This window comes from Hypomesus transpacificus, chromosome 2 (assembly GCF_021917145.1).
Source record: "Hypomesus transpacificus isolate Combined female chromosome 2, fHypTra1, whole genome shotgun sequence".
NCBI lineage: Eukaryota > Metazoa > Chordata > Actinopteri > Osmeriformes > Osmeridae > Hypomesus > Hypomesus transpacificus.
The window spans coordinates 13889723-14176443 of record NC_061061.1 but is presented as its reverse complement, the minus strand read 5'-3'; the positions used below and the strand labels follow the sequence as shown (position 1 = coordinate 14176443).

At 40.7% G+C, this 286721-nt stretch overlaps 18 protein-coding genes and 1 long non-coding RNA gene across 34 annotated transcripts; 10 read left to right on the top strand and 9 right to left on the bottom strand.

Annotated features, from left to right (window-relative positions):
- Window positions 1-51813: 51813 nt before the first annotated feature.
- LOC124472250 (DNA-binding protein SATB1) lies at window positions 51814-96180 on the bottom strand. Of its 4 annotated transcripts, none has more exons than XM_047027004.1 (14): window positions 95934-96180; window positions 84734-84972; window positions 82950-83126; window positions 82027-82153; window positions 80121-80244; window positions 76189-76300; window positions 75186-75263; window positions 72644-73152; window positions 70572-70784; window positions 67315-67386; window positions 66860-67015; window positions 56056-56262; window positions 55860-55898; window positions 51814-54417 (listed from the first exon to the last, which is right to left on the bottom strand). In XM_047027004.1, exons 2-14 carry the CDS (start codon window positions 84945-84947, stop codon window positions 53806-53808), a joined length of 2640 nt encoding a protein of 879 aa, XP_046882960.1. In that variant the 5' UTR covers window positions 84948-84972; window positions 95934-96180; the 3' UTR covers window positions 51814-53805. The 4 variants fall into 4 exon arrangements, with proteins under 4 accessions (XP_046882960.1, XP_046882985.1, XP_046882968.1 ...); XM_047027029.1 differs by having other exon boundaries at window positions 80196-80244; XM_047027012.1 differs by lacking the exon at window positions 95934-96180 and adding an exon at window positions 86017-87124.
- A 19911-nt stretch (window positions 96181-116091) lies between these two features.
- si:dkey-82o10.4 (uncharacterized protein LOC797793 homolog) lies at window positions 116092-118361 on the top strand. Its single transcript, XM_047035990.1, has 5 exons — window positions 116092-116655; window positions 116788-116859; window positions 116967-117093; window positions 117194-117338; window positions 118030-118361. The coding sequence occupies exons 1-5, from the start codon at window positions 116245-116247 to the stop codon at window positions 118118-118120; spliced, it is 846 nt and encodes a 281-aa protein (XP_046891946.1). The 5' UTR covers window positions 116092-116244; the 3' UTR covers window positions 118121-118361.
- Window positions 118362-118672: 311 nt separating this feature from the next.
- efhb (EF-hand domain family, member B) lies at window positions 118673-129567 on the bottom strand. Of its 2 annotated transcripts, none has more exons than XM_047039031.1 (13): window positions 129415-129567; window positions 126363-126425; window positions 125102-125245; window positions 124673-124853; window positions 124446-124556; window positions 124182-124311; window positions 123996-124079; window positions 123765-123832; window positions 122724-122878; window positions 122239-122446; window positions 121729-121956; window positions 121325-121506; window positions 118673-119596 (listed from the first exon to the last, which is right to left on the bottom strand). In XM_047039031.1, the coding sequence occupies exons 1-13, from the start codon at window positions 129415-129417 to the stop codon at window positions 119438-119440; spliced, it is 1716 nt and encodes a 571-aa protein (XP_046894987.1). In that variant the 5' UTR covers window positions 129418-129567; the 3' UTR covers window positions 118673-119437. The 2 variants fall into 2 exon arrangements, with proteins under 2 accessions (XP_046894987.1, XP_046894979.1); XM_047039023.1 differs by lacking the exon at window positions 129415-129567 and adding an exon at window positions 126638-126845.
- Window positions 127343-131786, top strand: rab5ab (RAB5A, member RAS oncogene family, b). Of its 3 annotated transcripts, none has more exons than XM_047039050.1 (6): window positions 127343-127510; window positions 128440-128616; window positions 128873-129024; window positions 129550-129672; window positions 129821-129914; window positions 130098-131786. In XM_047039050.1, the coding sequence occupies exons 2-6, from the start codon at window positions 128451-128453 to the stop codon at window positions 130211-130213; spliced, it is 651 nt and encodes a 216-aa protein (XP_046895006.1). In that variant the 5' UTR covers window positions 127343-127510; window positions 128440-128450; the 3' UTR covers window positions 130214-131786. The 3 variants fall into 3 exon arrangements, with proteins under 3 accessions (XP_046895006.1, XP_046894999.1, XP_046895000.1); XM_047039043.1 differs by having other exon boundaries at window positions 127344-127510; window positions 128398-128616; XM_047039044.1 differs by having other exon boundaries at window positions 127344-127542; window positions 128398-128616.
- Window positions 131787-131972: 186 nt separating this feature from the next.
- On the bottom strand, window positions 131973-133543 carry LOC124476550 (protein phosphatase 2C-like domain-containing protein 1). Its single transcript, XM_047033756.1, has 2 exons — window positions 132916-133543; window positions 131973-132763 (listed from the first exon to the last, which is right to left on the bottom strand). Exons 1-2 carry the CDS (start codon window positions 133541-133543, stop codon window positions 131973-131975), a joined length of 1419 nt encoding a protein of 472 aa, XP_046889712.1.
- Window positions 133544-139402: 5859 nt separating this feature from the next.
- On the bottom strand, window positions 139403-171760 carry znf385d (zinc finger protein 385D). Of its 2 annotated transcripts, XM_047039811.1 has the most exons (8): window positions 171508-171760; window positions 165995-166137; window positions 156803-156910; window positions 153116-153284; window positions 142995-143321; window positions 142138-142319; window positions 141945-142046; window positions 139403-140880 (listed from the first exon to the last, which is right to left on the bottom strand). In XM_047039811.1, exons 1-8 carry the CDS (start codon window positions 171587-171589, stop codon window positions 140644-140646), a joined length of 1350 nt encoding a protein of 449 aa, XP_046895767.1. In that variant the 5' UTR covers window positions 171590-171760; the 3' UTR covers window positions 139403-140643. The 2 variants fall into 2 exon arrangements, with proteins under 2 accessions (XP_046895767.1, XP_046895776.1); XM_047039820.1 differs by lacking the exons at window positions 165995-166137; window positions 171508-171760 and adding an exon at window positions 158359-158424.
- Window positions 171761-192311: 20551 nt separating this feature from the next.
- On the top strand, window positions 192312-201877 carry ube2e2 (ubiquitin-conjugating enzyme E2E 2). Its single transcript, XM_047036918.1, has 6 exons — window positions 192312-192453; window positions 194255-194437; window positions 195600-195650; window positions 199243-199375; window positions 200319-200466; window positions 201126-201877. The coding sequence occupies exons 2-6, from the start codon at window positions 194262-194264 to the stop codon at window positions 201221-201223; spliced, it is 606 nt and encodes a 201-aa protein (XP_046892874.1). The 5' UTR covers window positions 192312-192453; window positions 194255-194261; the 3' UTR covers window positions 201224-201877.
- Window positions 201878-202170: 293 nt separating this feature from the next.
- LOC124478605 (ubiquitin-conjugating enzyme E2 E1-like) lies at window positions 202171-205465 on the top strand. The gene is made up of 6 exons (XM_047036932.1): window positions 202171-202446; window positions 203603-203780; window positions 204134-204184; window positions 204379-204511; window positions 204847-204994; window positions 205269-205465. The coding sequence occupies exons 2-6, from the start codon at window positions 203632-203634 to the stop codon at window positions 205364-205366; spliced, it is 579 nt and encodes a 192-aa protein (XP_046892888.1). The 5' UTR covers window positions 202171-202446; window positions 203603-203631; the 3' UTR covers window positions 205367-205465.
- Window positions 205466-206206: 741 nt separating this feature from the next.
- nr1d2a (nuclear receptor subfamily 1, group D, member 2a) lies at window positions 206207-211515 on the top strand. Its single transcript, XM_047040077.1, has 8 exons — window positions 206207-206658; window positions 207920-208153; window positions 208302-208390; window positions 208511-208655; window positions 208780-209480; window positions 209681-209866; window positions 209994-210204; window positions 210373-211515. Exons 1-8 carry the CDS (start codon window positions 206628-206630, stop codon window positions 210567-210569), a joined length of 1794 nt encoding a protein of 597 aa, XP_046896033.1. The 5' UTR covers window positions 206207-206627; the 3' UTR covers window positions 210570-211515.
- A 3120-nt stretch (window positions 211516-214635) lies between these two features.
- Window positions 214636-221422, top strand: LOC124478019 (retinoic acid receptor beta-like). Its single transcript, XM_047036125.1, has 8 exons — window positions 214636-215058; window positions 216642-216790; window positions 217221-217362; window positions 218240-218400; window positions 218676-218852; window positions 219625-219829; window positions 219989-220147; window positions 220407-221422. Exons 1-8 carry the CDS (start codon window positions 214908-214910, stop codon window positions 220604-220606), a joined length of 1344 nt encoding a protein of 447 aa, XP_046892081.1. The 5' UTR covers window positions 214636-214907; the 3' UTR covers window positions 220607-221422.
- A 525-nt stretch (window positions 221423-221947) lies between these two features.
- nek10 (NIMA-related kinase 10) lies at window positions 221948-228978 on the bottom strand. Its single transcript, XM_047031618.1, is given in 28 exon segments — window positions 221948-222505; window positions 222660-222715; window positions 223074-223126; window positions 223199-223304; window positions 223537-223647; window positions 223752-223852; window positions 224006-224043; window positions 224150-224204; window positions 224287-224361; window positions 224507-224609; window positions 224700-224892; window positions 225054-225124; window positions 225223-225352; window positions 225467-225542; window positions 225680-225782; window positions 225907-226028; window positions 226125-226170; window positions 226285-226422; window positions 226510-226638; window positions 226763-226865; window positions 226948-227012; window positions 227111-227343; window positions 227440-227579; window positions 227691-227915; window positions 228088-228174; window positions 228272-228351; window positions 228674-228741; window positions 228914-228978. Coding segments are annotated over 28 exon segments (2754 nt in total). The 5' UTR covers window positions 228939-228978; the 3' UTR covers window positions 221948-222483.
- sept7b (septin 7b) lies at window positions 228942-241180 on the top strand. Of its 4 annotated transcripts, none has more exons than XM_047031642.1 (15): window positions 230933-231038; window positions 232902-232903; window positions 233018-233117; window positions 234499-234605; window positions 235204-235304; window positions 235407-235541; window positions 236452-236569; window positions 236910-237002; window positions 237180-237276; window positions 237446-237497; window positions 237624-237752; window positions 238465-238485; window positions 239162-239297; window positions 239870-240012; window positions 240145-241180. In XM_047031642.1, exons 1-15 carry the CDS (start codon window positions 231035-231037, stop codon window positions 240182-240184), a joined length of 1278 nt encoding a protein of 425 aa, XP_046887598.1. In that variant the 5' UTR covers window positions 230933-231034; the 3' UTR covers window positions 240185-241180. The 4 variants fall into 4 exon arrangements, with proteins under 4 accessions (XP_046887590.1, XP_046887598.1, XP_046887581.1 ...); XM_047031625.1 differs by having other exon boundaries at window positions 230934-231038; window positions 233015-233117; XM_047031634.1 differs by lacking the exons at window positions 230933-231038; window positions 232902-232903 and adding an exon at window positions 228942-228949 and having other exon boundaries at window positions 233015-233117.
- Window positions 240888-242745, bottom strand: LOC124475235 (protachykinin). 2 transcript variants are annotated; one of them, XM_047031660.1, is made up of 5 exons: window positions 242455-242745; window positions 242223-242322; window positions 242085-242108; window positions 241886-241942; window positions 240888-241570 (listed from the first exon to the last, which is right to left on the bottom strand). In XM_047031660.1, the coding sequence occupies exons 1-5, from the start codon at window positions 242551-242553 to the stop codon at window positions 241560-241562; spliced, it is 291 nt and encodes a 96-aa protein (XP_046887616.1). In that variant the 5' UTR covers window positions 242554-242745; the 3' UTR covers window positions 240888-241559. The 2 variants fall into 2 exon arrangements, with proteins under 2 accessions (XP_046887616.1, XP_046887626.1); XM_047031670.1 differs by having other exon boundaries at window positions 242223-242319.
- An 862-nt stretch (window positions 242746-243607) lies between these two features.
- si:dkey-256h2.1 (uncharacterized protein LOC337520 homolog) lies at window positions 243608-249019 on the top strand. The gene is made up of 12 exons (XM_047040000.1): window positions 243608-244261; window positions 244407-244546; window positions 244754-244929; window positions 245085-245245; window positions 245555-245695; window positions 245949-246070; window positions 246239-246407; window positions 246689-246834; window positions 247445-247569; window positions 247664-247790; window positions 247965-248098; window positions 248717-249019. Exons 1-12 carry the CDS (start codon window positions 243795-243797, stop codon window positions 248840-248842), a joined length of 2034 nt encoding a protein of 677 aa, XP_046895956.1. The 5' UTR covers window positions 243608-243794; the 3' UTR covers window positions 248843-249019.
- Window positions 249020-249119: 100 nt separating this feature from the next.
- col28a1b (collagen, type XXVIII, alpha 1b) lies at window positions 249120-260293 on the bottom strand. Its single transcript, XM_047039985.1, has 35 exons — window positions 260179-260293; window positions 259462-259607; window positions 258536-259101; window positions 258079-258099; window positions 257905-257964; window positions 257715-257768; window positions 257569-257613; window positions 257444-257470; window positions 257258-257302; window positions 257128-257172; window positions 256217-256270; window positions 255612-255680; window positions 255438-255506; window positions 255242-255310; window positions 255059-255127; window positions 254696-254764; window positions 254521-254589; window positions 254242-254310; window positions 254069-254140; window positions 253906-253974; window positions 253701-253772; window positions 253305-253373; window positions 253131-253199; window positions 252992-253060; window positions 252670-252738; window positions 252511-252579; window positions 252354-252422; window positions 252140-252208; window positions 251982-252062; window positions 251851-251886; window positions 251720-251756; window positions 251012-251566; window positions 250686-250855; window positions 250154-250430; window positions 249120-249893 (listed from the first exon to the last, which is right to left on the bottom strand). The coding sequence occupies exons 2-35, from the start codon at window positions 259598-259600 to the stop codon at window positions 249721-249723; spliced, it is 3564 nt and encodes a 1187-aa protein (XP_046895941.1). The 5' UTR covers window positions 259601-259607; window positions 260179-260293; the 3' UTR covers window positions 249120-249720.
- Window positions 260294-260956: 663 nt separating this feature from the next.
- On the top strand, window positions 260957-268487 carry mios (missing oocyte, meiosis regulator, homolog (Drosophila)). 2 transcript variants are annotated; one of them, XM_047039842.1, is made up of 12 exons: window positions 260957-261034; window positions 261978-262858; window positions 262969-263449; window positions 263806-263904; window positions 264077-264331; window positions 264787-264956; window positions 265171-265236; window positions 265414-265572; window positions 265889-266041; window positions 266315-266519; window positions 267026-267155; window positions 267301-268487. In XM_047039842.1, exons 2-12 carry the CDS (start codon window positions 262037-262039, stop codon window positions 267389-267391), a joined length of 2631 nt encoding a protein of 876 aa, XP_046895798.1. In that variant the 5' UTR covers window positions 260957-261034; window positions 261978-262036; the 3' UTR covers window positions 267392-268487. The 2 variants fall into 2 exon arrangements, with proteins under 2 accessions (XP_046895798.1, XP_046895789.1); XM_047039833.1 differs by having other exon boundaries at window positions 266315-266549.
- A 375-nt stretch (window positions 268488-268862) lies between these two features.
- Window positions 268863-279701, top strand: LOC124478762 (glucocorticoid-induced transcript 1 protein-like). 3 transcript variants are annotated; one of them, XM_047037209.1, is made up of 9 exons: window positions 268863-269029; window positions 269179-269564; window positions 271512-271654; window positions 273897-273986; window positions 275439-275555; window positions 276193-276324; window positions 276609-276792; window positions 277513-277633; window positions 277814-279701. In XM_047037209.1, exons 2-9 carry the CDS (start codon window positions 269222-269224, stop codon window positions 278163-278165), a joined length of 1482 nt encoding a protein of 493 aa, XP_046893165.1. In that variant the 5' UTR covers window positions 268863-269029; window positions 269179-269221; the 3' UTR covers window positions 278166-279701. The 3 variants fall into 3 exon arrangements, with proteins under 3 accessions (XP_046893165.1, XP_046893149.1, XP_046893157.1); XM_047037193.1 differs by having other exon boundaries at window positions 275436-275555; XM_047037201.1 differs by having other exon boundaries at window positions 268864-269029; window positions 269182-269564; window positions 275436-275555.
- Window positions 271938-275429, bottom strand: LOC124478780. 2 transcript variants are annotated; one of them, XR_006957270.1, is made up of 4 exons: window positions 274094-275429; window positions 273888-273977; window positions 272845-273029; window positions 271938-272488 (listed from the first exon to the last, which is right to left on the bottom strand). It is a non-coding gene; the product is annotated as an uncharacterized LOC124478780 (long non-coding RNA). The 2 variants fall into 2 exon arrangements; XR_006957271.1 differs by lacking the exon at window positions 272845-273029.
- Window positions 278750-285388, bottom strand: ica1 (islet cell autoantigen 1). Its single transcript, XM_047037181.1, has 14 exons — window positions 285305-285388; window positions 284675-284704; window positions 284405-284576; window positions 284034-284106; window positions 283711-283834; window positions 283343-283541; window positions 282949-283074; window positions 282632-282730; window positions 282437-282552; window positions 282304-282353; window positions 282161-282223; window positions 281748-282002; window positions 281092-281178; window positions 278750-280920 (listed from the first exon to the last, which is right to left on the bottom strand). The coding sequence occupies exons 2-14, from the start codon at window positions 284689-284691 to the stop codon at window positions 280805-280807; spliced, it is 1497 nt and encodes a 498-aa protein (XP_046893137.1). The 5' UTR covers window positions 284692-284704; window positions 285305-285388; the 3' UTR covers window positions 278750-280804.
- Between the last annotated feature and the right edge of the window lie 1333 nt (window positions 285389-286721).

Here is a 286721-nt window from a genome sequence, read left to right as displayed (position 1 = left end):
TATATATTTTGCATGGTGACATACTGTACACGTGTCAAGTTTCAAAGTCTTGAAAGGTCTGGAAAATGTGAATGCTTGTAAACAGCTACAGTAAGTGCAAACCACAAACTGTCAAACCTGTTCATGATGGACAATGTTGTAGACACACCCACACAGCTGTCTGTTAGTTATGAAACTTAAAGGTTTCTAAGAAAACTTGAGAATTCGACTCAGTCAATCCTTTTTGGTGTGTTTGTGTGTGTATGTGTGCTTATTTTCAATCATCAAATTACTTGTTTTTTTGGCCAATATGTGAAAATGTCCTAGAGTCTTCGACCTCTGTCACACAAGCTAAGCTACATAGGTTTACTCTGTATGCAGCCCTAATCAAGCCATTATTCCATAATACTGTTCAATAATGCACAATTAGTCATAGTGACAAAGCCATGGGTGTTTTCTCTAGACTGTAAGACGTAATACCATCTCTGTGCATTTGTTTTTCAAAAAAATTGCTTTAAAGTTTAAAGTATAATAAAAAACAAAATACAAAAGTTTACATGGTGAGTTATAATGTTCATAGTGTTTGTACAGTAAACCTACATGTTAACAGTACAGTGTTGTAACACTTTACATTAAGGTTATCTTAACTGCCATATTACAACAGACAGGGCTGTCCAAAGACAATAAATCCCTACATTTTACTGTTAATTACTCTCAAAACAAAACAGTGTTGAAATATAGATCTCATTACTTATATGAGTAATTATTTACCACCATAAGACTTCAAAGTCATGGACAAAAGTATGGAGTAAAAAATTACCAGAAATGTTAGAATATTACACATTTTCCAAATGGAAGGGTGAAAGTAAGGCTAAATCTGTCTTGTTCACTTGTGACAGAATTGGCATGAGACAGTGACTTGTGCTTGGATAAAGAAAAGACAGTTGTCCCAGGAATCAGCCAGTTGTTGGTTTTCATTCTTCTGTTACACTGTGCAGTGTTTCCCTCTTCTTACCCTCCAACACATGCTGCGGAACCTGCTGCTCCTCAGTCACCCATTAATCCCTCAGTGTCGGATCTCAGCCAGGTAATTACTGTTTAAAATTATTTTATCCCATTCTTTCCCAAAAAAGAGACAAACAGAAACAAAGACAACACAGTTCTGAACAACGACAAAAAGGTACTTTAAATTCCTTCCCTTTCTCTGGTGGGATTGGGTGCTTTGTTTGCACACAGTACAAGGTGTCTGAAACCAAATCTGCCACTATTTCATATTCAAATGCTGCAGTCACGCTCTAGTTTCTACACTGGAAAGTTGGTTCTGGGTCTTTGTGATGTAAAAAAAAAAAAACACGTTTCTTCACGGTGCTCTATGAAGCTGTGTATGCAACGCAACTACACATTTAAACCATTCGGAAGGCAACATTTTACAACACTTTATATTTCAGTTACACAGCAATACCTGCAGTATAGTAAAAAGATAGGTGCATAGGCCTGGTAGCTGAGATGTGGTTATCTTGTGACATGGCTAGTAAATACAGACCACCAAAATACTGTTAGAACTATGCACTTCTAATCCTTGATCTTCTGCTGAACTTTCTATTTGCAGTATTTGTATGTCGCTTTAGATAAAAGCATCTGCTAAATGAATAAATTGGTAGTTAATGTAACCTTCAAATAAAGTGTCGCCCAAACCACAATGTTTTCAGAAACATTGTGGTTTCTTTTCCTTGACATGGTTGAAATTCTATCAATACTTTATAAGTTTTCCAATGCCTGGAATTTAAAATAATAAAACATTAAGACGTGAACTAACCTCTTAAAGGCAAAAACAATTTATATTTTTGCAGCTTGTTATTGATTTTTAAGTATGCCTAGTGAACATTTGTTGTATTATTTAAAATCTTAAAAAAGTGATTTTTGAATATGTGCTTATAGGGCAAGAGTCCAGAATTTAGTCCCAGCCCAGCGCAACCCTTTTTGTTGAGCTATTACTTTTTGTTCAAGTTTCTTGTTCCATAACATGCTGTGTTGCAGTAGACTATGCTGATTCTTGGTGGCAAAAATACTTTACTTTAATGGTGATTATTCATTTAAGTTAATGAGACATACAGGAACATAAATTAACAGGATAACATCCACAGTAGTCTTTGAAACATTGGACAGTGCATCGTCGGTTTGAATGTATGTAGGTTTTCCATGTGTAAATACGCCTAGAATGTGTTAAGCATGTCAAAGACCATGTTCCAACAGAAGTCTTGTTGATGTTGTGACAGACAACACCTAAAAATAGGTGACAATGCTGAAATGTGGCTTGGTGGTGTGAAATCACTATGCTAGCAGTGGCAGGAGATGCCATGATAAGTAGCTAAGCAGGTGATATGTGCAGGGACCATCTAACACTCCGCCCTTCCAGCTTGAAGCTTGTAAAGTGACAGCATGCTAATGTGTGTGAGTATCTCTGCACCACCAAGCCACAACTTGGCATCATACACCATATTGCTGTTAGTTATTGGTTAGATCTTCTAACATTGCTAATAACTGCGAATTATATGCCATGTATATTCCTCTACAGAATAATCCAGGCCCCTATGCTTACATTACAATCAGCAAAAACAAAATGCACAACAGTGGGTTGTGAGTAACCAGTCTATTAACAATGAACAATGTCCTCAGTTCACACTTCTGAATTTGTTTGTTGTCTTGTTGTTCATGGCTTTTTACTATAGTATTTCAGCATTAGATAGACTTAGTTTAGCTGAACAGCGCCACCAACCTTTTACAGCCCCCTCAATCATGGCTCAAGCAGTTTCCCTTATGGGGTGTCCCATGATAAACAGGATACACTCTGGATGACCTTGTTGCCTGTTAATATTGCTCGCATGGTGAGCAGAAGCGGTGGTGTCAGCGAGAATGGCGCTCACTGCGGAGGTGCTCAGGTGTGCTGACAGGTAGAGCTCACGGCCCTCAGGGACCTCTTGGGAAATCAGACCTGTGCCTCTCTCACCAAATGAGTGTGTTTACTGCTTGGAAAAAAACAAACACTTGTACACAGAGGAAGCCTGTTCCTCAGAGCATGTGGATTTGATTGTGAAGGGTTTACACAAGGTAGCACGTGGAATGACTGGAGTGCTGTAGTAAGTATGTAGTGTCATAGTAAGTATGTAACACATCCTGTGTTCAACAGGAGTGTTTATATAACTATATGTTTTTATAGTAAATGTATGGTTACCAGGTCAATGAAAGTTTAAAGAACATTTTGTTGTCCAGATGATTATTTGCCTGGTCTTTTCTGAACCACGCTCTTCTTAGTAATATTCTGTGCTTGCTGTAAAATAATGTTACTGATATTTAACCCCCCCAACTCACACACGCTCGTGCGCGCACACAAACACATTCACCAGTGAACACCAGTCGACAGATAACCAAGTGCCCAAGTGTCCTTCCAATCAAATGACTTACACATGTCATTCTTTTGCCAAAGTAACAGATTAATCGAGAATTTGCCAAATCAAGTACATCAATGATTTTCCTTTTGAACCTCTTAATTAGTTAGCCATTTGGTGTGCTACACAAGAGAAAATCCAGTGTGCATGGTGTCTGTTTCTCATCCCTGCTGTGCAGTCTCATAAACTACAAACAGAGAGGGAACTTCTGAAGGTTTAAAACCTCAACACAAGAAAAGGGACATTACATTATCAGGGGGAAACAGCAGGGTGTGGGGGAAAAAGCATTCTAAAGCCTACAAACACACATTGCTTCTGACATGGAAACCTGGCCAAATTCATAGTCCCCTTTATTCTCAGCCTCAGACTGATACCATGTGTGCAATTGTAATTTATGGCACCCAGTCGAGCTGCAATACATGAGACACAAATAGGTTTGACATTAGCTAAAGTACAGAAAATTTACTGCAATTATAAAATATGAAAGGTTGAAAAAAGAACATGTTAAGGTACAATATTATTTTGCTCCCCCCACCCCATCTTACCCCTCCACTTCCCACAGTTGAGCACAGAAGTGGAGATACCCAAGAGGACCACACTCAAAAAACAGGTACTGTAGATGCTCCCTTTGCTTAGGGCAGTCATATATTATCACATCCTCTAAGTGTAGACAATAAACATATACCAGCTCTGCAAACATATTTTATTGCTACTCCAGGGTGTTCACATGTACAGTCCTCCCACAATTTACATTCCCGTAGATTAACTTTTGGAGAGTTCAGCTTTTCAGAATCTAAACAATCTCAACATTCTTATTTACAGTATATAATTGATATCAATTAACTTAGTTGGAAAGATTGCTGCAAAAAGTTTGATATCTGTCAATTTTGTCAGTCACTTAATTTCAATAACTTCATATAGACATTAGGTGGTGCTGGAATTCTTCTAAGTTGATGGTTAAGTCAATAATCAGAAGTTTTTATAAACATTTAGAAAACAACACATTTTAAAATACAATTTCTTCTTTAAAGACATGCATCTTTCTCAAGATTAAGATACATATCTAGAGTCTGCAACATAATGCCCATCCTTGGCAAAATAAAATTATTCAATTTGATTCAGTGGATCTTGCTGTTGAATTTTGTTTACCCAGATATACTGAAATATTTTTGGTCATGCATATGTTTGTGTAACATTTTAAAAGGAATTTATGTTACAACTAAATTCATGTGACATGATCTAGAAACATAATCAAGTGAAGTAAATATTATAGAAACAGAATAAAATGCTAATCCTTTGACAAATACATTATTTGACCCAGGCAGAAGGAAGATCAGCAAGATTGACAGAAGGCAAACCTATCAAATGTTGCTATGCTCAATCTGCATGTGCCATAAAAGACAAACTCAAACTTCTACCAAGTAACTTATTCAAAGTAAAACTCATGAATTATTTAAAAGAACACACTTCCCCTTGTTTATTTATATATACATATGTATAAAATATCATTTATTCTAAGAGGGTCTATAAATCAAAAGTATTCCAGGAGAATAACAGATAAGTGAGGTTATTGTGCGATGAGGCCAGCTGGTGGTAATAATTTAATGACGTTTTACAGGCGCTATAAAGACAGAAAACAGATGTGGCATTAAGGATTATAAAGTTGGTAAAACTTTTAACAAGTGCAATGTATTTCGGTGGTACAACAGCACAACCCCCAGAATAAAAGGAATTTACACATCCTTCAATTCCAAAGCTATCAATCACATGCGTGTTATTCCCCTGGGAGCGTCTTTACATGCATATTTATCAGCTCAACATGCTAATTCCCGCTGCTATACGCCCGCCAGGCACGTCTCCAGGCATGTTTATGACTCGTAATTGTTGATATCCTTGATATATTTCTCTCAACTAAGACATCATTTGTTTTTTGTGGTCTAAAGTCAATGAGGGACAATGACCTGGACTTTCAATGCAAATTTACAGTTCAATATCTATTATTTCTTATTCAGTGCCTGGAGAGAGGGTCTCTTAAAATTTAGTGAATTCAACAGTTCTGTATAGTACTTTTGAACACAAATTGTGATTTAAAGTTTGGGTAAGTGAACAAAAATGTGAAGGCCTAATCATATTATTATAAATATACATCACTAGTGAAGGAATTGATGTATCCTTGTCCATTTTAGATATTGTAAGTCACTTTTATTATTTCAAACTGTACTCTGGATTATAACAATCTGGTAACAAATATACACATGAAAACCAACATATGTCAGTTATTTGCATTTCAACCCAACCACTTGTGCCTCCTCTTGCCAAACAATGAACTCTATAAGAGTAAGTTACTAAAAACTTTCTAAATGATGTAAGATCCAAGGGCAATCATTTACATTGCTAAGGAGTATCTATGGCCAGTAGATGAAGCATCTCGGCATAAATTCAACTGTGGTTGCAAGTGAGTGGGAGATGTTATTCTTCCTCTCTGTCCATCTCCTTTCCTTCTCTCTTTTAGTTTTCCTGCAGACACCTGCTGCCAAGCGCACACCTCAGGGAAACAAACATCTGAGAAATGCAATTTAGGCATTTTAGCTCCACAAAGGGAAGACAAACAATGCTCGAAACGAGGGGATAAACATACGCCAAGTTGACGCTGGACAAACATGTCGTGTTCCTCTAATTCACTGACGGCCCTGTCACATTCCACACTCACAGGTGTGGAAATTCAAGGACAAACTTGATTGTGCCTCTGGCCGCTGTTGTTGTTTCTTGGTCTGTTTGTTTGTTTGTTTCTCCCCTCATTGTTTCACAGGTTTGCCCCGTGAGGGATGCAGTCGTTTTGTTTGACAGGAAGAGGATAGAGTTCTTGAGTTGAGAGGATAAGTGTCTCTCTCGTGGCACAGGTTTAAAAAGGTCGGAAAATGACATAGTTATGAGCAAAGGTCTACTCACCTGCATGACAGACAAGACAGGTTTTCGCTTTTTTTTCGCTTAGTGCTCCTGTGAATGGAATAAAATAATGTTAAAAGCTCAAAACAATGATTTGCCATGACCTTGCTTTCACCAAAAGTAAAACAAATATATATTATAGTAAAAAAAAAAGAAGCACATAACACTACACATGTCAGAATTTGTCGTTTTTCAATGATAAAGGACACAAATTACAACAAAGTGGGCGTGAACATTGTAAAAATGACTTTACATAATGATACACAATGACACTGCCACAGAAAAATCTTAAACCCACTTCATTCAAATCAGCAACAACACAGGTGTGTGACAAATGGAAGGGCTAGCAGAAAAATGAATTATTAATGATGAATTTAAGAATTATAACAGAAAATCAATTAACATACCTGCCTTGATTAACATGCACAATGTTTTCCATAATCCAGCACAGTATAATTATGCCTCTCTATTCTGGAACGCGTTGGCATTAGCGGCTTCTAAAGCACACAACACCTGTTTACTTTGTTTGCTTGTTCACTCTTTTTTTCTCAGATAATGATGAAGGAGCTATTTAATGATGGTTAACTATGCATTTGTGTTAGATCTGGACCTCGATCACTTGAAGTAGACATAAACCTTGTGCTCAAGGTCTGCAAGAACAAGCAAGATATAAAGTGGCATGTCACTCTACACACACTAACATCAGTTCATCGTTCCTCAAAACTCATCTATGAAAAAGACAACTGCCAGACATCAAATATGTGAAGATTCAAGATTTATTCAATTTGCAGCATTGATCCCATTCATAAAAAGAACAACTTTAATGTCCAGGTATCTGTAATTATTATCAACTTCGGCGCTCTGTGAGGCCTGTGGCACTGGAGAAGATTTTCCCTCATTCCTGAAGGATACCACAGAACAGCTTGAGCGAGCTCCAACATGGGACTGAAATTTTTGGCAACTCAAACTTTATCAGCACAAACATGCGTAAATGAAAACAAACACAACCCAGACTGCTAATTACCAGTTGGTTGGACCTCTGTCCCTATTTCTCATCGTCAGACACAAAATGGCTGCTCTCCACCCCTTGACTACCTCAGCAACCTGAAACCTGTGGAAACTGTCCTCATTTCCTGTATGGTAGGGACTACCTTTGTTACATAGAATAATACAGTTTGACACATCGGTAGCCCTAGTGATTTTTCAAACCCATTATTTCCCACGAAAAGTTACAAATTGCACAAGTGACACCAGCTTGGTATCTTCTGGGCCATGTGGCCTGTACCAACGCCAAATCCTGCGCCACTAATTTTACTAATTGCCTAAGCCTGGCCAACACTTCTCATTGGTCCGGAGCCTGCAATGTCACAGGAAGCTAATGAGAGCTAAATAATGTATGTGAACCTCTCTAATTGCTTCATTTCTCATTTTAGTTACCAATTCACTAATCAAAGTTGGATGCAAAAATATTGTTGGTCTGTCAGTGGTTATTATTACCACTAAAATCTCTAAAAGAGGCGAACAGACATCTGAAACTCAATGTTTACTCAACTGTATTCATCTGTATATATCTTGGACCATCCCAGAAAGATCTTAATCAAATACAGAGTTAAGCAGGTTAAAAAGACAGGTTGAATACGAGTTAAGACTTTAAAATAGTGCACTGACAGAGCTAATTGATACATAGAGTACCATTAAATATAACAGTATATTTTAACATAAACCATGTGTTTGCACACAAGGATGTTTATGTGTTAGTGTGTGTCACAAACAAATGCATGTGTGCTTGGTTTTCAAGTCTGGCTGGTTTCCCAGCACATTGGCCATCTACTCCAAGCCCTATCAACAGGGAGGCTGTAATTTAGCAGCAAATTTGATCATCCAAATAGCTGAATATTTTATGGCATTAAAATGCTGTCAAAAAAATGTATTATTGATTTACACCCTATTGTGTAATCTCGATTCAGGCAACATCAGGTGGTCCTGTAAATATAGTCCACCTGACACACATGTTGAATTATTGACCAATAATCTATCATAATTCCTGTCTCTTAACATCCAATCACGCTCAACAGGCTCTCAGGGTTTCCCCGGAGTGACCCAAACATGCAAAGAACTGGTCTAATGTGGCGCAAAGTTTGTCACACCTGCAGATAAAGCATATTGAGCCAAAGACAATTTATTTCAAAAGTCTTCCAAGTTAAGGCAATGAGGTTATGGACGGTCATGTGATACCTTACTGTATAAGGTATACCTTACTGTGATACCTTAATGTATAAGGTATACCTTACTGTTCCTGAAGTCAAAGCACACCTGCAGCAGTACGCTTTCTCATTTGGGGGCAGATTTAGTTCAAGATAAAGCCCATGCAATTCTAAAAGGCAATGTGCAGGTGGTGCAAGGGGTTTATGAAAGGTTACATTGTCTGCAACAGTTTGTATGTTGTGAGAGAGGAAGTTATATACTGTGTACAGAACTGTATATCTGTCAGTCTCTATCATCTTGCGGCCATCATGATTTGCTAACGGCAGCTTATATTTAGAGGCAAACAGTGTAGCGCAGACCATTATCTCCTGCTAAATATTACCTTGAACATTGTTGTTATGTTGCAAGGCCCTGTTCACATGATCATTCAAACAAACAACTGCAGCATTAATGACACCACAATACCACAGTCCATGCAACTCAAGCAGAAGCATGTAAGGAACATTATCAAGGGCTTTAAGACTTGTTTGATCCCCTAATGGGATTTTGGCTTCATTGCAATTTGTCAAGGCTGAATATTCTGTATTTACCAGACAAATATAGAAAATCAAAAGAAACATGTGGGGAGAAAACACAGAATATTCAATGGGATTATCACAAGCATAACCTAAATGCTCTTTGATGTGTCATTGATAAAAGGATTTTTGATTATTCATTGCTATAACACCCATGCCAAGATAGTCATACCATCATTGTATTATTACTTTATCCATTTTATCTGTACAGTATGTAAATCTCACCAAATCAAAATTTAAAGAGTGTTTTCTCTCCCTCTCCTTTTGTTTTGGATTTAACACACAGTCTGCATTAAGAGTGCAAAACAGATTACCTCATCCCCTCAAGTCACGGAATAATGGTTGCCTCTAAAGTGGTGAACTTCCATAATTGTGTTCTTCCAATGAGGTACAATGTCATCTCCAGTTTATTAGTCTTTCATCAATGGATTAGTACTACGCATACTGTAGTCTACATGAGATGACATAATGTGTGAAAAATAAAGTTTACTGGTTCATTCTTTATTGTGGACCTTTTGGAACTAATATAGTTGGGTTCTGTTAAAACAGTGTTTATTATGTTCAGAACATTCAACACAGTATAAAAGTCATTAAGTAATCATTAGTTGTAATCTTTAATTAATGTCAATTGATCAGTGGTTAATGACAGACATCTTCAATGGACATACTCTAAAGCTAAAAAGCTTATCAAAAGACAAACAAACTGAAAACGGTCACTGAATTTCAGGAAAGGGCTCAGTCATTAATCACATATTAAAACAACAATTTAATCTGAGCCCCTGACAAATGAAATAAATGTTCGGAATAATTAAATCACAGCAAACATTTTGTCTTGAATTTGGTCTAATTATAGTTAGAGTTAAAGGGTGGTATTAAAGGGATTTGTTAATTCAAGCTCTTGAACTCTAGTTGTCACAACGGCTACTTGAAGCCTCAGTGACTGCAACAAATGATGGCATTCTTTCTTGATAAATATGTGCCTTCAATGAACGAAGTTTAAAGGAAATCCTGGGCACATGCGGTAAGATAACCACCATCACACTACAATGATTCTTGATTGTTGGTGACAGGCATTCCAAATCACAATGGCGAAATTCCACCTCCCTTTATGTTATTGGCAGGCTATTCACAAGCTCATCATATACATGTTTAATGAAACTTAACCTCTGTATATAAATTTGGCCATATAGATCTTGAAGCACATACACTACATGGTCAAAATCATTTGGACACCTGACCATCACTGACATGAACTTGTTAGACATCTCATTCCAAAACAATGGTCAGTAATGTGGAGTTAGTGTTATCTTACATATACAACACCTTGTGCTTTTTTTCATATCAACATTGGCACAAGAATAGCATTGGATTTACTGATAATGGGCTAGACAAAACACAGGCCCCTGATAGTTATAAAGAGCATAACAAATGGTTAATACAAAGACCCTTGTAGGCCCTTTTAGTGTGTGAGCTCACTGCTATCAAGAGGATGCAGGTGAGAACAACTAGATACAAGCATCAGAGGGGCAGCGGGTAGTTTATATAATTATAAAGTTATAAAACGTTTGCTGCTAAAATGTTAATAAATTAAAAAGCACAACGGCTAAAATGTCTTGAAAGCAGGATTAACTTTTCACTTTCACTCCCTCAAAATAAACATTTCAGAAAGAAGACTAGAGCTCTTGGCAGAATTGGGAGGGGAAAACAAATGTATTCTTCTGAACTGAACAGCCCTCAACAGAGGCACTAAAGGTAACGCTTTAGCACGCAGCATGCAAACAAGTGGAACTCTTTTGATTTTGGTCAGAAGAGACAAACCTTGTTTAGTCACTCAATTCAGTACTACAGTGAAGCACCATAGTGAAGTGGTGACTGTGCCAATGTGTTCATACACAAAGTGTCATACGGAATTGAATACTTAAAAAATGAGCTAGCTATCAATTTAACTAAAGAAACAGACTTTCACGACAACTCGCAAAGACTCAGCTCTGAACAACAGATGAATAAGATACCTTTCAAGGAGGCAAACCATAGTTTAACAATATCTCATTCATCTGTTGTTGCTTATTCTTTATTGGACATTTTAAGAAATTATTGGAATTTATTGGAATAATCTAAAAAATAATCGGTTTATCAGTAATTCACTGCCTCTATTATCTGCAGGCATTCATTCTCATGTTTCACACAGTCCAGTCTCCTCTGTAGAACATTTGCATTTGCAAGTATGACAGCTATTAGACTGATAGAACACTTAGAAAGTGTTCCATTTACAGTTTGCATACAATGTTTTGCGCAACAGATTTTTTGGCACTTTTCAGTGTCATGACATTTCTAGTTACCTACTACTGTACAGACTGTATTATGCATTGGCCTTTCAATCCCCCAAAATAAAATAACTGAAAAAAACAGGACACAACTAAATACTTACTGAAGAGACAGATGAACTGCATATGGGTGGAAAAACGTATTTTTCTTTGGTGACACATTTTCTGCTAACTGGTGACACAAATTTTTCATGTGGTTTTAAAATAAAAGATAAACTAGGTCAACTGAATATTTCTTGAGGCCAATGACGTGTCAGAATGTATATTTCCAGTAGGCATATATTGTATGTGTGAAGTGAGGTTCACATACAACTGCCAAGTCAAGATGCTTGTTGAAGAGTGTTTCCAGAAAATGTGACTGTTTTCGTCATGAAACTACCTTGGTTGTGTTATCCGGAACATAACTATACCCACACCAGAGGCTGTACCAATTTAATAAAACAAGTCTAGCTGTCCAGAATCATGAACATCTTTGTCAATTTCAGAGCACAGTTACCTTATTCTCCCGTCTGCAGGTGGCATTTCTGTACAATATTTAAGTCACACTTGCTATTTTGCCCACCCACTTCCTAACATCCCCAGCAGGTCCCTGGCTGGCTTTGCAGTTCTGAATAGCATTACCATCAGTCCAGTGTAAATAACACGAAGTGGCAACTTATAAATAGTAAATGATGCAAAAAATCCATGAAGTGGCTCCCATAGCTCTACTGCGTTGCACCACTGCCACTTTGTGTGTTTCTGAGGGGAGTTCTGGAAGTGCATAGTGTTGGTTTGAATCATGACTGATGTGGTGACGAACTTACAAAACGATTAGTAACAGGTGGTAAAACACCTCTGTTGGATATTCAATACAGGGTGATATAAAGATATTGTAAAATGTCTGTTCTAAATATCAATACAGGTGAAGATGAAGAAAATAGTTTGCCAGGGGTGGGTGCTAAATGGTTGGATGTAATAGATGTTGAACCAAGTAATTTTCTAGGGCTGTGATTGGCCTACTGACTAAAAATGGCATCAGGATTTCACCTTAACAGCTTCTCCCTTTCTGGTGCACGGACTGCATCACGGGCACTGTGACCTATCCATGATTTCAGGAATCTGTGTGTGTGTGTCACAGACCTCATCACGAGGACTGTGTACGATCTATCTATAGTTCCAGGAATGTGTGTGTGTGTGTCTCACTGAAATCTTAATCACTGACTGCATCATGGGCACTGTGCACTAGTTAATTAGAAAGACAGTACATTTCTCTTTTGAGGAACAACACCAACATTGATAAACAGCCACCATGGCAAACATCATTGATTGCTGACCAGCCTTTGGCTGTGTACAAACATTGTGTTTCAGCCCACAGATGTCAAGGCTGGATCTCTACCCTGTCCTCCTGGACAGTCAGTCAGCCCCCCCTGATACAGAACATTATTTCCATGGCTGAATTGGATCTCCTCATGCACACAGTAACGCTCCCCATCAGCTGCCTGTTTGTCAGTGTGAGGATGGTAATTCAAAAGGAAAAAGTGCTGTGGAACAGCTGCTCTTGCAACAGCCAATAATAATGCAAAAAAAAAAAAAAAAAAAACTAACCTTAAGAACAGGGGAGATGGAGTAAATTGGGATTGTATACAGCTTTGGCGGGCCCTCTCCCGTGAATTGTCTCTCTCCTGACAAGCAGCTCATTTCCCATCATGCATCTGATCGGTCATTCAGAAACACAAAACACAAATAAGTCAAGTCGACCATCTGCTTGTTAGCGTTAACTATAAAAAGTGCATCTTTTTAAATAAACAGTAAAATAACTTTGACGGGCCAGAGACCACCTAAATGAAGAATCAAATATTTGATGTTGTTTAAGTTGTGTTTGTGCCGGCCATTAAAAAAGCTACTCTTTAATTAATTATAGCAACACACACAATATCCATGTCCTCCTCATTTTCTAAATCAATAATCAGCACAGCATGCTTCATTAACAGTGACCAATCAGAGACTAGCTGGGGGGATCTCATTTTACAACATGAGCATTCCGAAGACATAAACCATCTGCTACTTGTAGAAACAGAAAAATCTAATTAATCCATTCTTATCATGCATTCAGATTTTAAAGCAATTAAAGATGTTGTCTGTCTAATCGCAGACACAGAAGTAGCTTGGTAATGAGGAAGGCAAACTCTTCAGTGAACTTTCCAGGGTTCTCAACACGTTTGGAAACTTTACAAGTCTTGCACACTCTAGTGAGCCGTTAGTCCAACAATACAGATGTTGGCAACAACAATGAATTTACATTTTTTATTAAGCATTTAATCATTGTGCAAACCTACAATTCCCATAATAGGAGCTTAAATTCAAATAAGATGCCAAATCATCCACTGTAATGTTTTCTTGTTTAATATAAGAAATAAACAGCTGCCAAAATAAGCATAGCTTGGTTTAAGATAATATAAAACAAATGATGAACAAAAATTTTGAATTTACCTTAATTAAGGTTTGGGAGCTATTGACTTGCCCAGAATGCTAATTTGTGCATAGATTCAGCAATGATTCTGCTGCAGCCTCAGAGGATTTCTCAAACCCCTGTTGGAATATCTCATGACAAGGTCGTGTCCAATCCAAAACCAGGACTGCATCAGACTATCCATGGAGCATAATATTAATTTCTGCTAACTTATATTACATTCATTCAACAACATCTTTATCGAAAATGTATTTAAAGGGAGAAGAGCTTTACTCAGTTGGTGAACACAAATACACAAGAATAAAACTAAAACTATTCCATTGGCATTCTAGTGCTGTAGATGAACTCATACAGGAGTTTTTAAACGTCAAGTCCTCCAAGAGTCTTTGTCACATTGTGTGCTTAAACTTCAAACTCCAGTTGAAATTCATGAGGTGCTGTGCTGAGGTTTGTTGGACTGGTGACCAAGCCTGGATAGCAATGAGCTCCATGTTACGCTCTGACTGCTGCTCTCGATTTCAAAGCTATCAACAGCTGTCGATCGAGATGTCCTGGACTTTGTCCATCAATCACAGGCTAATCATCAGGAGACACAACAATAACAGTCAGCCAGATATACAACACAGCAGTCGTGGCAGACAACACAAGCCAGATTCCACAAGAGGTCCTGTTGAGTCGGAAAAAAGAATTAAAAGAAAAGGGGTTTAGAGGTAGATTTCTTACATTCACTGATGGTTATTGAATGATATTGGTACAATATAGGCTGGACATTACTGTGAACCACAGGAGTGGTTTTGTCTGTCTCAACTGTAACCTTGAAGACATCACAGGGACACAGAAGATAGTCCTATGAACTTCAGCAGATGCCCTGTAGATTTGAAGTGGTGGGAACATTTGCACTTTTGAGGTTCATGTTGTTTAATTTGTAACTAGTTTAACTACATGCTCTTATGTTTCTTCCTATTGGCTATTATTAGCTTTTCACAATGTATGCTTCATGTTTTGGCTACCCGCAATGTTTTTGGGGCTACCTCGTTGTTTATGATCATTGACCTATGCACTTTTGTAAAGCTCTCTCTTGGAAGTCGCTTTGGATAAAAGTGTCTGCTGAATGAATAAATGTAAACATCACATCTAAAATGTATTGAAATGCTGTGTCTTGGGGGGAGTGGCTTCCTGGAAATGTGCAGCAGGGGTCAGGGGTTTATTTGTTGTTCGGTGTTGTTATGATTTGTTAACGGCACTGGATGGATTTGGGGGTGGATTTTGGGAGGAGAACGGGACCAGGGGGTTGGGTCTTCTTGTTGCTGAATACCTAATCTTAACCATAAACAAATGTGCTGCTAGGTAACACATTGCCAAGTGTATATGTCACTCTGTCAAAAAGTAAGATACTTTATTCACTAGTGTGTCTACTGTGTGTGGTTAAATACGCACACATGCACACACATACACAAAGACACGCTCACTCATTCACTCACATAAGAGCAACATGATGTTTCCCGATTGGCCAATTCCTATGTGTTGCAACTAAAGATTTTGAGCAGCCATCAAAATCCAAACTAGATCCGTCAGCAATTAAGGGAATACGGGGGACACTAGAAAGATGAGATGCAATCCGGCCTACTTCCCCATTCCCTGCACAGCGGGCAGTGGGATGAGCCTGGCATGGAAGATACTCATGGAAGACCCACACATACCCAGGGTCATCTATATTCCACCCATGCTATGGCAATATTGATATTGGCAGGCAGACTGATGATATTGGGTATGTAATGATGCAATTAAAACAGGAACCATTATACTATTATTGGCAAGCAGGTCTATTTTCCCCCCATTTTAGGAGGCAAATATGATTTGGAAGCCATGCACAGACATCCAGAGAGAGCGCACTCGTAATAAAGGAATTCATCTTGTCCTATCAGTGTTGTTTTCGGTTCATCTGTCCACGCACTTTATTAGAAGAGTAAATATTTTGGCTATTTTGTTTTTTCCGTTCTTCTTACAGTACTGTATTGGTTTGTATTACCATTGGCAAAGGAAACATACTAGATCAGCAAGGTTGGTGAAGTGAATTGGTATCCCAAGTATCAACAAATGTATGTTGATATATCACATGTTGAGATTTCCATCCCACTCTCTGTAAAATGAACATGTCATATTCTGTGCTGGAACTGTTTAGCAGGCTTTAACTCCAGGCCATAACACTTAAGGACACTCAAATGTAGTAAGGAGTAACTTTTACACCAACACTACACATTCAACCTTGTTAATTAAATGTTAATTTAATTATAATGATTGGCAATACTTTAATGTTAATGTTATATTAACCACCATGTAAGCAACATGAATGCACAGCAGTTCTCATGTCACTACAATGTTGTTAAAGGTACAATATGTAATTATATGGAGGTCAATGTAACCTTTATGTAAAACAGTAATAACTATATATATTTCTCCCTATTTAAACAGTGTGCAGTGTTAGCTCTAGATTATAGAAGTATTTGTGAAGATGTGCGATGTGAAAAATACCCAAAATGACAGAAAAATGCAAATCAGTCTGATAATTTTGCTTTACGCATAGGTTATATACAGTACCTTGGAAATAAAAGACCTGAGTGCTGTTTGAGCCATATGTTAATCCTTTGTTCCAAGAGGGGAGATGGCTACATGTCACTTATGTTTCTGATTAGCAAAATGATTTATGCCACAATCACTCAAAAAATCAGCTGGAGAATGTGAAAATGCATTGTGACTCTACCAGATGTGCACAATAAAACACGATTCCCATTGTAATCTGGGGTAGTTAGTTTATATGAAGCTAATATAAGACATACTTGGATGTGGCAAAGTCACTCTTTTTAGAAATTTGACTATAAATGATTGGAAATAAATTGTGTGTTTCATGCCGGATGGCATGAGTGGGTTGATAAATTAGGAACAGTTTTGTACCCTGACTTATCTACAAGACAAACCCGGTGGAGATCACAGGGATTAATTGCTTCAGAGGTGTGGAACGTTGCTTTTCTATTCTTCCATGCACATTCCGCGCCTAAACAATGATTAATCACACTTTAACTATTCTCCAGAGAATCCTGCCGTTTGCCAAGCCGGGGCCTTATCCACCGAAATCCGCCTGTGCAGGATGGCGAAGGTACTTGCCAGGTACAGGAAAGACAACCTGTCCTCATCCGTTATCAGATTAGGGAAGTGTCAGGGAGCAGACGCACAGGAGCAACTCTGTTGTTCCTTACAGATCCCAGAAGACTGCCCACTGCCCCCCAACGCTGCCACTCTCACTACACTGCTACTCACTCCTAATTCATGACGTGACGTGATTTGCTGCTCTGGATAGCACTTAAGACAGAGTAACGTTTGTATAGTCATTTTTCTAGATCAAGTTCAAACCTGGTGTACATGTATACACGTAACAATTTCAGTCAAACTCTTTTTTTTTTTACATAGAAATATAATACTTGACTGTAATAGGTTTGTCTGTTTTGAGTTTATTTCCCCCCTACTGAATATATGAGCCGAAGAACACAGTAATAGAAACATGATTATCTTTGCAAAGCATCTTCACCAATACACGTCAAAGATCTCCTTTTAGTAACATTAAGACAATATTAAAGATCAAATCTCCCAAGGTTTCACACATAGAATTGAAAACAAACACAGGAAAAGGGGAATGCAAACAAGTTTGTAAAAAATATATATAATCGACCTCATCCAACCCTATGACAGACAAGTCAAGTTAGCTCTGGTCAGTTAGCAAAATGAGGTTAGCGATGAATATTTTATGCCACCTACAGCAAGCAACTGCTTGCACAAATGTGGTTGACAGATAAACAGGCTGTGGGTCCCTTGCTGATTTATCTCATGACCGTGGTGCGTAAGTGCATGTTTTATATCTATACCAACTCAATATCTCAAATGGATAACTTGTGTTGCTTCTGATTTGCGTTATAGGAGAAGTGAGGCATGAAAGCTGTGGTGAATGCGGGGACACCTCCTGTTAATGCTGTTTGAGTGTGCTAGTCCTCCTCTGGGGTTACTTCACGCTACACATCTCTCTCTCTATTTCTCTCTCTCCTAGATGAACGCCCCCACACTACTGTTTACTTAGCACTTGCCTGCTATCAACTGTCAACCACAATATCACAGTATGGTACCACCAAACCGGGACTGTAACAATAGTTGAAGAAATCAATTGTCTTTCATTACAGGCACTAACCAATTTTAGACACCTTTCCACTCTAATATCCATTTATAAGTGTAGGACCAACATAGTCAGTGTGTAGTAGAGAGAGAAGGTGTTAACTACTAATACAGTTGTAAGTGATGCATGTTGACTCATTTTTCAGTTGTTTTATTAGCAGATGCATCATGCATATTGGAACATAAACACTGCATAGCATGATACATTTGGGAAGGCATAGCGATGCTGGGTTTTTTTCATGTTGCTATGGACTTTGATTTCTGACCAAATTGTTTACTGGCTTGGACTTGGAATTAATAGGGGCTCAGTATATGTAACTACTGTCTCAATGTATTAGGAGCCAAGTCACAAGCACACAAGCAGTGCAACGTCATTGTCCTTGTCAGAGATTCATCTCATGCTGTGGTACTCTTTTAGAGTCTTTTGAGTATTTATCATGATGATTAGAAGTTCAGTTTGCTTAAATGTGAGACGATACTATATCAGAGTTTGAAATTGAGTCGCATATTTTAGTGCTTTCAAAATCAAACAAAATCTTGTGCTGTTATTTTGATGTACCACGTTTCATGTAAGTATTGAAAGTATAGCGCTGTAGTTTCCAATCAGCATACAGTACATCAAGGATCTGATAACTGTGGGTCTAAAGAAAAGTCTTAGCTAGAAGTCTAATTATATACTTGAAAAACTTGTTTTGTTTTCTGCATTAGTTTCATGTAAAAAATATAATGTGTGATAAAACATAAGCATTTTTGACACGTCTCTGATAATAATAACAATTGCAATGTGTTGCTGTTGCACAGAATCAAAAATAATTTTTTACACCTAGACAGAAAGTCACATATTGTTACAATATGCAATCTGTTGATTTAAAATCAAGTGAAAATACATGTGAATACAAAAAGTGTTAATCAGCAGGGGTGGAAAGTAACTGTTCACGTTTACTCAGCAGTTGAGCAGAGGGTACAGTTTCTGCCACTTTGTGGTTTCTCTTCAAGGCTTTTCATTCAATCTTAGCTGTTTATCTTCTTTAGCTGGATAGTGTTATTACCAGCATTTCTGTCCTGAAATATGCTTTTCCTTTAATGACCATACTTGGTTCTTTACAGATGCCATGAGAGAAAAAAGACAAAGAAGAAAAACATTGAATATCCAATTGACTATGCTTCAATCATTTCAGCTAATGCTTGTACTATTTCTTAAGTGAAATCGATTTAAGGTACTTGTTCTTCAATTGAATTGTCCAGTGCTCTTTCCACCTTTCTTAATCTGTATAATTTACACATTCATGTTACAGAAGGGGAGAAATGGGCGATTTACCTTTTTTTTTTTTTTACTTTCATTACATTTTTGGCTTAATCATCTGAGATAGAGGACATTACAAAACATGTAATTTAAAACATATTTCAAGAAATAAAAAGCTTAAGGCAACGTTCAAAGAAAAGAAACAAAGACCGAAAAAAGATGCATTGCAGAAAAGCCTGTGCTCAAATTCAGCTATATTCATCTTTTCTTTCTTGCGAATTGGCTACTCAAACCCAGTGCCTCCTTTTGTCCCTCTTTTAGAGGAACAACAATCTCAACTTGATTACCTCCTACTCTGTCATTAACTAATAAGATCCTATACACGTCTTCCACATGGATATTTCGCGAGTGCCGTTCCGGGAGTGTTGATTGCACCTGCTGCAGAGGACTGTTTGCTCAACACTTCTCAACTTCGAGGGCCATTCCGCTTTCCTTCTGCACAGGTGGCAAATACGTTGGAGGTCGGCTTCTTTAAGGACCAGTTCATTAACATTTGAATCGCTCACTTTGAAAATGAGCAATGCAAAATTAGGTTCTGCCAGCCAGGGTATGGTGAGGTGTATCCCTGAGGATTTCTGCTCCCGGAAATTTGAGGATGCTTGAGGGTTCATTATCTGGCTAGATCATAAAACAGCCAAAGAAGATACAGTACTTTTTCTACTTTTTACATAACTTTTTTTAACCTGTCATTACTTACTGACACAACCTGAAAGCACTGAGATCATACTGCCAGGCATTCCATAAAGCAACATTTATAAAACTCTTCTTTCAATTGGCTTTATACAACTGCAAAGTTCACAGAGGCGAAAGAGCAATAGCCGGAGGAGCAGAAGGTATTGGAAGGAGCAAAGTTGGGATGAAGTCGTCTCTTTTTGCTCTAAGGGATTGTGGGACCAGCAGCTGGCAGGTGCAGCAGTTTATCACAAACCCAGAAATAATTGGAAGTGACAACTGGCAGCACCACAAATGATTTATTAGTCTTTTACTCAGCTCCTAACCCTCCTCAGGGCTGGAATCAATTATTCACCAACTATGTGTCTTCAAATCATTAATTCTACTGTGTAAAGTCAAACTTCATACCACTCCATGTGGCATTTGGGTGTACCAAAAACGTTGAGGATTGGTTCCCAAGTTATTTTTGTGAGAAGACTGGGACTGTGCCCAGCAGTCATATTAGTCCTTCTTATTGGCCCCTTCACTGTTCACTGTCTATGGGGTTGTGACCTTTTGTCTCCATAGCTCAGTCCAAAAGCAACCATAGGCAATAATTGCATATCTTGATCCTTCTAACATGCTGAAAACACAAAAAAGGGCAATGTCTAAAACTTTTCAGTTTATTTTGTAGAATTATCTTTGTTATGAAACTTGGAGAGCAACATTCTTTTTATTGTAGCTTAAGTGTTCTTATACTTGAAACTCAAAGGATATATAATGTGCTGTCTCCCTATTATTAATTATGGAAATAACACAACAAAAGCATATCCTAAAGCCATTACTGTTGTAAGCTAAACTTGTCTCAATAAATCAGCATCTAAAATCAAAATTGAAATAATTTTTTATGCATAATGTATGTGCTTGTTGCCACAACATCTGTTCATTATGCAGAGTAATGCATTCTTGTAGTTTTTAAAAACTTCAGTCCTATAAAATAATCATAATGACTGCTTCATTATAGAGTGTGAGCAGACAGAAGTAGACTTTACAGTGTGTCTTATGATTTACGTTTTATCTACATTTTATAGTCAAGTCAATCACAAGCGTGAAGTGGGAAGTGTGGAGTAAAAATCATTAAGCTGATGTTTTTTGAAGAAATGACATGAAAGCATCGGGGTCTTTGCTCAACTTGAACATCTTTCATCTTCAACTTGACTCTGCTTTTCATATGCACAGCAATCCCAGCAGTATAGCAATGGTTATGAACTAGCCACTGCAAATACACTGTTGCTCAATTGTGCTTCATAGAACTCTTAAACTCTTAACCACATGAAGCAATTGGCGATTCAGCTCGTCCCTTTAATGTAACATTAAGCTTTTTTAGTATTTTAACTCTAACTCTGGGATCTATTTGGCTAGCTGGTCATACCACTGCACTGTATACATAAAGCTTATGATATGAAACAAATGCATCCCCACATGATGTGATACTATTTCCATTCAGTACACTGTGTAGAATCAGATGACTGCACTGCATGCAGTATAATGCATTCTCATACAAGTTAAGGTGTCTCAGTGTCTGCCAATGAACATATTAACATCATATACTGGGAATTTGTATTATACATATCGGTAAGTAGTCCTGTAAAAAAGTAAAGAAACGATCAAAGTTGCCCTTTGATAATGAAGGGACCTAGTGACATTATTTGCACATTTATGTGAACAAGACAAATGGGTCTTTCTCCTTCCCTGTATCACAAGAGTAGGTATGTAAATAGCAACTTCTCACATCATTTCTTGTAAAAAATAGCCCCAGAGATAGATTTCATTTCCTTGTCTGAATTGATGTGAAAAGGCAATCCTACAGTACAACAATGTGGCATCTAGAAGCAATAATCTCAAATTAAGTCATGAATAATATAAGGCATGTCATGAAGAATAATTAATAATTCAATAGATAAATAATTTACAAAATAATCAAATAAATAAGTAACAGCAGCCTATAAATAAGGCATAATAATAAATAATTCCACCAGGCAAACTCCTGCATGAAATACAAACAAATAACTATAGTCCTAAAAGCTAGTCCTTCTTCTTTAGTGTTTCATAGGATACTCAGGGAAATGTCTTTGACATTGGGTATTTGTACGCTGTCCTATAAAGTATTCTGACAGTGTAAGAACAATGGTTAATGCCTCAATATCTAAAGGGACTGTCACTTGACATGAAGCAATAGAAGCAAACAGATATCAGGACTATTTTTGGAGCTGGGGCACCACTTCTTGAACACAACCTCATGTGCAATGCTATGTGCTATGTGCTTTGAGCCCAACCCATCCCTCCACTGACAACCTTTCTAGTCACCCTTATTCTAACCATTCAAGTTGAGAGTCCAGTCTTAACTGAATGCAAATCAAGGATATACTGTAGCATCTAGATCCAAGAGCCGTGTGAGAAAGAACTATGTAATTACAACCTAAACGTAAATATTACATATTTGACATTTTATTTATCTGACGGTCTTAACTACATTGAACAGGTTGCCTGACCCCTTGTGGATAAGACTGGGCTCTCAAGTGTACATGGGCACTCACCCTGACCTTTAGAATGAAGTTCATGGAAAGGTTACCAGTGGTGAAGACTTCCAAAGGCTCTGCCCCTCTCAGGATGTCCCTTTTCCAGGACCATCTGTTAGACCCTTAACCTATCAAGAGACAGAAGTACAATCTACAGAACCTTATGCGGCTTTCAGTCACCAGTCCAGTTATGACATCACCATTTTTAACAGAAGGGGAATTGTAGTGCTTTCTGGGTACTGAAGTCAACTATTCCCAACAGTTAAAACTGAATTAATGGATGGAAAACCTTTTGAAGAAAAAAAAACAAAGCTTTTGATGTGGACAATGAGGCAACAATAAATAACATTATGTTTGCTAAAAGCATGTGGAGCTCTTACTTCATTGTAATTGGTTTACCGTTTTTACAGACGCCATATATTTCATCATCCATAGATGATAAATTAAACTCAATCTGAACAGGTACTGATTTTGAATGTTCTAAGCATTGCTTTTGTAAATGTAAATTCCCCCACTACTGCCTCAAACCATTAAAAGGAATTCAATACAGATTTAAAACAATGAAAATCTAAACCCTGAGAAAAGGCACAAAGATTAAGAAAACAAAGAAACTGTACAATGAACATATGAATTATTTCATTAGAAGCCTGTTGTTTTGGATGCTGAAACGCCAAGGAAATATGTGTGAGGGTCCAGGGATGGACAGTGTTTAAGATAAAACAGTCGAAAAATGTGCAACAGACAAAATAGGCGATCTGGAATGGAGGAGGTCCCTAATGAAGCCAGCTGGTCCCAGTCCAGACAGGCAGAGGAGGGGGAAGGATTGATAGGGGAGAGACCCAAGAGGGTGGGTGGAGAGAGAGAATAAGAGGGAGACTGAGGAAGACACGCAGGATGTATGGCCATCAAGGCTGCTCTATTGTATCAGGAAGCACCAGTAGGTGTGTTTCTTCCAAACTGTGAGAAAACCTTGAGCCATGCCAAGTACACTGAGTCTGCTAATCGTACAGCAATTACTAGCCTAATATATATTTATTTTGTTCATTTTCCTTCCTTCGTCTGCCATGTTGGAAAGAAAAGGATAGTTTTTCTGTGTGAAAGCTCTCTGTATTTAATTGCTGGTGCTGTTGCAGATGTCTGTCTTACTCTCAGAGTACAGTGTTTGCTCAGATCTATTTTAGCCTGGTACCAATAGATTCAAAAGGATACAATCGATTTGCTCTTGGATAATGTCAACTTTGGAGAAGGGCGCACCGATACTGATTTTAATTTGTGTTTGTTGGAGGTGCGAGGGACTTGGTCAGTGAGCAGGCTTCCAACAAGCTTGTGACAAAACCAGAGAAGTGTTGTAAGTTTGTGGGCATTGTCACAGGTTAAAATCTTATTAACTATGAGGTACAGTATAGTTGTTCTTCAGCAGACCAAGATTTTGTCTTCATTATTTTGATAAAGCTAGAGCAGAATATTCACATATGCCTGTTAGTTGCAACGTGGTTCTTACCCAATTTGCTACAACTAACTGGAACCTTAAATTTCACATTATTATGTATTTTTGTCTTCAAACATAGCTTCACCCTTTAAACTTCCTGAATTATGGAACATTACCATATGGGCCTGTGTTTTTAGAATTCAGTTTGTAATTCATGGGGGTGTCTTTTGTGGAACCATTTCAAAATGCATGAATTTATTTAACTAAATCTTTCCCCATGGGGGGTTCATAATAACAATTTGGAATTATTAAATGTTCTTCAAGGTATACCTATTCTCAACTGCCAGACGTTCACCACCAACCAATGACACATAAGAAGCTTTTTTGAAACGATAGCCCGCTGCACAGAAAGTTCGTTTTTAAAATGTTGTAAACAATGTCCTCTCTCATGTCATTTTTTTATCTTCATAAGTCTGTGCAATGCTGCACTTTTGCATGCTACAGAGTTTTAAAACATTTATGCTCCTCTTGAAACCCAAATATATCTTTACCTTTGGATAGGACGATAGGACATGGAAAATGTCCTATCGAAGAAACTAAAGTGAAAGAGACTGCAAGATAACACTTAGCCAAGTTTTGTTTATTACAAATCGGTGTGGTTACATGCTTTGTTGCACGGACAGGCAGTAACCCCTCAAAGAAACTTCTGAGCTTCAAAAAATTGTGTTGGTCCTTTTAATACGGATATGAATTGTACATGTTATTGGCACTCTCCACATCTTATAAGCTGTTTTTCCGGACTGTATCCCTGTATTACAGACATCACATCCATCTACAATCATTGTGCATAAATGATGTTGAACTTTACACCTGGCCGCAATTCAACCTTCAGTGACCAGGACCTTGCCATTGTAATTTTCCTAACAGGAAGGTGGTAGGTTGGGGTTGATAGATACAATAGGTGTGTAACCTACATGTTCCGTATGGTTGTCTAAAAAGAAAGCATTTCACTTTAGCATTAAGAATGCCCCTTGTCATTTGTTCATTTCCATTATAATCATTGCGTTCACAGTTTATTCATAAAAACATTAGATGTAATTATGGAATTCTTAAATCTGTGTAATTTATCTTATGCCTGCAGGTTTAGTTTCGTTATAAACTTTGGAACTCATGGTGATTGGTTTTCTAGGCTTTCCAAGGCTACTATGGTGTACCATTTCTGACTGCAGGCCATGACCACCTATGATCACTGTGGGGAGTTTTGCATTGAAATACCTTCATCAAAACATTTCTACCTTATTGGTGCAGACTGTTCCATTTCCACCTTTTTATTTTTTCATATAAAGAAACACCCTCAGTTTAACCATATTCAATAAGAATCCCCAAAAGCTTCTACAGTATAGACTTGTACTTTCAACAGAGAAAATGCCACCATTCTTTTCCTAAAAATATTTGGTAGATGCGCTATATCCTTTATATTTATTTTCTAGAGAGAATGGAGTGTAAATATGAGCCTTCCTCGTTGATTGGTGGCATTTCTGGTGTTGCAAATGTTTGACTAACTCCTCAAACCGCTCCTAATCTCCATGGGTTACCTCCATCTCATCCACCACTCTGGTGCAAAGTGATCGTTCAGCTAAATGAGAAGCCCCTGTCTCCTCGCTGTTTGAGCATGCTGTAATGGCACCGTACTCTCCACAGGGTTGTCGTACAAGCCGTCTGAGAGCAGGCGGTTACTGATTCCAGCATGCCATGGCCCTGACTCATTCCCTGCCTCCTGTGGACCCATTTCTCTACCCAACATCAGTACTAAAGCAGCAACAATGTTTTATCTTACTGAACTATTACAAAACCATTACTTTTTGAGGGTTAATGCCAAAACAGTAACAGTGTAATTCAGATGCTGTGAGATGCCTTCTTTCCTGCTTATTAAGAATGCATTTAGCAGTTACCCGTGCACTTAATTATTCACAGACTGCATCTCAGTAAATGACTGGGAACATGACAAGAGTAAATATCAGGGGCAACACTAACAATAGGGTTTTAAATGCAGCATTCATGTCATTGTCAGGGATGACACTGCTAATTAGATAGTAGGGAACATGAGAAGATATGATCCAGGAAGAAAATACGATGATCCTTTTAGGGACGTTTGGAGTTTTGTTGTCAGTTAACTCAAATGTGAAAGAAACAACCAAACAAGAGTGTTTTCAATTTAACAGTGACCCTTTTACCTAAAGACTCATTATTTGTTATCACAGGCGTAAGTTGATCTAATAGAACTAGCTCTCAAATATGTTTCCCTTAACACTCACAGGTCAAGAGTCACTCCAGTATACACCTGTGGAGCACAGTGCTAAACTTAAGAGTAAGGCTTTGGAAATTGGGGAGTATTTACTGTAAACAAGACAAACCTTTTATGCTGACAATCACACACATTCATTGATTTGGATTGAATTCAGCAACCTTGTTTGTTTAGTGAGCATTTTAGAAAAATAATTTCAATCTTGTAAAACAAAGGGGATGTTCTCCTCAAAAAGGAAACGTTTTTGAAGAACACCCAATTTCACAGTGTTCTATGCCGAGAAGAATAAATAGCTGTTTTCAAATTTCAAAGTACACAATGGAAAAAAACAATGCACAAATGTGTGAATAAGAATGTTGCTGACAAGACAGGCTGACAGAGAAAGAAGGCAAAGACAACAACAAGGAATGGCATTGTCTGCGGATCACACAAGACTGCACATACAGTAGGAGGATGTTTCTCAGTGTAAGTACATTGTTAAGACATCAGCAACAGAATACCATTTGTTTCAAGAGTAAGGGAGGGGGCGGTGAAGGGGGAGACTACTATACTCTAAGGGGATCAGGAGTCAGATTGCTTTGTCGGCACTGTGCCGTCCCGTGAGTACTCACAGCACAGGGGTGTTTCCAAGGGGCACCTGGGGGGGTGGGCGGGAGGCCAAGTGTGGCTCCTTGAGGGCTAAGGTCAAGTCCTGTGAGATTCTCAGACAAAGAGCAACAATAACATCTCTATTCACTCTCTCTCTGAGAGCTAGAGAACTTGTCAGCATGCAGGTCTAGAAGGAAAACCCCATCACCACATTTGTTTAGAGTCAATCAACTCAAAAGGCTACAGATCCTTTACTTTTGAAATTAATATCCAGGAACATTAAGGATATTTAGGGGACAAAAAAAACTTTTTCACTCACTGTACACTGTAAGTCAACTTGTCCTGGAACAAACTGTACCAGATCTTAATGTTCTCAGTTCAGTTTGCCTACATACTTCTTGCCTATGGTCAATGAATCTCTGTAGATGGTAAACTCAACTGCTTTCACTTTCAAGCTAAAGCCTTTACAACCTGTTGGAGCCGACAGAGTTAACATGGTCCCCATCAGTCAAGCCTGGTGGCATGAATGGAAATACCTCTGACTGAAATAATAACTATTGTGGAGTATAATAATGTTGCAGGTGCAGAAACACCCACTTGTCTTCTCTCCCTCATTGACAGTGAACCCCCATACACAGATGTGTCCCTTCAAGGGCTCCCACAACCCCACAAGACTACAAACCAAGATAAGGACCTATTCAAACGGAGGGACTCACTTAACGCACCTTGCAGTATATCTTCCCCTTGTCTTCCCAATGCTTAAAGCTAATTGTTTTTTTTTTCCTTTTGAGGTCACAAATGGTTGAGTGTCGTGAGCAAAGCATGCAAGCATTATGCCTGTGATCGGCATTTGTAAATTGACAAGAAAAACTGATAATGCCAGTGCAGTGTTTGTGCTCGATGAAAAAAGCGAATGATTGAATAACAGTAATTAAAGCAGTTATTCGTTCAGCGAGCACCTGCATGAGGGATGATATTGCTCCTTAATTCAGCTCAGTTTAACTTCTCTCAGCCGGTGGTGTTCAGCATCGGCTCATTAATCGCTGATTGGCATTGAGCTTTTCACAGGAACAAACTGTTTACTCTGTCGCCGCCTGTTTTCTCAAGGATGCAGAAAAGTCCTTTTTTCAATTTTCTCCCTCAAATGTAGCATTTGAGGGATATTGTAGGCCTCTATGTAAACATGTTGTCATACCAACGTATCTATATTCCACGCTGACATTCAATTCCCTATACAAAAGCTATTCCCTATTCACATGTTATGCTTCACTTACAGTATTGTACTGTACTGAAATGTAGATATTCCTTGACTCCATTAAGGTTATACTCTACATTCAAGTTGTGGTTAAGTTTAGAACAAAATGTTTTGCCCTTCGATAGTTTTAACCTAAAGAATTATGAATTACAAGGCTAGCACCTATTCTTTGTCTCCACCCTTCTACATTTAAGTGGTCGTAGTGTTACTACTGATAAATCCTCTCCATACAAAATGCTTCATAAATAGGAATAGAAACTGACAGTGCTTTGATTGATTTGTAGTGTCAACAGTATAACCTCCACCCTAAGGACAATCAAAAACATACACACACGTGCACCAAAAACACACATGCTACACAAACAATATTTCCAGTAAGTTCTGACTGCTTAAACCAACTGTCAATTTTCATAGTATCTAAAGTTAGCTGGCGGTCTCACAATCACGCTCAATCTAGGCACCATGCAGGGGGCGAAACTTCCTCTCTGTATCTCAGAGCAAAGATGTCAGTCAAACTAAGTGAGGACAATTCCCAGAACGCACTCTGTATACCATGAACAAAGACAAACAAAACTGAGAAAGTAGGTGGAGAAGCCATGTACAATTGTAACACGGTAGAAGAAAGAAATTGATTAAAAAAGCTACATAAATACAAATGGTGGTTCTGCTGCGATCATTTTGAGAGCTTATTCCCATTATTGCTGTCAAATATTACGATTACAGACATATATATGGCAGTATACATGAAATTGAACATACAACACACCCAAACATCTCAAAATCTGCTGTATTATTGTCATACTTTAGAGAGCATACGAAAGCATGAGAGAGAGCTTGAGTGAATGAGCAGCTGTGGCTGAATTTCCAATATTTACTCTCCTCCGCCGAGTGCTCTTGCGGCAGCTCTTTGAGGAGCAATCAAACACCCAGAGATGGTCACAAGATTCTCCCTTTAAGCCACAAGGTTTTATTTGGGAGAAAATACCTTCTGTTTATAGGATTTCGTTTGGTTCCGTCTGTTTTTTTTTTATACAGAGAAAAGGAGGAGAGACTGGGGGGGTGGCGAGAGTGGGGATTGAAAAACACAGCTATTGAACAGAGCATGTTTGTGCATCATATTGTGCTTGATGTAATGTAGGTCAGTGTTCTGGTGAGCGCCAGATAAGACAGTGGGAACAAGTGTTGTGTGTACTTACAAGCAAATATCTGTCAAAATAGCAATTGACAGATCTACAAGAGAATTTTTTGGCCGGCGAAGTGTTCCTTCGTCATTAGCATTTTCAAAAAAGGGCCAGAGATTTGGGCCTATCTGCCTCTCGCTCGCTGCAAATCTAGTCTGGCCCAGGTTGTTATCTGTTCAGTACAGAGGTGCAGCTGTTTAGCAAATGGATTTGCTGATTTTTAAAGGGAGATGAGAAAAAAAGAGGGGAAAGAATCAGGTACTCACAACCCAACCCAAACCACCATTCATAGTCTGTGTGTGTCTTTTGTGTGTGTTTCTTCTTATAAACCTTACCTTCTGTTTTCCAGGGCCTAAATTATTTTTGGAAACGGCATTCCACACAAAAAAAGCATGAAAAATGCTTATTCTCTATTTCTCCGTTTTTCTTTATTCACTTTCCAGTCTCCTAAGGGGCCCTTTTCCTGAGCTGCCGCCATCACCATGGTGGCAGCCTGAGTGGACTGAGGGAGTCTGGGTGAGGATGGGGAACCAATGAGGGGGGCTTTAGGTGGGGGTAGAGATGCTGCTGCGTCTGCCGCAGCTGCTGGCAAGCATGTCTCCTTTGTCTAACGCAATCCCGTTGTGGCTAACGCGCACACACACACAAAAACACGCACACAAACACACACACACACGTGGAGGAATTCTGGCCCTAGTCAAGTGCCCCCGCGGGAGAGGAAAAAAGGCCCCAAGCCATTGGAGACACAGAGGGTGGTTGGCTTTACTAAGCGGGAGTATGTGAATGCACACACACACACAGTGTCACACGCAGTCTCTGTCTCGCACTCACGAATGCACACCCGTTCACAAACCTTGACGCTGCAGCCTCAGTCCCAAACTTTACCAGTAGGGGTCGTGTGACAGTGTGGAGGACGTGATAAACTTCCTGCTGATGAAAGAGAGGCAAACTCCCACAGAGAAGATCTCCAACTCTGCTTTTCCATATCCATAGACAAATTAGTCATAGCTAAAGTGGTCAAACCACACACCAACTGATTAAGGCCATTGATAAAGAGATGATGAGTTAAGTCCTACTTTTTCCATGCACCACTTAATGTTATTCCATACACAGTAGGAAAAATGTTTTCAAAGTTAAGGCAACAGATGCTGTATCTTTTATTTATGTAATTGAATAGTCCATTGTGCTGATAAATGTTGCAAGCTGTTTAGGGCACAGTGTCTGTTTTAGGTAATGACAGAGAGCGCTTTGAAAATTAACAAAGAATTCTATTCAAATAGAGAAGAGGTGTGTGCAGGTGTCTTTTAATTTCATTCATCTGTTTCTTTGCAAAGCCATTACTGCTTTTTGTATTGCCCAACTATTGAGTGGGCGTCTAACCCAACAATTAAACTATTGTTAAGACAATTGAAAACTCATAAAGCTGTATTTAGAGAATAAAATATTCAAATATCTGTACCATTATGAAACCGCTAAACCTCATGAAATGTTCTTACCAAGGCCAAATGAGAAACAAAATGTCAACCAACAAGTTAAATATTTTCAACTGTACTGCTAAATTAGCAAGAGTGATTTTCACTTTAGAATTAAGGTAAATCAAATTATTTACCATACATTCTATTCTAACAAACATGAATGTACCATTGTGATTCTAAATTTAAATGTGTAGGCTACAAACAACTTTCTTGGTGTGAATATAAGGGTCTAACAGATGCTTCTGCTGTCTGCATGATTCTCTGCTCTGCCAGCAAAATCAGGCCGGGAATAGGGAGAGGCGATCTATTATTTAAAATAATAAGTGACACTTCATATGCTGCCTGAATAGGCTAAAGACCCACAACAAATGTGCATCTGTATGTTAAGGAACAGGCAAGCCCAAATACATCACTTTCTCCCTCAAAGAGGAAGAGAGTAGGAGGAAACATACAAACCTGCACCAACACACATACTCCCTTACTTAGACCTCTTGGTTTCCGTTAGAGAAGAAGAAATTCTGGCATAATGAATTTGCATGGAAACAATAAGAAATAAATACCTTTGAGCTCCGCTATTAGTCAACACTTAAAAATCTTTTTTTTCCACTTCCTCAGCCTTAATGAGGCTCTCGTTCGAGGGAGCTCGTGTGGTAACGAGGGCCACCGCTTTGCTCCGCGGCGTTTGCAAGGAGTGTCTTTCCCCTAATCACACACAGAGAGGCTTGAGAGGAAGGGAGACTGGATTAGCTACTTCGCCGTATGTGGAGTGTTTAACATGGCACCCGCCACAAGCTTCCTCCTGTCTTCGCTAGACAAACACTCACCGTCATTAATTTAATTTGCTTATCACAATCACCTCCTAACCCCCTTCCCCCTTCCCCCTCCCCTCCACTCCCTCTATCCACTCCCACTGAACAAAACTTCAATTTGATTGTTTCCTGCTTTTTGTTTTAAGCGTCAGCACAAATTATCACTACCCGCTGCTAGGAATTAGTAGGTAAAGAAGCTAAATGAAGATGAAGAATTGGAAAATGTTTCCAGTTGGAAGAATGTTGATTACCAGGCCGTAGTCCATGAGGATTCCCCACTATTTATCCTTATATTTTGGTCTGCCTCACCCTTCTCTCATCCCCATGCTCACCAGGGGCCTGGGAGAAGCAGCTTGTGCTCAGCACTGCCAAAAGAATTTATTAGAGCAAATGGTATTGTAAGCCCTATGGAAGGCATACCTTATGTGGAGATTTAAAAGATATTAGGAGGATGGTGCAGTCGGGAACCCAGGTGTGCCTGGTAATAGCAATTGTCTTGTTTGTGCTGTGTATGTGTATGTGTATGTGTATGTGTATGTGTATGTGTATGTGTATGTGTATGTGTATGTGTATGTGTATGTGTATGTGTATGTGTTTGTGCTGTGTATGTGTATGTGTTTGTGCTGTGTATGTGTTTGTGCTGTGTATGTGTATGTGTTTGTGCTGTGTATGTGTATGTGTATGTGTATGTGTATGTGTATGTGTATGTGTATGTGTATGTGTATGTGTATGTGTATGTGTATGTGTATGTGTATGTGTATGTGTATGTGTTTGTGCTGTGTATGTGTATGTGTTTGTGCTGTGTATGTGTTTGTGCTGTGTATGTGTATGTGTTTGTGCTGTGTATGTGTATGTGTATGTGTATGTGTATGTGTATGTGTATGTGTATGTGTATGTGTATGTGTATGTGTATGTGTATGTGTATGTGTATGTGTATGTGTATGTGTGTGTGTATGTGTATGTGTATGTGTTTGTGCTGTGTATGTGTATGTGTATGTGTATGTGTATGTGTATGTGTATGTGTATGTGTATGTGTTTGTGTATGTGTATGTGTATGTGTGTGTGTTTGTGTATGTGTATGTGTATGTGTATGTGTATGTGTATGTGTATGTGTATGTGTATGTGTATGTGTATGTGTATGTGTTTGTGCTGTGTATGTGTATGTGTTTGTGTATGTGTATGTGTATGTGTATGTGTGCACGTAAGTGTGGCAGAGACTCCTGCCAGGAAGGAAAGGAGAAGCACAGTGCAGGCAAAGCAATGTTGCAGGGACTGTCTGGTGGTAGATGTTTCCATGTAGCTTGCTCAACTCTGTGGTGGGGCCTGCACTAGTTTACAACTTCAACAGCTGCTATTGCAAAACAATACAATATCCTCTTGCACATTCTGTAGTGTATTTCATGACAGAGTACTGCACATCATGTGTGGTGAGTAGCCCCTTTAGAATGTGTAAAAGCATAGTCGCAGAATCACTAATGTAAACTTATTCTGATTGCATTTGAGCCTGGAGACCACCTGTCTCAGTGCGCTCACATACCGATTGGACAGTACATGAGGGTGAATCAGTCTATTGGAGAATAATTAAAAAACTGAACAAATACTTTTCACGTACCCAACTCAAACACAGCCTGAAATGTACATCTGTAAGACACACTTGACACAATTTAAACCATTTTCATTTTCTAAAATGCATATTAAGTGTATGGGACTGTATCAACACCTTATCCACATTTTACAGCTCCATTATTACATGAGCAACACCTGCAAAACAAATTTGGCATTCAAATTGCAAAAGGCAATGAAACAACACAAAACACTGTCATTATTTCCCTCAAATACAGCAGTGAAAAAACGGACTTGTTTTGGATTAACGGCATTGGCTATTCAGCTGGAAGCACACTCCATTTTATGTTTCATTCAATTCATTTCCTAAAAATGTATTCAACTGTCATTGCAAAAACACCTCAACAAATAGGTTTGGATCACACCTGCTTGAAATTTGAAAGTTATAGTAAGGATTTTCAAAAAGTTTTTGTACTGTAAGTTTTCAGCCTCATAACTAAGATGGCTGATTCTGAGACTTATGGTCTATGACAGGTCGAGTCATTCAAATAATTTTCCTTTCCGTCAAGGTTTAACAAAACCCATGATTTGCACAGGATTGCAAGCCAGAATTGTGCATCTGGTTTGTGGGGAAATTGAGCACTTGAACTAATGTGTGTACATGATTCCCTGTACTTCAAGCTAGGTCAAAATAAATCAAATTAACTGGACCTCCCTAGATATAAATCTGTTATCAGTTGTTTCTGAGGCGATGACTGAATAGTCAGTATCAGCTGCGGTTCTGTTGGTGGTCAATATTCTTGAAGCCATGCCAGTTGGGGAATGTTCTCGCTTAGCCTGCTGCCTGCTCTGCCTTAATGTTATCAGGTAACACACACTGGCATTAAATCCCACAACATAATAAAAGCTCCTTTCTGGAAGCCTTCACAACAGACAATGCAGCTCTCGCCGAAAGCCCTTTAAGTGTGTGTGTTTTAATGTCATTACGGCAATACGAAGCGGGCAGGCCAGGCGGAAAAAAGGCGCAGCTTGAAAAGAGAAACCCTACACAAGACCTCAAGGTACATTTGCTCAGTGGAGAGACAAAAAGACTTCAGCAATGGCAGAAACAAACGGGATGGGTTTATTACGTTTGTGCGGTGACGGGCGGAACAACAGCTCCAGCAGTCCTCGCTGACAGCTTCTAAAGCTGCAGATTTGTGCCCATTAGTCACACATTTTAGGGAGAAGGTGGTTTCTAAAGTGCATTGATAGGGATTACAGTTCCATCCTTTCTTTTACAGCCCAAACATGTGACTGATTTCAGAGGCGCCAGGAGGTTTCTTCAAAGAAAAGAGTGGGGGAACTATTGTATTTGTTTTCTAAAATGGCAATACATCAGGCATTAAGGAGCTTAATCTGTGATTAATATTTTAATGATTCAAATAAGCCATGAATTCAGAAGTTTTTTATCATTCCACACTGTAACAAAGCTTATTTACATGTGTCTGGTGAGGAGAAGAATAAATGTGCCAAATATTGGATTCAGATTACATGGTAACACTCTCGTAGTATTGTGCAGCGATTTTGTAATTTCTATTTTGTTTATTAGGTTCAGAAATATTTTTACAGGAACATTTGAAAGTTTTTTTTAAATTATTTGCCTTAAGCTTGACTAGAACCGTAAACATTTGTCTAACTGATTCTCAAAGATTCATGACTACATCAGTCTTATAAAGTCCCTTCACAAAGTCCATATCAGTCCCTTCACAAATTTTACAAACTTTTATAGTATCACTGTAATGTGTAGTGAGGGCAGAGGAAACATCTTAAGTGTTATTGAGCAGTAACGAGAGCCTGAAGTTAAAATAGCACTATTAGACAATGACACCAAAATGTGCCTCTGCTATTGACTTGTTGAGCAAAACACAGCAAGTGTTAACCACTACACACTACTTAGGGTTAACTGTTCAGCTCCAGTGGTTAAGGTAAGGGTTAGGATTGGTAGATGCAGCTGTGATACTTTGTCTCCTCAGCCAGTTTATGTTGTTAACCTTTGTCTTGTTAAAGGCATGTTTCAGTGTGCCAGTTAGCTTGATTTCTTTCTCCTGTGTCTTGTTTGGCTTTGAATTTAAGTCCCTGTTTTGTGTTCAGTTCTTGGCCGAGTGTTGATGTTGTTACTTTGAGTGTAATTTGGGAGTCAATGTTAGTATTTTCCTGTAATTCGGAGCATTTCTATTTTCTCTACTATCTGGTATATACCTTGTTTTGTCCACGACCCTGTCTGCTCTCCCCTTGTTCTACACACTGTGATCCCGACCTTTGCCTGTTCCCTGAAAACTGAGTTTGTCCTGGCCTTTGACAACAAATCTGTCCTCGCCCGACCCACGCTTATGATCTAACTACCCTTTTGGGTTAACTGCATTGCTCTGTTTACCTGTCCATGACTCCTGCTTGTTTGACTACACTTAAATACAATATAGACCACTCTTGGATTCAATACCCTCTGTCCTGAGAGAGTCTGTTCCTTACAGCATCAGTATAGAGGGCTGTTGCTAGAAGAAGAAAGTCCACTCACAGCGGTGTGTTAGTGGGAATTTACAGGACATTTTGGCCTTAAACTACTTTTTTTGCTCAAAGTCCAACAATGCCTGTGATTTGATTTTCTTGACTCTCTCATCAGAGTGATTAAGGGGAGATCAAAAAATTCCCATAATCCATAGTTAGCAAGAACTGAGAGTTGAGGTCTACAATGTTCTGTAAAGGACTACTGAAGTCCTGGCAATGGCAAACCTATCATCTTGTTGTTCAGCTCATTGAAACAGACAGTGACTGGAAGTTTGATATCTTCCCTCAGTTATTTCTGGGTCAAAATCTTTTGTCACATTGGTTCCACAAACAACATACTGTGCAGTCAGCATGCTGTCATCATCACAATATTATTATAGGATCAGTTTTCCTTTCTTGTAATTGAAAATCTAATGAATTTACTCAAAGGATGGTAATACTTCTTGATCAAAAGACTTGCAGGGAACAATCAAATTAGTTTTTTGACGTAGTCTCAATTGCAAATTCAATATTGAATAGTACACAGAGGTACTGTACGTAAAACATAAATCTTTTCAGGACAGGCAGTGAACTGGTTACAGAAAATAAGCTCACAAACTAAAATCAATAGTCCCATATCTTTGGATGGTATTCACGCTACCCCATGATGGTATTCACGCTACTCCATGCCAACAAACTAATATTAGTATCTTCAGAAAATAATCTCACTTTCTATTCAGCAAGTTCCCTGCTAAAGCATTCATATTCACATCTATCAAAGGATTTAAATGTGGATGAAATAGTATAAGGATCCCCTCAGGAAAGGTTCTCACTCTCTTGTATTCTTTCATTGGGAGAGAAAGAGGGAGGATGATGCACCTTGGCGGCGAGAGGGAGGAGGAGGAATTAATTTTCACCCTCTGGGAGCAACACATGCTGTATCTCAAGAGTTTGAGGGAATCTTCCCATCTTGCTCTGATTGGCATTAAGTGGGTGGGTGAAAGAGAGGGAGAGTTAAAGAGAGGGGGAGGAAGAGATATAGTTGGTGCTCCTGATTTGTTATGAAAGTCATGGTATCAAACGTATTGTGATTTCTTTCAGTGATAAAGCATCTCCACACACCAGTGGAGGGATGTGTTTTCTGCATTGATTTCATGAACATAACCACAAAGACCCGCATGCTTGACCTGGGTCAAACTTTGTATGAGGTTTCTTGAAACTCTGGATCCTGGGTATATTAAAAGACACAACTGTGATCAAAATACATATCTTGACAAGATAAACATAGATAGATAACTGGAAATCAATGGACAGATTTGTTTTTCTCAGTAGAGTGTAGAGCAGAAGGTTGGCACAGATCAGCCATATTGACTGAATGTATTGACAAATGAATTTTGGGGCAAAGGCCTTCTGTGCGAAATGTTGATTTAGGTGTCAACACAGTTCATTCCAGTTAGTCCCAACTCTCACATTGTCTATCTTCCTTTATAGCTCCACAATCCTACAGCATGGAGAGTCAAGCTGTGAGTTCAAATACATTGTAATTAGTTGCCTACAATCATGTGGTCAATTTATTGGGCTGACTCTGCTTTACCCTTAGGCATTTCTTATGAACTTCCCATAGTGAATAAACAAAATTCAGTATTTTTTGTGTGTCTGTGTGTTCATGACACAATTGACTGTGCCCTATCTGTGCCTAAATTGACAATTGCATTTGTACACTGTACATCTGTACTTAGAGAACCTGGCTTTTGCCCTATGATAGCCATTCCTCTTATCCACTACCGGCACCTCTTCTTTCAATGTGCGTTAATTTGTCCTTCAATGCAAGTTTAAACATTGTCTGTAGAAGATGTGGGGGAAACAGAAGGAAGCCACATCCATGTACAATCCCTCTAGAACCTGTGCTAGAAAGCCGCAACCTACTTTATCCATTCCCGTTGGGAAGAAGGCTTTGGTGTATAAATTCTGTATTGACAATTGTGAAGCTTTTTGAATGTGTCAAAGAACAGACTCTTGTGGAATGAACCCTGTGAATTAAGATGTCAGCCATGTTTGATATTATAGCACAAAAGTAAAGAACACATGTATGAATGAAACTATTCTGTATATTACATGTATATACTCACCCAGGCATTTTATATGTTGACAGTGCTTACATCCAAAGACATACAGATATTAAATATTTTAAATATGATGTTGAATTATCAAATGTTTCTTTCAATAAGAAACATGACATGGTAAAAAAAAATTATGGTAGTTTACAAGCATAGATGACATAATACAAAGAAAATTGTAAGTGTAAATAACAGCACTGTGCATATTATAATAATAATAACAAATCTGAATAACATTTGCAGATGGAAATAAGACAAATTAAATACAAAGTTTATTTTTGTGCAGTATTATAATCTACATTCAACATTAAAAAGCAATTAAACATAACTATTGCTTTAGAAAAGCAATGAATTTACTTTCGGTAGACAGCAATGCATGTTTTCTCCAGTAACATGGTGTAAATGAAACTGTTCATTAAGGATTTTAAAAAATTACAAAGAAACACGGATGGGGTAATGACCTTAACAATTTTGGAGTGTTTGATATATTGTTTTAATACGTGCCACTGTTGGAAAACAGCAAACTGTGATGGAACCATAACATGAAGTTATTATTGAAGAAAAAAGTTTACTGCATCTTCCATGGAGAACAGCCAATTTAATTTCTCCAGCACTTTAAACAAAGATACAGCAGGTGTTGGCTCTACAAAATAATTTTGAGTAAATATTGATCTACTAAATTTGTGTGCTATTCACCATTCCATCGTATTCCACTCTTTCTCTCCTGCTTCCTCCTCCATCCATCCACACAAAGAGCTGATCCCTCCCCTAGAGCCAACAAGGGAGCTAGTTAAGTGAGGTATCATCTTCAGTCCACAACTTGCCCACTATCTCCCACAAGGGCATTGTGGGTAGGGTACAACTGTTGCGAGTGGGTGGCACATCTGTTCCCTGAGACAGCAAAGCCCTGGGGTTCGCCCCGCGCCTCTACTAGCGTTTCAAACACATCTTTAATAACTGCTCTGATATCTCTTTTTCAGAGAAGACAAAGGGCCACAATTGAGGCTGTTCTCTGTCAGATCTGAGCCATGACATTTCTAATAGAGGAAGCATTAAAAGTTATGTTTGTCATCGTTTCACCCGTCGTTCCATCTGGTGTGCTGTTCACACTTAGTGGGTTAAACATATTCAAAACGTACACCTCTGAAATTGAATAAATTCACATTCGATAGCAAATGCTCTCAATAGAAATACCATATGTGTTACAGTAAACAGCAATATGGTTCTGGAATTTAAAGTTCATAAATTGCACTTCATCCGTATGTGGACTGTATCTTCACTGCATCATGACTTACACCAGAAACTTGATTCAATTGAATGAAGTCTAAATCTCTGCACAGTTGTGCAGCTTTTGCTAAGTTGGCCAAGCTAATTCACACAATAGCAAAGAATAGACCCACCCCCGCACCAAACTAAAAGTTTAAATCCAACCCTGGTAAAAAAAAAGAAAAGAAAGAGATTGTTGCTTGCATGCCCAAGGTTGGATGAGTTGAGCCGAAGAGAGGGTGGAGAGGATGGGATGAAGGCAGGTGAGCTTGTGTTCTGTGTTGGACATACAGTAGAAAAAATGTGTGTATGTGTGTGCAAAAGCATGAGGGTGTGAGTAAGTGTTTGTCCAGGGGGCTGGTTCACTAGCACATGGGGAGCAGTGATGGCTTCGGTAGTAGAGGGCGAGCAGAGAGCGTGGAGGATGAAAGATGGAGCCTAATCCTCCACATGTGGCGCCTTTTCTTTTTTTTTTAAGGAAAGCCAACTGGAGCCATTCTTTGGACTCCAGGCCAGAGGCTCCAGGAAAGCATTGCCTGAAGCCAAAGCACATAGTGTGAAATGAGGAGCTAAAGCTTGAATGTGCTTTTGTTTATCAGAAAACTGCACTCTAAGTGGGATTGGCAGTTGAGGGGCCCAAACTCCATAAGTCATATAGACTGATGCAGGCCGAAGTGAAGATGGCATAGGGACATTTCAGGCTTGAGGAGCCCAGGAAAGACATCCTGTCTGTCAGACATTTGGCAGTCTCTCTCCCTGCATCACGCCCGCTTTCATAATCTTGGTGCCAGGACAAAGGAGGATCAGAGGGGTCAATCTAAAGTAGGAAAATGTGGTGACCGTTTGAGAAACTTGTGAAAAGTGAATATCTGGTAGTCTTGTTGAAACGACTGGAGCTGGGTTGAGGGAACTCCAGAGGCCAACCTAAGCCTGGGGAACTGAGGAGGGAGGGGTCTGGGTAAGAAGCGGCCAGTAGAATGCCAAAGAATGATCAATCTTTCACAATAGATGTTGTTCTGCTGGTGAGGAGGATTCAAATAGGGGATCCATGGCCGTATGCCTTCAGCTCCAAAGTTGGGGAAAGAGAAGCAAGCGGAAAAGTTCAAGTAGCTTTTATCTTTGGTGGAGGATCAGAAATTGTGGGAGCAGAAATAGTGGAGGAGATAGTACTTTCCCCTTCCATAGGTAGTTTTCATGTTGGTATATTGTCATGGGTTAAGTGTCCTGACTTTTGGCTTGACATTCACAATAACATACAAAAATATACAGTCATATTTATCCGGCGCGCATTCATTGGTTTGAGCATCTGGGTGTGTCACAGACTATGTAACAAGCAGTCTGGAAATGACAAGACAACCCAAGTATTATTATCGTTGTGTCTTAGGAAGACTTCAGCCACAATAGTGTTAAATTACACAAACATTCAGGTTTTTAAACTGCCACATAATCCGTGTAGATTTACTCTATTTCATTGAAAACACGTACCATTTACAGTCACATGAGGACAGACACAAAGACCAAGCACTTTCAAAGGCCCCATTGTGGAGCCCAGAGAAATTATTCAATTAGTGCATTTAGCACCTGATCTGGTTAGCTAGCAGCCCTAAGGACGTTGCAGCTGCACTGTTGGAAAGAGACAGAAAGGAGGCGGGGGAGGGGGGGGGGGGGCGGGGACCGGACAGAGCTGGTTGCATAATGTTCTTTACATTTACAGTAACTCCTTTTTGAGGAGAGTGAAATGCAACATTCTTAAAAAATCTTAAAATGTCTTCGAATGTATTTGTTCACAACCAATAAGCACCTAGCTTAGTACACACTATATAGTGTTGTTTTTACATGGACACCTTTCATACTTGAGATTGTTTACCTTAACACACTCAAACATTCTGCTGTTAACATTACCTGCATGTACTGAATTCAACTCCCAAGTACGAAATACTTGTAGTGGTGAATTTTGACAAAACATGCTTTCATCAGTCATGAGAAGCAAGGGGCAACATAAACAGATGTATTCCAGCATTGCATGAGAGAGGCAGGAAAGTGCTCCCAACTCTGAAGTCTTCCAGCTGTTTGTTTTAAATTGCCTTGCTACATTGTTCACATTGTGCCAGTTAACTTTTATCCCTACACAAGTTGGAGGACTTCAACAAAATCTTATCATAACAACCTCAACACTGTAGACTCTTTAAAGCAAACGCAAAGTCCATCGCTTTGTTATTTCACTCTATACACCGTAATTAACAGTGTAATTTAACTGTAAATTACACTGTCATTTACAAAAAAATATTGTAAGAATAAGTACTGTGGTTATTTCCACGTGTAGGCCTACAACCAATTTCAGTTTCTTTCTCCAACCACAGTTTGGGTCCACGTGAACGGGAACTATACAGTGTATAAATCAAAACAATCAGTACAATAACACTTTTTTTTGGTCAAATATACGAGTAGAATAGATAAGAATTAAACGTTCTTAAGATTGAAATGCAACAAGGACAGAGGCAAGCCTAATTAAAGTTTGAACAGTGCAAGGTTGGTTAACTTGTTTGTGCAGCAGTGAAGCAATACTTTTACTGCTTGGGCAGGTACAGAACTGTAGTTTAACACTCACTGCAAGAGACCCCTCAAAGAGGCAGAACAGACCAGCTGGGCTCTGACAGTTGAAGACATGCATCCCTGGCAGCCTCAGTTCAAGCACTGGAACAGGTTTTTGCAGACTAAGCATAGCAATGTTCGACAATGCTAATGCTAACGCCATTCTTTATTGGCGTAAACCTTGAACATAAACAACTGCACAAAACGACATCTTTGAGCTAACCCAAAAGAATGATTCAAGCCATGTAAAAAACATTCACAGTATGTAACCAACTCTTCCATATTTACATACAGTATTGTAACAATGTAGTTCGACACTTGTTGCAGAGTAATTACCCATGTAATAATATCATGTCAAGGGAAAGGTAATGTCAACTGTTAGGGTGACATGATGTAGCTTTCTCAAGTCAAAATTACTTTTCACCCCAAGGAGGAAATTTCATACAATGATTATATTGAACATGAGCAGTCCTAACCACCAAGGGGACGGCAGAGTTACCTGACAGTTGTGAATTAAAGCTCCTCTTGCCCAATGGTTGCTTTAGTCTGTCTGGGGCATTCACGTGGGCACTGTGTGCCAGCTCTCGCAGCAGGAGGGTGGCCGAGGAGAAAGCAGCTGGCCCGGGGGCAGACTCTGTGTCAGCAGATAGTGCAGAGGGGTGGGCATGGCCAGGGGGAGTGTGGCATGCCTCGGCACAAGAGGCTCGCCAAGACCCACACTCTTTTGGCATTTTGGCAGGGGCGAGCGATGCAATGAAATGATCCAATTTAAGCTGGTTTAGGAGCATGAGAGAATATTCAAATATTTATTTTTGCAGGGCATTCAGAGATTCCAAGCTTGCTTTGGAGATCACCAGAGCCCAAGTTTTCTCTGATCTGTGAAGACGCCATCTTGATAGCCAGTTGGCCTCCAGTAGTGGAAAATGCATGTGACGACACAGTGGTGGATTTTGCATTGCCATCATCATCTCTCTCTCTACCTCTTCACCCATCCACCAACAACCATCTCCTTCCATTGCCTTACAATGCTAGTGTTCTCATGCAGGGGCCCACACCCCTTTACCTTTTAACTTCCAGGGATATCTCACTATCTCTCATTTGAAAAGGATGTCAATTTGAACAAGTCATCTCCAAGACATATGGTGCTTTGTCCATAACATTAATGGTCTTGGAGTTAATGTTTTCACAATAAACAGTATGTTACTAAATGTACAGTATGTAAACACATGTATATTGCATCAAAGACATTTACAATTCTAATATTTCCCCTGAACCTATGAATTCAGTGTTTTAAAGCATGCAAAAGCAAGTGCTATTTCTAATCTTCGATGTTGTTTAATATTCATACTGTAGATGTCCGGTAACATTTTTATTTTCTGTGTATCACTGACAATGACAGGGGATTTCTCTGACAGTATTTAATGTTGTTATTGTTATTACCGTTATTATAACTGCTAATGAAGGAAATGCTGGCCTTGTTTTCCTCAGCACTCATTTCACCATGGAAATAAATGAGTAAAAAATACCTTATTGAATTATACTAAAAGCAATCTCAAATGAATGGGGCTTGAATCTGTCTCTATGAGATGAAGCTTACCATGGTGTAATTTCATTTTGCAGGGAACACAACCAGTGAGGGCAAAGTCACAATCTAAAGGATTCAGCTATTCAATGAGACAACAAACATTGTACAGTAGTCTTGCAGTATTGGATATAACATTTTACATAGTTAGACAAATATGCCAAATGTTGTCTCACGTAGTTGGTGAAATCGGGGGCCAAATATATCAAACAATAAGATCCTTTATAAACAAATGGTACACATGTTTGTCTTAGACCCCAATTTACTTGTGATGAAACTCATTGTCTATATGCCTTCAATGCCATTTTAATTGCTGTCCTTCCGGCCGTGGAGCTAGGCGTCACATCAGTGGACCTCAGGGGTAAAGTCTAAAGTGCTCACCCATGTCCTGGACAGGGCTATTGCCAGGGGAGTGATCTATTTTGCATGTTCTTTTGCAGAAGAAACCCATGTGAGCATGGGAAGGAAGGTCCAGGAGACCCTGAACACCGAACCATGCCCCATGTGACAATTGAACCCAGCACCTATTTGCTGTGAAGCAGCAGTACACTGTACATTGTTTAATGAATGAGTCTGACTCATCTGTTACATCCACCAACTAGCACCAAAAAATTGAGTTTGATGTCAAATGGGACATCAATGTACTTCAATGAAACTACCAAAGACACTGGTCTATGTCTATCTGCTTAGCATTGTACTATGAGAGAAAACATGGCATTATACTGAAGTACTGTACAATGAGGGGCTGCAAGCACCATTGGGGTCCACCAGCAGAGGGCCCATGCATGACCTGGACTCTGCTTTGGAGACCAATATCAAGCCCTGCAAGAACCTGTCCAAGCGTATTTGTAGATATATCATGATCAAAAATAAATCTCTACTCTGTATTTGGTTTTAAAATCTAAATGTTTTCAGTCTTCAAAAAAAATAACTTTCATGAGGAAGATTGTGATTGTTTTCTTTTGTGTGAAGAAGATGTTAGAAAACACATTTGAATTCAGTGCACACTGTGCAGCCTACACATTTACATGACATAAGTGGTGTTTTGGGTCATATAGACCCGTGCGTAATAAAAGTGTGTAGGTGAAAAAAAGTTAGGAATTAAACAAAAAGTTTTTCTGTGTGTATTTACTGTGTATTTACTGTATTTACTGTGTGTATGTCTTTCTCCTTCCTGGCCCTGCTGTTTGATCATAGTACGAAGAACCTGTTTATTTCCCAGTCTGGCGGAATCTCTCCTGCTTTTATCGCACTCTTTCCCTTTTGTAGGCCAGGTGCAAACTGATGATTGGTTTACAGAAAGTGTCAGACTGGGAAACATTGGACAAGTAACAGAAATATGAACGCCACACAAGGGTTAAGCTGTGTTGGTGTAGTACTCACATAGAAGAGACCGACTTACATGACAGAACTGTAGAAGTCACCAAGTCAACTCAATATGTGGATGAGATAAGCTGCCTGATAAGATACATGAGTGTTACCATTGAGTGATGGCATGCTTTCCTGGCTTAGGGGAAGACTGTGAAAGAAGCATCAGATTCCTCTTTCAGATCGTCTTTTAAAAACACACAGGCGAAGGATAAATGTACATCTCCATTAATTGTGCTCTTTGTATCCATTTACTACCTGAAAATGAAGAGCACAGACACCTGCGTGTTGCACCCAAACAAGAGACCTCCTCCCATTTACACTGGCAAAGACTAGTGAGTTGCCGCTGAGTGTGGTAGTAGGGGGAGCGCTAACTATGAGGGATGATGCCGATTTATCATGATATTACTGCTCTGACAGGGAAACACACCTGTACTTTTTGATGTAATTTATTGACTGGTTTGTGGATGCTGAGCGAGAGAGGGAAAAAATTAGCACGGCTTTAATTACTGCTGCTGCTGGTTAAAATATTAATGGGGCACAGAGTGTTGCATGCTCATTTCTGTTGATTTTTAATTAGCAGTAATTCATTTCGCACAAAGCATGTTGATGCCTGTGCCGCAGACATTAGTGAAGAAGCTGAATAAAGATGTTTTTCAGGGGAGGTCGTGTGCATACTGAGCATGGTGGGTGAGCACGCTTCAAACACTCAGGCCAGAGAAGAGGCCTGACAGGCACAGTAAGGACAGACATGTGAGGAAAAGCCCTCCATCGTTTCTGACAAGTCCAAATCAGTGCCACAGCCACTGATGTGGGAGCAGGACAGCAAGGGAAGGGGGGAAAGGAGGGTGGATGGAGGAGACAGGGGGAGGAGAGATTTAAAGGTAAGTTCCAACAAAAAAACGGAGGAGTTTCATTCGCTGTGCGAATGTTTGCAATTTCATCCCGACCCAATAGTCGTATGAATTAATATGCATTGTTTTAAGATGTTGAAACAAATTGAGTCACGTGTCTGCACTCCTGGTTTTGTATTTACGTAAGATTGGATACATTTCGTGCACACAATTCTTGTCTTTAAACGAAGCAATTTGCATCTAAGTGACAGATGTGCACAAGCCTATTAGAAAATTGACGATTAAGAATCTTCCAGAGGATGCGTCAGAAAGATATCCATCAGGTATTTCAGATGTTGTTTTGTGTCTGGCGCAGTGCCAGTGCTTTAAAAAATATACAATGCTTCTGTCTTACCCACGTTTTACCCCCTGACCCTCTGATGGTGGGAGAAACCCTCTCTCATCACCTGAGTCTATTACCCACATTTCTCCTCTCTACGCCCCTCCTCTCTGAGTACATGCCACACCATGGTCCAGGGTGGCATCTGGGAGGCTGTGATTGAGAAGTGTAAATAAATAATAATCCCTGGAAAGGAGACCGGCACATCAATCTGTCGACTCCCCAGCTAATAGTTTTTATTGTGGTGCCATCAATTTAGCATTCTTTGTTTCCACCATCCCCTCCCATGCTGGAAGAGAGATCTCCTGTTTTAATTGAACCAAAACAGATTTCTGTTTAAGGCTCTCTTGCTCATGTCTCTTTCGCTTTTCCTACATTTGTATTTTTATATATATATATGAGTGTAAATATGAGGAGCATAAAAACAATATTAACAGGTGATTCTTTTCAGTCATGCTAGCAATTGCTTTTAAATCGTTTCATATTTTGAACAATACTGTGCTTGATTTTTGTCAGTGTGTCATATAGAATACAATGGACGATTATTAAATGATGTATTTCTATGTCTGTGGTATCTGTGTGTGTTTTTTGGGGGGTTTACATACAGAAAAGTATGCATGCACATATGCATGGTAAAGCAAAGACCCCCAGTATAGTAGATGTGGGTCAAGAGGTGACAACAGCAGCTGTTATATACAACAGAAATGTTGTCTTACCACAGTTCTATTTTCTGAAATACCTTGTTCAACTGCCATATTTACACTAATAGTGGAGCACTATTTCATACCATTACAATTCTACTACACCTCGAGTTAGCCTCTGGCTGGTAATGTGTGCACATCTCGAAACTGTACTCATCTCCTGATTCTATTTGACACTTACACAAAATTACTAAAAAGTGCCACTTTTGCAGAATATGCTATGTGTGAGTTTAAAAGGTAAAAATATGCTTGTGTTTTGTGGACATAGGAAGCTGGCTGATGGGTGCATAAATAAGGGATGTTGGAACATCTGGTCTTTGTTGTGTGTTCAGCTTTTTAATGTCTTCAAAGAGCAACTCTGACGCATCGCTGACTACCACTCCTTGCACCCGCTTCATTTTAGCACGGAATAATAAACCATCTTTGGGGAATTGTGGCAGCTCGCATCTCTCTCTCTCTCTTCATTTGGATACACCATCGTCATGTTCCCCCCATTTATGGCAACTTTCTTTTCTACTTAGTTCATTTTAAATTTTTATACCTCAGGGAACACCAGTGTGCCACTGTATTTGGTGGCTATGTAGCTGCAAGCACAATTAAAATTCACACACACTTTCTCATCGTCCCCATTGCCGTATGCTCCTGCGAAGCTTCTGTGGGCAGCATGGCCCAAGATGGAAAGTTGTAAATTTATGATTATATGCTGAATATATTTAGTCTGGAGGGGCCCACTCAAGACAATTAAGCACCCAGAGCCCATAAATTAAACACATATAGGATTTCAAATCTGAATGATGAAATACAAATCCACTTGACCAAGAGGGCCCTGTTCAACTTGTACATTCATTATGGCTGTAGTTAGTGCTGTGTTCAGGCAACGCTGTCTTTCTAAAGTCAACTGTAGTAGCTACATGATACATTAGGCTGTGTTTTCTCAGTGGTGACAGAAAAGTTGCTCCATTGTGGTGCTCTGAGAGATGGTAAAACACTCAGTGTAATGTTATTATTTTAGGAATTCATTCACTTTGACTCAAGGTAATTGAAAGACGAAGGCAGGCTCTGCTCCCTGGGAGAATGAAAATGTTCTCACTGGGATCAATGGTAGGAAATGCAAAGGCACAAAGGCCTGTTTTTGGCTTTATTGGAATCGGGTTAAGGGATTCAATGCTGCGAAAATGTGTGTTGATGTCAGACCCATAATATTAGATCTATCCAGTGGGTGAAGCACATTTTAATTAAGTGGTTTATGTCATTTGCCAGAATATGGAGTTTCTCCAAAAATAACACCTTGATTTGTGAAAATGACTGATCACGTAAAACCGTACTAAAAGTAGTCACCTCTAGTCCTTCATTATTAGAGAAATTAGAAATACACAAATAAAGCCATACTAATAAAGTATACGTTCTCCCTTCTCATTTTAAACTCTGTTATTGTAACAGATCGGTTACAAGCCATAGTCTACTAACTAAAGTTTCAATATAGCATGACTCGGATGCTTCACTACACCATATCTGTGACATTCAAGCATTAGACTTATGTGATGAAGTTAGATATTAGGGTTGTGGGTTTGGGGTCATGATTTATTTTACTTCAACGAATAAACTGTAGCAAAACTACAAAAGGGTCACCCTTTTGGGTGACCCTTTTCTGAGTCTCTGTCTGTGTGTGTGTAAGTGTGGCCCCAGTTAATCCAGACCACATCTTCTAATCTACTCCACCTACACCTGCTCCTAGTCTGCAATCAGCCCACCTGACTTCAATCAACTTATCAACCAAACAGTAAATCTGATTGTAAGTCTGATTGAACCTACCTTCCGGTCGAACAACCTACCTGTCCTTTTCAACCTGTCTGCCAGTCTGCTAGTCTCCCTACCTGACCTGCGTGCCCACCTTCCGTCCTTCCCGCCCTGCTTACCTGGTTTGCCTACCTGCCCCACCTGTCCACTGCCCCAGTGTTTCTCCTGCATTTGGGTCCACTCTGCTTCCATGTAACAAAACCATGTTTTGTAAATCTGAGGCGAGGATCGATATCCATCTCAACTTCAGAATAAAAGTATAGACTCATATAGGGTATCTGAAGTGGACTACACCTTAACTCAGGATTTCTTTTGTAATGCAAATCTTCCATTAATAAAACATCTTTGTTTCTAACTGGACAATATTTGTGAAGTTGCAGTTAAAGAGAGCTTAATAAAACATGCGAATAACACCTACCCTTAGTGTTTGAGAATACAGATGTAACAGTAGCCCCCCCCCCCTCACCCCCAGCCTCGTAATACAAAAAAGGAGCCTGTGCTACCATCATATTTGTTCTCTTTATCACGTTAATTAGCACCTTACTCCTGTCCCCTTTTCAAATGAGTTGGTGAGTAAGGTTTGGGATTTGATGACTTAAAATGCACTGAGCTAATGAGTTATTCATCCCCCCTGCACAGCTGTTAAAGGTATTTAACAACTTCTCTCGCTTTTTTCGTTTGAGTGTGTTTGCTGTACCACAATGAAGAATGCTGTCTTGACGATCGTTTTGGCAAGTTATGTGACTATGTGAGGACAAAAAAGGCATGTGCATGTCTAACTAGAAATTATGGTCACCTTGTTCCTGAAAATTACGTTGCTAGATTTACTCCTAAACAATATACCTACTGTACAGCATGTATATTTTATCTAATGCTATTAGAAGGTTAAAAATATGTCAAGTTGGTGCTAAAGGTACTTGAAAGCTGGATGTTTACAGGAACTCTGTTTGAAACCATGGTCACGTTCTCAGAATACTCGTGCATTCTGCCATTTCCCATCTGTCACTGTACCGTAATGACAAGGGGAGAGGAATATCGGAATAAAGTACCACACCCTGCCTCGCTCCACACACATTCCCTGCTGTGTGGATGGCTGGTTTCTGGGGATGGGAGGCTAGGAGTCTCGGTAGGGTAGATAACTTGACCTTGCTTGTTGATGGATCATTATTTCAATCTCTTTGCTCCCATAAGCACATGGACACACAAACAGACAGACAAACAGTCTTGTCACAACACACATACACACACACAAATACACACTTAACTTAAAGTTACAATAGCTGAAGTGTGTCACAACTATTAGGGGTTATCAAAGCTAATCAGCAAAACCACAATACAGTAGTTGCTTTAGTCCTTTAGATTTTTGAATAAGATGTTTGTAACTTGATTTAAAAACAAATCTGTACAGCATTGCTGAAGTCAGTAATGGTATATATTAGGAAAGATCTCTATTATAGTTTTTAAAACAACCAAAACTTTGAATACATTTTCTGTAATTCATGTGATAAGTGGTTGGACTCACTCATGTTCAGAAGTGAACCAATGGTTTAGAATCATACTATGACATTGTGCATTGTGTCTGTTTTGGTCAGTGCATAAGTAGACCCATTGAAACAAGTGGTTGCCCATAAGTGGTGTTGTTCATCGATGAGTTATTGCTTTAAAATGGAAGTAGGTAGACCGGTTTAGAAAGGGAAAATGGGTTCAATGGTACTTCAAATAACAAGAGGCCACTTGAGCTAAATTCCCAGAAATGAACAAGAGGGCATAGACTCTGTAAATAGGGATGATTTTGTTGTTCACCATAATTGTCTACCTCCCTGGGTATACAGTACATACGGTGGAATTCTCTCTTCCTGTATCAGAGTATATCCACTCTGTTAGTCACCACGACACCCCTGCATGAAACCTATAGACGTTGTTAGTTGAAGAGACTTCATCATATTTTTATACTGTAGTTGCCGGGCAACATTTCTACAGTATGTTGTCCAAGGACAGTAAGTGACTAATGATAATTACTGTATCTGGTACATATACCGGTTGAGATTTTGATTTGATTCTGTGGTCAATGAAACAGTTTGAAGGATGTTCACGTTCATGTCACCTTAAGAAGTGTGTGAAAGGGTTCCTGTACCAACTTCTGTCCACTGTGATTTAGAGATACACTACACTGCCCACACTACAGCACAGGACATGCCATACAAGCATGAAGACATGTTAGAGCACTGGCAATCTGTGCATCTTGAGATCATGCAAAGTTCATGAGAGCACACAGTTGAATGTAAGGTCATTAATTTCTTTCACACCTAATCATCCCAGAACATTATCATGTTCAGCCAACATGAACTTCTACAGCAACACAGAGGCTAATAGTCTCTGTGGAAACATTATTTCTTTAATAATAATTTTTCAACAAAAATTGCTTTGAGGGTGACAAAGGTTCAAGGAAGGGTAATACACCAGACGTTATCTTGAAATTGGCCGAATATGTAAGAAAACCCCGGAATTATGTTTGCAGTATACATCTTTTTTTTTAATGTGATCATAACATTAACTATGATAATATAAAAACTTGTGCTACTTTTTGCACGTAATACCATGCATATTCATGTGAGTGTGATGCTCAAATTAATGTGTTCGGAAAGATGTTCCAACCCCCCCGGGCCAGTCCTTGTTTAATCTCGTCTTTTGGAAGGCAAAGGGCAGGAGAGCAGAGGAGAGAGCAGCTCTGCGATTAATGTTATTAATTCCCACACCCTAACCTTCTGTTTCCTCTTACACTTCAGGGAGGGGTGAAAAAAAAAGACTTCAAAGTGTTTGGCTTTGCCAAAAGGCTTGGTTGAAGGGGAACTTGATGTACACTACGTCGCCCAGTGTACATCACTGAGATCACTATCATTAGAATACGTTTATTAGACTTTATGCTGCATTTTCTGTTTGATTTACTGCACAGTCCCAAGGGCTGTTAGGTAGGCATCTAGGGCTCTCTTGCATGAGGCAGACCTACCGCTACATTGCAGCAGCCTGACAATAACATCCCTATTTTACTGGAGGTAAACATGTCAGAAACCTTACTATGATATTGGCCGATAAATCAGCACCATCAGGCTGAATGCATGCATGCATGGGTTGCTGTGTTGATAGAGACCTGTTCACAGTTTATTCACACTGTCTTAACAAATGGATATGATATGTTGGAAGATGATATTGTCAAATACATGAAAAGCATGCCTTTCATTATTTGACACCATGTTAAACCCAATAAGGAATTGCATTCAGTTACTAACTTCATGCCAGAGTATGGACACTACCAGAGTTCTTCCAACTACGCTCTTCCCTTTGGACACAAGATTTTACACACTGACTTTTATTTGGGCAAAAGAGCAAAACAGACTGGCTGGCACATAGTCAACAGGTACAGGTGTTTCCTCATGGAGCAGACATCTGACTTCACCTGAGGTTCAGGTGAAGTTAGGACACCTGTGCTGTTCTAACACTTTACCTCCCCGTAGAGGGCTTTATGATTCAGGTGTTAAAACACCTAGATATATTTAAAATCATTGAAGTGCTCCAGACACACGGCAATGAAAGATAAAATGCATAAGAGGAAAGCCAAAGTACAGCAGTCTTGACAGAAAAAAATCGAATTCAAAGAGGTTTGAGTTTTGTGCTTCTGCAGCAAAGTTGAATTTGTTACATCTTAAAAAATCAAAAAGTGAAATTTACAAATATTACAATTACAATAGTTTTGTAGCCAAATAATTAACTAATTATTTGATTACTAGTGATTTTTGGAACTATGTTTTTATTATTTAAATATATGTAAAACATAACCTAACTCGGGTATAGTGGCAGGTCAAATTAATGCAGAGATTCTCTGGTACAATACAAACAGTTTAATTGTGTCATTAACAATCAATACCCACTCCTAGTTAGAACATTTTCTGCATAAAGAAACCGAGAAACACTTATAAAACAGTCAGTCGTAACAAAATAACTGGTGTTCTCATTGAAATAAACTCATAAAAAAGAAACACTTTTTATACAGAATATTTATACAGGAATAGCATCTGAATTGGATTGTTAACCAAAGGAAGACACATCGCAGACATCGATATTCACACAAATTGCATATGTTTTTCTCTCTAATGTGTTCTATAGATTAGTCATTTACCTAAGCTTATTTGCATGATAGTAAAAATTGCATACAACATTAAGTGTGAAGCTTGTAGCATGAGTTGCTTGACATACAGCACGTTTTATAGGCAACCTTTAAAGCACATTTTCCATTTAAAACGTTAAGACACTTTGTTTTTTACTGCCCATCAAAATTACATTTATAAATAGAAAAGTATCAGTGAAATTAAAAAGCGCTACTGTATATAACAAACTTTCCAAAAAAGTAATTACATCAAAAACACTGCATGGAGTGCAAATAAATAATGTAGGACAACAAATAAAACAGAGGTTGTGATTCACATTTTAACTATGTGGCGTATCATAAAGTTACAGTGAAAAAGGTTTCACAAAATAATCTAACATCGGCAGTGCCATATAGTACAAGGCATTTGTTGGCATAGTTTATTTAAGACTGTATTTCTTTTTACAGTAAATATATGTCTTAATATATATATTTATATTTATTCCCTAACAAATAATATGTAAAGATTGAGCTATTTTCAGTAATGCTCCTGGATTGCATTCCACAGTCTGTATGATCTGTAATCATGTTTTTTTTAATATTTTTTATATATTTATTTAATTTTTTTAAATAATAGCTAACATGCCAGAAGGCTCCAGGCTTTGTACCTCATCATTAAGGCCCTGTCATCCACTTGGTCCTCAGTTTTATATGCATTTTGAAAATCAGTTAACATCACATACGTAAACACCTATCAGAGTCCTATCAAACTCCGGAGGGGGGGTGTGGGGTGGGGGGGGATTTTTAATTTAATCAGTAGCTCAAAATGAAAGAAGATCAGTGTAAAACAACAGACATCAAGTGCAGTCAGCAAATATCCACGGCAATGTATTTAGAATATTTTTTTGTGCAGGTATTTAAATGGTGCATCAGTCTTTACAGTGAATAATACAAGTACAAAATAAAGAAGTTAAACTTCTCGTATTACTGAGTCTGTGAAAATGGGCTTTCCAGTGTGAGAACATGTTGCTTGGCCTGTCAGTCTGCAATTGATAAACACTACTCGTATGCATTCAGTCTGGACTCCACATTGACTGATAAAAACACTACTTTTCTGTAGCGCTATCGTTCAGCACAGCTCTCAGTCTGTAGGTGTATGAGATCACCACTCTCCGAGAGCAGACCGTGTTTGGGAGCCTGCTTTACACCTTGGCCTCATGCTCTGATTGTGCTTGGGCTTCAGCATGTGCCAGCTGTTCCTCCATCTTGATGGAGAAGATGGTGTTGTTGGTCTGAGTGCTCTCCTCAAGCTCCTTCAGCAGCTCTCCACCATCCCTGAAGTCCGACAGCTCTTCCTCGAAGGCTGGGCTGCTGCTGGTGCTGCTGTTCGTGGTGTTGCTGGGCTCCTTGGGCGGCTTCGCCGGATGGTTGACATAAAAGCGCTGATTCTGGAAGAACTTGATGATGGTGAGCTTGGGCAGGTCCAGCTGGGCCGACAAAGTGTGAATGGCCTCCTCGTCCGGATACAGGCCCACGTCCTGGATGAAACTCTGGAGGATGCCCAGGGCCTCCAGGGAGATCTTTCCTCCGCCCGTGCGAGCCTTGGCATGGGCCCCTCCGCGGCTGCCCTCGTCCTCGGTCTCTGCCGGGGAGGCTGTGGAGGGCTGGCGAGGGGGCAGCCGGGGGCCCATGGGCAGATGCTGTTGAGGCTGCTGTTGCATGGGCTGCTGGGACAGCAGAGGCTGGGAGGGATGCTGGAGAGACATGGGAGGCTGGTGGTGCTGATGAGGCTGGGGGGGCTGGTGAGGCTGGGACTGCAGCAGGGTGGAGATGAGGAGGAGACAAGAAGGGAGGGGGGGAGACGGGGGTGTGATCAGCAAACACTTAACGGCAGCTCAGTGAGCCCTTTCATTCAAAATCAATTGAGTTGCGTAGAAAAAAATGACCCCTCTGTGTATAAAACGGTTGCTTAGCTAAAGGAATTTCCAAGTGATATCTCGCTGAATGTAATCAGTTCTCCTGATTGTGCGTGTTTAGATTGTGTCTTATTGTAAGAGGGTGAGAGCCACCAACTCTTGAAGATACACACATACAATACTCAAACTAATGAACATGAACACATTACAAACAATTGCTCATTCGCACACACACACACACAAACACACACGTACACACACTAACATACTGACAGTTCACAGGAAAACTGTACATGGTAGTCTCAAAAGCTTATCAGACTCTATTCAAATGCTATAGCAGACAGAGATAAACAAACTGTGTGTACAATTCACGTTGAGATGTCTGTCGATTGCAAAGCTGTGAGAATGCTATCGATGGCTCTGCTTTGCAGGCTGTATCCGTTAGAGTAAACACATGACACATTACTCCTAGAATGTCTCATTGTTTGGTTGGAGAGAGAGGTTGAGTGGGCAACCCGTGGTCCCTATTGACCGTACAAAACTGTGTATTTTTTTCTGAGTCACGGCCACTCGAATTGGGTGTTTCATAATGAAGTTTAGAAAACACAGCACTTTACAGATAGCTTATCAGGCAGCTGCACAGCTGTTTTTCAAAGATCTAATTTACAGTAATAAAAGTATACTAGGAGCTATATTAAGGGCAGGTTATCCAATGCACGCTCATATCTTTTTCTGTACTTCACTGTGTGTGAAACCTCTTTGAAAATTATTTTAATTGGAGTTAACTAATATGGTTTCATAGATTAAGTGAAAATGTGTGATATTGTTTATTTATTAGAAATTGAAAAAAGGACCAACTTTATGCATGATCAGTTTTGTTTCAGCACCGCTAAGACTAAATAGCTTATTTATTCATATTCCTATCAAACAACTTCAGTGTTTTTTAACCTTTAATGGAAGATGGAAAAATCATTATTTTCAATTGTTTTTTTTGTGCACAAAAATAACTGATCAACAACACTATTTTAAAGGGTGTGAGCCTTAGAGGTTTGGCACTCATTTGCTAAATGTCCTTTTAAAAAGGAAACCTATTAGATGAGTTGATGCTAACTTGACTTTGACTTGGTTTTCATTAAAAGTAGAAGCATGATCTATTATAATCTAAAACATGTAATTTAGGTTAAGGTTACAAACACAAAAAGGTAACAAACAGGTTAATTAGAAGGAATGAAAATAACTGTTTTTTTGTGTAACATGGAAAAATGATCTGTTAAATAAATATATGAAGGAATATTAAGTTGTTTTGTGCTTTAGTGTGTACAGGAACTTTTTTTCCTCACCTGCAATGGGTCTGTAGACATATACATCAGAGTTGGGGTCTGTGGGCAAACATTTCAGAGTTGGTATTCATGTGTGAGGATGGAACACACTGTGTCTGGGTGTTTACAGCCACGTGTATGTGTGTGTGTGTTTGTGTGTGTGTAAGAGAGAGAGAGCACACTGCACAGCTCAGCCTGTGTGTGGGGTCTGCCTCACCTGCATGGGGTCGGTGGACACGTGCATCATGTGGGGGGGCCTGTCTGTGTGGTGCTGCTGTCCTGCGCTGCTCTCCTGCTCGTAGATGGCATCCCGCTCGGCCTGGGCCAGACTCAGGAAGCGGCGGATCATGGACAAGTTCTCCCACAGTGTGCGGTTCTCTGGAGATGGGTCCTCCTTCCATCGAAGGAGCTCACATAGCCACCCCTGCGGAGGGCATCACACAAGGCACAAGAATGATGAGACATGGAGGGGTCATTGACTGTGTTTTGGTTGACCCTGCAGTATGAATGTGGGTCTTAAAGAATCTACCAAAAGGAGTCAGGTGGCTGAGCGGGTAGGGAATCGGGCTAGTAATCAGAAGGTTGCTCGTTCGATTCCCGGCCGTGCCAAATGACGTTGTGTCCTTGGGCAAGGCATTTCACCCTTCTTGCCTTGGGGGAATGTCCCTCTACTTACTGTAAGTCACTCCGGTTAAGAGTCTCTGCTAAATGACTTAATGTAAAAGTACAACAGAAATGGGATTATACAGCCAACCTTTGCTGGTTACAGTTTGGGCAAGTTTCATAAACAAATATTGGGAATATGGAAAGTCACAAGTACAAATGAACTGGATTCGAGCACACAGCTCTCACAGGAGGCGGTTTAAATAAATAACTAACATTTATCTTCCATGGTTAACACACTCCAGCAGAGGGCCATGAGAGATGAGGTTGTCGGCTCACAAAACGATACCCACTGTATTTGCTTCTTAGTTCCGCTACAGGTGGTTTCTATTTGTGCAGCTGACATGTACTGAGCACGAGACAGACTCGTACAGTAGTTTCCCGATGGATGAAGATTGTCTGTGACTCACACATCAAAGGCTATGTAAGCAATGTGTAGAGAAACAGCACTAAGGGGTGAGTCTGTCACTGTGAAGCCAGAACACCCGTCCCCTTACCACCAAAAATTAATTAACTCACAAGGGATCATAAATGGTTATTCTTCAGGGTAGACATGATTGGAGTAGGCAGTAAACAATTTGCCTTTGTTTTAGTTTAGGTATATGTCATGTGAACTGAAACTTCAGTTGCAGTCACAATCCCAAGAAAAGTGTTCAAAGTCAAGGCCTCCTAGATCACTGCTAGATATTTTCTTTCAATCTCACATCCTCCTCAATACTGAATGTAAGTAATTAACTGCCCTCCATTACCGTTGCGTATGTCAATGTGTACACAAAAAACTAAAAGTAACCTATGCATTTGGAAAGTACATTGGAGATTGGAGGGACAGACATAATGGGTTGAGGACTGTAGAGTTATCAGACTGTGTGTATGTGTGCACGTGTGCGCGCGTGTGTTGTTCAGCTGGTAGCCTGTCTTGGCAGGGTGACAGGGTGGTGTTGTAATCTCCCGGCCAGTGTGCGGCAGCACCTTTCATTTCCACAGGATTACAACGCAGTGTTCCACACGCACGCACACACACACACACACACACACACACAGGGCAGAGCCATGCTGCCACACTGCATGCAAGAGATAACTCAGCATTTCTGTTGTCCCCTGTTCCAACTCCTCCCCTAAGCCACATCAAACCCAGGAGGGTTTGTGGAGAAAGCTGGATGAGAGGGAAGACAGAGAGACAGAGAGAGAGACAGAGACAGAGAGAGACAGAGAGAGAGTGAGAGAGAAAGGGTCATAATGACTGCCTGCCCACCTTGTTCCTTTGCCACGTTTATTGTTGCGTTTTTAATTTGCATGCAGGAGGATTTGGACGGCAGCGCTCCGATTCTGGTGTCTGTGGTTTCAACCGATTCGCCAGTGAGGAACAGCCTCTCCCTCCTGCCTTTCCTCCTCCTCACCCACACGCCTCCAAGTCTCTACTCAAAGCCTAAGTAACACGCTACCACGGCACTGCCGCACAGTAATCCAACTCAAATACTCCCCAAACCAACAGGATTAAACCCAAAGTGCTAGAGCCAATCAAACAAAAGCTCAATGTGAACTCCATCCTAATGCTGGGAAGTCCTCAAAGAAATAAATGAGAAAAAAATGATACGCAAAGCGCAATGCATTTTCAATGTTCAAATTGCTCAACAAAAAAGTGGAAAAAATACGAAAAATCTCTATAATGTAAATTATATTTAAATTTACTTTCAAATAGTTTGAATTTTTTAAAAAAAAACACAGCCCAAAACTGAAGCTGAAAACACCCTTTCTGTCCCTGTCAAGGTAGATAGTTTGCGGTTTCCATGGTGCTTTAAAAGACCTTAGTTGTATTATTATTAAGCATCCTTCTTTTTTCGGTGTGAACTTATTTTGTGTGAAGGACGGTAGAGGAGAGTCGCCTAGCCATTCCATTTCAATACGACATTGATCGAACCTTCAGCGCAGATGTACATGCCTTGGGGTCAAAAGGTGCAGAATTATAAGGTAATAAAGTCTTCAGCGGTCCTCATGCAGTCTTGTAAAGCTCCCATTGTGTGGCCACGGTATAAATAGCAAGCAGGCGTTCTGATAAAAATATTTCACTCCTGACACAATGGGTGAATTCATGCGCGAGATTTACCCAACTATGCAGCGGCACACCGTGTGCGTGTGCTTGTGTGAGCGTGTGTGAGCGTGAGTGTGTGTGAGCGAGTGTGTGTGTGAGCGTGAGTGTGTGTGTGAGCGTGAGTGTGTGTGAGCGTGAGTGTGTGTGAGCGAGTGTGTGTGTGTAGCAGTCACAAGCTGCCAATGAGAGCATAGGCCTGGTCTGTCAGAGAACAGCATGGTATTCACCCCCCTCCCCCACCCCAAAATGGAGACACATTACTGCATTAATAAACAAGTGGCTCTGCTGTGAAACCCTGCATGGGAACGAGAGAGAGCCGAGAGAGGGAGGAGGGGGAGAGAGAGAGCCAGAGCGAGAGTGATAGAAAGAGAGGGAGGAGGGGGAGAGTGAGAGAGCCAGAGCAAAAGAGATAGAGAGAGAGGCCAGCTCGGCCTTCTCTGTCACACGGCATGGCCAACACCTTACTCTAATCTCATTTACTGGTTATCATCAGGTCCCATCAGCCTGACCTCACTCACCGCACCAAACAAGCCGACAGATGTCCATCAATTTGCTTTTCGCTTTTCCCCCCCCTCCCCGAGACAGGATTATAGCATGATAAAATCATGCAATGTTCTACCACGAAACAAAAGGTACTGTGTGTGTTTAAGATGTCACAGATTTAACCTTGTCCGAGACACACACCGACAAAAAAAAAGTTTTGAGGAAAACATTGGGAATGTTGTGGCTTACTAGAAGTTCATCAGCCAGACAAACATCTCTCATGTCCGAATGGGAGAAAGACAAGCAGGGGAGTGACAAAGCATTATTGTCTTTCCCTCCATAGACCTGGCAGCAGGCCAAAGCCGGCAGACAATGCTATGCAGATAAATGCAGCCGATAACACGGTATGTTCAAACCTGTTTCTCCTCCTGAGTGAGCATGCACGGGTGCGTGCCCTGCAAATGACGTGTGATGGGTCGTAAATACGGTACGCCGTGACGACCACGTCCATCTGCTGACTGGGGGAGAGAGACTTACAACATGCTTGCTTTGGGTAGACGTCCAGGCCTGAATCTCCCGCTATGATAAGCAAAGATTGACTGCTCGAAATGTACCCTGTTTTCAAAGCAGGAATTTGTAATATATTAATAGGGTAGCTTGAAAGACCCATTCAAGGTCATAGTTTTGGCATGGCGAGTGAAGAGAGAGAATGGGGAAATGGGTCAACCCTCCTATTTGAACTCCTAATCATCCCTGAGGGGAAACTTAAGATTCAGTTACATTTACTCAATGTTTATTTATTTATTGATTTCATTTATTTATTCTATGTATTTTTTCTCTTTACATATTAACCCTCTCATATGAGGACTTGGGTCAGACAGATTGGCCTAAATGCTCACATACTGTAGTGAGCTGAAGTTTAAATAGAGGGCAAAGCATCTCAAATTGGGTTATTATATTAGATATTAAACACACTATGCAATGATAAATGTTGCACAGTTCCTCACCATTTGAGAAGCATCATTAGATGTTGTAAAAACTGCCCTATTGCCTACCATTAAGTTTGGAGACAGCTGCTTGATTGGTTATGAGATCTCTTCTGTTGTCATGGTCAGCAGAAGATTGCTTCTCGTTTGAAAGGAACAAGGCAACCTGCTTCTCTGCTTTCCAAGTGGGACTTGGGAAGGCCTGATCAATGCATTTCAGAACTGGAGTGGGAATGGAATGATATCAAGGTCCCCAGCTGGGAAACCTATGATGTCAGTGTTGACGGAGTTAAAGGCTGTGACCTCACCAGTCACAATAACCCAGCTGACAAAGATAACAGACTGGCAGCTCATATGCACATGCTTGCAGGGCGAGGCATGATTATTCAGGAAATGGGGCTCTTTGTCAGCAATTACTCCCATAACAATGGTAACCAATTCGGTGTTACAATATGTCACAGTTGCTCAAATCATGAAGTTGTCCATGAGTGTTCTGAAACCCATAGATACTTGGGTGTAGAGAAGATTAAAAATACTTTGTATAATCCCAAATCATTTTGATTCAGTTATCAGTTACTAAATGTAACTACTAGGTTAACATTGTTGATGATGTATTACATATTTTGAAAGAGGCATTTTTTCCCTGTAATAATAGTCACGGCATAGCCTCAATACTCTTTAACACTAACACTTCTATAGAATGTGTATATACAATGGTCTTGCCATGAAACAATAGGAGTTAGGATGGTAAATACAACATAGATCAACAACAATGGGGAGGGGGGGGATGGAGAGGTTGAGAAAGTATGCAGATAAACAACAAACAGCTAATAGCACAAGAATTAGAAGCACATCCAGCTACTTCGAGAAGTGCGTTTCAGATTCCATCAATTATAAAAGCTTAATTGAGTTTTAATTCAAAGCTGAGGTTTAATTGCTAATATCAGAGCAGAATTAAACTGATAAATCATAACTGGTCTTATTAAATTATGGATTGAAATAACAGAGAACCTGCAAATTGTGCATGTCAGCCAAATCTGTATTCTTAATTGAATGGTCTGCCTTACCTGAAAGTAAACCTTAGGCCAATGTTTCCTACATTACATTCCAACTTTAGTGGAAAATGTTAAGGGGGCGAAAATATATGATTCATGAAAACAGAGAAATGAAATTATGAAGAAATTATAACTTTCTGAAAATATGAGATGATTAAAATAGGGGTTTTCAACCTGACCTATGGCACTGAAAGAGGATGCTCAAAGAGGTCAACAGATAACCAAATAGCATCAACAAAGACTGGTAAACAAAATCTTGGTACCAGGGAGTGTGTATGAGAGAGAAGAGGTAGAGACAGAGAGAGGTAGAGAGAGAAAGAAAGGTAGAAAGGCAGAGAGAGAGAGAGAGAGAGAGAGAGAGAGAGAGAGAGAGAAAGAGGGAGGGAGGGAGGAGTACTAGTAAGTACCAGCCTGATCACTTCAACGGGTCCTAATGTCCCCCTTACAGTCCCTCACTCTACACCTTACATGCACACACACACACACACACACACGCGATTACACTCTCGATTCAACACACTGCATCTGCCGGAGCTAGTGGCTATAGTTAAATTGAAATATTTCCCGGCGTGTGTCAGAAGCATGCAGAATGGTAATTATGACAGATCTGATTAGGCGGGCCGAGTCGAGCGGCTCCGGGCTGCAGGTGCGACCTTGTGCATTCCTGCGTGTGTAAATAAAATTAATTACAAGCGTGGGGGGCGCGCGGCGCGTGACATCGGCGCGCGCGGGGGACTCCCACGGGGGGCACCCTAATGGAATATTTTCCCCGAGTCTAATAATACAGTTGGTATTGACTTGAGGTAATTAGGGGGATCATTAAAGCGCTTTTCCCGGCGTATTTGCCTGCCTGATCAGATTAGCGAGAATGGGCCTCAGAACAAGCCCTGTGTGGTCTGTCAGAGGAGAGGAGACAGTGGGAGAGGGCTTGCAATCTACTTCACTTCTGAGCTGGAGAGTGGGTGGGGGCATGGAGGGTGAGGGCTACTCTGGGCTCTGATTGGGGACAGGGGAGTAGAGGTGGGTTAGAGAGTGAGAGGTAGGGGTAGAGAGTGAGAGGTGGGGGTAGAGAGTGAGAGGTGGGGTAGAGAGTGAGAGGTGGGTTAGAGAGTGAGAGGTGGGGGTAGAGAGTGAGAGGTGGGGTAGAGAGTGAGAGGTGGGGGTAGAGAGTGAGAGGTAGGGGTAGTGAGTGAGAGGTGGGGGTAGAGAGTGAGAGGTGGGGTAGAGAGTGAGAGGTGGGGGTAGAGAGTGAGAAGTGGGGTAGAGAGTGAGAGGTGGGGTAGAGAGTGAGAGGTAGGGGTAGAGAGTGAGAGGTGGGGGTAGAGAGTGAGAGGTGGGGTAGAGAGTGAGAGGTGGGGTAGAGAGTGAGAGGTGGGGGTAGAGAGTGAGAGGTGGGGTAGAGAGTGAGAGGTGGGGTAGAGAGTGAGAGGTAGGGGTAGAGAGTGAGAGGTGGGGGTAGAGAGTGAGAGGTGGGGGTAGAGAAGGAGAGTTAGGGGTAGAGAGTGAGATGTAGGGGTAGAGCAGGAGGAGGACAAAAGGAAGGGGGTAAGTCAGTGAGAGATAGTGACGGGGGAGGTGTGAGAGAGGTTGAGAGAGGGAGAAAGCAAGAGGTCAGGAGAGTGTAAGTGGGCATGCTCAGTGTGACTCTAGGGGGTTTCATGAATCAGGGGAGAGATGGCAGGAGGTAAGGAAAGAGGGTGGGGCTGGGATGCTGGTGGGGGGCATTCCTCTGTCCATTAAACAATAAGAGAAGGGCTCATTTCAGTGTGAGGAGGACTTTGTCGTTTGTAAGATCATTCGTTAAATTAATTATTCAGACATCTGGGTCTACAGTTCAAGGAATAGTGTCTTTAATAATGCAGCAAATCTGCACATCGTTTCCACGGCAACCTAATAACCATAAATAAATAAATCAATTAATAAACATGTGTGGGCTTTATTTCCCTTTTGGTACCCAGCTCTCATTAAATTTCAGGGGAAAGACAGACAGACACCTTAGTCTGTAAACGAACCGATAATAGTCGATATATTTGATAGATTTCCAGTGAAAGAAGAGAAGTTTAACTTTGATCTTAAAAACACTTTAGTTCTATCCTGACTATAATTTCTCTGTATCATCAGGATTTCTTTGGATTCAGAGACCCATGTTAAACAGACACGTTTAACAGACTAAACAGGAGTATACCTTTCACACAACTACTAAAACACCTTTCACTTACTGATGTGGGCTGTGTCCATGACAAAAAGTGAAGTTTTCACCCCCAGGTTTGGCCACAGCAACACCAGGTATTTGAAGGAGTTTTTTGTCACATTTAAAATACTTGGGATTAGGCTAAGACATCTGAGTGGGATGCAAAGCCATCAGGCTGTCCTCATTCAACACTGAAAAACAAGGCTTTCAACTAACCCAGGAAATGAATCATCCGAGAAGCAGGAAGGGGGAGGCTGTTAGAATGATCGTCCAGTAATTTCACCAGCGTCACCCACTCCTCCCCCTCCCTCTCACCCACCCCATCTTTTCCACTCTAGAATAGCAAGACACTCGGTGCCCCTACCGCAACCCCCCCACCCGAGAGGGTACCGTGCCAGGTGGGTGCAGGGTGACAGATGGCACACACCAGCCCCCCGACCCAACCCCCTCCCCGCTCTCCCTACTGCACCAGCCCCCCTGCCTGGCCCCCTGGTGGCACAGTGGCAGACCAGATCAGTGCCATTCTGTCTCATTAGAGCCTGGCTAATTAGCGTAGCCTCTTCCAGGGTAGAAGTAGGAGAGGGAGAGAGAGAGGCACACAAAGATAAAGAGAGAAAGAAAGAGAGAGAGAGAGAAAGGAGAGGGGGACGGGGGTGTTTGGTGGTGATTGGTTGTTCGCTGGTCATTCTAGAATCATGGGGCTACGAGCCCTGTGGTGAAGGGGCTCTCAGGGTGCTTGTTGCGTGACAGCAGGGACTCTGATTCCCACAATCACACTCAGGATGTGTCGGGCAACTCAGACACCAAGCTCCCTACAGCTAGCCTCCCTAATGCTAGCTTCTGCTATTTAGTGGCACAGCTAACCACCCTCAGTGTTAGCCTAGCCAACACAGCTAGCCTCCTTGTTAACTTAGCGACAAACAAAGAATGCTAGCTTCAAGCTGGTTTACACTAGTAACATTAACACTGGCTACCTAGAAGGCTAGCCTAACCTTCTCAAACCAAATGGGGAGTTTGCTAATGCTCAGTGATAGGCTACTTCTGCCAGCATTGTATCTTGTAGCCGACATCAACTGAACAAAGTTGTGTGCAGCCTGCAATTCTTTAAACTGAAACATTCAATTACTTCTATCTGAGAAGAATATGATAGTTCATAAATACATCTTTCCAAAAACAAACAAACACGACCAAATGATCGAAACAGGGTGTCTCACAGGCACAAAAGAAATATGTACAGGCTGTACATGAGCACGTCTATGTACAATATGACTGAATATCGTAGTTTACATTGACTTAGTGCAACCAGTCACAGTAAAGAGGGTTCTGAAAAGCTACAGTGAATATGAGAGAGAGCTACCAGTTAAAAGCTGGCAGGGGCCTGCTGTGGTTACGAGCCCTGAGAGGGGATGGGATGGCTTGCATCCAAATCTCACCCTAACCCCCCCCCCACACACACACACACTCACACACACCCACACAGTCACAAACACAAGCACAGACTCTTTCTAATCTCCTCCCTTTATCTCATCCCATCCCTTTCCTCTTGCTCATCTGTCTCTCGCAGGGCAGTCTCACTCAAGGAAGACAATCACACACCCACACAGAGACACAAACACACGGAAACAATCTCTCCTACAACCCCTCCCCCAACACCCTGCCCCCACCCTATACCAGCTCTACCAGGGTGCCTCTATACATGTATGTAACCTCTGACAATTACAGTGATACAGTGGGCAGAGGGATGGCACACCACGCCAATGAGGCACGCATGCGCCAATTTCAGAGATGAGGCCTCTCTTCCTCCCCCATTCCTGCTGAACCCCATATGGGCAAGCTGCCAACCTGAACCTCCATGCACCCATCCCTCACTACCCATCCCCCTTGCTCCTTCAACCCCCCAAACCCAGCACCAGCAGGCCCTGTCTGGGTTACAGCCCAACCTAGGCCTGGGTGTCTGGTATGGATCTCGGGTCTCCTGTTCTGGGGGTCTGGTGTTGAACAGCTACTTCCCCTGGTGGTGGTGAGGGCAGTGTGGGCCGGGAGGGGGTACCAGCTGCCCGGGGAGCGCCCATTACGAGATGGAGCCAGAGATAAGTGCTCTCCCAGGCCCCCTTTCACAGGCATAATTAGCGCACTTCTTATCTGCTGCTCAATTCACATTCACACCCGCCCGCAATGAATGAAGCAGGGACGAGAGAGAAGAGAGAGAGAGAGAGAGAGAGAGAGAGAGAGAGAGAGAGAGAGAGAGAGAGAGAGAGAGAGAGAGAGAGGGGGGGGGGGGGATGGAAACTATAGAGGCAAGAGGCACAGTGGAAACCTGTTCCCAGACAAATGATCATTTGAGAAGAGACAGTTGTGATTTAATGCTATGTTTTGTCTTTGTACCCTCCCCCTCTCTCCCTCCGTACTTCTAAAAAGTCTTTGAACTCTCGAACAAAAACAGTGGTTTGTGCATCAAACTGCAATTTGGTAAAACAAAGGTATCTGGAACTATAATCATCCTAATCAGCAAAAAAAAAAAAAAACTTACACAGATATTTGCAGATAATTTGATTCTTTCTAATCTATTTTCTTTTTCATCAAATACAATTGTGAGAAATGTCCTACTGTGCTACTTCAGATATATGCAACCTTTAATAATAAAGCTTTGCTCCGCATTTCTTTAATTACTTTTAATAAGTATTCAACTGATGGTAATTTTTTTGCGAACACAAGCTGGTAGTGCTCAATGAGTGGGTTGTTCACCAAGAAGATAACAGGGAAGCGCATCGAGTTGAGAGTAATTCAGAGCACTGCTAACATAAACAGATTTGTTTTGTGTTGAAACACTACCTGCTGTTCTCTGCAACCCACAATAAAGCAGCCATACAGTATGTTGTTATAGCAATAAATCACCTCTATGGCGTTATAGAGGAGGGTTGTGTAATGTGCCTCAGTCATAATCCCTGGTTACTGGTGGACGCAATTGTTTTCATGGAGTCTACGCTATACATTCAGGTTTAGTTTGAGGATTGTTTTGTTTTGCTTATTTGCCTTACAAGGAAAGAGCCAACTGTCTCACTGTCTCAATAACAAGTTCAGACGTGAATTGAAACCTACAGTAAAGTATTGGTCACAAGGGCATTCAAAGATAAAGTGAGTGTTTAGCACGTTGGGGCCTCTCGGAATGACACCAGCATCGATAGACCCATTTGAAAAAAATATCTGAAGTTATGCTCCTTTCTAAAATGTCTTAGCTATTAAAGGCGTACTGTAAGTATGAAAGTTTGTACATTTTGTATTCATACTATACCACATTTGTGTTTACATTATGTCACCCTGGCTATACAGTACAGACACAAGAATCCTGCTTTTGAGTTTCATTCCATGTGCTGCTGCTTTAGTTTCAGCTCATTCATAGGCACATTTTTAGTTTTGATATATATCTTCTCTATTCTTTTTGTGAACAGAGGCTTTTCTGCCTCATAGGACAGGTAACAAAACAGAACAGGTTTTTAAGAGTACATTTGTGTCTAAACCAAACCTTTTAGGAGGTCAACTGAAACGTTGCATACCTGACTCTTGGAGGCAGCCACCTTGGCAAACAAGGCTTGGGACACTTTAGCCCTCTTCATCTCCTGCTGGATCTCATCGTAGATGGAGGAGTTGATGTTGAGGATGCAGCTCTCTGTCTTGCCGTTCCATTCGCTTGGAAGGGGTGAGGGCTTCACCTGGGAAACAAGATGGGTTGCAGCTTAGCACCTGTAGGTCTCTTTACTGTGTGACAATAACCGGAATGCGTGTCATGTGTCAGTGTCACATGTTGGTCAAGTTTAACTGCATGTTGATCTGAATCAGCCAAGTGACTTATATAGACACTCTCCACATATACAGTAACGTGGGCCTTCGCACAACAAAAAACTATGAGAGGGATCTGTACAGTTTCAAGCATGATGCTACTGTAGGCTATCGTGTACGCTAGGGTGGCAGTGGGATTGTAAAGAGATAGCAGAGAGGATTGTTTGCTCACAGGAGAGATGCCCACTGGGATTCTGGGGTTCCAGTCCTCCTGTCTGACGTTGTTACAGTCTTCTCTCCTGGGCTGAGGGCGACAACGGAGGTTTGTTTGTTCAGACTTATGGGGACAAAAGGGATTCAGCTGAACACACATGCACAGAAGTGTACAGACATGTGGACAGTCACGTACCGTACACAAATGCAACTACGCGTACACAAATGCAACTGCACGGACACAGATACAGGAAAAAAACACACATCACAGTGACTTTTTTTTGCCTCAATATGAGCTCTTACAAATACAGCCCAGATTCAAATCACCCCACAGATAAAAGTCTAAAGTTTAAATCATCCTATATATTAAGTATACTGTTCAAATCACCCCATAAAGGCTACTGTTCAAATCACCCCATAGATATAAAGTTTACTGTTAAACCCAAGGCCATAAATTAACAGCAACAAATGCAAGAAACATTTTACGGATCAGCAGACCAATTAAGTCTCGCTATATTCCTCAACTTTCTTTAGGTGTGCTTGACTTCAATTTATGGCTGCATGAAATGTAACTAAATGAATCTACTGCAGCCAACATGAAGGCCCTGGGGGAATAAACATTGTTACTTACTTTATATTATATAATACACACAGTAAATGCGTATAAAAATGTTAGCTCAGACATTCCTCAGTGGTGATATGCATTTCCAAAGTTAAACTTTACATAACAGGGTTTCTGTAAATTGGGAAATACCCTGCTCTCCTCACACATGCAAAAATATTATATTGCTGAGGTCCAAATAGTTATTGCTATTTTGACACCATGGACTCTGCTCTGGAACACAAAGGCCAATTAAAAAGTCTTACGTAACATGCAGTTATGTTTGGTCTCTATGTATTGCTCACTCGCTGACAAATTATATGAGATTTGTATTGATTGATGATGTATGTTTGTCTAAATATTGTAATATTTGTGGATATATTCTTAATGCGTCTGGATGGTTTCAGACTAGTTATGTCTCTCTCTTTCTCGACTCTGTCTTTTCAGTCTCTTAGCCACATAATTTGTGCCCTCATGTCCAAAATGCACCTTTCGATTTAACATATTTTCCCCGCAATTGATTCAATAGCATCTAATTAAGCAGTACTTTGACCATTCTTGCTCTAATCTATGTCTTTGCACAGGGTGTTAAGTAATGTTAGAGATGGTCAGGTAATTAAGATTTTTGTATTTTCTTCATATTTATACACTTTTCAGTTCACAGCTCCCCTTCAGGCCACATGAACTTAATTTTTAATGTATTTATTTTTATTTTTAACTACAGTCGGAGGTGGGACACTGTGTCAAACTAATTGTTAGGGCTGGGACGTGCAAGAACTGGCGCTGGCTGTCAAGCCACCCATCAGGGCATGCGAGAAACATACCTCCGCATCTGTTTTTATGAGCGCTATAAAGTCCTCTCTGTCTCTCCTGAATTGCCACCCTGCTTGATTTATGCGGCCAAAATTACATTGCGTCTGACTCAATCTGGCATATGGCCAGGGCTATTCCTTCTACCTGCTATAAGCACTGATCTAGATAGCTAATAAGGACAGGATAATATGTTATACAGGTGAGTACACAGTGGATGCTAGCCAGCAATCTAATAGGCAGGCTTGTGTATGACCAGAGGACTAGAAAAGAAACCATGATGTGGTGTCTAAAAAATATATTTATGGTGGTATCTATAAATGTATATTCTTTTTTTAGATACCACCGCATCATTAGCCTCTTTTCTAGTGACAAAACGTTCTCTTTTTTGTATACATTATTTAAATAAATATTATTGGCCTTCATCTTATTTTTTTTATTTAAATATTGCTTTCATGAATTTGAAGAGGAAATGATAATAAATGGCAAAGTTGATGTAAATTGCATTATAGGTATCAACGTGATGTTTGGCCTATAATTTAATACATAATATATGTTGCATTAACGTTTTTCCAAGAAGATTTAAATGAGCTTGAATTAATTCAGGAAAATTATCAAAAAAGGTATGCCTCATATTTACAGCTCAATGTATCATTCAACTTTTGTCATTCAAAGCTGTTCAATGTGTCCTTGTAAAAAGGTCCTCCCACTTTCAACTATTAAAACTCTCTTCGCTTCCCCTCTCTCTCTCACACTATCTGTCTATCAGTGCCTGCCTCGTTCTAAGCTTAGTCCATGTGAGAGGGCTTTGATTGTGGGGATGAGCGCTGAACTGCAAAGTGGCCTTCCCTCTGACTAACCAACAAACTTCTCAAATCATCCCAACACTCCCTTCCTGTTTCAATAGAATATCAGCTTCTGTGTTTGGGCATGGGTAAGCACACAGGGGTACTCTCGCACTCTCTTGATCTCTCTGCCTCCCCATCTCCTCCTCTCTCTCTCTTTGACTTTCTCTTACCCCTGCTCTTTCTGTCATTTCAACACTCTCTTTCTTTCTCTCCTAAATAAAAGCCCCATCTTCAGTTGAGGCTGGACAGAGGAGGTCTTTGTTTGTCCCTTCTATTCCCAGACACACTCCACCGCACTTCAATTGGGCCTAAGTAGGAAAAGTTGCCACGCACCTTGAAAATAAAAACCCTTTTATTGGTGTGGGTTAGAGGGTAGCGGTCAAGGCGGTTAGACAAAGTGAATGAGGGACAGACTGGCAGACAGACTAAGGCATGATCCCCCACAGAGCTCGTCATTTCTGAGCGAGTCCTATTTTTAGGAGTCAGGCAGAGGTAGAGGTGCCTAATGTGTGATAAAAGGTCAAAATTTGCACGTAAAATTAGCTCCCATCTGGGGGGCTGACTCACCTGTTTGGGTATGGGAAAGTGTGTTTACGTGTATGCCAGTATGCAAGCGTGTCTTTAAAAGTTCACTAAAAGTGTACACCAAGCAATCGATTTGAATAAAATGTTGGGGCACAAAATAACATGGACAAGCTCACTTGAACTGCTCATGACATATCTGAGTTGTACAACAACACAAGTGGTAAGCACATTAACATGTCACAATAAGGCTTCTGCGAGGCAGTACATAGACCATCAGATTCATTTGCCAGGTTGGAGAATTAAACGAAGCGTTGCTAATTGACATTCCTACGCACAACTTCCTCGACGACCTCGCAAACTCCCAACTCTGCACAAGGACCTGGAAAAGCGTCTCGTGGACGGCCCTCGAGTGTGCACGGTGTGTGTGTGTGCACGTGTGTGTGTGTGTGCGCACGTGTGAGCCACAGCTGCGCGCTCTCCCGTGTGTGGTACCTGTACGGGCCGACTGGGCGGGGTACTGATGAGCGGGGCGGGGCCCATGGCGGACGCGGCGGTCAAGCTCCTCTCCCTCTCGTCCTGGTAGATGCGGTCCCGCTCCACCTCCGGCAGCTGCAGGAAGTTCTGCATGGCCCGCAGGTTGACCAGCAGTGACTGGGACGCCGTCTTAGGGTCCTCCTCCTTCCGCAGGATCTCTGACAGCAGGCCCTGATGGAGTGGGGGGGGGGGGGGGGGGGAGGGGGGATGTGAACATAAACAAAGGGAGAGAGAAATACCACATTTAGTTATTTGACTCAATAACAGAACCTGAAGGACATCATTACATACTATAGTCAACTTTACTGTGCAAACGTCAAAGAGGACGTTCAATGTTATATAACCATGATTGCTGAGCATGTTGCATATGTTTGAAATATGGACGTCCATCTTCTAGTTCCACACACGTCCGATCCATTTCCAAAGTATTCCCATTTCAGTGTTCCTTAGTTCTGCACACCATTTGCTTATTGAGCGTCACCCAACATACAGTAGCAATCAGTGTACCCTCTGTTGCTTTTCAATAGCAGTGAATTCCATCATTATGTGGGGTTCACTTTGGTGACTGCACTGACTGGATTGTGGGGAATGTGTGATTGAGGCTTTTCATCGGGTGTTGGACGCACACTGTGAAACCCATCATCTGCCTCTTTTCTATCAATAGGTGTGATTTGGCTTTAAATGAGAATAACATGACAACACTCTAGCACTCCTGCTGAAGAGTTACCGTCCTTTGGGTATAAGTGGCAGAGTGAACAACCACTAAATGGCGTGCACAATTTAACGACAGTTACTACATTTTTTAGAACTGGGGAGTTAATGGTACTGTGTCTGTTTGAATAGGTAAAGCTAACAGCATGCATGCTCCGATACAGACAAGAAATCGGAGGATAAAAAATGCTTGCAGACCAAGGGAGAGAGAGCGCATATCACCAGAGCACGGATGATAGCGCAAAAGATAGGGCCTGTGTATGCATGCATACATTTCTGTCTGTGTGTATGGTTTGTGTATCCATACAGGCCAGAATGGGAGCGTGTCTTCATGTGTGCGCGTTTATCGTCCCTAGCCATCATCCCTTTCTATCTCCCTAGTCAATCTGCTGCCTCTCCAAAAGCAGGCCACAAAGGAGGCCCGCGCCTTCTCTCCGCACCTCCCCCCCCCCCCCCCCCCCCCCATCCTGACGCCAGCCCCTTCGTGTCACCGCACGCCCCACCTTTTATTAACACGCTTCGACAAGCAGGGGAAAACGCACAATAAATAATAAAAGGCAGTCTCTCCGACGGCACATCTCTAAATCCTCATATCAACCAGATAAGGGTGCGATTGAGGGGGATTTGCACATTTTCACAAAAACACCACTGGCTAAGGCTATATACACTGTACTGTTTTGGGGTGGGGGGGGAGGGGGGGGAACATGCACCTCTTCCAGTGGATCCTTATCTCAATTTTTTACTTTCGACTTCAAAGCGGCAGAGGCGTAATGAGGTTTGCCGTCACCACCCCCTCGAAAATATGCAGAACGTCTTTAAAGAGACGTTATCTGGAAGCAGGGCCCTCGCCCTTAAAGTGAATTAAATCATGTTTTGGCAGAGGGGCGAGCTTCTTGGCGGACACTGGAGGGGTTAACATGCACCGTTTGGATGATTTGGGAATGTTTGGACCAAACTCACACTTAGTGTGACAAATGTTGATCAGTGTGCTTAAGGGTAAGGCAGCAGGCATTAGGAATGTGCATTTTCCTGCTTTTTAAGTTAAGATGCTAAAAGCGTAAAGCAGAGTGGTAAATTGTTGAACAGATTGTCTAAGTCAAAGTAAGTCCAGCAGGCCTACAATAAAAAAAAGTCCATAGTCCTTTAACAAAGTGAGGTCTGAACTCAGCTAATTGTTTGGATGATTTCAGGTTTGTCTTTCACACAGTTTATATCAAATGGAATTGAATATTAACTGGTAAGCTATAACTCATTATGAATGGACTTGTAAATACATTAGGTGCTGTGCGACATGTTACAAATGTGCTTTTCTCCCTCACCTGTGTCCGGTTGAAGGCCACGCGAGCAAAGACAGCCTGCGAGATGCCGGCCCTCTTCAGCTCGTCCCTCACCCACTGATAGATTTCAGAGGAGACTTCTGTGCTGGAGGCCACCTGGGGCTCCAGGGGCTTGGTCAGAGCACTGCGGTTCACCGGCGGGTGGTTGAGGTACTGCTGCGACAGCGACTGCTGCGCCAGCAGACGGTTAACGGCGTACTGCTGGTTGAGGATCTGTGCCATCACAAGCTGCTGGTTCACCAGCTGAGGGCTGATGGGCGTGGAGACCAGGCCTGGGTGGTGCAGGCCCGGGTGCTGGGGCTGCCGCCCCCCTCCCTGGCCCCCGCTGTGGGGGGGTGGCGGAGGAGGGAGTGGGGGCACGGGGGAGGAGGGTGGCTGTTCGGCGGTGCTGCCTGGAATAGGCTGCTGGGAGAAGGTCAGGTGGCTGTGATTGTGGTTGTGGTTGTGATTAGACCCAGGTGGGGATAGGTCCGAGAGGCTGTCCATTTCGGCTGGATGTTGGCAGGGGGGAGGAGGAAGAACAAGGGGGCGGCAAGGACAGAAAGATGGAGGGAGGAGAGAGATGAGAAATGCAGGGAGAAAGAGGGAGATGGATGAAGATAAAACAAAGGAAAAAGAATAGACGGTGTGAATAGGAACAAATTATTGTTCAAACCTGTTTGACAGTTTACCAAGCCAATCTATTGCTCGTTCACTAGCCACATTAAATAGTCTAAACAACATTCTTGGACGTTTATGGTCTGCAAACTTGATAAAGTTCTTTAGAAGTGCATATCATCAGGCAAAACCTCCCCCCTCACCACTACTGAGATAACTGGTGTCCTTCTGTTTGGTGTCAGACCTGGCTGTCCAGACACTTTCATAACCTCCCTGATGGAGGCCGAGGATGAAGGCCCTTTTGTGTGACCTGAAACTTCCCACAGCTAGGGCAGCTCTAGAAATTAGTTCATGTCGGTCGCCCAATCATGTGAGCACTAGAAACAAGCCTGGAGTGTCTAACCAAGGTTTGCATGAGAAGAAGTGAGTGTGTGGGTGTTTGTGTGTATATGTAGACCTGTGCCTGATAATCTTGAATCGTTCTTTCAGACCAAATTCTAAAACAAGGTACACCATCTAACCAATATGACATTTTTGGGGGACTGTCTGGAGGGGTAAAAAAGACAAGGCAGTGTATGGCAGAAGGGAAAAACTGCAGTTTGGACCTTTGGGGAAAATGAATGCATTGCATCGCAGTATTTTGGTACTATTTGTGGCAAAAGGGGTTGTTGATGTTTACTCAGAGTTCAAAGTTCTGAGTTTCTAAGAGTTCCAAGTGCAATTACATTCACATGCACTCAACCAAGAGACTGCTGTCTTAAAGAAATAACAACATTTACAGTCAAAATTGTACAGTGTGCACAGCCTCCACAAAAAAGAGATTCAGAAAAGCACAAATTGGTGTTAACAGGGAAGAATCTCCAAAGAGCTGAATATTTCAGCACCAGATAAAAGATTAAATACTGCACATGGAATTCCTCCAAAAATACCCACAATAATCTGAGTATAGCCGTGTTTCTTAACTGTCTCTGAACACAAACCCCTTGAACAAGTGTGCTCTATTCAGTATTTGTTGAAACAAATGATTAAAAAAAAGAAAAAAGAAGAAAAAAACGTGGTAATAATCACATCTCTCCCATAATCCCCGGCATTCCCTGGTTTGACGCTATGGTGTGTCTCTACTTCCTTGTGTGTGTGCGTGTGCGCATAGTCATGCGCACACACACATACACAAGCTGCTGGGGGGCACGCTCACAAACACACACAGCATTTCCATGCAAATTGAAAAAAGGGGGTGACAGAAAAGCACGACATGCCCTGGAGAAAAGACAGCCACAGAAGCGGGAGTCCTTGTGTGGAATACAGCCACAAAAGATCCCTGGATTAAACACACAATGGGAATGGGGATGTGGGCTGAGGCAAAGTGAGAAAGGGAAAGAGCGAGAGAGAGGCATCAAAACAGGCCTCTCTCTGTTCTGTGTCAAATACAGGTGCCGATTACTGCACTAGTACTTCATAAGGAGGGGTCAAATTTGCTAGGTTTCATAAGGACCTAAACTTATCTAGCTGTTGGTTTTAAAATAAAATGTATTCAACCCATTGCAATGTAGGTTTCCTATTGGATTTTTTTTCTTTATCACCCCAAGACATGACGGATTACCTATATCTTCAATGAACGTGATTAAATATGTACTCTTAGATGATGTGAAACACAAAGGATAGACCATGGTTTATCAGCTCTTAAGGCTGGCATTTTCCCAATTCTCCCTTTGCCATCACTGGCATTTGTGAACATGCATGGCGAGCAGCCTCTCTTCATCAATATTAAGGTTGAAAGTGTCACCGCAGGCAATGAGCAGTCACCTGTGGGGTGATTTGGGGGGGGGATCGAGTCTGGAGCAGGGTGGCATGGTATATTGTGTGTGTGTTTGTGTGTGTTTGTGTGTGTGTGTGCCCACGGACGGTCAGGCAGAGCCACGGGACGTACCTAGTGTGTTGGCACGCGGGCTGTCATGGAGGACACACGTCCCCAGGTAGCCCTCTAGCTGGGAAGGTTGGCGCATGCCTGCGCGGGCACACACAGAGGGCACACACACACAGATAGGAGAAGACAAACATGGCACATGGAAAGACAGGGTTAAGGCTCGTGAGATGTGCTTGTAAAGGATAAGAGAGGGGAGGACCAGTGTTAGACTAGGGCTGATTCAAGCACAGGAGAGGCCATGGTACCCTCCATATACCACAGAAATTTAAATAGCACTTTTTCAAACAAGTGACTTGTGTCCTAAAATTGGATTTACAACATACAGAGAGATAGTAAAACCGGGGGAAAAAGTTGCACGTAGGTGCAAATTTATGGTGTGAGTAGTGTGTTATCTTACAGAAAAAGTAAGAGAGAGTGAGAAAAAAGTGAGAAAATATTAAAAATGTCCTCATATTATATCTTGACTGATCAGAGTGGGCACTAGCTTCTTAGGATGGTGGGGTTTGTGGTACAGATGATTAAAGCTGATGTTTTAACAATTTCATTACTGCTGCATAATTCATTCACCATTTCTTGCCTTTATCAAAACAAACATCAGACTTGTGTCTGCAAATATGTGACAGTATCTGAATTATGGGAACCCTAGTTTACAGAAGAGTTAGTAAGTTATGATGATACAAAGGGTGCCTTGTTACAGAAAGTTAACTTTTTTATTGGATTTCTAACTTGATGAAAGCAGGAGAATTGCCATCTTATATATGGTAACCTAAACAAAAGTATAGCCAAGGGCCTTAAAATGGCCTTAGAATGTACCAAAAAAGCAAACTATGAATGTGTACATAAGCTGGGAAATGTGTCATCCATAGATGATGAGATAAATATACATTTACTGCAACAAGGAGCCAAAAAAAACCATGGTGGGGTGAAGTGTATTGGAATGTTGATTAGGTGGGTGTGATGAGACAAAGTGTGAGCGTAACATTTTGCGCCCCTCCGTTTTGCTTACCCATCATATCTTTTGTCTTCTTGAAATGTTTATACCAGCGCCCAAATTCCTGACACTTTGCCGCCGACACATTTGCATAGTAAGTGCTGTTCACAATGGAGGAAATCATACTCTGAAAGAGAGATTCATAAAGACAGAGAAAGAGAGATAGAAAGGATGGAGAGAGAGAGAGAGAGAGAGAGAGATAGAGAGAGAGAGAGAGAGAGAGAGAGAGAGGGGGAAAGAGAGAAAGCCTTCAGGATCCACAATCTGGAATATACGGACATACATCAAATCTTGTGAAACATGCACTAACACTCGGTATTGTGAAAATGAATAAAACATTTCTAGCAAAAAATCGTTTAAAGTAAGTCATGCACAAATCTGGTCTTGACTTCCGACTGTGAAATGCAAACAAAAATACTGAAATTGTAAACAGGCCTATCCCTTTATAACAAATGCCACCAAGAAGAATAGAACTGTTTTTAAAAGCACGCAAATTGTAATATTGAATTAATTAACTGTTGTTAAATATCAACAAGTGAAAGTCTGGCTGTTTTATATTGTATAACAATATGTTGATAGATACAACTTCAACCGTTATAGAAGCTTGCTCTCTCTTATGTATGTGCTCTTGCCTTCTAACAACTTGCTTTAATATTTCTATATTCCTTTACAATGCACTTCATAAAAATAAAAAAGGCGCGATTTCCTTTTCATTAAAATGAATGTTTTAACACCTTACTGGCTTCCAGGGCGAAGGGCTGTTTTGATTTTTATAAATATTCAAAGGATGAAAACCATCTGTTTTCAAATTACAGGTATGCCGTGTTTATCATTTCTTTAATATGAGCACTTGGGGACTGGAGGAACCTTCTGGCACAACAGCTCTTCCTGCCAGCATCGCACAGTGCCGAATGCAGCCCCGTCTTCTCCTTAGCACAGACACTTGGGGAGTATAAGACGGGAAGCAGTGAATGCCACAGTAGACCAGAACACTGAACTCCTGACCCCAAAATACAACACGTAGGAGTCTCCTATTACAGCACCGCCAAGAAAACGGTAAGTAATACACTTACAGTTGTATTACAGTGTATTACTTTCCAAGTAATACACTTTTACCTTCCAAAAACGGTATCAGTTTTCCAACAGTCAAATGACTATTTCTTGGAAAGTTTCATGCAAGTATCCAGGATAATGAGCGTAATGAACATTCCTTTTCAAACTTAGCGTGTTTTATTTACAGTATGTGGGCTAGGCAGAGCTCACCCGAGGCACAGCCTTGGCTCCTTTGCCATCTTTGACACAGATGTTCTAATAAACGCACCTCATTAATCAGCCCTCTCCCTCAATACATCACTCCTCCTCTCACAGGGGGATGGGTGTGCGCATTTGTGTGTGTGTGTCTGTATGTGTGTGTGTGTGGTTGCCTCGGTGGTTTGAATCCTCGCACAAAACACACGGCACATCCACACATAGGCACCCACACAGGTCCACAAACACACATGCGCACACACACACCAAATCAGGCAGATAACCAGCTCTGCCGTCATCGTCACACCCGTGGGCCCTCTGCCAGCAGCCATCAACAGGTAGTGTGTGTGGCACCAGGATGTGTTGGTTTGGGCCCTTTAAGTGATAGCCATCTGCAGCACAGGAGCTTATCAGAGTCCAGGATGTCGTGCTTGGCATTATCGGCCCCCAACATCTACTCTGCTCTTCTCCCCCAACCTCGTCAAGGGAAAAAGACACCTGACAGCCGGGTTGTAAATGTGTCCACACACACGTACGGAAGCACAGACATTTTCCACTGATTCAAAATCAATCAGCTATCTTCAGATAAACTGTGTACAGGGAAGGGGTATGGGGATGCCCATTTCACCTCCCTAAATATGAGTTCTCTCTCCTTAATATCTAACTCGTCATAATTACAGCCATTTACAGCCCACGACATGCTTACAGCTTCCTAACCCACAGACACAGAAACACACACACAAAATGAGGCCCAACAACCTTAGCTCTGACAGCCTCAGTTGCTATGGCCCATTCGGAGATGGCATTTGATGGCTATTTGCTGCTATGCAACAGAACAGCTGCTCTGTCAAGTTGCCTGCCTGGAAAAAGGGAGGCGGGGGAGCGTGAGGAGGGGGAGTGGGAGGAGGGGGAGTGGGAAGAGGGGGAGTGGGGGCAACAAGGGAGACGGGGGTCCTTTGTTGCCATAGTTTCATCAGAAGCGGGGTTAAGCCTGCTTCCTAGCTGCTGAGCGGGCCTCCTAAATGCTGGAGGAGTTTCCCGGACACACCAGTAAGTTTGAGCGAGACCTGCTTTTACACTTCCAACATGTATCTGAGGAGACTGAAACTGAACTACGTTTGACGCTGTATCCATAGAGTATCGTGAACAATACTGTTTGCTGTCACTGTCTCTCTCCAGGTTCACCTCCAAGCTCCCTCCCTTCTTCCGTTATTCTCGGCTAGTCTCTTTGTGGCATTTGTAGGCGAAACACAAAGAATGACTCCCCACAACAAAGGAATGAAACTAAATGTTTGACAAGACTAGGGACAAAAAGGGGCTGTTTTTCAAGGTAACCCCCCTCCCCTTCTTTTAAGCTGGGGTAATTATATCGCTCTCTTTCACACACACACACACTTTTTTTCCTCTCTCACTCTCTCTCACATTCGCTCTCTCACTCTCTGGTTTGTTAACCTTTTTTTTCTCTTGGGATTACGCGCCGGAGTATCAAGGAGACACTAATCCCATAAAAGGTGCCAATCATCGCTGCCCTTCTGACACGCCCTTTCCACCCCCAACCCCTCCCACCCCCATTGGTTATCCACAGCCCTTGAAGCTCAAGAGTGTTGCTGCCTCTCACCTGTTGCCTATCAAACATCCCGGGGGACATTCATATCAAAGACCTTGAGGTACAGTCAAATTGTGAGGCGACAACACCAGGGCAACACTTGACCCCAACTAACAGATGCTAAACAAATGCAAATTGGACGAGGATTATTCCATGACTCGATCCATGAGTTGAACAATGCAAAGCCCACAGTATTCCAGATGTCACATAGCCGTCACGTCGGCCACATAGGGGAAACAACAACAAAGAGCTACGCATCTATCATAAAGGCTCCTCAAACACTGCACAACACAGACAGAGGCAGCTTGGACTCCCTAATATATTTCTGTTATCAAGCAGATAACATTGAGGACGATTGCGGCCCTGCGTTTAAACCGGCCTGTGTTTGTGTGTGTGGTCGCCCTGGTGGATGGACCCCAGTGTGGCACGGTGGAGCGGTTCACATATGGACCGTAAACAGGGTGATTACGGGGCTGAGGAGGGAGCGCCGGCTATGCTCCGACTGAATGGCACCCTGGGAGTCCTTACATCATCACCACACTCATGCCCGGCTAAACACACAAACACATAAGCGTACAGAGGGCCTCCAGAAGACCACGCTGTGGCCTATAAGGGAGAGCTGATTCCATATTGCTCACGTGCACACACATTGCTGTCGGTTAGCGTGACACGATACATCGCAGTTTCATTCCTTACTGAACTGCGAGCTTGTGATATATAGTGAGGAGTTCGTACAATCCCCAATAAACTGTTTTCCTTTCCAGCTGTGGGAGAATACAATCACGCAATGCAATGACAGTTCTCCAAATACATATATATTTAAATACACACATTTCAAGGCTGGCTATGAAATAAGGTGAGAGAATTTTTTTCAGATTGGCCCTATCATTTGGAAGAAGGCAGAGACAGCAACATAAAAGATAATCGATACTGTATATGCAGATAGCAGTTACAATTGGAAATTCTATAGCGATGCTCTTTCTTGTCCACTCTATCAAACTTGGGGCATTTGATAAAAAGGGATGTGGCACTAGTGTAGTTCAGTCAATACGGTAGCTAGTAGTGGTAGACATTTAGTGGAGGGCTCCAGCACCTGGGATAAGGGACATTCTTTAGCCAGAGAGCTCTGGTTCATGTCTTTGAGTAACTCCTTGAGGGCATTTCTTACTGTAGAGTGGGTCCACTGCTCTGGTGGTAGGTCCTCCAGTTTAGGACAACTGTGAAACGGAATAGAATGGGGGAAGATAGGGAGAGAGAGAGAGAGAGAGAGAAAGAGAGAGAGGAGTGAGGTAGGGAGGGAGGAGAGAGAGGAGAGAGAGGAATAGGTATGAAAGGAAGGACGGCAGGAGAGCAGTTGGGGAGAGAAGGGGGAGAACAAACAAGAAGGCGATGAGCAAATGAGAGCAATGAAAAAAACCAGAGAGAGGGACGCAGAGAGAGAAAGAGAGAGAGATGAGCACACACAGGGGCCTTGCCTGCTTGCTTTTCCTGCTGCAAGCGCCCCTTCAAGACAGACAGATTTCATTTGGCGCATCAAGCAGATGCATCTGGAGATTGCTCTCTCTCTCTCCCTCTCTCTCTCCCCTCTCTCTCCTGATTGTTCTGATTAGTTAATTACTTTATACAACACATCTGCTGTATTGATGCATGAATTATACATCAGCTGCATGTGGCGACTATTATTTCATGTTACTTCTACCTTCCTGGCTCGATGTGCTCGACGAAACAATTTAAGGTGTTACTGGCTAGATTTCTGCAGCAGTGGGAAGCAAATTACAACAACATGCGGCAAACAAAAACAGGCGGTATTTTACTAACATTTGGTGCGCTTTGGACTAATAATTGTTTTGAATATGTGGCACGGTTTACGTGTGTGAGGGTACAGCAAAGCTAGCATGAAGCCTAAAACCGAATGGGGACCTTCTTTAAACGAGACGTTATTAATGAGATGATATAGAAAGCAAACCAAGCTAGTCTCTGGTGTGAGTGCTTGTTCGCTTTAGATAAGCATCTTGTCGTCTGATCAAGTGCAAGCTGTGCTCACCTCACTTGCACAGGACATGACGATTTTTCATCTCGCACGGATATTTCAAATTGTGGTGTAAAATAGCCATGCTAAATGTGCACTCGGCTTGTGTCCGGCATTTTGAAGACGGTGGTTAGGGGACTGTTTTAGCGAGGATGTGCATGTATGAACATATCAGTACAGACAAAACAGCAGATATGGAGGGTGAGTAGAAGGTAGAGGATATGAGGATGCATGCCAATGTAGAGGCTAACATCTGCTCAGATACACACACACACGCAAAGGCTTACACACACATCTATGGTTGAGGGTTTGCCAGAACACCTTAAACTGCTGTAGCAGCTCTGCAGCCTCTGGGGAGAGGGAGGAGGGGTGGGGGGGGGGGGGGGGGGGGGGGGGTGGTGGGTTTGAGATAGACAGCTATCCATGCAGGCAGACTAGCGTGCCGGAAATAAACACAACCTTCTGTGTCCTGGCTGTTGTGTGAGTGTAGCATGGGCGTGCGAGACAGAAAAATCAGGAAGGAGAGTGGGAGCGAACAACCTGCCTGCTCTCTGAGAGGTAACTGCTCTCAAGGGGTTGCAGTGGCAAAGGGTTGGGGCTATGTGTTTGTTTGTCTGTTTGTGTGAGTGCATACGTGTGTGTGTGTGTGTGTGTGTGTGTGTGTGTGAGAACGTGTGTGCTCACACATGCGTGTGTGTTTGTGAGTGGACGTGTAGTTGTCACAGCCCCCTGCCTCAGTACCCCTCTCTCTCTCTCATTCCGTGAAACAACTTTCGCAGACTGACAGTAATTGGCATCAATCTAATAAGATGAGGTGTATTATCTTAACACGGCTGTGCTTACAGTGCCACGCATGACGACAGTTCCCAAGCACACCGTGTGCCGGTCAGTGTGGGTCTTATGGTGAACTCTGTATTCAGCTGTGACGTATGCGCGGGGCTGAGATGGGTCGGCTGGGAGGACAGCTTACCTGTGCAGCTGGATTTTCAGCGTGACCACGTGATACACATCCTGCAGCATGTCTGCTACGGTGGCGTCCGGCGCGTCCGTCACATAAGACAGCGGGACCGGATTCCACTTGCCCACCTGGATCAGACCTGTAGCACACGCATGCACACATTGAATGTAACATCATGTGACAAGTTCCGCTTACAGGGGTCTTGAGGGAAAATAAGTGTTATAGTCAACATGCATCGGATGTCTTGGACAGTGGTCGTAGAACAGAAGTATTCAGCCCAGGTCACATCAGCTTGGGCAAGACCTATGCTACAGAAAATCACAAGTTGTTTGATATCAGATGGAATTCGAATTGTGCTTGTTTTTCAGCTTTCAATGTTCCAAACATGGAGTGATGAAACATTGAAATGTCTTTGGATGCTTTTAACCAGTTTTTTTTTTAACAAACTGGTCTCGAGAATTAGGAGCCCACATATGAGACAGTCGGTGGACAAAGTGAAGAACGTATATTTGAATGAAGAGTGCTGCTGTTTGATGGACAACCTATAATAAAGGCCATTCTGAGCGACACCTTTAAATAGCGCCAGAATGTGTGTGTTGGTGAGCAATTAGCAGCAATGGGTCCCAACTTCCCTCCCACTCCCACTGAGTATGCGCTTGTGTGTGCGTGCGTGTGTGTGTGTGTGTGATACAGCGAGGGGGCGGAGAGACTCCTGGGGAGACGTGAGCATCTCCTGGCCAGTATCAATGTCAGGATAAGTTACCAGGCCTTCAGATCAGCTGGGGTTGTATACGACGGCTGAGCAGCTGAGGGAGTGTGTGTCTCTGTGTGTGTGTGTGTGTCTGTGTGTTGGTCACTGAGTGGGTGCTTGAATGGGAGAGGTAGCAAAAGAGCAGTGCACGTCTGTCTGTAGGTCTGTATGCTTGTTGCTTTACCTTTGGCCTGAGCGGCCGAGCTGTGAGAGTAGCCCAGCGACAGCAGGGCCATCTCAATAAGCTGGTTGAACAGCATGTCTTTCCTGACGAGCACAAACTCGGCATGCTCCTCCTTGCTGTCAAACTCGATGGGGCTCTCGTAATGCTCCACCACGCAGAACACAGGGAGCATGTTGCCTGGAGAGACGCAAAACAGCGGGGGCTCATAAATGACAAATGGTGACCTTCAATATGGGGGGGATTAATTTTGCATTTAGCACAGCTGATACAGTCACATAACGCCTTTTATTCATTCACCAAGGAAGCTTCCAGTCAGATTATGGTTGATGGCATTATTAATGGGAATGCAGTTTGTTATTGCATGCCTTTGAGTCATTGGTTGTGGACATAATTGACTTGGTCATGGTTGTCATTGACTGGGATATGGTACTGTATTTTCTAGATAGCATAGTCAACATAATTTTATAGGAAAAGCAAAGAGCATAAGGTTAACTTTCCATAAAGCGCTTATTGGCTTGAAAGAGGTTTGTTATTGTCATGGATCTCAAAACACAGTCTGAATCAAATGCAAACCTTGTTTTACTCATGATGCACCACTCCAATTCCCTACCATTCACTCCACTCTTGGGTTTACTAGTCTGTGTTAACATCACACTGTCGTTTGGTGAAACGAAGAATCCTTGTCAATACTGACAAGTGTTCTGGCTACAGTGTAAATATCAGGCAATGCTATTTAGCTTTGAAAATAAACGCTGTTGAAATTGTCTGCAAAAGTTTTTGTATAAAAAATGTTGGGGAAACTTGCTATTTCAAAGAAAATTCATGTAATATTCTAGGAAACTACTCAGTTATAACAGTTGCTTTGACTTTCCCCCCCCCAAACCATCAATAAATAGGGTAATCACTAACAGATGCCAGGGAATGTGCTGAAGGGCAGCTTTCTCCTCCCTGATCCTAATAGATAAAGATCTAACAATAAAGACTGCTGTGTAGGTTTATTTGGGTATCAATACAGGCTTTGTTTTCTGGGGGCCAAGAGGAGCCCATGGTAAATATTGTCCTGCTCAGACAAAACCCTCTGTGGGCCCAGTGAATACTTCAGCAACGGACGCCTCTGAAACTCTGTATACCATTTCCTGTGGAAACACAGAAAATGCACTCGCAGGGAGGACTGCGGCTTCGCAGGTGGCCAAAGGGATTACGATTTAAGGAGGTGAGATATCAATGTTCTGAGCCTAACATATGAAGGTGCAGAGGAGGAGTGCAACTGTACAAAACAAACCACTTCCTGGGTCTGTCACGCCAGAGCGGCCAACAGATGAATGTTGAGAGCTAAACGTCAACTTCATACTAAATCTGTATACTACAGATATTTGACTGATTTCAGCTCCCTCCAAGAAGTAATGAAGTACATTTGGACCTATCATATCATGCATGTGATGAAGCTGTGTGAGGAAGCTATGTATTGTGTTTATTTAAATGTTAAATACTTTAAGGACTGAAACGTTTAGCAAACGACAAGGGGAGCAGGGACGATGCAGCAAAATATCAGTCCTTCTCTAACAGACCCTGTATAAGTAATGTCTTGGTAAATGCTTCAAGATGACTCAGGTACAGTGAAATTGGTTGGGAGTTTAGGATAAGCACAGGGTTCAAAACAAAGCTGTATGCAATATACTGTAAAAACATGACATTGCACATTTAATGTTCACCAAACACATCATCAACATAAACAACACAAACATACACACAAACAAACAAACTCCCTGACTAGTGCTACTCACCCCTTTTGTGGCAGGGCTTGAGGAGGTGTCCCGAAGGTTTGTAGGGCACCCCAGAGAGCTTGGCTCCAGTGCTGCCCAGCCGGGCCCGACCCAGGGGACTGCCGTTCTGCTCCAGCCGAGCCAGCTTGGCAGGGGGGGCCTTGGTGTCCCCCATGCTGTTGACCAGGTCACAGTTCTCCTTTCCCAGACATGCCTCGCTGAGATGGTCCATCATTCTCAGCAGCTCTGCTCACTATCACCTGAGAGGGAGACAGGAGAGCCCATAACCAGGGGGTCAGTTGACAGGATTTGGGCAATGTTATAACTATAACCCTCCATAAAATAATGTAATTCATGTTTTGTTCTGTTCAGTAGTTCAATGCCTCCGAAGCATGCCAGATACAACCAACTGTCAATTCTGTTCGGCCTTAGCGCTTCAGATGTTTTCACCCAGCGTTATGTTTCAATTTTTCTACATATGTATTATGTATATCTGTCTGTTCCACTACAGATTCCCATGCAGAGGGCAAATAAGTTCATTTTTGTGCAAACACATTCATCTGCACAGAGATTCCAGTCCGATGATTACTGTAGTTCACAGCACTAGTCCCTGCCATGGTAAAGGCTGAGAGGGAACAACACTGAGAAAAAGTGGAGAACATATTTATTCTGAATCAGTTGAGCAAATTACCAAACAGCTCAGAGGGTTAAGAGAAATCAAAAGGTACAGGACTCGCAAAGTATTATTTGCTGTGACATGTACAATCTGGCATGCAACTTAGTTTGGCATAATTCTAATTGTACAGGTTTGGGGAGAGGAACCTTGAAATCAGTCAGATATGTAAACAGCTAAAACAGTTACACCAGTGTGAAAAGTTTAGAAGACACAGAAATAATAGTTTCTGACTCATCACAGGCCATCCGAAAGTTAACGTGATGTGAGGAAGAAGAGAGGAACATAGAGGCAGGTCCCACAGAGTGGTTCAATAAAGCTACCCTAAACTGGCATAACATAACAACCACCATTTGTAGTTTATACTTTTTTTCAAAGTAATGTTTCAGAGGTAGATTATCTTTTCAACACATTTCCACACTGGGCATTGGGTATTTATGGTATGTTTAAGACATACATCGAACATAATGAAACCATCTACACCCACACCCCACCAGTTCGCGAACTATGGTGAACTCTCTCATTCATAATATGCAACGAGGCATCAAATTCTCAAAATCGGGGGCATAAGAATCCAAACCGAGAGATGGTTGTAATAGGTCTGTTTTATTGACCTTCAAATAAGACCAACCTGGAAATCAGCACGTGACCACTCGAAACCATGTAATGCAGTCTTGTTGAAAGTCGACTTCTTCAAGTTTTGCCAGGTAAAAGAAAACTTCAGTGTTTGCAGCTTTCGCGTTCTGAATGGCATATGGGATTCTAAAACACACTAAAATGCAGTCTATCTTCTTCTTTCGAAAAGCGACACGCTGACAAAAATAACAACCCGAGTGTGGTTGAGACAAGACAAGTCGGAAAAGACTGGGATGCATTGATAAGCAATTAAGTCCAATAATGATGTAGGCTATGCTACATAACTGATTCGTTAAACGTTGTAAAAAAACGCATTTTCCGTCTTGCCGACTAAAATAAGATACCATAACCTAAAAATAACTAAATAAGTGTCTCGAGCATGCCTATTTGTCAACCTACAAGTGCAACGAGTTCTTTTTAGTTCACACTGAATCCACCACGATAAAGAGGCAGTCGTGAATAGCACTATCGTAGGTCAGCGTTGGTTCTATCAGTCCGGGTGTTATGTTTAAAGCATACCGGACGATAAGAGCTGTAGCCTACTGTCCGATCATATTTTGTTGAAATATTCGACATATATCGCATGTAGACCGGGCTCGAAACGATCAAGAAACAATATGCGAAACCCAAACAGGTTTAAAAAAGTGTCATTCACTTTCCAATGTCGAAAACAGATAAGGATTGCAAAAAATATAGATCAAGCTGCTTGCAAAAGGAGAGGTTCAGTCTGTTCATTTGATATGCGTCCGGACGAAGCTCCTCTTTCTTTCTCTTTCCTCCTCTGTGTGCCCATTAAATTATTAGTTGTATTGACTCATCACTCCCCTTGCTGGTGCTGGCGCTGCCTGTGCTTTCCCTTTCTCCTCCTCATCTCAGAAGGAAATACCCCCCAAACAACCCGATTTAAACCGCATGTCGAGTCGTTTATGAAAGCCGCCCGCCACTGCCGATGTCCTGGCGAAGAAGAGAGCCGAAAATAAAGTAAAAAGTGGAGAGAAAACAGAGAGGATGGTGCGATTTCCGGCTGTGCGCGCAGGAATTTTTAATCAGCTTGATTAGAGTGAGGCGGTTCTGCATTTATAACTGAGTAACACACGCACATAGGCTACACACAGGCGCATACACACTCAAGGGGCAATGCGAATGGACAAAATAGCACACATCCAGGATCGTAGACTGTTGAAAAAATAATATAGGCCGATACCCTGTAGATGATAAAATACTAATACACAATAGAACTCCCATGCCATTTTGAATGTCATGTTCTACGTCAGTGTTCGCCTGTAATTGTCCAAACAATAATATTGGACCCGGACCTCCGTGTTTGTATGAAATTACATGAACATATTTTACGTGATGATTATCATTATCCTTAACTTTTTCTCCTCTCCGGGCTTGTCTATTCATGCCAAATCTGACATTACTATGATTTCATAGATAACAGTGAACAGGTTGTGTATCAACATTTCCTTAAAATGTATGTAACTCACTGGCAGAGAGTTCATGTTTTACCTGTCCGTGTTTCTGATATTCTGGCCTTAATTGTGACACTGCTCCAGCTCCACACACACACTAACTCGTTAACACAGGTATCATTTCAACTTGTCCCAGTTACCAAAATATATGCATAGTTTTATAGCCATGCAGTTATTAAAGTATCCCTAATAAGAGACAGGCAAATATCCACTGCACATGTATGGATATGCAGTAAAAGAAGTCTCATCAGTTGTGTGTTCAATTTAAAAATACAAACACATTTGTAAATGGATATGTAGGCTATTAAAGGAGAGACAGCTAATGTGTACTGATCAATAACCGATCGACAGAATCATACATATTGTCAAGATCAAAACAAGCCATTCCAGTTACAAAAACTGCAAAACAGGAAGCTGACAAAAAGAGAAGTGAGAGTTGGCCTACCTCTACAAACAATAGCATTAACCCCACATAGGGAAAGCACGGTAGACAATGGGTCTAGGCCACCTCAATAGGTTATACAGAAGTTCTCCAAAATCTGCAGTCTTAAACATTACAAGGTCATAATGCACAAAGATGAATAATCTTGATTCACACAAAACAAACCTATTGTTTAGTTAGTCACACAGGCAAAATAAAAAGTACTATAAGATTAGCTAACAAAAAAACGATGTTAGACGCCAGATGAAAAGATTAATGTTGGACGGTCAACTCTTCTAATTGGATTCTCATGAACTCCCACAAATTTGTATATAGCCTACTTGACTGTTGAGCTAGATCAGGGTCTGTCACTCACTGTTTGCTATTATGTGAGAGTGCTTTGGTGATTCCATACCTATAACTAGATTTGAAATATATGTTCTATCCTTCATAAATTACACTTTAGACACAGGATTAGAGAAGCAATCAACCTCTGGTAAAACTATTCATACCCTTGTGTCAGTTCCCCAGATCAAAAGAAAGGTACTTTTTTTTATTTCAGATTAATGAAAGTATTTAAAGGAAGGTGGGACGGAAGTAAACAAGGTAGGTTGTGTCAGAAGTACGGTATCGTAAACATGTTCTGAAACTCAGATGGAAGTGTTAGTATTGTGACATCACAGAAAGACTGTGTTCCAGTCCTGTGCGGTTTCTCACAGGAAATTGGGGGACTGTTTAAGCAGCTCAAAAAGTGGGTTTAACGTGGGTCCACAGATTTAGGTAGCTGCAATGTTATGAAGTACTATTAAAGATTATAAAGATGCTACAGATAAGCATCACCTGATTATGTTGATACAGTTGCTTATGAAAACATTGTAGCAAGATGTATCACTTATCTATTTGTATATCGCTTTGAAGAAAAGCGTTGGCTAAATGAATACATGTAAATATATATGCTATAATGAAATTACTAAATACATCACACCTTTCACATACTGACGTGTTTGCCCGTGTAACTGTTTTAAATACCTACCTTTTGCAATCTCTCCTTTGGTCTTGGTGGAAATGCAGAAAACAAGCAAATGCTCTTTTTCTTTGGCGTGACGCAAGAAACCGCAGTCATTTCTACTGTGATTGTCGGGGACCATCAGAGAGCATTGATAACCCTGCCAGGCCTTGGCACTGCCAACAGGTGCTGCCACTGCCAGCTTGGTTGGCACAGAAATGTCTGTGAAAACCCTCTGACATCCAGAAGGGCACAGATTTGCACTGAATGCACCACTGAATCAACACTACTGATTATCAATTAACATATACAGTTTTTCTATCAGAGAGAGTAAAATTATTTTTCAGTGTTTAAAGGCTGCATCAAGACTGTGTTCTGCCATTTCATATCATGATTTAGGATTTTGATTAGTAAGGTACAGAAAAGTAACAGTAACAATTTATAGCACAACATCTTGCAAATAAAGGTGCCATCTTACAAAAGTGAGATTTGTAAACACAGGCTTCAACAATGCACCTTTGTAAAGATAGTGCTTGCTTGCAATGTTTGACTATTCACTAGAATGAAAGACATCATTACAAGTAAATTGCTCAGATTATTCAATAATTTTCTTCTAATCCCTGTACACATACTGCTTATATACAGGGCAACAATGATATCTACCCTTAACTCTACAAATCTTCACTCAAAAAATTGCCCAATGCTCAATGGCAAAAATGTGAGATTTCTTTTAATTAATAATGATCTTAACTGTGCCAAGACCCTTTAAAAAAGAAGGCGTGAACAAATGTATCTTTGTTGGCTTAGCATTTCATTGAAAAATTGCTCAATTTATTTTGACTAACAGAACCCGCCTCGTCACTGTCAGTACGTAGGTGTTGTGATGTCTTCATGCTTACCACTTGTGATGCTTTAATGGGCATTAATAAGCTTATTTGGATTACTAATACAAATTGGTCTACATGCATTTAAACAATGTGTGCACACAAAAAGCATAGGGTAGTGTTGTCAGTGGTAACCTTAAGCTTTCTGCCTTTGATCTTGGCGACAAAAACAAACAACACTGTACTAATAAGACTACAGGATTTAGTTTTCTGTTGGAAAATGTGTCAAAGATTGACATATGACAGCATGACAGTACAGTGAGTGTGCATATCTTGAATCAGACAAAAACAAACAACACTGTACTAATAAGACTATAGGATTTAGTTGTCTGTTGGGAAATGTGTCAAAGATTTTACATATGACAGCATGACAGTACAGTGAGTGTGCATATCTTGAATCTCTCTAAGATGAAAAGTGTCAATAGAAATGAAGAGTGGTGCAACAGTTAGACTTGTTATACTATTATACCAAAATCTGAACCTCTATTAGTCCCTCATACCATCAGTGTGGCTTTGAAATTAGAAGTAAAACAATGTAAACACACACATTCAACCTTTTTATATTTCCTTGATGTGTTGTGTTGTGGTTGGAAGATGAAGAGGGAGACAAGAGAATTTAATGAACTTTTTAAAGTTTCCTAAGTGCTTAATTATTTTATAAGCACATGGAGCCATCTAAAATAGAACTAGACAAAATTGTCCTTGCTTCAGGTCTGCTGACGGTAAGACATATGGTGTTTCTCCTCAACAAGTCTCTAGGTTATTCCAGCCATGTCAAAGAGTAACGTAAATGAAACCGTGACAATTTTTGCTGCTGCACGGGAGACTCGCAGATCGGAACTCTTGACGCCCACTCCCACCATGTGTGGTGTACAGTACGTGGTACAACTCATTCTTCAAACGTGCACCCTCACAAACACACATTTCCGATCAAGAGATGGTACTGGCTTGACGATCGTTTTGAGGCCTTCGTTTATGGGGTCGATGTCACTGACCCAAGTTGCCACCAAAGCCTTTGCTGCAGCAGTGGGGCCATGTTGAAGTCGGGCATGATTAACGCGACAAAGACTAGTTTCAGTTTGCCCACAGGAACTTGTATTAATGATTCAAAGATAATTATTGCATCCTGGGGTTTCTGAGATGGCCTCTTATCAACTCCTTGCCTGTTATCCCCTCTTGCTTTTATCAAATTACAAAAACAAATTAGTCATAGAACAATCAACTAGCATCAGTTGCAGCAGGGCCCTTTAGAAATGACTTTTCTGTCACTGGTTGCTTTGGCCACTCATCCCATGACTGAATAATTAGAACTCTAATTTCTGCCTCGTGGATTGCAACATATCAACCATTAATAGAGTTAGAAAGACGGGGTTGTGTATTTGTGAGAGAGAGAACACTGAAGATGGCTTTGTACCCTCTTTGTGTTATTACACTGGAAGAGAGGAGAGGTTGAGGATGTTCTGCGATGTGTTTAGCAGTGGGGCTGGGGGTAACTAGTTTACTACCAGAACTAGTCCGAGGGTAGCACATCAGACAGAAAGAGTATGAAGTTAATGAGAGTGGCTAACAGAGATTATGCTACTGTAGTAGTCAGATAAACTAGTGAGAAGGGCATACTAGAATCGTAAGCCAACCGAGCATTGTGTAGGCATAGATGGGAGCTTTGAAAAAGGGGTACAGACTTATAGATGCAGTTTATCTACATATTTTTCTTTGCACATTTAATCCCTTGTCAAAGGATGTATGATCCATCTGACGTGTACAAAACATTTGATAAGAGGACTGTTTGAGTTTGTGTGTGTGTGTGTGTGTGTGTGTGTGTGTGTGTGTGTGTGTGTAAAAGAGAATACAGTATCTATTTAAATTGTTTAATCGGAGTATGTGGGTGGGTATTAACAACCTGATCTTAGCAGGATGCGCATTCCTCCAAAGCACTCGCTCCTCTTTTTTTGTTGCATTATATGAACAAAGGATTCAGGAAAACCTACACAGATCGGATAATGACAAGCATAGAAATAAAAGACAATTACTTTTTCAAGAAATCAAAACATATGTAGGCCCGAAAGAATGTGATTTGAATCACAAAAAGTTAAAGGTATAAGCATGCATGTATTACATTTTTTATTTGATATGCTACCATCAAACATGCTAGGGATTGCTATTCTTACATTACAAAATCTATTTGCCAAACCGTGACAGAATCGACATGACGGACTTTGGTTATTTATCTCTCCACAAGGACATGCCAACCCTTTCTGTGAACGATGCTGATCATGGAAACCAAAAACAATGCAACGCTTTTATCGCTAAGCCAAGGAATCTGTATTAACAGTATGTAAAGCATATGCCAGAATAAATGCTGTATAACATGCTGGGGCAACAAAGCTGCTCTTTTTTAAAAGAAAGTTTACTGATAACGACAAAAAAATCCAGAGTCTCACACAAGTATGCACCCAGGGTGGTATGTCTGTAATTCTCAGGAGCCTGTTTTTGGTTATGTGTTTGACACTGAGCCCTGGAATGTGCAAACAATCCCTATTAAGACAACTTTTTTTTCCCAAACTGGTTGCAACATGTCATCAAAAAAATGTGTCTTTATAGTTAACTTTCTTCTCTATTAGCAATCATAACAGTACTATTTTAAGGGAGGGTGGAATAGCTACGCATAAAAAACGAGACAGGCCTCTTATTTACTGGCGACAGTCTAATAAATGCATTTGCTGGCAGCTAAACAGGTATTTACTCCTTTTCTTACCACAAGTATAATTTCACTGTTTGCTGAGGTGTTATTTGGCTTCAGTGTTAATTATCAAGACGACGATTAATGGTTTTAGCCTACTTATCAGTCTCAGCAGTACAAGACAAAACCCATCTCCGTACACTCAACTTAGACAAAACCTGATGATATGAATTTTCAACATTTATGTCTTCGTTGGAGGTATTTGTGAAATGATAAGCCACCAATCTTTGTTACGCCCAAAGCTGAAGACAGCTGCAAAATTCTTGAGGTATTAATAGTTGAGCATTGACAACATATTATTTCTTTGAACAACCAACTACTAAAAAAAGTCAGATTGGATCACTCCAGTGGTTCCTCAGGTAGAGAGCATACAATTTGAGCTGAGACCCTGACACAACGGACGGGTTTGATTCTGGCACGGGCCATTTCTGTATGTCTTCCCCTATCTCCCATACATTTCCAGTCTCTCTGTAACTGTCTCTGTCCATAAGGCCCAAATTATATCTAAAAAAATAAAAAGTCAGCCTGAATTGTTTCGTTTGTAAAGTCAGTGGCATTGAACCTACATGATCAGTTCTAAAAAGCGCTCTGCCCATGTACCACAAAATAGACTTACTCCATGAGGTTCGGAACAGACTAATTGGTCTCTTAGGGTCAGGGTACAAGTCGTAGTTGTTGTTTTTCTCCTGTCATTTACTACATATTGCTTACCATTGTCTTTTAAACTGTGTATTATCTTCCCTGATTATTCATTCACTACTGTTAGGACTTACAGTTACAGTCGGAGTATTGTACACAGTCATGCTCTGCACCTGGCTTCGACACTATGTGAAAGGAGCAACTACACATTTAACTGAGTCTGCCATGCTTCCGGTCCCTTGGTGTCTCATGCCGTATGCGCCAGCAACCTGACAAATGAAGTGCCAATTAAGGGAGACGTGATGAAAAAGTGCCACCAGGATCGAGTAGGTGAGGAGAAGAGGAGAGAGGAGAGGAGAGGGGAGATTACCTAGGTGTGCTTCTAACTGCTCTCCAACATTCATTTCCTGCTATTACAAAGCAAACCAATAACAAGACTTGCACTACTTTCAATGTGGTGCCCTGAAAAGAACATCTGACTTAAACCACAGAGAAAATGAGATTATTTAGATATTTAAACCTGCTACTCAAAGTTTTAAGATGTTTTCTGAAAAAGTTATTGCAGAATGACAATTATTACATTGTCAGAAATCTGCAAAGAATGTACATTTACGTTAAACAATTCGATCCTGCTGTGCCTCCATGATGTACTTTTATAGAGGCATTACTCATGCATCTGTGTGTCCTGTTAAGTATGTCTACAGTGCTACTGTGCTCCAAATCCGCTGACTGCCATTCCTATCAAACGAGGTTAGATGAAGACATTTAGGTAAAGTATCAAGGGGTAGGTGTGTGTGTTCTACTTTCAAAACTGCCGAGTGCTGAGACTGATTGTATTACGTAGTAATACTGAGAGTGCTTGTATGTCTTTCATCTTGAGCAGGACTTACAAGAAGCGGCATGATCTCAGACAGGAAAAAGTCAGTGACTGCGCTGAGAAACACTGACCAGATAAACCACAACACCTGAAACTGTTACAGATTTGAAGAGATATAATCTACCCTAATACAACAAAGTTATCTTGCTCGTGTCACAGTGACCTCAAAAATGGCTCTAAACCTTCATATTGATGGTAGGCAAAAACCATGTCTAAAAACAACTCACCAATCTACTAAACCAATTAAAAACGGTATGTTGTAATACTCTTAATAAACAGTACATCTTGAGATATTGTTGCACTGTAACTTTTAGACTTCTCACATTTTAGTTTAAAGTTCCCTTAAAATTTGCATCAATAGTAACAGTTACAATATGTTTTATTGTTGATTCCTTTGCATGCTATTTATCTTATTTTTGGTATTAGGTTTTTACATCTTTTATAATTAACAAAACTGTGTTTTCGTGAGTGGATCTGGGTACTGGCAAAAAGTCAGCTTGTTGGTCTGAAAGTGATATCTGTCTATCTTAAACTGCTCTAAGCTCGGGGCAATGCTGGTGATTATGGCATGTGTGGAATCTAAGAGATCCTGAGGAATGTGAACCATACCAAAAATCACAACAGACTATTGCCCATGCAATCTCACAATAGTACAGTATTTCTTTCCATAACGGTCCTAACACTCAGCCTCTCTCTCTGTCTCTCTCTTTCTTTCTTTCCTTCTTTCTTATTTTCTTTTTCTCTCTCTCTCTCTCTCTCTCTCTCTCTCTCTCTCTCTCTCTCTCTCTCTCTCTCTCTCTCTCTCTCTCTGTCACAGACACACATACACACACAGAAACACACCTGCTTATTACTGGAAATGTCTAGCATCGCATACAGTAAAAGGACCAATGTGACTTTGTCTTGCATTGATCTTTCTTTTTGTTATACTTGCATAATACCATATTGAATGTTTTGTGGCTGCAATACTTATTTCTAAGTTTCATTGTCATGAGATGGAAATCCTTGTAAAGAAATCATTTCAATACAAAGAAAAAGGGAACTACTTTAGGGTAGTTAACAGCATAGCAGAGGGAATAAACCATTCTATGACTAAATTGTGTTCAAAGACAGCCAGCTGATTGAATACTAATGAAGATCATGTTGTGAAATGTGTTTTTCTTCATGTAAAATGTTGCTTGCCATGTTGGAATTAGGCTACAACATTATTCTACTTATTAAAGCAACCCTAAGGATAGTAGTGTTGCTGGGCCTGGTGCTATCCCTCAACTTTTTGCGTGAGGAACACGCATTGCAAACTGAGATGATAAATACAAAAAAATATGCAAACCATCCACAGAAAGATAGGTTCGGCAATCCTAAAAGTCCTTTGAGCACTGTCTGGATTTGCTTAATATTCTACTTAAAATATATATCGTTGTAGAATATACCCTCTCTTCAATACAACAGTTTATCATAGATGATCGGACTGCAGCAGTTTAGTGACCTGACTTGTCCTGAGTCAAAATGCACAATAAAATAGTTGTTTGATTATTTTTAATCTGATTATGTTAAACCTCGTGTGATTTACACAAGTGCGCATTCATGCAAGTTTATATTCCGAGTTCTTGAACAGAGTCAAAAGTGAAACAAATATTAGGACAGCTTATTCAATTATATTTTAGAAAATGTAATCCTGGGTAACTTGGTCACTGTTAACCTTTAACGATATGAGAAGTGGGTTTTAAATGATAATAAATCGTAGTCTAACCTTGAATAAACTCAAACTTTGGAACGGATTATCAAATGACATAGATGCTCACAACATCTTACATAGCAGGTGTTTGAACTGTGACCAAAATACAGAATTTTTAATAAAATGTGACAATACCTTCAAAGTTAGCAGTCAACGGGCAGCCTCTTGTTTTCCATCAAAAGTTCAGAATTCTAGTAGACTCTGCTCCACCTTCAGAGATCCACAACTGCTAAAGGACAAGTCCGAATGTTGAGAGGGATACGGGAGTTGACAAAAACGCACTCGGAAAAACGGCACAAGGCTGAACTTCGGAGAGATTGGACAGAGCGCAAGAGTAACGTGTGCTGCGGGAGTGGGGTTGAGTAGAGTAGCGGGATGGGAGGAGGAAGGTTTCTTTGAGAGGGGTGTCAGGTAAAAGAACCGCCCCTCCCCGTTTCTGATGCTCAAATCGATGATTTGCCAGCTGTGGCGCAGCTTGTCTCGTGCCCCACTTTGGTTTTTATAACGCTCTTCTCCCTGCGCGCTCTCCTGGGAGCTCCAGCGGAGAAGAGAGAAGTCGACTGCCAGGAGAGTGTTCACGCTCATCCATTTTCATATTTACACGCCACATGTTTGCATGTCAAGAAAAATAGACCGGTAAAATAAAAAACTGTGTGCATGATGATGTTCTGTGAGGGTACACACAGCTTCTTATTTTAACAATGGATTCTGGCAAACTGACAATTATCTTGTCTCACTCCTGACAAGAACACGCATTCATATGGGTAATCGTTGCCGCAGGTGCTCAATCAGCCTACAGTATACAGTGCCAACTAGCCTACATACAGACCTTTTAAGAAGTTTACCAAACTTTGAAAAAGTGACCCTTACGGATCCATTTTATTGATTTACGTGCTAAGGAGATCCATGTGAAAACAATTGAATTGAACAAGTAATCAGAAATAATTTTTATGAAAAAAATACATATTTGAAAGCAAACCCGATATATTTATAAACTGTTCTAAGCTGTTTCTCTCGAGGTCAAGCTGTTGTGGGACCGACAATTGTGCATACAGACTGCATAGTCGAAGTAAACTTTAACCTTGGTATGAAAAATTCCTTCATTATTATTTACTTATAGATAGGTTTAAATATATACGTTTCAATTTCACCCTTGAAAGACACCTATACATATAATTCTGAAATTATTTTTCTAAAAGTTCTCAAGAAAAGAGATTCGCCTGATTAATTTACTTTTCCAAAATAAATATCTAACTACTGTATTCTTTGACGTTCACCCGTGCATATTTCTGTAAAACTCTGGCCAAATACATTTATTTAGTCTACAGGTTGTCACTATTCACTGGCAGCTATTGATGTGTTACATAGCCTCATGTAATTAGCTCATGCAGTGGTGGTCAAGCTTATCATGTCTACATGTGTAATGTATTTAATAAATCGTAAACCTTGAGAAGGTTTTATCAATAAGTGCTGCCAGATTATATTGAGATGCAAACTACTGACAGAAAATAGTTTATTGTGGTCCTCTAAAGAGGGGATATTTTGAAACAAAGATAGTTTGTGCATTTTGTTCACACCAAAAATAGGGATATGGATATTCACAATCCCTCTTTCTTCTCTGTGTCTTGCTCTTTCTCTCTCGCGTTCTCTTTCTGTTGTGTGCATTTGTGTGTAATTAAATCTAATTGAGCTTGCATCTGGACAGATGATAATGTACTGCTTTACTTAAACAAGTAAACCCATCCACAATTGCACCATTGAATCATGCCAGACTCCTTATATGTAAAAAATAAAAAGCACATATTGTAATGTTCGTTGAGCATCCCTGAACAACCCAAAACAATATATTAATTTCACATAATTAGTATTTTATTTTATTATCTGCAAATTGGACAGTTTATTTTTTTCTATGGTGTGCATGCTGTAGTATATATCACTAGCCTTTATTGTAAAGCACAACCAGAATACTTCTCCGAAAAGTTATCTTATTGTGGTTCTGGGAATCCACAAAAGCCATGCTTGTTTCATAATGAGTTACATCCGAAAGCTACATAACAAAAATCTGTTTCTACAAATGATTCACTTCAGTACAGTTTCTTGCATTCTCATGAGAGACTGAAGTTACGGTTGCCTTTGCAAACCAGTGCTTCAGTTTGGTGTTGGTAACAAATGTGCACAGACAACAAGTATGTGCCCAATGTGTTCTCCAGCAAATGGATCTCAGTGTTGTTCCCAGTTTGGCCACAGGAGGGACTGATATCCTCATGCAACATGTAGATATCTTGACAGGATATAACAAGTAAAAGGCAACTTTTTCACAATTTCTGTAGAGACATTTGGATGGGATTTTGTCAGTTCAAACAAACATTTTATTCTTCCAGCTCCCAGAGGGTTGTACACTTTAAAATATAATAATAATAGTAACAGTTGTCACAGTGGAGATAACTGTATAGATATTTTATATTGCAGAGATGATTCAACCAAGGTGAGGAGTACACGGGTGAGGAATTTGGTCTGGAAACAACAGAAGTGTGAAATGTGAACACCTCACAGTCTACCTTGATCATACTCTTTTTGCCACTTGCCATAAAACGTCTAAATCATTTGTACTTTTTCAAGGTATAATAAACGGTGCTTTGAAAACTGTTCCACACCCCAGAATTAATGTTTCCAACCAAGAAACTTGAAGGATAGACATAGTTCCATTTCCATCAAGTGGGTATATTTTAATAACAGAGTAAAGACTACGGCAGGGTAATTTGTCCCCCCAAAAAGATGCCAAAGGGCTACAAGTCAGACATCTCATCTAAATCTGGAATGTGTCTTTTATAGTTTTTTCTTTGCAGTGGCCGTTGCTGTTTGCTTCACTTATACATAAATGTATAATCACCAGCTCACCTTATAAGATTAACAAGCATTCCTCAGAAATCCAAACTAGCACTTGTCTACTTAATGGTTTTCATTTGTTTTTTTAGATGACTTTCTTACTGAGTTAATTCCCTGCATTTCACTTTTAGAATTCAAAGTAGGGTTAGGGTTACAATTAGGTTTAATTGGAAGCTGAACTGTTTGCGCTTATTTTAGGTTTTGAACCCCAAGAGATAGATCCAATCAAATACAAACACCCACTAAATAAGTGAGGGCTGTTTCTGACAGGAGGTGTGAATGAAAAGATATATATCTATATCTGACGATGCTCTGGTCCATTGATGAGGGCTCTGGAGATGAGAATCAATCAAAACAACTGGTTGACCTACCACGGCCTGTGAATAGATCACACGCCTGTAGCACTAATGGAATGTCAGACAGTCTGGTTAAACACTGTTTAAAGGTTCTTTATCATGTCTGGTTCTTATGTTTGTGTGCTTGCCCGCTAATGCCTGCTGAAGGTCAGCAATGGTGATTAGACACTAGTTACTGGAAAGGTATGAGTAGACACTTAAAGTGTCTTTTTACCACTTAGAAAAGGTTTGACTATACAGGTAATTCTCAATCATTTCATACCCAAACCTAGGTGTGAAGCAAAGAGAATCCCACTGATGTTACATTTTAAGAAACAGATGGATGAAACAGAGCAACGTGATATAATCTCATAACTCTGTCGGCCACTAATTAGAAAAGGGGGAATTCCTACCAAATTCCAGTTTCCCTGTTCGTTAACTCGTACTGAGCCTTGTCTAACCTCACCATTCTGCCTGTTTCTCGATGCAGAGCCTTCAGAGACCCTCCAGTACTCCTCTCTGTGTTTGACATGCATCTCAACACCACTCTCCCCATCACAGCAAGACACCAAATATCCAGGAAAGATATTAGCTGTGCTTAATTGAACAAATGTGATTAGACTGATCCAAACTCACACAACTGAATTCCTGATAGGGATACAACCACATGAAGAGGAGTCACAGAGGGATAGTGTCACACTTGGCTACACATTATTAATGGTACCTATTATACTCAACTTCCTCCCATGCCCAATTGTGAACTTCATGGTTTATTCAAGTGACTAACATGTCTATTTGTGAATTATATATTTGTGATAGTGTGGTATACAGTATCAATAACTTGTGGCAATCATTAGTTGAGGGAATTCTGCACTGGTCACTGGCCTGTATAGAGATTAACTCAGGCACTGCTGGTTATCAAAACAATACCATGTAGAGAGAAAATAGGATCGAAAAAATCCTTTATTGTATTAATCTCACAATGTGAACACACACACACGGGCGTACAGGGAGCGGTGAACAACACACATACACACATTCACCAGAGATATTAGCATCTGCCTTTGTTCCTTCCTGCTGTCCTTCCTCCCAGGGCAGCTACATCAGCAGCCCCTGGGGGCCTAGTCCAAGTGCTCACCCATGTCCTGGCCAAGGATATGGGTGAGGGACATGGGCAGGAAAGCAATCGGTTCTGCATGTTTTCTTTTATTTGGGGTCTTTTTGTGGAGGGAACCCATGTTAGCACGGGGTGAACATGCAAACTCCCAGCGGAAATGTAGCCCATCTGAGCACCAACAAGCCCCATATAGGGATTGAAACCATGACCTTCTTGCTGGATTACAGACCCACATTTTAAGTTAGCATATTTACACAAAATATGATCTCAAGTAACAGGTACACAAAATTAGCTTCAATTACTTTGGAGTATGAAATGCAACATCATGGTGCACAAAAACAAAAACGTTCTGCTTGTGTGCCTACTGGTCTTTGTCACTATCCCTACAGTGGATAAGAATCCCTTGCAGACTTGTATAAAGCAGGGATGCCACAACAGGTGTGATGAATTAATACCATAATTAATGATTATCATACATTAGATCGCAGGAGCCTGCCACTGCAACCCTCACAACATTTCTTTGTATTAAGACATTCACTTTCAACAAATGTGTTATTATTTCCAGTAAGTGTCATGTATGGATAGGTGAGCATTGTGGGAATTTGAGTTTTTTGTGACTGTATGAAAATTAAAGTTTTGTCCAACCTCAAATACAACTTTCTGCAAATCCATAAAATATATAAACCTTCTGGATTTTCTCTATTTTTCACAATTTCAAAAGCTGTGCATTGAGAGTGACTGCAGAGGGAGGTTTACAAAGGGATTCAGTACCACTCATTTTACCCTTTAACTTCTGGATAGCCATCACAACATCATTGTCAGATGAATTCAAATCCATGTATCCGTACAGTACATTGTAGACGTGCACAATAACAAGTAAACCAAAAAGTTTGAAAAGTAACTGGAGAGTACAGTGAGCTCCCGTTTGAATTTGAACTTTCTTTTCCCCCAGCATCTCAGTTTGAAGTCATCTAATAGTGAACTCATTACAACATGCCCAGCAAACAAGACTAAATCAAGGGCATACAGATTCCAAACAATGGTCTTTCTATCTCCAACCCAAATGAGGAGTCCTGACAAGGCAGAAGGTAATATGCCCTCCTATGTTATTGGGTCACTGGTAATTCAAACTAATGAGGTCTCCCTTAGTTCCTCAGTAATTTATTCAAGTTGTACTTGAAACATGAAGTTCAATATGTAATGCTATAGAAAATATCTGTTACAGTAAGTCCTGATGCAGGCATCCTGATTTATCTGTGTATGGAAATAAACAAAAGGAATGGATCTTTGAATATATTTTCATTATTTTGATGTGTTGAGAAACCTTATCAAGTTATTCAACATAATTATATACAGTAGGAGTCAAAGGCATGATGTATCCATAGCAACATCTTTAGACACTGAGGCACACCTGTGTTGGAGCCAATCAGGGGTTATAGGTAGCAGGAGGTGTGTGTCTGTGTGTCCGTGTGTGTAGGTGCATGCCCACGTACATCAGTGTGAGAGTGTGCAGGATGGCAGGAGAGTGAGTGAACAGCTTTGTGAACGCACTGGTAGTGTCAGCCTCATTAGAGCCATCAAAACACTTGAGCGTAGCATTTAGAACCTGATTCAATTAACATTTGTCCAAATAGAGAAATAAAGTAAAAAATGTTATATCAATGTTAAACAACCATCTGGAGAGGGTTAGATGTACTGTACAATTGTGAGTGTTTAATTACTTCATCCATAGATCCACCGGAATCTTCCGGTGCGCCTAGAGATGGCTGCGCCGACGAGAGCTCCGCAAAAACCTAGCACCTCACTGTACTTCGCCATCAGGCTCCTGTATGGTCATTGACATAGTCACTGATCTGCAATTTTGCACTATTGTACTGTACTCCACCTAGGTTAGAATAGGTTATAGGGTTGTTATAGGTGTTATGTGCATTTAGGGTTAGTATAGTCGATTATTTATTGCTATCTGTATATTTAGGAAGTTTCACTTATTTAAGCTCAGCATAGATGTAAATTATGTTCTGTGTACTTAAATGTCATGTTATGCCAGGTGCTTGCGTTGTCTTGTCTTAAGAATTTCAGTGCCCAGTCTCACCTGTTGTTCTGTGTACCTGACAAATAAAAGACTTGAACTTGAACATAGCATGTCCAATACATTGCCAAATTGGATTCAGACAGTTTGATTTTGTGTGTGCTTTCTGAGGTCAATTAAGAGCTAAACATCAATACATTAAAACAAAAACAACAAAAACTACATTAAGTATTAAATCAAGAGTTCTTAGTGTATTGCCTATGACATTTGCATGATATATACATTGTCATACATGCATCAATGTACCTCAGTAACAAACAAAGTTTTCCACTGTGGGTAAACACCCCCCATTGTCCATCTCCACAAACCATTGTATTAGTTTTCACAATCACCTGTACAGTAAATTGTAATCCTCCAGTATTCACAAGTTGCTTTTGACAGCAGCTTAGTTTCCTTCTTATAAACGTAATGAAGGGGGTGTGGAGAAGCCCTCGGGGGTGTGCATGCCCCTCCCCCTTTACGGGTTGCCCCCGGTGACAGTGACAGAAGTCTATAATTGCCACCTCGTCAGACGGCTTCATTAAGACCAGTATTGTCTGTGCAGCTGAATGGTAGAGGATGGCGATGGGGAGAGAGTGAGAAAGACAAGCCACAATGCAATTACTGCAACGGCGTGACAGGTGGGGCCTCCGATCTTTCGTGTCTATGGGGCCCCAATGCATGCTGGGGAACTGATGAAGCACCCAGCTCATTTTTCAGCTCCCTGTCATTAGCTAGTAATGATTGGATTATTTTGCAGATGAATCGTGGTATGCGTCTTGTTCACAAACACTTCCTGGTGATATAAATCAAAACCATCAAGGCAAAGCAGTCAGAGCAATTAAAATAACAACACGTCTAAATTAAAAATTACTGTAATCCTTCATCAGTGTGCTCTTAACCCCTTGCATGTCTGCTTGGTGCTTGGTCTCTTTTGAATTATTTTGTCACCGTATGACAGTCTTATTGAAATGCAGAAAAACATGCCATAATGATGTCTGTATGGGTCATACATCTCACACAGGAGAATGTAGGCACTACAGTAATAGAGCAACTATGCAGAATATGTTTTTTTTCAGTCAGTCGTTTAATTCATTTAGATGAAAGTATTATTTGCACACACGACTGACAGGACAATAACCTATCAAACTAAGCAAACTAGGTTAAGCACCTAGAAAACTGTTCTCAACTGTTCAGAAGAGAAATTATTTAGTTAATGCATTTCTATTGTATTTGTGTTTCATGCATTTTAAGGATAGAACAGTTCTAAACAATGTGGGGGGCTCTAGCTGGAATCGTCGCAGGACTTGTGAATGTATTATACAGTATATAATACATTTACCCACAGTATTATAAAGCTAAAATCCTTGTAACATTCAAATAAACAGTTCTGACTAAACCAGGTCTTGTCTGTAGTTTCTATACATTGTTTCATGTTTAGGGTAAATAAAGGATTGAGCCAAATTGAATTGATTTATTTTATTCCGCAAACTTGTCACCGTAAAATCACATGGTTGGGATGTAAAGGCTAAGTTAAGAAATCCGAGCACAATTCTCTCCCCATCAGCCCACCTCTAGCAAAACACATTCTCTTCATCCCAATCCTGCGTGACAGAAATGGCCCCCGGTGGAAGCATATCATAGCCATCCATTGCTCCTGGATGGCTCCTTTCGGTGGTTAGTCCATGCCAAGCGCCTGGGTTGGCCGAGAGCCCCTAGGGAGGTCGGAGCTTAAGTCTCCATGGGCCAGTAAGCCCAGAGGCCTTGTAGCTCTGAGAGATGGAGCAAATCATGGGTATGCCTTGGCAGTGGCAGCCGCCTAGCCTTAGGACTGCTGCAGCTCAAATACAGCTAATGGTGGCCAAAAAATGTAGAGAGTGGGTCTGGGGTGCTGGGGAAGCGTGTCTTTTGTTCATCTGGATTGGCCATGATAAGGAGCCCCCATCCATCGTCCTCTGCCTATCACTGCTCAGCATGGGGTTGTTGCTGAGTGTGCGCGCGTGTAACTGTGTGGCATGTTTGGACTGGACCGACTGCCCATCTCAAGATGCCAGCAGTAAACTTTGCCACACATTCCTTACATAGAGAGCATTGGCATGGTCAACACCATGCCAGCACTCAGGGCCTGAAGTCTTCCTGTCTCCCCCTCCAACTAAACACTGTCTATGAAAGCATAATCATCTGATGGAATAGCAGAATTTGAGCGGTAAAGGGCAATTCATTATTTCACAGAGACCTGTTCTGCAATTGACAAAAAAAAGTTAATCAAACTGATTGATTTAGCAAGGGGTTTTGTTATTAAAAAGAACATGGAGTCATAAAATATAGACTTTTCTTAAAGCATCATATTTAGATGGCTGTAGTTTCACATCATTTACATAATACAAGTGCAGTGCAGCAACATTAAAGAAAATCTGTCTGACTTATTTTAAACCAACCACTTTGTCAGTTATTTTGTCCCCAGTACAACCTCCTGTCAAATCATCTGGGCTGTTCAATATTTTAGATCATTTCAGAGGTTGCAATGTGTTCATTCTTCAGAGCCACGGTGCTCTGCAAGGGTGTAAGTGGTGACATGGAATGATTATGGCACAGTTAAATACCTGGTGTAATGAGCTAATTAGCCCTATTGACACCCAGGGCTGTCTCAGTGGTGGTGCAGTATCCTGTACACACTCCTTAATCAGAACAGATAACTCGATTTAACCCTTAAACCTTACTGGACTGAGAGGTTCATAGTGATTCTTATCTATACTAATACAGTTCACTAACTGCTGTATTTGCATACACTTATCAATGGATTCACTTACAACTGCATTTTATAGCAGCACATTTCATGAATGGATACATGCTATGTAGAGATGACTGACAAGTTATCTTGCAAGTCATTTCTCCAAATTAAACTGTGTGAGAACAATTTGTTCTCCACACAGTAACTGTGCATGAATAAAAAGTCACATCTCCATCTCAGGTCTTTAAGTTGTTAAACAAGAAGATTGTGGTTTTGATCTCAGTTCATTTCTTTTAGGTTTCACACTTCCCTCTTGCAAAAAAAATATATAAATTGCTTCAGGTAAATTCACGTTTTTGACAAAAAATACAGCCACAACAGTTTAAATGAAAGCAAAAGTATGTGTCCAAAGCTGTTTTTATTAGTCATAAACAATGTGTGGGTTTATCATTCTCACTTGCAGAACGGTTACTTTGGATATGAATCGACTTACTGTAAATTCTTAATTATATCTCTGTGTGTACATCAACTTAGTACTGAGACTCATTTATGGATATGTTTCTGACTAAGATATTAGGGATATCACTGGGTGAACTTTATAAAATGACATAGATTTATTGCTCTTTTGTTCTTGTTCTTGATGTGGAGGCAGTTAAAAGACCTAAGCACAATTAAAGGTTTTTTAGTTGTTTCAGGTGGAAAAAAGATCTGTACTGTTTTAGCATTTCACATGCAAGGTAGAGATTGCAAATGACAATGTTCCAGCGAAAATCTTTTTTCTTTTCTTAAATTCCATGTAAAGGCACAGGTAGGGTTGGTTGGCCAATAGGGGCAAAGATACGAAATGGCCAGGTCATACTCCAGATTGACGCCATGCAGCTAGTTGTTAATTGGCTGTTACAGTAAAATATGTTTACACTGCAAGAGGGGTATGTCCCCATTTTGCTTGACGCTGCTCTGACTTTGCTGCGCCAAAACTGTCTCTTACTGGCAAATACGATCAGAAATCATGTGGAACTGATATGATTACTAGGTGACCGTAGTGTGCTCTTTCTGACAAAAACAAGATCATAAGATGTATTGAAAGATAATACAATATGGAAACCAATCCCTTGTTCCACACTTGAGACTTAGCAAGCGGAGAGCAAGTAGTATGATGAAGTGAATCTTTTATCAGCCACTGTCCCTCTGGACACGACGGAGACACTGCAAGGCTGATCTGCCCAGATTCTCCAAGTTTTCATCGGGGAGAACCAATTAGCAGTTCCCATGGTGAGCACAAGTGGCTTCATACAGTAGGATGGAAGGAGAAGAATCAATTAAGTAGATGCTGACCCCCAGGAAGTACCATGTGACCACTGTAGGGCTTGTGAGATAAATATGGAGGGGAATGATAACACACTGAATTTGTCAGGACAACATATTGAGTTGAATGGTTTGAAGGAGAAGAATAGAGAGAATTTGGAAAAGCCCTGGCCTGTGAGCTGATATTGTAGGGGGGCACAATGGTACACAGTATTCCCGATGTGATGGCTATTTGAAAAACATCCATTGACTTTAACACTTAGACAGTTATCAATTCCAGACAGGAAAGAAACATTAGGCCTTTGTTCCTGGAAAAAAAAAAACTCAGGCCACATTTTTGAAAGCAACGTATGTCAGATACACAGTGTGAGAACCCATTTACTTTACAGAGTGTTTAAGATAAGGTTTGCAGTCTCCCGGGGATTTGTTTTGTTTTGTGAGTCATTTACAGTTATGTTTTGGGTGCAGTCAACAAAATAATATGTGATTGAGCACCAGAGAAACTGAGGGGACCTCAAGAGGAAAGGAACGACAATGACAAAGTTTGATTATACAAGTTGCACTTTAGATTTTAGAACATTTATGAAATGTATGAAAATGGATGAATAAAGTATTGTCTTATTGGTCATGCAAAGTGAGAAACACTTTACTGGAAGCAGCGACACCAACACATGCAGAATACGGGGGTCAGATTGCTGAGCGGTTAGGGAATTGGGCTATTAATCAGAAGGTTGCTGGTTTGATTCCCGGCCGTGCTAAATGATGTTGTGTCCTTGAGCAAGGCACTTCACCCTACTTGCCTCTGTACTTACTGTAAGTCGCTCTGGATAAGAGCGTCTGCTAAAATGACTAATTTGTAAATAAGCAATGTCAAAGTGACTGGGGGCCAAGTCCAAGTGCTTACCCATGTCCTTGCCAGGGACAGGAGAGCAATCTGCTCTGCATGGGTTTGATATTGAGGATCTACTTCAAGATCTACTGTCTATGTGAGCATGGGGAGAACATGCAATCTCAACACAGATAAGATTCCCTGAGCACCGAACAGTGCTCCAGGATTTCTGTGAGGTGACAGTGCAAGGTGGTGTGCCACTGTACCACATTCGTATTGAGAGGTATTCATACAGGAAATTACATTCTGGATATAGTTCTCTTGATTTGACTTTAATAAACAATAGTTTACATTTTCAATGGCCAAATGTTCCCACACAGCAGAATGGAACGTCCCGAGCCATTAAGACTGAAATAAAGTTAGTCCCAGGGGACTGTGGTAGAATCTAATCTGCCAAAATGACAGCTGATGAATTCAAAAAGATAATTAACTTTTCAATTAGATCTGCATCTGACATTGCAGTAGTGTCTAAAACAGCAACATTACTGTATGATGACAAACCTACGGGGTTAATAGATTGACATGTTCTGCAATAGCTAAGCATACATTGTTACAATACATTGTTTTAAAAAGCAAGCATAAAGAGGCAGAAATATGTTTCAAAGGTTTTGGAAAAAGTAGCCAAACCCTAACATTCAGTACATTGCGATAAGTTAATACAATCCTACATCCAGTAAGCGCTGACAGAATGAGGTTTCTTTTTGTTTTCTTCTTTTTTTAAGGAAATGCACAGCAGTATATACTTTCTCCTTGTGAAGAAACACAGACATCATTATCCCACTCTACATTCCTGTGATGAGCATAAAGTCCACAATATTTGATCAAATATCCTTGCCATTTGTTTATAGGCTTGCTCTTGAATCCAATGCTATCAATTAGTGCCTGATTCTTAATTTTCTTCTAATATTAAGGCCTGCACTGTGTTTTAATTGAAGTGCCAGAGGTACTGTATACCAGTGTGCAGTGACGTGGGGACAATGTACTAGCGCCACAATACTCATTAGCCTGACGGTGCCATACACCTGGGGTTCATCCAAACCTTGGGTCAGAGGGCGAGGTAAATTGTACGATAATTATTGACAAGCAGATGTTATAAAATCATTTATGATGATGCAATCATAATGAATGACTTTGTTTTATAAGGCGGAGGGAGGAAATGATGTTGTAGCCTCGGAAATGTGGACTTAGATTTATACAAAGCTGACATGTACATTGTGTTATTGTATTTATGGAGTGTTTATGGACATGTAAACTAAGACAGACAGACAGACACACACACACACACATACATTTTATGACAACATTTGATTCTGATGTTAACACTGCCATTTTGCTCATTCAGAAAGCTTTATACTCCATCTCATTAGAATCTTACACTCAGGGCATTTTTATGTTTGAACACCTAATGTCCCACTTAGGGTGTCTGTTTAAGTAAATCAAAATGATTTTTCTGGCACCTTAGTTTCTGCAAAAAAAAACAACCCCCATCTTCTGCGTAAGCATGGTTCTTACAAATTAAATATTAGAACCAAAAACAGGCCATATGTCGATGCTTTTACATATTGTCAGTCGCCATAAGACCCTATCTGTCTCTCGAAATGTGTCAGGAATTACAGGCAATTCCAAAAACATGCATTAGTCCCCTCCTAAGGTGCAATAGTTCTTTTTAGCACAAGGCAAATATCGCAACAAAACATGGCTGTATGATGCAGCTAACCTGGCAAGCGCCAGTGAATAACCCTGCAAAGGAAGAAAGCAACCATGTTATCATGCACACACATGTGGCCTGGGTAAAGATTAAGCCGTATTCATCGCTGGCTGCCTCTCTCTCCTGCCTCAGTCCATCACAAGATATGGCAGCCATTCAGCCAGGAAGCCAGGAGAGGTGCCACAGATTTCACGGCGTTCCCAAATCAGGCCGTCTGGAGACACAGAGGTATTCTGCAGTACTGCCATTTGCAGCTTTCCCAAGGATCAAAGCCCCCCCCCCCCCCAACTTCCCCTACGCCCAAGTCCAAGGGTTTGGAATTGTGTAGAACGTCATTACTATACAGACGTTCAGCTTCTTCCATACTTTAGGAATTGTCTGCTGATTCATGCTTTCTGTCAACTATTGTTAGTACTTTTTGTGATTTTTCTTTGGCATAAAGGGTGTGTGTGTGTGTGTGTGGGGGGGGTGTTACATGAATGAAAGAACGAAGAGAAGAAAGAATGTGATCATTTAGTATTGAGAAGAACGGGATCATGGTGTTTCCCTGCTGACATGTACATTTTCACTGAATGGAACTGGGGCTCTGAGCTTTATGTCGGCCTTGACTCGGGGAAGAAGCTTACACCCCTCCAGCTACTTAGGGGCCCTCTCAATGCTAAGCCTCTAATAATTCCTGCAAAGAATTGAATGCCTTGTATATGGTAATAGTCATTCCAATCTAACAAGAAACTGCCTTTCACAAAGGACTCTCATGGAATCTCAGCTACTGGACTGTCTGCAAGGTCAGTGTTCTACTGACCATGCAAAACTAGAAGGAAGAATCTATTCTGTAACCATTGTAGTTCATGTAAACATAATAGTTAATATTTTTTTACGTCTACCTCAAAACAACTAGCCTGTTAAAATGTAAAATACATATAAATGTTAGTGAAGATAATGATCATTATATCCTGCTAAAACTTGACAACTTGACTAACATGGTTGGCAGGATTTTAAAAGGGAAACTGAATAATTCCAGAAAACTCGTTGAGCCATACTTTACATGTATTCTCCTTAAATATTAACCCTGAGAAGAATCACCGACAATGAGTTATAAACATCCAATAATAGCACTAATTGACAGTTTAATTAAAGCCTTACTGGAACTTTGCTCATTTACGCTTATTAGGAATGGTAAAAATACACTTCTTCCTTGACATTCAACATCCATTCTTACTTGTCACAAGAAATGATAATGAGGAGATCAAGTTTTGAAGCAACGTAGATTTGATTTTTTTTTACAACAACAAATAGGTTTGAGGTAAATTGACATTTAGTTTGATTAAATATAACTAGATTAAATGTAACAGAGTCACTCAAAGCAGGCACTTCGTTCGTGGAAAAAACATGCCATTACAAAAGACATGCAAACTGCACAAACAACTGTGTGTTGTCTTATATCTCAACCAATCACAGTGATGCCATGGCTGTGTAATCACACTTGTGTATCCAGGCATTAACAATGCACTAACCCATCTGAATGTTCAAGGTGACGCTGTGCCATTTGTGTTGTGTTTTCTACATCCTCGCTTCACCACACACAGATGAGGAGGGGGTGGGGGTGGGGGGGCAGTTCTGCAGAGACGGTGATTCCAAAGTGGTTTCCCTGTGTCAGTAATTTTTTATTTTCTAAAAAACCACTGGTGCAGTATATTAGCCGTAATTTATGTTTATCATCTCTTGTACCCTAGTTGACTTCAACAAACCATTTAACACTTTAAGTTGGTGCATATGGCCTCTGTAATAGCTATTCTGCTTGGAGGAGCACTTTAAAGACTTTAAATCATTTCTTTCAGCAAACACTAATGAATTATGTCACCATAAGCGCTATGCAAAGGTGCTAGGGAACCAGTAGTAATTATCAAGAGACAAGAGGAGGTGTTCAGGGGGCTATGGGAGAGGCCTCCTTTGAAGTGTACCTAACAAGATTCAACTGGGGGATGATGGTGTGAGATATACTTATTGGATGCTAGCAAATAGTTATCCTAGAGTGTCTTTGATCTGAAGAGACGATTTAAACAGACAAAAACAAATGTTCATACTATAGCAGAATGACTTACATTTCCAGTGAGATCCCTAAAACTACATTTGGTATCATTATAAAGAAGACAATGCTTTAATATAGATAGAGCAATAAACCCGTTTATACACTTAATGGGGCAACTTTTAATGTCACAGCATGGTGACATTCGTAACAAAAAATGTTTAAATTGATGGACTTTTACCATACATTGCTATAAAAAGCTGCATAAACATATAAGATGTTTAATATTTTCTGAAGGATGTTTGTGGTCCCTAGACTGGATAGCTTGTCTGTTACATATTTACAATTTATGTTGTCCTTCAATATGGTCTCAGTTCAACATAGCCACCTACAGCTATGGCATAATGGCATGATCTTCTTAGTATATGCATTAACACTTCTATACACATGCCCATTGTTAATGTGCTCAAATGTGCTCAGTATCCACTAAAATAGCCTCAATTAAAATAATTAAAAATGGCAACAAGCTGTCGGATTTTACCCAAACCAGCTGAAATTTGCCATATGAGAAATGTGCAAGGTGGCCATCTTACAGAAGGTGTAGAGGTGGGATAAATTTAATTAGAGCTTCAAATATTCATTTGGCAAATATATCAAGGTTTGAAACACAGGCCCAGGAATGTTAGGAAGGCCTGGCAAGCTTTCACAATGGTGGATGGCAAATGACAGTAATCCATGCAAAAAGGGACACATTTATAGACTGCATTCAGTACCCTCCAGTACCCATCTTTCTCTAATGTGTGCTAGTATTTGTGTAGAAATTCATATTTCTTGGCATGAGTAAAATCCCAAAATGTCTTCCTTAAAGTATTTTCAAAAAAATCTAATTGACTAGGGTTAATTGTTTGCTGGATTAGAAACCTCCCCGAAAATAAACACATCCTTTAAAATAAAAACATATACACGGTACATATAATATACTATTAATTTAAAACATAACTGTATTATTTGTTCTGTATATAAAAAACATTGAGTTTTTGTTGACAAATAATTGAGTTATTGTTACAAATAACATGCAATTTACAAAACACTTGATTTTTGATTCAGAAAATAAATTATAGGATGTTTAAAAGTATGAAGAAAACACATATATACACACACACACACACACACACACACACACACACACCCTACAAAGAAATTCTGCACCTGAATACTACAATGAACTCACAACTAGTAGCGGCAGATGTGCATGATTGTCACACTTCTCTATGTCCTGAGACAGGTGAAGGTGCACCGGTGCTCATCCTCTTCCTGTAACAGCGAGCAAGGGTGGCCTACTTTCTCACTGTGTCATGTCTGCCTGCGCGTCATTGATGTAATCAGCAGATGGGGTAAAGAGCCGAGCGCATGTCTCCTCCCGAACTGAGGGAGGGTGTGGGTGCACAAGGGAAAGCAAAGGCAGGGAGGTGGAGGGAATTGTCTGGATACCACACAGTGAATGAGAACCCTGCCTGTGCCAACACCCACGACAGCAGATTACATCAGACCTCCACCCCTCTCTCGCCTACCTCACAAACTCGCTGCATCCCTACCATGTAGAGGCGCTGAAAACAACACACAGAGCAGAGACAACAGGGTTTGGCTGCCACTCAGGTGTCTGCGAAGGATTAGCTGAGCGCTAATAGCTAAATGGCTGCAAGCGGTAAAGACATGCATGCAAACCACCACTGACCTACATAACAAAAGCCACAGACCCCATTATTCCTATCTTCTCTGCATATTTAATATTTAAAATGCAATTGAGGCATCAATAGTTTGTGCTTTTTATGTTTTGTAATGTACTAGGACATGTTATACACAATAGATACATTTTCTGGGTATCAAATGCTAGAGAATAACTTTAACAAGCTGGTACACTCCTCAAATAAATTATTGTAATTATGTAGGGACATTCATTTAACTGCACTACCCAGCATCCACAATGCAACTCCGAAACTGCACTAGACTTTGGTACAGTTGTACCGTTTCACCATCAATACATTCTCCAGCTCAACTGATGGGAGAAGGGAAAGTGGAAGTCTGGGAAATTCTGGATAGGAAAAGGAGGAATTGCAGGATGAATGGGTGGGTTCTTATACAGTAAGCCTGGTTGGAGTGGGAGGGAGAAATTGATGGATAGATGGATGGATGGACCGGGGGGGTGGGGGGTTGATAAAGCCTGATCTGTGCCACAGGGCATTACGGAGGGAGAGGTGGGGATGGGGGGTGGGGACTGGTGGGAGGGGGCATTGTCTGCTCTGTCTGTGTGTTATAGGATTGAGCTCAAGTTTCCTTTGTGCTGTCATTTTGTTGGGGATTATGTTCTTTGAGAGAGTTGTGCGCAAGCAGGCAGGCAGGCACCCAGGGTGGAGGTGGAGAGAGCGAAGGGGAGGGTGGGGAGGATGTCTTTGTTTTAGAGCAATGATCATGAACAAGACAGATAGCAGAGAAAGAGAGAAAGAAAGAGTGAGTGTGTGAGTGTGTGTTTGTGTGTGTGTGTGTGTGTGTGTGTGTGAAAGAGAGAGCAACAGACAGAAAGAGAGAGAAAAAAAAGAGAGAGGGAGAGAGAAAGAGAGAGAGTTCAAAGCGAGATGTCAGGACATGTAACCAGCCATGTAACAATTTAAAATCAATTTGCCTCCCAAGAAGGAATTGCTCCCTGAAAGGCATTTCCCGAGAAGCATTAAAGGACTTCCACTCAATATAAATAGATATCAATTACATAATCACTTTCTTCCGCTTAGTGTAGACTACCACTGGATAGTCTGTCACCCTCTACGGTGGGATTTATCTTATGCATGGCTTGTTGAATTGGTTGTGAAATCTTTTGGGCCATAATAGTGATAGTGAATAATAGTGAAATACCAAAACATACCATGTAGGTATTGTCCACAGCCTATTCAGCATGTTTGTGTCTTGGTACCTATACTGAAAACTTTAACAGTGTCCCTTTGTGACTTGTCTGTTTTTCCAACTCTTATTCTAAGATGGTCCTGGGTGGAAGTAAAAGGGTTCTGTGAACTTCAATATGCACTACATTCACAGTATTTTGGTCACACTTTCAGGGACTTGAGCAAATACTTACAAGCCAACAGCAATAATACCCTTTCATAATAAAGTAATGAGCATTGGAGGATCTACCTTTCAGTTTGGACCATTGGATCTCATGCCACTGTCATTTTTACAAACTTGTTAAAGCACCACATGGTACATTTGCATAGGATAACCAACATATAGCACATGATTTGCATGCCTAAAAGTACACTTGAGTAACCATAATTACACGTGACACCAATTACTCTGTTACTTTGTATTAAATTATAATGGAAAATTCCACTAGAGAATTGGAGACTAATTGCATCTTAATTTGCATAATTTTGCATATTAATCACATCTCAGATGAATAATAAATTTCAGCAGATTTTTTTTATTTATGCATAGATACAAAAACAAGTAGAAAAATAATTTGTGAGGGAAGAAATCAGGAACTATTACTTAAAGCATTTGTTTAATTTCTTATAATTTATCTGTGCCTTAGATGAAAAGATACCTCAGACTAGTCATATATCTTGATACTGAAAATAATCTAGACTTAGTTTATTAAAACAGGGTCCAAAGTGACATTTACATATAGGTTTCTGTTTCCTATATTCGTTTTATTTCCCACCTGTGCCTTTTTTCTGTAGCTGTTTTAGACAGATTTTATGCAATGGGCTACCTGCCCATTGAGCATACAAAAACAAGTTAAGTGTTGTTAAAATCACAGATAGGTAGTTCTGTTCATGGCAGAACTACTTTTATACTAGGTCTGACTATCAGGGCATTCCATTTAGGAAGTGGATGGGGAACGTTTAAGTTAATGATTATATTATTCCTAACTTTTAATATAAAGATGCTGTAGTCTAGAGCCTGTATGAAAATGCATTTCCATAATGGACCAGAAGTAAATACATAAATAATACAATTTTACTTAATGAAAAGTTAGATATACTCTTTTTTAGGTTTTGCCCCAAGTACAAATTGATTCAGTGTTTCCAGTTACTTAAACAATGTCAATTTGAGTAGGCTATTTTAAATGGCAGTTCTGTCTTTCCACTTGATGAATGAGTAAAGGATGATTTCTAATGATCCCAGACATGAGTTCTCTTGTGTGGGCAACAGTGCCTTTTAGTGGCATGTCAGGGGAAGACCACACAGGCAGTACAAAAAAAGGTGGTAGGGCAGAAACATACATCTTATTCAGGTGGCAGGTTGTGTGTTTTGGGGGATTATTAAAATGTAATTTAGATGTTGTTATTTCTGTGTTTCGTCTAACTTTCTTACTTTACTTTTTCAATCTTCAAATTAAAGATTCACTGAGCAGCAATCAAGACTGAATAATGCATTGAAGACGACAATTTTAATATTCTGCACCATTCAACTCACAGATGTAAAAGCATCCCCAACTGACATTGTTAATTACTATAATACATCTTAGGAAGGTTTCCATATCTGAACGCAATCTCAATAATCAAGTACTGCGCTAGCAATTATTTATCAATAAAATTAGTTACAGAACTTTAAGGGGCGGGGACGAGCGCAGGTGTCTCTCTCTCGGCTTGTTTTCATGCGTGAGACTATTATCTCGTGCTAGAATACATTATCATCATTCGTCTGAGCACTAAACAGAAAACGAAATACCAAGCGTGCACAAACGCTCTGACCTGTAATCATCAAGAACAGCGGGAATTTAATGATGTTTTGGTCTACTGATCAAATTTTTGAATTTGAGACAATGATTTTGTGCACCTGTGTGGGAAGTTGCTGAAAATCTGTAGAAACTATTTGAAAAAATTTGGCCAACTATGCAGTGAAGCTTGGGTACGCATACTTGCACACACCATATCACTTTTTGAAGTAGCCTAATCTAGTCAGGTAATGTTACAGACGTAGGGCGCAGTAGAAACATATTTTCTCCAACATTTGATTTTCCAATTGAGACAGAACCAATTCGATTGACTAAATGCTAATTGTTTAGTATGCGTAATATTCAACATTTATGATACATTATGCGAGCATCCACTTTACAGAGCAGAAATCTATATACCCACAAAGTCTAGATACGTTAATACAACATGGTGCGGTGCATCTTCTGGCTAACAAGTGGACTCTTAGCTCCCTCTACTGGATATTTGTGATAAACCCCGTTGTTGTGGATTTTACCATAAGCATTATGGGTACAGCATGGGATCGTTTCATAAGGTAGCCGGAGGAGCTCCTTCCTGAGAGTAGCCTACGTTGTGCTCTGCTTTTAAATTCAAAATGCAACATTTACTATTGTGTTTAGCATTTTCTGATGCATGATGCAACGAATTACGAGTTTTGCTACATACCGTCAACTTGGAGGAATTGCAACGCGTCAGTGCTTTGCCTGCCCTTGGAACAAGCAATCACCCAAGCGGCCGCAGTATTTTACGGAGGCATGTATGTTTAGTCTGTGGAGTACACGTCCCCTGGTCAAAGATACAGTCTCATTTAATTGCGGCTTGTATGAAGTCAGACGACAGAGTACGCCTTTCGCTTTCCAGAATTACAGACATTACTGCACGAGCGACAATGACCGAAAGAGCATTAAGGGGCATCCAAACATCTCCGTGGTTGGGAGTCCAGATCCATTTACGTGGATCATAAATAAAGTATTCATTATCTTAATAGAACTTGTTTTTGAATTGGGCCTTACCACTGTGGATTTTGACAATGGAGTGAAGCAGGTAATCAATGAAATATCCTTAAATCAGTTTCATTTGATGACACCATTATCATAGTTTCTGGGACCCTAGACTGACCATACTGTTTTATGGGCCAAAATGTACTAAACCTGACTAACTCAGTCTTTGTTACAGGCATTGGTCCATGTCTCCAACATGATGTCCAATGGCAACTTTGAGGAACTAAGGGGTGTGGTGTCCAATGAGGTACCCTCCTTTATATCCTCCACACCTTTCTAAATGGTAATATATTGACCTTCACCTACATTTTATGATACTGTATGCGACATAACCAAGTACGTATGTTGTTTTAGACAGTGGACTATGTCGAGAAGAAGTGCAAGACCCTATCAGAAGCTCAGAGACAACAACTGGCTATCTCTGTAGATGACATTTTATTTCTGCTTCCAGAGGATGTGTGTGTTGTCTTTGATAGACGTGGTATGGTTATTTATAACTCAGTCATTCTAACCTTATTATGGGGGTATGTATGCATTTATGTACGTGTGAGCTATGTGAGGCTTACCTTTGTTCCTACCAGGTGGAAAATCCTGCGTCATAGAGATGCGGTTCTGGTACCTGTCCAAAACCAATGCTCCAGATGATCCAGAGAGTACCAAGATCTTCAAAATGGCTACCACAGAGGATAGTGACAAATCACAGAAAATAGTGACAGCTGTCTATGAGTAAGCTTTGCACCTTGCTAACATCTAAACAGAAATCATTTAGTACAATTAAATCACGTAAACGTGTGTAGATGCTCTGGAAATAAGTGTTTGAATAACTGTAAATATTTCAATTAATAGTAGAACAACATATTGAGTGTTTGTATACATTCTTAGGGACTATCGAAGCAACCAGGTATTTAAATGCATTGCCATAAGGAATCCAAGCATATCACACACACAGGCCTGCATTTCCTAGACAATATAGTAATTAACAGTACTGAGACAGTTTATGCCTATTGATACAATAGCAGTCTAAGCTTTTATCCCTTAAGAAAGCGAGTGGGGCACTTACTTAAGTAGAAATATGGATAGTTCAGTGAAGAAAAGTCTACTCCTCTATGCCTTTTTGAGAGGGTGGGAATTACTCACTCGATTTCCTGGAGAGACAAAGATGAGATAAATCCACTTACCACTTAGCAGGACAAATCTCCTTCTTTCTGATCAGAAATCCTGTTTGGAAGTATGGTGTATATGTCTTAATACCCATCAAGTTAGCCGATTAAAGTCATCGTAAAAATACTGTCTCCAGATCTCTAAAGTTCACCTTTTTGAATTGAACATACAAGGCAGTCTAGGAAGCACTGCAACATGAGATGGATTTGGGTATGATTCTAAAGATTCTCATCTGTCTCATTCTCTTTACTTCCAGGTTCCACCGGGACCTGACCAAGGGGGCAGATTCAAACTGGACCATCACCAACATCTGGCACTGGGACTGGGGAATACCATTAAAAGAGTGATTACTACACAAGCCTTAAGAGCATCTTAATTATTAAGATATATCATCAAACTATTGGTTTATAGTAAGGTGAAATTGTATATCATCTACACACTGGAAGATATTCAAACCTCCCCAAACAGTATCCACTGACTGAATTATATCAAAAGATAGATCTGCTGTTTATTGAACACAGTGCTAACTTATCTATTGTAAACAAACAGAACCACAACTTGAAAAATAAAGGTACCTCATGACTCTGATTTTTCCCCTGATTTGTTAGGAATATCCTTCTAAGACTCCAAGAAGTACTGGCTCAACATAAACCTGTCATGTTGACACAAATGGATGCCTTATTCTATTTGAAATGCTATTTCCCCATAATCTACAGTAGTTTGGTCTACAGTATATTTACACACTGCTTCATACATGTGTCCACATCACGGCATGAACTACTGTTATTCATTGCAGGTTGCTTTTCTACAGGTACTCTTGCACTTTTGAGGTTCATATTGTTTAATTGTAACTTGTTTAACTACATGCTCTTATGATTCTTGCCTTTGGCACTTATTTGGTTTTTCATAATGTATGCTTCATGTTTTGGCTACCCGCAATGTTAAGGGTCTCAAATTGTCTCAAATTCAATCTCGTTGTTATGAACAGTGACCTAAGCACTTTTGTAAAGCTCTCTCTTGGAAGTCGCTTTGGATAAAAGTGTCTGCTAAATGTAAGTCAAAGTATACATTTCAACGGAGGGAAGGTGTTAACATTTCACGGTATATGTAAAAGGTAGTTCAGACCTTAACCTGATGAGTGGTATCAGAATCATTTAATTTAAAAAAAGTTTACACACAAACTAAATATCGTATTGATAGTTCTTACCGGTCTGACATTGTTGGAGGAAAACAGAACTTTGTATTAATCAGTTGTAAATGTAATCAACACAATCTACAGTATATTTAGGTCTGTGTGCGAGAGACGGCAAGCATTCGCCAGTTGAGCTCTTAAAAACCACCGATAAGTGTGCTTTGACAAACTGGCATTATGAGGTTGACTAATTTAATTAAAAAGTAATTGTGTAGGGAAATCTAATCTAAGAATGACAAAATAAATATGACCAAGGCTTAGACAACACTGTGCTCAACACTTTATGGTTTGACATGCAGTTTCAAATGTTCTCACCGGCAGAAATTAAAAACTGAACTGATAATTCATCATTTAAGCAATTGTTTACCAGTCTAAAAGAGAAAGAACAAAACAATCCATTGAACACTTAATGGTATACCAGTTGACAAAATACAATATATACCCTTAAAATAATACTACTTTATAAATACATTTACTCAATGCTTTGAGTTGGTGGAATTTCCTTTAAAACATTCCGAAAGATCTCCACACAAACTTCCCCAGTGGGGTGTCTCATAGACGCCAGTTTCCATGCTTCTTCAAACGCTTCCTTGGAAATACTCAAGCCCACGTTTTGGAAAATCTTAGAAATCTGAAAAGGAAATCGAGGATGTTAGGGGCTGACAATGCAATGGTATTAACCATAATTTTCTTTAGTTTGACCCCCTGGACAAAGGAATTTGGTTGAAGTTTTTTAGGAATAAAATGTACATTTGAAATACTCAACATGCTGTTCTCATCAATAATTGACTTTAAAATATGGAACCGCAAAGGCTCCAGAGTAAGGTCTAAAGCTCCAGGGTACCAGCTTACTTTAACACTGTTGTCTAACTCGCTTTGGTATCTTGCTAAAGTAACTCATCTAGAAGTTGGCGAGACAGGCTCTACCTTGTGAGTAAAATAATTGCATAATCAAGTAATGTGACTTGTCTCAATAACCAATTGGGTTTTCTGAATATACTAAAAGGAGTTGTGTGAAAAGGAGAAACTTTGCAGAGATTTAAATCTATATTCACAAGGCCGAGATCAAGAGATTTTTTATCACATAAAGATGAACATATAAGATTTATGAAGTTGCTCAACATCCCCCAGGGATTGCTACATCTCGAACCGCGTGGGAGGAAGTAGTAGTGACTGGCAGAGCGTCTTGGTCTTGGGTCTCAAGAACACCTGAGCAATTGAGCACTACAAAGCTAGACACCATCACCTCAGTTAGTTTAGGGGAAAGTGGAGAAGAGTCTAGTACCTCAGGAACTTTACACACAATATATTCCTTATATTCCCTGTACCACCAATAATTGTGTAAAAAGTCTTCAACTTATAAGATTTGTATTATATCTGCCTTAATGATTAAAACATTTCAAATCAAACGTGGCAACATAATCTCCGTGGGAGAAGACGAAAACGTTAATTCAAAGATTGTTGTATTACTGTTTGATGTCAATAAGTGTTTTTACGTAAACTTGACAGAACAGATTCAACGAGAATCAAATGTTTCAAATGTTTGTGAGTTGTGTGGCTCAGAGCTCACATGCTTTTCTGGTAATGACTTCTATGGGCATTCACTTACCAAGTAGGAAACAGCATTTCTTAATGGTCCCTATTTGCTTGTGTTGTGGGTGCAATTCCCAGGTCGTTTGCTACCGGCTCATTTGGCTCTCCATCATGTGTCTATTCAGCCCTGCAGTGTCTTCTGTTTTTGTTGTTTCCAAGTGGTACTCATTAGTTATGGCAATATTGTGCAGAAGGCAACATTTCACAAGGAGGCACTGGATTTTTGATGACTGTATTGTGCTACCCGAGTGGACAGGCATTCAGCCAAATATGATATCTATTACAACTCGGGACCTTGCACTGATGGAAGGCGTATTGTCTCTGAGAGGTGAGAACTATTGAACAGTATGGCATGATGAACCAGATATTTTATGGATAATCACTGTCTCCTATCAGCCACGTCTTACCTTCCCTCTGGTAAGTTACACATTTCGTAAATAATTGTTTGCTGCATAGACATAAGTGACATAACCTCTCGCGGAAATCGGAAATCACTAAATAAATACATTTACCATTTGGGAGGAGCAGTGGCACTGCATTAATGCGCTGTTCTTCCTCCCAACACACCCATAACTTGCAACGCCTACTACTCTACGCAAACGCATCTGAGGTAGCATGAAAAATATGAAATGCCCGAAGTATGACAGGCTGCACGGGAGCATAGTCGTAAAAAATGGACGTGGAGAAGTTTGGGAACATGGGCATGTGCTCTTCTTCCCAGTAAAACTAGTATTTACTTAAAAGTGCATCTCAGGGCATTGCTAACCTCTTCCTTGGTACGGGGGCAGAATAAGTGTTCCTCATACACTCCCCTGAGAGAGAGAAGTGTGGGATAGAGTAGTTCATAAGCTGTGGCCCCATCTCCGTAGTTCGTATGGTCGCTAACACGCTTGATCCGAGGGGCAGCCAGATCAGTACGCACAGTAGGAATCCCATACGGACGGTAGTCTGCAGAGAAAGATGTCACCACCTCTCAAAAATCTATCTAACAATAAGTGGTAAATGATGAGTGGTGTAAATGTTAGTAATTACTGATATGGCTCAAATCTGAACAGTAAATATTTATACTATTTATTTGTTTTTTTTGTTTCATGGATTAAAATAACTTTTCAAACTAAAAGTATTTCCTATCACACCTTGTTTTCTACATGTATTATGTCTCCAACTCACCAGTTGGAGGGTGACTTCCCACCACTGCCTGAATCGTGGAGCTGGACGTGACAAAGTGGTCCTGGGCCTCCCTGGAACGGCTCAGGGTTTTGGGGGTCTTGAGTGTGCTTCCCACCACTGCTGGCTCCAGGTCATCAAGTCTGACCAGAGCCTTTGACACAGCAGGTTCCTTTTGGTCTGAGAAAGAAATTCTCTGCATGTTGGCAGGAGCTGTGCTGGTTCGACGCTCTAGAAGAGTGGGTTTGATTGAAAGAGAAATAAATAAAACTACGTTTTCAAGTTTCCAGTGCCTATCTTAAAGGCAGGGTAGGTATGTTTTTGAGAAGTACTCTGTAATATTTTCTGACATAAACTTAACATCCTGATACCAATCAATAAAACCTCTGAAAGAAAAATGTAATAAATCCGATAAGTCCTTTCAAACTCAAGACCAAAGTACTAGTTTAGCAAAGCTGACCTACCCTGCCCTTAACAGAATACGTACATCCAAAGGCAACCAAACATACTAACCGCTGGTTATAATACGCTGCTCCAGTTTGTTGATGGGCATCTTGTCTTTCCAGTTTAGGAAATTGGCAAACTCCAGAAAGTTTATGTGTCCATCTTTGTATAAATCACAATAGTCCATCAGACTGTCCAGTACAGCACCACTCAAGTCCAGGTTAAACTGACGACAAACATCCCAGAGGTCTTTTTTGTCAATCATACCCTGGCCTTTCTGTAGAAAAAACACTGTCAGACCTTTACTGCCTACTAATACATATCTTACACTTTACATTTGTACAAAATACAAAAAATGTCATTTGAAACATCTGTGACAGAATGTTTGCTACTTATGTTTGCTACTGCCTCTATATCACACATAATTCAATAGTCATGTGTCGTTACGTATTTAGAATGTTCTAATAACAGTTACATAAACTTGACATTAGTATATGTCTTCTTGTCAACTTGCTGTCCATTAAACATCCTATTGTGTCTTGACTGTGGTTGACCTTATCATACTGTCTGAAGGCGTGTAGCAAAGAGTTAAAGTTGTGGAAGTTGGCCTTCTTGAGGTGCTGGCGCACAGCACTGACGAGGGCACGCTGTCTGTCCGTGCCTCTGAGGTACTCAGTTGAGGAAGTGGAGTGGATCAGGTCACCTGCACCTGTGTAGAAATGTCCAATGAATTTAATTAATGTAACTTAACTTAATACATTTTTAAATACGAAAATGGAGACTTTACATTTAGCCCTTTGAGTTAAATCTAGCATTTTGAACTTAGATGGGTGAAGCTGTTTCAGGCGAGGGGCTCCAAGGGGCATTTTGCGTGATATGGAAATAGCACTATTAAATTGTGAACATCTCTCCCCCTTCCCATCACCTTCACCAACATTGGAAAGGCAGCCTATTTTAAAGCAGGAACTCGCATGCTGCTCTGACATTGCTGCTAAATAAGTCACAAATGTTCTACATATTTTTTTTTTCCTCCCACCAACCCAGTCTGTTAGGAGGATATCAAAGCTCTCTGTCACTGTTGTTGAGATCAATTCTCCATTTGGGATTCCATTGTGAAGCAGAACCATACTGCCAAAGATGATGTGTCTATACCATGTCAATATACACAATTCTAAACTACCTGAGAGCCCTATTTCAATGACATTGATCCCTTGTGTTGTTACCAAAATGTACAAGGCCCTGCAGAAAAGATTCAGACTCATGACCATCTAACTCCTGAGGTCCTCCAAATCAATTCCGAACTTATAAAGTCCGTATTTCTTATATAGACAAACTGCCATGAGCTAGTAAAAACTATTTGTGAAGGAGTTTTATTCTGATGTTTATGAGTTACTTCTGCTCACATTGTTTGTTTGAATTGTAAGTTACTTTATTTCATTGTACTTAATGTATGTATTATTGAACGTCTACTTGTTACTTGTTTGCAGGGCTCACTTGCATAAGATATATTTTTCTCAATTAGATACTCTGCTTACATAAAGATTAAATACAATCTAATAAACAGTGTATAATGTTTAGAAATACACTTTTCTCACCAAAAGTATCAGGGGGCAGCAATATTCCAAATGTATGATTTGGTGGAACTTTCAGGGTGTCTGTTATCCTGTAAGTACCAAACCACAGTTTTTGATAAAGGTACATAACAATGTGCTATATGTTAGAAAGTGATACTGGCAGATACTGAACATAGTGAGGCCAATGTCAACATTTGAAGAGCACACACACATAAATACTGTTTATGTACAGTATTTACTGTATATACTCACGGGTCATGTACTTTTCCAATTTGTGACTGTGTCTTTTCTCTGAAGTCATCACATATCTTGGAAACCAACTTTGCACTGTGATGCCTGGGAAGTTAGATGTTATTTTTGATAGATTTTACTTACATTGAAGGTAAAATAATTATAAGATCAGATGTTAACCATGATAAAGAAGGAAAGCTTACTTACTTCTCTGTGTCACACAACCAATTAAGTGATCTCAAGACATTGCGTCCATTGTTGTAGTGCGGAGTGGATACTCCAAATCTACTGTCTTTGCTACTGCGACTCCAATTGTAATTCCTGTCAACACGCTCACCTTGAACGCATTATTATTTTGTTCCAGTCAGATAAATGAGTGTTAAGAGATGAATTCATGAGCCGTAGACTAGTTGTTTTATCTGACATTAGTTAGTGAACCATAAAGACACAGAGAAATATACAGCAACTTACCAACAAAATAGGCATTGTGGGAACGGATATAGGAATTGTGTCCCTCTTGAGCTTCTTTCTCCACTTGGTGTGATGGTTTAGGAGGGTTGATTAACTCGTCAGCTGCCATGCCTGGATGTATTCACAGGAATAAAAGACAACATTCATGCTGAACTCATGGCATGGGGTTCGTCAGGTCATAAAGTCTGGCAAAGTCTTTAAGTGACAAACATCTTTGTTTGACTCACCTTTAGACAATTTCATGCCAAATGTTGTTTTGTCTGTGTTTAGGCCATAAGGAAGTCCAGGTCTCTGATCATGTGACTTGCCCAGTGGAGCTTTCTGACTGGTAGCATAGACATCTTCACGGAACCGGTGTAACTTCTGCTGGTAAATTGTCTTCGGTGGTGGGTTGATAACTGTTCCTCCCTGGGAATAACAACAAATATGACCTCATATATTTGGCTGCGGATATGATACACATTCTTTACCCTGCATACAACCAAATTTTGCTCCTCACAAATGTACTGGGTACAGCCAGTACATGGGGAATGGGTATAGCTCAGCAGAAGAGCATTTACCTGCAGATCAAGAAATTTGGATTAAAAAAAAGTCTGATAAGTACATTATACATTTTGTCCTCTTTTCCTTGTCAAACAAAAAAAAAGACTAATCACCGAAGCAGCTGTTTTAGTGCAGAGTCCATGGACAAGATTGCTGGCAATGTCTGGGTCGTTGGCTCGTCCATGAAATACCCGGATAGATCCCACACCTGGTCTGGTGGTGTTAAGAAATTTTCGTACCACAGGTGGGGTGGTTGGCTGGAGGAGGGAAAAAGTTGATACCATATGTTGATCTTATGTGTTCACTCTCCCTTATTTTCAATTTTGTTTCATGAAAATGTAAATAGATATTGAGCTCATAAGACCAAGATATTTTTCAGAGTTAGGAAAACTGTCTCCAAATTAATTCAAAGTACTCAAAATATGTAGGCTCGAAATTAACGGCGTTCCGGTGTTCCGGAGAATTCAGTTCAGTGTAACAAGTTTCATCGATACATCTATCTTTTACACTGAGAACACAGTGTGAAAAAATTTCCCTGGAGGCCTGAGGAAAGTGGTTCCCCCCTGTATATTACAGTCACATTTATTAAAGCAATACAGTGATGCTAGTGCCATGTTACTGTGATCATTATGTATAACAAGTTTCAAGATCCATGCTTTTACAAAACTTTTGTGGAACAAAGGCTTCCTTTCTATTTGGGGATTACCTACACGAGTGAGTTTGGTGAGTGTGTGCATTACACAAGATGGGGCTACTACGTGTAACCACAGTAAGTTTCAGGCATGTAACACTTTCCTAGTCAGAGTTAGCAGGGGGTGCATTTCATGGCAAGAAGGAATACAAGTCTGCCATGAAATGCACCCCCCTCTAATGTCTGTTCTGTATATCCCAGCATCAAATGATTCTTACTGTACAATGAGGGGACTAGTATGAGTACCAGAGTAAGTTTCAGGCATGTAACACTTTCCTAGTCAGAGTTAGCAGGGGGTGCATTTCATGGCAAGAAGGAATACAAGTCTGCCATGAAATGCACCCCCCTCTAATGTCTGTTCTGTATATCCCAGCATCAAATGATTCTTACTGTACAATGAGGGGACTAGTATGAGTAACCAGAGTAAGTTTCAGGCATGTAACACTTTACTAGTCAGAGTTAGCAGGGGGTGCATTTCGTGGCAAGACGTAATACAAGTCTGCCATGAAATGCACCCCCCTGCTAACTCTGGCTAGGAAGGTGTTACATGCATGAAACTTACTCTGGTTACTCATCTAATAATGTTAAATAATCAGTCAAGAGAGTGTTTATATGTACTGTACTAGTAGAGCTGTTTATATGTACTGTACTAGAGCTAAATAAGGTGTGTGATTATGACTTACCCTTGGTGTTATCTCCTGTAAGCAGGTTTTTGCTCTGTCGCTTGTAGGTATTACTTTTCCTGCCTAAGACGAGATAAGAATGCAAAGCAGTATACATAAGAAATTGTTGTCTCAGTTAGGCTAGCAAGTCTAGCTAAAAGCATGCACTGCAGCCGTGACAGTCAGACTTGGAAAAATTCACTACAGGTATCTCTAACGGCACTATCTATGCCAGTGCAATACAGTACTACTAGTACTGTACTCTCAGTTTTAGCTAGTTGCTTACTGTACAGTACCGTTGGTATGCCGGGGAATCTATCAGTGTATTTACAGTTGTGGGTTACATTCCTTTCAATTAAAGTCATTTTGTTGCATTAATCCTACTGTACATTAAAAAACGTTTGTGGTATGTTTCCAATGGATTAGAACAAATGTTAAACTTCTTTAGTGCTATGCTAGCTAACTAGCTAACACATTCTGGCCATCAGACATTGTTGTAATGTTATGTTTATCTCCTCTGTAGTTCTATGGCAACAGGCGCTTGGAAACCAGAGTTAAAATGATCCAGGTGAATTCAACTGTGGCGGGAAAATGATTACTTAAATGCTTATTCTAACAGAACAAAAGAACGCAACGAGCTGTACACCATCAATGTAGCATTGTATATACAATTATTATATTAAATGTATTGATCACAAAACGATAGTATACTGTTTCTGACTTTTGAAAAATGTGTTAAAAGACTCAATTGGAGGAACAATCAAAATTCCCTGAATGTTTCTGTGATGTAAAAACATTTCTGCACCCATTCAGATGTATACTGTATACAGGGTTACAATTTAATGTAATAGTTTCTCTAACTTTTCCCTTACACTTTTTCCATTGTTTATAATTGAGATGTGTACAGGTGGCTAAGAGGTTTTTTAATTATGACAATAATCGCACAAATTAGGGACAATAAATAAGGAGTGATTGGTTATTTCCATTACGCAAATGTCAATTCCAGTCGTACGATCTGTCATCATCCACCGTACAATGCTAGCCAGGCCAAGGGGAAGTTGACAGAAGTGGGAAGGGACAACAAGCCTTATGAAATTGTTTTTGTTGGATAGACATTGAAGTGTCGCAAATATTCATCAGAGGGAAACTTTCCTTCATTTGGAAATAAGGTGTGTAACATTATCTTGGAAGCTGACTTGTGGTAAGAAGTGTAGGTTTGAAAACTAGGCTTATGTCCCCCTAGGCCGAACATTCTTTTTTGTTATGTTTTAGCATTACCCAATCAAGTGTTCATGCTAACTACTAGCTAACTATACGGCTACCTGGTTGTGTTTATATGTATACATTGAAACTGATTTATTGTTCCATTGGAATGCATTTATGGGTGGATGAGGCTGCGATATGCAATACATTTAGCTAGTGCTAGCAAGCTCATGTCAACTACATTTCCAGTAGTCTAGCTAGCTAGTTGGCTAACGACGTAAGCTCGTCTGATGACTTGTCTTGGTATTATTATCTTGGTATGTTGCTAACTTGTCTGAATGTATGGCAAATATTAAAGTAAAGAACTGCCTACATAACTAAGTAATTGGCTTGCAAGTACTGTGCTTTGCCAATCTATAGCTCTATATCACGTTAGCTAACTAGCTTAAGCTTGATGCTACATATAGCGTTACCTAGTTGGAGCTAGCGAGCTAAAAACAAGCCATCCAGACTCAGTTTTTGCCTGCCAGTTTTAGCCGCCCTGCTTCTGAAAGCTAGTTTGTTTACCTGTACCTAGCTATCTAGTCAGCTAATATGAGCCAATCAACAGTGGTCAGGCTATTTGTGGTCAAGACTGTGACGTAACACGATTTCAACCCACTTCACTGTATTTTTGGCTTGACAAGCTTGTGTATACTTGTACTCTTATACAAGAAAATGTCTACAGCCTCCATTACAAAAGTTAGCTGTGTCAGAGCTAATTTGCATTGTAGTTAGTTAGATTGCAGGGCACGTTGTTGGCAATTTCAATATTATATAGGCCAGGTAATAATGCGTTCTTCCTTTTGAATAGGTTTTGGAGTGATAACAAACAATACGTCTGTAATTGAGATAGGCACGTAGGACATGGCAAGTAAAGGTGGAGCAACACGACCCAATGGGCCCAACGCAGGCAACAAGATCTGCCAGTTCAAGCTAGTGCTTTTAGGAGAGTCTGCAGTGGGAAAGTCCAGTCTGGTCCTCCGTTTTGTTAAGGGCCAATTTCATGAATTCCAAGAGAGCACAATTGGAGGTATGTTAACTTAAGACTAGATGTCTGCATACTTCAGAATGGTTTGTCAAATAATGTGTGTTCATATCATGTATTTGACTTTCTGTTGTTTCTTGAGTTGATGATTGAAATATACTGCACCTGTCTAACATGTAATTCTTGACCACAATTCTGATGAATACCAGGTTGAACTCTAGCAACAAGGCCAATGCAAGTTGTTTTTGTTTATACCATCACTGACACATTTCTAAATGCTGATGATTTTCTTCTTCTGTAGCTGCCTTTCTGACACAGACAGTATGTTTGGATGACACAACAGTCAAGTTTGAGATTTGGGACACAGCTGGTCAGGAGCGCTACCACAGTCTCGCACCAATGTACTACAGAGGTGCCCAGGCCGCCATAGTGGTCTATGACATCACAAACGAGGTGAGTCAGCCTGGGCATGTTTCATCCAGCTTGCAATTTGTCCTAAATACAAAAGTAGCACTGTCTATATGACTGTGCTCTCTCTCTCTCTCTCTCTCTCTCTCTCTCTCTCTCTCTCTCTCTCTCTCTCTCTCTCTCTCTCTCTCTCTCTCTCTCTTTGTCTGTCTGTCTGTCTGTCTCTGTCTGTCTGTGTACTAAAAATATAAAACATTCTAGTACAGAATGGTATGACCAGGTTATGTGGCCTACAGGTAATTTATTCACTATCAATGAGACAGGTTTGCTAGCGATGCTTGAGTCAAGATGCATCTTGTAGACTGCCGCCATACATAATGCACATAATTAGGAAACACTTATTGTCATTAGTGTTCTCGTATAATGAGACCATACCATGAAATTTGAAAATGAAAGTCCAGAAGCGAAGCGTGGGATTGGATGGAGGGTCTTGTTGTCCGCATCGCTCCTTCATATGAAGCTTGTTATTTTTGTAGAAATGTCATCCCCTGATTCCTTTCTGTTTGCCAGGAGTCTTTTGCACGAGCTAAGAACTGGGTGAAAGAGCTGCAGAGACAAGCCAGTCCAAATATTGTAATAGCCTTGGCTGGGAACAAGGCTGACCTAGCGAACAAAAGGGCATTGGACTTTCAGGTTTGCGCCAGTGACTTTACCGTGTTGACATGCTATGCCACATTGACATGTCTGTTCTCGAACATAGAAACAGACAGTAATACAAAATGACTGAGTTAATTGAAATGTCTGAATTGTCACCTCAGGGTTGTACTTGTTTGCTTCGCAGGATGCACAGTCATATGCAGATGATAACAGTTTGCTTTTCATGGAAACATCAGCAAAGACTTCTATGAATGTTAACGAGATATTTATGGCCATTGGTAAGTGTTTTACCATCAAAGTGGAAGACGAATTGCCAGCTGAGAAGAATATATATATATATTGTTTTTATATTTATTTATTTCATTTTATTATGAATTTTAAAACTCGACACACTATTATGATACTTTATGAAAAAGCTAAATTAATTCCAACATAACCAACTTTCATGTTTGTTTTTGCAGCCAAGAAATTACCCAAGAATGAGCCCCAGGCTGCCGGAACAAGCAGTGGGCGGAACAGGGGAGTGGACCTGACTGAGACAGCACAGCCCACCAGCCGTCCATGCTGTAGCAACTAACTCAGCCCCCAGGCCCCACCCTCTTGACAAGCACCTCCCTTCTACTTCTTCTCCCTTCTAACTCTTAATAACATCTGGATATGGAAGTCCCCTTACAGACAACAGACCTTCCACTTCTCCACCTCACTCCCCTGGAATAGTTAAAAGACTCTGTATAGCTGCATTTGTAATACAATTTATGTCGATTTTTTCTTCTTTTTTTTTCTTCTTAATTTTTGTTTCTTCTTCTTTTTTTTTTCTTTTTTTTAAGTGTGTACCAGTATAATTGATGCATGTATCACTACAAGGCCTAAAACACATTTTTAACTCAGTTCAGTTTGAGGACTAACCTCTTTTGAAAGAATGAGCAACTTTTGAGTGTGTGTGTATGTATGAAGGGTGTGTGCTCAGGGATGATTCCCTAAAGCAAAGGTGTAACTTAACTTGTTATTTGACAGAATTAAGTTGAGTGGGTGGAAAGGAAGTTGTCTTTGATTAGCCTCTGATACATTTTGTTTGTGGGTTGAGTTTTCTTCCAACTAAAAGAAACCAAATTATCCCATAATGACCTGCCTGAAGGCTTTGACTGTTTGTGCTGTGTTGTGACAAGTGCAGTGTCAAGCAAGGACTCATTCCAAGCGAGCATTCCTTCTCCTTGCACCTTCTGCAAACACAACATCATCTGCTAAGCAGTTTGGCAGGAACACCAAGCGACTTTACACCTCTACCCCACAGCAACCTGTTGAACAGGATTCTTCGGGGGGTTTTGATTGGACTGGATGATGAAGTCTAATCTTTTACCGACTTTTGCATCATGGGAAAGTACCTTGTCAGACCGCAACATTCAACATCCAACCAGTAATTGATTCTGGGACTTTAAAGGACAGCAAAAACAATATAATTGAGAACGCCCATGGTCGTAAACCCATGGGCTGTTGTGCTCAGAAGAGTCCTTTGTGAATTGTTATGAATTGCTAAAACTTTAACAATTTAGTAGTACTTTTGAGTGTTTGTTTCCCACATACTCACTGTTGTTATTCAGCAATCAACCGGTGTCAGATTTAATGTCCTTCAGGTGAGTACCGTAGTAGACGTAGTAGACGATCAGCATAAGGTTTGACTTCATCATAGCATGTGGAATACTCTCTCATAACTGTATAACAGGATGCTGACAATGTTGTCTTCTTCCTCTTCTAGTACAACCTGCCAGGAAAAAGTTATTAACTTTTCCAAACAATTGTGCTCAAAGTTTTGCAACTTCATCACAAACTGGTCAAATTATAATCAATGGTGGTCTTTTAAAATATATGTAGACCTAGTGTTAACAAAATCAAAGCATTTCCCCTGTGTTTGGTTACATTTTATGTCTGATTTGTCTTTTATTGCATTGCACAATTGTTTGTTATATTGTAGTTAATGCCCATTACATTTTATAAAACTGATGAACTCTTGGATTTGCTAACATAGCCTACCGCTAAAAGCAGTTAGGTATCAAACTAATTGTCTTTTTGCTCAATTTCACGGATGTAAAACAGTGGTAGCGATGGACTGATTAATATGTGTCCAAGTTAATAAATATAATACCTGAGGTCTATCCATTGCCTTTATTGTTTTACATATTTGACTGATAACACATAAATACAAGTTTGTATTGCAGTGTTAGGCTAAAGTCAAGATGATTTTTTTTTCACAATACTTTTGAATACTGCTGAAAAATGAGACATTAAAATTAATTTAATACTTTTTTGACTGCTGAAAAATGAGATATTAAAATTAACTGTCAAGTCTCCTCGCTGAGAGTGTAATTGTTTATCGCGTCCGTTCTCCGAAGCAGAATGACCATGACTGAAATATTTTCCCTTGAACCTGAAACAATTGCTGCATCCACCAGCTCTCTGCAAATGTCAGCTGCAAGGCACTCATAGTCCACATGAAGTGTTCTCAGAGTGCAGACGTCATGCTCCTTCCCACTGGGTTCATTCTCCTGAGGGAAGACTGAGGAGAAACCCTCTCCTTGTGTATTTTTTATTCTTATGACCTCACTTCCTTCTTCCCCCTGCAGGGTTTCAGATTTTTGGATCCTAACTTGCAAGTCATTTTTTTCATTAAAGGGTACTTGGTCATCTGGAATGAGAGACCCCTGTGTGGATTGTCCACGAGTATCTGAAATGGACGATGGTTCCTCACAGGTTTTAATAAGTTCAGGAACCTTAGACATGGATGAGTTCTGTGTCATCTCAGTGACGTTCTGGGCTATCTCCGCAACTGCATTCACATCCAAGGCCTCCCAAAGACCACTGGAGGCCAAGACCAGGAGTCGGTAAGACTGTTCAGTGGGGAGAGATACTACGTGAGGCACAGGGATGACTGACTTCCTTAATTTACTGTCACCGTAGTGACCGAGTCCTCTGGTGGCTCTGGTAATTCCCTCAACAAGCCCATGTTGTTTATTGATGCTGATAGAGCCCCCTTTTCGCATGATACGGTTTCGCTCCTTTGGATTGGAAGTGCTGTGGTCTTCCGTTAGGCGGTAACCTCGTCCCTTCTTGTAGAGCACTGCATGCACATTTCCTATCATCACAGTATAGAAGGAGAAAGAGTTAACCACAGTTTGAAATGAGATCACTGCTGCACTTTACCATTATGTAAAGGGAGACTTACATTTACATGTTAGCACTTGGTAGTAACACTAACTTAGCTCATATTATTAATAGGCTACTAACCACAATTAGCAATGAGAATTCTTCCACATGGAGCTTCCTGTAAAGTTGGTTTGATTGTTGAAGCAACTCCACTCTCATGTCCCCCCACATGTTGCCATACATGTTGGGAAGCGTCTGTGTCTATAAGGCAGACCAGAGCAGTGCAGCCACTCCAGCGAATCCTGGAGGACTCACTCCTCCCCAGCCCCAAAATCCTGTCCATCTTAGAGAAGGCTGTATTGAAGACTAGGTTCAACTGCTCCACTTTGGTTTCATTCTCCTGTTCTGAGGCGACTAGTGTGTTTGGACCTTGGCCTGGTTGAGGCTTGCAGTCCTCCTGGAATAGAGCGTCAAAATGGGACAAGAGATCTGCTTGGTATTTCTCCAAGGACAAGGAGGAGTCCTGTTTCGAAAGTTGATCAAGTATTAACAGAGGTAACTCCCTGGATGCTGTTGTGGCAGAGTTCTGTCCATGGAACCCATCAAAGATCCCAAAGAAACTGGTCCCCTCCTTGCCTCCAAAACACTCCTTATAGACTGTCACATCCTCCATATCTCTTTTCCACGTGGCGTTTTTTTCCTCGCACGCTGCCACAGCATGGACCAAGGGGTTGTTCCCTTTGTGTGTACTGACTCTGTATTGTGGCATGTGGCAAAGATGCTCAGCCTCCACGCACTTGGCCCCTGCACTGGAGTGCCTTTCACCTTTCACGAAATCTGAGATTGTTTTGGTATCAAGTCTTTTGTGTTGGGAAGTATGGGGGCTGCCAGAGTCAGGAGTGGACCCCAGACAATCCTCAGGGAGCAAATGTAAGCAAAGAGTCAGGGATGAAACATGACTAATTTACTATATATTGAATTTGTGAGTTATGAGTAAATTCGAATACATTTGCATTTCAAGTAATAATAAGTTACATGGATCTTGAGAAAATCTGTAAATGTACTGTATTTATGTAGATTATGTGAATTAATCTGTACCATAGGTCCATTAGGCTCGCTTGAAGTGGTTGAAGTACGGTACTTAAGATTGGATTCAGCTGTTTACAGGCCTTCCCACGGAAACAGTTTCCTTGGTAACAAAAGGCACTGTGACAGAGTGCTGTGTCTAGAGGCAGTCATGCAAAATGTTTTTTATGTGAGCTGTTTTTAGTTCAGGATTTGATCTAAATGGCAACACGTTAGTTTTAGTAGAAACAAATATGCTGGAGGGTACAGTTAATTCAAAAGCCAAAAATGACCTTCCTGAATTGACCTCTTTTATCCATTAGATGGCAGCAGTAAACTGAGTTAAACCAGACTAATGACAATTCGCTTAATGAAGCTGCATACATAAAGCCCTATGTGTAACAATGCCTTTTCTTCAACATAACCAAGAAAAATCATCAACGGTTACAGTTATAGTACACATCAACATATTTCTCACCCAAAAAGAAGTATTTAAAACTAAATGGATGTGCATATTGTGACAACAAAACATCAGCAATTCAAATCAGTTTCATTAGACGGGCTCCTCACAGTATGAGGGATGTGGGGTTCGGCTCTGTCTGTACCTGTCCTGATTTTCACCACTAACCATGAGATGTGAGCTGAGTGACAATCTCATTACAATGAAAACTCCCCCCCCCCCCCCCCCCCCGCCTCTTAATGCATTACTGATATGTTTCCCATAAATCGTAGTATGAGTGTAGTGTTCTACTTATGACAAAGAGGCACCTTTGAAAACATCCAAACACAACCACACATGAAACGCGCACCGCGCGCACACACACACACACTGAACTGTCTACACATCCTACACACGTCTACAACCTGGCCTCCTTATAATGAAAATATAATATTGTACATATTATACATATGATGGTTTTTAATTGAGACCTCCTTTGCAACCAATAATATAAAGCCTAGACATCCCATGTCTTAGGCATATTTATGGAACTTCTCTATATTTCAATTCATGCTGTTGTTTCATTACACTGTCCCATTTCATATGCATACCTCACCCATATGGCCCCAGTTAAATGTAGTACATTTGTAGTGTGTTTTAAATCGGAACACTTATTTGGTTCTTAGAGGTGAAGTGGAGCAGAGTAAGCATTTATAACATCATAGGGGCTGATAAATTGGCCTGCGGTCACTGACTCGGAACCATTCCTTTTACCATTTCTCTGTCTTTGTAATTTATGGCACCTCTCTGATGCGTTCACACTTGAGAGCCCAGGGCCAAGCGGTCAAACACGCTCTCTGTATGTTTATAGCACCCCATTATTTATTAGGGTCAAAGTGTCTTTCTCACTTGATTGACATCTGTTGGAGTCTAAATGTAATGACTCGCTAGTTGATGCGGCCATCATGTGGCCAAGGTGATTAGAACAAGGGAAGGTCACATGGTAATTCAAAAAAGCGGTCTACTGTGTAAATGTAATCTTGGAGGATACTGCTCATTCCATCTTCATAAAGGTCATCGTGTATCAGACCTTAAGCAATAAAACATGTTCATTGGAATACAAATAATTTAAAACGTATCAAACATCACTTTACTTCACACTATGGCCTCCTATCCTGATCATGACATTATTTTTAACTAGCATCAAGACGGTGTGCATGTTATACTGTGTATGTTATACTGTACAGGCAGACATTGCGCAACAATGGAAAATTGAAGAAATATGGGGGTGGTTGTCCACCCTTATCCCACCTTTCCCTGCTCTTGCTGGACCACTCCCTCCTTCATCACACCCACAAAAATGTCATCCCCTTCACTAATAATTACAGTATTTACCTTGTACACTAGTTATTACACTGGAATTTGGACATTGGACATGCAGTAGGAGCTAGATAAACATTTTATATAGGCTTATATATGTTCTAAATATTAATTCAATCGTACGTTCTCAAGAAATGTTTGCCTAACATTTTTATTTTGTTATAAACCCTTACGATTTTCTATCAACCACCAAGAACTTAGATTAGACTGATTCAGGAAATTGTAAAGAGGTGCAGGACCAATAATTCTAGAATGGGCCTGTACTTGTACAGTACTTGTTGCAAATGACAAATTAACTTGCAAAATCTGCATCAGAATCAAAATGGGATTCAGTTGTAAAGTTTAGTTGTACAGTTTAAGTGTACAATAATTAAGAGACCATGTTCTTCACTTACAGCTCAGTGCACTGAAACGTGTTTGATTTCTGAGTAGGTTCTGACTAGCTTTTGAATTGGGTTTTGTATATGATGTCATACTGATGTGTTGTTGTTGTTAGGGTCATAAACCATTACATAGCTGGGATCTCTAATTTGCTTCTCATACTCCAGCAGACAAGAATCCCCAAACTACTGTAATGTAGAGCAACCTACAATTCTTGATGACCGTATTATGACTTCAGCAAGACAGGAACCACATTTCAAAACACTGTTGCCAGGAGGAAAATTTTTCTAAACTGCAGAAAGACAGATGGAATAAAGATGTCAAAGTCCTACTGGAGTTAAATGATAATTGAGTTGCTTATCAGGAGGTGGAATCTGTAGCTGAACATACAGTAGACAGGCAAGCTGCCTGAATCTGCCCGTGTCCTAAGGCCGAATTAGTTCCTGTTCATTTTCTGATTTGTATGCCACTCAAGCACTGGATCAATTTCCATACACCCCAGGAAAGAGAAAGGAAAATCATCTCCAATAGCAACTAATGAAAAGAGGTGAACTTCTCAACCTTTTCAACTAAAACATGCCATGTTGCATGACAGATTGTTTGGACTAAAAAAAGACAACTTACTAAATATGAGGCAGTATATTAAACTTTGGTGACACCATGAAACATTACAGTTTTTTAACAGTCATTGGCCATACACAGATGGAATCTTGGGTGATAATAAACTCCTCAAAAAAAGTTTGGAAATGTTATTTCGGTCGATTATTCCTCCCCTTCAATAATACCAATTGGTATTGTATTTAATGTAGTTGGAAAGCCTGATCAGTCACCTTTACAACGAGGTACAACTTGTAAGGATCATGCATTCGTGGAATGAGCAACACAGCTAACCATGTGGGTAGCTGTGTTGATTTTGCAATATTCTTCTGTTGGTATTCACTCTAGTTTTGAGTTGCTTGGTGGATTGGATGATTGCACTCTCCCACAGTAATAAAGAAAAACAACATATGTTGGCCATTTTTACACTATATTCATTTTACACTGTCAGGGACCTCAGTAGCGTGTGGAAGATCCATACGCAGCTACAATGGCTTGGCACCTCCCCCTCATGCTGGTCACCAGCCTGGTCACACACTGCTGTGGGATGGCATCCCATTCCTCTGCCAGGATTTGTCTCAAGTAGCCTACATGTTTGCGTTGGTCACTTTGACACGTACAGCATTCCCAAGGTGATCCCACTTGAAGCTCAAAATGAGAGTGAATACCAACAGAAGAATATTGAAGGGGAGGAATAATCAGCCGAAATAACGTTTCTGAATTTATATCTGAAACTAAATTTTGCACAAAATAGCAAAGAAAAGAGTACTAAGAAGCACTGTCCTGTTAATGTTTAACCAGTAATTTGTGAGCGGGCGGGGGGGTTCTCTATTTCTCAATGTAAACTTCCATCCAGTTCTATACTCTATACACATCAGTTTCTAGTTGCTTAAATATTATTTAAAAAGAGAGGAGATCTTAACCAGCTTATAGTATGTTAAGTATTTCAAGGTTTCAAGCACACTCGGCTCTTTCAACTACCATCAGAAGTACATAAGAAATCAAAGTGTGACTTTAAATCCTTTTTAAATCCTTGCAAGCTTGTATGTAATTCCACATTCAAATTAATCTCTAGCTTCAACAATTGAGCAAGGCATTAGTTAAGAGTTCTGAAGTACATACCCTGTTCTACACGTTATATTTCTACAGTGCAGCTTCTATCAACAAACATGCCATACTAATGCTAACAGCTAACATGGTGGCCTGCTACTGTAGCCAACTAACTAAGTGTGGGGGAGAAGTGAGAAAGCAATTGCATCAGCTGGAAATTATGACCAGCAGTCCATTTAAACTCAAGCCTGTGTATGTGCATAAATGGGGAAAAGTAGCCCCTTTTTGTTATTCATAATTATCTGAAGACATAGGGAGTTTGTTTTATGCTTGTGTCCTATTCTCAGCTTTCAGAAATACACTGTATAGCCTGTGTGTGCTTGCTGAAAGTCAAAAGGTGTAGTTGTGTGTAAATGGTTACCAGGCTGTATAGCTGTCAGTCTGTTGAAAAGTATGGCCTTGCTGCTGTGCTGTGTCAACTAAAACAAGTTTGATCTGCTGAGTCGTAAAGGTTTTCCATAATTGAAAATGAGCTGGTTTGCTTTATTGATCGAAATTAATATGGAGAAGGTCCCCATGTTCCATTTATTCAGCCTCCACTTTTCTGGGAATAGATTTCCAATAAATGTTGGAATATCTATGCAGGTTTGATTTTGGGCAGGTAGGTTTTGCTCACAGATGGCATTAGAATACATACCAAGGGACGTTGGGATCAGGGATCAGGGATCTGGGCATGTCAGTCAAGTTCTCCCCCTCCAAACTATCAAACATTTCTGAATGGATTTCTGATCAGAATTTTTGTGCATCATCAGAAGGGACAGTGATAACAATAGTACGCTGGCTCATAATTAAGCTAAAGACAAAGACAGTGTTTTCTATGACAGTGGTATCTAGGGGTGATGAGAGATGAGTGGCAAACCAGTAATGGTGTTGTCGGGCTGTTGTGCTTCTCCACCCACATTAAGATTTAACAGTTGTTTGAGAACTGTATTTAAGGAGCTCAAACTACAAAAGCTTGGCATATTTGCTTTCCAGTTTGTTTAGACTTCCCTCTGCTTTCCCTGAGCTGTGGCACCCTGCAGCTTTCTGTTTTCACTGCCGACTGGGAGAGGGTCAATCAATATCAGCCTGCTGATAGCTCTCTGGAACCACAGCTAGACAAGGCTGCATCCCCCTTACAGATGTTCTTGATTATTGTTCCATGGAGAGTAAATGGGAGCAAGATGGTGGTTAGCTATCCCACTAGCTGAGTTGCTCTGGTCCCAAGGAAGCCTGCTGTGTTATTTTCAGGCTGGGATTGTGGTGTGGAAATAAGCTCAACTACTCGGAAAAGCCAGTTTTGTGTGTCAGAAATTGTGTAGACAGTTCCAACCCCCCGACCCCTCCAGGTTAATCTACTACAAACTGGGGATTGAAGCTTAAAGTTTCATGGAAAGGTTCAAAGACTGAAGTATTGGGTTCAACATGTGATGACTTATGGTGTTTTGGGATTTTGTCCGAAATGTAAAATTATGAGCTACAAAACCTGCCTATGTCAGTGACTCTGCTTCCTGAGTAGGACATTGTTATTGGGAGCTTGAACTTTAGCTCGGTTCATTCAACCATGCCTTACTGAGGTGTGTTTGTATGTCTGCGTTTGTGTGCGCGCGGGTGTGTGTGTGTGTGTGACAGAGAGATCTAAAGAGGGCATGTTTTGTTGATTTACAAAAGTTAGGAAAGTAAGACTCTTTATTTGGAATTATTCACCTGTAACACATTGACATGACATGACACAGCACAGTACACAAGCTTCTTGTGGTCCCTCAAGCTCATGGTCATTCAGAACAGACTCTAGCTTGTACATCATCAGGGGCAATTAACAGCAGAGGAAACCACTCATACACATACACACAAACTTTCATGTTCACAGATGGACAGGGAAAACACTGACAGACATCACAAACACACATTATTCAAGAGAAGATACAATACTCAATACTCTAACCATCTAAAGCAGACAGAGAACGAAGGGGTGTAAAGTGCATACAGCAAAGTGGAAGGGGGCTTGCTCACTCCTTCTCTCAGTATATTTAGTCTTAAATACAAGTGATAGTAACCTCCACTAAAGCAATGGTCTGAGTGTGACACAGTAGCTTCATGAATAGTATTTCCCTTGTACAGTTTTAACTAAAACTGTGTTTGCATTAGACAGAAATGACACTGCATAGTGGCAGTTTGTGTTATATATTATTGCGGTACAATGTAGGTCGAGGGTTTTAGAATAGGAGTGTGCATGGGCAAGGGAAAAAGATGTGTGGGATCATTAGCATGTAACAGTGGGAGGTACACAGGAAGTCAGACCTGGTTTGCAGCAATGAATCCATGTATGTTGGCATCATGAGTTAGCCCATTCAGACAATCCTAATGAATATTTAAGCGTCCCTACATTTCATTGTTTATTTTGTGTTGTCAGGGTTAAAAGAGGTTCTTTATATAAGTCAAATCAAACTAAAAATAAAAAGTAAATCGGGCATGACACTTTCTGTCCTGTTATCTTTTGATGTATCATGTTGCTAGGTGCTGGGGATCTGCAAAGCACACGTCATGTAAGCTGACACATGAGCTAAAACTTAAGGCAGAATTCAATCAGTGTTCAACTTCCAGAAGTTCTTTTTGAGAAAAATAAAAGGATTTCTGGGTTCTGATCTTACCCATAAATAAATTAAGGATCTGAAGAAGAAAAAAACATAGTCCAGTTGAACAGAAGATTGAAGGTAGATACTGATATGGAACAAGATAATCCAAATAGCCAAAGGTGAGGGATGGAGGTGTCGAGTTCAATTGATAATAGTTTCCAGTAGTCCGCATCTTACAGACAAAGTTGATCTTTAGCCCAAATGCATAGCACGCTTCATATCCCTCCGGATGCGCTCCACAATGAGATCCATAGTTTTTCCATAACAGGGTGGTGTTGTGATTTAGTAGGGAGCAAATAGAATCTGTGGATGGGAGGTCCTGACTGGGCCTGGGGCGGGGCGAAGCAACGCTGCAGACAGGGTCTGTGTCTGAAAGAGGGTAGGGGCGTGGTTTGGGGTATGGGTTGTACGCAATGAGAAGGCAGAGCCCATGGCTGCCGCCATAGCTGCAAGGTGGCTGGGCAAGATTTGGGCAGTTGTCATAGGCTGGCATACTTCTTTACACACGGTCAGCTTCACCTAAAAACCAGGGAGAGAAAGACAGTGAAATAGTGAGGAAACTGAGAACTGAAAAAACAAACACATATCGGTGTTTAAAATCATAGGTTTCAGACGGTCATGAGAGTCATCTGACACTGTAATGGAAATGTTGGTCATATGCATAGATGTATGTGTATGAAATCTATAATCTTCTATGTTCATTGGTAAGAGACAGGAAGGCAAGATAATTAAGTTGAGTTCAAAGGAATGTGAGGTGCTGATGGCTCTGTGGGCAGCTTGCCCTGGGGGATGGGTGAAGCATTTTATATGGCCTTCTGTCCTCTGGTTACTGTAAGGGGTCAATGAGACAGTTGCTCTGAACTTTGGCTAGAAGGACTGTGTCCTGTTTCATTGTTTGTGTTAATTAAAAGTATTGTTTGAAGATGGTCACACAAAGGACAGTTGACCATTTGACTGGTCAACCCCTGTGGCTTTATTATCTACTGCTCTGGGGAGAGCTGTGACATCAAAGAACTTTGGGACACACCGGAGATGTATTGTTTCAAACTGTCACTAAGTTGAGTTAGCCAATCACAGAGTTTGCTACATTGATTGATTGACCTTATAGAATGCCATTTGATCTTAAGTTTATATAAGGCAGTGCATGTGTGATGGTTGGTATCACTCCTGCGAACGACCTGTGTAGATGACACCTCCTTCGCTGTGATTGATCAGCAAAGCTTTGTTTATGTATGTGTATAGTCTAATAAATTGTATTAAAACCATATCCCTTGACTATTCAGATCTACACAGTGCCACTCGAATTCTTCCTTAACAACACCATCATCTGGTGTCGAGAGGAAATTAATGGTAAAATCAAGTAAAATCAAGGGAAGGGATTTTAACTCTTTTACTTTAATTTGGCTTGTAAATCTATGAATGGTAACAACTTGTACGGAACATAACACAGTGAAGAACACAGTTTTAGATGTAAAGAAAATAGAGAAACATTCTCCTTATTCATTTAATTATTTATATAAATGCACTGCCGTGACATTATATGGGATGGCATAATAGTACATCAACAAAGTGGCAGGACTTACTGGTTGTTTGGTCAGGTCTTTTGCAGGTTTGATGTAGGGACTGTATTTGGGTTTGGCTGGTTTGCCTGCCGCTCTGTCTTTGTGTCGTCTGCTGCTAATGTGCTGTAAGGTTCAGAAAAATCATTTTTCTCAACTAAAATCTTTTAGTTTCATAAACAACCATTTCAACATTTACTGAGATTTTTCCACACACCTGTTTGAGCTGTGTCTCTGAGTTGACATGCACATCGCAGGTCTCACAGTGAAAGGTTTTGTTCTGCAGGCCCGTGGCTGCTTTGGTGGGCATGGTCATTTTGCTTTTGACCCCTGCCCTGGGAAAGGACTTGATTGAACCCATGCCATTTCTGGCCTCCAGCATGGTTTTGTGCTTTGTACCTAGGGGCAGTTGAAGAAAAGGCTGTCAAGGTTCTGACAGGATTGAACAAAACTAGAGCCATAAAAGAAATACCCTTACAAGATTTTTTCATATCGATATAGCATATGCTGTGTAAAAGCTCACTGCACAACGTTTTACAGAAAGCAAGCTAAGCTAACCATCCCTCTTCAATAGACATTCCTCCTTAAGTGTCAACAGCACTAAAATACCATGACGATGGGGAGCCCCAATTGCTCCCCGGATAAGAACGCATACAATGCAGGCTTGAATCTGGCTTCTAATCTGGCCATTGCTCTTTGCTGCATGTCTTCCGCTCTCTCTCTCTCTCTCTCTCTCTCTCCCTCTCCCTCTCCCTCTCCCTCTCCCTCTCCCTCTCCCTCTCCCTCTCCCTCTCCCTCTCCCTGTCCCTCTCCCTCTACCTCTCTTCTCTCTCTCTCTTTCTCTCTCTATCTCCCTCCCTCTCTCTCTCTCTCTCTCTCTCTCTCTCTCTCTCTCTCTCTCTCTCTCTCTCTCTCTCTCTCTCTCTCTCGATGTAAAGCCTGTCAATGCCATACAATTTGATGAACAACCCCAACTGGCATAGCACTAAAACAAATATTAAACTCTCTTGAAGAATTTGCCAAGCTGCGTTCAGAATGGGGACGAGAGGAGGGGATGGTAGTCCAGTCTCTCACCGCTGTTGTGAGCCTCTAGCTGGGAGGCTGAGTTGACGGCCACCTTGCATAGAGAGCAGTACAGCAGACGCTTGGCTTTCTCCTCCTCCGTCTCGGTGTCTGTCTCCGGCTCGGCCTCGGCTTCCGCCTCCTCGTCCACTTCCAGGGGCGAGGTTGGCTTAGACGGCTGCCTCTCATCCTCTAACATGGCTGAGGTAGTCTCTGTCCGTGTGGTTGTGAGGGGAACTGGGGTCAGCTCAGTTGCCAGAGGTGCCAACGTTGGTGTCAGAGGCGGTGTCAATTTGAGTACAGGAGATAATGGCAGATGTGCCACTTCAGGGTTGTTATCTGCAAAGGGAAAGAGAAGGGTTATTTTTAAACCTACAGTACTGGATGGTTTAGGAGGACTCCTTTGTGAGCTAGTTACAGTAATACTTCAGATGTTTTGTTTCTATGGTGTAACATGACCATGTTACCTAATTCAGTTAGTTTACATAATGAACAGAGTTGATAAGCTAAGTCACCTGTTTCCACAAATAGCCCGAGATAATTTTCCTAAAATATTGTTTCATTAAATATATATTTAAAAAGTGTAACTTAAGTTTAAGTTAATAATTTGTGTTTCCCCTTTTCATATGTACAGTATTTTGTGATGTATAGCATGGCATTTTCAGTTTCTACTGCAGGTATTAATGTAACCAAGTCTGAGAGGAAAACCACCTTGTAAGACTAGCTCTCAAACCTCAAAACAATTATCTCATATCATAACATGATGGACAACACATGTTACTATAAACTGCTCCTAGTTTACAAAAATGAAATTTAGCCTTGGCAGCATCCCTTGATCAATGTCAATGCCTCTCAGTACTCCACTGTTCACTGAAACAGAGTGAGCCAAGAGGGCCAATCAATAGTGAATTATGTTGTGCTATTTTTGTGAGCCAATATGTATGGCTCTTATTTCTTCCCAAAAGAAGTGTCAAAGCAATGAGATACGGAACGGAGCAACATTGGCACCAGACATCTATCATTATTCAGACAAATCTGCTTCTGTTATGTCCCCGGCCTAATCCGGGCCGGGATTTCTGTTTTCTGGATTTCTGTGCCGGCTCCAGGTTTCATGCCATACTCCATTCCTCCTGTGTAATTGACACACCTGCAACCCATCCCCTCATCAGCACCACAGTATTTCAACCCCGGTTTTCCTGTCACTCATCGCCAGTTCAACGCTTCGTCCAGAAGGTAGTATCGGCTCCCAGTACATGGTGCTATGTCTAGTCCGTCCTAAGACCTTGTTTCCTCTCTGCCTGCTACAGACCACATCCTCCGGTTCATCAGCCTGCCTGCCACACCTGCCTGCCCCACCGGATCTCCTTCGCTCTCCTTCACTCAATTCAATAAACCAGTCAACTTGACCTTCAGTGGAGTCGTGCATTTGGGTCCACACCCCAGTAGCCAGTTGGTCCAACATAACAGTTTGAACTGGCCATGAGCGACCCAGCCGACTCGGACGTCGATCCTGTTCGCAGGGCAATCGGCCACCAAGGTGCAGTACTGGCACGTCATGAGGAAACCATGCAGAACCTCTCCCGCACCCTCGCTGAAGTCCTGGCTGCCCTGGGGTCCTTACAGCCTCCCCAGGGCCCTCCTGCTCCTCCGGCAGAGTCCCCGCCTGTCGCTGCTCCTTACCACCGAGAACCCCATGTCAGAGCGCTTCACCGGTGAGCCAGGACGCTGTCGTCCATTCCTGCTTCAGTGCTCCCTGGTATTCGAACAGCAACCGTCATCCTATCCCACAGACAGGGCAAGGATAGCCTATGTGATCGGTGCTCTGTCTGGAAGGGCGCTTTCCTGGGCCACCGCGGTCTGGACCACCGGGGGCTCGCTGAGCTCCTCATATGGGTCCTTCACTGGAGAGCTGCTGAAAGTGTTTGATCACCCTGAAGGGGGGCCGGATCCTGGGAAGCGCCTCACGTCACTCCGTCAGGGTCTCCGTAGTGTGGCCGATTACACCATAGAGTTCCGGACACTTTCGGCTGAGAGCGGCTGGAACAATGCCGCGCTGCGGGCTGTTTTCCACCAGGGACTGACTGAGACCATGAAGGATGAGTTGGCCTCCCGGGACGAACCAACCTACCTGGAACAGCTCATCTCTTTGTCTATTCGGTTGGACAACCGGCTCCGTGAGCGCCGCCGTGAAAGGGTTCCTCGCTCCCAGCCACGTCCCTTGTCCCCCCTTCGACGCCCACAGTCACCCCCACCTCGAACACCGGCATCCCCTGGTACCCATCTGAACAGCGAGCCTGAGCCCATGCAGCTCGGGCGTGCAAGGTTGACTCCTGAGGAGCGGGCACGCAGAAGAGCCGAGGGTGCCTGTCTGTACTGCGGTCAACCTGGACACCTGGTGGCCACCTGCCCTACTCGCCCGGGAAACGAACGGGCCCACCAGTAGTAGGGGAGGTACTGATGGGTCGAGCCTGCTCATCCCCTCCGCGTTCAACCCTTGGCGTCACACTCACATGGCGCACAGTCTCTACGTTGGTCCAAGCCCTCATCGACTCGGGAGCTGACGGCAACTTAATTGACCGGGAGATGGCCAGGCAACTGGGATTGGACTGTGAACCCGTCAGTCCACCTGTGGTAGTCAGAGGGCTAAGCGGCCAAAGGATTGCCCACATTGAGCAACAGACGGCACCTCTCAAGCTCCTTGCTGGCAACCACCATGAAACGATCCGACTCCATGTCATCGACTGCCCACTGTCACCTCTGGTGCTGGGATACCCCTGGTTGCAGCTCCACAATCCCCACATCAACTGGGTTACCGGGGAGATTACTTCCTGGGGTAGTCACTGCTTCCAGCGCTGTCTCAGGTCGGCTGCCACCCCGGACTCTGCCGATTCCCCCACCTCTGTGGCTCCTCCAGACATGTCCACAGTACCACAGGAGTACCACGACCTTGCGCCAGTATTCAGTAAACAAGATGCCCTGTCCCTGCCACCCCACCGCCCATATGACCTTGCCATCGATCTGCTCCCAGGCGCGCCCCTCCCTAGCGGGCGTCTTTATAACCTCTCCCGTCCTGAAACTGAGGCCATGGAATCTTACGTTCGGGATTCGCTGGCAGCAGGCCTCATCCGTCCGTCCTCTTCCCCACTGGGGGCGGGATTTTTCTTTGTAGGGAAGAAGGATGGAGGGCTGCGACCCTGCATAGACTACCGGGGCTTGAACGCCATCACCACCCGGAATACATACCCCCTGCCACTCCTCAGCTCTGCATTCGTTCCCCTCCGTGATGCCTCCATCTTCACCAAGTTGGACCTGCGAAACGCCTACCATTTGGTGCGCGTCCGGGAGGGGGATGAGTGGAAGACAGCCTTCAACACTCCGCTGGGCCACTTCGAATACCTTGTGGTCCCCTTCGGACTCTCCAATGCACCTGCAGTGTTCCAGGCCCTGGTAAATGACGTCCTCCGTGATATGCTCAACCGGTTTGTCTTTGTCTACCTCGACGACATCCTCATTTTCTCCCGGTCCCTCAATGAACATACTCAACATGTCCGTCAAGTCCTTGAGCGCCTCCTCCAGAACCGGTTATTCGTCAAACAAGAGAAATGTGAGTTCCATGCATCCTCCATATCCTTCCTGGGCCATGTAATTTCCAAGGGGCGGATGGAGATGGATACAGCCAAGGTGATGGCCGTAACAGAATGGCCTTCGCCGAGCAACCTGAAGCAGCTCCAACGCTTCCTGGGGTTCGCCAATTTCTATCGCCGCTTCATCAGGAACTACAGCCAGGTCGCTGCTCCACTCACAGCCCTCACGTCCACATCCACACCCCTCAGGTGGACCCCGGAGGCAGAGGCCGCCTTCCAGGAGCTCAAGCGACGATTCGTTTCCACCCCAATCCTCACCCAGCCTGATCCCACGCTACAGTTCGTGGTTGAGGTTGATGCCTCAGACACTGGAGTGGGAGCCATCCTGTCACAACGATTCCCCCCAGACCAGAAGCTGCACCCCTGTGCTTACTTCTCCCGCAAGCTCACATCCGCCGAGAAGAACTACGATGTCGGGAACAAGGAGCTGCTGGCGATGAAGCTGGCGTTGGAGGAGTGGCGCCACTGGCTGGAGGGTTCTGACCAGCCCTTTGTAGTTTGGACAGACCACAAGAACCTCTCCTACCTTCAGTCAGCAAAACGCCTCAACCCTCGCCAAGCTCGGTGGGCCCTGTTTTTTGGCAGATTCAATTTCCACCTCACCTACCGTCCGGGGTCCCGCAACACTAAACCGGATGCCCTCTCCCGCTTGCATGCTCCAGACGAAAGGGACTCCCCTCCTGAGCCCATCTTGCCTCCCACCTGCCTTTTTGCCACTGTGTCATGGGAGATTGAGTCATTGGTCACCCAGGCACAGCAGCAACAGCCAGACCCAGGTACGGGACCCCAAAACCGTCTGTTTGTTCCCGACTCCATTCGCACTCAAGTGCTCCAGTGGGCCCACTCCACCCGCCTCACCTGCCATCCAGGCATTACCCGCACCCTGGCCTTCCTCCGACAGCACTTCTGGTGGCCCACAATGACGTCTGACACCCGTTCATTTGTCTCAGCGTGCACCACTTGTGCACGGAACAAGACCTCCTCTCATCCACAAGCTGGACTCCTGCGCCCGCTGCCGGTACCAAGCCGCCCTTGGTCCCACATTGCCCTTGATTTTGTCACCGGCCTTCCTCCATCCAATGGCATGACCACTGTTTTCACCATAGTTGACAGGTTTTCCAAGGCCGCTCACTTTGCTGCCCTACCCAAGCTGCCGTCGTCCAGAGAGACCTCTGATCTCCTGGTCAGTCACGTTTTCCGCCTCCATGGAATCCCTCTGGACATCGTGTCTGACCGAGGCCCCCAGTTTACGTCCCAGGTGTGGAGGGCCTTTTGCAAGGCTGTTGGTGCAACGGTCAGCCTATCTTCGGGGTTCCATCCCCAGACCAATGGCCAAACGGAGCGCGTAAACCAGGAGATGGAAGCGGCACTCCGCAGCGTTGCCTCTGCTAGGCCATCCACCTGGAGCACCTACCTGCCATGGGTGGAATATGCCCATAACACCCTGGTCAACGCCTCTTCGGGGATGTCCCCCTTCATGTGCTCTTTGGGCTACCAACCACCCCTGTTCCCTGCACAGGAGAACGAGGCCGCTGTGCCCTCGGTGCAGGACCATATGCGCCGATGCCATCGAGTTTGGAGTTCGGCCCGGTCTGCGCTCCTGCGCGCTTCTGCCTCATCCAAGCGCCTGGCCGATCGTCGCCGTTCCCCTGCTCCGACATACACCCCTGGACAAAAGGTTTGGCTTCAGGCCAAGAACCTGCCCCTCAAAGTGGACTCCCGTAAACTTGCACCCCGATACGTGGGTCCTTTTGAGGTGGAGTCTGTCATCAACCCCTGCGCTATCCGGCTGAAGCTCCCCTCCTCTCTCCGGGTCCACCCGGTGTTCCATTGTCTCCCATCTTAAACCTGTGTCCTCCAGTCCTCTCTGCCCTCCCGACCCTGCCCCTCCACCCCCCCGAATGGTGGACGGTCATCCCGTCTACACTGTGCGTCGGCTGCTGGATGTGCGCCGCCGCGGCCGGGGTTTTCAATACCTGGTGGACTGGATGGGCTACGGTCCTGAGGGACGCTGCTGGGTTCCTCGTTCCCGGATCCTGGACCCTGCCCTGATCCGGGACTTTCGCCGTGCCCATCCCTGAGCTGCTGGAGGAGCGCCAGGGGGCGCCCGTTGGGGGGGGGGTACTGTTATGTCCCCGGCCTAATCCGGGCAGGGATTTCTGTTTTCTGGATTTCTGTGCCGGCTCCAGGTTTCATGCCATACTCCATTCCTCCTGTGTAATTGACACACCTGCAACCCATCCCCTCATCAGCACCACAGTATTTCAACCCCGGTTTTCCTGTCACTCATCGCCAGTTCAACGCTTCGTCCAGAAGGTAGTATCGGCTCCCAGTACATGGTGCTATATCTAGTCCGTCCTAAGACCTTGTTTCCTCTCTGCCTGCTACAGACCACATCCTCCGGTTCATCAGCCTGCCTGCCACACCTGCCTGCCCCACCGGATCTCCTTCGCTCTCCTTCACTCAATTCAATAAACCAGTCAACTTGACCTTCAGTGGAGTCGTGCATTTGGGTCCACACCCCAGTAGCCAGTTGGTCCAACATAACAGCTTCTTGCAGAAAGATGCATTGCAGGGAAGGATTTATGTTTCATGGGATCTATGTTTCTCAATAATTGAACATCTTAATCCCATGTACAATGACAAGCAAAAAACCCTAGCATCATATTTCCAACATTCCATAGACAAACAGCTCAATAGACAATACGAATTGTATTTCATTATGTCACTTAAAGTCACAGCCATTTGCATGGGCAAATTTACTTAACGATTATTTGCAAGTCACCTTCTTGCTTGTGATGAATAATGATCATGCTGAGAGGAAAGGAACACCGTGACCTCACACCACTCTGTAATTTAAGTCCACCTACTCCCACATCACTCTGGACTAAAAGACATCATAACACACCCCAGCATGGTAACCCAAAATCAGAATCAACTCACCAAGGACCCAAAGCTGTCACCACACCCATTTCCGTGGCCAGTTTGAAAGCACAATGAGCGACTTTTCAGTTACATTAGGATTCTACATATACAGGATGTGTTTGCTTTAAAATGTGGGTTTATGAGCATGCATAGTCTGTGTGTTGACTGCCTGTGTAGTTAATTTGTGAGTTGTGCTTCCTGCACCAGTCACCGTACACAACTTTTATTGGTAATGGCCCTTATAGTTTCATGTACCTTTACTGTAACATTTTCTGCCTCCCGGAAGGATCCGGTCAACCTGTCCATGTGTTTGTCCTTGCATTACCATTCACTCATCTTCCTTTAATGCCATTACGTAAAGACCCATTGGTCATTGGAGGCAGGTGATTAAAGTGTACTCTGCCTGGCCCAGAATGCCCTCTACACAGGAAAGCCTCCAGGAATTCACAGCACCACTCTCTGTGACCTAACTGGCTCTGGGAGGCCCAGTTAAGAACTCAATCCCCTCTCATTAACGGAGGTAATGACTGTGATCAATCTAAAGTTGCTGTGGGTGAGAGCTGACAGCTTTGGAAGAGAGTGTGAGAGTAGAAAGAGGAAGCGACGAGGAAGGAAGCGAAAAAGTAAGAGGGACTGATAAAAGAAGACTGAAAGGAAGAATTGGGGAGTTGAGAAACAGTAAAAAGGTGAATGATAGAGTACATGAAACAATTAAGAGGAGGATGGGCAAAGAGACAGAGAAGATATAAAACGTGAGTAAGAAGAAGACTCAATTAAATAGACAGAACGAGTTAGAGGGCGAAGTAAGTGCCACAAAGAGTGAAGATATTAGTGAGGGAGAAGCAGATGAGTACTGTGACCCTCTTTGAGAGCTAACAATCCTTTTCTTCCTCAGTTTCTATACCTCCATAGCTCCTGAGTCTTTCTGGAGATCTCCTTTGGTGATAAAGCAGACATGTGCCTCTGAAATCCTTCCCCTCCTGATAAGCTTCCAGGCAATCACAAGACTCCCAAGAGATCTGATTACCTTTCTCAATGATGCTGGATTAAGCTCTTTAATTAAAATGATTAGACTCCATTATATGTCGCAACCATTAAAAGGACAGGAATCCCTCAAGGCTGAATTCTATCTTCCATAAAAATACATTTTTGCTTATCAATGTTCAAAGTAAAGAAGAAAAGGTCATCAACAGCGGCCCTCTTGACAACAATGTGGTTTTGATATTTCAATGAAGATGTGAAATGAGCTCTATAGGTATTCCACATCAATAGTTGCAATTATCATTTTTAGTATGGGACAAATGTCAGTGAGATCACAGCAGTGATCCTTGGCCTCAAGTCGACCAACGACTACTTTCCCACCTTTTTCTAAGGTGAGTAAAGTGAACAAAAATACACAAGTAGTAAAAGTCTGTTGTTCTGCCTAGTTTGAGATTCATAAACAACTACTGTGTATTACTACAATTGTTACATAGATAGATAGACACATTATCCAGTATTTTAACAAATTTTACCCAGGCAAGGTAATTTGCAGTCATCATCTTAGTTTCTTATTGATGTACCTCGACTGTGTACAGGTTTTTTCCAACCCGGTGCTCACCAAAGAAGTTTTTTGGGCAGATTTGTTTTCCTGTCTTTGCAAAAGACATGGAGAGTGTGGGAGGAAGCAGTGGTGCAGGTGCTAGCTGAACAAGCCTACGCTAGCACCCTGCCTCTTCAAGCCTGCTCCGCTGTACAGCTGCTGTCAGGGCTGGCAAGGCTCCCTTGACAATCTCCTCTTTAATAGCTAATATCAGGGTACATTTCCTCGGGCACTGGGCTGGAACTGAAAGATGTCGAGCCTTGCTACAGGCATCTCTCTCCCTCTCTCTCTCTCTCTCTCTCTCTCTCTCTCTCTCTCTCTCTCTCTCTCTCTCTCTCTCTCTCTCTCTCTGTTTGGCATTGGAGCAGACATACACTCAGACACATACAGAGGCTTGATGGGTGGCTACTGAGTCACTGACTAATCTATTCAATCACACCACCGCATTTTATTTACAGGACCCTCTCGAGTTAATTTGGTTGAAAAAATAGATCTCGATGTAAAGTCTCGATGAGACCTAAATAACAAGCATGTGTCCAAACAAACACAATCAATATACCCCGCTTTTCCAACACACGCACACACACACACACACACACGCACACACACACACAGGCATGGATGCACACACACACAAAGACATACACACACACAATGGAAACAATGAACCTCTTCTTGTTCCACACACTATAATCGATATTTGGCAGAAGTTTGCAAAACCAAACAAACACATTAAAAGCTGACTTTGTGGAAGTGTCTGTGGCTGCTCGGCCTGTTGCTCATTTCTGCTCTGTGTAGCCATTATTCTTCCCTGACCCCTGCTTTTCATCAGAGGAGCTTTCTGGCACTGATATTCCTTCAAATAATTTAGCCTGGCAGATAATGTAGAATTTACCCGCCTCACCAATTAATTCCTCTGACATATGAGCCTATAAATATTCATTAAGTACCACAAGTGCCACTTGTGACAAATGTACCATCGTTCCAATGTGGTCCAGATACAATAAGAGGTGGAGAAGAATACTGGTTCTGTCAGAGATGGCCATTGTTTATTCTTATATTATGGATGACTAAAGGATGAAAGTGCTGATTTGAATATGCTGACAGAATAAACGATTTAAAGTAATTCAGGTATCAACTGTTAATTTGGCTACAATTAAGTTGATGCAAGTGTTCGAGTCTATGGATGTCAGAGACTGAGCATGCCTGACCAGAAAACAAACAAAGCTGAATATTATAGAGCAAAGATGTGGGGACCTGAGCTGAAATATAAATGCCAGAGTGTGCTCCTGAAAATGTGTTTCGGTTTAAAATGTTCTCACACAGAACTTTAGTACTCTGTGAATATGCCATACTGAGAACTAATATTGGAGAGACCCAGACAAATATACCCCATGTCTTTTTTCAATTTCCTAAGAATCCACGTTATTGGAGCAGTTTTACAGGGTTATTAAAGGTTACTTTCACCTTGTCCAAGTTTTGAGGCGTGATCATGAACCAGTTTCTTTCACAATCTTATGCTTATGAATATGATTACACTGATCAAATAAATGTAACTAAATTATCAAATAAATGTAACTAAATTATCAAATAAATGTGACAGCTACTGTACACAGGAACGACATCATTTAGCTCATAATTGTCATTTGTATTACAGTAAAAAATAAGTTCTAATATTTTTTTAATAAGATATATTTGTCATGCTGTAGTAGACCATTTTCAAGTGAAGTGTGATAGGAAAGGCAGAGAAAGAAAGGGAAGGACATGGAGCAAGGGCAAAAGTTATATTTGATCTCAGGCCACTGAGGTATAGCCTCAGCCTACATTATACACCACTTATCCGGTGGGCTACCAGGGCACCCTATACTTACGTTTTAATAGGTTTACCAATTTATTGCAGAAAATATGCTGTACATTAATGGATTTGGAGAAAGTAAATCTATTGTAGATGCAAGACGTTTAAAAAAATGAAAATGAATAACCTTTCATGTCAGTGCAGTTGGAGACTGCTGAAGTGTTGATGTTCCTAGAGATCTCCAGGTTGGTTGTTTCCTTGGTGACCATTAAGCCTTTGAGCTTGCATTTGGGAGCATCCAGAGTTTTCAGCTTCTTGGCATGTTTGGTTCCTTTGTAATGGGCCAGGGCTTGGCTCTGTAGAATAACAAATAAGTAGCTCAATTCAGACCCAGACAAACCTAACACAGGAAAAAGCAGACAAAGTCTGTTTCAGGTTATTATCATATTAAAACAATTAGAGATTAGCAAAGATCCAACTGAGCCAGAAAGTTCCAACTGAGAGCTGGCCTTAAAAGGGCAAAAAATCGAAAGTGCACTTGTGAAATCACAAGCCAGCCTTTTCAGGCAAAGAATAAGCTGTTCTGTTTCCTATGACCCGATGAGTATATTGTGTCTTCCTCTCAAACACAAATGTGACATGTGGGTCTCTGTTGGGGTTAAATATAAGTAATTGATGAATACAATTTAGAGTCCAGCCGCGTAGCCCAAGATTCACCTCTACGTCGGATGTATCCTGGCTTTTCAGACAAGGCCATATGTAAAGACGTTCAGTCGTCCTTGTTTACTTCTCTGCACTTCCTGGATGACTTTGCCCGTGGCAAGAAGAATGGTATCAGGAAGAATGCGATTGCCTCTAAGAATAAATCAGTATGCCAGCCATATTCCCATCAGGGTATTGTCCGTTTGTTAAACGGGCTATGGGGGACGTTTCACTCATAACAAATGAGAGAAAGAGAGGACGGTAATTTATTCAAATAGTAATAATGAAACAATATTTTGTGGTAAAACTTTGTTTTCAGATTCTGCCTGAAATCAGAAGCTGAGTGGCAATACCAAAATATCTATATTAATTGTGCTCTTCTATGACAATCACTCCCTACACATGCTCCAGTTATCTATGCTGTCAACAAAATTATATGGATTACTGTTCAATATAATCATGATGATAATTAATCTTTCATTGAAGCAGCAATGTGGAAGAATTGCCTTAACAATGCTTGATCTGACACAACCATGATTAGTCTTTGCATGGTCTTTAAGTAAACAATGATAGTATGTCATCATTTAGTCCTTTGGCCATTCATTGACAGGTTGTGAGCTCTAAGGACCAGTGCCTTGAAACCCTGCCAGTGCCCAGGCTTCGAGTCTCAAGTGGGGAGATTGTAGAGGTTAGGATCTGGTTGTACATGGCAGGTTTTTATTGTGCTGTCTGTCGCCATGTGATAGAAAAGAGCTGTGGCCTTTGATAAACTCGACCTGGCTTGAGAGGACCAGGGCGGGGTGTGTGTGCTGTCTGGCCTGCTTGGAGGAGTGAGGGTTAGCTTTCAGTATCAGAGCATGGTTGGGGTTGGAGGGGGAATCTGTATTCAAGGTTTGTCTGAGATGGGATTAAGTTAGGATTTGAAAGGTAAAGTGGGTTAACATTAGGATTTGAGGGGTGGTTAAGGTTAACGTTAGAGTTAGGGAGACTAGATCTAAAAAGCCACAGGGATGAAGCGTTAAACTCAAAACACACAAAAAACAATGTGCTTTCAAGGGACGGGTCTCTGTTGGTTTGGTATTCCGATCAGCCAACACTGGAGGACTGCAGGATCTGTTGAGTCACTTTCTGGACTAATCATTGACCGTCTGTCAGTTTTTAGCCAATCAGAGAGCTGATTACGATCAATTCAAAGTGGAGTCTACACAGTGTCGAACCACCATCTTGATGTTCTAGGAGATATCTGTGCAATCACATGAAAAGCCAAGATGAATGGCTCTCCCAATCTCCAGGTGTCCAAACAGCTCATGACCCATCACGTGTTCCACAAGTTTTTAAAGGTACTGCAACTTGGAGGGACATCAGGCATTATACCCTTTCTCCAATGCCTGGGCTGTCTGAAATCCTAGTCCCCACTGTCTCTACTCCCTTCAGTTGTGAAGGGAGAAGGCTGTGCCTGATGCCAGTAACACAACAAATCTCTATTGTCCCAGTCCTACTGTAGAAAGAAAAGGCGATGCACATCCTTTGGAAGAGTAGGATGAACATATAGTGGTTCTACTCGATGTTTCTAAGGAAGCCCATGAACCCAAACATCATCATCATACCACTAAAAAGGATGAAAGAAAATGGATGCAGTCCAGCACTGTGACACACTTAGCTACCATGCACATTCCCCATGACACACACAATGATAATCAATTAACTTGGATGGGAATTAATTAGTGTTCAATTATTGTGATAATAACTGTATGTGAAATGCAATCTCAGATGTGCAGTTTTTTCTTAACATGCTCACAGTGAAGATGTTGGATAGGCAAACACCATTTCTCTATATCCAGACATATCCAGAGAGTGATATTATCTGGATATGCAATCAGTAGGCCTATTTAAAAAATAATATCTTTATTGCTGCATTGCTGCACTGCAAGAATCATTAGCTTCTAAAGCTATTTCACAGTAACATTGACTAATGTTTACAAGACACTGAAATCATAAAGGATGGTGCGTGTGTGTGTGCATGGGGGGGGGGGGTACATTTGGCCTTCCTGGCCAGATACAGAGACTGTAACCCATCTTCCATAACTTGTATGTTTGAGAAGCAGTCATATGGTGTCCTTGTCCTGGCCCTGAAAGAATCCTTTTTTACACCCTCCCTGTAGGCCCAAGTGTTGACAAGCAGCGTTACAGCCAGGTGGTACATTCACACTGTTCCTAGTGTGAGGTGGTCAACTCTGTAGACTCTTGTAAAGAAAGTGTTCTTGCACTAGTTTGCTATGTTGTGTGTTTGAAGTTGTACACTATGTTAAGAGGAGAAAGTACTTTGGTCAGGGAGGTAACCTGGGTGCCACTATTGTGATTTCAGGCTGTGACAATAGATAAAAACAATTCAATTTACTGTAAGTTTGCTACAGTATTATGCCAATACCCATTTTTCTATAAATCAGGGTTAAATGCCATTACCCATGGCTACTTTGTCATTGATAACTATTGTACAGATATGGCTTTAAAGCAATTAATTATTCTTTACAAATCCACATTTCCCAATCCAGCACATAAAGTATGTGTGCCACAGTCAGGACAACCCAAGACTGGTCTATAAAGCTTTCCTGGTTAATTATTCATCAATGTCCCAAGCTTGTAAATCAAAATTCTTGGCTCAAAAGCGACTGTTTGTGTTTCTTTTTTGATTTTCAAACTGCATGAAAAAAAATCAGGGAGTTGTACAATTGCTAATTCTGGCACAATGTTTTTGCAGTATTTTCAAGGTTTATATTTTCCATAAACAATGATGCAATAACAATGTAGTTGTCAGCTGACAATAGATCTTTGTGTTGTTTTGTGGTATATAAAATCTGAAAATACTGAGGACAGACATTTAGCAGAGCAGACAAAAAACAACCTTTAAGGTGTCAGTTGATTATCCAGCCAATATCATAGCCTATTTTAAAGAGGTGTCAGTCAATTTGATTGCTTTTAGGATATCTAAACTAGTGTTTTTTGGAAACCATCCTTTTTAAATCCTCACTGTATTTCGTTTGGTCCTATTTTAAGTTCAATGTTAGAAGTGGTTCCATACAGTACATGTGTGTAAAGGGGCAAGCAAAAACCCAGTTTTGAAGCCATCATCATGTGACATTTTGACCCTTTTACATCTCAGACATTCACTCACCTGTGAGTTGAACCTTAGTTGGCACACACTGCACGAGACATGCTTTCGTTTTGCTGAGGGAAGTACTCCAAACGTGTGAGGCATAACAGCTTTCTGTATTGGGTCCATCTGCAAGAGAAAAGAGCAAAAGATAATTAAGGCACTAAAAGTACTGAAACCAGACCTTTAAATCAACCTTCGGCGATCCTTGAGCTTCAAACAAAGAAGTATGCTTCACTTTTGAGGTTAACTTCAGTTATCCATTGATCACCTGTCACAGTTTTCTTGTTCCATCTTAAATAAATTGCAGGTCTTTGCCAGTGGACACAGTCTGAGAACATTTCATTGTCTATATCAAGTTCAATCCAGTAGCAATCAATTCAACAGTGAACTTTCTTGCAAGTTCGGAAAGACACAAGCTTTAACAAATAGAAAACATGTTTATATCAAAGACACAATATGTGAGGAAGGGAACTGGGTATGTATGAAACAAGTCCTTTTCTGTTTCCATATTCAGTTATTTTCCTGCATTGCTGCACCGTCTGTCAGCTCTGTGTCCTTCCATCTGTTTGGTGATTGAGCCTTAAAGAATGGCATTGCTTCCATCTGTTCCTTAGGGATACATTTTGTAGACTTAGCTGCAACAGAGGTATCTGTTGACACTGTTTCTTTTTTATCACTTTACAGTAAAATCCCTTATTCTCTTGACATTACAGTCATATAAGTTACATTTGGTAACAGGGATGTTGGCATAAGGCAAACTTTAAAAAGTTCCTTTAAAAACTGCAACCAAAAATTACAGAACAAAGAAAACTGTAAAAGAAAAAAGAAAAGAAACTGTACAAAAATCTGAGCATTGTAAACTAAGCATGTCTTAAGCTCATGCTCTCAACAAAAAAAAGCTTATGCAACAATCTTCCATAATAAATCTCACCCAAGTTTGGGAGAGAGGATGACACATGAAGCTGGCACGGATCCCTGGCAAGGAATTCTACAGCAAGACACGTTAGCTGGGGCCTGCTGGGAACCCAGAGGTTGAGAACTGGAAACCAACCCAGAGTGAAAAACATCTGGGCCACAAATAGGATGAGCTCTTGCAAGAAACACGTATGGCGCTCAAGTCTGAGAAACATAATTTTACACAGGCACCCGCAAAACCACTGTGAAAAGAATATGGAAGCGGCGTAAACATCATTACAACATGTATTTCAGACTATTAGTCTGAGGAAATGTTACAAATCTTTGAATAAAAATATATAAAGAAGTGGCTAATAGGAACATATTTCATTGTACCTCATGCCTTGACAGCTCAGTTGCTCACAATTCATTCCGTTCCCTCTAATTCCACCGTAAATCTACTTATCCATCTATCGCTCCTAGAGTCGTTAAGAGAAATCTCTTCCTTATTGACTGCTGCTTTCCCCCAGCTCTGAGGGCTTGTCTCCAAAGTACAGCTGCATTGCCAGTGACACATTACTCCCCATGCATTTTCCCCATCAGCCACCCACTGAGCCAAATACTTCATGAGGAGCCTACCGCTGAGAGCACACTCCAATTCCCCCGCCCAACACACTCACATCTTCATCCCGTGCCCATTCTTAGTCTGCTAAGGTTTAGTAGTGTGGTCCTTTCTCTTGTTCACTCTCTCTTCTCCGTTTCTCTGCCTCACTCGTAGTCTTTTTCCTTTCATCGTCAATCCATTGTGATTCGTGCAGAAGTGTTCTAGACTGGGAGCATGTCGCCTAGCCCTGGTGGGGAAAGACCAGGCTGTTTGTTTGATGCTCTCTGACAGCCTGCTGAAGCTTGTTTGTAACAAGGTTTGGTGCCAGGGACACCAGACAGCTAGAACTTAAAATAGCAGCAGTTGTGATAAGTAATGTGACAGCAAAAATTGACAATGTTCACACCAACGCTGTGATAAACCACAAAATCTCAAATACAATACTTGGCAACCCCATGTATTGGATATAACCAGATTATAATATTGAGCAGAGCTGGGATAATAAAGACAATTATTTAATAAGTAACACATGGTTTTGAGAAACCCAAAAATTGGGGTTTAAATAAATTATTGCAAATACTATAGGGGAAAACCCTTTAGTATTTATATCAAACAGTGCATGCTTTCCCAGAATACTCCCTGTATACGTCCTGTGTGTTGAGGAATTCACCACTGCAGTAGAGAGACAGCATTACATGGATGGACAAAAATACAGATAGTGTGAGGGAGGAGAGAGAAAAAGAGAAATAGATGGAATGACTGGTCAACGCAGCTTCCACCTTGAGGCCTGAATGTTCCATTCACAGCCGCCAAGCTCACTTACCATTAACTTAAGTGGGATGAATGACCTGTCAGAAGTAATCCTGCCTCCTATGTATTTTCCAATTACCTCTGCTGCCTGGACCAGTCACTTAGTTACCATCAGTCAGTGCTGTTATAGATTGTTACCACACAAACATTTGCAAGTCAAATCCGGAGGTTGTTCATATACCTCATAATGAGAAACATCTTTGCACTTGGTATTAATTAATTAATACGAAGGCTCACTTAGAAAGGTAGTTGACAGAAATACAAAGGAAGTCCTAACTTAGATGCTCAGCTGGTTGGCACTTGACAAGGGTTGACGGACTGTTTTACGTAACATAAGACAGATGGGGAGAGATGGAGAGACAACAATAAATATAATTTTACCCCTATGGCAATAACTGTCTGTGCAGTTTATCAGCTTTCTAAAAAGGGCTGACAGTGAGAACATGGGGGAATTAAGTTAAAGCTGTAGTGTGTAGTATTCAAATTGCACAATACAGTGAAGGCAATATAGAATTCCCATCATCACAGAGGGTAAGTTGAAGAGTGACAAATATAATGTGTGTGTGCGTGTGTGTGTGTGTGAGATGGAGAGAGAGAGAGATCTGAGCTTTTGGGCTGGTCACTGAAGAAGAAAATGCATAAAAATGTCCCGAGAAGAAAATTCATGCAATCATCATTGAATTGCACATTTGAATGGCATGCTAACTCAGTTACCACAGACTAATTTTATATTTTTCAAATCGTTCATCAAAAAGCCCATTGGGAAAAGTGTTTTTCACCTCAGTTATTATATCGCTTCATCTCCTCTCATAGGGTAGAGGCATCGCAAATTCGAAGTAATTTAAATAATGTTTCCCATTTAAATGGCTAAGCTGAGTAATGTACCGCAAAGGGCAGCACATCTGGGCCACTCATTAGGCATTACAACAGAGCTAAGACAATATGCGTCGAGACTGTGGTTTGTGTTTCAAAACATAAGCAGTAATGAATTTAAAGTCTTCAGTTTTCTCCAAGCATGTGTTCATTGGTGTTGGTATGTACCTGCCTTGACTCTCTCTCTCTCTCTCTCTCTGTTCCTCTCTGTTTCTCTCCGTCTTTCTCTCTCTCTCCCTCTCCTGATGTCCATCTTTCACCAACTTTATTCTACCGTTTCGCAGGTCTCTCCTTCCGCCATTTTACATAGATAGAGGTCTTAGATAGTTTAGTTTGGCGATGATGACACCATTGATACCATTGATGATGATAAAATTTTAAATCAGTCTTCACTACTGAGCTCTCACCCCATCTAGTCTCAATCAGAATGAAATATTGAGCTGGGGAATGCTCTTCTCCAAAGAGGCACTTGGGAGCAATAAGATAACATGGCAACCACTGAGATGATTTTTTTGTTTTTATCAAAAACCTTAAACCATACGTTAACTTTGTGTTACTTGTATCTTCTACACACGTCTTGATCTGATACTGAGCAAAAATAACGAATAATAAAATGACATCATAGTTTATTGATGCGCTGTAGGTAAAGTTCAATAGTGCTTTTGTTAAAATCCCTAAGAGTCAAATTCCTAATCCATCATTCTATCAAACCAGTCTGGCAACATTTATCACTCATTACAAGTTTCAATGAAATTTGCAATGATTCATCATTTCTTCAATGAATATCAAACAAGGTTGATAATGAGAGCCCAATAAGCATGGCCGTCGGTTGAATTTGCAAAATCAATGCTTCGAAATAGAAACAAATTAATGGGCTGCCTAATACAAGCACACTACAAAAAAAAGTTTTTGATGCAAGCAAAAAAGTTGAGAAATAGATTTTCAATGGCAAAACAAGCAACCCTAACTCCAACCTGATCAGTGCAATGCTTAATCAAGTTGGAATAATCTGTATTAATTTGAGCATTATGCAATCATTAGACCATGTCAGCATTGATCATTGACTGCAAGCTTTAGAAAGATAACTTCCCAGGCAAACTTTACATGCAAAAAATATGGCAGAGATAGTGATAAGCGGAAACTACAGCAGTGTTGAATGAATGTGTAATGGTTTCTTATCTTACATTTAATCATTTAACAGACGCTCTTATCCAGAGCGACTTAAAGTAAGTACAGAGACATTCCCCCCGAGGCAAGTAAGGTGAAGTGCCATGCCCAAGGACACAACGTAATTTTGCACGACCAGGAATCGAACCAGTAACCTTCTGATTAATAGCCTGATTCCCTAACCACTCAGCCATCTGACCCTCCATCTTAGGAACTGAGACCCCATTATGAAGTGCAGTGTGTGTGATTGGCACTTCCTCAGATGTTGCAACAGCTAACTAACATTTTCAAGTCCAACACCATAACCAGCAATGACAATGGTTACAATAAAAAGTATTTTGGCACAACTTCATTACTTTTAATTTTTAATTCATCAACTTACCTGAGGTTACATTAAAGGAACAACAAGGAAAAAAAGTGTTGTGGAAGTTAATGAGGCCCTCTGAGAGTTGTTTAGCAACACAGACAGCTCAGTTCCAATGGAATGTTCATTTTCAATTTTGGAACGACCCGCTCCAGCCAATTATGTTCCAGAAATCCTGTTAAAGCCAATCGCCTACACAGCAAGGCATGTCTTTCTCCTTATCTTATTTTGTGAAACCACTGTCAATCAAACTTGAGCATTGGAAAAGCGTGGAAGTTCAGAAAAGAATTTTGGACAGTGATATTTAAGATAATCTTACACCAGGTATTTTTAAGTCTACAAAACAAGAATTCTGTCAATTCAGGTTGTTATCTTCAGTTGATAGTTTTCACTGTGAGGGCTTTGTGAACGACACATTTGAATACGTATCGTAAAGTTTTACTAGCTCCCTGGAGGGAGGGGAAATGTTACTCTTCATAGTGACAGGTATGATACAGTGTGTCTAAAGACCTTATACAATGCACACTTTTAGTCCCTCAACCAACCATCTAAACAATTATGAAATCCTGAGAGTCTTGTCTCTGTGGCAAACAAAGCTTCTATATTTTCCCTGCGGGACAGTGTGCTTTTCATTAAGGAACAATGGTGTTACAGGTGCAAACTGCTAGCATGACCTTCCAGCTGGTTCTACTTTAATGCTGAAACATGGTGCCGTGCAAACTGAACCTCATGGACAACGAGCCGGACGGATGCTTCCACCTTTTTTCAAAAACACCAGCTGGGGCATACAACACGGAAAACAGATGAGCACACTGTTAGAACAGTTCAACTTGATAAATGGTATCGTGCTCAACACTTGAGAACTTCAGATTGCTCCTTTTTTTTATATGGTGAGACATTGCTTCACCTTACTTCTGACTGAAACGTACCTCAATGTTACATTATCTCTCCCAGAACTCAGAAGACAACATGCAATTCATCTATTTTTCAAATCATGAAACAAGTGATCTGTTTTAGGGAGTACTTACAGTACTTCTCAGGTAATAACACAAGTGTGTGCGTGTGTGTTGTCAACCTTATATTGCAAGTCAAGCTGGCAGGACGTAGTCCCATAAAGATGGGCCGGAGGTCCTTAGTATTATCTCTGCATTCCTGCAGTGAGAGCTGCACTGGCAGGTACCCAGGCAGCTGAAATATTATCGTGGGAGAAAACATTGAGAGGCTTTGCCAACAGGGAGCTACTTGTAGGTTCAAAGGTTAAAAAACCTCTGAGTGCTAAATGATGAGGTCTAACGTCTGTGCTTTTCTTAACCAGGTGTTGTGAAGAATTAGCTCAGAGGGCAATCAGTTGGATGGTGGTAATTTCCTCATCGGCATGTGCTGCTTTGATCTTTTTTTTCCTCAGTTTTCTGATATTGTTTATGTCCTTCTGGGAAGACAATTTATAGAAACCATTAGATCTTTATGGGACCTGTGTAAATCAAATGAAACTCAAATGGTGGAACGTAAATAGTCTCTGAGCGCCTTTGTTCTTTCCTTTCAACATGCTGTGTGCACTTATGCTATCATTTATCTCCCAAAGCCCAGAACAGATAAAGCTGTATTGCGCTGTGGGCATTTGGAAAGCAACATTTCCATTATGGATATTGATACAAGCATTGAGTCAGGAGTGGGGGAGATTGAAATGGTTCATGATGTTTGAGCATCCAAGGCTGAAGCCTGTGTGTCACTCTTAGTCCTCGACTACAAAGCAATTTTCCAGTGCGCAGATCGGCAAGAGGAAATCAATAACTCACATTCCTGATTACTCCTCAGGCTGGAAATTGACTTTGTATTGTTTCTCCAAGACAAATGTAAGTCCCTGGCAAGATGAATGGTATTTTCACACTGAAGAAAGATCCCTTTAAATGAAAAGTTTTTTTATTTCACCTTTCTCTTTCATTGCACCTTCTAAACTCACCTACCAGTGAACAATCGCTCTTTCCTTTTCCTTTTTTGGTTTGATCTACATTTACATTTAGTCATTTAGCAGACGCTCTTATCCAGAGTGACTTACAGTAAGTACAGGGACATTCCCCCGGGGCAAGTAGGTTGAAGTGCCTTGCCCAAGGACACAAAGTCATTTGGCACGGCCGGGAATCGAACTGGCAACCTTCAGATTACTAGCCCAATTCCCTAACGCTCAGCCACCTGACTCCCACATGATCTATTTCATTCATGCTAGTCATCTCATTACCTTGACCTTAGACAGCTGTTTTAATAGAAATCTGGACAACTCTACCCAATTCATGATTATTGCCATTGTCTCTATCCATTGTCTGTTTCATTCTCACATTCACTTATATTTTCTTTTTTTAAACAGCGTAATCTCAAAATCCCCCTTCAGTTTGATTTTACAGACATTACCATTTTATACAGTTGTTCTTTAACATATTGGGTTAGGTAAATTAACGTATCATGCAACTTCTTAGGTCAGAAAGAAAGAATGTCATTTGTACGTAGTTGACTGTGTTGTGGGATGTGTTAATGGACTTTAGCCACATCATTATTTCATTGAAGATTGCTCCAGAGGAAACAGGAAAGAGAGAGATAACAGTCAAATCACAGCCATCCCTTTGGCTAAGCACATCCTAATGATGTCAGTCACACATTCCAAAACAAGATTGCATGAGACTTGACAAAAGACTTGGCATCTATCATTTTGTGCAGGTGTGGCAAACTCCAGGCTCTGGAAAGAAGATGGAAAATGTATCTGGTGTAGCTATATCACGCCAGAACTGTGACTCTTTATTACCACTGTAGATTAATGGAAACATTGCAGTCATCTTGTCTATATGAGTCTTTTGTATCTTGCGTATTGGAGTGAATAAATGTTTAGTGTGCCCCAGAGGCACATAAGCAAACCTGACCTCATCATAACTGATAGAACCATATCCCTCCCAAAGACTACAGATGGAAACTAGCTTTAGCTAAATATGCTGCAGCACGTCCAACTGCACCTACAGTTCTCATTAAGGCTGAACATTTAGGGATGATGGTTTGTAACACAATTGCACAAATGTATACATTCCTTCATGAATGTCATTCACATAAAAAACTACCCAAACACCCCACAAGCCACCCAGTAGGGGAGGTTTAAAAAGGAATCAAACACATTCCTAAGATCCCCAATCTCCCATGTCCTGAAACAGCTATCCTCCCTTTGTTATGGCTGTGAAACCGAACCTACACAAATTGCACACAAGTATATGCTGCATTGTAAAACTAGAAAAAATAACTTACGCATAAACACTTTTATAGCACCGTTCGTGCCAGCCCAAGCTTTTACAATCACCCTACATTCTGCCAGTGATTACACGTCAAGGATTTAGAGAGGAAAGGTGGAACAGAAAAGGGTAGAAAAGAGAGGCAAACATGAACGGAGTGTGAGTATGAGTGAGTGAGTAAGTGAATGAGTGAGAACGAAAATGAGGAGAGAAACACAAAGAGAGAAAGGGTGGGGGGGATTACTCCATGTTAATCCAGTATCAACTTGCAGAGATTTGGAGGTTTCCCAGTGCATTACTCATTATCTGCAGAAAAGTCTGTTAGATGTACATTAGCAGGGGCGAGAAGACGAATAGGGTGAACTGGAACTTCCTGACACATTCCCTTGCTGAGACAATCTGGCTCCCATTGGCTATCTGAACTGTGTTTGGTGATGTCCCGGCATATATTATATGGATATTTTTTTCTCTCTGTATCCAGCTGTGCTCCATATATCTGGTTTACTTGCCAGAACAGACATTAAATTAAGCTATTCCCGAAATTCTAAAGCAAAAGCTCAAACTATTAGACTTAGATCAGTAATTTTTTCCAGGAATCATCATATTTTTTGATGACTTTGGTGATTCAAACCTTGCGAGGCTGCATATTTTCTAATAATTCCTCTCTACTTAAAAAAAATCAATGGGTTCCTTAACAGTGTACAGATGACTCCAAGTAAATGCACACTGGGTGAGTTCAGGCCATGTTACATGCACAGCAGTTCTGCAGTTCAGCAGTCCTAAATCCAATCACATACTTATGCCGGATGACCACATTCTCCAATATAGGACATGTACCATGGCCTATGTTTACATCAGAAGGTGACAGTCTCAGATGGCTGGTCATGTAACGGATAGCAGGTTAGTGGTTTAACTTCGCTGCCACTGCGGGTCCTGATTTATATTGTTCTTCTTCCGCAGTTCTGTGGGAAACGTACCCACGCCACCGCTGTAAAAGGACAAGTTTTGGTGGAACTGCGGTGCGCTTTCGGCTGCGTTACAGTCACACATCTAAATGAGATTCAGACTGAAAAAGAAAAATCACGTCTTCCAAGTCCAAAATCTCATGACACTAAATCAACCGTTGGACAAAAGTCATATTATTTTGAGTGACCTCTGCCAGGGTCAACTAAAACTATAATACTATGTGACCTGAAATGACCCTTTTCACATGACCTGGGAGTGGTACTCACCGCACTGAAACTGGGGTAGAGCCTTACAGCTGAAGCTGTATCCAGTGGAAACGGGAGGAAATGCTTCATACCCAGAGATGGTTGGAGCGTGGGCAGAGTAGGACGTACCAGAGTAGGCAGGAGGCCATTTTGACACGCATTACCTGTGGAGAAGAATAAGAGAAAATCTAAATGTTTTCAAGAGAATTACCATTGGTAACATTAGGGTTTTATTGGCATTGATAAGTTGAAATTTTTAGATGAAATGCTGCAAACAGAAAATGTAAGAGTTTTATTGCTATGATTTTGTATGTTGCCTCGGTAGTCAAGTGTACTTTATTTCTTTCTTCTCATGCTTCCATTCTTTCCCAAAATCCTGGCTTTCATGATTTTGAAACTTTGCTGCATTACCCCTGCTGTATAAGAGACTATTATATCAAAGATTACTTGCTGCAAGATATGCAATGACTGCCATTGTGTTCAAGCATCACTAACATGTCTGGCCAACCTTTACATACTTAGTATTTTGACCGTAGATACTGCTTGTTTCTTTCCCCATCTTCTGCTTTAGCACAAAAACAATGCTCCACACACATTTGTAAGAGTGTCTTGACTGCACAAATAAAGCTTTGAGACACAAACACACAAACAGTGAGATTAATTTCATCATTTGAAACCAGGTCAGTCTAATCCAATTACATTTTTTTCTTTGTTTATACCTAAAGCTAAGCAATGTTTCAGAAGGTTGGTCTCATAAACCATCCCATTAAATTACATTGTAAAATGATTAAACCAGGCAAAATCTGGTCTATGCAATGATTCAATAGTGAGAGGTGGCCAAACGTCTTGGAAAAACAAAAGTAAATACTTCACTTTTATTGTCATAAGAGCATGAGATGCCAACAAAGGGCATTTTAAGCCATGAATTAGAAACAGAAGAGCCCTATTTCAACAGTAGAGGATCAAAAAAGCTGAGAATCTGCCCCAGCCCTCCAAAACATTAGGAATTAAAGAACCCATTCCGTAAAGCAGTAATTAGAACCAGGGGATGCAGGGTTTTTTTGTATTATTTTATTTTTTACTGCCATATGCTGAACAGAGAAACTCCCGGCCAGCATGACTCTTAAAAGCGAGCCGATACCATTTCAAAACAGCAACTTGAGACAAATAAAAACAAGGTTTGCCACATTTGGAGCCTGAGGCCATGGTAAAGGCATAATTAAAAGAATAAGAAACAGTCAAAAAAAAGAGGGGAAGAAGCGAGAGGGGGAAATCCTTAGTCTTGTTTTACCCCCATTTGCCAGAGAACTGCCATCTGTTGAGAAAGAGAGCATGCCGACCCTCCTGTGGAGACATGTTCCAGCTCTTCTTTAACAAAGCATATCCTTCTGAAGGCATCATCCCTCAACAAGATCTTTTGACGTGTTGGCCAGACGTCATCCCTTAAACATGTTGCTTTTTTGGGCAAGCCACATCGAGATCCCAAAATGTAACGTGCACAGTCCAAACAGCCAACACAAATACCCCAGCAGACCCACAGTCACACTGTGTTGAGTGCTGAAGAATGAGATACAAATATTTCGTTGTTAGGTTAGTTTGTCCAACATCAATTTAGTCATCGGAAAAAAGGTGGAATTAGTCAGACTTTTTTAAGAACTGGGCTTGCTCGCAAGCGATGAAAGGACTTTCACTGCAATTAAGGTGTGGCTCCTGAACCACTCTTAGGCATCCACTACACTCTTTTAATAACTGGCGATCGCAGACCCCGGTTGTATTTCCCTCTAGGGATTAATAGTAGCATATTTTCAATATTGGAGAAACTATCACTGTCAAGGAAGACGTTATTTTCAGTTTCCTCTGTTAAAGGTACATTAACAATACAACCGTGGTCCTGAGCAACATGTCCGAACAGGACAACATTCCACCCTGACATGACCTCATGGGACAAGTGTTTCAACACTATTTAGACTGATCAGCTCTCATCAGCCCACTGCTATGTTGAAACGAGAACGAAGTATAACAATCACTTCTGCAACTAACCCTTGTCCAACCAAGACAGAAGTACGTTTTTATATAAAGTTAATGCTTATCAACTGAACTTAATTCAGCCGTAATATTAAAATATGATATCTAGAAAACACTTTAAAATGAGTGTCCAATGAACTTCCATGACTAAATTATAGGTACACGTATCTATCATTTGTCTATGTAATTTCATGGTACTTTGGGTTAGCAGGGTATGGGTGAGTGGAGTAAGGGGTGTTGTAGAGTGGCAGTGAAAGATGGCGTTTCCAAAAAAAGATCAGTGTTAACATCAATTCACCCCTGGAGAGGACCCCCCTGCCCCTTGATCCCATGTCAGTTCACTTGTATAATAACTTGTACTGCCTAAATGTAAGTCTGTCCACACAGTTACTGTATCTACATGTTATAATTACAACAGTCATCGCAAGTTAGTTACATGGTTGTCCATATGTACCAAATGTAAAGCACTGCCCACTTCTAACTTCCCAGGGCCTGTTGGTGGAAAGGTTCATCATCTGTATTCAGAGGCTAAGAGACTCACTGTCGTATTGTCCATAGGAGGCTGGGAGGCAGAGAAAACTGCTCAATCCTTCACTTAGAGGCTATCAGTTCACAGACATTACAGTAAATACAGTTAACAGCCTACTCAGTCTGCTTGGCCAGGTTACATTTCACAGGCAGCATCCAACTGTAAAGTACCCACATAGTATTTTCTACAGAATATTTCTGTCATACTGACCTGCCTGTAAGTGTTGGAATCCATTATAATCATTGATATCACATCATTGTCAAATAATAAAGCATTCATTTAGCAGAAGCTTTCATCCGAAGCAGCAGAGAGAACAGGGGTAGATTTTAACCTACAGTTCTTGATCTGGTCTAAAGTGCTCTGAGGTACACCCTGCCCTAAACAACAGCAAACACATGTTTAAGATGTACAGCAAAACTCAACATGTTTGCATGGTTACAAAATAGTTTTCAGAATTGCTCTGAAAATACAATAATGACTGGATATACCTTGAGTTTGCTTTGAACATTTCCAATCTTCTCAGATTCTTTGAGAAGTCAACAATTGCTAAAATGGACATTTGCCAAAGCCAAGCAAACGGACGCACTTGTAGCTGCAGTGTGTGTGTGCTTGTAGTGTACGTTGGATGAGCTGTGTATATTTCTATATTGGTGCGTGTAAAAGCTTTCAGCTCAGAAAATACATCCATCAGGGCTCAGCCACTTTTACTCCTGCGGCAGTGTCAGGAGGAAGAGAGGGAGAGAGAGAGAGATATAGAGGGTAAAAATGATGTCTGGAGGACACAGAGTCAGGTTAATAATGAATCATCTTTCGACGCTCTCCTCTACCTCTGCCTCTCCTGATCGCGATCATTCCCCTGATAAGGTTTGTCCGAACAGGCCAAGATTCCTCACAGCTGGAAAACTGCTTTCAAGCAATCTAAAATCTTCAGCAAACCAGTCTTCCTATTATGCTCTGCAAATACAAATCCAATTATGAAGCAAATATGAGTTCAAATGCAAGTCAAAGTCATTCAAAGGCCAATGTGTTCCAATTATTTGAACAGCTTTGTACGTACACCAGTTCTCCAGTTGGTATACCTGACCCTCCATGACCTGTATATGTCTGTGCTAGTAAAAAACATATTTATCTTGTCTCTGGCCTATGAGCTTCACTCTTCACATCCTATATTTCACAAAGTGAAAACACTAGCATTGCTAAGTGTTAGCCTTTGGCTCCAGTCTGCCCCTCCAACCCTCGATGGTGTAACCCGCTCTGTTGTCATGACTTTGGTGGTGCAAACCTCTAATAAACACAGCTGTCTCTGAATGTGATCCAACAATCACTTCCCAAGTGCTCTATAATCTGAGGTTAACCAAAAAAAATGTTTACTTGCTGTTAAACTATGGGCAACAAGGCCGTGGTACGACAGATAGACGTGCCGAAAGTATCAAGAACCGACGCTAATGGATTGGATGATTACAGACGCGCACTCAAAGAAAGGACTGCTCCTGAATTATTGTCAATATATTGCTATTTTGCTGTCCATGTAGACTGTATTAAAGGGGTTATTTGGCAGAGGGGAAGGCACAAAGGGTAATGCTGTTGGCCATGTGTTTTATGACACAATCTATGTGGCTTTAGAATTTGATGTTGTTTTTGCAGAAAATCCCAACCATTTTCAGTTTTTGTCCCCAAAAAAGGAAAATGTTGGTTTGACCTTTATTCTTCCCAGGTGAACCTTTTTCCTAATCAACATGCGTTTCCAGGGAACAATGCACAGCCTTCACAACTTCAATTTGATATCCTCTGACGTAAATAACCTTCTTCCTTTAATTTATAGTATTTAATGAGAAAGAAGTGTGCATATATTACATTTGGTTCCAGCCGCAGAGGGCTTTCGCTTATTAACCCCACGTGTGTCTCTATCTCTGTCTGTTGACATTGAATCTCACTGGTTCCATCTTACAGGAGAAGCCAAGGTGGGAGACAAGCATGTCCTACCTTGACTTTACAGACTGAACATGCCGCTACAAATGCAACAGTTCTGTCTGTTTAGTAAGTACATAATGTTTAGAAAAAAGAGAATATATAAGTAATACATTTTCTTTCTGAAATATATAGTTGTAAAAAAAAAAACTTATAATTTACTTATCATTGAGAGTATTTTATTGATTTTAAACTGAAAAAGGTGTATGGATAACACAGGCTAGCAGAGTAAGCTACTTTAACGTCATAAATAAAATACAACACTGATATGACACATTTTTTATTGACCTCAACCCTGCAGCAAGACAACACTTCAGACTCCAACTCCTCAGCATCGGACACTATCTAAGCTCTTCTTTATTGTCACCTCAAGCTATAGAGTTCTCGTTCTACAAGATTGAACAAGAACATGGACTTTCAGATCATTTTAATCCCATGAAGAATACATCCCCACCCTGCACACAACTCTCCATCACATTGACGCTAAGCCATCTGTTTGGAGAGCACTTGAATTCAAGGCACTTGTGCCTTAAGTATACATAAGCCTCTCATCTCCCCCATAAAACTAATGGAAGGAACATTCTTTCATCTCTAACTAGCATACAACACATATCAAGTGGCTCTTAAACCTTGATATTTGAGCTAGCTGTGTCGACTCTTTGAATTCCTTTGCTAAAAACACATTTGGACAGAGTCAGTCTATTAAACAGAAAGATGAAATCCAAACCTTGGGCTTTCAAACCCACATGTGGGGAGGGAGGGAGTGATCGCCACCTAGAGATGGGTTCGGACACTATGAAGTCTGCATTTACACCTCCCCCCCCCCCCCATCAGGTTGACTAACCATCCTCTCGTTCTGTTAGTATCTAGAACAAGCAGCAGACAAAGAGCATATATGCACATTGCATCACACACACCATATCTAGACAATAAACCACACACATAAACACACGCACCTGCATACACATGCACACACTCAATGTAAAAAAAAAAAACACTGTGAAAAACTCACCGAAAAACATGCTGCTTTCCATGGCTTCTAGGCATGGGTGTCTGTATGTCCTCTCTGATGCCCTGCCAGAGTATGTGTGCATGTGTCCATGGGCAGTAGCCTGGGCATTTCTCACACACTCTTCATGTGCATGTGTGCTGAGCAAGAGTTTGTCTCTCTATCGGCAAGTGGAGTGTGCAGCCAGTCTACATGCTGCACTCTTTTCACACTGTGGTGTGTGTACCCTTCGTCACCCTCCCCCTCCCTCCCTTCTTCTCTCTCTCTCCCTCAATTTCACTCTCTGCCGCGCTCTCTCTTTCTGCTCTCTTTCTCATTCGCTGTCCTCTGCCTGCTCGTTTCCCCTCCCGCTTTCTCCTCCTCTCTTTTACTCTTCTTGAGTGCTGCGGGTCCAGTGACTCTTCATGAGGTCCTCTCTCCCTCCATTCTCCTCCCTCTTTCTCCAAGTTGTCTTTCTCTATTCTCCGGCAATAGTTTCTCTTCGGATGCATACATCTCTTTCTCTTGACTCACTCTGCTGCACAATCTGTGTCCATTTGATGTTGAATCTCTCTCTGCCTTTCTCTGTTTAGGTTTCTCCAGACATAGCCTCTCACTAACTTTCCGCCTGTCTCTATTCATTCTCCGTCCACCTGTCCATCTGTCTCTCTCTTGTTCTCAGTTTTTTTTCTCTCAGGCTCGTTGTAATCTGACTCTGGGAGCTCCGATGCAGCTCTGGGTGCTGCTGCCTCTGAGATATCTGCTCCATTTTCTATATTTTTTTTCTCCCCTCCCCCTCCCTCCCCCCCTCCCTCTCTCTCTCTCTCTCTCTCTCTCTCTCAGTCTCTCTCTCTCTCTTTCAGTCTCTCTCTCTTTCTTTCAGTCTCTCTCTCTCTTTCTCTCTCTCTCTTTCTCTCTCTTGCTCTCTCTCTCTCCCTTCTGTCCTCTTGTTCTTCTCCTCAGGTACAGTGCCAGGCACCGCCACCAGCCACACAGAATGCAATATGATCACACCTCAGTCAATGCATATGTATGTGTGTCAGTGTCTGTATGTGTGTCTCAGCCAATTATGTTTGCACATTACATGTTTGTTTGTGTAGTTGGTAAGGTTGTCAATGTACACTTATTGACTGGGCTTGTACAGGAATGCATGTTTCTGTGTGCATGAATATGTCTGTACTGGCATCTTCACATCTACTTAACCTCCACCTCTCATCATTGTTTTCACACTTTCTCTTTGATCGGTTCACTGTAATGCTTCTGAAGGTCAGACAGCATTGACCACTCTGAAGCCTGACCATCCCTATTGACTACAAATGAGTCTGTGCTGATCAGAGCAATGTCTGTCCACGCACTCAGACACACAGTCACACACACACAAAATAGCCTGCCAGTTGGTGACATCATAGCTGTCTCCTCAAGACTGAAAAAAATCAATGTTCTCAAGTGTTGCAATTTCTCTTCTATTCCTCCCCTAGGCTCCTTGGTGGCGGCCATTTCGCACCGCACACATGTCTTCAATTAATTCCCGAGCACCCCCCCCCCCCTTCCCCCACTCCTGCCTCCTCCCCTTTGAGCCTATTTCCAGTAAATACGTTTATTCCATATCGGAGACGGCAGCTCTCTCTATTTCTCTCTCCTTTATCTCAATCATTCTCTCCCTTCTCACTTTCAAATGTCTTTATTTCTCTCCTTCACTCTCTCAGTGTCCTCTTCCTGTGCAGTGGCTTGGGCCAGTCGCAAAAGTGTAAATGTAACCTTGGCTTGCAGGTGTCAGTTGAAGGACAGGCTGATATTTGTCACCGTGAATACCGGTTAAGTGGCGCTTGCAAACTGAAAGGGAGAAGTCCCGCTGCGCTACACGAGACTGCCGCCCGGGACACTTCATTAATCTCCCTGTCACTTCCACGACGCTTTTCATTAGTTATTGGGATATCTGATCAACAGGCCAACTCTATAGCTTTTCAAATCTTTTTCAAACAGCTATCATGGGAGCAAAGTAGAACCTGAAAGAGGAGAGAGGGATGAGAACAAGCTAGTAAAGGGAAGAAGAGACAGAGAAGATGAAGAAAGAAGTTTAATGTTGGCTGGGAGACAGTGAGAGTGAGAGAATTGTGAGAGAGCGGGGATGGTACAAAAGAGGTGTTGAGTTTCAATTCAGGTGTCTTGACCTTAAACAAACGAACCTATAGATCAGTGTGTGACAGCAATGAATAAGTAATGCGTGAGTGTGTTTGTGCCCGCACGAGTGCTTGTGGGTGAGTGTGTGTTGACGTGCAACAGTGGCCAGTGTCATCTACAGTTACACCACAACCCGTACGTTTCACTGTAAAGTCAAACATTGGGTTAAAGGTGACAATATTTAGATAAACAAATTGTACAAGAGAATACAAATTGAGAAGAGCAGAATTCAGGCATGTAATTCAGTTTGTGTATTTTATTTTGTTTTGTTAGTATTCTGAACGTGTCATCTTTTCATGTTGAATCAAATGTTCTCAGGAGAAAGATGCAAGGCAGAGTAGGTTATAAATATTTATGGAAGTTGTCCGTACTGACATCCACATGTAATGCAAGATGTTGTAATACACAGTAACTATTACAGAAACATGGTAGCTGAGACAAAAAAAACTGAAATGAAAACAAAGTTCTAGGTAAAACTGTTTCCCCTTTCTTTGTTGAGGAATCTGAAAAGATCATGACTCAATTGAGGGAGGACAATACCAAAATGAGTGTAGATTCAACTGCACATTATGGTAAAGTAAAATCCCGATGACAGATGACTGTTATGAAACAGTTAGAAAGGCAGCCTAACAAGGAAGTGGCACAATGTCGAGTCAATAGCAATTTGAATGTAGCCCAGCTCCATTTAGTCATTTAGCAGACGCTCTTATCCAGAGCTACATGTGCTAAGACAGCGGTTTGGTCTGAATCCCTCCCGCAGGGTCTTCTGGGACTAAAGCTCGGTTCCCCACCATTTCCTCAGCATGTGTTGTACATCATCTTGGTCAATGGCGTACAGGAGGGATATACCATTTATACCTGCAGGGTAGTAGGCTCTAAGAAAACTTTTTCCCACTATTTAAGTATTTAAGTGTGTGAAGAAGCATTTTAATTGTGGGCATGGTTTGTGCTTTGGATACATAATAATTCATTGATTTTCAAGCCTGACAGAATCTAAAACCACGAAGAAGAAAAAAAGATAACAGAAGTTACACACAATTTTGTGTATAACTGAAAAGGAACTTTACTCGAAATCATAACCAATAAACAAACCTTTATGATGGGAATCTGCTTGCATAACAATTGCAATTTATTTTTTGCTAGAATAGTTTCAAAGCAACAATGATCAAAACTTCCAAATAGTTGTTCTCTGCAGTGTCTGTCTACTACCAGTCCTGGAGGGAGTACAGTAATTGGAAGCAGATACTTAGTTTATGTCACAGAACTACTTGAGAGGTTCCAGCTAGTAACCTCAGCCACGTCAGACTCTGAAACATCACAGAGACAACAGAACAGGAATCACTATTAGGTAATCACCCCCTATTTCTCTTTCTCTCTCTCTTTCTTTGGTATCTACATTTACAGCTTGTAAAAGGAAGAGCTGGATTGGAGAGTATTGATCTCGGGAGAACAAAGAACTCTTTGTACTCAGACAAACAAACTGGTTTCAAGTCAAGCTCATCACTGGACAAAAACAAGATTCCTTGAATGGACAAATGTTTACTGGGCTCAAACAACAAGTCAATCATTGTCTGAATTTTTTTCATGTATTTTTATGTGTGAATATTGTATATGTTCCGCTCTTTTCACAGTGATCTAATGACAATTGATCTGTGGTAGCTTTTGACACGCAACATACAAATAGCGCTTGTAAGGAAAATACACAGTTCTTTTTAACCTTGACCATTTTGTGCCTTGCTTTTATTTATTTATATATGAAACAAGAACCAACAGTGCAACACCAAAACATGTTTTTTTGCAAAAAGTGAGATAGACCTTAAAGAAACCATCTTACGTTGATTGTTATTAGCAAAGGAACAGAACACCTGTGTCTTTTGAGATAATGTGATCTCAGAAAACAGGCTTTTCAAAAACTAATTGTTTTGTCTTGGCCAAAGCTATTGTGCCAGAACTATCAAGGGACCACTCTCTCTGCTCTGACATGGAACAAGAAAGAGCAAGGGTTTGGCCCGTTTACCATTGCCAAACTCCACACAAGATGTTTTCAGCTTAAAAACTGCTAATTGGATACTGATGTGGACTTAACATCCCTTTTGTCCAGCCAGTCATGAACGTTTTGAGAAGCTATTGTAAATCAGAAGCAGGAAAGCAGTTACCAATTTGCAAGTAGATGAGATGTTCAATTATCCGAATATCCACTTTTATGTTGAACAATGAGAGTAAACAATTCCATGTCGGCATATAAGTTTAATAAAAAACAAAGACGCACCCATTTTTTGATATCATTGCCATATCTTTACGTCACTAGAAAGATAAAGAAAAATGAAGATCCTAATTAGTGTGATTGGATAATATTGTGTGCGGCAGCCATTTTAATATATTCAAATGTATTGTAATTGCCTTATTATGTAGCTAGTCACAAGATCATTTCTTGCAGACAGCAGAGATAGTAAACAGCAGTATTTAATTTGTCACACATAGACTATATCTTTCTGATTACATTTTCATAAGATGGTTTGATGATGAGTGGAAGCATAAGTCCAAATCCAAGAGTTCCAATGCTATTAGATCCAATCTTTCTGGTAAAATGGTATGGATGTAGCCTATACTCTTCCACAAAGCATTTATCATTGGTCGGCATTGAGCATTATTGTATATTTTGTATTTTTCGCATTTTTTCATACAGCTGCTCCCAACAATAAATTCAACACAATGTATAACTCCAAGAAGTACATAATCTCAAAATAATTTACAGTTTCCCTACCGCAATCATGTAGCCCATAATGCACAGAAAGAATGTGCGCCTTGTCATAGATGACACCTGAAGTCCAATAAATTCAGCCGCCGCCACTGAGGCACAAGATAAATGGACACCTCCTCCGTCCTCCCTAAGCCACTATCAAGGTTAAAGAAATAAACGAGCTTTGTGGAGATTCAGCCTTTTCTTGACTCGATTCCCTGGTCCTGGGCAGTGGGTATATGAGTGGAAATATCTTGCATCTGGGTTGACAAAGGTGAGGAATGACAGGGGATTCATGGAAACTTGGAAGACACTAACTGGGTAACAGATGAGGACGGGTCAACCAACTGGGCCTTCCTTAGTGTTGAGTTGAGTAGAGTGATGTTTGTTAGGAAGACTCAGAACATGTTGATGTACCCACTCAATAGTGCCTACTAAATGCATGCTGGCAAGTTTTATCAAAAGTTTGGTGTGATATTACCATACATGTCAACGTTTGGGTTCAAACAATGTGAGAGACCAGGGGGGGTCTTTTTGACTTTTAAAAATGGCCATGTTAAGACGGCAAATCCCTTCATCTGAAGACGGCCAAATGTGTCGTCTTAATGCCAACGTAAAATTTCCCGTTTTGGTACACATGGTTTTCCATACACCCATATCTTGCAAGGCTAACAGAGGCAAGAGGCTACAGCATGCATTATTTAAAGAGTTCAACTTTGTCCACTCAGCTTTGATGAGCTCAGCTTCCTTAACCAGCAGGGCTATAGCAAGACACCATCTTCTTTCATCCTCCTTCAAAGCGATGATTTAAGCTTTTCCTTGAACACCTATCTACAGGAACACAGTGACATATAGTGTGCAGCTCAAATTCAATATCTTCTGAGGTACAGAGACTAGAGGTCTCCGCATGATGGCCCTTGCAGAGCCCTGAGAATGGTTTTAGACCAAAGTGACAACAGTAAGCAGGAATAAACACATTATCTTATCTAACACATTTTTGAAACCCTTATTAAATAATTGTAATATCTTAAATGTCTTAAAGGTTGATCTCGATCAAGCTCTGGAACAGTTGATTTTATCTGTTTAGGCTTTTGGCGTAAGTTTGTTGAGGCCCACTGTCTAGACATCATAGGTTAGAAATCCAAGTATTGTACATTACTTTCTGACACCGTGCATATTATATTATCTAACACACCTTTCTGGCATTGTCGTATTGCTTTATTCCTCATTCCATTAACTCAGCATTAACTTGTTCACCCAATGAAAATCATGTGAGAGAACATCTCTTGCACAGTAGAAGGATGTTTAATGTGAACATATTTTTCCAGTATGGGTTGCTAAAACATTGAGGAGATTTGAATCAATCAATTTTACAATTATGATGATTTAAATATGCATGAGGATTCCTATTTTTTATTGTGCCGTTTTGAATCAAAGATCAGAGGTGGAATATTTAATTCATGACCATTTGACTAGAATGTTCCTTTGAGAAAAAATATACAACTGATTCCAAACATATATTTCTAATCCTATGTGTTTTATCCTATGTGTGTGCATGTTCTCTTTGCTTTAGCTTTTGCAAATTGAAGCAAGTTGCACATTCTGATTATGATCAGTCGTAGGAAAAAACCTTAGGGAATAAAATAAGACTAGTTTCTCTGGATAGCTGCAACACTGGCACAGGCTAGAAGTTGTTTTGCCCATTGAAGCGGATATTGAAAACACAATTCCAAAACCAGACAGCACAATCTATTACAGGGCTTCTAGAATTAAATTTCCCTCAGATACAGTGCACCATACAGAGACTCAATATACCGTGTTCTTGGCAATTGAAACATTTTGGCAATTCTCCAAAACTTGTGTAGCCAACTCCCTGACTGCTGAAATGATGGTGCACCATTTTAAAAGCGTATGTTCACTTGTTTATCCTTAACTCAATAAGCTAATAAAAACACCTTAAAGGCTAACAGATACATGACATCATCAAAAGTAAATTCATTCTTGATCTTGCTTTCTCATGGGTACTAACCCCTTATGTTATGTTGATCTATTAGCTAAATTGAATAGCACTTTTAACAACCACATCTCTACTTGCCAGCCAAGTTAAACCAAGTAGAATCTTCTTCAGGGCTTTCAAGCTTTATACATGTATTTTGTGTGAGATTACCATACCTATCAATATTTGGGTACTAAAATAAAAAAATAAACTTTACCTCAGATGTCCGACAAACAGTTACAAAAACAAACAGGGTGACATTGAGGATGTAAGTAGCTATGTTTCCTGCAATAACACCACCCCTGGTCTGTATTTTTTGTCAGTAGTAGCTAGCTATGCAAGTAGCAAAATGACTTAAGACTTATCCATCATCATGACTCATCCACTGCATTGGTCTCCATTAAACCAGACTTGTTATACAGGCCTTCTTAGAAAAGCACACGTTGTGTGATGTTGTGACTTTTCTGACTGTGGTTAGCTAGTTAGCGACCGTTAGCAGCACTTTTTTTCTTAAGTATCTCCTAAACCGTGCAACGGAACCCTCATGGAAGTACAAGCAACGCATTCAGGATGGAGACATACATTTTGACACTGTTCATCATGTCCATGTAATGCAAAAATTGAGGGACTAGTTCAGAGTGGAAAATAATAATAATAATTATTATGTAAGATAACAATAGGATGCAAGCACACCTAAATATAATGTTTTTGTTTTTTGTTTGTTTGTATTTATAAAATCCACTATCCCAAATTGTATTTCATAGATATGACAAAAACTAAACAAAGAATTTCCATAGCTTGTTAAAATAGTTGGCAGTCCTCTTTAATTGAGTTTGATCCTCTTTTGTGGCCTTACAACAGTCTACAAATGCACACAATAAAGGTTCTCATAAAGTGGGCCTGGGGTTGACTGGGCAAAGCCTTTAGAGGATGGGGACTCATGCTGTGCCCAAGCTGGGAAACCTCCCAAAGCTTGGGGTTATTGTGTGTTTGTAATGAGAGGAAAGACAGCTGACTTTATTTCCTGTTTTGGTAACCTGCACTTCATTCATCAAAGCCTTAAACATCATAGTTGACAATTTCACTGACAGGGTCTGGTGACATATTAAGCTGGACACACAAAAAATGTTCAGCCGTCCTTTGTTGATCACTGAAATGGGACAGCGGAATTGGGTGGAGTTTTATGAGCAATGATTTTACTATTTGCAAGGACTGGAAAATAAATATTGTGAAACAGTATATGCCCATGCGGCTAGAGGAGGTTACAATTGTAGTAAAAAGTGGTGTATTAGTGTAGCATTGCACACACCTGTTTGTGATTTGTGGGTAAAAATGATGCCAAGATGTGGCAAAAAAAAAAGTCAGAGGAAGGCAAACACTCAAGTAGATTGCCATGACCTTCCTCCACTTCTTCTGTCACTATCTATTATTTTCTCTCCCTCTGTACCTTTCTATTTAACTATATATCCTCTCTTTTCTTACTCCTTCTCCCTCTTTCTATCCTTGGGGGTTAGACAGACGGTTAAATTCCAACAGACTTTTGCCTGAGGATATTTGTCATCCCTCATTTCTCCTTTGATCCCAGTGCAAATCTCTTCTTTCCAAAGCTGAGGATATTCAGCTCATTCCAACTGCCCATTTGTAATTAAAAACAGGCTTATTCGTGGATCTTTTTCTCTCTCACCACCATCCGGCTGTCTATATATGTCCCAGAATAATCCTCTTGTTTGTGATGATGAAAAAAACCTTCATTTTAGGTTTCCGTATCTACAACAAAATGTACAAATTATTAGTTGTAACATTTTTGACAATGAGCAGATTGTACATTACTGTCACAGTAACGTAAGTTACTGTGACAGTAATCACACAGTAAAATTAAATTAATAGCTGTGGTTCGAGAGCAGTGCTTTTCAATATTCTCTTCATCAGGCACCATGAAAACATAATTATTTGGGACAAAATTACCCTGGTAAATACACATGAAAATATAAGAGGGGTTGGATTGTAAATTCTACCCTCTGGGTAACATGATTAATTCCAGGTAAATATAGTTAAGGGGAAGATGTTATCAACGTCATGCATTAAAACCGCACAATTCCTCTGTTATGCAGAAAAGACCGAAAATTCATAATAAAGAGCACACATTTTTTAACTCAGCTCCTTTGTACTAGTCAGGTGGCACTTGGGTTAAATGATACAGCAAACAGCTTTAACCTACCCAATTTCTTCTTTCAAAAACAATGACAAAACAAGAAACAATTACCAACTTGTTTTTGACAGTTTTGTACAAAGTTAGAGTACAGTGGTGTTTGAGAAGATAACATAAAGTGCATGGGAGGTAAACTTATTTCCCTCCATTACCTTCCTCTGGTACCACCCTATTTCATTTCACTGTTGTGTCTGACCTTCATTCAACAATGGGTCCTGCTGACTTAAAGGTTCCCTTGTCCTTTCTCCATGGATGATGGACACCCCCCCACTGATCTACCTGTCTTCTTCAGCCATGTGTGAGTGCTGCACTCAGACAGATATCTACAGGGTGTCTACAAAATGGCTCTTGCACCTCTCCTTCATTCCCGCTTCTATTTACAGGAAGACAAACACAGTAAAACACAGTTCACTTGCTCTCTTCTTTAGCATATTTAATAGATTTTTCATTCAAGCCATGCTATCCTGCCAGAATATATAAATATTTTTAAATGAGGGCTTGCCGCTTATCTGATAATAGGGCTATTTGAATGTTTGGTCCCTGCATTTGAGGTGAGATGGGGAGGTTTCATATGTAAGGATGCATTGCTAGTGATTTATTTATAGATATTACTTTACAGAAGTAAAGTACTTAAAAAAATGCATTTAATGCATTTAGTTCTGATGAATTGAAAAGTGTCATTCATATTAATGTATGAGAACATAATCAAATAAAAAATGAAAGCCATTCTTCAGCATGACAGACAACAAAGTGCATGTTTCCAGTTTGCCCCCGTCTGAAATAATATTCTCAAGAGAGAGCAATGCTTTGTCTCATAACAGACTTACATTCCTGAGCTGTCAGTGTGTCAGACATGCTCACACACAAACACACACACACAAACACACTGTGCAAACTGATAGGGTGAGGTAAAACTAGTTATGTACAGCCCTTTATGTTATCCTACCATTTTAAACATCAATGAATTCTGCTTCTCCTTCTACAAACCTTAACCTCCTATTAACCCCTAACTCTTGGGCAACCCCTAACCCTATACTACCCCTTACCCTCTACTAACCCCGTTACTCTAACTCACGACTAACTCCTAACTCCCTAACGCTCTACCAATCCATAACTCCTACACCCCCATTAAAACTATAAACTTCTATATTCAGTCATCAACCTTGTGAAAATGATATGTCAAAACCATAATAAAATGTATTTGACCAAAACATGTCCACATTTGGAATTCATGGTATACCGTACACTTAGGTGTCCACGATCCTGACGAAAGGCCATCACGTATAGGCATCAAAAGTGTGTTTGTTAGATACAGTATTTTATACACTGCATGTTTGTTTGAACTCATACCTGACGTTGGGAAACCTGATGTTTCCCAGCTATCATTTACATAGTCTTACAGAAGTATTAGTTACAAATAAGACACAGACTTTCTTGAAATGATGTGATCTGTGATAATGGATTCTAAGAAGACATTTACAAGGATGAAAAGCAGCACTCTTAACATTTCCCAGAAGCTTGAACTGGTATCTATTAGAAACTTATAGAAGGCTTCTTTTTGATTATGTCAGTACCCAGCCAGTCAGCCACAGATATCCTTTCCAACCACATCAGTAATCGCTGCCAATGTTCTGGTATATGTACGCCTTGCATAACTCCTCACCATTAGTCATGTTCCGTGGACCATGTGTTGAGCTAATTGACAATAATGGCAACAATAAGGCTAAAGAAGGAGAATGGTGGAAAGTAACATGCTTTCCATATGTTTGTGTTTTTCTGTGTTTGTAGTACCCACACCACCACCACCACACACACACACACACACACACATGCGCACACACACCACACATTTATCCTCTTAAAAGTCAGAAATCAGAAAAGAGCTCAAACATTTCCAGTGATTTGAATTCAAGCTGTTGTGTAGGAGTGAGTGTGTCCTTGCAAGTCTATGTGTGTGTGTGCACGCGCGCGTGTGAGCGAAAGCATTATGGAAACCATTTCTAAGGTAAAAATACTATGGGAGGTTTAGTTTGCACACTTGAGAATGAATCCTACTCAACACAGCCTTAACATCACCTCATCCCACCTACTCACATAGTACACTAACACATACACACACACCACCTTAACCCATGCATATTATTTATGTTTCAGAGATGAAAAACAGTCAGCATCTTATCTGATTTGATCGTTAAAGTTCATGACAGAACTACTTGTCATTCACACATGTGAACCCATCTCATCTTAACTCTCAACACACTATGTGCCTCCCTTGCACATTTTCCCCCATATTCAGCACTTTGGGCTAGATGGCATGATGTTGCCTGATAAATGGCTAATACCTTTTGCCCCGATGGCTGAATTTTAAACAAAAGGTGGACAGAGAGAGCCACACATACTGCAGGCTACCTTAACCATCTAATAACTTATTTCAAATCCCTTTCACCTCCTTTACAAAAACACTGTTGTTCCATTTTCCACTCATGTATCATAAATATTTGACACATCTAAATCATTTTAGCTGAACAGTATAGTAGAGTTGATGAGCACTTAATCACTTGATAAAGATACCAGCTAAAATAGCTCAGAACACATTTCAGACGTTCAGCTCATAGGCCTCAAACAAGCATTGAAGAAGTATGGTCCTGCTTGTATCAGTTGTGAAGGGATGTCTACGACTTCATGTACATACAGTGTGAGAGCCATTAGGAACTCAACTGCAGCAGGAGGTTCCCCATTTATGGGTTAACACTGGCTACCGTTGACTTGTAATGCCAAGAAAACACTGCCATTGGAGCTACAGTATGATGTACTGGGTCATGGTTGAACATTTTAGGAATTTGGTTAACGTAGCTTTGAAGTCTAGTTGAAGAACTTATGTGTTCTCAAATTTTCAAAGAATTCCTGGTAAAAAAAATATTTAATGTGCATGCCTCATTGCCTCAATTTGGTTTATGTTCTATCAAATAGATGGCAGAGTATATATGAAATTACACTTCACATTTTCACATACATACTGTAGCACATATTGAGATAGAAATGCACTCACAAACACTACCTGCCCAAAGAAAGAGACACCTTTTATACAGATGACCTGAAATTAAAGATTAAAAACAAAACGGTCCTATAGCTCCATGTACATAATTCCTGTGTTTAAAAAGGATCAGTCCTACTCGCAGGGGGCTCTGTGGGGAGGTGGGAGGTGCGAGTATCCCTGTACAGAATGCAAGCATGGCAGAGTGAGGGATGGAGGAGAAGTGAAGGGAGTAAGGGCTGATGGTAACGTTCATTACACGCACCGCTGCACACACACAACCCTGTCTCAGACACAGAGCCATCACTCACAGGCGTGCTCGTCCACACAGGTAAAGTGGAGACACAGGAGATCGCTTGCAAACACACACACAAATACCTACACACACACATACAGCAAGCACCTTCAAATGTCTCCATTGTACTGTACAGCCTTTTTTTTGCTTTTTTTGCTTTCACTTGCAAAGTAAAGGTCAGATCATTCAGATCGGACACTTGTACTGACTACTACAAAAATCTAATCTCAATTACCTCACAAGATTGTTGTAATTTGATCAAAAAAAAAAAAAAAAAATTAAAAAAATATATAAATCTGCACCAATTTAATGGATTAGACTCGATAGATGTAAAATGATAAATGGACTGCATTTACATTGCGTGTTTTAGTGGCACTAAGATGTACCCCCAAAGCGCTTACAGTTGCCTCTCATTCATCCATTCACTCACTGACAGTAGCAGAGCTGACATGCCAGGGCCCCTGCTCATCAGGAGCATCTTGGGGTTCAGTGTCTTTCTCAAGGACACATGGCCAGGAGGAGTCGGGGATCAAACCACCAACCTTGCCATTACTGCATGACCCTCTCCACCCCCTGAGCCACAGCCACCCAGCTGTGAAGTCAAACAGTCATACATTCATTATTTAAAAGAATGCTTGTTTTTAATACTGCATGATATGAAGACAAATATCTACAGCATTCAACAGCACATAATTGCTTATACGCACAACAATTTGGTCTAACGGACTGGTTAACAATCTATATACACGGTCTGATTCCTCCTAAAACTGCTGAGAGCATATCATTGTCTCAGCAGCTTCTGACTGGTAGTGCAGTGAATTTTGTTCAGTTCCATCGATAGCTGATTCTATCCCTTTACCAAAGATCCAGGTCAAAGGACTTGACAAACGAGTTTTGTCTCTATGACCCTCTCACCCAATCAGCAGAGCCCTCTGGATGGAATCGGGGGCAGATAATATTGCGTAGAGACTCATCATTAATTACTGCTCCTCTATCAATATTTAATTATCCTGGCTGTCTCATTGAATGATGGGAAACGGAAGATAAAGCAGGTGCAGGAAGACGTTACATTGCCCTTATACAGCGATAACAATGCTGTCCTGAAGAGGAATGATGCTGCTTTTAGTTCTTCACACAGTTTCTGGGGTTTAAAGGCATTGATAACATCTCATTTATTTGTTGTAGCAAATAACCTGGTACGTTCACATCATTATTTATAAAAACAATATTTGTCATAGGTTTATTGGTTTAACCCCATATTTTAACCTACAGTGGGAAACCATTAAGTTTATGGTCAGCATTGTAAGCTCTAGGGGTCTGAAGAATGCTGTGTGTACAGTATACACAGTACATTAGCCATGATGGTGAGGCTCATTCCTTTGGTAGAGAGATCAACACTAATGTGTCTCCTGTGTGGGGTGAATGTAGCTGTCCTTAAGTAAGGCACTTAACCACTGGCTGTAGTCATCTACAGAAGAGCTAATAAGTAAAAATAAAGCCCTGGAAAGCATTACAGTAAGTAAAGCCTTTGAGGCCTATGGTCAACAACAAATAATGAACTGTAAGAAATAGAATATGCTGATTTGACATACATTTTTTGTTAACCTACAATGTAACCTACAATGAGCTACAATGACAAGACAAAATATAGAAACGTTTATTGGAAATCATAACATTTAATACCTTTTTATCAGTCGTCGACACAAGCTTCTAATAAACATCTATATCCATAGTGAATGAGAAAACAAATCCAGTTCCAAAAGAAATCACATTCTAACAATACATTGAATAAAGTCATCTCATTTGCTGACTTCATACCACAGACACAACTCTCTGTCTTTAAAAGAACATGAAACCTTGAAAGCGTGGAGGTCAATTATCTGCTGAAAGCCCCGGCAGGACTTCAGTGCACAGATTATTTCACAGACAACCTCTGGGAAAGATAATCAATGTTCCTCGCTGTCAACCTGATCTATCTTGATGGTGGGATCAGAATCTCTGAGGACCAGAATAAACCAGGCTTCGGGAGTTGGCTAAACCAGTATTTTGGACCTTTATTTGATTTATTGGATTATCTAACATCAAATCAGCATGTTATTATAGTACTAAACAAATCAAATGGGATTTTTACATGGATCATACACAAAATGCCCATGCTTATTTGTGAGTGAACCAAAACATGTGAACCCTTTAGTACCCTATTTACCTTCAATTCCAATTCAAAGTTTGAGTATCAAGACATAACAGGATCTAATAGCTGTGAACAGTAATTAGATCAACAAAATATTCTTTACAAAGATTTGGTAGAAACCCCATTGGCGTGCAACAGCAGTATTAATTCGGTTTTAAATCCTTGTCATCCATCCACCTATCCAAATCAATGTGACAGATAAAGCATATCTTAAATAAGAGAGAGACGTAGACTCAGCCACAGGCAAAAGTTGTTTTATTATTTTTAGAATGAAGAAATATGGGAAAACCAGGAAGTAGGAGAGCTGTTAAATAATATCCTCGATTATCTGATGTTGTTTCAGCCACTTAAAAATTTATAAGTTCCTGTAGGTTCTTGACCTCACCAAAAACGTAGAAAATAAATCCATACTGTACTATCAGCCTAGTAGTCAAAGCAAAGCTTTGAACAGAACTAACATGAATTTAATAATGCAAATGTAAACACTAGAATGTAACAATACCACTCAAAGCCTGTTAGAGGAAATGAATGCCTTTGAAATAAAGAAAGACCAGTTTCCACACGTAAAATAAAAGAACAAAGGAAATTTGAAATGTTTTTGTTTTTATGCTAGTTATTTCATGCTTTATATAATCTTTACAACCATGTCAAATGAAAATCACAGCTTGGTTACAAGATGGAAGTTTTCCTTCAAAGCCTGAAAGATAGGATAAAGCTAATAAGACAATAATGCATAATTTTAAGCAGTTGGGAAGTTACAAAGTCATCTTCACCCTCTACTAAACAGTCATTATATTCCTTTCAGCCATGCATCACTATCAGTAATGGGTATTGCTCACAGCTCAGTTTTACTGCTCTTATTTATGCCTCACATTAAATAACCAAAAGAGCTGCATTGGTAATTCACAGTGCAATGTTTTGTTTTTTTTGCCCAGTGAATCAACACCTATGTAAACTTTCTATGACACACTGATGGATGGCCGAGTGTGAGTACATGGAGTACCTTATGTATGCGACCTGGATGCTCTCCGCTCCAAGACATCTGTCCCCAAGGACAGCCAGAAAGAGTACCCTGTGCATACATTATTCATTGCATTTAGGTTTTTTGGGGGGACAGATAAATGCGTCTTTTAAAATTCCTCAGAGCTTCTCACTTCAATTTGGTTTTGAGGAAAAAAGCGCTGTGGATGCAAGTTATCATCCAGTTTATCTCCTCAAAAGCCTTATCTGTCTGTCCCCAAAAACAAACACAATCTGCTAAATTGAATGTCGGAATGAAGCAGGTTTTCACTTAGAGCACATTATTTTGAATATGAGCCAACCGAGAGAGCTTGAGAAGATAATAATAATTTGTGTGCAACTGTCTTTCTGTATGTGTCTGCTTGTGTGTTTTTAACCTGTGGATACGACTGTGTGTATATGTGTATGTGGGGGTTTGGACCACTGCACGTCACTCTCTCTCTCTCTTTCGCTCTCTCTCTCTCCCCAAACATTGTCCCCTTTACACCATTTATTTTACCCTGAGGATTACAATGTATTTCACATCAAATAAAAGCGATAATGACATTATTGGAGCCAGTTTCTCTGATATTGTGGATGGTCTGTGTATTCTCCCCTGGCAACCTTTTTTCTCTGGTCATCAAGTGGAGAGAGCCAGAGAGCAGAGGGGTCTTTTCCCAATCCTGTCTGGGAGCAAAACAGGCAGCTCCCTCCACCAGCTGCTGCTCTCTTCACATAATAGAATTCACTCACGTCTCTCTAACTTAATTTCCTACCCTTACCTCCCAAAAGGACCTCTCCCTCCCTCCACCAATGAGATGTCCTTTATAGAGGATGTAATGCAGGTCTGCTGTAACAGTCACAACAATGCACCAACAAAGTAAAAACCTGCCTTTAAACTCAACATGAGACACCAAGATAAGATGATTGTGATAGCATTACATTTCTGATGCTGTTAAAAACGATCTACAATTAAAAGCAAACATGATATCTCACAGTTTTTAAAGTCAGCATAGCCAATTCCTTCTTTTAGTGGACATTTTTAGTTAGACAGAACTGCTTTGGTCAGGTTTGAATTTCTTTTCTCAGCAGTTCAAAGCACTGAAACATTATTGGAATTGTATGAGACTGACATACTGCCCAACTTTGATTCAAACCATTTTTCACAAACTACAGATCTGCTGATTGTCATCTTATTTCTTGGGGACCGCTCCACAAGAGATGCCTCTCTTGTCACTGAGTAAGAGTAAGGCTGAGGGGCAGAGCAAAAACATAATGTTCAAGCAACGTGTATGAGCTCTTACTACAGTAGAGAAGGGAAATATTTTTGTTGTTATTGTTATGAAATGCTCAATTAGAATAAACTGTAAACTATAGAAAACAATTATAACATTAGTGTATGTCAAGAAACATAAAATACCGGCATTAAGTAACTATTTAAAAGGAAATAGCTTTGCATTTCTATATTTTTACACAGAAAGTTACACAGAAATTACACTGCTGTCATCTGCAGGCAAGCTGTTGAACTGCATACAGTTAATTCTGTTCTTTCTAATAACTGCCAATAAAAGTGAATGGCAGAAGACATTGTATAATGTAGTGAGAGAAGTGTAATGCAATCCACAGTCTGAACAAATTAGCTTCTTAGTTTTGAGTTGAAAATAAAGTTGTTTGCCACAATATACACAAATACGGACACAAAACTATAATGACAAGAGTTATCTCCATTCTTTGCATGGTAAGATAACACTAACTAAATTACATTTGTTTTCTATGATTAGATATGCTTCATGTCACACCAGATAAGAAATTCAGAGAATATAAAGCTTAGATTTTTATGACACCATGTAATAAGGGCATTCCAGATTAAAAAATACCAAATAGTTTCATTTATCATAATGTTTATACCGGAGATTCAAGAAATGAAGTTAAAATAATACATTTTTACAAATCACGTCTCTGTTACTTGTAAGTAAGTGGCTTGTGGTTTTTTTGTCTGTCTTTTTGTAACAACATCTACCTTGGAAGTAATTTATAAATCATTTACTTTACAGTGCCCCAATCAATCATCTTTGCTGCCATTATTTCACCTGCTGTTAAATGTGTTTATTCCCTTTAACATTTTATTGTATTTTATTTAGCCGAAAGGGCAACTAAGTACTACACAAAACAAAGGTAATTCCTTCACCCTATTGCAACTGTAGAGACAACTGGTTAAGTCCATTGATCCAATGCTTCAGTGACTTTGTGCGGTTATAACTGATTAATTATTAATACCGCTAGTACTCAAGTTCCTACACACGAATAATAAACATGTTTATGTTAATACTCTAACTTGATGAAAATGTCATGGCACACTCTGTGGACATGTCTTGTGCTCAAATTAAATGTGGTAAAAAAGACCATGTAAGGGTTCAGAGGATCAAGATATGCCGTAAAGCAGGGGTTCTCAAACTTTTTGGGGCCAGGGACCCCTTACAGGGCTGAACATTTTCCAAGGACCCCCCATAAACATCCATTCAGCGTACCCTTTGTGTTCTTAAATTGACAAAATGTGCTTGTTTTATAGGTGCAAATGGTCCCCATCTGTAGATTATTATGTTTAAACTTTTGATGATACGTGAATTTTACAATTTATTTTACAATGTTAGGATGTATGGCAAATTATTTAGAGGACCCCCTGACTATGGTTCGCGGACCCCTAGGGGTTCCCTACGGCAGAACCCCTGCCGTAAAGGACTGACGATGTGACCTGGGATCATACCCATTCCTCCAATGTCATAATATCTCCCAGCCTTCCTATATGGAAGAGAAACTGACAGGTTGCAGACCTTTTCACTTCAAACAGTCACAGTGGCATCCAAAAACACAGACATTTGAAAGTGAACTATACAGACATGAGAGGGAGGAAATAGAGGGTTGCAAATGATTCACACAGCAGGTCTCATAGCCCCACCTTGTGTTCTACAAAAAGGATAAATATGCACTTACTGGGGATAAAGCTCAAGGCGCAATGACCATGCTGTGTATGTCTTGTCAGAAAAAATTTAAAAAAAAATTGTGATTAAAGTAAAGTGAATCCTTGAGTTTAGGGATTACAATACAGTTTAAAACATAACACGTTTGTAACAGTTATAGTTGACAGATGTCTTATTTGGGGAATTTCCTTCCACATTAATAAAGGGATTTGAATTGTCATCATTAAGCAATCCTACCTTTCAATTTAGAGTGGCCTAGAGCTTTTGAGAGTCCCTTAAAAGGATGTACACTCATACCATATGGGAGTCAGATGGCTGAGCGGTGAGGGAGTCGGGTTATTAATCAGAAGGTTGCCGGATCGATTCCCCACCGTGCCAAATGACATTGTGTCCTTGGGCAAGGCACTTCACCCTACTTGCCTCGGGGGGAATGTCCCTGTACTTACTGTAAGTCGCTCTGGATAAGAGCGTCTGCTAAATGACTAAATGTAAATGTAAATGTACCGCAAAACTTGTTTCATGTTACCAGTAAACAGAATTATACAATAGCTGTCTTTCAATACATTTGTGTCTTTCTATACATCTACATAGTGGAAAAATAACTCTAATTGTAAAAACCTTTACAATCCAATTCTATTTGGCAGTGTGAAAAAAAATATATTAGGCCTGGATACATATATAGTTTCCAGCCTTGATATTTCACAGATTAAATACTATTCTAGCATACATACAATTGTATTCTAGTATGTTGGAATTAACACAGAACTGTGTGCTTGATGAGTCTGAATTTAATATGAAGCTAAAGAAAGCAATTAGTGAGATGTTGAAGAGATGCTACCAATTCTATGTATTTATGTCATATCCATTAAGGACATAGATGCACCGTTCCATCAACAACTGAACATTGCACATTTTTGGCATACTTGAGGGTATTTGCGATGAGACCTCAGCAATGGGAATTGGAATAAATAAATACAGATAACCCACCATTATAAAATCACTTGCTAATAGATATAACAAAAATATTTACAGTGCTACTGCTGGCCTTGCCCAAAAGCCATAACACAATGGAGGTACCCATTTAACTTACATGTTTTGATTCACTTTCACATTTGTTCAACAGATTTGGTAGACTTCTAGGTGACTAAGTCAACAGATGGATGTAATTGCATTGCTTTACTTCCAAGCAGCACATCTGTGTAAAGTTGTTTGAATCTAACGTCACTCGACTCACCACACTCCACACAAAAAGCTCTTGCCAACCCAAAGAAAAGGCCAATAACAGGGCACTGCCATAGGAGACTTTTGGCATGCTTAGTCCTTTGGATCTGGTGTGGAGAGGCTGGGGAACATGGAAGACCAGGTTTCAGATTGTTCTGTGGTTTAAACTTTACACCCTGCATTTCCATCACAAAGCCCCTTTACACAGTGCAGACGTGACCTTGGCTCCTGTCAGGGCAGGACTCGCACCGCAGCCTTCTCTATTCAGATGCTGGCCAAGTAGGTCGCTATCGGCCCCCTCATTGGCAAGAGGCCTATTGTTATGTTGCCCTAAAGGCCGAGAAGGGTAATCCAAAAGGCATGCCTAAGAATGAGGATCCAGATCTATGAGCATTTATAGAGGAAGGAGTGTGAAGAAATCATGGAAGCAACAATGTGATTTGTTGTTTGTCCATCAGAAAACTTGTGTCCTCATTACAAGTGAGTAGTCTACAATTGTTAATTGCTTTGTTAACTAACCAGGTACTACAATTTACTTGCTTAATTTGTTGCTATTTATATTAGCACAGACTGTCTTGACCCTTGAAAACAAATTTAGAAAACGTTTTTGTTAGATGTTTGTTAGTTTGGTTTCACAATCCATTTATAATATGCTACATCACTATGTGACGACATAAAACTCTGCTTTGACTTTGTAATAAAACAACTTTCAAATAAAACAAACTGCATCATCATCACCAAACTAAACAAAACTAAAAGAAAACAATAACACACATCGTTGTTTTAAGATTGTTTGTATCCTGTAGATTCGATGTATTATTTAAAATATCTCTTCAGACTGATCCCAGTCTGGCTACGTTAATTTTGATCGAAAAAATTATAACTTCTAACAGTCTACATTTTTCCATCTCAAAGATTATGACACTTGTGCACGAGCAGCGCGCGAGCAATCTGGGAGCGCGCATGGAGGCGGTCCGGTCCGGCTGCCTCAGTTTTCTGTAATCGCTTTTCTGTTGCTACCTTCAGTTAAATAGCAAGGACACGAGCGCGAGTAGACGGCCGTGTGTGGATATATTTCTCAACTGGAATTATTAAAGAGAATACAGCATCGACGGCCAGCTGCCAGGTAAACGTTTCCTACGTATTTAACTGTCCCTTGTATATACAGAAAGTAAGTAAATGTCCCACGAAAGTAGGGTTTTCCAATGAGGGGGATGTGTGGGACGTGCCTCCCTTTGTGCCGACGCTGTGCTCAAAGCTTATTGTGGACACTCCAGAATGTTGGGTAGTCTATTCAGACATTTCCAAGCCCTTCTTTTGGCCCTTGCTTCGACGAGCTTGGTGAGCTCTTGTTGCGTTTAGGAAGATTCCTGCTAAATGGTCACTGGTATTTTTGCGAGTTTGCGAGGCCTTTCTATTTAAATTTCCCTTAGCAGGGAATATCACAGCGGGTGCTACTTTTCCTTACACTGGCAGCTAATGATGTGTGCTATACAATGGTCTTGACAGCGACATTTGAGAAAGGGGCATAACCTATTTTGTGTTTTACTCCAAATGGGAGACGGTTTTAGAATGTTGTGACATATAGAAGCATCAACAAACATTAAAGTGATATATTTTTTCAAATTAACCCACTGTACAAGAGGCCCACAGGGTAGGCTAATATGCGCATGTTGGATGCGTTAAACGTTATTGTATAATGTCAGAATGGATATTATTCCCACGGCGTTGCTAGAGGACACAAAAGTGTTTGCAAAACGATACATTTGACTGAGTAAAGTGGATACATTTTAACAATGATGTCCTTATCGTGGAACGCCACCGGAAAAGACGGAGCAGTTGTTGATATCATGCACCTTTTCAAGTCACTATACCGTTTCTTCAAACGCGTTTATCTCCATAAGATAAACATACCGCAGCCTGATACATAGCCTACTCAGGGAGTTGCACAATTTGTTTATTGTGCGCTGTCTGAGCTCAAACGCTCCTTCCTCCATCTTGCTAGATTTTGTGACAGCTACTTTGAAGTGTCCCTTTGATTTGAGCCATCAAACAGTCGATTCTTATAAGTTCATTGTATCACATTAACATTTGACATTGTTGACTGTTGCCATCTCACCTCTCTTGCTAATCTTAATTGAGGCTAATGTTGGTGTCTAACTAATATGTAGGCTACACAAACATATTTTGACCCGATATCAGTTGTTTTACTTTTAACGACCAAGATTGTCATGTCCAGTTGCATCCTATTCGGTTCAATTTAAAATACATTTTGTATTTTGGAGGGACATGGTCAGTTTGGTGTGAACACTCTCCTGAGGCTAGTGATTCAGTTGAATTAGCAGTGACTGGACAGACTTGGTAAAAGTCGTATCGTTTTCAACCCAATCATCTATAGTTTATCAAAGAAAGTACAATTATCTTGTGAAACAGGCCCTTTGCATATAATTAACCGTATTTAATTTATTAAGTTGTGTCCATCCCTCATCTTAATACAAGGTGGCAGGCATTATATGTGGGCATTATAGTTTATAGTGTGGGTCCAATTCATTTAGGCAATTAAGATGCCGCTTTAACCTCAATGAAAATGATTAATGTGATGAAGAAATCATTTAAATACTGGGAAACCGTTTCTCAAATCAAGATTACCAAATTAATAAGTGCGCACTACCAATCAAGGCAATGTGAGGGCCACATCTTTAAGAAGTTAAATGGAGCAGTTGGTGTTTTGGGCTCTACATTATTAATCGATTTGTCTTATTTGATGTATTGCTTTGTAATAAATATACCATAGCACACAATGTGGCAAATCTACACACATGGCCCGTATTGTCAGCTTGTGAGTTTTGTGCTGTACTTTGATACTTGTACTTACATCACTGTGTCAAGGATAGTAACTCATCACACAGTTGTGTGTCTAATCCCAGGGCCAAGATGTCCAGTGAGGTGCAGAGACCGGACGACAGCCCCAGCACCAGCGGGGGAAGCTCTGACATTGAACAAAGAGAATCAGTACCAACCGAACAGGAGAGGGAACAAGCACAGCCCAAAAAGAAGGAGACCAAGATCTCAAGTAAAACTGCTGCCAAACTCTCAACCAGTGCCAAGAGGTAAAACATAAATCTGGATTATTGTAGTGGTATTACGGTTTTTGGGGGGGGAGGGGGGGGGGGGGGGTTACTGTGCTTGGAGATGTGAAATTGCTTAACAGTTCTCATGGGGGCATGTTTTTCGTTAGCATTGATGCCATTAACAATCCCATGCAATTCGTATTTTGCTTATCTTAAAAAGTACGTGTTATAGCAAATACAACAAAAATGCACATGGTAATGCTATCAGTTCACAGAAGTAAAACATTTTTTGCACCTTCTCTGAAACTGATTGTGTATATAAATTATATATAAAATCTTATGCAGTGCACCACAACCTTCCGTTCTCAACCTGACTCTGCCAGCCTACGCTTTTTTCTGAGGGAAAGGTTATGACAGAATTCGGCAACACATTGAGCACAAGGTTAACTGAGGCTATAGGAAAATCTCTTTAATATTTCGAACATGTTCCTCCGTGTGCACAACCGACATCCCTCTGTGACTAGATCATGTACTGAACAGCTCAGTTGTCCATGGTGTTGCAGGTGTCAGAATTAGCCTCATACATCTTGCCCTTGTTGTTTACACTAGCCCTGTATATTATGAATTAATTAGTAGTAATCGTATTGGCTAAATTGCTATTGTCATTGGGCCAATGGAGAAAGCAAAGATGTCAAAGTTAGCGTATACATATATAATATATATATATATATATATATATATATATATATATAATTTCCTCACATAAACATCTTGTAAATGGCTTCTTTTGCTGAAGGACAGACATTTTTGTTGCTGAGAACCATTATTTTAACCTAGACTGTACAATGCACATAGACAACAGTCCATAGTGTGGGAGAAATCAAGAATTTCTTCCACAATAGCATTAGATGCATTGCAGTTCATTTAAGATAATACATTATGGCCAATAAATAGATTTACCTTTCAAGAAGCTACTAGTATGCTTTATGAGATGTTGTTAATTGAGGTAAGTATCAGTTATGGTCTTATCGACATGTAGATATGCTGTTGGGTTTTTATTATTTTGTCTTATCACTCGTTTGTTCATTTTAATTGATCAATTAACAGTATTAAGTATATTTATGTTTTAAGCCTGCAATCAGAGCTACCAGAGATTTGCTTTTTCATTTAGATTCAAACCTATTTCATTACTGTTTTCCAGGATCCAAAAAGAACTTGCAGAAATAACATTAGATCCACCTCCAAACTGCAGGTAAGGAGACAATCTTAACAATCAGAAATGTCTTGAGATCTTCTTTTGATGTTGATAGAGGGTTGGAATCCACTAATAGATTCAATGACTCCAGTGTCTAAGAATGAAGGCATAATAAGCTGCTCTTTAAATAACACAAGTTTCTCATACTTAAACCCTGCATGAAAAGCAACATTTGTATCTAGAGAGTGTGCTGGAAAGCAAAAAAAGAACATGCAACAGTGTGACTTCTGCAGAAGCGGTTTCAATCCTTTTGTATTTCCCTGTTCTTTTGGGGATATACCACAGACAATGGTCATTGTGTGTTGCTGCCATGGCTGTCTGTCCTATGAGAAAAAGATATGGTCGCTGGCAAGTGGCAAACCATCAGCCACGCTGAATGACAAAAGGCATCCCTAGGGACAGGGAGCAGACGCCAGCCCTTATTAACTTAAATAACACAAAGTGAGGTTGTCATTGATTATCCCCCTGTTTAGAACAGCCACAGTAATTACCTCAGATTCTGCACTCAGAGGCAAATTAGGAAAGAAAATGGAGGCCAGGTCTGACAAGATTAGGCTTTTACTGAGGGAGATGAAGTGGATGTGGTAGGTTTTGTAATTGTTTGGGATATGTTTTAATTTACATGTTCCTGTTTAAAACAATCAAGGAAATTGCTTTTGTATGACTCATCTAAGTGATACTTTTACCATTAATACCTCAGCTGATATCTCTATTAGATCTCCCTCCATTTGAACCCCCTGTTCCCAACAAAACACATGTAGGTAACTTACAAATCTACTTTAAGAAGTAGCCTAGTCCTGTTTTTGCACTGAAGGCAAAGTATGATGTTAAGTTCACAAGGACCCCAATTTGTTTAAAAACCTCCTAAAATGAGGTTGACTGAAAAAAAGTTGTATGACACTTTCCACTGCATGGTACTAACTTGACTCAACCCGTCTGCAGTGAAAAAGCAAGATTAAATTAGGAGAAAAGACACGAGTTGCTTGGGTATGATTTCCATGTTTGTGATGACAGCAGGGTGATATGCCCCTCAGGGACTGTGCGAGTGACAAACCTAGAGTCGTTTTTCACAGACGTACCATTAAACACAGTGGGGAGCTGGCTGGGTATTAGCAGAGCCATGGAGAGATGGCTCTGGGTATCAGTATTCATGAGCGGCCGAAGGGTTGGGGGCTGGGAGAAGGGGTGGCGCACGCCCCAGGCAGAAAGTCCTCTGGGAATTCTTCTTCATGACTCATCTGCTCATCAACTTCATAGAATTCTGAGAGACTATCCAAGATTAATGTCTGTCCAGGCACAGAAAATACTGCAACAAACATGGTTCAGACAGATGTGTTTCTGCCAAGGAAAAAGGGACAGATAGCTCAGATGGAAAAACAATCTGTGCACGGAACTGACCACTTTATGCTGCTTTGTTAATATTCTTACTGGGTACTTCAATTATTTAAATTCAACCAACTTTAGCAGATGGCTTGCATACATGTAAGAGATGGTCCGGGAACATAATTTGTCAGTCACAGTTTTCTGACAGATTATCGATATGATGACTTTAGGCCCTCAGTCTTTAAAATGTCAATGCATAATGTCATTGTCATTTGATCATTTAGAATATGTGTTTTCATAATTCTATAGCACACATTAATGCTATCTGAGTTATATACTACTCGGACAACCCTGTAGCCATATTTCATTATTTGAAGAGGTGTTAGATAAAACTGAGGTTAGCAGTTGAGCATTCCTTATGATGGTGCAGGGATCCATGGGGACTAGTGTAGTGATTCAACCTGAGGTCTGATCAACTTTCGGCTGAGTAGCCTGGGTGAGTATGTATGTAAAAAGCAAACAACGACTAATCTGTTAATGACATGCAATTGCATCGTATCCCAATTTTTCATCTGACATGAACTAACTCACAAAATTGTGTTTTATGTGTTTTGGCTTTATTGAAATGTACTGTATTACTCATGGAGTTAAGAGCAGTATTTAGAGAGCTTTTCATTGCAGCGTGAACCTGTTATTTTTACAAGATACTGGAAAGGCTGGGGTTTAAAAAGTGAAACGGTAACAAAAAGAAATGCATACCAGTGTCACAGCCGTGTGAAAGCAGCTTAAATGAGCGCAGCTTAAAGCTGTTTTATTTGGGTGCTTGGTTGTGTATGCAGTGCTCCAGCTGTTGAAGCGGGTTCACACATGAGTGTAATCTCAGTGGACGGGGTTGGGGCGCATTCTCACAGACACCCGCACTCTAATGTATCCCAGACCCCTGGAACAATTGACCCAAATACTCACTGAATCAAGGAATTTCACTGACGTGCTGCAGATGTATTGGGGATTGCACAGAAAATATTATTTGCAAGACATAACCATTAGAGTCATAAACATAATTTTATGAGAAAAAACGTATAGGATGTTTATGTTTCTAGGGCCATAGACCGTGGGGACTGGTAGAAGTATTTTCCCCATCCCTAGAAAGAGGAGGAGGCTGTTGAGGGCTAGACCCGTCTTGCTACAGAGGCTGTGTCGATGTAGACTGAGAGGCAGAGGGTGCCACAGATCTTTTTCTTTGTTTCTCAACCCCCTCCCCCCCTCAAGCGAATTGACATTTGGAATGAGCTAAATGGTCCATATTCTCAAAGCAGTGATGCAAATTCAGCTCAAGGTTTTGTCAGAAGATACATGATATATTTTGTCACCAAGGAATTAAATACTAATATTACATATCTGTATTCACCACTGCTTTTGTGTGTCCAGTGTAAGATCGCTTTGCTATAAACGTTTGTGGGATGGTTTGGCTGAACTGTCTCCATCTAAATGTGTTTCAAGTCATCCTTTGAGGTATTATGAAAGTCAGAGCCTAGCATTAGGAAAGTCAGAGCCTAGCATTAGGAAATGTAGTCCTACACCTTTTTGAAATGGATTGGTATTATTTTTGCAGTAAAGACACTTTTAAGAGTCATTAGTCTATTCAATAGTTTAATATTCACCTCCAATGCCTGGCGGAAAAGGATTTGCCATCAACTAATGGAGGCCCATTTGTCAGACCGTCAATTTTTTTGTTTTAATTAAAAAGTTTACATTTCAAGCCTCCCACTTATCTGAGGAACCCCCGGCCTTGACAGTGCTCCTCAGCTCTCCCATTCTATTGGTCTAAAACGAGACATTGGCTCAGAAGGGTTAGCCTGCTTGAACAGCTTCCCAACAATCCACAAACCCTCTCATGCTGGCAGGAGTAGGGGCCAGGCAAACGTCAGTCCAGACATGTACTTTAAACCGTCTTAATACCGGAGCTCAGCGGTTGTCAGATCTGCAGAGGTGGCAGTGATGTGGGGAGCAGCCACCATGTCATCTCACACATCATCTGGGAGGTTAGGGTTAGGAGGTCGTTAGGATGTGACCTTCATTTTGTTCAAAATGATTACGAATGTTGGAAGACCGAGTAAAATATGTTACTTAATGAGAGCATTCTTTCACAGATGCGTATGGATATTTCACCTTTTCACACAGTCAAGCCAGCTGCTAGCGGTGATTGGGAATCGTTCCTTTTTTCTGCAATACATTAAATATTGACAAGTCTTTGTTTTGATTATAGCGCTGGCCCCAAAGGAGACAACATCTATGAGTGGAGGTCAACCATCCTGGGCCCGCCAGGCTCTGTTTACGAGGGAGGGGTCTTCTTCCTCGACATCGCCTTCACACCTGATTACCCCTTCAAACCACCCAAGGTCAGCACAGTCACAATTCTTTAGATGTACCAAAGCTTTTATTGTACAAGTTGTGTTCATTGAGGTAGTTTGTAAAAAAAAGACTGTCCTTTTCTCTTCAAGCCTTCCTTGTTAATGTTCATTGTTTCAAACAGTGTCTTTTGTTGAATGGTCTTATGTGCTCTTCAGAGCGGTTTAGATTGTTGAGTTGATGTCATTATCAAAATGAATGGGGACTAACTCTTGCTGTCTACACTAGAGCACTCAATCTTCCTTTCTCTTATCTTCATTCTGAGTTTGACTCTCACACACTATCACACACTCCTTCTCCCTCTGTTTCTGGTTCTTTGAGCTGTGTCACTAGCAGTTCTGGGTGTAACAGCATACTTAAACAAAACTGCAGGCTCCAGTTTGACTGAGTAGCCCCCCCCCCCCCCTCCCATCACCCCACATGAGTGATATGCAGCTAATTCCTCCATTTATCCATAGTCTTAGTCCATAGTCAAAAATTGACTTCTAAAGATCCTACAGTTCTTATCCCGCACCTTCCAGACAGCTGAAAAGGCTCTTTGCAGCTATAAGTAGGACTCGTAGACAACCTTGGGCATGAGAACATTATTGTGGGAGTTATTTATAACAACTTGTCCTGTGTGATTTGGGGAATGCCAAGGCTCATTAGAAGTTTCCTCTGGAAGGTCTGGGTCATGGTCTCCAGATGTGTATGTTTGAGGGAGAGTGTTGGTGTCAAGACTAAACAGATGTGAAACTCAAGTTAAATCAGTGATGTGTATACAGTCTTGCCTGTCAACGTTTGTTGCATTGATATGAAACAAAAAGTGTTAAAGCGACATTTCAACAAAACTCCACTTTCACAAACTCCAACAATAGAAGGCAACGTTAATATAACCAATGTTTTCTATCAATGTTTTTTACCATTTTATGGGTGTATTTTTATTTCTGCCAGGTAACATTCCGTACGAGGATCTACCACTGCAATATCAACAGCCAGGGAGTAATCTGTCTGGACATCCTGAAGGATAACTGGAGTCCAGCCCTCACCATCTCCAAGGTGCTGTTGTCCATCTGCTCCTTGCTCACAGACTGCAACCCTGGTAAGATTTTAAATCTAGAAAATGTTTGCTTCCAATTTACAACTTTTTGTAACTGCTGTTGTTAATATTATTTTATTTATTTACATTTCTACTGCCCGGTCCTTAAAAATACTAGTTGTGTATATTTAACTTTTATTCTAAAACTGGTTGTTCCCATCCTTGATTGTGATTGGCTATATCGCATTCCATGCCATTGTAAAATCCAGCATAACCTCACAGGTTGTCCTCATAACATTCTTTAACATTCCATATTACTGTGCATCGAATATTTCAAATAGAAAAAGACGGCAAAGATGTCCATCTGGCTGTTGCGTGGCAACGATTTATGTAGGAACTATACTTTGTAGTAGCGGAAGAATTACGGTTTATTAATAAACTATTTTGTTTCTAATTGTTTTTATTGATGAAACCATATCAAATATTTGTAGTAACAGTTTTAGAAAAGCAATAAGCCCCGCGAGTTCGCGTCGTGCCTAACAACTCCCCTTACCTGTTCTAAAATCAGCGTAAACCACGGCCTCTTGGGGCTTATTGCTTAAATATAACATGTTTTAAACCAACATCTCAAACTTAATTTACAATTAATACAATGCAATTGCAATGCCATTTTCATTCATAAATGCCTGTTCTTCCCCCCCCCCCCCTTTTGTCTTTCACAGCTGACCCTCTGGTGGGGAGCATTGCAACACAATATCTGACCAACAGAACAGAACATGACAGAATAGCCAAGCAGTGGACAAAGAGATATGCCACATAGATCCCCTAACGATGACATTCCCTCTACCACTCCTAACCCTTCCTCACTGTACTTCTCTCTACCTCTCTCTCCCCAGTCTGTTAAAGCACACTCATTAAGTGCAACACTATACCTATCCTTCTCCTCCCCTTCACTTCCTCAACCTTTATCTTCATTTTCTGTGTAAAGAACTGTTCTTTGTTCCTTGTTGACTTGAAAGCTTTTTTTATACAAAGAGTAGATTGGGATTTTTATTTTCCAATATCTGAAAGTTGGAATTATTGTATTAAACATTCATTGTCCTTCAACTATACAATATGTATCCTTGTTTTCTTAGTGGCTACAGGAACAATGTATATGCTTTTACATAACTTTTTTTGTGTTTTTTTTTGTTTGTTTTTTACATATTTCAGTCATCAATGTTATGTGCATGGAAAAGGAGGGTGATTTGCATCAAAAGAAATGTCATGCTCTTCAACTCCCTCTGGTTTTGTTTGTACTGTATGTATTTTTTCAAAGGCTTTTGAGGCAGACCCCAAAAGTATAGGTCGACCTGTGAAAGAGGCAGGACTTGTATATTTACTGGCTACCCGCCACCTCTGTAATGAAAGGGTGGTTTGTTGTGCACTTGTATTACTGAAGCACCCAATAAAACACACTGTGGTCGGCTTGTGATTCTGCTCACTTCTTCCATTACTGAGTTATCTGGTTTCTGTTTGACAGTAAACATATTTTACATCCGATTATATGCGGAATCATTACAAGCCACTTCCTCATCTCACATCAATATGCACACTTTGATCTGCCATTACACCATGTATCAGATGCATAGGCATTTTATAATTTAGTATCTAAAGTTAGGACCTTTTTCATGTATTTTCATTTACAACGAATGCACGTGGATATCTCAATTATGTGTTCAGAACTTTCTTTTTTAGAGTGAATTCCTTATATTACAAATAGGCTACAGACCGCGTGTGTGAGCCTCGGCAAAACAAAAGCCAGAGCTTTAGAACTTACCATGTCACAAAGTTTCTTGATTCAAATGATGGCAATTTATATCGCGGATTGCTTGAAACAGTTTGTCAAATCTAGCCCGTTTTCCCCCGACTGTGTGTGTTCCATCACTTGCTCGGCGCGAGACATGATTCCATTGCGATTCCATTGCTCGATTACTTCCGCCGTTTGGCTAGGCACGAATCTAGGCAGAAGGGGTTGACTATACAGACCATAATCCAAAAGGGGTAAGTTACACAAATTAGACTGTCACTGTCGGTATAAATATAAATGTTATAAAGTGTCTGTTAAAAATTGGGAAAATCGTTTGATGGAAAAAGCAATGGATCAAAGACGGTCTACTTGAGTCACTGGCCGGCTTTACTAGTACTAGTAAGCTAAAAAGGCTAGCTCGCCTCTAGCTCTAGCTTGCTAGCCAGTTGGCTAAATAATGACATCAACAGCGAGTTTAGGTTGCTAACGTTAGATAACGATATGTTAAGGGTTAGTTATCCTTAACTAGCCGTATACCTTGACAGGTTTGAATGGTCACACTGTGTCATTCTTGAAAGGTTTATAATTTAATCGAACTGTCGACTAAGTAATTTAAATAGCTAGCCAACTAGTAGTAATACTACAGTAGTACTAAAGTGAAAACCAATATTTGAGGTTGGGCTAACTTGCTACTAGCTGGCTGAACCTGATATGAGCTAACACAAGACACCAGTTAGCGTTAGTGACATGTCGCCACCATCTCTTAGATTTGGACTATATGTGGAAACATCTCAATCCCTTCACCTGTTCATAGCTTGCATGATATCCATTTGAACTAAATATTATTATCCATGAAAACAGTCCAGCGGCCAAACTTGCACATGCTGAGCAGACTTCCAATAACAAGGACAACAACATGTTTTCTTAGGCGCAATAATGTGTCTGTTTTTTACTACTAAATTAATGTTTCTCCAGTTTAGCAGTTATAACAGCTTAGCAGTCTTTTATCATGCAATTTTAGCTTCAGATACGTTAATGATTCCTAATGTACTGTACGGCCTCTTACAATACGCTTTTGTGTAACAAATCAGCTACATTTGTTGGACTATCTGAAATCCACTTCCACTAGCTTCTTGGTAACATTTTCAATGGTGTCACCAAAACAGGAAATCTGTAGGCCTAAACTGGTTTTGAACCAGCATTGCCAGTCTTTGTTAGAAATTTCAGCAAACCTTACAGCTGTTTGTTTTAACATTTTGGATAAAGGTATGCACAGAGTGGCTATTTGTTAACTGATTGCTTTTTACGCTTTATATATTAGGCATGGCGTGTACTTTATCGTGGCAATCCAACCTAGCTAATCGTTTTAGTTCCCCATTTATGTCCCCACTGTTTTTCCACACCCTGTAGGTACCTGCTCATCTCTTGGTCAGTGTGGTATGTCTGATAAGGATTTACATGCTAGAACAAGCTCTTCAACATCATCTTCCTCGAGTCAAAACAAACAGGGGGACATATCTTGCAAGAAGCGGGATTGCAAAGCCACTATGAGCAAGACCTCTAAGCTGTTATCTACCAGCGCCAAGAGGTAGCTAACATACCAAGAAATGCTTAAAATATTGATGACACAAGATTGGATAATAATTTATTTTGTATTTTTTATCAGACCATTATGATTAAGGACAATAATGACAGTTTAAGTTAACACCACACCGGTCATGTTTGTGTGTTTGCCACATGGCTCTTAGGTCGCTTTGAAGATGGAAGTATTTAATACTGTCCAAGTAATTAGGAGCATAATCAGGCAGCTAATGTGTGCTAATATGGTATTTGAGAGAATTATTAGCTAATCTTGAGGTATACCTCTATAAACAAATAAAACAGAATTTGGCTGCAATCAAGATTTTTGTGTTTGACCTAATTGCATTATTGTATGTGCAGAATTCAAAAAGAGCTGGCAGATATCACACTGGACCCTCCGCCAAACTGCAGGTTGGTTTTGTTGCACCTCGTCACACATTCCCCACCATCCATGTTCTCCAGACACATCAAGCCTTACTTTTAGTAGGCCAGAAGTAGGCCAGAAGTAGGCCAGAGTATCACTGGCCTATTAGTCTGCGTTGCGAGATAGGGTAAGAGGTAAGAAACATATTCAACTTTGTCACAATTACATTGCTTGCTTCCAGCGCTGGTCCCAAAGGAGACAACATCTATGAGTGGAGGTCAACCATCCTGGGCCCGCCAGGCTCTGCTTATGAGGGAGGGGTCTTCTTCCTCGACATCGCCTTCACACCTGATTACCCCTTCAAACCACCCAAGGTCCTCATTTAGTGTTTTTCTTTTAATTGATGACTCATTTAATTATTTTGACTAAATTGATTTTCTATATAATTTTTGTTTTAATCATATTTATAGGTCACAATGTAATACTATCATATTTGCAGCCTTTTTTATGTCTACACATTTTTTCTAATAATAATTTGGATTGCATTCTATGAAGCCCGTCTGCTGTCACTTTCATTACCATGAAGTGGCCTTAAACATCCACCAGGGGGCCCTTGGGTCATCTGTATATAAAACTCATAATATTATCGACAGATGGTTATATATATATTTTTTTCTTTACACTATTGACTTGTATTCATTCATGTCAGGTAACGTTCCGTACAAGGATCTACCACTGCAATATCAACAGCCAGGGAGTAATCTGTCTGGACATCCTGAAGGATAACTGGAGTCCAGCCCTCACCATCTCCAAGGTGCTGTTGTCCATCTGCTCCTTGCTCACAGACTGCAACCCTGGTAAGATTTTGGGTCGGTTTAACTTGTACATGGGGTACACAGGCACTCTTGACAACTCTTGATGTGTTCCTGGAATTCTTCACTGATACTGGGGGAGAATTGTTCACGTAGAAAATAGGTGATAATCAGTCATGGGTAGTCAATTTAAATAAGAAATCAGATGTTTTTGACAATTAGGCAATCATCAAGGCAAACTAACTTAGAAGCTCAATGCTTTCTAATTCTGCCTGTCATTGCCTGATGTCTGTGTCTTCTGTCCCCCATAATTGTCTAGCTGATCCCCTTGTTGGAAGCATCGCCACCCAGTACACAGCTAATAGAGCGGAGCATGACAGAACAGCCAAACAGTGGACAAGGCGCTACGCCACATGAGCCCACAGAGACAAACAGTGTGTGTGTGTATTTTTGTTTTGTTTTTTGACTCATGATTAAGTTATCTCAATAAATATGAAAATAAATATAAGGAAAATATGTCTTGTATCAACATTTATTTCAACAACAAAAAAATAGCACCTACTGTGGCATTTGTTCCTAAAAATACTTTTGAGCTTTACATTTTTTTAAATGCCACCAACTATGAATTTGGTCTAAAAAGCCTGCAATAGGACTTTTTATTCTTCATCTATTTTTTTTTTCTTCCTGATTGCAAAGGTGCGTTTTCTGTACTAATGGAACATGGATTCTTAATTGGTCATCCCAAAAGCATAACTTTGTCAAATCAATTTCAGCCTCCTCTAAACTCATGATCTTCATCATAAAAAAGACATGACATGCTGTTTAGTCTGCTTGAACTCTTAGGACACTTAAGAGCCTTTCATTTGTCAGATACATCTGACATTTGAGCTCGACAAACTTTCACCTGAAGTGTACTTCTACACTACAGCAGAAGGTCTAGGTTTACAATAAAAAAAAGTACAAATTCTGTGGTATATTTGCCTTAAAAGCCTTAACTGATTATAAAGTGTTTCATAGTATAGGTCTGTTTCAAGCAAATGTACATATGTGCTTATATCAGATATGTATATGAGAGAGACAGAGAGTTAATCATTAAGTGACTTAATACATACACATACACAGTGCATACTCATTGGTTGAACATTGTGGCCTGCAACGTGACAGGCAGCCTATTACGTTCACATTGAATTGACTCCACCTCTGGTCTGTAAAAGTGTGTCACTGGGTTAAACTGCCTCAAGCGGCCAGTCAAGGGGGAGTGGCCATCAACGGGGTCACATGGAAACTATTCTGAACATTTAGTACAGAACAGTAAACGAGCAAGGGAGTTCGTCTCGCATTCCTCACATTTGAATTAACAATTTCTAACAAACAATTTGAATGTATCCGATTGTGCTGGCGTCTTGTTAGTTCAACGATTCGGAAAAAATACGGTGATTTCAATTCTGTCAGTGAAGATTATTTGATCATTTTTGTCTTTTGGACGCAAACGTTTCATTTACGCTTTGAAAGTGCGGAATACTGAGTTTTACCATTTGTGCTTGTTCTTATTGAAAACCTTGAGCAGCACCCTACAGCGTCAAGAAATCTCGTAGGCTACTTTTGGGGGGGAGAATTGGCGAGGTCTTGACAGTACATTGTCAGTCAGCGGGTTTCTTTCTGTATATTTCCTGAGAGGATGCCTGAAGAAATGGGATCAAGCAAGCTTGGTAAGTAAGAATGAACCATTGCGGGCTACAGTAAAATGTGTATTTACAATGTATCTTTTCATCTAATTAACTGTTAAAATCACCGATTACGTTGTGACAATAACAACCACAGGATGAACACTGAAGAAGGAATGAGACACATTTGAACTTGTTTATCGATTCACATTGATATAACAAATAGTAATGTCATAATGCCCTGTCTGGGTGTGCCAACCAAAATAAGCAAAAATGTTTATGTTTTCGTATTTAAACGGAAGTCTGTTGATATAGGTTAGGAGTGTCATTGTGCTATAGGGTATTTGACACAACAACAATATTCCACCTTTACTTAACTCACATGGACCAAACAGCCAAGCCATGTGCCTGTGTACGGGTTTCTTGACTCTAAATGCTGATTGGTCAAAAAGAGATTGTGACGTATTCATTGTATAATTATGTACTGAGTTGGCTCTACTGCCGCATGCAGTTCCACGTGAGACAACCAAAGACAGTTGTTTTGACCTACATTTTTACTCCATAGAAAAACCAGTTATGAAATCACCTTTAAAAATGTCAGGGAACACAAGCTAACTTTTGAACACTAGTTAAAGTGAATGTATTGTGCTTTGTAAAAACAGTTTCTGATGTCGAGGACTTCAACACACTTGTAGCCAACAGCCAGAAATAGGCTATACATGTTACCAAACATGTATAGATCAAAAACTGACCTGATAGACCGCTCTATCAGATGTTTTGATGGCTCATTTTAATTCGTTTTAAAGGGAAATTGTATGTGTATAATAATCAGTTATACACAATTGCTTACCTGCTATTTTATTTATTTATTATTTGACAGGGACAATGCAGATAAACATTGCTGTAGAGCAAAGTTTGCAGCCAATGTAATGCACATAGAGATTATAGCAAGTTATAATTTTCATCTCTCGTCCCTGGGCCTTTCTACAATAAAACACAATAAAAACAATATACAATAAAAAAAATTTTTTTTTAAAAAGTGCAAATGTTCAGACATTTACAAATGGGTACAGTTTTGGTATCATTGATCTTTGTCTTAAGCTTTTTTAGACTATAGGAGCCTAGACAAAGCCATGAATGAAACACGTTTTCCAGAGGTCACCAGCACCATCATAATCTTATATAAAACTAGACAGATGCATTTAGTCAGTCTAATGGGTTTAATACAACTACTATAACTCAAGTGCCAGTTAATGCTTTCAATCCAGCTGCTATAACTTCTCATTTTTCCCTGTTTTCTGTTCAGGGGGTGTGATAGCCTTTATCTCTTCAACCTCTTCCTCAAGCCTGGAGTCCTGTATGAGTGACAGCTCTAACAGCAGCTTCCTGTCCTCCTCCCCACCTCGCCCCTCTTTGCCAAGCCGAGCGGTGGGCATGGTGATGGATGTCGCCCCTACCCCAGCCAAACAAGGACACTCACGTGGTCACGGCACTGCAAAGACTGGCCGATCTGCATCCTCAGCTAAAAGTGGTATTACTAGTAAGTTACAATCTTAACTCACCATACTCATATAAGTCATATAAGAAGTTATAGCGAGAGGATTTGAACTCCTAGAATATTTCCTGTAGACAAGTAGGTTACGTGTCTGTAACGACCAGCAATAATGGTGGTCTGTTTTGCCTTGCAGAGATCAATGGCATGGTGTTGTTGTGTAAGGTATGTGGTGACGTGGCCTCGGGGTTCCACTATGGCGTCCACGCCTGCGAAGGCTGCAAGGTGAGACACCATCATCCTGCATGTTTTTGCACACAAACCCCCACAACTCTTTCAGTCATTCCTCATTGTTCAAACACTGTAATAATAGTGCATTAAGTCTAGCATGTTCTTGTTCCTTAGGGGTTCTTTAGGAGGAGCATCCAGCAGAATATCCAATACAAGAAGTGTTTGAAGATGGAAAACTGCACCATCATAAGGATCAATAGAAATCGCTGTCAGCAGTGCAGGTTCAAGAAGTGCTTGGCTGTGGGCATGTCTAGGGATGGTGAGTCGTCCCTATAATTAGCTTTAACTGTGAAATATCTTCTGAAAAACAATCATCTGGAAACAACACTTGGTTGATATGGTTTGATGTGATCTAATTAGTATCTCCCCCTCCCCCACCTCAGCTGTCAGATTCGGCCGCATCCCAAAGCGGGAGAAGCAGCGTATGCTTCTGGAGATGCAGAACGCCATGAACAACATGATGAGCAACAGTGGTCAGCTCCACAGCATGCTCAGTGGCACCCAGAGCCCAGCCCGCACCATGGACGCCCTCCCCAATGACTCTAGCCCCTCCTCTTCCTCCTCATGTTCCAACCCCTCGTCACCGCAATGTCCCCAGGACTCTGAGTCCATGGTTTCTATGGACACCAATTCCAGCTCCGCCTCTTCATGTTCATCCGACAGCGGCGAAGATGAGTCTATCTTCATGGCAGCCAGACAGCACAAGGGTGCTTTCTCATATGATGGTGGAAAGCAAAGTTCAACAAGTCAGTGCCAGGGAACAACATTTTTAGTTGCCAGGGAAACGCAGAGCAACCACAGCATAGAAAAACAGCAGGGCACCTGGAATGGCTGGAACCACAGTGTTGTTGGCGGCTACCAGCATGGTTACCAGCACAGTCACTACAGTAACAGCCAACCAATCACCAGCGGTCCATACAGGGAAGAGAGGGTGATTTATGAGAAGGCTCAGCACCACCTAAACAGTGCCACCATTGGTGGAATAATAGATGACAACCACCAAAGGAAGCACAACATTAACAAACAAACTGTTTCCAATGGTATCAGTGGATCAGCGTACAATGTGGACCAGAGGGCACATCTGGTGAGTGCTGTTTGCAGATCTAGCTTTTGTATGAGCATGTTTTGGATATACATGTTGGTAAAATATGATAAATATTTGTAACTCTCACAAAGCTATTTGATTTCAGTGTTTTTATTGTGAGCAGACTGTGTATAAGAAATATCTCCCTATATTTCAATATCTTCTATTGCTGATGGTCTATACTCTGTCTGTCTCTACAGGTGTGTGCGACAAATGACTCTCCCCACGTAGAAACCTACAAGTCCAGCCAGGAGATCTGGGAGGAGTTCTCCATGAGCTTCACCCCGGCAGTGCGGGAGGTGGTGGAGTTTGCCAAGAAGATCCCAGGCTTCCGAGACCTCTCCGAGCATGACCAAGTCAGCCTGCTCAAAGCTGGGACTTTTGAGGTAAATAACGAAGTGAGCGCATTTGACAAGCACATAACCATGTACCATTTTCTCCTTCCACAGTGATGATCAAGGATCTCTTCATGTCATACACATCTCTAATTCATCTCGTCCCTTTCCCCTCCAGGTGCTAATGGTGCGTTTCGCTTCGTTGTTTGATGTTGCGGCTCGGACCGTCACCTTTCTGAATGGCAAGAGATACAGCCTGGAGACCCTGCAGTCTCTGGGTGCTGGCGAGTTACTGTCTGCCATGTGTGACTTCAGTGAGAAGCTGGCCACTATGCAGTTGGACGCTGATGAGATGAGCCTATTCACTGCCGTCGTCCTTGTCTCTGCCGGTACAGACACTTCCTTCTTCCGTTTTCCTGTCTACCATTGCTCCGATAATATTGGAAATTCCGATTTATATTGTGAGCCAAATTCTGCGTAATTTTCCATATCAGCTTAATTGTATGCTTAACAGCCATGCCATGATGCTAACAATCTACTTAATCTTTGGGGGTTAGATCGTTCAGGGATCCAAGGTCTGAACTCTGTGGAGGCCCTTCAGGACAACCTGATTCGAGCATTGCGGAACCTTATCACAAAGAACCACTCCAATGGGGCCACTACTTTCACCAAGCTGCTGCTCAAACTGCCTGAGCTGCGCTCCCTCAACAACTTGCACTCCGAAGAACTACTGGCCTTCAAAGTGCACCCTTGAGCCCTATGGACCACTAGCAACACCACCAGGACCTGCCTATCCTCAACTTTGCATAATTGTGTATATCACTCTCTAGATTGTATTGTAAAGCTCTTATTTTTTTGCCTGATGTTAAAACAAGGGTCAGAGAAAGTAATTATCGTCGTCTGTATTCATAAGAGGTCAGGAAATTGATAACTTGATGTTGCACACACACCTGTATGAGATGCTCATGGTTTTGCAAAGTTAGAAACACTTGTTTTATTTTTATTTTAAGTGAGTACTACACTGACTTTACAAAAGATCTAGTTCAGAACCACATACGTTTTTTTTTCAGAAAGCCATTTGATTCCAAAGTTTTGTGCTCATGAACACAGTGAATGTGAGATGTTCAGTATATTTAAATTAAGAGGATGTGTGATAACATTATACTTATTTCCTAAAACACGCCAGACTTAAAAAATAAGGAAATAAGTATCAGAAGGAATGTGCGATGATTGCTGCTAATGCATGGCTATCCTTAAGTAAATGACTTGACACATGATTTATTTACCCTTTTGTTAAGGGGCAGAGTATAATTCTTTTTTTCATATTTTAAAATCATTATTATTGTAATTACATTTTGACTGTTCTTTGTGTATAGTGTGTTTTATTCTTGTCAGAACCGTTGATGTTTGTTAGTCTTGTATCAGGTATCTTCACCTCACTACTTTCTGAAACTGCACAGTATACCTTTTGCAGCAACACTACTTTGCACAATGTGTTGCGGATTTGCCACCAACTCAAAGCTGTACAGCATCATTGATTTTAGTGTTTAAACTTCCATGTTTTTAGGCTCTCTTCCATGCTCCAGCACAGCAACATAAATGTTTTTCCTATGTCTGTCTTTCATGGAACCCATGTAAATAGCCATGTATATCTCTCATATATATATATATAATAATATAAATAGTATAAATAAATACATACTTAAGTTAAATGCCTGTGTTTGCATTGTATTCTTTACATTGTACACTTCAAATGAAGTACAAAGTGTCACAATGTTTCATAGCCTTGCTGTTTGGAATGACAGGACAGCTTAGATTTTAGATTTTCCAGTTAGAAAAAGCATTTATGGATTTGTCCTAAATAAATACAGGATATCCCAAGTAATTAATTTATATATAAGAAAATACAATAATATATTGAACAAAGCTGTCCACAAGGTGTAGCTGTCCACCTACAGCTCAGTCTTATATTAGATACATAATGTACTGAAAAGAGAGAAGCACACAAGAACAGTCATAGGCATGGCTCATATTTTCTATGCTACTGCTGTATATGCATACTGTATAAATTCTTCATTTAACACAAAGATAAATTATATTATTTTTAAAATAATGCAGAGTTTTATATCCAAGTGGATTCTCTTAATCTTATCATTTTAAAACAATGTGTATATTACCATGCGGTTTGAAAACTTAAAAAGGGTATTTCCATTGAACATTTTCTTGAAGAGCACTCAGTGTCATAGGACTGCCTGATTCGTGCAGTATTACGATCACAAACCCAGTATTTTACATAAAAGTCAACTAACGGTAAAATGGTGCAACATGGCACATACATGATATGCATCATTAACACTCAAAGCTGCGTACCTTCCTTCAATGTCTGTGTGGGCTGGTCACTAGGTATTCCTGTTAAAAACAAATATAACCAAATTTGTCTTATACTGTAATTCATTGAAGTTACGTTTTTCATTGAAATTCTTTCATTGTATTTATAACTTTATTGTATATATACAATATATCTTTAAAATACTGTGTAGACTGTACACACTTCAAGTGATTTCAAATACACATCCCACATAGATTAGCGTCTCAATCCTGAGTACGGCTGTCCTCAATCCCGGTTCCACTCCCGAATGCACCAATTGAAAAAACCATGGCAACCACACATCAATCAAGACCATGGTTTTCCTTTGTTTACTGGTTAATAGGCCTGGCACGATCCTCTGAAAAATCAAACAAAACTTTCAAAGGAAGTTTGATTGAGAGCTAGTGGTTTTAAAGCAGATATCACCCTCTCATCCTGTTGCTACTTGTGTTAAAGCCAGTATAAAATATGTATGATGGTTATAAATGGCTCCTCAAAGATGTCAGGTTTCAATACCTAACAACCAGGAAAAAACTGAACATGAATATGAACTGTCTTTTTTGTGCTGCAACACATAATGTTTTTAATTGAATGATTTTGAAATGTTGTAACCATAATAAAATAATGACACATCTGTTATAAAACATATTAATCTCAATGGCGTGGTTATTCAATATTACTTAAATTAGAAAGTAGCACTACACAAAATATTGACATTTTGCATATCGAGTGGTATCTGTAAAAAAGAAAAAAAAAGAGAACATACATATAAGATTTGCTTAATCATTCATCGTTCATGAAATTGTATTGGACTACAGATTGTCATTAGAATTTTCCCTTGTGCTTTTCCAGTCTAAACAAAGGCACTGTGGGTGGGATTGTCTGAGCTTTATTGAAAGGATAATGCAAATCTATGCAGCCTATTTTTAAAGCATCCATATCTAATCCTGCTGATCGTCTGATGACTTCTGACACAGAGCTCTGTGATAAGATACGCCTTTCCTTGGATTTCGGACGCCAACACAGCAAATTACAGAAGAAGATGGACAGAGAACGAGCGAATTGTGGAAGTAAAACAAGAACTATGAACCATATTTTTCTTACAGCTCAAATATTAAGCTAAAGTTGTATCAAACGCCATGTTTGTATCAAATCAAGATGTTATTTTATAGAGTGATTGGGGGCTCGGCAGTCAGAAGCACCAGCAGCAGCAAGCCACAGGAATGTTTCACAAGCCTGTCCTTTGTATGACCTCCCTTCCCTGGAGTGTGGGAGATACTAGGTAATTAGCCTTTTAGCATTGGAGCTGTGCTCCATGAATGAGGTTAGCAGTGGCAATGAGGGAGACCAAGTGTTTTTAAACATATCCTTCTAGTTCAACTGCTTCAGTTTTTTGGTCTTGTTTGTTTGTTTTCCTTTAAAATCCTTCTTGTTTAGGAAGAGGGAAATGTTTCCAGTTGATAACTTTCTAGATCTCATAATTATGAAATGGGGGGGAAACATTCTACCATCCTATCTTTCTGACACAGTAAATCTTGCACAAGATGTTATTATTACTCCCATTCACTCTCTCTGTGAATTTGTCTTACTTATGTCACGACTGAGAAATTGAAGTGGACATGGATTAAGAGAAACGGAAGCTAAAGAGTATTGATTTTTCAGGGACACAAATTTTATTTACAAGAATGCCAATACTGGAATGTCCTCTTTTGTTGGATTAAGAGAAAGTGCTTTAAGTGCAGTTTAAGTGGCCTTGGATAGCTGGCACTAAAAACCTACAGTTGTATCATAGTTTACCAAATGTAGGACTACTTAAATTTCTGTTGTATCATACTATAACACAGATGTAGCCTATTGTACATGCAAACAACAGTAAACAAGAGTAAACTAATTTAAAAGTTATTTTACATATACAAGCATTCCTTGAAGGTACAAATCGTACAGGTCATAATGTGCTCATAAATGACTATACATAGCTTTAGATAACATACAGATATTTGGCTGTATTTTAACACTATTTAAAACAAATAAACTCACTATGATGTACATCTTGTGAACAGTATTTTCTTTGAGACCAAACTAGTAATTCAATTTAAAACCATACCTACGTCTGCAGCCTAATAATCAGATTTTGAATCAAAGTGCAAATCGAACTCCGAGCAAGAAATTCACCCAAAGTACCAAAAACAATGGAAGTTCCTCACTTCTTAGGGAATCTTGGTACTTGGTGATGTCAGACAGTATTTGGGTCATTTGAAGGTTAGCAGCCGCGGAATAGGTTCATGGAAAGTTCATCCGCATATATTAAGTAATTCTATCCGTCCCTGTGACATAACTAGTATGAAGTAGGTTGTGTTGAAACAGCATAACCCATCCATCAATAAATGAGATATAAGATCTCCTAAACAAACTTTGTTATGTAAAACAGATCACTGCTTGTAGGGCTTTTCTTAGACGGAGAGACCCTCTGCGCACAATGGACGTACAAACATTTTTGGGATGAAAACCTCGATGGAAAACGTATTTAGAGCACAGCCGATCTGATTTCTATAATGCAAAATAATACGGATCGTTTACATACTTTAAAAAAGTAGTTATTTATTTGAAAGGGTGAATCTAAGATTAGTGTGGCAATTAGACTAGGGTTGTTAACGTTCGTTCATCCTCTTCTGGACACATCTTGAAAGAGAAGAAACTTTGCTTGGAACGCGTGCAATACAAATCATGTTTGATTACATAGATTTTTTTGCAGTTGGACCTGGAGAAATCCTGGATTTTTATACCGCAAGTTCTTGTATGTTCCAGGAGCGATCGCTTTCGGCATGCTTCACTGAACTAACTGAGGCGGATTGGCAAGTGCGCCGGAGCGCGCAATGTAGGTTACATTTTATGTGCATTGTATAATCTGATTATTTTAATCATATAATTTCTCCACCGACTTTGGATGCTGTTGATGTTGTTTGAGGAAACACAAACAGATTTGGTTTAAAATGCTATTTAGCAAATAAGTTGCTTACGTTACCCAAAGACGTTTTCGTAAATATTGGAAAAAGTATTTGGGATTACTGTCTATTTACTTTATCTTTCACAACAAAGCAATAGGTTATCAATTTTATTTCTGGCTAGTGAACTGAAATTGGAAAATATTCTTTAGATGCGAGAACGGTAAGTCAAATCTAAACTATTTTATATTTTCAAATGACTTAAATTATTCCAAATCAGGTCAGTACAAACTCTTAGAATTTCAAATTATGTATGTTTCAGAATTAAATGAAGGCTTTTGAGGAAAATGTTTTTTGTTTTATGGAGCATCACATCACAGCCTATGTGGTCATGTGGTCAGGATTGTCACTGTGGGGTTAGGTTGGGTTCAATGTACGGTCACCAACTCAAGAGGTCAGACGAGGCCCAGACTGGTTGTCTTTTTCTAAAACAAAGCAGAACTTCCAGGAAACCTCTACACCCGTCATTATTTCTCCATCTTTATACCACATTAAGTGGTTATGACTTCATTTCAGTTGAACCAATGATGACAAAAGAATAACATTATGGAGCACCTTCTATTAGGATAAGGTTAATAAAGGACTATTTTGAAGATAAAGACGTGAGTATTAATGTGCAAAATCTTTGTGGTTTGGCATTCTCTAAGTGTCTCCAGAATTAAAAGAGGATACAGTTTGCAATATTCTGAAACAAATGCACATTTGAAATTACACAACCCTAACATGTAACATCTTCGACCAGTAGTAGTCACCCCACACCTAGCCTTACAAAGCATTCCACATATTCATTAGTTAGTGGATCTGGTGGCATGCTAGTCCACCATTGTTTTGCAGGGGGAGAGAGGACGTGCTAATGACTGTGCGCTTGAGGGTGAGGGTAAGTTCAACTTGAGGCCGTAGATTCAAGGGGATGGAGATAAGCTATCTTTCTTGTTTCACCCTTATCTATGACTTTTTAGTTATCTGTGAACTTACAGTACATGTAGTAATAGTGGAGGTGGTATAAGTAAACAGGGAATCAGGCCTTGTGAGTCGTGACTGTAGTTGACATGTTTTTAATTGCTCAACAATTACATATTGCTTGCTTATTTTGTTTGGGAAGACATTTTTTCAGGTTCACTGTTACGTAAGTAACCATGAATATATTTTATGATTAAAAATCACTTTTTATCTTAGCGTAATGTTACCTGCTTTCAGACCAGTGCATCATGTAATCGACGAAAACCAACTGCAATTGAACTGTGTTTCTCTCAAATAAGATGAAACTATTTAACTGAAGTACTGTTTAGCCTCTACCCAAGTGGACTTGATACTATTGTGTGAGCTACACAGATTATACACATCATTCACCGTCATAAAATGTTTAGGACCGGAATTGACCATATGTAATCCACAATACGGATAATGATGTATGGTGATGATCTTTCCTTGCTCTCTCTGGCTTCTCTGTCAGCAGCTGTAGAGACCCAGAGCTCCAGCTCTGAAGACCTGTTTGTCAATCCTCAGTCTCCTCTGCCACCTCCTCGCACCTACAAGCCCTGCTTTGTCTGCCAGGATAAGTCCTCTGGTTACCACTATGGCGTCAGTGCCTGTGAAGGCTGCAAGGTGAGGTGTAAGATCCCAATCGGGATCTTACTACCATGCTCGTTAAATCTACAGTTACATATCTTCAAACAATATGTTAATGTTTCTTTGTGTTGGTCTTAAAGTTGCGTGGGGTTGTGAGTGCCTGTACGTGTGTGTACATAAGTCAGCTAATTAATAACTAACCCCATGGGACATGTGACTGTGTTTAGTTAATCTACAGTGTTTATGATCATACTAACAAAAGGAAATGTGCCCTAGTAAACTGACCATTTTGACAAAACTTTTTAACTTTTGCTTTTGTGTAACTGATGGCCAGTTCCTGAATGTGATGGAAATTCACTTCTCTCAATAAAGAATTTTGTATTCCGCTTATAAAATGATAAAAAAAACCTATGTGAAATTGGGTAGAAGTATTTGATTCAATTAATACTTTTGCCATGTGATTTAGGGTTTCTTCCGTAGAAGTGTCCAGAAGAACATAGCCTTTACGTGCCACAGAGAAAAAAACTGCATTATCAACAAAATCACCCGGAATCGTTGCCAGTACTGTCGACTACAAAGGTGCTTTGCAGTGGGCATGTCCAAGGAGTGTGAGTGACCGACACATTTCTGAACCTTTTCTAGAAACCCACCTATTTCCTAAAGTTTTTAATAACCATGTCTGAATTGCTGATAATCTGCCCAGCAACGTTTCTCCCACTTGTAATTTCCTAGTCCCTCAGCATGTGAAACAATTACTTATAGTTGTGGTATTATATACTCAGGATGTTAAGGTACCTTGGTCATGTAAAAAACAACAAAATAAAAAACTCTTATTTGTTAAACACAAAAACATCTAGATTAACAATAAAGTAACATCTACAACTGGAATGGCAGACAGATAACCACTCGTTTTTTATGTGATCCAAGTAATCCCACAACATTTCACACATATGACATTTTCATTACATTTAACACCACCATGGGTGCGGTATGTAACTACACTGCTGCTACTGTACTACCATTATTGACGCTGCTTGGTGTTGGGATCAATAAATGAAATAGGGCAGAAACATCCAGGGAGTCCTGGATGAGCCAGATGTGTGTGTTTGTGGATATGGGCTCTTGTTGCGTAAGGGGAGCTTCTTGTACATGTAAATAACTGCCATTGCCATAGTCCAACTGGTGACCTGTGTGATAAGCTTAATATAGCAACAACTAATAAAACCTGCTTTTTTCAGATTTAACATAATATGAAAAAAATATGCCTGACTGTTGTTGTTGCTTGTTTTTTTTAATTAATCTCGTCATTTATTTATTTTGAAAATACAGTATGTTCATGAAAGACAAGTGTTTTGTTTTTTAATTACACTTTTTTCATGAAAGCCTTAGTCCTTTTATCTATCATGGCAACGTAAATCTACTACAGCTTTCGTTGTAGTCAATTATTTAGCCATATATTTCCTCATTCTATACTCTCTTGTCCAGCTGTGAGGAACGACAGGAGCAAAAGGAAGAAGGAGACTGTTAAGATGACCGTAATAGAGACCTATGAGCTGACGGCAGAGCTGGGCCTCATAGTGGAGAAGATCTGCAGGGCCCACAGAGATACATTCCCATCTCTCTGTCAGTTAGGCAAATACACTACAGTGAGTAATGGCTCTCAGGGTCATAGTATGGATGTTGTTTGGCTCAAGAACACTACTGCGTCTATCAACAAAGTCTAATGACCCTCTTTTCTTATCATGTTATTTAAAAGCTGTAATGGTTGACAGCTGTAGTGGTTGTTTTACAGTTAGGCCTCATTGTAAGTCCAATCAATTATGGTTGAAATGTTTTGTCTAACAACAGTACAGTGAATTCTTGGACCTTTATATTTCTTTCCACCCCCCACCCACCCCCCTTTGTGTCCATACATCTGTAGAATTCGAGCTCAGACCACAGGATACAGTTGGATTTGGGTCTGTGGGACAAGTTCAGTGAGCTGGCCACCAAATGTATTATCAAAGTGGTGGAGTTTGCCAAACGTGTACCTGGGTTTACCGGCCTGACCATTGCTGACCAGATCACGCTCCTCAAAGCTGCTTGTCTGGATATTCTGGTGAGCGCTTTATCCTATCTGCGTAAGAATATCAGTGAAAAATCATAGTTGTTTTCCTAATGAGATAACGATTGCGCAATTAAGGGGAACATTGATAGTGAAATATTGTTGTTAAGCGTAATTGAGCCTGTCAAAAATAATTTGACACACATACGCACACAGGCAAACACACACACAGTAGACCCAATATCATTCGGACCGATTATGAGGAGTTCACCCACAGTGCGTCCTGTGGTTCACACTTCATGGATCCCCCATCAGATTGTCATCGTGGCAGACAGCTTTGGTGGGTTCAGTCAGAGTGTAAGACCGAATGCATGTTTTATTCCCTTTCATCTCACCATCTCCTCTGGTATTCAGTGTCAATGCTATCATTCAATCTAGTCATCAAAAGCTGGGTTTGTGATGAGTGATGAGTCCCTTGTGGCTGTCACCTCTAAGGGAGCCCTTTTAATATGCATGATTATGTTCATTTGACAATAATTGTATGTTTTAGAATGAACCGTGGGATTATTATTTGTTTAAGGAATTGTCGGAACTTGATGACCTTAGTTTTGATGGTGTTAGATCTAAACTTGTAATGATTCTTTCAAAGAGTCATCCTACTCTGTTCTCTGTATATTTAAAAAGTCTGTTTAGTTATGCCTTATCTTTTTATTATTCTATACTTAAATATAAGTGGGCTGAGATAGATGTCCATAATATATCACTGTTTATTTTCTTTCTTTTTTGTCCCACTGTGTTTAATTGGCCTTTTCCACCCCTTTGACAGATTTTGAGGATCTGTACCAGATACACTCCTGGCCAGGACACCATGACCTTCTCTGATGGCCTGACACTTACCCGCAACCAGATCCACAATGCTGGCTTTGGGCCCCTCACTGACTTGGTGTTCACCTTTGCCGGCCAGCTCTTGCCACTGGAAATGGATGACACAGAGAGCGGCCTTCTTAGCGCCATCTGTCTGGTGTCTGGAGGTATTTCGACTCAAACTCAATTTTGAGATGGCCCACAACATAACATTGTGTTACTAAAACAAAGGTTTTGTGCGAGCATGGAACGACACCAAGCCTTATAATGTGTCATCCATGTCCTTGAAACCTATCACAGTCCCCTCTTCTCTTCCCCCACAACAGACCGGCAGTGCTTGGAGGAACCATCTAAGGTGGAGGTTCTTCAGGAGCCACTATTAGAGGCCCTGAAGATCTACTCCCGTAAGCGTCGTCCCAGTATGCCCCTCATGTTCCCCAAGGCCCTCATGAAGATCACTGACCTCCGGACCATCAGCACCAAAGGTCAGAAGTGAATTCCTGTGGACCCAGAAGTCAACATCTGAATAGCCAGACTAAGCTGTACATCTACATATATTTAATGTATTTATAGAAATGCCTGATATAATATTTCCCACAATGTCTCACCTTTCTTGTTTTCTCTCTCTTGGTATCTTTATTACAATGTACAAATTCAGAAAGCACACAGTACAATTCAGGGTTAGCTATGACATGAAAAAAAAGAGAAAAAAAATATATTAATAGTGTTTTTCTCTCCCCACAGGAGCTGAGCGTGTGGTCACTCTGAAGATGGAGATCCCGGGCGCCTTGCCTCCTCTTATCCAGGAGATGCTTGAGGACCTGGATAACCTGGAGAAGTCAGAGGCAGAGGGGAAGAGAGCAGAGCAGAATGGAGGCCCTCACACAGTCACTATGCTGTGTGACATCTCTGCACACTACATCGACTCTGGCCTCTTTGCCTGAGGTAAACCATATGTCAAATTAACAGCACCTCAGAAATAAGCTCAGAGAGGAGCCACATAGCTAAATGATAACACGAACAACAGACACCACAACAGATTGTTTGCTCATGGTTTTACCTCAGAGTTTAGGCTCAATTGTCTGTTTTATGCTTTGTTTGCATGATAAATATATCACATGAATTAATACTTTACCTCATTAAACCACTACATTGTTAGTTTGAATGTTTTTACTTGTGCAAGATGGATGTATTCTTGTCCAGTTAGGTACAGTTTTACTGATACTGATGTGCTCATGAGCACCCATTGCATAAAAAAATCATCAGGCAAATTCTTAAAAAAGTTTAATTACTGGAATAAGTCAAGAGTCAAAAGGGAAATGTAAATACGAACATGGTACAATATTTACACAAATGACATGAACAAAATGGAGAGAATATATGTAACATGTTTTGCATTTATAACTGGATATAACCTAGTTTTTAAGAGTAACCTGTGTGTTGGTCAGTATCTAGCAGGCTCTTATGTTGTAAATACAACAAACAATCTGTGTAGTGCAGTCCTAAAAGTTACTCATATTATAATTATAATAATGTATTCAAGTAGCAGACACTTTTATCCACAGCTACATACAGTACAGGAGGAATATGAATCTGCTTGTGCTGACCGCAGTCAAGTGCTATAACTACTGAGCCATACCCTCTCATGAAGTCTTAATAATGTGGTTGTGTGAATGGATTCACATTCCATCTTGAAACAGAATGACATGGCATGTAGTTCTTTGAAAGGAGGGGTGGCTATTGGATTTGTAACTGATGTAGTTTATAAGCTTTTGATAGGTGCCTACTTTTAAGTAAAAGTGTTTACATCTGCATTTTTTTCCTTGCATGATTGGCTTTGTTATATATGCGCTATTACAGTTTATATCAGCGTATTATTTACAGGCCATTGTATGGCCATGCTTATCTCAATAATTATTGTTGCATTTTTGTCAAATTTATGTGATATTAAACATGATCATGTCAGATAATAATGATCTACGAATTGCATTCTTGAAAATGTGTCATATCTGCATTTTAATTTCCACAAGCGTATTTTTTTATATACGGTACATCCCTTTTCTTTCCGTGGAAAATGGGGATTGACTTCTAAGATTTGCTTGTACGTAGTTCTCATTCACAGGGCTCAGTCTCCCCCCTGTGTTCATGTGGGGATATTACACTTCAACCTGCTGCTGTACACAGAGAAGCTCAGTCATCACAAGGGTCCACACGCCAATATATATTTATTTCACACATGAAGTTCAGGTAGCTGTCAATTCCTTGTTCTCTATTGAGTGCTTCAAAGCTTCCCTTGTACTATGTATATTTAAATACATAAATATGCCAATTTGATACAATACAGACTGTGGTAAAGTGCAATTACATTCCAACCAGATAGAGGCAATAAACATGCTATGTGATGTGCAATTCCGCAACAAAACAGTAAAGACACAAACGTTAGATCCTGAGAATGTCATGAAAGTGCTTACATCAGTGAAAATCATAAATTACAAATCTATACACATGTAAGGAAGCATAGTTCACGGAATAGTATTTAATGTATTATGTCCCATCCAGTAGATAGCGATGTGTGTGTGTGTGTGTGTGTATGTGAGCTTGTTCTTATATGTATACATATTCCTGTGTGTGTCTGCCTACAAGTGTGTGTGTGACCTTTTTGCATAACATTTAACAATAGTATGGATACAGTTTACATCAACTATTCTGATCATAGCTGAATAATAATTAGCTGGGTCCATATTATTTGGAGCAGGCATCCTGATAGGACCATGAAGGTCACTCGTTTGTGGCTGCAGAATAGCTCTTGTTCACTCCAGCTTCATCCTGGCTTGTCCTGTAGTCTAAAATACAAGGTATCAGGAACCAAGCATAATCCAAAACATACTAAACAAATATACTACATAGTCCATAGTGCAAGTTCAATTTATGGTAGGACGTGTACAGAATGTATTGTACATGGTTCATGTTTTTTCTTCTTGATAGGGTCCTAGTTACCTGCTAGCTGTGGTGTTATAGTATTCATTCTCCTCCAGCACCTCCTCTATGATGGCCTGCAAAACAGGCAGTACGTAATCATGTATGTGTTAACCTAAGTGCTTGATATACATTGATACATGCTTTGTTACACAACTAAAATCACCAGCTTCTCTGCCTGTCCGCCTCCACTTTAACAACCTGGAACTACAGAGGAAGGTAAATGGGTTCAACTGTGGCTAAGTGACTAGTGGCTTACTGTGAAGAGTTTGATCATACAAAGCTCGCTTTACACCTTTGAGCACCTTTGGAGACAAGAGCGAGACCCTCAGTATGTGGTCTTGAGAAGGTACAACTATACTTGATCATAACAGACAGAGCAAAAAGGGCACTGTAATATAATGTCCTCATGCAATCTCAATCTAAAATGCTCACCTTCATCTGGTCATAGGTGATTCCATCCTTGAGATTTCCATCACACAGCTCATCTATAGAAAGTGAAACATTAGCAAGTTTAGCTAAATTATACCTGTGATTCTACTCTAAAGAGTTAAACATACCTGGGCTGTTCGCAGATATGGAGTCTCCTCCAAAAGACTGGACCAGGGACCACCATTCTAAACCAGCTGAGCCTGACTCCATCAGCTCTGGAGAACACTGGAGGAGCTGAAGACAAAGAACAGGAGGATTTAAATGGGACTTATTCCTGTATTCCATTGTTATGAGGTAAGTCATTGTGAAATAGAGTAGGGCATCTTGTAATCTATTTCATCATAAATTGCCTAATTTATAAGATTCTTTCCCATCAAACTTCACAACCTTTTACAAATAGACTGGGTAATGCCTGATTTCCAATGTGAAAGTGATCAAAGACAACTGAGTCACATTATACACCAACCTTATTGAGTTCGACCTTCAGATTGTAGGGACTACTACCATACTGGAAAAGGGACTTTTTGAATCGCTCAATCGCCCGTCGTTTGGCATTATGATTTAAAGTTGGAGGAAGCTGAGAATTCAGACAAGTTGAAAACCCAGAAGGTAAAGATGTTTAAACTTTTGTCAAATGCAGCTCCGTGCTCATTGATACTGAGTTACCTGGGTGATGGTTACCTGGGTGATGTATATGATCTTATGCAGCTGGACCAGGAGCCTCTGGATAGGATCATCAATCTGACGAACCTTCTTATGGGAAACGCAGATTCCTTCTGACACTATAAAAAATACACGTATATTCGATATAACACATTTGTCACTGTAAACGTAATTATTATCAATGTAAGTACTAACTTTACTAGGTCTAGGTGAGTTCTTAACATTAGGGAACTGTAGTTGTCATAGATAAATAGACAGTGTTCAAACTTTACTTGGCCTAGGTTTGGGCTTGGGTATAGCACAGTCCCCCCTGAGAAAATAAATAAACATATGTTATTATGGCAAAAGCATTGGTGACATACACTTCACATGTAGGCGCATGTGTGTTTGTATGTGTAATACTTGTAGAGACTCACTCTGCTAGATGTTGGTCATGTAGGTCAGATGCACTGACACTGCGCTTTGCTGGCACTTTTAATAATGACAAACACAACGTTTTAGAAAATGACCATTTTAGTAAGTGGAAAGGAAAGTGTTGTTAATATATGCACACCAGTGTCTTTAGTTGAAGATGCAGTGGAGATGGTTCTGGTGTCTGATGACTCAACATCATCATCTGTGTCAGCACCTATCAGAAAGCACAGATTCTGTGAACACAATGGCTCCAAGAGATTTCTCAGGGGGTACTGGAACTTCCTAATTATAGGTCATCTAAAATGTTACTTCTTTACTTCATTCCAGTTTTGAATAAGAACAGTAACAGAGAGACGCACCTTGTATGAGGTTGTGTTGGCTATTATGTGACCTGCATGTTAAAATAGATTGTGTTGTCTTGGACTCCTGAATTGTCCTCTCGCAGTGATTAAATTGAACAATCTGCCAAAAAAAAGAGGCACACAAAATTGTATCTGACTTCTTTCCACTGTCCTTACAGGTATCTATGGGAATGTTGTTGTGAAAGCTCACCCGAGACATGCTCATACTGCCTCGATGGCTTTCAAGGAAGTACTTCTGTGCTCTCCTCCTGTCTCGGTCTGCTCTCTTCTCTAGTGTATGCTGGCTGATGCAGAGGCCATCCATAAACTTCATCAGGATGTCAGAGATCTTGGAGCTGACTGCCACTATGTCAGGACGCAGATCTGCCTGTGGAGTCAGGCACCTGGGAAAGGAACACCCAGTAATATTCAGAACCTCAGAACCAATTCCTCCACATCATTTCAACTACCTCCATTGGTTTATTGGATTCTTAGTCGCAATGTTTGGATTTGGTCCGATTTACATAACGATAATAATGTTTATTGAAGTACTCCTTGATCTCACCATTTAATCATGTCTGGGATTCGTTCTGAGAAAGCCTCTTCTACCACGGGTTTGTAGTCAGCTTCCACAATCTTTCAAAACACATCACAGTGTTTGTGTGTTTGTGTGTGTATAGGAAAAAGTATGCGCTTGTGTGTCAGTGTGTGACGCATGTGTGCGTGTATGTCACCTTGGTGGCAAGGGAGAGCATGTTGCTGCTGTAAAAGGGAGGGTTCAGGGTGGCCATCTGGTAAAGGATACACCCCAAGGCCCAGACATCTGCCTTCTCACCATACGGCTCACTCTTCACTATCTCTGGGCTAAAGGAACAGATTTACATTGTTTATGGAGTAGTTATATTGACACAATATGAATATTGAATACATATTACATCAACATGTTTGAATTGTATTACTATCTTAATGAGAACATACCAGGAGTAAAGGATGGTTCCAACAACAGATGTTAGTTTGCTGTTTTCCTGTTTCTGTTTTGCAAGTCCAAAGTCAGCTAGATAGAGGTGTGGCACAGGTTATTTTCCCAAACCAATTCTATTAACAATTTAAATTTTAATATAATAAATGGTTGAATAAATATATCATAAAATAAATTATACATATATGCAACCAACAATCTTAACTACTAACTAATGGTGACTTTGTCCCTCTCTCCCAGCATGATATTATTAGGAGTGAGGTCTCGGTGGACGATCCTCTTCTCCTTGTGCAGGTACCTTAATGCCAAACACATCTGCCAAATTGAGACAATCAACATGAAAAGGATCAGGCAACATGTAGACTTTCCATGTCTGATAGAGACATGAGTGAAAAGTTGTTCTTTTTGTTCAATGTGTCTACTGTGTATACTTTGTTACCTGGATGAATATGTTCCAAACTCTTTCTTCAATAATTTGTTGCTGTTTTTCTTTCAGTGAGTTGAAATGGATGGCCAGAGGAACACCTTCAATCAACTCCATGATAATATACAGTCGGTCACCTATAGAACAAAGCAGAGCAAATTGAAAGACTGATATTCTGATATCAGACTGATACTGTATACATTTTACATCAAAACTGTTTGGATACTGCTTACCTTCCAAGAATGTCTTGTAATATTTCACAATGTTTGGATGAGTCATCTTCGGGGAAAATAGACATTAAAAAAAAAATTGTCCAGTGAGCATGAAGAACATTATGCATTTAAATTGATACATCTCCATGTTATGAAATCACCCGTGAAAAACATGACAGACCTGTTCCTTAATTATAGTGAGTTCCGACACAATTTTTTCCACATTGCTGTCCCTGGCCCTCTTGTCTTTGCCGAACACGGGGTTGTGGAGGTTCACCTCCTTCAGAGCCAACAGGTTCTGTCCACTCTGCTTCCGTACCTTTCAACAACACAGGAGAAAGAGTCCACATCAAACAGTCTTTAAACAACAATTAATAACAATTGATTTATTTGTTGAAGATAGTACCTTGAAGACACTGCCAAATGCCCCAGTGCCAAGGTGGTCCAGTATGGCGTAACCATTAATTACTCTCAGAGGAGGCCGGTTCTGGTCCACAGCCTCTATGTTTTCTCTCAGGCTCTCCAATTCCTCATCCTGAACACCAGACAATGTTTTTATAAATAGCATGCTAACTCCTACAGTGGTAACCAAACACAACATTATGATAATTGATCAAAATAGACAATTCTTATTGTAAGAGGCAATACTGATGCCTTACAGAGAAGAGAGAGACTTTGGCTTGCAGCGCCTCGTAGGGTGTGATATCTCGCACGTAATGTCCAACATCAATAAACATCTCAAAAAGTTCTGTAGGAAAGAGTCTGGAAAAGAAAAACACACTCTCAGAATCATCAAAAAAAAAGCAATGAACAAGGTAAACTATTTTTTTTCTCGTAAAGCAACCTTTTAAAAAGATGACGGTTTTGTTCCATGCTGAAGAGGAAACGAAGAGTCCGGAATGCGTAGCACTGTCAACACCAAAAACATGTTGTAATTTAATGACAAACACAATATTTTGCCATATAAGTTACTTTATCGTAGAAGATATAATATGAGGTACCTGTACCTGTAAGGTGTTAGGTTGAGGTCCACATTGAGAGCGTTTTGGTAAAATCAATTTAGCTATTGAATAGATCCCATTTTCCTGTAAAGAAGTGCATTTCAATCTTATTTATATTAAGGTAAGCTTCAATTGCGTCAAGCTGTAAGGAATCTGTCTGTGGAGAATCTCTCCTACCTGGACTATATGATGTGCAGTTGTGTCATCCAAAACTAGCTCAGTTAGAGCCGCACAACATGCTGGGAAAGTAATAGTTTCAAGTAAAGGAGTAAATAGATAGACTCAACTATTCATGATCAACGGCTACGGCTACACTGTAGCAGTTCAATCCTTACCTGACTGCAGGGCTATGGTGTTGTCCATCTCCTCTTGGGGGCTAAGTTCTTCACTTATGTGCTGTCTTTGAATGCGGCCTGCTGCATTGGCGCTGGATAGTGCCTCAATGGTAGAGCGGTCCGAAACATACATACGCTCACTGAGAAAGAAAAGACCCAGCAGACGTGACCACTGCATACATAGACAACTCGTACGCATCGACACAAGCTGCTGTTGGGCTGAATTGTGTTCCAACACAAGGTTTTCCCACCTGTTCAGAATGTGGAGAATCTGTTGCACCCCTCCCCAGGTACGTATCTCCGCACGGGTCTCTGGTTCCATACACAGCTGGACCAGGACCCACACCACGCTCCACAGCAGCTTCAAGTGCTCCCCGTGGAGTAGGCTGAGTAGAACGGGAAGGCCCTCGCACTCCCGTACTTGGTCTCGCACCCGCCCCACTGGGGAGAGGAGTCTTAGCAGCTCAGCACTTATTCTGCAGGAAGGAATGCCCACACACACACACACAGCGGGAACAAAGGGTGTCTACAGCTGTTCATATTACTGTATTCTATGAAGCAATAGTGTTGGTTGTGAGGGAAAAACATTTCATTTCATAGTACTGTTCTGTACGTAACGTTGAATGTTATTATGAGAGGCACACATACCGCTTTGAAAGTAAGTCATATTCTTGAAGTATCACAATAAGGTTTTCCACTACTGGCAGTTCTCCTATCTTCTCCTTACATTTTGAACTGGAACAAAGAGATACCGGGATGTGGTCAGACATTAGCTAACCAAATCATCTTTCAATTTATAGGATTTTCCAAAAGGGTTTCAAGGGAAGGTTACCTCTCGGCCAACGTAGTGAGAGTTAGGAGTGCACCCAGCAACACATTACTCTCTCTAGTTGATAGAAGTTTTACCAGGGTCTGAATGTAAACAAAAGCCAGTAATACTGTACACTGGTTTATATACACAAACAATACAATACTGCAGAATATGCAAAAAATATTGGCTAGAGTAAGACATATTAAAACTGTATTTATTCAGGGTAAGTCTGAATTCCCACTGAGACCAGTGTCTCCTTTACAAGGGGGCCTGACACAAAGAGAAAATATATAAAAGCTAAATGACATTAGAATCGATGACAAGAAAAGGGAGGTCAGGATCAGTTACCAGTTACACACATAATACTAATTTGACATACTAATATGATACAACTAGTCCTAGTCCTTAAATTATGACCAGTACCTTGTGAGCTCCACTCTCTATAACCCACCCCCTTTGATCCTCCACAGCAGATAGTTTCTGAAACATACCTATGAAGAAAAATATTTGACAGTCATTAAGGGAGGGCATACTGTCGTATATCATAATCCTTTGTGTGTGTGTGTGTGTGTGTCTGTGTATCTGTCCGTGTGTTTATTTGTGTGTTTGTGTCTGTGAGCAGATGCATATGTGTGTGTTTATGAATGAGTACATGTGACTCACAGGTCATGGTCACCAGTTTCTCCATAGCAAATGGCTGTTCCCCACTTTGCAGATAAACACTGGATTCTGACTCCATGTACTGCAGCGTGTCGGAGAAAAATGGTGTTAGTAGTCATTCTAGTAGTATCATTTAATGAAACTAATGTGTCAGAAAGTACTTACCATGGCAAGAAAGGTGACACCCTGGAGCTGATTAAAAGAAATCTGGAAACAAAGGCAATAACCATTATCGTATTAAGAGTTTTCAAGTGTTCCCATCTTAAATTCATCAGTAAATTTGAGGATTTACCTGGTAAAGTGGCTCCCTAATCAATAACCTTAAACAGATCAGCACTCTATGGACAGACTTTGGTGATGCATACTTCATCCATTCACTACAAAGTGATTAAACAAATATGAATATACATTTTTCTTTTTTGGTCTTTAACGACAGACACATTAACAGACAACAACTTTACTATATAAATATTAAAATTATAATTACCTGCAGAGTCTATTTTTGACCAAAGTGGTGAGAATCTCCAAAAATTGTTTTTGCAGGGGATGGCTGCTGAAACCCCTTTGGTTTCTATAAGTTGCACTTTTAAAGGGAAACAAGGGAGGGTCAAGAGGAAGTAACATCTTCAAGAATCTTTTACCTTACATCAGGTGACACAAACCTGAATTTTTCCAATGCCAAGGCTTCAGTGTGAAGCTCACTCCTATTTCTGGTTACATTATTTTGCAGAAGAGAAGTCTGGAATTTCCCTCTTTGTCTGACTTTACTTTGATTCAGTGCTGCCACCTAAATATCAAGAAGACACATTCTGTTGTAAGAAGATGCACACACCTGCCAATATCATAATGGTTTGAACTGTTATACCTCTTCTCTTGGAGCAGTGGTTGCAAGTATAGACAGAAGCCTTTTAAGATCACGTGATTCGCTGTAACATATTTTGGGGATCCGGTCAGTCTTTACGCACACTACTTTTTGCTTCATGTATTTTCTGATTATGATATGATCTAAATGTTGCAAATACAAACATGTTACAAATACAACATGTTTAACATTTCAATGACCAAAAACTTACTTGCAGTCAATTCCTTTTGATTTCTGGAGTATTTTTTCTGATGGCTTTACGTTTTTAACCAGGTTGGGCATCTTAAAAACTGCAATAGGATTGGGCCAATACCGGGGGATTTAACTAAATGCTTTACAGCAGAAGATAACATGCGATCATACAAACAAATGTGACATTAATCTTCAGATACCGACAGCGCAAACACCGTATGGTAAACGAACCTGTCTTGCTAGTAAGCTAACTGAAGTCACAACTTCTGTCCAGAAGTACTGTTGAAGTCTTTATTGCGGCTTGTAATGTAGGTAACCTAAACATAATAAACAATATTGAGCTGTAAATCCCGTTCAGCCTTCGGTACCATAGTAAAGTTGTACCACGCTAGTTATCATGAATATTTTTAGATACTTTTCATCAAGGTTTTTGTTTATTGTTGGTTTATCAGCTATACTTTTCAGGTGAAGGTATGGTCAAATAAGAAAAGGTTATACTTGAAATCAATCATATTTTAACCAATCAGAAAATGTCATGTTAGTGTGTAGCCTAGTTACTATGGACACAGACGACGCTCATCACCTCACCTGCCGTCATAAAATTATAATGACACTAGCATGTTATGTAACTTGTTGTTCTGATAGCAACCTTTTATATAAATGCATACTTTTTTTATGATCAAAAACTCCATCACATTCATTTGGGTGGATATCATATCTCAGGATGATCATGACTCAAAGACAATTGAAACTAAACGATAAATTAGCAGTGTGAACTTTTATATATATGTGTAAGATATGTATATTTTATATAATTACATTTATATATATTTTTATGCAGGAAAGGCAAGATATTTAGCGTGGAAAAAGATGCTATCGCGGGAACATTACAGTGCGCACGCGAGGTCATTTTCCTATTCTCGATGGTTATACGCAATCATTTGACGTATACTCCAATAGAGCCAACTTGTTGTACGTAAACGGAAGACGTTGCTATGTTCCGTTTGTAAGGGGAATGTCGGGTTGTGAATGATCGGTTTCTGAAGCGGCCGGGAACATCAAAATAGCTAATGGGTGAGCGTACATTTAGATCGCCAAACATTAAGGAAATCTTGTTCTTAGTTGCACGAATATTCGTGGTTATTGCACTAGGTAAATTCTTTCTTGAAATAAGTGATTTTCCGTGCTTTCTAGATAGTCTAGGTTTGCTGGCTAGTTGTGTGGGTAACCAACGCCCAGTCGGCCGCCCCCAGTTAGGACGCTACTGAATCTGGCTAGCTAGCTAGCAAAACGATTTACAAGCTACAGCAGGACTAGCTAATGTTACTAGACTAGGCTACCCTGTAAAGCAGGGGTAACGTTCTAGAATCTAACAAGTTAGACTAGCTAGGCTAGCTTGCTAGTTACATACTAGCTACAGAAGGGAGTGAGTGGGTAGTTTCCTGTCGATGATTTGTTAAGATTGCTAGTTTGGGTGGATCTTGCTTGTTAGTAGTTACTCTGTACCGTCTAGCTACAGTAGTAGGGTAGACAATATTTGGCCATGGCTAAACAACTGACAAATAATTATAGACTTTGTGGATCGAACGTTCAGAAACCCTAAGTTAGCCAGAGTGAATGTGGCTACGAAGAACGCCGCCTGACTTGATCGTGGCACCGGAATTTTCAGGTCCACCTTCTTTTCTTTGCTCAATAGCTAGCGACTACTTGCGAGAAATTAAAAACAAATATGTCAGTTAGCTTGTAGACCCCTTAAGTCCATCAAATGTTGACTGCAATACACATTGAGAACTTTTATGAAAGTACTGTTTCTAGTTTTTGCTGCGTTTGCTACCTTGCATAGAAGGTCGGCATAACAAGGATACATCTTAAACGGAAGTTTACGTTCTTCAAAATAAGGTAGCACTGTCTATAGTCAATACTCAAAAATAGATATTTAAAAAAAAAAATCATATTGTTGAAAATCCTATGCATAGAAATCTGAACGCTCCATTGAGAAAAAAAGCAGTGTTTTAATTAGATTTTTTTTAAATCGACGCTAGTTAACGTTAGCTAGACTTGCTATCTGCTGCTTCATGCGCACTATTTAGCTAATAAATCTGCCACCTAGCTTCTATTAACGCTTTGATGGCTATCAGAAGTCTAAGAGCACCTATGTCAGGTCATTGAGACTTAACTACTGTACTTCAATGTCTAGCTATTTTAAGTATATTTACGTTGAAAGACCTGATTTAGATGGCTGTTTATTAATTATTATTAAGCCATTTGTTAATGGCTAATTATTCATGTTCTGTGTGTCCGATATTATGGTATGTTGCCTAGATAGCTAGCGTTAATTATCCGCGAGTTCATTTGGCAATATACCAATAACAGGAAGTATTATATACAGTAACATGTTATAGTTTTTATTTGGTTATCATATTTATATATATATATTATTATAGGTATTTAGAAGTTCAAGGTCGATGTTAATACTTCTTGTGAACGTGCCCAATGACACATTATTGGCGGCATGTACAGTGTAATCATATTAGTGCTCACGGCTTGCCTGAACAAATTTACACCTGTCACCACTTCCGTTGTTGGATCTGCAATCTAAACGTGTCATTTCTAAAGCAGCGGATATTATCTATTTCTCACACAGTCACCAAAAAATCATATTCAACAAAAAATGCTATATCACTGATTTGAATGGACTGTCGCTCAAAGCCTCTTCCAACAACGTTATAGCCATAGAACATCTACTGAAAATGAAAACTACCTCAAGAATATTACATTTTCCCCCAGGCTTTAAGGTTTGTGAAACAGATTGTTTCTGCCTTGTTTGTGAATCTTAAGGATGCCATTCTTATTGTGTTTTCTCCTCACACTTTTCCATCTGTGCCTGGTGCTCTTCTTTGACTCTGGAACGATGATTTGTGTTTCCCCACAAAATAGCTGTAAGTATTGGTCATGGTCATCATATTTTTGTTTTGTGAAAATAATGCCCTAAAATAGAAGAAATCCTGGATGATGATTGGATTTGTATGTGCTTTAAATCTACTTCTCAGCAGCAAAAGAATCTGGAGGGATATGTGGGCTTTGCTAGCCTGCCCAACCAAGTGTACAGGAAGTCTGTCAAGAGGGGCTTCGAGTTCACCCTCATGGTCGTGGGTAAGACAATATTGAGGTCACACTTACATTTTCTGATGTACAACGTGTTTAGGGGGAGGTTGCAGCCAAAAGGAGTCCATGATACATGATGATTATGTGGGATTGTAATCATTTAAAGTAGGAGAGATCACCTCCGTTTTTTTTACTTTAATTCTGGACATTAATGCTCAGAAACTTATTTTACTTTGGATTAATTCCGTACTTTTTGCATGCTTATGTGGTAGCTCAGACTGCTTATTCTCATGAGCCACTGTGAAAATATTTCTCAGGGTCAAAACCATTTCCTCCAACTGTCACAGCTAAGAATAGCCCATCCTGCATTTCTGAAAACAAACAAAAAACGTTCAGTGCATGGATTTACTGTATATTCATGCAATTTAGAAACATTTGTCACCAAACCCTCCCACTATGTACAAAAAGGGTTGCCCTGACCAGGGACTGGCTTTTGTAGCATAAACATTTCTAGGCAGTGTATCATGAATGGTTTCTAAGTTCGTCTGTTAAGGTCTAAATCCTGTGGTTGCGATCTTGTAGACAACTTTAATCGGAACATGTTTAGAGTGTAACGTGGTGTTTTTGCACCTGCAAACCAGTTCTCTACTGTGTTCTGTTAAGCTGTGAGCCACCATGTTCCTGCAGAGTTGCATACCATGGTAGTGTGTGAGAGAGGACTGGCATTATCACCAGTGACGCCCACGTCTCACCATGCTTCGCCAACCACATGATTTAGCAGTTGGCGCACAGTTTCACAGCAAGGACTTGACCATGTACTCACTGCACATATCACCACTATGACAGTGTACCACTGGACATCAACGTTTCTCATTGTTACCTCACACGTAGTAGTGTCCAACTCTGGGACAGTCTGGGACATCCTGTTTAACATTGAGCTTAGAGGCTGAGCCGAAGCCGTAATTGACGGGGGTCAATTCCACTGCCCAAATGATTCTATTCACTAGGAGCGTAGAAACCAAACTTGCTGGCTGCAACTGCAGAACCTGGACTACACAGCTGCTGGTAGCAAGATAACAAGGCCCCTCTCTGTTGTCCTAGTCTTTATACTGTTACTCAGACAGGTGGATTCTCTTAGATAAATGTCTGTGTTGCCTCCTTTTAATGAAATGAGCTTTGATAGTTTGTTGGTTTGCTTTTATTTGGAAAAATACAGTTTTTATATCTGATAAGCGGATTTGGTGAGCTTAATAGGAACGTTTACCCTATACAATTCACAACAAGTCTTCCAATTATCTCTGAGAACACTTTAATATGCTGATACTGTGGGTGGGGTTTAAAATCCCTTTTTGCATGAACGAATAACAAATCCATGTATTTCATTAACAATAATTGAAACCTAACCTCTTTTATCCTTTTTTACTTTTAGGTGAATCAGGACTGGGAAAGTCCACATTGATCAACTCTCTGTTCCTGACAGACCTGTATTCAGCAGAGTACCCTGGGCCTTCACATCGAATCAAAAAGACTGTGCAGGTAATGTCTGTCTCATCCTATTACTGACAGGACATGCAAATTGTCTCTCTTCCAAGAGTACCTTTTTATGGATGGCCAATCCGTTTTGTTAGCAGTTATTGAGAATCAGTTCAATTAAAAATACTTTTCCATATTTTGGAACAGTTAAGCCTGCATAAGGTGGCCTCTAAGTTGTGTAACTATGTTGTGTTATGTCTGGCTACACACACATACCGCTATCCATCCAAAATACTGCACAGTTTTTCTCGTTTTCCAGCATAGTTGGCTAATGGCACAGTATCTCATTGCAGGTTGATACTTGCAACTACTAGGGTGAGCATCACAGGCCACACTAAACGATAGTGCACACAGTCTGTACTACAGGTGCTGTATGTACAAATCACTTACTGGAGGGCAGCTTGTGAGACAGTTCAGTCTAGTTACTGTTTCTCTCTTATCCCAGGCACGGTGCGATGTGTCTGGGACACGCCATGACAACCACACATCTTCTCATCGTTTTAGTTTTCTGTCACTTTTGTTTTTAATACAATAAAGTGTCTATGTGCCTTTTGTCCACTGTGTCAGATTAATAACTCCCAGTCACATCCTTATTTCTTAGGTGGAGCAGTCTAAGGTGTTAGTAAAGGAAGGTGGAGTTCAACTCCTGCTCACGATAGTGGATACCCCAGGATTTGGAGATGCTGTGGACAACAGTAATTGGTAAGTATCCTCTGCGATGTGTACTCTCTCTGAGAGTGGTGGCCATTTTGTTTTAGTGTGCCGGGTCTCCTCACTTTTTTTGTACCCGTCTCTACCGTGCAGCTGGCAACCAGTCATTGACCACATAGACAGCAAGTTTGAGGACTACCTGAACTCAGAGTCACGTGTGAACAGACGGCAGATGCCTGACAGCAGAGTGCAATGCTGTCTCTACTTCATCGCCCCCTCAGGACATGGGTAGGTCGGGATGGGGATGGGAGAGAAAATTGAGATATTATGTTTCACAACCTGTAGAAATGTCATGGAAATCACACAGTGGCGTCACCAGGCAATTCTTGTCGGGGCTGGTTCCCCCGAACCGTTGGATTGTAGCCCCAAATATAATTGTAATATCTCGACAAAAGTATTGTGTGTGTGTGCACGTAACATACTGAACAGTTTTGTCTAAATAAATGCAGGTCTCTAGCTCTACGTCTGTGGGGGTGTTGGTCAGGTGGTCAGCGCTGAGTGACGCACTGGTCAGTGAGAGCAGGAAGTGAGACAGGAGTAGAGGAGAAAGGACAGAACGTAGAAGAGAAAAAAAAATGAGTATTTTTCTAAAGAGGAGTGAGGGTAAGAATCTAGCTAATGTAGAAACTTTTGAAATTGCCTATTGAGTTATAAGATGGATGCCAGAGTGTTTGCTGGACTGTGCATGTATTAAGGACAGGGCAAGGGAGGAGACTCCTCGTCCGTAACTGCCTTCATTCTTCTCTTCTGCGACTATCCCCTATGGGGACGTTGTGTCTGTACAATCCTGGATTCTGTCCTCATGGGCTGTTCTCATGGCCGAGGATGAGGAACATATGCTGGTCACACACACACACACAACGTCCTCACACCACCAGCTGACTGACCTCACACTCCCACTCACTGGAGTGACACAATGACACTGTCCCTGACAGGGAGCAAAGCAAGTCCAGATGCAGGAGTTGAACAGAGACGTTGTTCTTTGGTTTCCACTAGGTGTCATTTAAAAGTGACCTAACCCTTATGTTACGCTTTGAAATAGTATCAATGTATTGTTTGGCTTAAGTCACCTCTTGCGATCCCTAACTCCCCCCCCCCCCCCCCCCCCCCCCCCCCCCGTGTTTTTCCCTTGTTGCAGGCTGAAGCCCTTAGACATTGAGTTTATGAAACGGTTGCATGAGAAGGTGAACGTCATCCCCCTCATCGCCAAAGCAGACACTCTTACTCCAGAAGAATGCCAACAGTTCAAGAAGCAGGTCAGTAATGGTCCCTTATATATTCTCGGTAGCACTGGGATGATATCCCTGAGCAATATTCATAATGATAGTTCCAACAAGTTCCGGGGGGTGATGAATGGGCTACTACGGGTGAGGCCAAAGAACCTAATTATTTTCCCTAATTGGTATTATCTTAAAGACACTTCATTTCTTTATTTTTCTTTGATGTGGTATTTAGAATATTGCATTATAATTGGTATGGTATCAAAGTAAAACATTTTGGTGTTGCAAGTATCCTTTGTATTAAATTATAATGTTTCTACCATTGGGATATTCTTACTCTCCACCATATAACTCTCCACCTAATATGTACTTTCAGATCATGAGGGAGATCCAGGAGCACAAAATCAAGATCTACGAGTTCCCTGAAACAGATGACGAGGAGGAGAACCGGCTGGTGAAGAAGATTAAGGTATGAAGCCCATTTCTTTTGGAAAGCGCTTGAAAACGCTAGTGTGGACAGAGAGCGTTTAAAACAAAAATGCAAATCAATTTCAAATAAATCCGGATAAATGTCGATGCGACACTGTGTGCCATTTGCCATCACACACACGCCATTTACCTTGAATCTGTTGTTCCCCCTCATCAGGATCGCTTGCCCCTTGCTGTGGTGGGGAGCAACACCATTATCGAGGTGGACGGAAAGAAGTGCAGAGGGAGACAGTATCCATGGGGAGTGGCTGAAGGTGTGTGACAGAGAGGGTTTCACTCACAATTTACACACATTATAGATGGCTGTACTGGCTCCAAAGGGTTTTCTATGGTGTTAATGCCTATCCTATACCATAGGTCAATACAAATGTGGCTAAAATGAATAGCTAGTCTAATACTGTTCTATTTCCACCTATTTTGCAGTTGAAAACAGTGACCATTGTGATTTCACCATACTACGAGACATGCTTATCAGGTAAAAAAGTAGTAAACAATATAAATACCAATATTCATGAACATAATCATATTTTACTAGTAGGGATGGATCAGTTGACAATTCTGAGTTGTGAGCATTATGATCTGTCCATCTTCCTTGGCCCAGAACCCACATGCAGGACCTAAAGGATGTGACCAACAATGTCCACTATGAAAACTACCGCAGCAGGAAGTTGGCTGCAGTCACCTACAATGGAGTGGACAACAATCGGGCCAAGGGTCAAATGTCTACAAAGTAAGTCCCCTGACTTTATCAAGACACATTGATCAAACAGTGTGTTGTTTGTCTTGTTTCCCTCTTATACCCATCTTAGGTATATCCGACTAGCAGGTTAGTTAAAGGCACTTGGGTTACAATGGGGAGGAAAGTTTACGGTAGATTTCCAAAAACGCTACATGGGAACTTAAGCTGGAGAATTTCAGAAATGTTGGAAATAGGCTAGATGAACAGTCCTCAAAAAGCAATAAAACTACAACCTACGTTCTTGTATTTGATTTAGTACATGCTAGTACAGCAAAATAACTGTAATTGTACTTTGTGTTGTCATAGCTGCCAATCATGTTAAGTTAACACGCGCAGTTAGAAAGTTCCTGGAATTTTGCAACCCTAATTGGGAGCCTATTAAACTGTACACTTTTTGACTATCACTTGGCAGACCATAAGCAAGCGCTTGTCATTTACAATACGTAGCTCTCAGCTTCCATGCTGACAAGCTGCCTCACAATGCTAACACAGCTAAGTTACCCACAAAGGCTGCTAATTTATATGGCTTACACAAACACTGTCTTCATGGGAGTTTCCTTTTTTGTTGAAAGCTTTGCTTATTATTTAGTCAATTTTGTGAAAGCATATCTGTGTATTCAATATCTTTTTTCTGTAGTTAGCTTTTCATTTAAGTGCATGTCTCATCACTGCATGCTAAGTGTGTGTGTTTCTGTTTTTGTAGAAATGACACAGTTGAAGGCATGTAAGTGGTTGTTTTTTTTTCAGAATCTCCTGAAAGATCTCCTCCTTTTCCCCCTTTCCTGTCATTTCCGCTCTCTCCCAGTGTTAAGGGGGTGTGTTTGCGTGTGTGTGTGTGTGTGTTTTTCTGCTTTTTACATCCCTAGTTGCCGATTGTAGCTTACACAAGCTTAAAAGACACAATTGGAAAAGAAAAAAAAAAACATGTTAGTGTGTTGCTGCATTGTGCTGAATTGCCTACATGTTTTCCTTCCACCATAGAATAGCAGCTCCCTCTCATTCAACTTTACCTTCTATGGTGGTTATAGAATGATTTTGAGTTTTTAATAACCTTTGCTGACAACACAAAGCCATTATGTCTTATTATTATAATAATAAGATGAATGTATTGCTAACTCTTCTGCACTGCTTACACCCACAAATGATTTTGTTTCGCTCTGGTTTCATTTCTGCCGAAGCCTTGTGGGTCCCTGTCATTCCTATGTCCTACCTTTCTCTGTTTTTAAATGTCTCTGTTCCAGTTCCTGGTGTGGGGGGGGGGGGGGGGGTCATTACTGGACAGACTGTAGCACTCTAGGAGGAGGGGGTGTTGTGGTTCACTTTAAGATGATTGATCTACTGTTGGTGTATTTTTTTCCTCTTGCTCGCTGTGTGTTCTTGCACATGTTGTGACCCTGCAGAAGCCCCTTGGCCCAGATGGAAGAGGAGCGGAGGGAGCACGTGGCCAAGATGAAGAAGATGGAGGGGGAGATGGAGCAGGTGTTTGAGATGAAAGTCAAGGAGAAGATCCAGAAGCTCAGAGACTCCGAGGCTGAGGTGAATGATCCTCTGCAGGCTGTCATGTTGTCCCACCAGCAACGCTCTGTGGTTTCACTTCTAACTTCCTGAAACTTGTCTAACGCCTTCACTTTTCAATGAGTTTGTGGTGATGTGCAGAATGGATGCTTTCCTGCGAGGGAGAGTTTGCATGTGTGTGAACGGATGTGCAGTAGACCTGGTCCTTATCTGATGCCTAGTTCGGATTGTTAGTTGTGTGGAAAAAAAACTTGCAAAAGCAAAGTGCCCTGAGGAAACGCAAGAAACATGGCTAATCTCAAGCGAGATCAAGAGCCAGACCTATAAGAATGCCAAACTTGTTTTTAGGTAGACATAAGAGCTCAATCCTCTCTAGGTGACCGACATTCCATCAAACTCTTGATGATTTTAGATTTGTTGAAGGGACTTTATATAATTACTCATCTGTTGCCATAGGCGTAAAAAAGCTGATTTGGGGCTATTTGATATGAGGTGTAATTAAAGAACGCATATGTATATGATTTGGTATGAATCAAAGTTGAAGGGTGTGGATCATCACATACTAACAAGCTCTCCCTGACCTGGCCATGCAGCTGCAGCGGCGTCACGAGCAGATGAAGAAGAACCTGGAGGCTCAGCACAAGGAGCTGGAGGAGAAGCGCCGTCAGTTGGAGGAGGACAGGGCCAACTGGGAGGCCCAGCAGCGCCTGGAGCAGCAGAAAATGGATGCCTCCAGGTATGCTGTAATCTGTCCCCCACACACACACACACCTGCCTTGCCCTTGTAGCCACTCGAATGTCATACCCTCTCATATGTAAGCAAAAAGGAAGTCCGCCATTCAAACATTCGTTTTTTTTTAATCTGCAGAACCCTGGAAAAGAACAAAAAGAAGGGCAAGATATTTTAAGAAGAGTCTTCAGAACCACCATGTTGTACCTTGCAAATATTGCCAGCCCAGGAAACCTATTATGTGTGGCACTGAACCAAACAGAACAGCTTTGGTCCAGTTCAGCCATGGTTCTGCATGTACTGTCACAAATGACCACCAGAGAGCGCTGCCTGTGGATTCAACCAAGAAATGTGTTTACGTTAACTAAATCTAACTGTTTTAGGCCAAACCCAAATTATAACTGAATACTGTCCTCGCCTTGGGTCTTCTCCTCTTCCCCTGAGGTTGCATTTTTTCGAATGAACAACTGATGAAAAAATGCATTGTTGTACAATCCTTTTTTCGGTGAAGGTTTTATTTGTTTACAGGGAAAAGCAGAGGTGCATATATATATATATATATATTATCTGTATCTTCCATGATAAGATAAAGTAAAAATAGCAACAACAAAAAAACAAAATGTACTTGGTTAACAGGTAAACCTTGTAATGAACAACCTCCCCATGCAGTGTAACCTAACCTTCAACAAGTGTCTCCAGTCAAAACACTCACCTTGTTAACAGGAGAAATTGGAAATTGGAAAAAGTCTAATGCACCTTGGGCTTTTTATCCCCCAAAAAATGGTTGAAGCTTTTTCCCTGAAATTGTAATGCTTTTTTGTGCTTAGCAATTTCCACTAGCCTTGCACCACCATTTATAACTTGTGTTACATTTCAGTTAGTTTATTTTTATATACCGAGCCAATTTACATAATACTTTTTTGTATGTTAGAAAATGATTCTGAGACTTCTGTTCCTGTGGAGGATTTACTGTTTCAAATACATTCAGTAGTCAGTGTGTGCAAGGAGCTGGAAAATGTATTTCTGTAAGTTGACATAACCCAAGATCAGAATTGGCAAGAAATGAAAGTCAACACCACATTGCTTTGGCCATGTATTATCTGTATTCTCTGCATTTTAATTTTATTTTTCATTTGTATTTGTACAAAGTCACTTAATAAACCTGTGATTATAAGCAATGAAATCATGTGACTGATAGTGATACAAACAAGTGCATACCTACGCACCATTACATACACACATACTGTATACTAAAATGAATTTCAATGTGCACTAGAGGGCAGCATTATTTGTCAAATTCTAAAGGTGTCATTTTTCCTGATCAGTGGCAAATGATTGACCTACATTTCAATATGATTACATGTTCGAAGGATATTTATTTGAAATTAATTAAACATTAACCATTTATGTTGTAGTGATACAAGTTTTATTCAGACATTATTTGCGCTTTAGATACTACTTTAGGCACATCACACCTAAAAAAAGTTTGATGCTTAAAAAGTAAATTACTAGATAATGTTGATGCCATCAGTTTTAGTTGAGGGGGTTGTTCTTTAAATGGAATCTGAAAGAGGAAAAATAACTCAGTTTAATGTACACCATGTCCAAGTGTGACTTGTTGGCTGTCACTCTAAAGCAGGGGTGTTCAATCCTGGTCATCGAGAGCCCCTGTCCTGCAGGTTGTTGATGTTTCCCTGCTCCAGCACATCTGATTCAAATGAATGGTCATTCCCGGCTTCCACAGAGCTTGATAACAACCCATTCATTTGAATCAGGTGTGCTGGAGCAGGGAAACATCTAAAACATGCAGGACAGGGGCTCTCAAGGACCAGGATTGAACATCCCTGCTTTAAAGACTTGGGAGTATGGCACTGTGTACCTTGTTCGTCCGAGCTCCTTTTTCCCATCAGTCCAACAAAAGACTGAAATTTTTGCCCTGAAAGGAAAAGAGGAAAGTGTATGATCTGCAGACATCTCAGTAAATAGTATTCATAGTCCAGTGGATTTTCAGACCTTTTCAATTATGTATTTAAAATGTAATAATGCACATGGATAAAAGATATAACACATCCACCTACTTTTCCGTGTTATTTGTGTTTTTGCTGCATAAAAAAAAAAAGAAGTAAATAATTGGGAAATAGGGCCTATAGGATACTACAGAACCAATCGCAGTACGAGTTATATGCATGTACTAAACTTGCATTATTTGTTTTTACCAGTTCCTCTTTTCCCCATAAGACCAAAGAATTGACGTGGTCCAGATTTCCGGGTCATTCTATTTAGGATTTCCTTAAATTGCTCCAATTTCCACAACTTCTGGAATTAAAGAGAAATAGGCATGCTAAATATATCATTGGCACATTATAGCCAAGCTTACTTGATAAAGAAAATAAGATACATATAAACGTTTTAATATTCTAGCCGTTGTAACAATATAATCCAACATACCTCGTCGAAGTCTTTCCAGTTGTCGTCAAAATAAACTTCTTGGGAAAATATATTCGTTAAAACAAAGAAAACTACAATAATTAACATAAGTATCTTCATTGTGTGCGCGCGTAACGGTTTTCTGCTGTATTTGAGTTCAGCTATGTCTGGAAAAGTTTTTTATGACTTCACCGATGGAATTAAACAAATATTTGCGGGTGCTGGCGTTAGAAAGCTACACTCTGCAGCAATACTCTTTTGTCAGAAAAAAGAGAATACAAATGCATCCTCTCCATTGGTGCTTCATTGCAGTCTCTCAAGAGGGCAACAGTGCGCGCGGCGTTTTTACGCACAGCTGAAGTGGGTGTGGGATTGATCTCTGAGGTGTTATGAGCATAGGTTTTTAATAAAGGTTATGTGAGTCAGTCACTTGGCCCTATTAGCGTCCATTATTAATCTGTGCTAAACGCTGTTCAGCCAGAGGTTCGTTTTGAACAGTGGGCACCGACTATAGAAAGTAAGAAGCAGTTGTTAATTTTTGGTACTCACACAAAATGCAAAAATGCGTAGTTTTAAACATAAATCTTGGCGTGTACACTCTACTCATTAGGAAATTCACATTTTCCTACTGTTTTACCTGCTGAACAGTATAGTTAGGCTGCAAAAAAACAAAAAGCGTATGCCTTTGAACCTATATAGGCCCCTATTAGTGAGAAAAGCCATGTGAAATACTTTGAACCTGATTAACAAAATACTTTTCCTTTGGTAATCATAGCTGGGGTATATTTCCTCAGAATGCGATGCCGTGGAACAAGAAAGGTATTGGTTTGCATCCGTTCCTAAACGTTTTGAATTACGGATTTTAAGGATTTTGTGTTGAGAAAAACATCAATTATTTACACAAATAACCGACGTTCTTCTCTTCTATTCTGTTAACAAAAAATTAAAAGGTGAGACAGTTGTCTGCCCTCCGTTTGGTTGCGATGTCAAGACGAAATATTTAACTTTTTGATTTGACTGGTTTGTGCGTGCGCTCCCGCGAGGGGGTGCTTTTCCAAGTGGGGGTGCATCTGAGGGTACAACACCTGTTTTGTTTGCGGTGCGCACTTTTGGATAAGCAAATGCTTTTGGTCACTTATGGGACACCGTAGAAGTGCACGGCATGCCCATCAAATTAAAACTTCCTTGACGTAAACGAGGAAGCTAAAGGACTCGAAAGGGGACAGAACATTGTCCACTAAAGCCATATATGTATGCGCTTTTTACTGTGATGGCAATATTGAAACAGCCGGCTCTCTTTAGGATATATACGGATGTGGGTACGGTTATCTGCTAGACATTAGTGCATATATTGCAGAAACATGGTTTGGTTATCTTCAGAAAGTCTGGTGATATGTTTCTTCATGACAGCTCATGTGATACCCGTTGAGTCGAGATTGAAGCGTATTAAGTCAACACAATTGGATGACAACGGGGGTGCATTCCTTTCATCCAATATTTTTGGTAATTCTGTTGATTTAAGATCAAAAAGAACACCAAAAGTTACGGGATTCGAGCCGAGAGATAAGGCGACAGATTTCAAAGTGACAACCCTGGATGGAGAATTTGTTTACCCGCCTCCAACAGAAACGCAAGGGTCACTAATAATTCATGCCTTTACCAACAAATCAGGTTTTTTGGAATGCATGTGGAACTCAGAATCGTCACTAGTTAGCTTAGTTCAGGAACTATCCGAAACCACCCAAGTTCTCTTCTTGTCACTTGACGATTCAAGCGTCAGTGACGCGCTATGGATGAGGGAACAAGTTCACCGCGTGGCTATGAAAAGGTTTGATTTGCATCTGCGTCTGACATCTCATTGGTTGGCCTTAACATACCTACTCTGGTGGATAATGTATAGCAATTAAGTATTTTGTAGTGATTTGTCCTTCCTATGTAATGTGATGTACTTAACAAATGTTTTATATTCACAGAAAAAAAGAGGTTTTGTCCAGGTTACATTTCTCTCCGGTGCCTGTATTTGCTTTGGGTAACTGGATTCCCAGTGTTCTGTACTCCTGGGGTTGTACAGGACACAACTGTGGTCTTTCTCAAGCTGTTTTCTCCTCCACATGTAAGGAACAAAGTATGTTTTTATGAAGCTTTGAAAGAAGTGCTCAACCTGCAGGCCCTGATGGCTCTCAGATATAGATGTTGATATAGGCCTATTATGAAAACAATGATTGCCCTACAATTGTTACAAGGGCACAACCTCTACAATCTAAAGCATTTGTATTTGTAAATATGTAGTGCAACTCTACAATGTGGTCTTACCCGACAGTGTGGAAGATGCCTGTGATTGTCAAGAGACTCGATGCTAGATATGATTGGTTGACGGGTCACTGGGGGCAGAGGACAAACCAACTTATTTACGTGGGCAACGGATGTGAGCCTTCCCCTTCTGTCACAGGGGCTGTTGCCTGGGTATCTGAGGGCAACTGCTCTTTTTTCACCAAGGTCAGTTGTGTTGCTGAAATAAAAAAAAGAAAGATTAGAAAGAAAGTGCATTCAATTTTATACTTCCAGTTTTCTTTCTGATAGACTTAAATCATGAAAACATATCCACAAAGAGTAATTTTCTAATATTTGACAATGTTGTTCTGTTCTTACAGGTGCAGAACATGGCCAAATCCAATGCGTCAGGTGTCCTTGTGTATGCCCTTCGTGGTAGTCCGATCCAGGATATGAATTGTGTGGCAGACGAGTGTTTTGAGCCAATAGGCATACCCGCTGCCATGGTGCATCTGGAGCCATCAGTAGCCCAGGCCCTGTTGTAAGTTCAGGCTTATGCAAGGCTTTAATCTGGAGTCATATTACTTTTCTGTGAGCCATTTGAGCCCTCTTAACATTTGACCTTTAAGCTAATGAACCATTTTTATTAGTTACATAAAATCTAGCACTAATATTTTTGGAATATAAATCAAAAGTATTTAAAATTCTAACTCAGTGGTAGAGCATTTCACTGCAGATCAAGAGATTGCAAGTTCAAATCCCCCTTTGTAAGTCACTTTGGATAAAATTGTCTACTAAATGAACACACATGCTTTTGAATGTCCTTTTAGCGACTCATCTTGTTTTGTAGACATGGACAGCTGGTGAATGTGTCTTTCCAGACAACCCCATCCCCAAACTTCTTCTTTGGCATTGACCAACAGGGGTCTCTCTCTGAGATGGGCTGGTTCCTCTACCCCACCTTCAAATTCATCAACTGGCAGGCACAATGGTAAGTACACTACCACAGTGGTAAGCATAATTATTATTTGTATGTGTACATAAGTCATATTACTTCAAGGCATGACACTTTGTCTTTATTACGAATGGGAATAGTAATTTAAGAAAATGATGCTGTTCTGAAATACTCAAAACAGAAAACACAAGACAGTATTTCAAGTTTGCCTGAAAGTGTCAATTTTTCCAACAGTTGCCATCCTGCCTGGCCCTATAGAAACCTAACTGCTTCTCCATTCTATCTTTAGGTTTGACTACTACAATAGTCTTCAGAATCGACTGCAAAGCCCAGCTAAGGTGGTCTCTGTGTTTGATAAGGTCCAAATGCAGGGGGAGAAAGGGGCGGTCATTACCGTGGACATGCCATCTGGTTAAGTTCATTCTTAGCAGTCTTGCGTGTTTATTAAACAAATTACTATTTCCATGTGACACAGTCTGCTGTTATAATCCAATCAGTTAACTCTTAACAAAGTTGTTTGTATGGCTATTTACATCGGGCTAAAGCAATATTTGTCTTTTTATTACACTATTTTGGCAGACATGTTAGATTTTGACATGCTGGAGCTGGACACGTCTCTGTCCTGTCCTGGGCGGAGAGACAGCACCTGTGCTCACTGGGATCACACTGTGCAGCTCTATGTGTGCTGCGATCAATTTAGTCTCTTCTGCAACATGGAGTTGGGCCGCTGGATAACAGCGTTTCGCAGGTGCGACCAGTCATTCCTTTGTCCAAAAAATGTATCCTTAGAACCCACTTAAGTCTCATTTGAAAGTATCAGAAAACGTAATGAGTAGCTAAAATAATATTTTATATTAAATAATTGGAATTTCATTCAAAGGCATCTTTCCCCCCCCCATAATGCTTAATTATAAAACATTGTGCAGATTGAAGCTATTGTGTCTGAAGCAAATGTTACCGTTGATCATGTTACAGTCAGCAGCATTCTGTTTGCACTGTCTAAACAGTGTGATCTTGTTGTTTCTCCAGGGGAACAGGACAATGGCTCACTGACGTGTCCCCACTGATGCCTCTGTTGAACAGTGGGAGGTGTACATTTACAATGAAGACAGTGGCCTGGGCAATGCCCTGGGTGGTTTCACTGAACCTTCGATTTAGTCACATCAATCAATCAGGTGTGTCTTAATTCTATCCATAGGATTTGTATGATTTTAATATAGCTTCTGTAACCACGTTGTTTAGTCATATCGTTAATTTTGTCATAAAATACAGTAAAAGGAAGAGCAGAACATGTTAATCTTAGATAAAGAGTGAACTACAACATACTCTGGTGTGTATCTGCTACAGTAGTTCTTTGACAGGGACTGAACTCAGAGAGAGAGAGACCATAGATACAATAGAGACCCATGTCCTACTGTGAGAGTGGAGAACTGGGACACCTCCAAAGCATTTTGAACCATTTTCTGTGCCACTCTCTTTGAGAGAGAGGTGTATGGAGCAGCTTCCTGGTGTGTCCTGAGTAGATGTATTTGTCAACTGGAAGGTAGAGGACGTCCTGTCAATTTGCTGTTCATAAGTCACCCAGACAAAAGAGATGGCTCTCTCAAGTCGTAGGTTTTCTTCTTTGATACGACAATGCTGGATTTGGTATATTCTACTCAGTAATATTCTCTTTACTCAATATTTTCTGTGTGCAGTTCTCTATACAAATGAACACAGATTCATTAAATATATAGTTCATTTCAGCATATGTACAGGTAAATTAATGTTTTTTGCCATTCAAAGGTAATCCTGTAGACAAGCTTTATCCTTTCAATCTGCTGTCATTGTACCGTGGGGGAACCTTTGACAAAAGCTACAACAAGAAATATGAGCCAATAAAGTTCACTGTTCCTGCCTCCACCAAAAAGGTAAGCTGTCTGATTCTTCAACAACATTTTGATTGTAAACTATGAAGAAATGTCATTGATCCACTCTACATTGTTCTGTTTGTGGTTTTTGCAGGTGGAGTTGTATACAGTGATTACAGGCCACGGGAGTGATGAGAATGGCTGTGGGGAGTTCTGTGTGACATCACACCACTTTCTGGTCAATGGCGTGTTCAACAACACCCGTATATTTGACTCTGCAGGTTCGAATGTTTGTGAAAGAAATGTTATTCATACTACATTTGCACTTTATTGCAAATCACCAATACAATATTATAGTTCAAAGTCCTGAAGTACATTTGACGATATTTGATTGACCGGCCATCGCTATATGTTCTGTTCTCGATCCTATGTGGGTGCGCTGGGTTGCGGTATAGGTTCAGCCCTGGGATGTGCCATGCGGGTGCGGGAGGGAGCTGTTCCCAATGAGCATGGCACATGGCTATATGGGCGTGGGGGCTGGTGTGACGGACTACAAGTCAATCCCTGGAGGATCGACATCACAAAACAGGTACAGTATCTTTCAATGTTTTATAAATCAACTGCTGTATTATTTGTCAGCTAATCATACACAGGTATATATGCATGATGATGTTTATATTGTATATTGAACAGTACACACCAATGTGACAGTGATAAAAACTGTCTATCAATGATGTCACTCTTAGATTGTACTCATAATAATTACTTCTCTCTATTAGTTGAGTCATCTGTGCTTGTGTCACAGTGTCCAACCATGTGTAGGATGAATTGCAGCTGTACTTAAGTGAAGTGATATGCCTACTAGACTTTATGTCCTAATAAGCACAATTGTAATTTTTTTAATTGTTCTTTCAAACTTGAAATAAAATGTGTTTTTTTTTTTAAATGTTTGAGTGATAATAAAAGTAATGTATTCAGAAATGTTATTTTCATCTCCACTTGAGTCAAACAAGGTGAAAACACAATAGTTCGTGTTTTATTGTATTGGGCCAATGAGAAGATACATACCAGTATGCAAACTTGCACACATGGTAAATAAGATCTTTAGCATGTTAGTTTCATACAGAATATGCTACAGTAAATATAGCTCTAAATGCTATATTATATATATTAATTGTATTTAAGTCTCTTTCATTCTTCTTCTCAGGTGGACATTAGTGGATATGAAGCCAACACCCTCTTGTACTTTGGTCTGTATGGTGGAATGGACCCAAATCCTGCACATGATCCAGGCTATATTGTCATGTTCTCATATCTTGTATTCTACAAGTAATCTCATGTGAAACACTGAATGATGTGAATGTAAATTTAGTTGAAATCTGTGCAATTTGTGAATGTCAGACAATCGTAAGCAAATATCCATTTTCAAATCTAACTTGGAGACTTTCTTTTTTTCCTGTAGTTTTCTAGACTTAAAATGCTCTATAATAATAACAACTGTATCAAAGCATGTTCTGGTTTTGTCATCGTGTGAGGGCACCACTCAAGTCTTTTTATCAAGAGCTGTTAACTCAGAAGAATGATACAAGAATCCATCCTGGACATAAGTGCCCACCATAATTTCAGTTCAAGGATTCACTCTGTTAAAGAGCGGGGAAAAAGGAAGATACTGTATTTTCTCATGATAATTATCCCGTCAATTATTTGTAATGCTACTGTCTTGGTGTCACAAAGAGGGATTTCAAGTGAAGAGAGAGTGCCTAATTACATTTCTTATAGAAATGAGTCATTCAGTTACGTGTCCTGGAGAAGATGATTCCTCCTTATCAACTTCTTGACACAAAATAGATTTATACGCTGTTGGGTCCACAGACACTGGTTTTCTTTATGCAAAATAGTGTGTTATGAATGGTAGTAGATTCTAAGTTGTAACAGTTCATGTATATTTAATGATAGAAGTTGCATGCTGACATGGTACTTTTTTATGGCAAGGACCATTACCTAAAATGTTTCAAGACATCCGTAATATAACAAAACATGTAAGACTAGCATTGTTTAAAAAAATAATAATTGGATTTTCAGTGAGGTGCTGCCCCTACACCACATTTTTGTATTCTCACATTTACTACATGTTGAAATGCTACTGTACCCCTTAAATAGTTTAAATCGGTAAATGCATTCAAACACCGTAAAATCTAGTTAACCAGTGTGTTAGACCTGGACACAAGCTTTTCTGCAGCTCTTCTCTGTCTCAAACTGGTTCTTGTTTCCTTGACAGCCGCCAAACCAAAATTGGGCACAGCCATTTGCTATGGAGTCATAGTACCATTTCACAACGTATTCCCGACATGGCCCAGGGTCTAGAGTCTGACTGCATCTCGCATCTGGAAACAACAGTAGCGGTAGAGAAGACAAAACACTGCAATTAGGTGCCGTATCTGATTGAATCCACAGTATATACTACTGTAGATTCTGTATTAATCACCTATAAACTAATATATTGTCACATATGCTTGATAGTTATGTCAGTCATGTATGTGTGTCTGTTATGGATTAACCGACTAATTGATCATGATTGCATGAAAATACAGCTATTTACAAAAGGAATACCATTTAGAACACACAAGGATATACAGTATGATACCTTGCATAAAAGAGTCCCTTGAGAAGAATGGGGCTGTCGAAGGGGATGGTTTGCTCTCCGTGATGAAGGTTCTTGGTGTAGAGGTCTGAGGTGCAATCTCTGCTATGCTGTGGGTGGGTCTTTTCACTTCAGATGGGAGGATTAATTCTGTACGGGGCTTATAAGGTTCTCTGTCGAACAAGGGAACCCTGTATAATTCCGAGGTGTCTCTGTCCCCTGGTTTGGGTCCTTGTGGGATGAAGACTTGATCTACTAGGCCTGGTCCTGGTAGGCCTGGCTGACTCAGAGAAGGGTAGACATTTAATGTGCATTCTGTAAATCTGTATAATGGGCATTTTGTAACTAAATGGAAATCTATTTAGAGGGGTTTGGATTGATATTAGTGGGGATTTATGGATTTACAGTCTAAAAAAAGCTACTGGTGTGGTAACAGGCATTTGCATTGTTTTAGTGATTTGGTTCATTCTTTCTCTCAATCAAAGCTGAAAGAAAACCAGAAAGTAAAATCCATGTGAGTGTTACAGTGCCTCACCTCCATCTGTGTGTTTCTGAAGTCTCCAGTGGCGATGGGCATATCAGTCTTCGTCCTGTTTGGGGTTTCCATGACGTTCACAAATGGGGTTCCAGGAGAAAGTCTGGAACTTAACAAAGCCTCTTCCTCCTCTCTTTCACAGATATGGTTAAGCAGGGTGCTTTCCAAGGCTGATGGAAATATCACAATACAGACAACAGAGATATTATGTTCCAGCCAGAGCCAATCAGCTAGTCTTACATCACCACCTATGGACTTATTCCAGAAGTGCATTTGAATATACTGCATTCTAAGAGTGTAAGCACAGTTTTGATTATCAAGCTTACCAGGTAGTTTGCTAAAGTCTTTGATCAAGTAGATATGTTCCATGTTCGGGTCAGAGGCCATTAGAAGAACATCCTCCATGAACTCCATGTTCATTGGGTCACTTTCGTCAACGACACCAATCACAAACATCTCAATGTTACTGTCATGGGCCTCCTTCACTGCCTCGTCCAGCTTTACAGAGTCCCTTTCGTCTGCCTGGCCGTCCGTGATGACGATGGCCATCTTTCTCACTCCGACGCGGGCTTCCTGGAACACTTGATTGGCCGTCTGAATAGCGCTGCCTGTAAAGGTTCCTTCCCCTAGGTAGGTCATGGAGCGGATGGCAGTCTTGATCTGGTCGCGGGTGGACAGCTGGTTCAGGCCGACAACCACCATGTTAATGTGGCTGTAGAGGACCACTCCAACACGCGTGGTCTCGCGGTTCACGGAGGCATTATCAACAAGGGCGTTGACAAACTCCTTGACCACCTTGAAGTTTTCGGGCCCAACACTTTCTGAGCCGTCGATCACAAAGACCAGCTCTAGAGGGTTCTCACGACACTTTGTTCCGCAGCCTGGGGTTAGACAAATTAATGACAATGTTCCAATTCATGGGAATGACAAATCTATTAACAATGTCATAACACAGATTGATTGATTGATTGATGCGAACATGAAAAGGTCCCCCTGCAAACACCATGTATGGTACGATAATATGCTTCACGTACCACATATTGATTTGATGATTTTGATGACTTCCTCTCTCTGTAATAGATAGTGGCATAAATAGTGCCCCAATACATCTGGTCCAATAACGTCTCTTCTCAGAAATTTGAATAAGGTCATTAACAACACTTACTGTAAGGCCAGCTTCTCCTTTTTGTCCCAGTTTACCCTGTGAAGTCACAATTTACTATACGTTTTCAAATGACCTGATTCCACTGATTTGATCTGACTTCTTATAACTCATGACAGCAACGCGTACTGTACCAGCTGTCCGATGGCTCCGGGCTCCCCTGTCCCTCCTCTCTCCCCCTTTCTGCCCTGTTCACCTCTGATCCCACGGTCTCCCTACAGGGCCAGTAAAAAACCACTTTGAGATTTTAACTGAATAATCACATTATAAACAACCAAAACAAAGATTTTACCTTTTCTCCTTGGAGACCCTGCCCTGGGGGGCCTCTGGGGCCAGGAATCCCCTGAAATCCTGATTCACCCTGGAAACATCAGGAAATGATGAACCACATCATCTGTCAGACCATTTTGACAGCCACTTTTCAACCGGTACACCTGCTTCATATATCATGTTTATGTCATGTCCTGTCATGGTTGTCCAAATGATAAGGTGGGAGGGAACAGTACCTTTTGTCCCTGAATACCCTCTCCAGGTATCCCCACAGGACCAGGGGCTCCTGTCTGACCCATTGAACCCTGCACAGATCAACATGCGATCTTCATGTCATCAGTGATACCATGGCAATGAAACTATGGACCATAGTCAGTAATACATGATTCTGACCTTGGGACCAATAAAGCCAATGCCTGGTTTTCCAGCTGGTCCACTGGAGCCTGGTAAACCCCGATCTCCCTGAACACAAGGACATACTCAACCACATCAACCAGATAATGGATTAACAAATACTGGTTTTGATATGTGTCAACATATTTGCTTCAGTACCTTGGGTCCAGGTAAGCCTTTTCCTTCTGGGCCAACCTCTCCTGTTAGTCCTGGCAGCCCTGGAGGTCCCTAATGACCATGACATAACATGGTGAAGTACACATCTACTATATTTAATAGCACACACAACTTGATAAATAATAATAATAATGCATAACACATCATGACAAGATCATTCCAATGTCCATACATCCAACCATCCATTTAACCATCCATCATCTGATCAATCCAGAGTCAGCATCTGGTGACAGCAGGCAAAGCAGGGTATTCCAGACTTCCCATTTCCCCAGCAATGTTTTCCACACAATATTTAGATACTCACTGCAGGACCAGGGTAGCCCTCTCCTTTAAGTCCAGCTGGACCACTGGATCCTGGTAACCCTCTCTCTCCCTGATGATAGTCAGACATTCAGTGTTTTATGTACAAAATACAACACTTGAATATGTGTGTTGTACAGTACCTTAGGACCTGCTATTCCTATTCCTGATTCCCCTACTGGTCCCGGTAGACCAGCTGGACCTGCATCACCCTGTCAGTGTCAACAACAGAACCAGGAAAAATAACTTCATGGCGATAAAACTTTCACTGAGATTGTCACTGTTCATCACTGTTGCCTAAATAATTATAGCCAAACCTTGGCACCAGGCATTCCTCGTCCAGGTGGTCCACTGAGACCTGGTGGTCCAGCATTTCCCGGATCTCCCTAGAAGAGGTACACATTTTTAACCTCTCCATCCACATTATAGGTCAGCATTTTAACAAATAAAGTTGGTTGTTTTTACAAAGGTAGCCTATATTTACATTTCGTCATTTAGCAGACGCTCTTATCCAGAGCGACTTACAGTAAGTACAGGGACATTCCCCCCGAGGCAAGTAGGGTGAAGTGCCTTGCCCAAGGACACAACGTCATTTTGCAAGGCAGGGAATCGATCCGGCAACTTTTTGATTACAAGCCCGACTCCCTCACCGTTCAGCCATCTGACTCCCATAATATCCCTATATATATATATACAGTTGATAGAGGACATACCTTTGGTCCTATAGGCCCCACAGGCCCTACAGCACCTCCTGGGCCCCTGGAGCCCCTGTCTCCTCTGTTGCCCTGGGACAAAGAAACTGCTCATCTCATCATTTATAATTATGGACTCAACATTTAAGTTCATGGACAACATAAATGGTGTGACTCACTATCTGACAGGGTAAGTAAGATACAATACACATATTAAATGTTGTACTTTTTCCCCTGGGACACCTTTTCCAGGTACACCATCTTGTCCCCTGGGTCCCTGTATTCCCATGTCACCCTAATATAATTAGAAACCAAATATTACATTTTGACAAGGTCTTGTTCAAGTTCAATTGATAAAATATCTAATAATTTAGACCTTCTATGCCCACCTTTTGTCCAGGGATACCATCCTCTCCAGAGAGACCTGGAATACCAGGTAAGCCCTCAGAGCCTGGGTCGCCCTACAACATCAACATGTTAAGAGATGAATGTGTCATTACAGACCTCAACGTCCACAGAGAGTGACTTTGTTTGATACAATACACCAAACGTTCAGACTTACTTTGGGTCCTGGTTCTCCTATACCTCTCTCACCAGGGATTCCTGGCTCACCAGAGAATCCTTCGTTTCCCTGCAGGTAACAATACATATCTCATAAAGTCATGTACCTAGTAGATGATGTAAATCCTGTCATGCTTTCCAATCTCAAATGTATTTTTTATGTCCAGCATTGAAGTATCTACAGTATCGATCTAATTATAACTTAAGTAATGATTTTTACGTGTGTATGATTCTGTGTAAGACAGCCTGTCCTAGTTTGATCTCGAAGTTTCAGACTAACCTTTGGACCCATGAGTCCCACTCCTGGAGACCCTCTGGGGCCTACGGGTCCCACTGGTCCTTGGTTACCCTGCACGAAGGAGCCATCATCAGATGGTTCATTACCTCTGGATCGAATATTTAATTGAGTACAACAATACAAACAACAAATCAATGGAATAAGAGCAAATAGCAACCTTCTCTCCTTGGATCCCTTCCCCTGGGGCCCCATCTGGCCCTGGCATGCCAGGCTCACCATGACTTCCCTGAGTGAAAACGTACAATCACACAATAATATGGTGATACAACGGATAGGCAAACATGATACTAATAATCTCAATACCGTTGCCATGACATCTCGCTGTGAAAGCTGTACCATCCATTACATTTACATTTAGTCATTTTAGCAGATGCAGTAAGTACAGGGACATTCCCAGAGGCAAGTAGGGTGAAGTGCCTTGCCCAAAGACACAACATCATTTTGCACAGCCGAGAATCGAACCGGCAACCTCTGATTACTAGCCCGATTCCCTAACCGCTCACCCAACTGACTCCATTACCTTGCCACCCTTGACCCCAAAACCGGTAAGACCTCGGCTGCCCCTGGGGCCGTCGTAGCCTGGATCACCCTGAAACAGTGCAAATATTTCAGTTGACACAGACTCTAGTTGACGTAGTTGTGATTTGCATCTGTGGACATGTTTGGTGATACAGACATGTTATCGTTATTATGGTTGGACTACCTTTGCTCCAATAAGCCCTTCCCCAGGTGGTCCTTGGATCCCTGGTGCACCAAGTGGTCCTGGGGGACCCTGAAATGACCATCAAACAATCAAAGCATCAGCATGCATTGCACATTAGTCGACAGTCAAAGCAAAACTGGTAGGTTGGTTTGTGGAACTAATTTTGTGGAAGAAATGAAATGATCCTCTAACTTACTGGCTGTCCTGGGTCTCCTATTCCAGTAGGTCCTGTAGGCCCTGTTCTGCCCTGGTTTCCCTTGTCACCCTGTGGACACTTGACATATCTGATCTGTTCTTTTTTATGTATAATGTGAATGTATGGTACAGTATACTGTATCAGTTAGATGGAGTTTGAACTGCCTTGGATGACCTTTGAACCAGGGAATCCAATGCCTATATCTCCACGGGGCCCGGAAGCACCAGCTGCTCCTCTGTCCCCCTGTGTAGGAAGAACAGAATTACTGCGAGTGTGAATAATACAATATGATTAAATACTAGTTTAATCCAATGAGAGCAACTTGTTCATATCAATTTGATTTAATAATATGAATGAGATGTAATGGGATATTCAGTGCCTTTGAAACAGAACTAGTCTCAGTCAACTCAAAAAGAGTTCTGTCTGTCTGTTAGCTGTAGAAATTACTTTAAACTGATAGGACTCAATCCAGCCAAATGTCCAATACGTTCTTTGTAGCATGTTATGACATTTCAAAAATGGTTAGGTTGTTCCATTTATAACTTTTGTTTGTCCTAAATCGGTCTTCATTCTGTTATAATAATACATCTCCTTGTTGAAAAGCTCTGCTTGCTGTTTCAGTGAATGATAAATCGCTATTCAAATTAACTTTTTTTAAAGGTCACTCATTTTAAAGGGCAGATCTTGTAGCCTTTCTGGCAAACCAACCAAATGTCACAATAGAGATGTTATGTGTTAGTATTCTGGCATCAATGCTGTGGGTGGCTCAGAATGCCTACTTTAGGTCCCAACTGACCCTCAGGACCTGGGTCTCCAGGGGGTCCACTGGCACCCTGGAAAAGAAAGAAAAGTCACAGAATTATACAACAAAACAATATGACAGTATATGTATATATGCATATGTACTGTACATTTACTGTACAATGACACTTTTCAAGTTACTTTATATTATTGACAAGGCTGTGGTATTCACCTTGATTTCAATCTAGCATTCAAGTAACAAACTATACAGTAGAAACATCTAGAGTATTACTAAAGTCTACAGGTTGAAAATTCAGCTCAACCATGATACTTTGTAAACATTGTGAAAACCTATTTCCAAGTAACCTTGCACACTCTAAAGTGGTTATATTATATGCAGTAACTTACAGTACAATGAATCTCTCCTAGACCTGAACTAACTAATATTCCCCAAATCTGATTTTTTTTTTAAATCCAATTTAATTCCAGTCTGGACCTGGCCTCAAAACAACATAACTTCTGACACTGTGCCAATACCACAGAGAATGATAGTGAGGAAAAAGTGGGCAACCAAGTCCCAGCACTAATCCTGCAACACAAAGTCTGCTCCTGTATAAGAATAATATCCTGCAAGCCTGGATTCACTGCTTTAGACACCCATATTAGTATTGAGATTAAGCATAATCCAATATTCACATTCCATTAGTGCATGAGTGTGAAATTGACACAACCATCTGTTGTGTTTGAGCGTTGAGGGGGTGTTCATCCACTGATTGTTGCATCGTGTGTATGCGATCAATATTCTATGTCTAAAGGTTTTTCAACTGTTGAGTTTTGGAGGGTTCTATCTTGTTGTCCAACAAAAAATCAAGAGTGTCAAGAGTCTAAGATCTCTTAAGCAGATCAGGGAAACAATGTATTCCAGAATACGATGATGTTTACACTGTACCTGCTCTCCTCCCGGTCCTTGCAGTCCTATAGGTCCCTCAGGGCCCTGGAAGGTACACAGTGGTAGCACTACATTTAGATCAAATCATTTACAGTATCGATTGGACACAATACAGTGTCATTTTACTTACAACATCGCCATTTTCTCCCTGGGTGCCACAGTCTCCTCTCATCCCCTAAAATATAACACATTCCAACTGAATTCATCCTTAGGTTTCAGGCCAACCACCAACAACTTTGTGTAAATAAAGCAAATAAAAAGCTAGCAAAGTATCTGGTTCAAAGGGGATCTGTTGACAAGAATATGTCTGTCTCACCTTATCCCCTTTGAATCCTTGTTTACCCTATAAAGAAGTAACAACTGTGTTTAACACCTACAACTGCTGAACTCTTTTCAGACAACAATTGAAACATGACACGTTATTAGTGAAGGACGTCATACCTCAGGACCTTCACTTCCAGGGTAGCCACTTACTCCAGGGTCTCCCTAACAGTAGAATTTACACATAATTACTACTATGGTACTGGATGAACAATGGAATTTACATTACAATTTAATAAAACATTTGTATTTATAGTAATACTTGCCCTTGATCCCTTTGGACCCAGTGGTCCTGCGTATCCCAGGTCTCCCTTTTTACCCTAGATGAAACCAAAGGTTGCAAAGCTGAAGCCATGTTCTTTTTCAGGCTTAAAAAATGAGTCCGACTGTAGATCATTTAAGACAGTAGATTTGTAAAAGTCCTTTGTTGGAAAACTTATTGTAAAATGTACTTACTGGGTTCCCAGGAGGACCTTGTTCCCCTCTTTCACACAAACATACTTTGGGCTTTGGACACTGATGCAGTGAATGACACAAGGTCAGTTTCAGTTGTAAAGTTTTTCATCTGCCAAAATATTACTTTTTCTGTATCTGACATTTGCAATGTCATTTGAATGTTAAAGCACTTACCCCTTCAAGCGTTACATCAACCTGAATTGAAAACAATAAAAAACAACCTGTTAACCCCTGGCCTTTAGTTCTTAACATATTATATGATGTTATGATAATGTAACCACTGATTCCACATTCAATATTATCTTATTAAGACTGTGTAGTATATACTATGAGTGAAAGGTACAGTCGATGTGCACTGACAACTAATACATGTATTAATGTCAATGTACTGCCAAGGTCCTCTTCTTCATTGACATAATTCTACCGTTGAGAGGCTTGACCTCTCCATCTGAACAGTGTGGGCTGAGGCAGAACAAGGTAGAGACAAGAAGGGTGGGAGGGGGCATAGTTGCATGCTGGTGATATGATCAGACAGACCACACAACAATGCAGTAATGATGCTCCTATTTTGGGGAGTAAAAACCCATCACTTTCTCAGCCCCTTGCGCAGGCCTACTTAGGACTAACTCACCATTTCTGTGAGTAACTTATACTCAAGCTCTGGGTCAGTGAGACTATGGACAAACCGCTGAGTTGGCTGACTGGCAAGAGCCCGGAGCTTCACACTGTTCTGGCTCTGGTAGGCCAGGTCTGACAATCCAACTGCAAAAAGAAGGACACCACGGCCTTTAGCCTCCTCTGCAGCTCTGACACCATCAGGGTTCCGGGGGTGGTCTGCTCCGTCACTCATCAGCACAGCAGCTCTGACGCAATCCTTTGTAGTTTCCCGGGCGAACAGCTGAGTGGCATTGCTGATAGCGTAAGTGGAGTAGGTGCCGTGGCCGATGTAAGTCATGGAGATAACACTCCTTTGGAATTCATCTAAGTCCTGCCAGGTGGAGAAACGGTGTTCGATCGTCACAGAGCTGCTGTACTGGAGGGCGGCCATTCGCACTTTTAGCGTCCAGCCTGAAACCTCCATCTTGGCAAGGCGGGTGCTGAAATTGATCACAAAGGACTTTTGCTTCTCAAACAGGAAGTCTTTGGCATTCTCTGAACTGTCAAAGAGGAAGGCCACGTCCATGCAGCATGTCTGATCTATGAGAGAGACAGATAAGTATTGTCAATGGTGGTGCACTTGTTTCAGATTCTGTGCAACCCAAAGCTAAGGTCAAAGGTCACTATGGCTTGTAGAAGAGGTGCTACTGATGCCCAGGACCATTTGACATAAATGTGATCAGGTAGCTTCAGGCAGGTGAGCTACACGTATAGGAGATAGGAGACACATTCCTTAGGCTTAGCTTCAATTGCTTTTGTCTAACAGGTGTATGGTTCAGCAATAATCCAAACAATGAATGTTGTTTCGATAGAAAGTCAAACATGCATCAGATATTGGATACAGTTAACTGGAAGGTTCATGGCTAACCATCAATATAGAACTGTGGATACTTCATTTACCATTTCCTTTATCCTTGAGTAGGCTGTTGTAGTTTTTTTTCCCCAACTTTTTCCTTCTCTGGCCCACAGCTTCATGCACCAGAACCAACAGTAAAAGGCACAGTGCCATTCCTTTCTCCATCATGTCCGTTGTTAACATCTACACACTGGAATAACATCAACATACTTAGATCACATCATAAAGTATGACATTATTTTGCATAATCATTTCAAAATTGAAATGGTAGGCATACAGGTCAATTTTCCATGGAAAGGCATAATATGTCTATATGTTGCAAAAAGGCAAGCGCAAAAAATCATCAGAGTAAGTCATTTTGCTATACATACATATTGTATAAAAGTAAAGTCTACAAATGCCATCGATGTTGACAGACAAAAACACTGATCCCACTCAAGGACACTGTAATTAACCAATGTTCACTCTCTATAGTTGACTGAAGATTAGATTTTGTGTAATAAATACATAAATATATTAAATATAAATATGTATGAGACACTAGATTCATTGTTATAACCATAAACAAACTAAAACAACACAAAACAACAATAAATATTAATCAACCACCATTCTAAACTATTTAGGCCCATCACTTTTTAAACCATAACTTCTTTGCCACAATTCCAAACGTTAATTAAAAAAACAAGTTACAAAGTTGCAAGTTTGCAGTTGCAGTTTCAAGAGTAGAATGAATTATTGACTTATATAAATGGTCTTACTTGGTATCAAATTATAATGCAACCAACGTTTCTTGATCACTTGTCTGCATGGATTGGAAAGCATCTCATCTCGTCCAAATCTCCAACACACGAACTGGGTAGTCTGCTTTGCAAAGTGGATGCTTGGCTGTAATTGAGCGATGCGCAGCTTTAGAACACCAAAGCTGTGGTCTGTCCCATTTTGTGCAACGAATTTTTGAGTCTACAGTGTGCGACACAATTGCATTTTCTTATTAGGTCTGCCAAAATGGAACGGAAGTGGCACAACACTTATAAATGGTCAATACAATTGTTGAAGTGAATTATATTTCATTGTCTCTAAATGTATAATCAAACTAAATTGTTTAGACTTGTTTTCTAATAGATTTTTTGGATGCAACACAAAGCCTTACTAGGTGAGATAATTTTCTTCTACTTTTATACTCTAATTTGAAAATCAGATATTTGCAGTGTGAAACTCTGACAAAACGTGATCTAAGAACACTACTGTGCGTTATGTCTCTCCATGCATATTCAGGAATCATTAACACAAATAAAACAATTCTGTAGCCTAAAGTTACCTAAAGCAGCTTACATGCAACTGCGTGTTGATATTTTTGCGCGGCACGGTTCAAAGCTGACCTTTTTGGGGGGGAAAAATACAACACAATAACATTATGTACCAGCATGATGAAGTGTATTTGGTCTTTTATTATAGCGCCATTCAGTGGACACTGCGTTAATTCATCTCCAGGGTTCAGTAAAGGTTGTGCGTACCCGGAACCTTGTTTTTTACGAAGTAAGATTTCTACGGACATGTATTGGGTGTTACACAATAACAAGGCGCAAGACTTCTTTGACATGTCAGTGTCAGATTGTAAGTTTATCTTTTAATATACCCTTTTGGACTCAAGTTAAGCAATTCGTTGCGTAATCAAGTTATCCACCTCAGTCAATCCAATTTATTTTAATGATCAGTTATTAATAATATAATCAGAACTTTTAGAAAACTCGACTAATGCCAAACAACGATACTAACCACACCTAGGTTACAGCTATCTATCTAGCTAGCACAATTATCTAACAGGCTCTTTTTAAATTGAATGCGCCTTGGATAAATGTGCTACTGTACAATTAGTATAAAACGCGTGTAAATTAACGTCTAATCATTACCTTCGTCGCCAATGTGTCTCGGATAGCTACATTAGACTTTTACTGTAGAGTTTTTCACGAACACAATTTGCACAGCACCGACATGGCAGCGGTTAGCTGTTTTTCTTTGCTAACTAATGTGTTCAAATCAGCCAGCAAGCTTTTCCCAAAATAACAATATATTTCTTATTACAAGGATGCAGTGGAAGTCTATACATGTTAGTACTTTGCCTGAAACAGATGAGAAAACCACATTTACTAAATTCGTCATAAGGCAAATCTGTTTACTTTTCACATTTCCACACAGCCACATAGCTAGAAATGTACGTATTTTTTTCCAAGTATAGGATCCTTCAGATAGATTTCAAAAGACATAAAGACTTGTGTGTTTTTGTGAAAAGTTGTGTGTTTGTGTGTACATTGGTAGGTTGGGGCTATGGCTTTGTTTTTAATGTAAAAGTGGAAGTGGCTGTGTTGTTTATTTATGTGGCGAATCTACTTTCGCTAAGACACTTCACATGCACAAGTCTTGCAAGGAATCTCCCAAAGTAGTACCCCTGACTTCTTGTAAAAACAAAATGTCAGATTGGATAACCAGAATCATGTACATTAAATACATTTGCAATGGGACCATATTCACTGTTATGTACTATGTTTTCTCTTTCCAGCCTACCGAGTTTGAACCCAAAAAAATATTCTGCTGAAAACAAGCCCTCGCTGTTGAACAATGAGTGGCTCAAAGCCGGACATTCTGTGGTCTCCTCACCACCCCGACCGTTATGTCATCTGTGACTCGGAACTTGGACTCTATCGCATTGGACCTGTGGGTAGCGCTGAGACCAAAGCTGGAGCTCTCCCACTCTCTGAGGAAACCGCTGCTACATTATTAGCTATCAACTCAGATACCCCATATATGAAATGTGTTGCCTGGTATCCAAAGCAGGAGCCTGAGTGCCTGTTAGCGGTAGGCCAGGCGAATGGTAGGGTAGTTCTCACGAGCCTGGGCCAGAGTCACAACTCTAAATGCAAGGAGCTAGTGGGGAAAGAGTTTGTACCCAAGCATGCCCGCCAATGTAACACCCTAGCCTGGAACCCTGTAGATAGCAATTGGTTAGCCGCTGGGCTAGACAAACACAGAGCTGACTTCTCCATTCTCATATGGGACATACATAGCAATAAGTTTACCTCAGAAGCTAGCATGGCTGCAGATAAAATCCGCCTCTTGTCAGGGGACACAGACTCAGGCATGGTGGTGACCAAGCCTCTATATGAATTGGGCCAAAATGATGCATGTCTGTCTCTATGCTGGTTACCACGGGATCAAAAACTACTACTGGCTGGCATGCACCGTAACCTTGCAATCTTTGACCTGAGGAACACCAGCCAGAAGACCTTTGTCAATACTAAAGCCATTCAAGGGGTGACAGTGGACCCCCACTTCCATGACCGTGTGGCCTCCTTCTTTGAGGGCCAGGTTGCCATCTGGGACCTGAGGAAGTTTGAGAAGCCTGTTCTCACACTGACAGAGCAACCCAAACCCCTTACCAAGGTATCACATGTTTGGGATCTTGCTATCCTGCTATCTTGTATGCTTTCAGTTTTTAGTTTTTAAACCTCTCCCAGATGTCTGACTGTAAGTTGCATTTAACCCGTTTCCAGGTGGCCTGGTGCCCTACACGCACAGGCCTGCTAGCCACGCTGACGCGGGACAGCAACATCGTCCGCCTTTACGACATGCAGCACACGCCCACGCCCATCGGAGACGAGACGGAGCCCACCATCATCGAGCGCAGCGTGCAGCCCTGTGACAGCCTCATCGGCAGCTTCGCTTGGCATCCCTCCTCTCAGAACCGCATGGTGGTGGTGTCTGCAGCCAACCGCGCCATGACAGACTTCACCGTGTTCGAGCGCATCTCGTTGGCGTGGAGCTCCACCACCTCCCTCATGTGGGCTTGCGGGAGGCACCTGTACGAGTGTTCCGAAGATGGAGCGGAAGGTACGGTGGATCAGGACATAGCCACTAAAATGAGGCAGAGGGCCCAGTCTAGATATGGCCATGACACTGTGCAGGTGTGGAAGAATCATCTACTTGCCGGGGGGGATGACCCCCAGCTCAAGTCTCTGTGGTACGACCTCTACTATATCCTTTACTAGGAGTTCTGAAGTCATGCCATGTTTTGCTAGATGGTCATCAGATAACATTGGCTTGATTGTGTAGTTGCTGCGTTCTTGTGTGCTTGCAGCAATCAACTTTTCTTAATGCTTATGTACACCAATTTTGATATATATTTGTAGATTTAGTGTTAAGTTCAAAAATCTGATAAAAATAAATGGGAGCTATATGTACAGTATGAACGTTCATTACCAATCACTAGTTTCTTGTACTGTACTAACTATGCATAGGAATGAGGGGGTGAGTTGCTCTGCTGCACTTGTACCCATGCCATTGTACCAATAGTTGAGACATCGGTGTTGCATTTCCTATGTAAGTATCACTCATGAAGCAGTACACTGAGGACATGGAGCTGAAACAGCAGGGGAACAAACAGTCTCTGGTGTACTCTGGCATCAAGAACATAGTCAAGTCGAGCTCAGGTGAGTAATATAACACACGCATGACAACATATGCCATTACGATCCAACGAGCAGGTTTTAAACCTTTTTATTATTTCCCATTATTTCCCCTTTATTACTTCCAGCAGCTCCTAAAATACATCCGCATCGATCGTGTTCAGCCACAAGTCCACTTGTTCTTCTCTTACACCAGGCACGACAGAGAACCGCCGCTGTTGGAGCTGCACGGAGCGCCAGACAGACATGCGGCGCTATCACAGCGAGGAGCGCAGCCTGGCGCTGCGGCTGTGCGGCTGGATCAGCAGGGGGTCTGACATTGACGTGGAGCCCTTCCTGCGCTCACTGGAGCAGGAGGGCGAATGGGAGCGGGCTGCCGCTGTGGCCCTCTTCAACATGGACATCCGCCGCGCCATCCAGATCCTGAACAAGGGTGCCTCCACGGAAAAGGGTGGGTGTCCTGGTGTTCTTAAGTTAGAGGAATTTAAGCAGCAGTGGGTTGTGAACTCAAATGGGTTTGATCAGAAACTTATCAGGGACCAACCATGGAGGGTAGCGTTTTAGTTGAGATCAGTATCCATCATCTGTCAAGCAAAAAATAAGGTATTTATAGACTCATCAAACTTTGTCAAGGTTCTCTGGTGGAAGTTCTAATGAACTTGTGTTGGGTGTGATTTTAGAGGCAAAAGTCATTAGACAAGTAGTGTTAAAGGATCTCCTATGTAGCACTGCACAATGCCTCCACATCTTCAAGGATCACCGAAGTTGCATTACCGCTGAACACACAACGTGCTGCTGTCGACAGTTCTCGTCGTCATACGTTCACACAGCTCATGTTTTAAATGTAGCCCAACACTTTCAGCTCTGATTAGAAACCAACTTTGGCTTCTCTAATGTTCCTCCCAGGGGATGTGAACCTGAATGTAGTTGCCATGGCACTGTCTGGCTACACCGATGAGAAGAGTTCTCTTTGGAGAGAGATGTGCAGTTCCTTGAGGCTTCAGCTGAAGAACCCCTACCTGTGTGTCATGTTTGCTTTTCTCACGAGTGAGGCTGGGGCCTATGATGGAGTACTGGTGCGTACGACTTAAGAGTTCTCTAAATAAATGTTGCAATTTATTTAAAAAAATTACAAAATGAGGTTACTACTTAGTGGGATGTTGAGTCTTTTATGGAGAGGGCGGCGTATGTTAAGTTCCTTAATGAGTCAATTTCAAGTGTTCACTTTAGTGTTCACGGAAATTATGTTTTTTGGAGGAGTGCTGCTTTCTGAATTCTGTTTTACTGCAGTATGAGAGCAGTGTGGCGGTGAGGGATCGGGTGGCGTTTGCGTGCATGTTTCTTAGTGACGCCCAGGTAACCTCCTTTAGCACCACCACCGTGTATAACAACTTCATCTCTTGTTTTCAAGTTATATACGTATGACACTGTCATTTTCTTTAGGGTATCTTAAGACTGCTTTTGTTGTTCTGATACACATTGTTTGAACACTAATGAAGAGTGATTTTTCTATTTGGTGTGTGACTGGTGCAGCTGCCTCGCTACGTAGAGAAGTTAACCACAGAGATGAAGGAGGCAGGAAACCTTGAGGGGATCCTGCTTACGGGTCTGACCAAGGACGGCGTGGACCTGATGGAGAGCTACGTCGACCGCACTGGGGATGTCCAGACAGCCAGCTTCTGCATGCTTAAGGTAGTCCAAGAAAGGGCATTCCTAGTTTTCCTAGCATTCCTAGCATTTTGTGACAAATATCCAGTTTTCTTGTGTTTTTTGTGTGCCTTTTATACATTTACATTTATGCATTTAGCAGACGCTTTTATCCAAAATGACTTCCAAAAGAGAGCTTTACAAAAGTGCATAGGTCACTGATCATAACAACGAGAGCCCCAAACATTGCGGGTAACCAAAACATGAAGCATACATTGTGAAAACTAAGTCCCAAAGGGAAGAACCATAAGAGCATGTAGTTAAGCAAGTTATACCTTGGTGACCATCTTCTATCTTCCAGGGTTCTCCAGGTGAGGTGGTGAAGGACCCTCGTGTCCAATGCTGGATTGAGAACTACCGCAACCTGCTGGACGCATGGAGATTCTGGCACAAACGGGCCGAGTTCGACATCCACAGAAGCAAGCTAGACCCCAGCTCTAAACCATTAGCACAGGCAAGTTACGTCCGGGATTTACCAACAGGATGTTCAAAACTAGCAATTAGCTGCTGTTAATAGAATTGAAAATGCTTCTTAATAATTATCAATAAAACAGTGCATTTTATGTTCACACCCACTACTTTACCATTACCATTTTTGGTTGAAGAAATTTCCTATTTCCCCATGCTTACATTGTAATTATGTGTTTTCAGAATACACAGAGACCGCTGACTCCGTTTTAGTTTCACAAGTCCTTATCACCCGACCTTTGTTTTGTTAACGCCGCAGGTGTTTGTGAGCTGTAACTTCTGTGGGAAGTCCATCTCCTACAGCTGTGCAGCCATGCCCCACCAGGGCCGAGGTTTTAGCCAGTATGGTGTCAGTGGCTCACCTACCAAGTCAAAGGTCACCAGCTGCCCTGGCTGCAGGAAGCCCCTGCCTCGCTGTGCCCTCTGCCTCATGAACATGGGAACACCTGTGTCCAACTGCCCAGGTACTGGTCATGGCAGGGCACGCCACTCCGGTAGGCTCTGGGTTGAGAACCAGATTTAACACCATCTACCAGATGTCTAAACTAGGGTTGAGATGCAAAAATGATTTGAAAATTGATTTGGGGGGGTGGGCAGCTTTAGTGCTCCACGGCTAAGGGTCAAAGTAAGCTTTAATTTGAGTGTGTTTTCTGAGCCAACGAGCTACTGCTGCCATTGTCACCAACATTTTAAATGTAAACAGATGATACAGTCGTACTGTACATGTCCAAATCATAACACTATCTGTAATGTGCTTCACAGATAATTTTTTACGTAGGGCAGGTTCTGTACATTACAGGTTGTTTACTATTGCAGAAATTGTTTTAGTTTTAACTTTATGCATTTGATATACTGTACGAATTGCTAGATGTTAATATTGTTCTGTAATACTAAAAAAAATAATTAGTGATAGTTACTTAGTTAGTAATTAGTTACTTATACCAATTACTGATACTGGTTATTTGTTCAGGCACAGGGAAGTCCGATGAAAAAGTGGACCTGACCAGAGAGAACAAACTGGCTCAGTTTAATAACTGGTTCACCTGGTGCCACAACTGTCGCCATGGCGGCCACGCTGGTCACATGCTCAGCTGGTTCAGGTCAGCACTGTCAAGAACATAAGACACCTTGCCAAATCCTTTAGAGCTATACAATATGTTCTGGTAGTCCATATTTGGGGTGACACTTTATGGTTTGTGTGTTTTACAATTTGTTAATTCTGTTACTTTTGTTGTTTCCTTTCAGAGACCACACAGAGTGCCCTGTCTCAGCCTGCACCTGTAAATGCATGCAACTGGATACCACAGGGAACCTGGTGCCTTCAGACAGCAGCTAGAGATTCATCCACTTCTAGGACCCACAGCCACTAACACTAGACCCCGGTGTAGGTTCACTAGAGCACCTCTCTCACAGGACTGAGCTTAGGCCTTAATGTACCTACCTAGCAGGCTACACAAATAGTGTTCAACACTGTTACAGTTTGAGTTGAGTGAGAGCCCAATATCCTAACATAAATGTGTGGTTAGGCATGAGAAGTAAGATTTATTTACTGACATGAATGCAATTAATAAATGAAGGACTTGGAGCGATTGTACCAGAATACAATGCAGGGGTCTTCTCATCTAACCTGAATCAGGATTATATTTTGATTATTCAGACATGTTGAGCTATAATAATATGTGCCATACATTTTAGTTACATTTTAAGACGTCCACGGCTGTTTCTGGATTAAAAAGGACTTTGAAATTCCTCATAACATTTAATGTTATGCTGATAAATGCTGATAAAGAATACAGAATACAGAAAAATAAACATAAATATCCCTATATTTTCATGTTTCTTGCTTCTACTACATATTTTGTGAAGTGCAGTCCAATGCAGATGACAGTGGGTGAGGTGGGGTGAAGAGGGGGGTTGTTGTCAGTGCATTCACCTCCCCACTCCCAGTCTGTGGTCTGTGAAAAAAAGCAGCAGCTGCTAGGCACTCCGACAAGACCCTTTAGATTGTTCTCCACATAAAGAACTTCAGCTGCCGGAACACCATTGACTCAAAGAGAGAGCAGAGAAACAGACAAGCGAGAGCCCTCTGTTTCTCACTCAAAATATGCATACCACACTTCAACCAAGGGTTGGGTGCAGTGCGAGGGGACAGCTATGTGTAAGCCTCATTGTAAATGTGTTTTTCTTCTCTGCCACCCTCGTTCCTTGAGCTTGGAAATGGGGAAGCATTGTAAGTGAGGGGGGCCTACACCAGAATTGGCTAGATCACTTAGTCATGGGGAGGGAGGGGTGCTTGGGAGCAAGCTACTGTATGCTGCTTTCACAAATCTCTGCCTCAGTGTGGGATGTTTTATAGGGTGCCCTTTGTGAACTAATGGAGCAGGGTTGACAAATTGAGGTGAAATTGAAGTAAAATCTGAAAATAAATTGCATTCGTTATTGTAAAATGTATTAATTTGTGGAGATATTGATCAGTTTGTGTTTAAATCTACCATATTTTTCATGTAAGGTCTACATTCAGATACCATGTATTCGTATTTATATTAAACAAACTTTCAAAGCCTTTGTTTTGAAGAGGAACTCAAATACACCAATAAACCCTCAATGCAAATGTTTATTGTTTTGTACAACTTCACACACCTCTTCACAGTGAAACTTCACAGTGTATTCGTACTGTTATCTCGGATTATTGAACAATACATCACTTGCTTGTATTGTATATAGACACCGGACAATGATTAGTAATGTTACTGTGCAATTTTGCTGTCCAACCACATGATCAGAACAAAAAATCGTAGCCCGCCTACGTGTATCAGCCAGTAGTCTTGCTGATAGAACTGTCAGACATTTACATTAGACATGAAGGAGGTAGGGAGAGTCGATGTTCAGGGTATCGTTTCAGTGTCAAAATAAGTTTTGAACAATATTCGGAGTCGTCGAGAAACACGGACTAAATCGACATGATATTCGTCAGGTAAGTTCATGGCATCAGCAAATGGCATTTCACACACAGTCAGAGGCAGCTGTGTGCAATGAGCTCGAGCTCACAAGAAAAAAATGTAAAGGAAGTTAGCGAGCTAGCTAAACTACATTTGTTGGCTAATTGTTATTCTCTTTTTTCAGAAGCTGAAATACATTTTTCTAAAGTGATACAAATTCAATCAGAATGTCAACTCCTACCAACTCTCTTCAACAACAGTCGAGAGTTCGACGGAGCAATGAGGGATCATCCAGTGCACCCAACAGCTGCCGTTTGCACCCCATCCGTGCTATCGTGCCCTATCAACTCTTCCACGGGGGCCAGATCAGCCCGACACACTCGCAGTCCGTCTGCGTTAGAAGCAACAATGGACCAGTGAATATAGGCAGCTCAAGTCCTCCCAGTCCGACACCAAATCCTGGTATAAATGGCACTGGGGAACCGAAGTTAACCACGAGACAGCGACTGTCCCCAGACAACCGCGGCTCATGTTCACCTGATCAGGGTCCACATTCACCTGTTTGCAGAGGTAACTGCTAGTCGTTTTATTTGTGTCGTTGCTTTGTTTGCTAAACGATGTGCTGGTATTACATGAAGTTTATGCATTAGTATGTCCCAAAGGCTACTATGGTTTTCTTATAAAGTTATTTTGCTCATAGTCATCATGCAATTGAAACAGACTGGGTTGCTAGGAGAACAATAAAACAAATGATTGATAGTTTGGGACTAATCAGAAAACATAGGATATAGCTTGGTTGCATACCAGCAATAACTGAAATAGGCATCAATCACAAAGACAGCATTAGACACTGTCAAGACAGCTCATCAGGTGTCCCCTTGCACTCTCCAGCTGTTGCTTTTCTGGTGTGGGTCGGTGGGTGGGGTGGGGGGTTGGGGGGGGTCACTCAAAAGAATACATCCTCACAGTTCTTAGAGGGCCCCACACTCAGAAAAGCAAAGGAACAGGTGTAACAGTCCCATGACAAAGTACATCTACACACATCTGGAGCATATGGCAAGCCTGTGTGTGTTTGCTTGAACATGGGCATGGCTTGCACAAGAAGATGAGTGTTACGATGTTGTCATGTGTAGGCTATTGGGCATTGGGCTATTCAGGTAAGAGATCTACTTTTTCCATAGCCTTTTCGTCAATATTATGTTCTAGTCAGGATTGGCAGTCCTTTTGCATTGGGATGCGCACAAGAAAGTGTATCTGGATAGTGTTGGCTCGGATGTTGTTGATTAGGAGCACACACATGCACATATTTGACTTTGGATGTGCATTGGTTTCAAAATGTAGGTAATGCACACCTTGATTTGAACTGTACGTACAAAGATCCCGTTGCGTGTGGAGAACACAGATGTATCTACTGTATCAAGTTGAAATGACATGCAACAAATGCATCCACAAGTATGGAAGAATCGCCTCTGTTTCCATTGAAAGAGAGAATAGACATGGTTGATCCTTGCTCAGTCATCCTGTTGTTTTCCAATCACTCTTCCTCACCCATCTGAGTGTGATGGTGGTTAAAGGTTGTAAGGGTGAAGGCCATGGTAATGGGCAACATTCCACCACATGACCTCTAGGTTCACCATCATGACATCATCTTTACACCAAAGTAGGCCAACAAAGAGGCTCTCCATCCCTCTCAAAGTGCCGGCTGTGCTGAAATGGCTTCACTCATTGTCACACTGACCAAACTGCAGAGTAAGAGTAAATTTGAAAACAATCATTTTGTAAACTGTAACCTGGCTAAATCTTTCAACTTTGTATACCGAAAGATAGGACTGGAAATTGTGAACTCAATCATAACTCAATAATAACATACATTGGCTTGTAAATTCCAGCCTGTCAAGGTTAGTCTTATTTGGAGCCTAATCACCTTTAACATCTCTGACCACTCCCATTGCTCAACTACCACATGAATGTGCAATTATCCTATGATGCTAGCTACTTTGCTGTTGATGCCAGTGTTTGAATTCTTGTGTGGATAGATGATGTGTGTTAAATTGCTGTCTGATGCCTGTTTAAATGCTTTGTTTGAAATGCGACTTCCGTCTTTCTCTCAAGCTAAACTTGTTATTCATTTGCTCCAATGCTGACTATAAACTGCTGTTGTTACTAGTAAGTGAACACTTACAACTTGGTGTCACGTAAATTCTTGCTGAAGAGATTTGTCTAGGAACCTGTTGTAGGAACAGTCTATATGACAACCAGATATGGCCTCTAGCAAATCGATGGTTCTAGATTTACTTCAGGAAAGTTGTGTAAATGTTATCTTATGATCGGGTATGCCCAGTCATTTTCATTTTCACTACACTGAGGGCACTTGGGAAATAGTTTTAAAACAGCTTCTCACCCTAACAACCTTGCAAGGGGTGGGTTAGGTCAACATTTACCTTTTGCCTGTTTGTGTGTGTGTGTGTTTCGATCTGACCCCTGTATAATAATCCGCCCTCCCCCATCCAACATTAGTTGAACGGTCCAAACTGCAGGTGCGCAGTTCCATCTGGCGGACGTCTTCACTGGACGCTATTACCGGGCCGTACCTTACCGGCCAGTGGCCTCGCGATTCCCATGAATCCTATCCCTCCTGCATGAAAGACAAAGCCACACAGGTAACTGCAAACAGTCATACAAAGTGTACACAGTTATTTTACCAAGTGCCTTCACAAGTTTTCTTTTGGCCTTTACGTCTTGAATTCTGCATTGCACATGGTCAAGTTTATTATGCAGGGAAGTTGTCTACACGTCAAAACCAAATAATCTCCCCAATTGAACTGACCGTTCAATACATTTTATTTGACAGCACTTTGGTTTTCGAGGTGGTTGTGAATGAATATTGAATATGTATGATGACGGCAGAGCCACTGACCACATCTGCTCCCTCCACACCAACAGAAGCCTTTCATCAGGCTGAACAGGGACCGGGGATCCTCATTTACATGGGCTTCATCCCTTTAACCCTCCATTCACCACACATTTCATTCTGAAAGTCCTCCAAAGTGAAAACTAAACGAGTGTTCCAAACACAGTGGTGGACCAGACTCGACCACACTGCAGCACAGCCCCCCACCTCACACACACACTCACACACAAATACACACGCACACAAATGTACTGTAAATTCTCAGTTCAGACTACTTCCTGTTAACAAGGTTTTCCAAAGGCTTTTTTAGAACACAAAAGAGATTAAATGTTCCCAGACTTTTATTGGGTAGCACAAAAGTTCAAGTTGGCCTTTTTCTTTGAGCTGTAACGTAGCTGTGTATGGAGGTGAATATGTGTGCACCTGTCCCTCAGGCTGTGGTTTAGGCAAGGAATCCCACTGCTTACCACCTGGCCCTCATAGTGGCTGGCCCGCCTGCCTGTCTTTTGTGTGGGAATTGAGGAGCAGAGGGGCCATACATATGCTAATCAATGTTCCGGGATAGGTCTGTCTGCTCCAGGCCCTGTGGTTAGAGAATACAGAGAATGTCTGTGTTAAATCTACAGACTCACTATACACAGGCTTCAGATTTGCTTAAGCTAATTTTTTTTTTTCCTGTATAGAATTGTTTTACTTTAGGCAGTATTGAATTAAGTCATGATGAAATAATTCTGTTTGCAAGTAGATGAACATCAGTTACACAGTACAGATTAAACATTTCAGTTACACTGTGGCCGTTTGTTGTGCTATCACAAAACAGCTTGAAGCAATTGGTACACATTTCTCAAAGATATTATCTTGAGCACTTACATTTTTTTACATGCACAAGGTAAGACAATTATCTCACATAACCCAAATGGATTGTAGATATGTTCCCACCTTTTCAAAACATGAGTAGCTGCCAAATGATAGCAGTATGTTATTCTTCACTCCTCCAACTTGAATTCCATCTCATTCATGTTCAGCCACAGGAATTATTTCCTGTTGTTGAACCAAGCTGACTTGCACAAGGATGTTGTATAGGAACCAGTTGGGAAATCATTGGTGAGGGTAGCTGTTGGTAGCTGTTGATAGCCGTTGAACGTAGCCTTTATCTCACTGGGTTATTATCAGGTATAACACCTGGCACAAAAGTCTACATAGCACAAAAGCTCGGCTGGAAGTCAAAGCAGCAACATGATAAATTCAGAGGACCTCCAAGGTAAACAAAAGTAGGAGTTCTTATGAACAGACAGAATTTCCAAATAAATGAATATCCAGAGAATAAGGACCCTACATCATTAAACTGCCTTATTGTAGTCTACTGACAGTTTCAGACTGACTGGTAGGTTTAAGAACTGGGAACATGCCCTAAACTTATGGCATCCATCTAGTGTCAAACAGCTCACACCATTCCACAGACCGTGTTTGCCTCATTCACTGTGTAATAATATTATGTCAACCAGCACCCATAGAAATGTGGGGGTTTGTTTGAAGATAAATGTCACTGATTATATGCTAAATCAAGGGGATGTTTGTGGTTTCAACCATGCTTTTGAAACATTCTCAGTGTGTGCGTCTTGTTTGCATATATTTACATATTCTAACGGTTTCCTTATTTACATTAAGTCTGATAACCACACAGACACCACTGCCCTTGTATACCCTTTGTGGATAGATTACAGACTTTTTTCCTAATTGTTGACAGCAGGATATTTTCCAGTTTTCTGTCTTATTCAGCAGCAGCAGGTTTATATTAGGTCTGTTTAGTGTCTTTAGGACTGTTGCACAATTGCAGCTATGACCCACACACAAGTCTTTGCTTTCATCCGTATATGGATTCTTATTTTACAATAATTAACAAATGAAAGGAATGATGTGGATGTATTTATTTATCCACAGAGGCTTGTATATAATAGATGTGTGTGTGCATGTGCGCTTACGTGTTTCAGACGCCTGGTTGTTGGATTGAGGAGGGAGGAGAGCTGGGGAATCCACACCAGCGATCAGCATCCTGGGGAAGTGCAGACCACCTTAAAGAAGTAGGTAACCAGTGTTACTAATGTGCTGTAAGCCTTCCGGTCTCAAGAACAAAATGAACAGGAGCAAAAGTGTAATGGTATCGCTCAGATGAAATGGATCCGAATACCTGCAGCAAGAGTTAGCCTGTTTGTTTTTGTATAGCTCTTCTCTGGCCATCCAGTTGTTACAGTATGTTTTTTCTCAAGCCCTGTGGTTCAGCCATTGCTCGAAATGTGTTTTAATTGTCAGGATTTGAGGTCAGCTTAAATGTTATGCTTCTGAAGGTTGGTTTCCATTCATGTAGCCCAGAGTTAGTGGCCAACCAACACCCACATGCAGCTATTAGCTCTCCAGCTCCCCTGACCACAGTCTATATTTACTCTCTCTCTGCTTCTACCTTGCATCTCATGGTGGCTTGTTGTTTTGAGAGACAGTTCAGGAACTTCTCTTAAGGGTGTAACAGCCATATCATTCCCCCTTCAGCTTGGCCATGACACATAAGTGGTGAGGATGAACAGTGATAACCTTATCTGCTTCATAAATGCCTTGCTCCTTGTGCAAACAATACATCCAATATTTTGTCTTTTTGGTAGGCAGTATTGCTCAAGTTATATGTCTGTGACTAAATATATTTTAGACAATTTTTATTGAATTGTTGAGATGTTATACTTTGATGTACTAAACTAAGTGTTTCTCAAGAGAAAAGCCACGGCAATAAAACAAATAAGAATGTGTCAAAGTGCAGACAGTAGCAGAGTTCAGCAGGCAGTGGCCCAATGACCCAGGGCAGGATGAACTTGTTTCAAGCCAGTAATTAAACCCAAGAACTCATTCTCCTGAAGGGAACATTCGGTCACATGCTTTTGTTTTGCAATAGGTTAGTCTTAAAATTCAGTCATCAATCATGTCAGATAATTTTTCTTTGACTGTCATGCACATTTGTATTCTACATCTAATTGCAAAAATTCACTGTATTTAAACCTACCCCTGGTGTAGGCCCATATAAATGTAATCAGGGTCATTACATTGCAGACATGTTGGGTAAACATCGCTTTTGAAGAAGGTTATAGAGTTCACAGGAAGCCTCTTCATTGCTTGGACAAATTGAATGCTGTACCATTCAAAACCTAGGGAATCTTGTTAGGGGAAGGACAATCTATAGAGACTAGAATACTTTATTTTCACTGTGTGCAGGATTACACAATAAGTATCTGTAACTAATTCAGCAGAAACACCTAAGGACTTTATGCATGTAGACAGTCATAACATTTTATATGTCTACAATATCCAGTTTAAGTCCTAAGTTACTTTGAGACTTTCCTAATGTTTAAAGGAGAAACTCCATCATGTTATTATACGGCCGAATGTACCGTAACAGGTTTTTAAATGACTCTTCAGAAATGTTCCTCAACCAACAGTTCGAAATGTTCACCCGAGTAAAGCAGCCTGGCCCTCTTGTGTTCACTCAGCAGATCGTGAAACTCAGGCTGCAGCAGCGCACCAAACAGTTCAGCAGGCAGGGCAAAGAGAAGGAGCAGAGCTCTCTGCATCCACAGGGCCAACAGCACTCCGCCACATGCCAGTCTCAGGTGAGTGTGTAAGCCTATCATGCCTGTTCCGGAGACTGTAGAACGATACAGAAATGCTCACTCTTATTACCGTACTCAATCCAAGTATTGTATTATGTGGTGTAATTAAAAGTGACACTGTGTGATGGATTGTGTCTTGATGACATATGTGATACTGGATTGTTAGTACAAAAAAACTTATTTTAAGACTTATTCCACACGTTCACAGTTTTACTACTACGGTAAAGAATAAGGATTTGTTGCAGTTATAATCAGTTGGGGAGTGTGCACGTTAGGGGTTCAGGATGTGAAATTATTTCTGGTTAGCTCAGACCGATGGGAATGTACCTTTATTTACAGTAGTGGACATGTACTGTGTTTTCTGGAGGGTTGTATTTGATTGGGTTACTGTAGTTAATGAGTCTCTATTCCTGGTGTTGACAGAGAAGGAGGGAGGGAGAAATAGACGTGTCTGGGCATGCCCAGTTCTTCTTTAGTGTTTGTGGTTAAATTATATATAACTTAACAGCAAATGCAGATGTGAGCAAATACACATTGTATTGCTCAGAATACACTGAATGACAAGAGTGCGTTTTAGATTCAGAATTCAGACTTGACTCAAGAAATTATTTAAACCTTTACTCTGCATTCTGTCCAGGCCAAGGTGTTTCCAGTGGTCAACATGCCTGTGCCAAAGTCCCTCATATTCAAAGTGCCTAGCAGTGTGGAGGGCATCAACCATGAGCTGGAGAATGTTTTTATCAGAGAGGACTGGAAGCAGGGAATACAGGTACACACTCACGGAAAATCGAATTGCTGAGAGGCAAAGAGAGCTATAAATTGTGTGATGTGGGGTAGTAAACCTAGTCAACCGGAAAATCTATCTATAGCTCACAGCACCAGACCAAACTGCAGTTGTGTGTATGAAGCATGGCCATCGGCATTTATAGTTGCATTCTTCCGTTCAAAAGTGCATACGAGGATAGTATGAAAAACAAGACACTACTATGTTACTGTCACTCCTTCCCAGATCCTTTCTCACCCTTTCTCCTTTTGGAACCTCTGACCTGTCAGGCTATGGATGTGTTGGACGGTCGCCGGGCACCTTTTCCCTCCCATCCTCGCAGGGGGGCCGTGCGGGACACGGACACCCAGGCCCCCTCCAGTGGGGGCTCCAGCCCCCTTCCTCAGCGCTGTACCCCGGACCCTCTCCATTTCTCTGATAGCAGACCCTGCTCTGCAGAAGAGCCTGAAAAAGGTGACGTGTTTGTATACAAAGAGATTCATGGAATATGACAATCGTAATGTTTTTAGAGTTCATGCTTTTTCAGCATATTGCTTTGAGGTTGGCCGTGTCATTAAGACACAGTTCACAATTGATTCATACTTGACCTGTCATCAGGTTAGCATTAGCTGTAGCACTGTTGGATTCCTGTGCATACTGTTGTCAAACAGAAATACTTTTTTAACTCTGCAATCTTAAAAATAAATATTAATATATCCTGTTTATTCCAGTCGGGTTCACAGTGAATAGAGACAGCTCATAGACACATACAGTACTGTAGATCCATCTCATTTCAGCTTGAAAAAGTGAACGACCAATAGGATACCAAGAGAGGTTGCTTGAGGCAGATGGTCACAAACTTCAGGAAGTCAATACATGCAAAAGATGTTTGCCCCAAGCATGACTGCTTTATTGTTTATTCACTCTGGTGTGATAAATGTATTACTGTTTTCACTGACTGAACTGTACCAGTGAAATTGAAGGGTATGTATGTATGTATGTATGTATGTATGTATGTATGTATGTATGTATGTATGTATGTATGTATGTATGTATGTATGTATGTATGTATGTATGTATGTATGTATGTATGTATGTATGTATGTATGTAAACATAGCATTTGTAAAGCAGATCCCTAGATGTCATGCAAATGTGCTTGGTTTTTAAATGGAAGTTAAATATTTTATTTTCAGATAGTGGATGCAGTTCACCACTTCTCCAGTTTGCGACCTCCCCTAAACCTAACAACAGCTACATGTTCAAACGGGAGCCTCCGGAGGGCTGTGAGAGAGTCAAAGTTTTTGACGAGATGGTGTAAGTCTTCTCTGTTCTTACGGCCTTCCTCGCAGTTGCAAGGTTCGATGTATAGAAGTGCTTAACCTTCTAGAGTGTATCATGCTTGTGGCTATGCCTCAGCGTGTATCAAAAGTCAGTTTCGTAACTATTACGATTGCAATTTTTTAACTTATGTTCTCTTATTGTCCGTCCATGCAGGTCCTGCAAGTCGAAAGGCTTTCCCCTCTTCTCTTGTCCTGACAAAAACAAGGTGAATTTCATCCCCAGAGGCTCAGCCTTCTGTCCGGTCAAACTCCTCTGCTCCTCCTTCTTCTCCTCCTCCACACCAGGCAGCAGTGACAGCGCCGTGCCCAAGGTGACCAGCACCGCCCTGCCTCCTCAGCTCCCTTCAGCTCACTCAGTTCTCTCCTCCATAACCTCTGACACAGGCATCAATTCGGACAACGGCACCGACTGTCCTGATACAGACCCTAGCTCTACTAATACCACCACAATCACAGATATCATCAAAAGCCATGATGGCTCGCCACACTTCCTTCTTACCAGCTAGTTTTCAGGTGTGGCCAAGCATCATAGCATAGCTTTTACCTTGTTTTCCTGACAAAAAAAAGTATTTCCTGGTTCAATTATAACTCTTTCATTTGCATTGTAACAGCTAAAAAACTGTTTTCTCCATCACTAATTTAGCCTTCTATTCTAGCATTGACTATTCTTTGAATATTTGAGATCTGACTGTTATAAATGTATTGTGAGTTCTATCAAAATAAAGAAAATCCAAAAATGTTATAAAAGGAAATACAGATGGTGAAAGGGGAACACATATTCATAGAATTGTTATCTATTCAGCTTATTTAGCTGTCCAGTAATACAAAATAATATTTATATTTTGGGTAAGCTTCTTGAGAATATCATGCATGTTTATATTGCATAAAATCTTTGGGGAAGTACTTAATTTCCAGCAAAACATTTCACATTTCCCCATTTGTTTAATCAAATAATTTCGTTGTGGTTGTGTAATGGGAAAGAATTACCAACCTCTCACACCAGAAAAGTCTTATTTAAGGTTAAAAAAAAAAGATGTGGAAATGACCAAACAGCCAGTTACAAAGCACTGCCCTCCAGTCTTACTTTGTCTTTTTGCAAAGGTGCCAAAGCTACCTTAGAAATGTTACAAATCTTACCTTGAGCTAAGCACCCACTTGCGATACAAGATGGAATTGTAGGAAAGGTAGAAATATGTCCACAAGTAGGAAACAGACTACACGCAGCCTCACTTCAGGTCCCTCTGAAGAATTTACTCAGGTCATTTTAGGACACAAGGACTACATTGACCATCTCTTTAATTTATGGGAGTGCTCCAAAGTGTTTTTTTGTTTTTTATCTCTGCAGGCAATTTCTGACATGACACCAAATCTAGGCCCATGTATGGCCATGGATACATATGTCCAGTCCTACAACAAAAAATACTTATCTGTAACATTAGCTTCACCTTGCAACTAGTTTCAACTAGTTTACCAATTATATCCTTACAGTGCCACAGTTCCAAAACAGGCGTTCAGTATTACGTTCTGTTAAGTTGTGCTACTAAAACAGAGCATGAAACATACAGTAAATTTCAGTTATTATATAGATCAGTTAGGATTATGTTATACACAACTGATGTTTTTGGGGTCAAATCACTAAATTGCAGAGATTGAAATCAAATCCATTATTGATAATAAGAATGTATATTAAGTGCAATTCATTTATTCAATTAATAAACCTACACTAATACACATTGTCTATCACTGAACAGAAGGATCCAGGCAACGGTGTATAAAGTATGTGCATATTGAAATTGTATTTTGAAGTATGTACAAATACAATGTACAAACCTTTTGACAATATGATTGACAGATTAATGATGTCATCTAGCCATGTTCATTCGTACAATTTGTGGTATATACTTTTAAATAATTGCAAATATAACACACACACAGAAAACAATATGCAAAATTCCTCTCAGACCTAGTTGGATCTTCCTATTGTTAATTTCACAGCTCCATGATACAATTGAATCATACTAACCATTGTGAAGCAGAGTTCAGCAACGTTTGCCAAGTTTGGCACTAATATTTCATTTCTCATGTGTATTTAATGTTTCGTATGTAGACTTTTTTTCAATAAAATTGACAAAAATACCACTTTGTGTTCATACTTTTTAAGGCAGAGCAGTTCTATTAAGTATAATTATTAATGGCTTTATTTATAATCTAATCATATAATGATATACCTATGATATAAGTTAACTAAAGCATAATATGTTTAAGTCTGAAGCACATCATTTACCCAAATAACCACAATTATTTACATCTTGCAAGCATCAAAATTAAATTCCTTGTATTTCCTCACAATATTTAACATTATTGGTAAATGCTAAAGGAGTAGTTAGAATATCTAATAATGTTTGTTTCAAGGCATACAGTACTTGGATTGGTAAAATTGTAGATATGCAGAATTCTGTTTTAATTTCATACAACAGTGATTGCCCAAAAGGGTACACTTTACTCTCATTGTGAACATTAAGTAGAGAAAAAGTCAAAAAATATACGTTTTACACTGATTTGGTTAAGCAAGCAATGCAACAGCTCTTCTTCTACCTGTAGGTGCAGTGGTATGTGTGGCTGTATTTTTATTTATTTCCTTAACTTCATTAGACTTGTTTACATAATGAACAAGCCAGATCACTTTCAATAATCCATGTTAAATCTGTCCTTGAAATAATTATACAATCATACAAAGAAAAAAAACATGAAACATGCAGCTATTAGATGGATATTTAGGCACAAACTGACATGTTAACCCCATGCTTGTGTAAGATCTTCTGCATATCTTCTATTGTGGAAGTTGAAGTATAGTTACGGTTTTCAACAATGTTTACATAACAAAAAATATTGATGAATCATAATGCTTAGAATTTAAAGTATAACTTAATGCAGAGCATACAGTACTTTGGTTGTTAAAACATCTTGAACAACATTCACTTAAACTGTCAAATTCAAATACACAAGAATTGCCTCATACTCTGTTTCGCTATTAAAAACTGGTTCAGGGTAACAATGGTTAGAAAAACAATAGAAATTACCCCAAAACTGTTGCAGACCATAGAAGATAACCATGTCTTGTGCAATAATATTGTCGAGAATGCATCTATGCGTTGTGAAGCTCGTAATCTTTCCGACCCACAGCATCAGGGTTTGATAGAGGGTCAAGATCAGCAAACAGATTGAACCAGGCTGAAAGGTTTTGAGATGTCTCTGGTGTCTCTGTAAAATAGAAATGGAGAAAAGCCAGTGTCAGACATTGAAGAAATACCTTAATTTGACTTTTCATGGAAAAGCAATATACAAAAGCGGGGGCATTTGGCTGGAAATATTTTTTATGAGCTAGACCCTTTTCTTTCAAATAGTTTCATATGTTTTCCTCGTTTGGCACACCTCTCACTGCTGGCCTGCAGGGGTGCTGATTGGCTCCAGATTGCTCTGTTGCCTGGACGACAGGTTGTGGTATGCTCATGGCCCATTCTGAAATGGAGATACAGATTTAGATTTGAGAGTTCACTCATAACACAACAAAGCATGTTCTGTGACAAGACATTTAACCTTAATTATATTTAAAAAGTGTTATCATAAAGAAGAACTATTGCAAAATTAGACAATAAGTGCAAATATTTTTTTTTTACCCATGTCCTCTCCAACAACCTACAATATATCTTATTTTAAAATAGTTGTAAAGCATCTGTGCAATATTCACAGCCCCTGTTGAATAAGATGTTTTATAAGATGAGGTATTTGTAGTCTTTGCTCAAGGCAAAATTTCAATGGAAAAGGTTATTTGTTAAAATAAAATAAAAGACATGCTGAAGCTTATCACTTGGCATTCTTGAGCCTATTTTTCTAATGCCAAATTGATTCATGGGCAGGTCACAGCAACATTGCAAAAGAACTGCTACCTGACTTGCTAGGGATGTAGGTTCTCCATCATTTTCTTTATACCAGACACAATCTGGTTGAACCAGCATTTTACACACTATTCCTCACATTGTACCACTGTCACACACAGAGACACGCAGTATCATATCTAAACCTCTGACCTGAGATGGTCGACTGGAGGTTGTTCATATTCTGGTCCAGGAGATGAGATGGGAGGAAGAAGGAGTCTTCTTCCTCCTGCTGAGATTCTGCCGGTCTACTTCCCTCTGATATCCAACCTTCTCCAAACACCTCACTCCACTCCCGCGAGAATTCACCCTCATCCAATGATGTGCTGCCCAGGATCTCATTCAGCAAAGCCATGCTTTCCCTTTCTCCCTCATGCTCCTGATATGTTGAGAGTAGATTCTCAGATCCTAGAATCAGTCAATACATTATTGAAAAAACATGGTCCCCACTTCTATTTCAAATTATATTATGGATATTAATGGACTCAAAGTGAAAGTATAGTTGCTTTGTACTGCATTTATTTGGTCTTTACTCACAAAATGGCAATATAGTTGATTCGAATTACCTGAAATTTGTCTTCTTAAATCCATGTCTTCAAAGAATTTGCCAGAAACTGCTTTGCTTTGAGCTGCAAATGAGACCGTTTTTGTAAAAAAAAAAACCCATCACAATCAGCTACTACTGTGTTGTGTGAAGGACATCTTTTACCTTCTTCGATGGACTCTTCATTGGGGTTTTCACTGTCGATTGAGATGAGCCTATGGACACAGTACATGACGAAAACACGTAACTAACAACTTTTCTGTTCTTCTAAACAAGCACTGCATGATCTTGTACTCACTGGTCATCTGCCTTCTGGAGAGGTTCCTCTCCAGCAAGAAACTTTGCTTTAACTCTCTTCTTCCCCTTTTTCTTCGATCCCTGAGCTGACAGTTTGTCCATGGGGTCTTGAAGATTCTGTCAAAACAAGCAAGAGCAACAAACTGTATACTGACTTCTGATACTATGATACAGCTTCACTGAAGGTCATCCTCACCTTGAGCGTAGAGAACTCATAATGCTGACAACCCTTAAAGCTCTCGTGAATGGCGGCCATAGTGTGAGACGTCTTCTCCCAGAAGTGTAACAGAGTCGTCTGGAATTATAGTTAAACAAAACCACCTTTTGTAAACACATGAAAAAATGATCCAAACACAAACAGGGTCATTACCAATGTGAAAAAGCAAAATTTTGTATGAACGTGGCAAAATGTATGGGACAAGTATGGAGCCCTCCCCAGTATTATTATAAAAAAGCTGAAATAAATAAATGAACTTGGTGTGTGAATCATATGTTCATATGTTTGTGCTGTACCTGGTATATGGTTAAAACATGGGAGAGCAGATTGCAACGACTCGCTCCTAACAAGTCAACTTTCTGGCAGACATCATTCTTCAGTTTGTCGAAGCTTGTTTTAGTCGTGCGTACTTGCGTTTGAACCTGTGATGAAGAAAGTATAAGATATATTGCCACTGAAATTACATACAATTTCAGCACATTCAATGATATACTATGTAGGTCAGTATATGTATACATAGTTAGACGAGTGTTACACCACACTCATACAAAACAACAAGTTTGCCGATGCAGTTAATAAAACATTTATTGTGTATAGTATGCCCTCTAGTGTGACTAGTGTGTAACAGACTCAACTATTTACAATTCAACCATACTTTTTGGGGGATTTTACGGAGTGCTACTTACGGACCTTGCGGAATTTCTCCATCTGTTTGTGTGTGTCAGGATCAAGTTCCTGAGACACATCTTTCATCCAGAGTAGAGCTCCGCGGTATTCTGTTCTAGACTGCTCCATCCGGTTCACCGTCAGCCAAGTGTCAGAGATGGCCCGGTAACGGAAGGTCTCCACCTCCTGGTAGAGCCGACACAAGGGCTTCCGCAGAGCCAGCCTAGGGACAACAGACCACGTACTGCTCACTGCTAAAACAGAGCACTACATAGCTGTCAGTGTTGTCTTATCCCATTTACTGCAACAGCATATCTTTGTAAAACAGCACTCTGACACAAAAACAATCCAGGTCTTCTGTGGCATCATGAGACAACTGCACAGTATTCTACCTCTGTTGGGACGAGAAGCAGAGGGCTTTCCCGGTGGCTTGCATGATCTTGCCTGCCCTGGTCTTGTTCTCTGAGCCCTGGGAGCGAAGGAAACGGCCCAGCTCATTCTCCTCCTGAGACAGAACTGCAGATATATGGGAACATGTAGTACAGATTGTGATTATGCGTCCATGACAGAAATGGCAAGCAAAATGTGTGTCTAACTCAGCTTTTGTGAGGTTGGGTTTTAACACCAACTCAACGTGGGAAGAAATGAGAAGATATTATCATTTTTTAGCAAATGTGAGTTCTGCCCCATGTGCATGTGGCTACAGAAAACTCACAGCATATTCTTCTCTGATACTGCTCGATTACCTTCAGCAGCTCCATACATGTTCTCTGGATAGAGTGGAACACCTACAGACACATTCACATATCACAAATCTCAATGTACTCATGATCATCTTACTGTATCAGCAGAGGGTTGGCATGGCAATGATAGGCTTGAATAGTTTTAGCTTTAGTTATTTTAGTTATTTTAGCTTTAGTTATTTTTTTGGTACCACTGGACATCTTACATCCACAGCAAAGTGTCCAATACAACATTTTACTACACATTTCATGTAGCAGGATGGGCAAATCATCAAGTGAGAGGACAATAGGACATCCAGGAATTCCAGATGTTATACTGTATGCAGTTCTCTGAACCTCTCACCTCCAGTTTGGCATCCAAGTCTGCGTCTGATGCCACCACATGTTCATCCTCTTTCTTTCCAGTGACCTTGATGAGCGCCTGTTTGGTTTTCCAGTACCTCTTCTGAAACTTGTTCACGACAGACGAGTCCTGGCTTTGGATAAAGCGGTCAAAGTATTCCCTGGAGTAGCCACTGCAGAAATGTCATATTACAACTGTGTAAGCTGTTTATGTCCATTAACACAATTAATTGAGGCTGAAAATAGCTTGTTAACATGTTTGTATACTCACTAATTTCCTCCCTCCATTTTTCAAGGTTACCTGAAACACATGAAGATATGATGACAAAAGGTGTGTACACATTTACCTGACATCTCAGGTTACATGCCTGGGTATAGAGCCTATGTGTTTCACCTGCCCAGCATTAAACATTAACCAAAAGGGCTGCTAGCAGACGAGCACGCCATCTGTTCAGCCTCAATTTACGGGCAATTTAATTGTAGAAATTACCAATTTCAGTTTGATTTATCTTTAAAACATGTTTTCAGCAGTTCAATCAAATATACGCTATTAACCAGCGATTAATAGCCAACTGTCTAGTGCACTGTTAGTTCTAAATTATGGACAGATACACCAATAGATTTCCCAGAAATGCTCTCAGATTGAATGAGAGGCCTGCTTGGGCGCTCCTCGCATCATAGGCTACCTGAAGACATCAGACAGATAGCCTGGATTTTGGCAAATGTGTTGTGTCTGTGAATAATTGCATATGTCCGGCGTATGTACCCAACCGCATAAGAACAAATAGCCTACGAAGGCTTCAAAACACAATCGTATGGAAACAAGACGGTGTCCTTTCGGCTTCTTGATATTTTTATAAGTGAAAATATTCATCAATAAATATGTACTTGATATACATACCTTATTGTGTCGATGGACTACCATTTATATATTTTAATCTCCTCCAACCCGTCGGGTGTGTGTAATGATACAGCTGCGGCTCTTTTCAATCCTTGCGCAGAAAACTGGGTGACGTCATTATCTCCCCACTCTCCAATTTTTAAGTGAGCAAGGGCGGTGTTGCACACGGTGATGAAATACATGTATCCTATGTGGTATTTGTAAATATTACTAGAAATGGGAAGTAACAAAGTACAACTGCTTCATTATTGTACTATTGTACAACTTCTTACTTTCACTTTACCTTAACTTTTTTACACAAATATCTGTACTCTCTACATCTTACATTTTCAAACCAGGCAATTTTTTTCAAATTTGTTATATGTATTTGGTGGCATGAGCGTGACACTAAAACAGGTAATGGCTTCTTTTTACTCAAGTATATGTCAAAACCCATACTTATTTACTTTAACATGAGTGAAAAAGTGTAGTCAGTACTTCAACTTTTACCAGACTCTTTTCAAACATGAGTATCTGTACTTCTACTTGAGTGTTTATTTTAATTTTTTGTTTTTTACTTTTGCCATCTCTGTATTACAATAGTTGTACTTTGAGCTGCTTATAGTTTTAAAACATAATACATGAGGAAATGATGGTCAGATTTATAATTATTCACTATAAAACAGGGCTGGAAGCAAACACTGAACCAGCAGTTACAGCCAAAAACTGCAGTAAAACATGTGGCCATAGGATGGCAGCACAACTTAGGGTAGGTATACTCATCACATCATGTCCATACACTGTAGGACCCACACTTCCACTTGAATAAGATTATGCTTCTGTGGCAGAAGTCTATTAAATTGTGATAGATTATTTCCATTCATCCTAGCTTGAGGGAATTCCTTATACCAACGGTGAATATAAATCAAATTGATTCACGATAATAAACATTGTGTTTACTCAATTTAAGATTTCTCCAACAATGTGACATGTGACAACAGTGGTTGGTGATATACACAGATACAATAGCCTACCTAACATGTTTTATTAAGGATTGCGTTTCTTGTACTGTCTTGTTGTAAAGACTATTGGAACACAGATGCTTTCCACACAACATTACAACCAAAATAATTGTATTGCTTCTGCAACACAAGTCTACTCTGGGATCGACCGTGGCTGTTGCCAAGGTGACTTGGCAACATCAAACCCTAAACCTCTGACCTCACCAAATGTTGGTAGCTTCTTATCTTTTTACTTTATCTCCGCTGATTCCCAGTACATACTGCTTTCCTCCGGCGTATCTAGTCCGCATAATGCACTTCCAAATCTTATCTCCAAGACCTAAATGTTATCAAAGCCATTGGTCTACTTAAACTTGACAAGATAAACTAAATGGCCGAAAGCTTTTTTTTCGGAGATTTAATTTAATTAGGAGAGG

Excerpts from the sequence above, each read along its gene's own strand:
- mios (XM_047039833.1), top strand. The coding sequence starts at position 262,037 with ATGAGTGGCTCAAAGCCGGACATTCTGTGGTCTCCTCACCACCCCGAC. Across the intron at positions 265,573-265,888 it reads CCAGCTTCTGCATGCTTAAG|GGTTCTCCAGGTGAGGTGGT; the intron begins GTAGTCCAAGAA and ends TCTATCTTCCAG. Across the intron at positions 266,550-267,025 it reads TGGCAGGGCACGCCACTCCG|GCACAGGGAAGTCCGATGAA; the intron begins GTAGGCTCTGGG and ends TTATTTGTTCAG.
- LOC124478605 (XM_047036932.1), top strand. The coding sequence starts at position 203,632 with ATGTCTGATAAGGATTTACATGCTAGAACAAGCTCTTCAACATCATCT. Across the intron at positions 204,512-204,846 it reads ACCCCTTCAAACCACCCAAG|GTAACGTTCCGTACAAGGAT; the intron begins GTCCTCATTTAG and ends CATTCATGTCAG. Across the intron at positions 204,995-205,268 it reads GCTCACAGACTGCAACCCTG|CTGATCCCCTTGTTGGAAGC; the intron begins GTAAGATTTTGG and ends ATAATTGTCTAG.
- LOC124472250 (XM_047027004.1), bottom strand. The coding sequence starts at position 84,947 with ATGATGGACCATCTCAGCGAGGCATGTCTGGGAAAGGAGAACTGTGAC. Across the intron at positions 75,264-76,188 it reads GAAGACAAAAGATATGATGG|GCATGCGCCAACCTTCCCAG; the intron begins GTAAGCAAAACG and ends GTGCCCGCGCAG. Across the intron at positions 56,263-66,859 it reads TGGCTGCCTCCAAGAGTCAG|GGGTGGCTATGTGAGCTCCT; the intron begins GTATGCAACGTT and ends TGCCCTCCGCAG.
- nr1d2a (XM_047040077.1), top strand. The coding sequence starts at position 206,628 with ATGCCTGAAGAAATGGGATCAAGCAAGCTTG. Across the intron at positions 208,154-208,301 it reads AGCTAAAAGTGGTATTACTA|AGATCAATGGCATGGTGTTG; the intron begins GTAAGTTACAAT and ends TTTGCCTTGCAG. Across the intron at positions 209,867-209,993 it reads TCAAAGCTGGGACTTTTGAG|GTGCTAATGGTGCGTTTCGC; the intron begins GTAAATAACGAA and ends TTTCCCCTCCAG.
- ube2e2 (XM_047036918.1), top strand. The coding sequence starts at position 194,262 with ATGTCCAGTGAGGTGCAGAGACCGGACGACAGCCCCAGCACCAGCGGG. Across the intron at positions 194,438-195,599 it reads CTCTCAACCAGTGCCAAGAG|GATCCAAAAAGAACTTGCAG; the intron begins GTAAAACATAAA and ends ACTGTTTTCCAG. Across the intron at positions 195,651-199,242 it reads GATCCACCTCCAAACTGCAG|CGCTGGCCCCAAAGGAGACA; the intron begins GTAAGGAGACAA and ends TTTTGATTATAG.
- sept7b (XM_047031634.1), top strand. Across the intron at positions 236,570-236,909 it reads GCCAACAGTTCAAGAAGCAG|ATCATGAGGGAGATCCAGGA; the intron begins GTCAGTAATGGT and ends ATGTACTTTCAG. Across the intron at positions 237,498-237,623 it reads CTACGAGACATGCTTATCAG|AACCCACATGCAGGACCTAA; the intron begins GTAAAAAAGTAG and ends TCCTTGGCCCAG.
- LOC124476550 (XM_047033756.1), bottom strand. The coding sequence starts at position 133,543 with ATGCCACAATACAGAGTCAGTACACACAAAGGGAACAACCCCTTGGTC. Across the intron at positions 132,764-132,915 it reads AATTCTCATTGCTAATTGTG|GAAATGTGCATGCAGTGCTC; the intron begins GTTAGTAGCCTA and ends CTGTGATGATAG.
- LOC124478019 (XM_047036125.1), top strand. The coding sequence starts at position 214,908 with ATGTTTGATTACATAGATTTTTTTGCAGTTGGACCTGGAGAAATCCTG. Across the intron at positions 218,401-218,675 it reads AGTTAGGCAAATACACTACA|AATTCGAGCTCAGACCACAG; the intron begins GTGAGTAATGGC and ends ATACATCTGTAG. Across the intron at positions 219,830-219,988 it reads CATCTGTCTGGTGTCTGGAG|ACCGGCAGTGCTTGGAGGAA; the intron begins GTATTTCGACTC and ends CCCCCACAACAG.
- znf385d (XM_047039811.1), bottom strand. The coding sequence starts at position 171,589 with ATGCACACATACTCTGGCAGGGCATCAGAGAGGACATACAGACACCCA. Across the intron at positions 153,285-156,802 it reads AACTAAGGTTCAACTCACAG|AGCCAAGCCCTGGCCCATTA; the intron begins GTGAGTGAATGT and ends GTTATTCTACAG. Across the intron at positions 142,320-142,994 it reads GCTAGAGGCTCACAACAGCG|GTACAAAGCACAAAACCATG; the intron begins GTGAGAGACTGG and ends AACTGCCCCTAG.
- efhb (XM_047039023.1), bottom strand. The coding sequence starts at position 126,706 with ATGACTTTAATTGAAAGGAATGTAACCCACAACTGTAAATACACTGAT. Across the intron at positions 126,426-126,637 it reads GATTCCCCGGCATACCAACG|GCAGGAAAAGTAATACCTAC; the intron begins GTACTGTACAGT and ends ATCTCGTCTTAG. Across the intron at positions 123,833-123,995 it reads ATTGGAAAAGTACATGACCC|GATAACAGACACCCTGAAAG; the intron begins GTGAGTATATAC and ends TGGTACTTACAG.
- ica1 (XM_047037181.1), bottom strand. Across the intron at positions 284,107-284,404 it reads ACTTGGATGCCAAACTGGAG|GTGTTCCACTCTATCCAGAG; the intron begins GTGAGAGGTTCA and ends ATGTGTCTGTAG. Across the intron at positions 281,179-281,747 it reads CCTCCAGTCGACCATCTCAG|AATGGGCCATGAGCATACCA; the intron begins GTCAGAGGTTTA and ends TCTCCATTTCAG.
- si:dkey-82o10.4 (XM_047035990.1), top strand. The coding sequence starts at position 116,245 with ATGATGCAACGAATTACGAGTTTTGCTACATACCGTCAACTTGGAGGA. Across the intron at positions 117,094-117,193 it reads TGTTGTCTTTGATAGACGTG|GTGGAAAATCCTGCGTCATA; the intron begins GTATGGTTATTT and ends TGTTCCTACCAG. Across the intron at positions 117,339-118,029 it reads ATAGTGACAGCTGTCTATGA|GTTCCACCGGGACCTGACCA; the intron begins GTAAGCTTTGCA and ends CTTTACTTCCAG.
- LOC124475235 (XM_047031660.1), bottom strand. The coding sequence starts at position 242,553 with ATGAAGATACTTATGTTAATTATTGTAGTTTTCTTTGTTTTAACGAAT. Across the intron at positions 242,323-242,454 it reads ACTGGAAAGACTTCGACGAG|AAGTTGTGGAAATTGGAGCA; the intron begins GTATGTTGGATT and ends CTTTAATTCCAG. Across the intron at positions 242,109-242,222 it reads TATGGGGAAAAGAGGAACTG|CAAAAACACAAATAACACGG; the intron begins GTAAAAACAAAT and ends TTTTTTATGCAG.
- col28a1b (XM_047039985.1), bottom strand. The coding sequence starts at position 259,600 with ATGTTAACAACGGACATGATGGAGAAAGGAATGGCACTGTGCCTTTTA. Across the intron at positions 253,975-254,068 it reads ATGGTATCCCTGGACAAAAG|GGTGACATGGGAATACAGGG; the intron begins GTGGGCATAGAA and ends TAATTATATTAG. Across the intron at positions 252,423-252,510 it reads TTGGCTTTATTGGTCCCAAG|GGTTCAATGGGTCAGACAGG; the intron begins GTCAGAATCATG and ends TGATCTGTGCAG.
- si:dkey-256h2.1 (XM_047040000.1), top strand. The coding sequence starts at position 243,795 with ATGGTTTGGTTATCTTCAGAAAGTCTGGTGATATGTTTCTTCATGACA. Across the intron at positions 246,408-246,688 it reads TGGATAACAGCGTTTCGCAG|GGGAACAGGACAATGGCTCA; the intron begins GTGCGACCAGTC and ends TTGTTTCTCCAG. Across the intron at positions 247,791-247,964 it reads CCGTATATTTGACTCTGCAG|GTTCAGCCCTGGGATGTGCC; the intron begins GTTCGAATGTTT and ends GTTGCGGTATAG.
- rab5ab (XM_047039050.1), top strand. The coding sequence starts at position 128,451 with ATGGCAAGTAAAGGTGGAGCAACACGACCCAATGGGCCCAACGCAGGC. Across the intron at positions 128,617-128,872 it reads CCAAGAGAGCACAATTGGAG|CTGCCTTTCTGACACAGACA; the intron begins GTATGTTAACTT and ends CTTCTTCTGTAG. Across the intron at positions 129,915-130,097 it reads CGAGATATTTATGGCCATTG|CCAAGAAATTACCCAAGAAT; the intron begins GTAAGTGTTTTA and ends TTGTTTTTGCAG.
- LOC124478762 (XM_047037193.1), top strand. The coding sequence starts at position 269,222 with ATGTCAACTCCTACCAACTCTCTTCAACAACAGTCGAGAGTTCGACGG. Across the intron at positions 275,556-276,192 it reads CCGCCACATGCCAGTCTCAG|GCCAAGGTGTTTCCAGTGGT; the intron begins GTGAGTGTGTAA and ends CATTCTGTCCAG. Across the intron at positions 276,325-276,608 it reads ACTGGAAGCAGGGAATACAG|GCTATGGATGTGTTGGACGG; the intron begins GTACACACTCAC and ends CTGACCTGTCAG.